Source organism: Elgaria multicarinata, chromosome 3 (assembly GCF_023053635.1).
Source record: "Elgaria multicarinata webbii isolate HBS135686 ecotype San Diego chromosome 3, rElgMul1.1.pri, whole genome shotgun sequence".
NCBI lineage: Eukaryota > Metazoa > Chordata > Lepidosauria > Squamata > Anguidae > Elgaria > Elgaria multicarinata.
The window spans coordinates 150,359,726-150,609,811 of NC_086173.1; the positions used below are offsets into that span (position 1 = coordinate 150,359,726).

The 250,086-nt window shown below is 44.8% G+C and overlaps 6 protein-coding genes and 1 pseudogene across 7 annotated transcripts; 5 read left to right on the forward strand and 2 right to left on the reverse strand.

The window, feature by feature from the left end:
• The first annotated feature begins 4,225 nt into the window (after positions 1–4,225).
• LOC134396015 (zinc finger protein 160-like) lies at positions 4,226–24,559 on the forward strand. Its single transcript, XM_063122336.1, has 4 exons — positions 4,226–4,348; positions 14,121–14,252; positions 20,458–22,290; positions 23,473–24,559. The coding sequence occupies exons 3-4, from the start codon at positions 20,547–20,549 to the stop codon at positions 23,553–23,555; spliced, it is 1,827 nt and encodes a 608-aa protein (XP_062978406.1). The 5' UTR covers positions 4,226–4,348; positions 14,121–14,252; positions 20,458–20,546; the 3' UTR covers positions 23,556–24,559.
• Positions 24,560–33,448: 8,889 nt separating this feature from the next.
• LOC134396013 (zinc finger protein 160-like) lies at positions 33,449–53,132 on the forward strand. 2 transcript variants are annotated; one of them, XM_063122334.1, is made up of 5 exons: positions 33,449–33,529; positions 38,493–38,624; positions 50,020–51,852; positions 51,952–52,024; positions 53,041–53,132. In XM_063122334.1, the coding sequence occupies exons 3-5, from the start codon at positions 50,109–50,111 to the stop codon at positions 53,072–53,074; spliced, it is 1,851 nt and encodes a 616-aa protein (XP_062978404.1). In that variant the 5' UTR covers positions 33,449–33,529; positions 38,493–38,624; positions 50,020–50,108; the 3' UTR covers positions 53,075–53,132. The 2 variants fall into 2 exon arrangements, with proteins under 2 accessions (XP_062978404.1, XP_062978405.1); XM_063122335.1 differs by lacking the exon at positions 51,952–52,024.
• A 9,731-nt stretch (positions 53,133–62,863) lies between these two features.
• LOC134395527 (zinc finger protein 271-like) lies at positions 62,864–88,173 on the forward strand (annotated as a pseudogene).
• LOC134395528 (zinc finger protein 850-like) lies at positions 70,736–137,254 on the forward strand. The gene is made up of 7 exons (XM_063121692.1): positions 70,736–70,907; positions 97,119–97,250; positions 106,134–108,050; positions 109,218–109,294; positions 116,894–117,008; positions 133,727–135,475; positions 136,635–137,254. The coding sequence occupies exons 3-7, from the start codon at positions 106,223–106,225 to the stop codon at positions 136,715–136,717; spliced, it is 3,852 nt and encodes a 1,283-aa protein (XP_062977762.1). The 5' UTR covers positions 70,736–70,907; positions 97,119–97,250; positions 106,134–106,222; the 3' UTR covers positions 136,718–137,254.
• A 34,462-nt stretch (positions 137,255–171,716) lies between these two features.
• Positions 171,717–203,693, forward strand: LOC134395529 (zinc finger protein 850-like). Its single transcript, XM_063121693.1, has 5 exons — positions 171,717–173,530; positions 195,225–195,310; positions 199,571–201,151; positions 201,251–201,320; positions 202,319–203,693. Exons 1-5 carry the CDS (start codon positions 171,717–171,719, stop codon positions 202,350–202,352), a joined length of 3,585 nt encoding a protein of 1,194 aa, XP_062977763.1. The 3' UTR covers positions 202,353–203,693.
• Positions 203,694–214,167: 10,474 nt separating this feature from the next.
• On the reverse strand, positions 214,168–217,519 carry LOC134395530 (zinc finger protein OZF-like). The gene is made up of 3 exons (XM_063121694.1): positions 216,515–217,519; positions 215,763–216,265; positions 214,168–214,393 (listed from the first exon to the last, which is right to left on the reverse strand). The coding sequence occupies exons 1-3, from the start codon at positions 217,517–217,519 to the stop codon at positions 214,168–214,170; spliced, it is 1,734 nt and encodes a 577-aa protein (XP_062977764.1).
• An 8,630-nt stretch (positions 217,520–226,149) lies between these two features.
• Positions 226,150–245,866, reverse strand: LOC134396022 (tripartite motif-containing protein 10-like). Its single transcript, XM_063122346.1, has 8 exons — positions 245,727–245,866; positions 241,824–242,407; positions 237,670–237,765; positions 235,861–236,091; positions 234,265–234,287; positions 231,573–231,688; positions 230,907–230,939; positions 226,150–229,605 (listed from the first exon to the last, which is right to left on the reverse strand). Exons 2-8 carry the CDS (start codon positions 242,229–242,231, stop codon positions 229,088–229,090), a joined length of 1,425 nt encoding a protein of 474 aa, XP_062978416.1. The 5' UTR covers positions 242,232–242,407; positions 245,727–245,866; the 3' UTR covers positions 226,150–229,087.
• Positions 245,867–250,086: the final 4,220 nt, after the last annotated feature.

Below are 250,086 nucleotides of genomic sequence, written 5' to 3' on the forward strand. Positions count from 1 at the left end.
AGCACTAAAGAACAGCATCTAGAGAGGTAAAATTTCAGCAAATTTTGTAGCCATGGAAAAAACATGTTTTTTTCCAATTTTTTTTTGGAAAAAATGGAAATTTTTGGAAAAATTGAAATAATGCAATATTAGCACTTTTTACAGATTGAAAGTAATTTTGTTGCTTTAGTAACATAAAATGTAATTATGTCCAAGTTGGTGTGGCATAAAATTATTACATTTGGTATATTAAAAGTACAGTGTATTCAAACAATTATTACAAATTTAATTTACTTTTTTACTTTTTTTTTTGGTAACAAATGGAGCTACAAGCTCCTGAACTGTTAGGAACACCTGAACTGTAAGGAACCTATTTGGTTCTGCCAGTTTATGAGGAGCAGGCAAAAAATCAATTTAAAACAACAACAACAACAGAAGTAACCACCAACATTAGAAACAAAGAAAATTATTTGTTTCCGCTAGTCCTCCAGTGTCAAGACGTAAAGCACTCATTCCCATAAAAAGAACAGAGAGAAAAAGGGGGAACCCAGATTCAATGAATATGCATGAAATTTAATCAGACTTATTTTCTGACCTATAGTTATCACTATTAGTTTCAGTCTCTACTTCAATAGCCCTAGAGGCAGAAATGCATCTTGCTCTTGCATTTGAGAGTTGTAGTCTTGTCTTAAACGTTTTATTCACCATGCTAAAATAAAACATCCCGTAATCCATTTTTTTCTCTCCCCCCCTCCCAATTTTTCGGGAAAAAACCAAAAGAGGCTTCGGAAAAACCCAGGAAAAACCTGGGTTTTTTCCATATTTTTCTTGTTTTTCTGGGCCTTCACATCTCTAACACCACCATAAAAACCATAGCAACAGCAGACAAAAAACATATCATTGAAGGCTCTGACTAAAAAAAATGTGCAGTGGAATGGCAGTCTTAAGACTCTGTTGGATCTTTGGCCCCACTGGCCAAGGAGAAACTTCTCTTGGGTGGCTATTCCACAGTCTAGGTGCCACAGCTAAAAAGGCCCTCTCTTGTCCCCGTTAGTCATGTTTCGTTTGGCTAAGGGACATTAGAAACAGAGTGCACATTTCACTCTTCATAAAGGAGAAGGAAAACCCTGAGATATGCTGCTCCCAGGCTGTTTGGGGCTTAAAAGTTAAAAGACAGCACCTAAAATTGATCCCAGAAACCAACTGGATAGCAGTGACAGGGAAACCTGGAAAGCCCCCTTGAACCTGGAAAGCCCCTTATACTAATGTTAATAAAAACGGCTGCCTGGGTGCTTGTTATGTTTATGGAAAATGTAAAAAATATGTACTCAATAGAGGATGGGAGGAGGGACTCTTGTATTACGTGTGGAGGGGCTTCGAAGGTTATAAAAGTATGCTGATGTGGATGATGGGTAGAGAGTTTTCACCATTGGTTTGTAGAGGGTGAGACTTTCTCCTTTGCACATAGTAAATAACGAATCTCTGTGTCTGGACTGGTTGTGAAGTCGTTCCTTCCCTAATAGGTTAGGGTAATTTCCCTAACAGCAGCTGGGGGGCGGGGCAGGGAGAATGGCCCTATATGTTTTGTTCAGTATTCTATTATTATCTGATTACTATTATTATCATCATCATCATCATCATTATTTGTATTCTCCCTTTTGCCCAATGTTGGGCCGTAAGACGGCTTTACAAAATTATAACATATATAGTTAAAAGCTATAAATAGAAATATACAAAAGTTAAAATATAATTAAATAGGTTTCAATATTAAAACATTTAAAATCTCAAAGCACAGGCAGGCTCATAAGGGAGAATACAGTTTTTCAGATAACGTGGACGTGTGCCCAGAAACCAACAAAAAGCCTCCAAAGGCTGCCTTAGCTTTAAAATCAGACGAGAACAAACCATTGCACAGTAATAAAGAAATAATAATAATAATAATAATAATAATAATAATAATAATATGTTTATTTCTTACCCGCCTCTCCCTTTGGATCCAGGCGGAAAACAACATTAGAACAGGAATCAATACCTCTTAAAAATTCATGATTTAACATTGATCTGGATAGGCCTGCCGGAAAAGGCTAGTCTTTAAAGCTGCCTTAAAATCACACAGAGAGTTAATTTTACGAATCTCCTCCGGCAGGCCATTCCACAATCTGGGGGCGACGGAAGAAAAGGTCCTCTGGAAAACTGATGTCAGCCTAGTTTTAGCTGACTGAATTAAGTTCACCCCAGGGGACCTGAGTGTGCGGGGCGGACTATATGGGAGAAGGCGATCCCGCAGGTAACCTGGACCCAAACCATTTAGGGATTTAAAGGTAATGACCAACACTTTGTACTTTGACCGGAAACTAATTGGCAGCCAGTGGAGTGATTTTAATGTTGGGGTAATATGCTCACCCCTGGATGTTCCGGTGACCAACCTGGCTGCCATAATTTGAACTCGTTGAAGTTTCCAAACTAGGTACAATGGTAGCCCTATGTAGAGTGCATTGCAGAAGTCAAGCCTTGAGGTTACCAGCGCATGCCCTACTGTCTTTAGGTCTTTTGACTCTAAGAAGGGCTGCAGCTGGTGTATCAGCCGAAGCTGATAGTAGGCACTCCTGGCCGTCGCATCCATCTGGGCTGTCATTTGGAGCGACGGATCCAGGAGCACTCCCAAACTGCGAACACAGTCTTTCAGGGGGAGTGTAGCCCCATCCAGAACTGGCTGACACACCTCCAAACCTAGGTCAGAGCCCTTGACAGCAAGCATCTCTGTTATTATTATTATTATTATTATTATTATTATTATTATTATTTATTTATATAGCACCATCAATGTACATGGTGCTGTACAGAGTAAAACAGTAAATAGCAAGACTCTGCCGCATAGGCTTACAATCTAATAAAATCATAGTAAAACAATAAGGAGGGGAAGAGAATGCCAACAGGTACAGGGAAGGGTAAGCAGGCACAGGGTAGGGAAAAACTAACAGTAGAAAGTAATAGTAGAAGTCTGCACAACATCAAGTTTTAAAAGCTTTAGGAAAAAGAAAAGTTTTTAGTTGAGCTTTAAAAGCTGTGGTTGAACTTGTAGTTCTCAAATGTTCTGGAAGAGCGTTCCAGGCGTAAGGGGCAGCAGACGAAAATGGACGAAGCCGAGCAAGGGAAGTAGAGGCCCTTGGGCAGGCGAGAAACATGGCATCAGAGGAGCGAAGAGCACGAGCGGGGCAATAGTGTGAGATGAGAGAGGAGAGATAGGAAGGAGCTAGACCGTGAAAAGCTTTGAAGGTTAACAGGAGAAGTTTATATTGGATTCTGAAGTGAATTGGAAGCCAATGAAGAGATTTCAGAAGCGGAGTAACATGGTCGGAGCGGCGTGCTAAGAAGATGATCTTTGCGGCAGAGTGGTGAACAGAAACCAACGGGCTGATGTGAGAAGAAGGAAGGCCAGAGAGAAGAAGGTTGCAGTAGTCCAACCGTGAAACCATTTTGTGAAACTGTTTTGTCTGGATTCAGCTTCAGTTTGTTTTTCCTCATCCAGCCCATTTCCCTCCATCGGCGCTCCAGTCGTCTGGTCAGGTTGAGATTTTCCTTATAGACCACAGCTACTATAAGCCCCCCCCCCCCCGCCCACTTTTCCTCACCTGCTCGATAACACAGTACCCAGCTGGGAGAGCCTGGGCCCATGTTGGGCCACTGTCATCTCCCAGCCAGGTCTCTGTGAAACATGCCAGGTCGGCCCCCTCATCTGTGAGATCATAAATTTGTTTTGTTTTTAACCGACCTGGCTTTGCAAAGGAGCAAGGAGAGGGTCCGTGGTTGGCTTGGTTCGTTCTCCATATCTCCCTCTGCCCTGCACAACTTGAATTGTCGCCTCCTTTCCATTATACATTATACATCTACAATAACTTCACAATAGAAAATTAACAACAATACGCAATTAACAGGGGAAATTAACATTACTAATTAATTAATGGTACCTAAGACAGAGCAAAGCCCTGAGCAACACATTTTAAGGGCAGCGGCCTTTTCTATAAGACATCAATATGTGGTTTTTTTAAATCTGCAAAGTATTGGAGGCCCTTGGCATCCCTGAGCTTTGTTGGTGGAGGAAGAAATAAGCATGCCGAAGGGGAGACTACAATTCCCAGGAGCCTCTGCTGCTCCGTAAAAGGAAAGGACAGGACTACATTTCCCAGCAGTCCCGGGCTGTTTGTTACGAGGAGGGGTGACGGCCTTGTATTGGGGGAACCGTTGGCTGATTAGGTCTTGGGACTTGGAGACGCTGCAGACCCGGGACGAAGGCAGCAGACTTTCAGGGTGGAGGTGGACGAATTCCCGCAGCCTTCAAAAGCACCTGAATCCCCCTTTGCAAATGCCGGTAAGTGGGGAGAAGGGACCAGATTTTTTTTGGGGGGGGGGGCGTGTTTGTTCTCCTGGAGAGCCCCCTTGGCGTGGAGGCTTTCACGATGGCGTTACAAGAGGGAGCAGCGTTTCGGGTCCCTCCTCCTTTGTCCTTCTGGAAGGCGGGAAGGAAAGGAAGAGAACCGGAGAAGCTGGGAAGGAAGCCTGGAGGCCTTTTCAAGCTTGGGGAGCGTCTCTTGCTAACTCAGAGGAGAAAGCACGGAACGTACTAAAACGAAGGACACCGAATTATTATTATTATTATTATTATTATTATTATTATTATTATTATTATTATTATTTTAGCGCCATCAGTGTACATGGTGCTGTACAAAGTAAAACAATGAAATAGCAGAACCCTGCCACATAGGCTTACATTCTAATAAAATCATAATAAAACAATAAGAAGGGGAAGAGAATGCACCAAACAGGCACAGGGTAGAGTAAAACTAACAGTTTAAAAGTCAGATCAAAAACAAGTTTTAAAAGCTTTAGAAAAAAGAAAAGATTTTAGCTGAGCTTTAAAAGCTGTGATTGAACTTGTAGTTCTCAAATGTTCTGGAAGAGCGTTGCAGGCAGTGGAAGAAAAGGGAAGACGCCAAGCAAGGGAAGTAGAGACCCTTGGGCAGGTGAGAAACATGGCATCAGAGGAGCGAAGAGCACGAGCGGGGCAATAGTGTGAGATGAGAGAGAAGAGATAAGAAGGAGCTAGACTGTGAAAAGCTTTGTAGGTTAACAGGAGAAGTTTATATTGGATTCTGAAGTGAATTGGAAGCCAATGAAGAAATTTCAGAAGTGGAGTAACATGGTTAGAGCGGCGAGCCAAGAAGATGATCTTAGCAGCAGAGTGGTGAACAGAAACCAATGGACTGATGTGAGAAGAAGGAAGGCCAGTGAGAAGAAGGTTGCAGTAGTCCAAATTAAAATACTTAAAGGAGTTAAACATTTAGTTTTCATAGAAAACCACACAGAATCAAAATATAAACTAACAAGTGGTTTTGGGGAACAGTTCCTATGACCCCCAACACAGTGGTTTCTAGGGATCATCTCCAAACATAAAAAGAAAACAGAATACAATAAAGAGAAGGTGACTGCAGTTTCATGCAATGCTTCATAGGCACCAGTTCAAAAAGACCAAAATAAGTGGAGGAGGGGTTGCCAAAAACTGCCACAGATTATTACCATGTTTACATCTGCCCCCCCCCCCCAAACACCCTCTCCTCACAACAATGCAGGCCAGCATTTCAAAGTAGCCATAGGGATACACGGGAATGATACTACAAGCCACTCAAGAACCAGAAGAAGCTGAAAATGCTTGAGGAGGTTGAAATTAGCAATCCAAGCATCCTAAGACTCTGTGCTTGATACATGTTTCATTGAACTTGCCCCTTGCGCATAGCCATAATATGGGGTGTCATTCAGAATGGCCATAGGAAAGCATTAGGCTGTCACAAGAGGCACAGAGAAAAGAGGGGGAGCCCCAAAATTCTTGTAGAGGCTTGTAATAACACACTAAGCATCCTAAGAGTTTTTGCTGCAGGAAAGCTCCATTGTCATGGCCCCTATACTGCACACGGGCACATGAGGTTTCTTCAGAATGGCCATAGGAAAGCATGGCGCTATCTAGCAACCCCAGAAAAATCAGGGACAGCCCCAAAATAATCATAGAGGCTTGTAATAGCACACTAAGCATCCTAAGAGTTTTTGCTGCAGGCAAGCTCCATTGTCATGGCCCCTACGCTGCGCCCGGGCACTTGAGGTTTCTTCAGACTGGCCATAGGAAAGCATGGCACTATCTGGCAGCCCCAGAAAATCAGGGGGAACACCAAAATTCTCATAGAGGCTTGTAATAACACACTAAGCATACTAACAGTTTTTATACTAACTTAGGCATACTAACCTCCGTCTTTTCTGGATTGAGTCTCAGTTTGTTAGCCCTCATCCAGTCCATTACCGTGCCCAGGCACTGGTTCAGAACAGTCACTGCCTCACCTGGATTTGATGAAAAGGAAAGGTAGAGCTGGGTATCATCCGCATATTGGTGACACCTCAGTCCACATCTCCAGATAATCTCCCCCAGCGGCCTCATGTATATATTAAACAGTATAGGGGATAAAATAGAGCCCTGCGGAACCCCATTGCTTAGGAGCCACGGCACAGAGCAATAATCCCCCAGCACCACCTTCTGGAATCGGCCATCCAAGTAGGAGTGGAACCACTGCAATGCAGTACCTCCAACTCCCAGCTCAGACAAGGCTTGTAATAGCACACTAAGCATGCTAAGAGTTTTTGCTGCAAGTGTGCTCCATTGGAACGGCCTCAACGTTGCGCACCGGCACATGAGGTTTCTTCAGACTGGCCATAGGAAAGCATGGCACTATCTGGCAGCCCCAGAAAATCAGGGGGAACACCAAAATTCTCATAGAGGCTTGTAATAACACACTAAGCATACTAACAGTTTTTGTTGCAGGCGTGCTCCATTGGAACGGCGCCTACGCTGCGCACGGGTACATGAGGTTTCTTCAGAATGGCCGTAGGAAACATGGCGCTATCTGGCAGACCCAGAAAGTCAGGGGGAACCCCAAAATTCTCATAGAGGCTTGTAATAACACACTAAGCATGCTACGAGTTTTGCTGCAGGCGTGCTCCATTGGAATGGCCCCTACACTGCGCACGGGCACATGAGGCTTCTTCAGAATGGCCATAGGAATGCATGGCGCTATCTGGCAGCCCCAGAAAATCAGTTGGAGCCCCAAAATCCTCTTATTTATTTATTTATTACATTTTTATACCGCCCAATAGCCGAAGCTCTCTGGGCAGTTCACAAAAATTAAAACCATAATAAAACAGCCAACAGGTTAAAAGCACAAATACAAAATACAGTATCAAAAGCACAACCAGGATAAAACCACGCAGCAAAATTGGTATAAGATTAAAATACAGAGTTAAAACAGTAAAATTTAAATTTAAGTTAAAATTAAGTGTTAAAATACTGAGTGAATAAAAAGGTCTTTAGCTGGCGACGAAAGGAGTACAGTGTAGGTGCCAGGCGGACCTCTCTGGGGAGCTCATTCCACAACCGGGGTGCCACAGTGGAGAAAGCCCTCCTCCTAGTAGCCACCTGCCTCACTTCCTTTGGCAGGGGCTCACGGAGAAGGGCCCCTGTAGATGATCTTAAGGTCCAGGCAGGTACATATGGGAGGAGGCGTTCCTTCAAATAACCTGCCCCCAAACCATTTAGGGCTTTAAATGTCAATACCAGCACTTTGAATTGGGCCCGGACCTGGACTGGCAGCCAATGAAGTTGTAAAAGGACTGGCGTCATGTGATCTCGCCAGCCAGTTCCTGTTAGTAAACGGGCTGCCCTGTTTTGCACCAGCTGAAGCTTCCGAACCATTTTCAAAGGCAGCCCCACGTATAACGCATTGCAGTAATCCAAACGAGAGGTTATCAGAGCACGGATAACTGTAGCTAGGCTATCTCTGTCCAGATAAGGGCGTACTTGGTATATCAACCTAAGCTGATAAAAGATGCTCTTTGCCACTGAGTTCACTTGTGCCTCAAGTGACAGTTCTGGATCCAAGAGCACCCCCAAACTACGGACCCAATCCTTTAGGGAGAGTGCAACCCCGTCCAGGACAGGGCAAACATCACCTCGCCGGACAGATGAACCACCCGCTAACAGTACCTCCGTCTTTTCTGGATTGAGTCTCAGTTTGTTAGCCCTCATCCAGTCCATTACCGTGCCCAGGCACTGGTTCAGAACAGTCACTGCCTCACCTGGATTTGATGAAAAGGAAAGGTAGAGCTGGGTATCATCCGCATATTGGTGACACCTCAGTCCACATCTCCAGATAATCTCCCCCAGCGGCCTCATGTATATATTAAACAGTATAGGGGATAAAATAGAGCCCTGCGGAACCCCATTGCTTAGGAGCCACGGCACAGAGCAATAATCCCCCAGCACCACCTTCTGGAATCGGCCATCCAAGTAGGAGTGGAACCACTGCAATGCAGTACCTCCAACTCCCAGCTCAGACAAGGCTTGTAATAGCACACTAAGCATGCTAAGAGTTTTTGCTGCAAGTGTGCTCCATTGGAACGGCCTCAACGTTGCGCACCGGCACATGAGGTTTCTTCAGAATGGCCATAGGAAAGCATGGCGCTATCTGGCAGCCCCAGAAAGTCAGGGGGAACCCCAAAATTCTCATAGAGGCTAAGCATCCTAAGAGTTTTTGCTACAGGCGTGCTCTATGGGAACAGCCCCTATGCTGCGCACGGGCACATGAGGTTTCTTCCGAATGGCCATAAGAAAGGATGGCGCTATTTGGCAGCACCAGAAAATCAGGGGGAGCCCCAAAATTCTCATAAAGGCTTGTAAGAACACACTAAGTATGCTAAGAGCTTTTGCTACAGGCGTGCTCCATTGGAATGGCCCCTACGCTGTGCACTCAATCACAGCTTTCAAAACTCAGCTAAAAAACTTTCTGTTCCCTATAGCTTTTAAATATTGAGTTTGTTCTGACTCTATACTGTTTAGCTTCACCCTACCCAGTGCCTGTTTACACTTCCCTGTGCCTGTTTGCATTCTCTTTCCCTCCTTATTGTTTACTATAACTTTATTAGATTGTAAGCCTATGCGGCAGGGTCTTGCTATTTACTGTGTAATCTGTACAGCACCATGTACATTGATGGTGCTATATAAATAAATAATAATAATAATAATAACACGGTGTGGTGGAACCCGAAACCACGGGTTCCTGTTGTTCGCTGAGTGGTGGTCACAGACTCTCAAGACACAATTTCTCTCTCCTTAGAAGGTTTATTACGAGCATCCTGCAGTGCTGCAAGGTGACAGTCCCAGAAGACCTGAGGAACTGCCCAACAATTTCAGGAAACGTCAACATATTTATAGGGTTAGTTCCCCTTAGATACAATGGCAGAACTTTCCCACCAATCATAATATAGCTCTGAAACACAACAACAATGAGAAGCCAAGCATTTAGGCATGTACAGAGTTTGAGTGCTTCTCTGACGAGAAGATACTACATTACCATAGTTACAGAAAAACATCTCTATCTGTTACTTTCTCGGTTATCTTATCTTGCAGACATTCTCCACCTTCTGACTGCCGGGGTGGACAATGCCTATTTTGTCACACAGTTTCAGCATCAACTTAATTCTAAAAGCAATTGCAGTCTTAAAAATATGTTTTTAAAGAACAGGAAGCCATGAACTTTATATAACTAAGGATTATAGGCCATTTCCCTATACCTAGGGGCATAGTAAAAGAACCAGCTAAATTTCCTCGACAACGGGCACATGAGGTTCCTTCAGAATGGCCATAGGAAAGCATGGTGCTATCTGGCAGCCCCAGAAAATCAGGGGGAGCCCCAAAATTCTCAAAGAGGCTTGTAATAACACACGAAGCATGCTAAGAGTTTTTGCTACAGGTGTGCTCTATGGGAACGGCCTCTACGCTGCGCACGGACACATGAGGTTTCTTCCGAATCGCCATAGCAAAGCATGGCGCTATCTGGAAGCCCCAGAAAATCAGGGGGAGCCCCAAAATTCTCATAGAGGCTTGTAATAACACACTAAGCATCCTAAGAGTGTTTGCTAGAGGCGTGCTCTATTCGAACGGCGGGCACATGAAGTTTCTTCCGAATGGCCATAAGAAAACAATGGGCCTATCTGGCAGCCCCAGAAAGTCAGGGGGAGCCCCGAAATTCTCATAGAGGCTTGTCATAACACACTAAGCATCCTAAGAGTTTTTGCTGCAAGCGTGCTCCATTGGAATGGCCTCTACATTGCGCACAGGCACATGAGGTTTCTTCTGAATGGCCATAGGAAAGCATGGAGCTATCTAGCAGCCCCAGGAAATCAGGGGGAGCCCCAAAATTCTCATAGAGGCTTGTAATAACACACTAAGCATCCTAAGAGGTTTTGCTGCAAGCGTGCTCCATTGGAATGCTTCCTACACTGTGCACGGGCACATGAGGTTTCTTCCGAATGGCCATAAGAAAACAATGGGCCTGTTTAGCAGCCCCAGAAAATCAGTGGGAGCCCCAAAATTCTCGTAGACATCTGTAATGAGACCCTAAGCATGCTAAGTGTTTTTCCTGCGGGCAAGCTCCATTGGAATGGCCTCTACATTGCGCACAGGAACTTTAGGTTTCTTCAGAATGGTGATAGGAAAGCATGGCGCTATCTGGAATCCCTAGAAAAACAGGGGGAGCCCTAAAATTCTCATGGAGGTTTTTAATAAGACCATAAGCATCCTAAGAGTTTTTGCTGGAGGCGTGCTATGTTGGAAAGGCCCCCACGTTACACACGGGCACATTCAGTTTCTTTAGAATGGCCATAGGAAAGCATGGTGCTATCTGGCAGCCCCCAAAAATCAGGGGTTCATTGTCTTTTTATACTGCCTGAGGGTCTCTGCTTGGTGCATTCTCCTTAGAACTGCCCCCCCTCCTTGTGCATGTCTATGTTATGAGTAGTCCTTCAGAATGGACATCGGTATGCATTAGGTTGCTACAGAAATGAGAAGGAGTCTCAAACTGCTCCAAGTGGTAGACTTAGTACCCTGAAATGCATGTATTTCGTTTCTTACCAATGTATCTGATGCTTGTGGAATTTTAATTTAGTAATTAAAACCAGTTCACCAGCTCATATAAAGTGTTTCCTGCAAGTAGAATGCTAGCAGGTCTTTTTGGAACTACACAATTTGCTCCATTATTATGTTTAATGTCCTAACCGTTATTATGAGTTAAATGTCCTTGCATTATGATGTGTATCCTATGCATGTTTAGACAGAAAGAGGTCCTACAACTCCCAGCATTCCCCAGACAGCATGGGGGTGGAAGGATTAAAGCTAGAGGATGATCAAATTTTAGCTTAATAAACCAAGAGATGCAGACTTTTTGCCTGTGCATTCAGCAGCATTTTGTGACAAACCAGGAAGTCTTCCATGGTGAAGCTTCCTGTAGATCCTTCGTGGTTTAATATCCTGGCTTGTTCCGAAGCTGTTAAGCAGAGTTTCCTGTTCAGATGAAAGAGGAAACAATAGTTAATGGAAGACTTCCTGCTTTGCTTGTTGGCTCGTGCAAAGGGGGCTACGTGTGGATATCCAAAAATTTCATTCATAAAAGTCAGCTTATTTAGTCAAAGTATTACTGTTTGATGAATCTGCTGCCCTTTTGTTAATTCTCTTTTTAAATTGAATAGTTGGAAGAAATCTTCCCTTCCCATTTCAATTATCTAGCATCTAGTTTGTTTTATTATTATTATTATTATTATTTATTTATATAGCACCATCAATGTACATGGTGCTGTACAGAGTAAAACAGTAAATAGCAAGACTCTGCCGCATAGGCTTACAATCTAATAAAATCATAGTAAAACAATAAGGAGGGGAAGAGAATGCCAACAGGTACAGGGAAGGGTAAGCAGGCACAGGGTAGGGAAAAACTAACAGTAGAAAGTAACAGTAGAAGTCTGCACAACATCAAGTTTTAAAAGCTTTAGGAAAAAGAAAAGTTTTTAGTTGAGCTTTAAAAGCTGTGGTTGAACTTGTAGTTCTCAAATGTTCTGGAAGAGCGTTCCAGGCATAAGGGGCAGCAGACGAAAATGGACGAAGCCGAGCAAGGGAAGTAGAGGCCCTTGGGCAGGCGAGAAACATGGCATCAGAGGAGCGAAGAGCACGAGCGGGGCAATAGTGTGAGATGAGAGAGGAGAGATAGGAAGGAGCTAGACCGTGAAAAGCTTTGAAGGTTAACAGGAGAAGTTTATATTGGATTCTGAAGTGAATTGGAAGCCAATGAAGAGATTTCAGAAGCGGAGTAACATGGTCGGAGCGGCGTGCTAAGAAGATGATCTTTGCGGCAGAGTGGTGAACAGAAACCAACGGGCTGATGTGAGAAGAAGGAAGGCCAGAGAGAAGAAGGTTGCAGTAGTCCAACCGTGAAATAACCAGTGCATGAACAAGCGTCTTGGCAGAAGAGACAGACAAAAATGATCGAATCCTGGCAATATTATACAGGAAAAATCGACAAGATTTAGCTACTGCCTCAATATGAGGAATAAAGGAGAGCGAGGAGTCGAAGATAAAGCCAAGGCTACGAGCTTCCTTGACCGGAGTAAGCGTAACATCATTGACAGTAAGAGAAAATGAGAGATGAGGAGAAGGTTTAGGAGGAAAAACAAGCAATTCAGTCTTTGCCATGTTAAGCTTCAAGCGACGATGAAGCAGCCAAGCTGAGATATCTGAAAGACATGCCGAGATACGATCGTGAACATCAGGAGAAAGTTCCGGAGATGACAGATATAGTTGTGTATCATCGGCGTACAGATGATATTGGAGACCATGAGATTGAATAAGCTTGCCCAAGGGCAACATGTATAAGGAAAACAACAACGGGCCAAGCACCGAGCCTTGCGGAACCCCTACTGAAAGGGGAAAGGAGGAAGATGAGCTGCCATTAGTCAACACGCTGAAAGAGCGACCCGCTAGATAGGAGGCAAACCAGTTATAGACAGAGCCACAAAATCCAAGGTCATGAAGGGAATCTAAGAGTGTCAAAGGCTGCAGTTAGATCAAGGAGAATAAGAACGGAATAATGGCCTTTAGACTTGGCAGTAAGGAGATCATTGGTGATCTTAGTAAGGGCTGTTTCGGTGGAATGCAGAGGACGGAATCCAGATTGAAATGGATCCAAAGCAGAGTTACTAGAAAGAAAGTCAAGACAGCGAGAGTAGACCGCACGCTCCAGGATCTTTGAAACAAACGGCAACAAAGAGACAGGTTGATTGTTTTAATATTGTGTTATTGATTGTTTTAATATAAATGAAGCACCAAACATGGTTTTGAATTTACATTGAAAATGATGTTAGTTATTGCTATAAAGTTTAGTGATGTTACTTTTATAAAGTTGAAATAAGAAAAGTGGGGGGAATTAAGACTGAAACCCCCACCCCCACCCCAAGCTATAAGCAGTTGCAATAATGGTAAAACATCTGTTTCTTTTTATTGACCTGGCTGGCTTTTTTCTGGCATTAGCAAAAAGGGGTCCAGAAAACCTGGAAAGGAATTCTAGGTGCTAAGCCCATATTAAAATGCTTGAAGTTTTAACAGTATGCTTCCGTGAGAATGAGACGTCACATTTTAGGACATATTTATTTCTTTAAAACAAGGATATAGGATTGCAAGTCCCATTTTCCATCCCATTGGCTAGGGCTGATGGGAATTGAAGTTCCTCAACATCTGGAGGGCCACATGTTCCCTTTATAGTCTTAACAATCTAAAAAGTCATTACACAGAAGGAAAAAGCCATAAACAAACCCTAGTTCAAAGCTGATTTATGATCCTGGTTTGTTTGGGCACAATAAACCATAATGCTAGGTTCAGAGGTAATATGAAGCTATCTCCCCTTCTTGGTTTGTTTACCTGCTTGCATAATGGATGGAATGAAGAGCTGCATGCACCAACATACTGCTCATTCACATGACTGGATTATTAAGCCATGATTCCTGATTTAGCATGTGTGAACGTGACCAGTGTTGGAGATTCTGGGGAAATTGGGATTAAGTCAGTTCTCTCCCTTCTCATAGAATCATAGAATAGTAGAGTTGGAAGGTGCCTATAAGGCCATTGAGTCCAACCCCCTGCTCAGTACAGGAATCCACCCTAAAGCATCCCTGATAGATGGTTGTCCAGCTGCCTCTTGAATGCCTCTGTTTTGTTTATGTAGAGTCAACCGACCTTTGATGATGTGGCTGTGGGGGGCGTAGCCTAGCAGTCGAATGATACAGTAAAGTTCTTCCAAGCTCCGGATGTCTGAAGCCTAGAAACGCATTTATCTCCGTATGATTGGCATGATAAAGTGAGTAAATCTCAGCAGTATTATGAATCCTCCGTGAAGTTGAAGCATGTAAAAAATCCCTCTCAGTGTAGCCGGAAAAGCTAGTTTCGATTTGTGGCTGAGAAGGGGGAAACGCATGGAAGGTACTAAAAATAACTTTTTAGTACTGCTCTAACAGTCAGGAAGTTTTTCCTGATGTCCAGCTGGAATCCTTTAACTTGAGTCCATTATTCCGTGTCCTGCACTCTGGGAGGATCGAGAAGAGATCCTGGCCCTCCTCTGTGTGACAACCTTTTAAGTATTTGAAGAGTGCTATCATGTCTCCCCTCAATCTTCTCTTCTCCAGGCTAAACATGCCCAGTTCTTTCAGTCTCTCTTCATAGGGCTTTGTTTCCAGACCCCTGATCATCCTGGTTGCCCTCCTCTGAACACGCTCCAGCTTGTCTGCGTCCTTCTTGAATTGTGGAGCCCAGAACTGGCCGCAATACTCTAGATGAGGCCTAACCAGGGCCGAATAGAGAGGAACCAGTACCTCACGTGATTTGGAAGCTATACTTCTATTAATGTAGCCCAAAATAGCATTTGCCTTTCTTGCAGCCATATCGCACTGTTGGCTCATATTCAGCTTGCAATCTACAACAATTCCAAGATCCTTCTCGTTTGTAGTATTACTGAACCAAGTATCCCCCATCTTGTAACTGTGCCTTTGGTTTCTATTTCCTAAATGTAGAACTTGGCATTTATCCCTATTAAATTTCATCCTGTTGTTTTCAGCCCAGCACTCCAGCCTATCAAGATCACTTTGAAGTTTGTTTCTGTCTTCCAGGGTATTAGCTATCCCACCCAATTTTGTGTCATCTGCAAATTTGATCAGTGTTCCCTTCACCTCCTCGTCCAAATCATTAATAAAAATGTTGAAGAGCACTGGGCCCAGGACTGAGCCCTGTGGTACCCCACTCGTTGCCTCTCCCCAGTTTGAGAAGGTTCCATTGATAAGTACTCTTTGAGTCCGATTCTGTAGCCAACTGTGAATCCACCTAATAGTTGTTCCATCTAGCCCACTTTTAGCTAGTTTGTTAATCAGAATGTCATGTGGTACTTTGTCAAAAGCTTTGCTGAAGTCAAGATATATGACGTCCACAGCATTCCCACGGTCCACAAGGGAGGTTACCTTCTCAAAAAATGAGATCGAATTTGTCTGACAGGACTTGTTCTTGACAAATCCATGTTGGCTTCTAGTGATCACCGCATTGATTTCAAGGTGTTTACAGATTGACTTCTTTATAATCTGCTCCAGAATTTTCCCAGGGATGGATGTCAGACTGACTGATCTGTAGTTCCCAGGTTCTTCCTTTCTGCCCTTTTTGAAGATAGGGACAACGTTAGCCCTCCTCCAGTCGTCCGGCACCTCACCCGTTTTCCATGAATTTGCAAAGATAATAGACAAAGGTTCTAAGAGTTCTTCCGCTAGCTCCTTCATTACTCTAGGATGCAGTTCATCGGGCCCTGGAGATTTGAACTCATTCAAGGAAATGAGGTGTTCTTTGACCATTTGTTTATCAATCTCAAACTGTAATCCTGCCCCCTCAACTTCTGCTTCGCATTTTCCAGGGGGGTCATAGACCCGCTTTTGGGAGAAGACTGGGGCAAAGTAGGAATTGAGCACTTCAGCCTTTTCTTTGTCATCTGTTATCAATTTGCCATCCTCATTAAGCAGTTGAACCACCATTTCTTTCCTCTGTCTTTTACTACTCACATATATGAAGAAAGCCTTTTTATTGCTTTTAGCATCCCTCGCTAATCTCAGCTCATTCTGAGCTTTAGCCTTCCTGACACCATTTCAGCACTTCTGCGCCACTTGTCTGTACTCTTCTTTTGTAGCCTGGCCTTCCTTCCACTTCCTATATGTGTCCCTTTTTGTTTTCAGGTCATCTCTAAGCTTTTTGTGGAGCCACATTAGTTTCCTCTGTTGTCTTCTATCTTTTCTCCTTGTTGGAATTGTTTGTAACTGTGCCTTTAAAATTTCCTTTTTTAAATACTCCCACCCATCCTGCACTCCTTTTCTCATTAGGCTCATTTGCCATGGGACCTTACTTATCATAGTTCTGAGTTTATTAAAATCAGCTTTGCTAAAATCCAGAGTACGTGTATGGCTACACTCAACTTTTGTCCCCTTCATAATCAAGAATTCAAGTATGACGTGGTCACTTTCCCCCAGAGTTCCCGTAACTGCCACTTTATCCACTAAGTCATCCCTATTGGTCAATATCAAGTCAAGGATTGCCGATCCTCTAGTTCCTTCCTCCACTTTCTGTAGGAGAAAGTTATCACCCACACATGTCAGGAATTTCTTGGAAGGGCCACTTTTGGCAGTATTGGTCTTCCAACAGATATCAGGGTAATTGAAGTCCCCCATCACTACTACATCACACTTCCTTGAAACACTGGCAATTTGTTTCTCAAAAGTTTCATCCTCGTCTTCTCCGTGATTGGGTGGTCGGTAGTAGACTCCGATTGTCATGTTCTTTTTATTCCTTGCCCCATTTATTTTAATCCAGATGCTCTCGATGGGGCTCCCAGTCTGATCCGCCTGTATTTCTGTGCAGGGATAGGTATTTTTAACATATAGTGCAACTCCACCTCCCTTTCTATTTCTTCTGTTCTTTTTGAACAAGTTATATCCTTCAATTGCTATATTCCAGTCATGGGAGTCATCCCACCAAGTTTCAGTTATACCTATCAAGTCGTATTTGCCTTCATGTAATAAGAGTTCAAGTTCATTCTGTTTGTTTCCCATGCTCTGGGCATTAGTATATAGACATCGAAGACCATGTGTTTTATAGTCTGGCTTTGTTCCTACATTGTTGCGGACACTATTTTGGGGCACTATTGGAGCTGTTCTCTGTACTGTGGTGCCTTGGCCTTCATCCATTGTTGCCTCGAGGTTTACGTCTCCCGCCCCCATAAGGTTCAGTTTAAAGCCCTCCTGATCAAGTTCTTCATGCTGTGGCCGAACACATTCTTTCCAGCCCTTGTGAGGTGCAACCCATCCCTTGCCAGCCGTCCATGTTCCAAGTAGCGTAGCCCGTGGTCTCAGAATCCAAAATTCTCACGTCGGCACCACCTTCGTAGCCAGTCGTTCATCCGGAGTATTTTTGTTTCCCTTTCTAATCCTCTTCCAAGAACCAGGAGGATGGATGAGAAAACTACCTGGGCCCCAAAGTTCTTCAGTTTCCTTCCCAGAGCTTCATAGTCTGAAATGATTTCTTCGTAGCTCTGCTTGGCGACATCATTTGTTCCCACATGGATGAGAAGAAAGGGGTATGTGTCCGTGGACTTTACAGCACACCTGGCGAGTCCATGGGTCTTCATGACATACTTGGGTTTCAATCCCACGCAGCAAGGAGTCTCCCACAACGACTACTCTTCTCTTCTTCTTGGTTGACCTACCTTCTGCCTCTTGTTCATTGTTGCACGGTGTCTGCTGTACTTCTTCCTCTGCAAACTGTCCTTCAGACCCATCCTCCAGAAGCTGAAAGCGGTTGCTTAACTCTAGTGGTTCCACCGGTGCAGAATGCTTTCTAGTTCTTCTGCTCCTAACTGTCACTCTTTTCCAGGGAGTTTCCTCTTCATTGCCTTTCCTCCCCTCAGCATACTCCACTTCTGCTTCAGCTGGCTGTTGCTCTTCAATCTCGTGTGCTTCTTGTTGCTGTTGCAGTTCCACCGTTCCGTCTAAGAACTCCTCGTCTTCTCTTATTCTTTGGAGGGTGGACACTCGCCGCTCAAGTCCTCTCACTTTTTCTTCCAAAAGTGCCACCAGCTTGCACTTGTTGCAGGTATACGCCATGTTGAGCTCAGGCAGAAACACGAACATTGCACACCCTTTGCAGGTCACCACCTCTAGGGACTCCTTTCCATCCATATTGTCTATTTCTGCTTTGTTTTTTCCTTTCTGATTATAGTGGAATTGCCTTTACTTTGTCCTGTCCTCTCTGAAGGTACACAACTATATGAGTATGTCTTAAGGGAAAATAAGTATTTTTGGTTGGTTTTGTTTGTTTGTTTGTTTTGTGGGGTGGATGGGTTTCTCTTTATGTTTTTCTTTATTCCCCCCCTCTTTTTTTTTCTTAGAGGCCTCCCCCTTGGCCTCCCCTGCCGAACTCCCCCTGTCAAACTCCTGTTTGCTCTTCCTGTTCACTCGCTCTCTGGGAACTGGCTTACTTTTGTAGCTTCTACTTGAGCTGGGCCAGCTGCTCTTCCCTGCTTCTGCTCAGCTCCAAGTCAGGAAACAGAATGTTTATCCTAACCTTGTTAGGATGACATGCTAAGCCACAACAGTTAAGCATTTTGAGCTAAACATCATGGTTTAGCGTGTTGTGTGAACCATGCCTTAGTGTGTCATGTGAACTATTCCTAACCATGGTGGCTACATAACCACAGTTTAAACACGCTCACTAATCATTTGCTGCAAAAGGATAAGCAGCTTAACCGTGGCTTAGCATGTTATTATTTATATTTATTTTTATTTAAGCATTTTTATGCCGTCATTCAGCCAAAAAAGGCTCTCATGGCGGCTTACAAAAGTATTTCTTGACAGTCCCCGCCCACAGGCTTACAATCTAAAAGACATGACACAAAAGGAAAGGGGATTGGGAGGGAGGAGGAGGGAGAAAAGGAAAGCAAATTCAGGCACTACAATCTTTGTTGCAAAGTTCAGCAGTTACAGTTGACAGCAGGAGGGAGGGAGCTCTCAGCTGGAGCTGGACTCAGGCACGGTGGAGAGGTGCCTGGCTGTTGCTTCCTCCCTCACTGGTGTTGTCTCCACAGGCCCATTACATACCATATCATCATGTTTAAAAAAAATTCTAAACCACCCAGAGAACTTTAGCTATTGGTCAGTATAGAAGTTTAATTATTTAGTATATCTTGAGATGGTGAATTCCATAAACAAATTAGAAATTGTAATAATCTAATACTGTACATAGTTTTTAGAAATTATTTGGAGAAGTAAATATCTGAATACCTTGTCTTAAACATCTTATTCATCATGCTAAAATAAAACATCCCATAACCCGTTTTTTCTTCATTTTTTCCAATTTTTTGAAAAAAAACCCCAAGAAGGCTTCCAAAACCCCCCCATTTTTCCCTGATTTTTTCCGGTTTTTTTCTGGGCCTTCACAACTCTAACCAAAGCTCAAGGGATATGAACATAAGAAGACCCCTGCTAGGTCAGACAAGGGCCCATCTAATCCAGCCCTCTCTTCACACAGTGGCAAACCAGCTGTTGACCAGGAACCCACAAGCAGGACATGATGCAGCAGCCACCCTCCCATCCGTGTCCCCGAGCAACTAGAGTATAAAAGCTTACTGTGTTTCATATTGCCGGTTGCACTTATCCATCAGGACTCAGCCATTGATAGCCTTCTCCTCCAGGAATTTATCCAAACCCCTTTTAAAGCTATTCACATTGGTGGCCATCACTACATCTTCTGTTAACGAATTCCAGACTTCAACAATGCGCTGCGTGAATAACTCCTTTTATCTGTCCTGAGTCTCCTTTTAGGCCTGGAGGAGAAGGCTATCAATGGCTAGTAGCCCTGATGGTTATGTGCTACCTCCAGTATTTGAGGCAATAAGCCTGTGTGAACCGGTTGCTGGGGAACCTGGCTGGGAGGGTGCTGTTGCACCTGTGTCCTGCTTTGTTGGTCCCTTGTCGACAGCCGGTTGGCCACCGTGTGAACAGACCACTGGGCTAGATGAACCCTCAGTCTGAGCTAGCAGGGCTTTTCTTAGGTTCTTATGCCTGCAGGGCCAAACCACCCCTCCACACTCCCTCTGGAGATCGGTTCTTTTCTTTATACCAGGGGCAGGGATCCTTTGGCCCTCCAGGTGATGTTTGCCTGCAACTCCTATCAGCCCAGCCAGCATGGCAAATGTTCAGGGATGATGGGTGTTGTGTATTTCCAGATGTTTTGGGACTATCTCACCCTCTTTTAAAGCCATCTAAACTAGTGGTTGACACCAGATATTGTAATCCAGTCATGGGATTTTCTGTTGTTGATTATTATAATTGTGTATGTGTGTTTTTGTACATAGGTAGATTGATAGATTGTGTGTGTGTGTGTGTGTAGAAATGACATTATTTGTTTTATCTTGAAATAATGAATTCCACAAACAAATTATAGGAACGTTCAGTGCCTCTTTTCTGTTTTGCTTTTTATCCCAGGAGATGACTTGAGGAAAAACAACCAATGTTGCGTGTGTAGGAAGTGTTTTACTCAGAAACTTAATCTCCCCAGACACCAGAGAGCCCACATGGGAAGACCTAAACGGCACAAATGTTTGAGGTGTGGGAAAACGTTTGCTTCCCAGGCAAGTCTTTTAATTCACCACAGAGTCCACACTGGGGAGAAACCCTACAGTTGTCCAGAATGTGGGAAATGCTTTTCTCAGCAGCATCATCTCGTGAACCACCAGAGACTTCACACAGGAGAGAAACCTTACAAATGCATGGAGTGTGACAAGTGTTTTGCTAATTCTTCTACCTTGGCGAACCACCAGAGTGTCCACACGGGCGAGAAACCCTACAAATGCATGGAGTGCGGAAAATGTTTCGCTTTTGGCTCAGGCCTCGTGGCACACAACAGAATCCACACTGGAGAGAAGCCCTATGCGTGTTCAGAGTGTGGGAAATGTTTCCGCTCCCGGTCCCAGCTTGTGAAACACCAGAGGGTTCATACAGGGGAGAGAAGCTACAAATGCATGGAATGTGAGAAATGTTTTGCTGTCAAATCTACCTTAGAGATCCACCAGAGAGTCCACACGGGAGAGAAGCCCTATAAATGCACCGAGTGTGGGAAGTGTTTTGCTTACCACTCGTCTTGTATGAATCACCAGAGAATCCACACTGGAAAGAAACCTTACCAATGTCCCGAATGCGGGAAATGTTTTTCTCATCAGCCAGATCTTAAGATCCATAAACGGGTCCACACCAGAGAGAAACCCTATCAGTGCTTGCAGTGTGGAAAATGTTTTGGTTATGAGGACAGTCTTGCGAAGCATCGCAGACTCCACACCGGAGAGAAACCTTACAAATGCATGGAGTGTGGAAAGTGTTTTGTTCAGCAGTCGAACTTTGTGACGCACCAGAGAGTCCACACCGGGAAGAAACCTTACAAATGTATAGAGTGTGGGAAATGTTTTACTAATCCATCGGGCTTAGTGACACACCAGAGAGTACACACAGGAGAAAAGCCATATGAGTGCCCCAAGTGTGGCAAATCTTTTTCTCGTAGCTCAAGCGTTGCGAAACACCAACGGTCCCACACCGGAGAGAAACCCTATGAGTGTGTGCAGTGCGGCAAGTGTTTTGCTCACTATTCCGACCTTATGCTGCACCACCGAGTGCACACTGGAGAAAAACCTTACAAATGCTCAGAGTGCGGCAAGTGTTTTGCATCCCGCTTAGGTTTAGTGGAACACCAGAGAGCTCACACGGGGGAGAAGCCGCATAAATGCTTGGAGTGTGGGAAAAGCTTTGCTCGCCATTCAGGTCTTACAACGCACCAGAGAGTCCACACGGGAGAGAAGCCCTATAAATGTGTGGACTGTGGGAAGTGTTTTTCTCAGCAAACACACCTAGCAACACACAAGAGAATCCACACAGGGGAGAAGCCTTACAAATGTCCCGACTGCGGGAAAGGCTTTGCGCAGCGCGCACACTATGTGATTCACCAGACAATCCACTCGGGAGAGAAACAGTTCAAGTGCTTGGAGTGTGGGAAATGTTTCGCTCACAAGTTAACTTTGGTCATCCATCACAGACTGCATACGGGAGAGAAACCCTATAAATGCCTCGAGTGCGGGAAATGTTTTCTACAGAAGTCGAGTCTTGTGTCTCATGGACGGGTGCATACGGGAGAGAAACCCTATCAGTGCCCTGAGTGTAGGAAACGGTTCCGTTACCACAGTAATCTTGTGATTCACCAGAAGGTCCACATAGGAGGCAAACAGAACCAGACTAAGCCCCAGAAAACCCATACGAGCGAGAGGCGCTCTGGTAAGCTGCTTATGTATATAACAGAGGCTTGGAGGAGGAGGGGGGAGTCAATGTATTTTTTTATTTATTGCATTTACATTCCACCTTTTTTCCTCTAAGGAACCCAAGGCGGTGTACATAATTCTCCTCCTCCTCTCCATTTTTATCCTCACAACAACAACAACCCTGTGAGGTAGGTTAGGCTGAGAGTCTGTGACTGGCCCAAAGTCACCCAGTGGGTTTCCATGGCCAAGTGGGGATTAGAACTTGGATCTACCAACTCACGGTCCACACTACACCACACTGGCTCCCATTGCTGTACTCTCTGCTCACGGACACACTGGGATTGTTCACACAAAATGTAAACCCACACTGAGTGGTTGAATGTGGGTTGTTATTGAACCAAGGGTTAGCATTTTGTCTGAAGCCTCAACATTTTCCACAGGATGGCTTGTTAACCACCCTGAACAACCCAACAACAACCCATGGGTTCTTTCTCTTTTTCCTCACTCCTTCTGCCACCCCTTCTCTCTCCTTCCTTCCTTCCTTCCTTCCTTCCTTCCCACCCTTTATTTATTAATTTATTAATTACATTTCTATACCGCCCAATAGCCGGAGCTCTCTGGGCGGTTCCCTTTCCCTGTCCTCCCTGCTCTCTGCAACTCCCTTTGGTTTCTCACTCTTTGCCATCCGTTTTCCCTCATTCTTTCTGTTACCCCTTCTCTCTATCTCTAGCATCCCTTTTTCTCTCCCTCTTTTTTCTTGCCCAGCAGGCTACCAGGGGAAGAGGCAGATTGCTCCTGTCTTGGCTCTGAACTGATCACATCCATAGGGCTCTTGAAATAAGGCCGAGGGCCACATGAAATTAGGCCGAGCGCTGCGGGTCGCCCAGCCGGTATACACAACTGCGGGCAGACCCTTATTTAAAGGCACAGCTCTGCTTCTATCAACTTGTCCCTCTCTTGTAATTCTTTCCCAAGCTGTGGCACTTCTTCGTGGGTAAAGCTTTGGCTAGCGGGCGGTATAAAAATGCAATAAATAGATAAATAAATAAAGATGAAGAGTGACAAGGAAAAGCTAATCTGCTGTCTCATGGTGTCACAGTGTCAAATCATTCATTTCAATTTACTTTCCTCCCTGCTCCCCAACCCTTCTCCAGGATCTGAGTTGGTAATTCTCTGATTTTATTTCTTTTCATTCCAGCACAAAATTCGAAGATGGGGCATTCCTTTCCTAAGAGTGGAAAACATCAAAGCCACCGCCGCACAGGAAAGAGAACTGTATGAATGGCTTTTATGCAGGAAAATGTTGTGCCAGAAAGAAGCAGTCTTTCATAACAGAAGCCATGCAGAAAAGATGCCGTCCGGACACCAGAAGGTTCATGCAAAGCGAGAAGTTTTAGATAACAGTTTTGATAGGGCATCTGAAGAAATTGCATGAAGAGTGTTAACATTTCCAAAAACTTTGCAAATTGTGGAAGGAGACTAATGTTTTACTGTTTCTTGCTAATTATATATGACGTAAGTGTTTGTGATGTTTCACTGATTATTGCTATTCAGGATGTAAGTGCTGTTTGGACTGATTTGGCTAGAGGCTATGAGAAATACAAATACCATGTTACAGAGATGGTCGTGGATCTTGCCAGAATTGCAATTTGTCTACCAATTTATCAAAGGCAAGGACAATGTGATTGCTGACAGACTATCCAGATGAGGTTCTGTGTTGGTGAGGACTTTGTGAAACATACCAAGAACATTTCTTCAATTTTGGACACTGCATGTCCTTGGGAGCAAGAAGTATGCTCTGCTTCATTTTAAGGGCTGGGGGAGATGTGACGTTTTACTGTTTATTGCTAATTATACATTATGTAAGTGTTTGTAATGTTTTACTGATTATTGCTATTTAGGATGTAAGTGCTGTTTGGACTTTGGATGGTAAGTGGTTAATTCTGTTGGGAGGGGGAGCAAGTGGATAGAACGTTGGAGTGAATGCTGATTGGCTGTTGGATTCAGGTATTTGAATGACAGCTAGCAGTTAGAAGCAGCAGTTAGGAGTTGTGTGTGGAGAGTTGACAGAGTGAGAGGTTGTCTGGGTTTGTTTGCTAAAGGGTTTAGAACAGAGTAGGATCAACGTGTTTATTATTTGGGGGAAAGAGTGAATGATAGGAGATAGTGGGTAGAGTTCTCTGGTGTACCAAGTCCAATTCAGCACACAAGGAGGAGAGGAGATGAAGTATGGGTCAAACAATGTTTATTCTGCAGAATAAGAGAAACAAGGAGATAATTGCTGCAAAGCATGTGCCTACCTCACAAGGGAGGTAGCTAGCTCTTATACACTATCTTCTCTGGTGTCACATACGCAGACACCATCTAACAGGAAATTTCTAGCTGAAAAGTCCAATACTTGGCATGTTCTTATTTGGGGGAAAGAGTGAATGATAGGAGATAGTGGGTAGAGTAGGCAGGGTTACATAGGATACTGGATTGTAACAAACAAGTATTGCAATAAATGAAACCATAAGATTTATAAACTGCATGAATTTAATTATTGTTAAATAAAAGTTATTTTGTTTCATAAATTGGATTCTTAAAGTACCTATTTATTTATTTATTTATTTATTTTTTACATTTTTATATCGCCCAATAGCCGAAGCTCTCTGGGCGGTTAAAAAAATTAAAACCGTTATGAACATAATAAAACTTCCAACAATCTAAAAACCCAAATACAAAATACAATATAAAAAGCACAACCAGGATAAAACCACACAGCAGAAATTGTTATAGGATTAAAACACAGGATTAAAATAGCAAAGTTTAAATTTAGGTGTTAAAATACTGAGAAAATGAAAAGGTTACACAGTGTTATATGGTGGCAGCAGTGAAGGAAAAGAGTGAACAAATCGTCTTGGGCTGGTTGCAGTGAGGCCAAAAGGAGGCAGTGAGCAGCATTATGATGATGTAGTCCATGGTTGGGATCCTTTTATTATAGGGAGAAGTAAAGGAGACCCAAAGGGAATGATCAAAGACCTAAGAAAACACAGCATCCTCGCATCTTTTGAGAGCTGCCTTTCACCACCCATCCATGCATTACCCTCATAATGAAAGAACGAGTATAAATGAGACCTGCATGGCCTGTATTAGCCTCACGGGTTCCAGTAGCCCGTACAGTTGGGCTTCAGCTGGAGAGTTCCTTTCACCTAACTAGAATCATAGAATAGTAGAGTTGGAAGGGGCCTATAAGGCCATCGAATCCACCCCAAAGGACACCTGACAGATGGTGGGGGTGATGTCAGTGGGGTGGTGATTCCGCTCCTGGTTTCTGTCAGAACCCTAAAGGAGCTCTCTGAGGTGCTTCCCCACATTGGATAGCTCCTTCGGAGTTCCCACTAACACCAGAGCCACCAGCCTCCCATGCATCTCACCCTTGACTTGTCTCACGTTCCTCTCACGGAGAGACCCAGAAGTGTATGCCGGCAGGGAGCCAAATCCTTTTCAGTGGTGGTAGCAGCAGCTGCGGCAGCTTCCTTCCTTCCATTTGGGGGTGGTTGCTCTACAGAGCATGCGGCTCTAGGATTTCCCTAGCTACACCTCAGAAATCATTCGGACAGACATCTTGAACTTCAGTCTTGGGGGCCAAATATGGACCTCCAGGATTCCATAGAAGGCCCGGGTCCCTTCCTCTGGCCCCGCCCCATTTCATAGAACCATAGAATGGTAGAATTGGAAGGGGCCTATACACTCATTGAGTTCAACCCCCTGCACAATGCAGGAATCTACCTTAAAGCATTCTCTGACAGACGGCTGTCCAGCTGCCTCTTCAAGACGTCTAGTGTGGGAGAGCCCACTGCCTCCCCAGGCAATTGGTTCCATTGTCATACTGCTCTAACAGTCAGGATGTTTTTCCTGATGTCCAGCCGGAATCTGGCTTCCTGTCACTTGAGCCCATCGTACCGTGTCCTGCACTCTGGGAGGATCGAGAAGAGATCCTGGCCCTCCTCTGTGTGACAACCTTTGAAGTCCTTGAAGAGTGCTATCATGTCTCCCCTCAGTCTTCTCTTCTCCAGGCTAAACATGCCCAGTTCTTTCAGTCTCTCCTCACAGAACTTTGTTTCCAGGCCCCTGATCATTCTAGGGTGACCATATGAAAAGGAGGATGGGGCTCCTGTATCAGGAGCAGGCAAAAAATCAATTTAAAACAACAACAACAGAAGTAACCACCAACATTAGTAACAAAGAAAAGTATTTATGTTTCTGCTAGTCCTCCAGTGTCAAGACATAAAGCACACATTCCCATAAAAAGAACAGAGAGAAAAAGGGGAACCCAGATTCAATGAATATGCATGAAATTTAATCAGACTTATTTTCTGACCTATGCGGCAGGGCCTTGCTATTTACTGCTTTACTCTGTACAGCACCATGTACATTGATGGTGCTATATAAATAAATAAATAAATAATTATTATTAATAATAATAATAATAATAATAATAATAATAATAATAATATAGCTATCACTATTAGTTTCAGTCTCTGCTTCAATGGCAGTGGGGCCCCCTAGAGGCAGAAATGCATCTTGCTCTTGCATTTGAGAGAAGAGGCTGATGCTAGGGAAAGTGGAAGGCAAAAGGAAGAGGGGCCAACCAAGAGCAAGATGGATGGATGATATTCTGGAGGTGACAGACTTGACCTTGGGGGAGCTATGGGTGGCGACAGCCGACAGAAAGCTCTGGCGTGGGCTGGTCCATGAAGTCACGAAGAGTCGGAAACGACTGAACGAATAAACAACAAGTCTTGTCTTAAACGTTTTATTCACCATGCTAAAATAAAACATCCCGTAATCCGTTTCCCCCCCCCTTTCCCCTCCCCAATTTTTCCAATTTTTTGGGAAAAAACCAAAAGAGGCTTCAGAGAAACCCAGGAAAAACCTGGTTTCCCCCCAAAGTTTTCTTGTTTTTCTGGGCCTTCACATCTCTAACACCACCTTAAAAACCATAGCAACAGCAGACAAAAAACATATCATCAAAGGCTCTGACTAAAAAAAATGTGCAGTGGAATAGCAGTCTGACTCTGTTGGATCTTTGGCCCCACTGGCCAAGGAGAAACTTCTCTTGGGTGGCTATTCCACAGTCTAGGTGCCACAGCTAAAAAGGCCCTCTCTTGTCCCCGTTAGTCATGTTTCGTTTGGCTAAGGGACATTAGAAACAGAGTACACATTTCACTCTTCATAAAGGAGAAGGAAAACCCTGAGATATGCTGCTCCCAGGCTGTTTGGGGCTTAAAAGTTAAAAGACAGCACCTAAAATTGATCCCAGAAACAAAGTGGATAGCAGTGACAGGGAAACCTGGAAAGCCCCCTTGAAGCCCCTCATTCTAATGTTAATAAAAACAGCTGCCTGGGTGCTTGTTATGTTTACGGAAAATTTAAAAAATATGCAATTGATAGAGGATGGGAGGAGTGACTCTTGTATTACATGTGGAGGGGCTTCGAAGGTTATAAAAGTATGCTAATGTGGATGATGGGTAGAGAATTTTCGCCATTGGTTTGTAAGGGGTGAGACTTCCTCTTTTGCACATAGTAAATAAAGAATCTCTGTGTCTGGACTGGTTGTGAAGTCGTTCCTTCCCTAATAGGTTAGGGGAATTTCCCTAACAGCAGCTGGGGGGCGGGGCAGGGAGAATGGCCCTATATGTTTTGTTCAGTATTCTATTATTATATGATTACTATTATTATTATTATCATCATCATCTTTATTTGTATTCTCCCTTTTGCCCAATGTTGGGCCTCAAGACGGCTTTACAAAACTATAACATATATAGTTAAACGCTATAACAAGAAATATACAAAAGTTAAAATATAATTAAATAGGTTTCAATATTAAAACATTTTAAATCTCAAAGCACAGGCAGGCCCATAAGGGAGAATACAGTTTTCCAGATAACGTGGATGAGAGCCGTACAGGGCTTTATAGGTCATAAACAATACTTTGAATTGCGCCCGGAAACCAACGAAAAGCCCCCAAAGGCTGCCTTAGCTTTAAAATCAGACGAGAACAAACCATTGCACAGTAATAAAGAAATAATAATAATAATAATAATAATAATAATAATAATATGTTTATTTCTTACCCGCCTCTCCCATTGGATCGAAGCGGGGAACAACATTAGAACAGGAATCAATACATCTTAAAAATTCATGATTTAACATTGATCTGGATAGGCCTGCCAGAAAAGGCTAGTCTTTAAAGCTGCCTTAAAATCACGCAGAGAGTTAATTTTACGAATCTCCTCCGGCAGGCCATTCCACAATCTGGGGGCGACAGAAGAAAAGGTCCTCTGGGAAACTGATGTCAGCCTAGTTTTAGCTGACTGAAGTAAGTTCACCCCAGAGGACCTGAGTGTGCGGGGCGGACTATATGGGAGAAGGCGATCCCGTAGGTAACCTGGACCCAAACCATTTAGGGCTTTAAAGGTAATGACCTGCACTTTGTACTTTGACCGGAAACTAATTGGCAGCCAGTGGAGTGATTTTAATGTTGGGGTAATATGCTCACCCCTAGATGTTCCGGTGACCAACCTGGCTGCCATATTTTGAACTAGTTGAAGTTTCCGAACTAGGTACAATGGTAGCCCTATGTAGAGCGCATTGCAGAAGTCAAGCCTTGAGGTTACCAGCGCATGCACTACTGTCTTTAGGTCTTCTGACTCTAAGAAGGGGCGCAGCTGGCGTATCAGCCGAAGCTGATAGTAGGCACTCCTGGCCATTGCATCCATCTGGGCTGCCACTTGGAGCGACGGATCCAGGAGCACCCCCAAACTGCGAACACAGTCTTTCAGGGGGAGTGTAGCCCCATCCAGAACTGGTTGACACACCTCCAAACGTAGGTCAGAGCCCTTGACAGCAAGCACCTCTGTTTTGTCTGGATTCAGCTTCAGTTTGTTTTTCCTCATCCAGCCCATTACTGCCTCCAAGCATTCATTCAGAGGAGACACACTACCCTTAGCTGACGCTGTTATTGAAGGCATGTTGTTGTTTATTCGTTCAGTCGTTTCCGACTCTTCGTGACTTCATGGACCAGCCCACGCCAGAGCTTTCTGTCGGCTGTCGCCACCCCTAGCTCCCCCAAGGTCAAGTCTGTCACCTCCAGAATATCATCCATCCATCTTGCCCTTGGTCGGCCCCTCTTCCTTTTGCCTTCCACTTTCCCTAGCATCAGCCTCTTCTCCAGGGTATCCTGTCTTCTCATTATGTGGCCAAAGTACTTCAGTTTTGCCTTTAATACCATTCCCTCAAGTGAGCAGTCTGGCTTTATTTCCTGGAGTATGGACTGGTTTGATCTTCTTGCAGTCCAAGGCACTCTCAGAATTTTCCTCCAACACCACAGTTCAAAAGCATCTATCTTCCTTCGCTCAGCTTTCCTTATGGTCCAGCTCTCACAGCCATAGGTTACTACGGGGAATACCATTGCTTTAACTATGCGGACCTTTGTTGTCAGTGTGGTGTCTCTGCTCTTAACTATTTTATCAAGATTTGTCATTGCTCTCCTCCCAAGAAGTAAACGTCTTCTGATTTCCTGGCTGCAGTCAGCGTCTTCAGTAATCTTTGCGCCCAGAAATACAAAGTCTGTCACTGCCTCCACGTTTTCTCCCTCTATTTGCCAGTTATCAATCAAGCTAGTTGCCATAATCTTGGTTTTTTTGAGGTTTAACTGCAACCCAGCTTTTGCACTTTCTTCTTTCACCTTGGTCATAAGGCTCCTCAGCTCCTCCTCGCTTTCAGCCATCAAAGTGGTGTCATCTGCATATCTGAGATTGTTAATGTTTCTTCCTGCAATTTTAACTCCAGCCTTGGATTCGTCAAGCCCAGCACGTCGCATGATGTGTTCTGCATACAAGTTGAATAGATAAGGTGAGAGTATACAACCCTGCCGTACTCCTTTCCCAATCTTAAACCAGTCCGTTGTTCCGTGGTCTGTTCTTACCGTTGCTACTTGTTCGTTATACAGATTCCTCAGGAGGCAGACCAGATGACTTGGTATCCCCATACCACCAAGAACTTGCCACAGTCTGTTATGATCCACACAGTCAAAGGCTTTAGAGTAGTCAATAAAACAGAAATAGATGTTTTTCTGGAACTCCCTGGCTTTCTCCATTATCCAGCGGATATTGGCAATTTGGTCTCTAGTTCCTCTGCCTTTTCTAAACCCAGCTTGTACGTCTGGCAATTCTCGCTCCATGAATTGCTGGAGTCTACCTTGCAGGATCTTGAGCATTACCTTGCTGGCATGTGAAATAAGTGCCACTGTCCGATAGTTTGAACATTCTTTAGTGTTTCCCTTTTTTGGTATGGGGATATAAGTTGATTTTTTCCAGTCCGTTGGCCATTCTTGTGTTTTCCAAATTTGCTGGCATATGGCATGCATCACCTTGACAGCATCATCTTGCAATATTTTAAACAGTTCAGCTGGGATACCATCGTCTCCTGCTGCCTTGTTATTGGCAATGCTTCTTAAGGCCCATTCAACCTCACTCTTCAGGATGTCTGGCTCTAACTCACTGACCACACCGTCTGAGCTATCCCCGATATTATTATCATAGAGAAATATATTTGGGTGTCTTCAGCATACTGATAGCACCCCGCCCCATGCCTCCGGATGATCTCTCCCAGCGGTTTCATGTAGATGTTAAGCAGCATTGGGGATAGGATGGCACCTTGTGGTACGCCATACAACAGCTCCTTTTTTGAGGAGCAATTATCCCCAAGCATCACCATCTGGAATCTACCTGAGAGGTAGGACCGGAACCACTGGAGCACAGTGCCCCGATTTCCAAACTCCTCAGGCGATCCAGAAAGATACCATGGTCGATGGTATCGAAAGCCGCCGAAAGGTCCAAAAGTACCAGCAGGGACACACTCCCCCTGTCAATACTCATGCAGAGATCGTCCACTAAGGCGACCATAGCTGTCTCAACTCCGTATCCTGCCCTAAAGCCAGTTTGAAATGGGTCTAGAAAATCTGTATCATCCAAGACTGCTTGGAGTTGGAAGGCAACTGCCCTCTCAATCACCTTGCCCAAAAATGGAAGATTTGATACTGGTCTATAATTATTAAGGTCCAGGGGATCCAGGGAGGGCTTTTTTAGAAGCGGCCGTACCACTGCTTCTTATAAACTTGGTGGAAAACTCCCCTCCCTGAGAGATGCATTAATAGTATGTTGCAGTTGTAGTCTAACTGCATCTCCTCCCTGGGCGACCAGCCAAGAAGGACAGGGATCGAGAGGACAAGTTGTCTTCCTTACTCGTCCAAGCAGCTTGTCCACATCATCAGTACTCACCATCTGGAACTGATCCAGTGTAATCCTACTCATGGAGTTGTTGGACACTTCAGCTTCAGCTTCTGTTATAACGACGGTATCTAAATTGGCTCTTATCCAAGAGATTTTATCTGTGAAATGATCATTAAATGCATCACAGTGAACTACCGAAGGCTCTAAAACTGGGTTCAGGGGAGGAGGTGCCTGAGTTAGACCCCTCACCACCCTAAACAGTTCTGTTGGATGTGAATTCGCAGACACAATGCAGTCAGAGAAGAAAGCTTTCTTCGCTGCACGTATTGCCACCCCATAGGAACGAAGATGTTCTCTATGATGTGCCTTGTCGGATATGAGATGAGTTTTCCTCCATCGGCGCTCCAGTCGTCAACCTTCCTGCTTCAGCTTCCTGAGATCTTCTGTGTACCAAGGTGCCCGATTGGAAGCAGGTCGAAGAGGACGTTTGGGGGCAATCGTGTTGATAGCCCTAGTTAGGTCTTGATTCCATCTATTGACCAGGGCTTACCCAGGACCGTCGACAATACCAGCCATAGCACCCTCTAAGGCTTTCTGGAATCCAAGAAGATCCATCAGCCTTCGAGGGCGGACCATCTTAATAGGTCCGCCACCCCTGCAGGGGCGGATGGTAGCCATGATATTAACCCTGACCAGAAAATGGTCTGTCCATGACAACGCAGAGGTATTTACCACCTCCGCCCACAGATCTGTCTGTTCGGAACTGAAAACAGCATCGAGGGTGCGACCTGCTGAATGTGTCGGTCCAGAGACCAATTGGGATAGGCCCATGTTTGTCATGGATGCCATGAACTCCCGAGCTGCACCTGACAAACCACTCCCGAAAGGGATGTTGAAGTCGCCCAGGACCAAAAGCCTGGGCGACTCCAACACCAGTTCTGTGAGCTCGGCCAGGGAGTCTGATAGGCAGCGGGCTGGCCGGTACACTAACAGAATCCCCAGTCTATCCCTGGTCTTTAGACTAAGGTACACAAACTCGATGTGATTCAATTCCCGGACAGGAAGTCTGGTCAGGTTGAGATTATCCTTATAGACCACAGCTACTCAGCCCCCGCTCACTTTTCCTCACCTGCTCGATAACACAGTACCCAGCTGGGAGGGCCTGGGCCCATGTTGGGCCACTGTCATCTCCCAGCCAGGTCTCTGTGAAACATGCCAGGTCGGCCCCCTCATCTGTGAGGAGATCATAAATTATATTTGTCTTGTTTTTAACTGACCTGGCATTGCAAAAGAGCAAGGAGAGGGTCCGTGGTTGGCTTGGTTCGTTCTCCAAGTTCCCCAGGGTGGCAGGGCGACCGGAAGGAAAGATGGGTGTTAAATATCTATCTCTCCTTCCCCTGTAATGGCACTTTGCCCTGCCATCACCATATCTCCCTCTGCCCTGCACAACTTGAATTGTCGCCTCCTTTCCATTATACATTATACGTCTACAATAACTTCACAATAGCAAATTAACAACAATACGCAATTAACAGGGGAAATTAACATTACTAATTAATTAATGGTACCTAAGACAGAGCAAAGCCCTGAGCAACGCATTTTAAGGGCAGCGGCCTTTGCTATAAGACATCAATATGTGGTTTTTTTAAATCTGCAAAGTATTGGAGGCCCTTGGCATCCCTGAGCTTTGTTGGTGGAGGAAGAAATAAGCATGCCGAAGGGGAGACTACAATTCCCAGGAGCCTCTGCGGCTCCGTAAAAGGAAAGGACAGGACTACATTTCCCAGCAGTCCCGGGCTGCCTGGGTGCTTGTTACCAGGAGGGGTGAGGGCCTTCATTTGGGGGAATTGCTGGCTGATTAGGTCTTGGGACGTGGAGACGCTGCAGACCCGGGACGAAGGCAGCAGACTTTCAGGGTGGAGGTGGACCAATGCCCGCAGCCTGCAAAAGCACCTGAATCCCACTTTGCAAATGCCGGTAAGTGGGGAGAAGGGACCAGATTTTTTGGGGGGGGGCGTGTTTGTTCTCCTGGAGAGCCCCCTTGGCGTGGAGGCTTTCACGATGGCGTTACAAGAGGGAGCAGCGTTTCGGGTCCCTCCTCCTTTGTCCTTCTGGAAGGCGGGAAGGAAAGGAAGAGAACCGGAGAAGCTGGGAAGGAAGCCTGGAGGCCTTTTCAAGCTGGGGGAGCGTCTCTTGCTAACTCAGAGGAGAAAGCACGGAACGTACTAAAACGAAGGACACCGAATTATTATTATTATTATTATTTAATTTATTTATTTAGCACCATCAATGTACATGGTGCTGCACAGAGTAAAACAATAAAATAGCAAAACCCTGCCGCATAGGCTTACATTCTAATAAAATCATAATAAAACACTAAGAAGGGGAAGAGAATGCACCAAACAGGCACAGGGTAGAGTAAAACGAACAGTATAAAAGTCAGAACAAAATCAAGTTTTAAAAGCTTTAGGAAAAAGAAAAGTTTTTAGCTGAGCTTTAAAAGCTGCGATTGAACTTGTAGTTCTCAAATGTTCTGGAAGAGCGTTCCAGGCGTAAGGGGCAGCGGAAGAAAATGGACGAAGCCGAGCAAGGGAAGTAGAGGCCCTTGGGCAGGTGAGAAACATGGCATCAGAGGAGCGAAGAGCAATAGTGTTAGATGAGAGAGGAAAGATAGGAAGGAGCTAGACAGTGAAAAGCTTTGTAGGTCAACAGGAGAAGTTTATATTGGATTCTGAGGTGAATTGGAAGCCAATGAAGAAATTTCAGAAGTGGAGTAACATGGTTAGAGCGGCGAGCCAAGAAGATGATCTTAGCAGCAGAGTGGTGAACAGAAACCAATGGACTGATGTGAGAAGAAGGAAGGCCAGTGAGAAGAAGGTTGCAGTAGTCCAAATTAAAATACTTAAAGGAGTTAAACATTTAGTTTTCATAGAAAACCACACAGAATCAAAATATAAACTAACAAGTGGTTTTGGGGAACAGTTCCTATGACCCCCAACACAGTGGTTTCTAGGGATCATCTCCAAACATAAAAAGAAAACAGAATACAATAAAGAGAAGGTGACTGCAGTTTCATGCAATGCTTCATAGGCACCAGTTCAAAAAGACCAAAATAAGTGGAGGAGGGGTTGCCAAAAACTGCCACAGATTATTACCATGTTTACATCTCCCCCCCCCCCCCAACACCCTCTCCTCACAACAATGCAGGCCAGCATTTCAAAGTAGCCATAGGGATACACGGGAATGATACCACAAGCCCCTCAAGAACCAGATGAAGCTGAAAATGCTTGAGGAGGTTGAAATTAGCAATCCAAGCATCCTAAGACTCTGTGCTTGATACATGTTTCATTGCACTTGCCCCTGGCGCATAGCCATAATATGGGGTGTCATTCAGAATGGCCAAAGGAAAGCATTAGGCTGTCACAAGAGGCACGGAGAAAAGAGGGGGAGCCCCAAAATTCTTGTAGAGGCTTGTAATAACACTAAGCATCCTAACAGTTTTTGCTGCAGGAAAGCTCCATTGGCATGGCCCCTACACTGCACACGGGCACATGAGGTTTCTTCAGACTGGCCATAGGAAAGCATGGCGCTATCTGGCAGCCCCAGAAAAATCAGGGAGAGCCCCCAAATTCTCATAGAGGCTTGTAATAACACACTAAGAATCCTAAGAGTTTTTGCTGCAGGCGCGCATCGTTGGAATGGCCCCAACGTTGCGCACGGGCACATGAGGTTTCTTCCGAATGGCCATAGGAAAGCATGGCGCTATCTGGGAGCACCAGAAAATCAGTTGGAGCCCCAAAATTCTCTTAGATTTTTATTTTATTTTATTACATTTCTATACCGCCCAATAGCCGAAGCTCTCTGGGCGGTTCACAAAAATTAAAACCATAATAAAGAGGCTTGTAATAACACACTAAACATGCTAAGAGTTTTTGCTGCAAGCGTGCTCCATTGGAACAGCCTCAACATTGCATTGCATGGTGCTATCTGGCAGTCCCAGAAAATCAGGGGGAGCCCCAAAATTCTCTTAGAGGCTTGTAATAACACACTAAGCATGCTTAAGGTCTTATTAAAAACAACTATAAGAATGATTTTCTGGGGCTGCCAGATAGTCCCATGCATTGCTATGGCCATTCCGAAGAAACCGTACGTGCCCATGCGCGATGTGAGGGCCATTTCCACAGAGCACACCTTCTGCAAAAACTCTTAGGATGCTTAGTGTGTTATTACAAGCCTCTAAGAGAATTTTGGGGCTCCAACTGATTTTCTGGGGCTGCCAGATAGTGCCATGCTTTCCTATGGCCATTCGGAAGAAACCTCATGTGCCTGTGCGCAGTGTAGGGGCCATTCCAATGGAGCACGCTTGCAGCAAAAACTCTTAGCATGCTTAGTGTGTTACTACAAGCCCCTATGAGAATTTTGGGGCTCCCCCTGATTTTCTGGGGCTACCAGATAGCGCCATGCTTTCCTATGGCCATTCGGAAGAAACCTCATGTGCCTGTGCGCAGTGTAGGGGCCATTCCAATGGAGCACGCTTGCAGCAAAAACTCTTAGCATGCTTAGTGTGCTATTACAAGCCTCTACGAGAATTTTGGGGCTTCCCCTCTTTTCTCTGTGCCTCTTGTGACAGCCTAATGCTTTCTTATGGCCATTCTGAATGATACCCCATATTATGGCTATGCGCCAGGGGCAAGTGCAATGAAACATGTATCAAGCACAGAGTCTTAGGATGCTTGGATTGCTAATTTCAACCTCCTCAAGCATTTTCAGCTTCATCTGGTTCTTGAGGGGCTTGTGGTATCATTCCCGTGTATCCCTATGGCTACTTTGAAATGCTGGCCTGCATTGTTGTGAGGAGAGGGTGTTGTGGGGGGAGGGGCAGATGTAAACATGGTAATAATCTGTGGCAGTTTTTGGCAACCCCTCCTCCACTTATTTTGGTCTTTTTGAACTGGTGCCTATGAAGCATTGCATGAAACTGCAGTCACCTTCTCTTTATTGTATTCTGTTTTCTTTTTATGTTTGGAGATGATCCCTAGAAACCACTGTGTTGGGGGTCATAGGAACTGTTCCCCAAAACCACTTTGTTAGTTTGTATTTTGATTCTGTGTGGTTTTCTATGAAAACGAAATGTTTAACTCCTTTAAGTATTTTAATTTGTAGATGATCCCTAAACTCCTTCAATGGTTTCCTATGGCCATTCGGAATGACACAATGCATTTCAATGGCCATTTGGTGTCCTTCGGTTTAGTACGTCCCGAAAGCAGGAGGCGGATCGTAACTGCTCGGGAGGCGTAACGCTGCCTTCCTAAAGGGATGCTCCTGTGTCGCTCTGGAGGGTGCAATGTGTGCCGAATGCGAGCATCAGAAAGTCGGAAGGTGCCAAAAGCAGTCCAGCCCCGACCGCCCCCCTCTTCCTTCACCCCTCAGGTCAAGCTGGGGAGTTCGGGCACCACAATATCACGTGATGCGAAGAGGGCCCTAGGGCTTGCTGCCCAGTTCGCTGCAGGGACTTCACCACCAGCTGTGAGGAAGGCAAAGAGGCCAGTCAGGCTCTGTAGCCAACTTGAGGTGGGAGGAAGGAACAGAGAGAGCTGCCTTCTTCTCCTTGGTCCATCTAGTCCAGTATTGCCAACACTGACTGGCAGAGACTCTTCAGGCAGGCGTGTTTTTTTCCTGCCCTCCCTGGAGATGCTGGGGATTGAACCTGGGATCTCCTGCATGCAAAGCAGGTGCTCCATCGCTCATTTCACCCCGATCCCAAATATAAAGATGGGTGAAATTGTGGGCTAGCTCATGCCAATGGCTGCAGCCTCCAGTCAAAATTGCCTTGGGCGCATAGGTGCGTGACTGGAGTTGTATGTAGGATGAACTCTGTGAACTGAAGTTCGTGCGTCCATCACTTGATGTATTTGTGGTGCTTTCCACAGCCTCGCGTCAAAACATTGTGAACAACCCACAGTTCACAATAAACCATGGGTTCTCTTTATAGGATGTCTGTGGTTAACAAACCATGGTTTGTTAGCACAGCTTGGTTTAGACAATATTGTTACAGACAACTATTACATTTTGTAATGGCGGCTGTGCTGCTTCCTGCCTTTGTCCTGCACTCTGGTAGGTTTTTTTCCCTTCACGCGCTTAAAACATGATCTCTGCCTGACCAGGAAGAGTTTCTTTTTATTGACCTGGCTGGATATTTTCCTGGCATTATTATTTATTTATTTATTTATTTATTTATATAGCACCATCAATGTATTAGCAAAAAGGGGTACAGAAAATCTGAAAAGGAATTCTAGGTGCTAAGCCCATATTAAAATGCTTGAAGTTTGAACAGTACGCTTCAGTGAGAATGAGATGTCACATTCTAAGACATATTTATTTCTTTAAAACAAGGATATAGGATTGCAAGTCCCATTTTCCATCCCCATTGGCTAGGGCTGATGGGAATTGAAGTTCTCCAACATCTGGAGGGCTGCATGTTCCCTTCATAGACTTAACAATCTAAAAAGACCTTACACAGAAGGAAAAAGCCATAAACAAACCCTAGTTCAAAGCTGATTTATGATCCTGGTTTGTTTGGGCACAATAAACCATAATGCTAGGTTCAGAGGTAATATGAAGCTATCTCCCCTTCTTGGTTTGTTTACCTGCTCGCATAATGGATGGAATGAAGAGCTGCATGCACCAACATACTGCTCATTCACATGACTGGATTATTAAGCCAGGATTCCCGGCTTAGCATGTGTGAACGTGACCAGTGTTGGAGATTCTGGGGAAATTGGGATTAAGTCAGTTCTCTCCCTTCTCATAGAATCATAGAATAGTAGAGTTGGAAGGCCATTGAGTCCAACCCCCTGCTCAGTACAGGAATCCACCCTAAAGCATCCCTGATAGATGGTTGTCCAGCTGCCTCTTGAATGCCTCTGTTTTGTTTATGTAGAGTCAACCGACCTTTGATGATGTGGCTGTGGGGGGCGGAGCCTAGCAGTCGAATGATACAGTAAAGTTCTTCCAAGCTCCGGATGTCTGAAGCCTAGAAGCGCATTTATCTCCGTATGATTGGCATGATAAAGTGAGTAAATCTCAGCAGTATTATGAATCCTCCGTGAAGTTGAAGCACGTAAAAAATCCCTCTCAGTGTAGCCGGAAAAGCTAGTTTCGATTTGTGGCTGAGAAGGGGGAAACGCATGGAAGGTACTAAAAATAACTTTGATGAGACACAGACAGTTTAAGTGAAAGAACGTTATATCCTTATGTGAAAGCGAAGTACAGAGAGGATGCAAATTAACTCGCTCTGGGAATAAATCTTTGGTGGTGTAGGAGGTGGTGGGGGCAGCGAAGGGAAGAGCGAGTGAGCAAACTGAAGCAAACCCTGCTCAATGCAGGAATCCACCCTAAAGCATTCCCGACAGATGCTTGTCCAGCTGCCTCTTGAAGGCCTCTAGTGTGGGAGAGCCCACAACTTCCCTAGGTAACTGATTCCATTGTCGCACTGCTCTAACAGTCAGGAAGTTTTTCCTGATGTCCAGCTGGAATCCTTTAACTTGAGTCCATTATTCCGTGTCCTGCACTCTGGGAGGATCGAGAAGAGATCCTGGCCCTCCTCTGTGTGACAACCTTTTAAGTATTTGAAGAGTGCTATCATGTCTCCCCTCAATCTTCTCTTCTCCAGGCTAAACATGCCCAGTTCTTTCAGTCTCTCTTCATAGGGCTTTGTTTCCAGACCCCTGATCATCCTGGTTGCCCTCCTCTGAACACGCTCCAGCTTGTCTGCGTCCTTCTTGAATTGTGGAGCCCAGAGCTGGATGCAATACTCTAGATGAGGCCTAACCGGGGCCGAATAGAGAGGAACCAGTACCTCACGTGATTTGGAAGCTATACTTCTATTAATGTAGCCCAAAATAGCATTTGCCTTTCTTGCAGCCATATCGCACTGTTGGCTCATATTCAGCTTGCAATCTACAACAATTCCAAGATTCTTCTCGTTTGTAGTATTACTGAGCCAAGTATCCCCCATCTTGTAACTGTGCCTTTGGTTTCTATTTCCTAAATGTAGAACTTGGCATTTATCCCTATTAAATTTCATCCTGTTGTTTTCAGCCCAGCACTCCAGCCTATCAAGATCACTTTGAAGTTTGTTTCTGTCTTCCAGGGTATTAGCTATCCCACCCAATTTTGTGTCATCTGCAAATTTGATCAGTGTTCCCTTCACCTCCTCGTCCAAATCATTAATAAAAATGTTGAAGAGCACTGGGCCCAGGACTGAGCCCTGTGGTACCCCACTCGTTTCCTCTCCCCAGTTTGAGAAGGTTCCATTGATAAGTACTCTTTGAGTCCGATTCTGTAGCCAACTGTGAATCCACCTAATAGTTGTTCCATCTAGCCCACTTTTAGCTAGTTTATTAATCAGAATGTCATGTGGTACTTTGTCAAAAGCTTTGCTGAAGTCAAGATATATGACGTCCACAGCATTCCCACGGTCCACAAGGGAGGTTACCTTCTCAAAAAATGAGATCGAATTTGTCTGACAGGACTTGTTCTTGACAAATCCATGTTGGCTTCTAGTGATCACCGCATTGATTTCAAGGTGTTTACAGATTGACTTCTTTATAATCTGCTCCAGAATTTTCCCAGGGATGGATGTCAGACTGACTGGTCTGTAGTTCCCAGGTTCTTCCTTTTTGCCCTTTTTGAAGATAGGGACAACGTTAGCCCTCCTCCAGTCGTCCGGCACCTCACCCGTTTTCCATGATTTTGCAAAGATAATAGACAAAGGTTCTAAGAGTTCTTCCGCTAGCTCCTTCATTACTCTAGGATGCAGTTCATCGGGCCCTGGAGATTTGAACTCATTCAAGGAAATGAGGTGTTCATTGACCATTTGTTTATCAATCTCAAACTGTAATCCTGCCCCCTCAACTTCTGCTTCGCTTTTTCCAGGGGGGTCATAGACCCGCTTTTGGGAGAAGACTGAGGCAAAGTAGGAATTGAGCACTTCAGCCTTTTCTTTGTCATCTGTTATCAATTTGCCATCCTCATTAAGCAGTTGAACCACCATTTCTTTCCTCTGTCTTTTACTACTCACATATCTGAAGAAAGCCTTTTTATTGCTTTTAGCATCCCTCGCTAATCTCAGCTCATTCTGAGCTTTAGCTTTCCTGACACCATTTTGGCACTTCTGCGCCACTTGTCTGTACTCTTCTTTTGTAGCCTGGCCTTCCTTCCACTTCCTATATGTGTCCCTTTTTGTTTTCAGGTCATCTCTAAGCTTTTTGTGGAGCCACATTGGTTTCCTCTGTTGTCTTCTATCTTTTCCCCTTGTTGGAATTGTTTGTAACTGTGCCTTTAAAATTTCCTTTTTTAAATACTCCCATGTGGTAAATAACAGGCAAGGAGTCCAAACTGCATGAAGGGGAGGCATCCCATTTAGGCTACCCCGTCCTGGTTTTATTAAGAGCTACTTGGTTACATTCCTTGTTCACAGGCTATGATTGGTTGTTGCTTACATCATGTTAGTTGCTGACTGCCTCGTGCGCATAAGGTGTTTGTTAGTGTGTGTTCAGCATGAATATACCATACAAGGATCTAAGGAAGCGCGTGTTTATGGTGCCCTCTGTGTTGTATTGTACTCTCTGTGGCTCTTGCGTCAGCACATTCTTGACATGGTTAGCCAGTGTCAAGAAGTTCCTTAGCAAGGCCTATCTTATCATTGTTGTCCTTGTTCCAGCACATCTCAGTATGGCCTGCCAGTACTGAATGTGTACCAGAGACGAACAACAATAAACCCCACATCTCCCCCTTTTTATTCTTATAATTGCAAAGCCTTGTAAACATAATAAATTTGACGTTTGCTTGGTTTTGAAGCTCTGGGACGGCAAGAGGGAACACACCATGACATTAATCCTGGGATACATTGTAAGAAACAGCAGAAGGTGATTAATAAAAATACAATCAATACAGCATATTGAAATATAGTTTTGAACCATCCTGTTGGAAACCAGGACCATAAAAACTTCCACCATTCAGGTGCAATATCTTGTTTGACTTCATGTGCATATGTTTTAAGTAAGTCCAGTTGTTGTTGAATTCGGTTACTATTGTCTGTGAGATTGAAACAGCACATGTCTTTCACAGCTTCGCAGCCAAGATGTCTTTGTAACAACAAAAAGTCAATTGCAGCTCGATTGTCCAGTATAGCATGTCTTAAGTCCTGTTGTTCTTGAATCAAAAGTCCAATAGCAATGGAAGTACTGTTAATTGTCTTTGCTAGCAAACATGCCAAATGCCCAATTTGTTTGGCATTTCCCACAGCCAATCCAGGAACCCCGACAAGACTCATAGCCAGGGAGAGGTACTCTGCTGGACTCATGACAGTAACATTGCCATCACAAACTGCATTCATAGTCTCAGTCTCTCTTTGCTGTCGAGTGCTCTTAGTAGGCCGAGATGGTAGAATCACTGTCAAGCGACTAAGACGACATTGTGTTAAGGTTATATTAGCTGGTACATAATTATAAGTACGGGACCCACATGTGAAAAACCATCCAATTGGCAATATAATGTGTCCATAGTTACTTGTTACATTTTCTATTTTTGAACAATTCCACAGAGAAGGCCCTGGGGACAAACAGCCTTTTTGTGGACGGTGAATGGAGCAATTTACCATTCTAGCACATGTGTTATTCTTGTGGTTTACAACATATGGGGTGTATAACTATATAGCATCTTGGGGCAACTGGTATGTAGCAATTCCCCATTTGGCCATGGTATGATAATGAATCTCACTAAAGTTCATAAATTTACTCAACCCAGTAACGTTACCAAGAGAACCAGGAGCTTTGCATATGGGAATGAGACATGTACTAAGTAATCCATGCATATCTGGGGCATCAGAAAGACAGAAATCAGTGGTGTTTACTATTTTGGCTAACTTTATCCATACATTGTACTGCAATCTGTCATGTAGTGAAGTGCTTATAACTGGACAAGTTATACAGCTAAATAGCATAATTATTGTCAGCAAAGAATTAGCATTTAAGCAAGCAAATGCAGCAACTAGAAAATTCTCTGGAGTTGGATCAACGTGCTGTTGCTCCATTAATTGTTGAGCTTGGAGAGATAACGCCTTTATCTCTCCCCATGTTGGTTTATGTTTTTGGACGGGCGCCCTGCCACGTGCTTTCAGGGGAGTTGTAGGGAGAATTCCGGAATCGGGTTGGTCAATCCTTGATGCCACGACATGTTCTTTCCAGGGCTTCACACACCGTGCTGGAACCCACACTGGTCCTGTTGGAGTAAGTACAGCAGCATAACCCCGACCCCAAGTGATCAAGGGGACAGGGCCGTGCCAGACAGGATTAGGTAGCTGCCGGTACGTGACCAGCGGCTGCGGCAAAGGGGTATGCATTTGGAAATGTTGTTGTAATCGGGTAGTATTAGTTGGTAGGAGAACATTCAAATGGTTAATAGTGAACAACACTTTCGCTAGACATTCCTGGCGGGAGCCCAAACCAATGGGGATCCCTGCTTTTTGTTTTTGTTTATACGGGTTCAGCCTGTTTCCAGGTGAGGGGTAGGGCAGTATCTGCAGAGTGGCGTTAAACTGTGAAAGTAGGTCACGACCCCACAAATTGACATGTATTTCTAAAATTACCGGTCTGATTTGAGCTGTGCGAGGACTTCCAGGTGCAGTCACATTAATCCAGTGTGTACTTTGCTTGGAAACTTGGGGTCCGCCCACGCCCCAGACTGCAGGGGCTGGTTCCGTAGGCCACTCTGTAGGCCAAAGATGCTCTGAAATGACAGAAACATCGGCACCTGAGTCTAGGATTCCCTCAAATGATCTACCATTTAACTGGTAGCACCGCTTTGGTTTTTCAGTCTGAATGTGTTGTAGTACTGCTGCTATTTGAGGGTGGATTTGGTCAGTAGACCCAAATCCTTCAGTGTGCTGACAACTTTTCCCTCCCGCTGGCAATACATAAGGGATTAAGATGAGTTGTGCCCACGCATCTCCAATTCGTAATTTCATAGGGAGATGGCTCCATATTTGAACATAGATTATGCCTTGATAGTCTGAATCGATAACCCCTGGCACAATTTGGATACCTTGTTTACTGGCATCGGACCGAGGTAGAATGAGCCCAATAGTTTGATTAGGTAAGGGGCCTTGAAGTTGAGAGGGCATAAAAATGACTTCTCCAGGTAAGGTAATTTCTTTATCTTCAGTGTTACTTAAATCTATGCCTGCATTTCTGCTGGTAGCAGTGGGTGTTTTAAAGGCAGCTGCAGGTGTGGATAATGAAGCACCCTTATTTCCCGGGCTAGGTGCAGGCCCGTTAATTAGTTTCCTGCTTCTTGGTTCTCTGTACTTCTACACTGGTTTGCCCAGTGATACCCTTTTCCACATTTAGGGCAGGGTTTAGATGGCTTTGTCTCCTCCTCCCTTTTTATGAGCACCTCCTCCAGGAGCGCGACATTGGTTCTTAAAATGACCTGGCTTTTTACAATTAAAGCAGTTGTCACACGGCTTATTGCCTTGTTGGGGGGCTCCGGCTAACATGGCCATTTGGTGTATCTGAGTTCCAACATCTGCGCAAGTCTGGATCATGTCGGCCAACTCATAAGTTTGCCGAGTAATAACGGATTGCAAAACTTTACGGCAATCAGCATTGGCGTTTTCATAGGCTAATTTCTTCATTAGTTCTGCTTTTGCTTCCTCATTGTCAATTTGTCTCTGTAAGGCTTCCTTTAACCTGTCTATAAATTGATGGTAAGGCTCACTAGGTCCTTGGCGTGTGATAGTAAAGGATTTTGAGGGTTTTCCAGACACTGGCACCCTTTGAAACGCTTTCAGGATGCAGCGGTTAATGGCCTGAAAGGTTGGCATAGGCAGTTGCCCCTGAGCTTCTACTTCTGCAAACTGTCCACTGCCATACAACTGTTCTGCTGTTATTACTCCATTAGAGCTAAGGGCTATATGGAGTGCTTCTTTTCTATATTCACTGTCCCAAACTACATATTGGGCTGGATTCAGGATCATGCGAAATAAATCTTTCCAATCTTGAGGAAGCATAGTGTATCCATTTCCAATACTTTCCACCATGCCTTGAGCATAAGTAGAGCGTATGCCTGTCTCTTTAATAGCTTTATTCAATTCTTTAAGTACTGAATAAGGCAATGATGTCCAATGGACAACTACCTGTCCTTGGTCATTTTGATGTGAGGTTACAGGATAAGCTGAAGGAAAGTTATCAAGACCTTCAAACAACTCATCAGAGGTTAGTGTTCCCTTCCTCTTTTCCTCTTCAAAAGCCTCACGGACTTTACTAAGTTTTGGCAACACTTTACTATTTGCTTCTCCTCCTCTCAGCTGTGAAGCTGATGCAGGAGGCAATAACTGGGGCTATGGGAGTGATGTTTGAGAAATGGGAGCGATAAAAGATAAAGAGCTGGAGGATGCCTCGGTTCCTACCTTCTCCAGCGCATCTTTGCATCGCTGCCATAACAACAAGTGCTGTATGGGAGCTCGTGGTTCGGTATATAGGTGTGTACCTATTTTTACCCAATCTGTGAGCTGGAGTGTCCCTGCCTCGGGATACCAAGGGCACTGCAACCCTATTTCATTTACTAAGTCTCCAACATGACTAAGGGATACAGTTGTACAACCTTGCTGTTTTAAAATTTTATGTAACTCTTGTGCATGAAGCTTCTGCGGAGCTGACAATTCCCCCCCCCCAACTCACGATAAGGGAGCGTCGTAACGCTGAGGTGCACCAAGGCTATTCCAGCCGATGAGCAGGGGGCTTCTTGGATCCGATCACGTCGGGGTCACCAGATGTGGTAAATAACAGGCAAGGAGTCCAAACTGCATGAAGGGGAGGCATCCCATTTAGGCTACCCCGTCCTGGTTTTATTAAGAGCTACTTGGTTACATTCCTTGTTCACAAGCTATCATTGGTTGTTGCTTACATCATGTTAGTTGCTGACTGCCTCGTGCGCATAAGGTGTTTGTTAGTGTGTGTTCAGCATGAATATACCATACAAGGATCTAAGGAAGCGCGTGTTTATGGTTCTCTCTGTGGCTCTTGCGTCAGCACATTCTTGACATGGTTAGCCAGTGTCAAGAAGTTCCTTAGCAAGGCCTATCTTATCATTGTTGTCCTTGTTCCAGCACATCTCAGTATGGCCTGCCAGTACTGAATGTGTGCCAGAGACGAACAACAATAAACCCCACACTCCCACCCATCCTGCACTCCTTTTCTCGTTAGGCTCATTTGCCATGGGACCTTACTTATCATAGTTCTGAGTTTATTAAAATCAGCTTTGCTAAAATCCAGAGTACGTGTATGGCTACACTCAACTTTTGTCTCCTTCATAATCAAGAATTCAAGTATGACGTGGTCACTTTCCCCCAGAGTTCCCATAACTGCCACTTTATCCACTGAGTCATCCCTATTGGTCAATATCAAGTCAAGGATTGCCGATCCTCTAGTTCCTTCCTCCACTTTCTGTAGGAGAAAGTTATCACCCACACATGTCAGGAATTTCTTGGAAGGGCCACTTTTGGCAGTATTGGTCTCCCAACAGATATCAGGGTAATTGAAGTCCCCTATCACTACTACATCACACTTCCTTGAAACACTGGCAATTTGTTTCTCAAAAGTTTCATCCTCGTCTTCTCCGTGATTGGGTGGTCGGTAGTAGACTCCGATTGTCATGTTCTTTTTATTCCTTGCCCCATTTATTTTAATCCAGATGCTCTCGATGGGCTCCCAGTCTGATCCGCCTGTATTTCTGTGCAGGGATAGGTATTTTTAACATATAGTGCAACTCCACCTCCCTTTCTATTTCTTCTGTTCTTTTTGAACAAGTTATATCCTTCAATTGCTATATTCCAGTCATGGGAGTCATCCCACCAAGTTTCAGTTATACCTATCAAGTTGTATTTGCCTTCATGTAATAAGAGTTCAAGTTCATTCTGTTTGTTTCCCATGCTCTGGGCATTAGTATATAGACATCGAAGACCATGTGTTTTATAGTCTGGCTTTGTTCCTACATTGTTGCGGACACTATTTTGGGGCACTATTGGAGCTGTTCTCTGTACTGTGGTGCCTTGGCCTTCATCCATTGTTGCCTCGAGGTTTATGTCTCCCGTCCCCATAAGATTCAGTTTAAAGCCCTCCTGATCAAGTTCTTCATGCTGTGGCTGAACACATTCTTTCCAGCCCTTGTGAGGTGCAACCCATCCCTTGCCAGCAGTCCATGTTCCAAGTAGCGTAGCCCGTGGTCCCAGAATCCAAAATTCTCATGTCGGCACCACCTTCGAAGCCAGTCGTTCATCCAGAGTATTTTTGTTTCCCTTTCTAATCCTCTTCCAAGAACCGGGAGGATGGATGAGAAAACTACCTGGGCCCCAAAGTTCTTCAGTTTCCTTCCCAGAGCTTCATAGTCTGAAATGATTTCTTCGTAGCTCTGCTTGGCGACATCATTTGTTCCCACGTGGATGAGAAGAAAGGGGTATGTGTCCGTGGACTTTATGAGTTTCGGTAACCCTTCAGTCACATCTCTAATCTGTGCTCCAGGGAGACAGCACACCTGGCGAGTCCATGGGTCTTCACGACATACTTGGGTTTCAATCCTACGCAGCAAGGAGTCTCCCACAACGACTACTCTTCTCTTCTTCTTGGTTGACCTACCTTCTGCCTCTTGTTCATTGTTGCACGGTGTCTGCTGTACTTCTTCCTCTGCAAACTGTCCTTCAGACTCATCCTCCAGAAGCTGAAAGCGGTTGCTTAACTCTAATGGTTCCACTAGTGCAGAATGCCTTCTAGTTCTTCTGCTCCTAACTGTCACTCTTTTCCAGGGAGTTTCCTCTTCATTGCCTTTCCTCCTCTCAGCATACTCCACTTCTGCTTCAGCTGGCTGTTGCTCTTCAATCACGTGTGCTTCTTGTTGCTGTTGCAGTTCCACCGTTCGGTCTAAGAACTCCTCGTCTTCTCTTATTCTTTGGAGGGTGGACACTCGCCGCTCAAGTCCTCTCACTTTTTCTTCCAAGCTTGCACTTGTTGCAGGTATACGCCATGTTGAGCTCAGGCAGAAACACGAACATTGCACACCCTTTGCAGGTCACCACCTCTAGGGGCTCCTTTCCATCCATATTGTCTATTTCTACTTTGTTTTTTCCTTTCTGATTATAGTGGAATTGCCTTTACTTTGTCCTGTCCTCTCTGAAGGTACACAACTATATGAGTATGTCTTAAGGGAAAATAAGTATTTTTGGTTGGTTATTGTTTGTTTGTTTGTTTTGTGGGGTGGATGGGTTTCTCTTTATGTTTTTCTTTGTTCCCCACCTCTTTTTTTTTTCTTAGAGGCCTCCCCCTTGGCCTCCCCTGCCGAACTCCCCCTGTCAAACTCCTGTTTGCTCTTCTTGTTCGCTCTCTCTCTGGGAACTGGCTTACTTTTGTAGCTTCTACTTGAGCTGGGCCAGCTGCTCTTCCCTGCTTCTGCTCAGCTCCAAGTCAGGGAACAGAATGTTTATCCTAACCTTGTTAGGATGACATGCTAAGCCACAACAGTTAAGCATTTTGAGCTAAACTTCATGGTTTAGCGTGTTGTGTGAACCATGCCTTAGTGTGTCATGTGAACTATTCCTAACCATGGTGGCTACATAACCACAGTTTAAACACGCTCACTAATCATTTGCTGCAAAAGGATAGGCAGCTTAACCGTGGCTTAGCATGTTATATTTATTTTTATTTATTTTTATTTAAGCATTTTTATGCCGCCATTCAGCCAAAAAAGGCTCTCATGGCGGCTTACAAAAGTATTTCTTGACAGTCCCCGCCCACAGGCTTACAATCTAAAAGACATGACACAAAAGGAAAGGGGATTGGGAGGGAGGAGGAGGGAGAAAAGGAAAGCAAATTCAGGCACTACAATCTTAGTTGCAAAGTTCAGCAGTTACAGTTGACAGCAGGAGGGAGGGAGCTCTCAGCTGGAGCTGGACTCAGGCACGGTGGAGAGGTGCCTGGCTGCTGCTTCCTCCCTCACTGGTGTTGTCTCCACAGGCCCATTATGTACAATACCATCATGTTTTAAAAAATTTCTAAACCACCCAGAGAACTTTAGCTATTGGTCAATATAGAAGTTTAGTTATTTAGTATATCTTGAGATGGTGAATTCCATAAACAAATTAGAAATTGTAATAATCTAATACTGTACATAGTTTTTAGAAATTATTTGGAGAAGTAAATATCTGAATACCTTGTCTTAAACATCTTATTCATCATGCTAAAATAAAACATCCCATAACCCGTTTTTTCTTCATTTTTTCCAATTTTTTGAAAAAAAACCCCAAAAAGGCTTCCAAAACCCCCCCATTTTTCCCTGATTTTTTCCGGTTTTTTTCTGGGCCTTCACAACTCTAACCAAAGCTCAAGGGATATGAACATAAGAAGACCCCTGCTAGGTCAGACAAGGGCCCATCTAATCCAGCCCTCTCTTCACACAGTGGCAAACCAGCTGTTGACCAGGAACCCACAAGCAGGACATGATGCAGCAGCCACCCTCCCATCCGTGTCCCCGAGCAACTAGAGTATAAAAGCTTACTGTGTTTCATATTGCCGGTTGCACTTATCCATCAGGACTCAGCCATTGATAGCCTTCTCCTCCAGGAATTTATCCAAACCCCTTTTAAAGCTATTCACATTGGTGGCCATCACCACATCTTGTGTTAACGAATTCCAGACTTCAACAATGCGCTGCGTGAATAACTCCTTTTATCTGTCCTAAGTCTCCTTTTAGGCCTGGAGGAGAAGGCTATCAATGGCTACTAGCCCTGATGGTTATATGCTACCTCTGGTATTCGAGGCAGTAAGCCTGTGTGAACCGGTTGCTGGGGAACATGGGTGGGAGGGTGCTGTTGCACCTGTGTCCTGCTTTGTTGGTCCCTTGTCGACAGCCGGTTGGCCACCGTGTGAACAGACCACTGGGCTAGATGAACCCTCAGTCTGAGCTAGCAGGGCTCTTCTTAGGTTCTTATGCCTGCAAGGCCAAACCACCCCTCCACACTCCCTCTGGAGATCGGTTCTTTTCTTTATACCAGGGGCAGGGATCCTTTGGCCCTCCAGGTGATGTTCCCCTGCAACTCCTATCAGCCCAGCCAGCATGGCAAATGTTCAGGGATGATGGGTGTTGTGTATTTCCAGATGTTTTGGGACTATCTCACCCTCTTTTAAAGCCATCTAAACTAGTGGTTGATACCAGATATTGTAATCCAGTCATTGGATTTTCTGTTGTTGATTATTATAATTGTGTATGTGTGTTTTTGTACATAGGTATATTGATAGATTGTGTGTGTGTGTGTGTGTGTAGAAATGACATTATTTGTTTTATCTTGAAATAATGAATTCCACAAACAAATTATAGGAACGTTCAGTGCCTCTTTTCTGTTTTGCTTTTTATCCCAGGAGATGACTTGAGGAAAAACAACCAATGTTGCGTGTGTAGGAAGTGTTTTACTCAGAAACTTAATCTCCCCAGACACCAGAGAGCCCACATGGGAAGACCTAAACGGCACAAATGTTTGAGGTGTGGGAAAACGTTTGCTTCCCAGGCAAGTCTTTTAATTCACCACAGAGTCCACACTGGGGAGAAACCCTACAGTTGTCCAGAATGTGGGAAATGCTTTTCTCAGCAGCAGCATCTCGTGAAACACCAGAGACTTCACACAGGAGAGAAACCTTACAAATGCATGGAGTGTGACAAGTGTTTTGCTAATTCTTCTACCTTGGCGAATCACCAGAGTGTCCACACGGGCGAGAAACCCTACAAATGCATGGAGTGCGGAAAATGTTTCGCTTTTGGCTCAGGCCTCGTGGCACACAACAGAATCCACACTGGAGAGAAGCCCTATGCGTGTTCAGAGTGTGGGAAATGTTTCCGCTCCCGGTCCCAGCTTGTGAAACACCAGAGGGTTCATACAGGGGAGAGAAGCTACAAATGCATGGAATGTGAGAAATGTTTTGCTGTCAAATCTACCTTAGAGATCCACCAGAGAGTCCACACGGGAGAGAAGCCCTATAAATGCACCGAGTGTGGGAAGTGTTTTGCTTACCACTCGTCTTGTATGAATCACCAGAGAATCCACACTGGAGAGAAACCTTACCAATGTCCCGAATGCGGGAAATGTTTTTCTCATCAGCCAGATCTTAAGATCCATAAACGAGTCCACACCAGAGAGAAACCCTATCAGTGCTTGCAGTGTGGAAAATGTTTTGGTTATGAATCCAGTCTTGCGATGCATCGCAGACTCCACACCGGAGAGAAACCTTACAAATGCATGGAGTGTGGAAAGTGTTTTGTTCAGCAGTCGAACTTTGTGACGCACCAGAGAGTCCACACCGGGAAGAAACCTTACAAATGTATAGAGTGTGGGAAATGTTTTACTAATCCATCGGGCTTAGTGACACACCAGAGAGTACACACAGGAGAAAAGCCATATGAGTGCCCCAAGTGTGGCAAATCTTTTTCTCGTAGCTCAAGCGTTGCGAAACACCAACGGTCCCACACCGGAGAGAAACCCTATGAGTGTGTGCAGTGTGGCAAGTGTTTTGCTCACTATTCCGACCTTATGCTGCACCACCGAGTGCACACTGGAGAAAAACCTTACAAATGCTCAGAGTGCGGCAAGTGTTTTGCATCCCGCTTAGGTTTAGTGGAACACCAGAGAGCTCACACGGGGGAGAAGCCGCATAAATGCTTGGAGTGTGGGAAAAGCTTTGCTCGCCATTCAGGTCTTACAACGCACCAGAGAGTCCACACGGGAGAGAAGCCCTATAAATGTGTGGACTGTGGGAAGTGTTTTTCTCAGCAAACACACCTAGCAACACACAAGAGAATCCACACAGGGGAGAAGCCTTACAAATGTCCCGACTGCGGGAAAGGCTTTGCGCAGCGCGCACACTATGTGATTCACCAGACAATCCACTCGGGAGAGAAACAGTTCAAGTGCTTGGAGTGTGGGAAATGTTTCGCTCACAAGTTAACTTTGGTCATCCATCACAGACTGCATACGGGAGAGAAACCCTATAAATGCCTCGAGTGCGGGAAATGTTTTCTACAGCAGTCGCGTCTTGTGTCTCATGGACGGGTGCATACGGGAGAGAAACCCTATCAGTGCCCTGAGTGTAGGAAACGGTTCCGTTACCACAGTAATCTTGTGATTCACCAGAAGGTCCACATAGGAGGCAAACAGAACCAGACTAAGCCCCAGAAAACCCATACGAGCGAGAGGCGCTCTGGTAAGCTGCTTATGTATATAACAGAGGCTTGGAGGAGGAGGGGGGAGTCAATGTATTTTTTTATTTATTGCATTTACATTCCACCTTTTTTCCTCTAAGGAACCCAAGGCGGTGTACATAATTCTCCTCCTCCTCTCCATTTTTATCCTCACAACAACAACAACCCTGTGAGGTAGGTTAGGCTGAGAGTCTGTGACTGGCCCAAAGTCACCCAGTGGGTTTCCATGGCCAAGTGGGGATTAGAACTTGGATCTACCAACTCACAGTCCACACTACACCACACTGGCTCCCATTGCTGTACTCTCTGCTCACGGACACACTGGGATTGTTCACACAAAATGTAAACCCACACTGAGTGGTTGAATGTGGGTTGTTATTGAACCAAGGGTTAGCATTTTGTCTGAAGCCTCAACATTTTCCACAGGATGGCTTGTTAACCACCCTGAACAACCCAACAACAACCCATGGGTTCTTTCTCTTTTTCCTCACTCCTTCTGCCACCCCTTCTCTCTCCTTCCTTCCTTCCTTCCTTCCTTCCTTCCCACCCTTTATTTATTTATTTATTAATTACATTTCTATACCGCCCAATAGCCGGAGCTCTCTGGGCGGTTCCCTTTCCCTGTCCTCCCTGCTCTCTGCCACTCCCTTTTGTTTCTCACTCTTTGCCATCCGTTTTCCCTCATTCTTTCTGCTACCCCTTCTCTCTATCTCTAGCATCCCTTTTTCTCTCCCTCTTTTTTCTTGCCCAGCAGGCTACCAGGGAAGAGGCAGATTGCTCCTGTCAGAGCTCTGAACTGATCACATCCAGAGGGCTCTTGAAATAAGGCCGAGGGCCACATGAAATTAGGCCTAGCGCTGCAGGTCGCCCAGCCGGTATACACAACTGCGGGCAGACCCTTATTTAAAGGGACAGCTCTGCTTCTATCAACTTGTCCCTCTCTTGTAATTCTTTCCCAAGCTGTGGCCTTCCTCATGGTTAAAGCTTTGGCTGTTGGGCGGTATAAAAATGCAATAAATAAATAAATAAATAAATAAAGATGAAGAGTGACAAGGAAAAGCTAATCTGCTGTTTCATGTTGTCACAGTGTCAAATCATTCTCTCATTTCAATTTACTTTCCTCCCTGCTCCCCAACCCTTCTCCAGGATCTGAGTTGGTAATTCTCTGATTTTATTTCTTGTCATTCCAGCACAAAATTCGAAGATGGGGCATTCCTTTCCTAAGAGTGGAAAACATCAAAGCCACCGCCGCACAGGAAAGAGAACTGTATGAACGGCTTTTATGCAGAGAAACAAGGAGCTAATTGCTGCAAAGGGAGGTAGCTAGCTCTTATACACTATCTTTTCTGGTGTCACATACGCAGACACCATCTAACAGGAAATTTCTAGCTGAAAAGTCCAATACTTGGCATGTTCTTATTTGGGGGAAAGAGTGAATGATAGGAGATAGTGGGTAGAGTAGGCAGGGTTACATAGGATACTGGATTGTAACAAACAAGTATTGCAATAAATGAAACCATAAGATTTATAAACTGCATGAATTTAATTATTGTTAAATAAAAGTTATTTTGTTTCAGAAATTGGATTCTTAAAGTATTTATTTATTTATTTATTACATTTTTATACCGCCCAATAGCCGAAGCTCTCTGGGCAGTTAAAAAAATTAAAACCATTATGAACATAATAAAACTTCCAACAATCTAAAAACCCAAATACAAAATACAATATAAAAAGCACAACCAGGATAAAACCACACAGCAGAAATTGTTATAGGATTAAAACACAGGATTAAAATAGCAAAGTTTAAATTTAGGTGTTAAAATACTGAGAAAATAAAAAGGTTACACAGTGTTATATGGTGGCAGCAGTGAAGGAAAAGAGTGAACAAATCGTCTTGGGCTGGTTGCAGTGAGGCCAAAAGGAGGCAGTGAGCAGCATTATGATGATGTAGTCCATGGTTGGGATCCTTTTATTATAGGGAGAAGTAAAGGAGACCCAAAGGGAATGATCAAAGACCTAAGAAAACACAGCATCCTCGCATCTTTTGAGAGCTGCCTTTCACCACCCATCCATGCATTACCCTCATAATGAAAGAACGAGTATAAATGAGACCTGCATGGCCTGTATTAGCCTCATGGGTTCCAGTAGCCAGTAGGGCTTCAGCTGGAGAGTTCCTTTCACCTAACTAGAATCATAGAATAGTAGAGTTGGAAGGGGCCTATAAGGCCATCGAATCCACCCTAAAGCACACCTGACAGATGGTGGGGGTGATGTCAGTGGGGTGGTGATTCCGCTCCTGGTTTCTGTCAGAACCCTAAAGGAGCTCTCTGAGGTGCTTCCCCACATTGGATAGCTCCTTCGGAGTTCCCACTAACACCAGAGCCACCAGCCTCCCATGCATCTCACCCTTGACTTGTCTCACGTTCCTCTCACGGAGAGACCCAGAAGTGTATGCCGGCAGGGAGCCAAATCCTTTTCAGTGGTGGTAGCAGCAGCTGCGGCAGCTTCCTTCCTTCCATTTGGGGGAGGTTGCTCTACAGAGCATGCGGCTCTAGGATTTCCCTAGCTACACCTCAGAAATCATTCGGACAGACATCTTGAACTTCAGTCTTGGGGGCCAAATCTGGACCTCCAGGATTCCATAGAAGGCCCGGGCCCCTTCCTCTGGCCCCGCCCCATTTCATAGAACCATAGAATGGTAGAATTGGAAGGGGCCTATACACTCATTGAGTTCAACCCCCTGCGCAATGCAGGAATCTACCTTAAAGCATTCCCTGACAGACGGCTGTCCAGCTGCCTCTTCAAGACATCTAGTGTGGGAGAGCCCACTGCCTCCCCAGGCAATTGGTTCCATTGTCATACTGCTCTAACAGTCAGGATGTTTTTCCTGATGTCCAGCCGGAATCTGGCTTCCTGTCACTTGAGCCCATCGTACCGTGTCCTGCACTCTGGGAGGATCGAGAAGAGATCCTGGCCCTCCTCTGTGTGACAACCTTTGAAGTCCTTGAAGAGTGCTATCATGTCTCCCCTCAGTCTTCTCTTCTCCAGGCTAAACATGCCCTGTTCTTTCAGTCTCTCCTCACAGGACTTTGTTTCCAGGCCCCTGATCATTCTAGGGTGACCATATGAAAAGGAGGATGGGGCTCCTGTATCAGGAGCAGGCAAAAAATCAATTTAAAACAACAACAACAACAGAAGTAACCACCAACATTAGTAACAAAGAAAAGTATTTATGTTTCCGCTAGTCCTCCAGTGTCAAGACATAAAGCACACATTCCCATAAAAAGAACAGAGAGAAAAAGGGGAACCCAGATTCAATGAATATGCATGAAATTTAATCAGACTTATTTTCTGACCTATAGCTATCACTATTAGTTTCAGTCTCTGCTTCAATGGCAGTGGTGCCCCCTAGAGGCAGAAATGCATCTTGCTCTTGCATTTGAGAGAAGAGGCTGATGCTAGGGAAAGTGGAAGGCAAAAGGAAGAGGGGCCAACCAAGAGCAAGATGGATGGATGATATTCTGCAGGTGACAGACTTGACCTTGGGGGAGCTAGGGGTGGCGACGGCCAACAGAAAGCTCTGGTGTGGGCTGGTCCATGAAGTCAGGAAGAGTCGGAAACGACTGAACGAATAAACAACAAGTCTTGTCTTAAACGTTTTATTCACCATGCTAAAATAAAACATCCCGTAATCCGTTTCCCTGCCCTTTCCCCTCCCCAATTTTTCCAATTTTTTGGGAAAAAACCAAAAGAGGCTTCAGAGAAACCCAGGAAAAACCTGGTTTCCCCCCAAATTTTTCTTGTTTTTCTGGGCCTTCACATCTCTTTGTTGTTGTTTATTCGTTCAGTCGTTTCCGACTCTTCGTGACTTCATGGACCAGCCCACGCCAGAGCTTTCTGTCGGCTGTCGCCACCCCTAGCTCCCCCAAGGTCAAGTCTGTCTCCTGCAGAATATCATCCATCCATCTTGCCCTTGGTCGGCCCCTCTTCCTTTTGCCTTCCACTTTCCCTAGCATCAGCCTCTTCTCCAGGGTATCCTGTCTTCTCATTATGTGGCCAAAGTACTTCATCTTCCTTCGCTCAGTTTTCCTTATGGTCCAGCTCTCGCAGCCATAGGTTACTACGGGGAATGCCATTGCTTTAACTATGCGGACCTTTGTTGTCAGTGTGGTGTCTCTGCTCTTAACTATTTTATCAAGATTTGTCATTGCTCTCCTCCCAAGAAATAAACGTCTTCTGATTTCCTGGCTGCAGTCAGCGTCTGCAGTAATCTTTATGCCGAGAAATACAAAGTCTGTCACTGCCTCCACGTTTTCTCCCTCTATTTGCCAGTTATCAATCAAGCTGGTTGCCATAATCTTGGTTTTTTTGAGGTTTAACTGCAACCCGGCTTTTGCACTTTCTTCTTTCACCTTTGTCATAAGGCTCCTCAGCTCCTCCTCGCTTTCAGCCATCAAAGTGGTGTCATCTGCATATCTGAGATTGTTAATGTTTCTTCCTGCGATTTTAACTCCAGCCTTGGATTCGTCAAGCCCAGCACGTCGCATGATGTGTTCTGCATACAAGTTGAATAGATAAGGTGAGAGTATACAACCCTGCCGTACTCCTTTCCCAATCTTAAACCAGTCCGTTGTTCCGTGGTCTGTTCTTACCGTTGCTACTTGTTCGTTATACAGATTCCTCAGGAGGCAGACAAGATGACTTGGTATCCCCATACCACCAAGAACTTGCCACAGTTTGTTATGATCCACACAGTCAAAAGCTTTAGAATAGTCAATAAAACAGAAATAGATGTTTTTCTGGAACTCCCTGGCTTTCTCCATTATCCAGCGGATATTGGCAATTTGGTCTCTAGTTCCTCTGCCTTTTCTAAACCCAGCTTGTACATCTGGCAATTCTCGCTCCATGAATTGCTGGAGTCTACCTTGCAGGATCTTGAGCATTACCTTGCTGGCATGTGAAATAAGTGCCACTGTCCGATAGTTTGAACATTCTTTAGTGTTTCCCTTTTTTGGTATGGGGATATAAGTTGATTTTTTCCAGTCTGATGGCCATTCTTGTGTTTTCCAAATTTGCTGGCATATGGCATGCATCACCATGACAGCATCATCTTGCAATATTTTAAACAGTTCAGCTGGGATACCATCGTCTCCTGCTGCCTTGTTATTGGCAATGCTTCTTAAGGCCCATTCAACCTCACTCTTCAGGATGTCTGGCTCTAACTCACTGACCACACCGTCTGAGCTATCCCCGATATTATTATCCTTCCTATACAGATCTTCCGTATATTCTTGCCACCTTTTCTTGATCTCTTCTGTTTCTGTTAGGTCCTTGCCATCTTTGTTTTTGATCATACCCATTTTTGCCTGGAATTTACCTCCGATGTTTCTAATTTTCTGGAAGAGGTCTCTTGTCCTTCCTATTCTATTGTCTTCTTCCACTTCCGCACATTGCTTGTTTAAAAATAATTCCTTATCTCTTCTGGCTAACCTCTGGAATTTTGCATTTAATTGCGCATATCTCCCCCTATCACTGTTGCTTTTTGCTTTCCTTCTTTCTTGGGCTACTTCCAGTGTCTCAGCAGACAGCCATCTTGCCTTCTTGGTTTTCTTTTTCTTTGGGACGTTTTTTGTTGCCACCTCTTGGACAATGTTGCGAACTTCTGTCCATAGTTCTTCCGGGACCCTATCTACTAAATCTAGTCCCTTAAATCTGTTCTTCACTTCCACTGCATATTCATTAGGAATATTAGTGAGCTCATATCGAACTGATCTGTGGGTCTTCCCTATTCTCTTTAGTTTGATTCTAAATTGTGCAATAAGAAGTTCGTGATCTGAACTACAGTCAGCTCCAGGTCTTGTTTTTACTGTCTGTATGGATGTCCGCCACCTTTGGCTGCAAAGGATGTAGTCAATCTGATTTCGGTGTCGGCCATCTGGTGAAGTCCATGTATAAAGCCGTCTTTTTGGTTGTTGGAAGAGAGTGTTTGTTATGCACAGTGAGTTGTCCTGGCAGAATTCTATCAGCCTATGTCCCGCTTCATTTTGTTCTCCTAGACCATGCTTACCTGTAATTCCAGATGTCATTTGACTTCCCACCTTAGCGTTCCAGTCTCCTGTAACGAAAATAACATCTCTTTTTGGTGTATTATCCAGTAGGTGCTGCAGATCCTCATAGAACTGATCTACTTCTGCTTCTTCAGCATCTGTGGTTGGGGCATATATTTGGATCACTGTGATGTTAAATGGCTTACCCTGAATGCGAATTGAGATCATTCTATCATTTTTTGGATTCTATCCAAGCACTGCTTTAGCCACTTTATTATTAATTATGAAGGCTACTCCATTTCTTCTGTGTTCCTCTTGTCCGCAGTAGTAGATCTGGTGCTGATCTGATATGAAGTGGCCCATTCCGGTCCATTTCAGTTCACTGACACCCAATATATCTATATTTAATCTTGACATCTCGCCAATAACCACGTCCAATTTGCCCTGGCTCATAGATCTTACATTTCAGGTTCCTATGGTGTGTTGATCTTTAGAACATCGGATTCGTCGTTCACCACCAGCACCATCGGCTGCTAGCCGTCCTTTCGGCTTTGAGCTAGCTGCGTCATCACGTCTGGGGCTAGTTGAACTTATCCTCTGTTCCTCCCCAGTAGCATTTTGACCATCTTCCGACCTGGGGGTCCTATCTTCCGATGGTATACCGACATATCTCTGGTTGTACTGATCCATTTAGTTTTCATGGCAAGAATACTGGGGTGGGTTGCCATTACCTTCCCCAGAGATTGTATTTAGTCTGACCTCTCTACCATGACCGTCCCGTCTTGGGTGTCCCTTCACGGTTTAGCTCATGGCATCCTTGAGGTGCTCAAGCTCCAGCACCACGGCAAGGTAACGATCTCCTTTGCTGGAGTTCACATCTCTAACACCACCATAAAAACCATAGCAACAGCAGACAAAAAACATATCATCAAAGGCTCTGATTAAAAAAAAAAAGTGCAGTGGAATAGCAGTCTTAAGACTCTGTTGGATCTTTGGCCCCACTGGCCAAGGAGAAACTTCTCTTGGGTGGCTATTCCACAGTCTAGGTGCCACAGCTAAAAAGGCCCCCTCTTGTCCCTGTTAGTCATGCTTCGTTTGGCTAAGGGACATTAGAAACAGAGTGCACATTTCACTCTTCATAAAGGAGAAGGAAAACCCTGAGATATGCTGCTCCCAGGCTGTTTGGGGCTTAAAAGTTAAAAGACAGCACCTAAAATTGATCCCAGAAACAAAGTGGATAGCAGTGACAGGGAAACCTGGAAAGCCCCCTTGAAGCCCCTCATTCTAATGTTAATAAAAACAGCTGCCTGGGTGCTTGTTATGTTTACGGAAAATTTAAAAAATATGCAATTGATAGAGGATGGGAGGAGTGACTCTTGTATTACATGTGGAGGGGCTTCGAAGGTTATAAAAGTATGCTGATGTGGATGATGGGTAGAGAATTTTCGCCATTGGTTTGTACGGGGTGAGACTTCCTCTTTTGCACATAGTAAATAACGAATCTCTGTGTCTGGACTGGTTGTGAAGTCGTTCCTTCCCTAATAGGTTAGGGGAATTTCCCTAACAGCAGCTGGGGGGCGGGGCAGGGAGAATGGCCCTATATGTTTTGTTCAGTATTCTATTATTATATGATTACTATTACTATCATCATCATCATCATCTTTATTTGTATTCTCCCTTTTGCCCAATGTTGGGCCGCAAGATGGCTTTACAAAACTATAACATATATAGTTAATCGCTATAACTAGAAATATACAAAAGTTAAAATATAATTAAATAGGTTTCAATATTAAAACATTTAAAATCTCAAAGCACAGGCAGGCCCATAAGGGAGAATACAGTTTTCCAGATAACGTGGATGAGAGCCATACAGGGCTTTATAGGTCATAAACAATACTTTGAATTGCGCCCGGAAACCAACGAAAAGCCCCCAAAGGCTGCCTTAGCTTTAAAATCAGACGAGAACAAACCATTGCACAGTAATAAAGAAATAATAATAATAATAATAATAATAATAATATGTTTATTTCTTACCCGCCTCTCCCTTTGGATCGTGTTGATAGCCCTAGTTAGGTCTTGATTCCATCTATTGACCAGGGCTTCAACAGGATCGTCGACAATACCAGTCATAGCACCCTCTAAGGCTTTCTGGAATCCAAGAACATCCATCAGCCTTCGAGGGTGGACCATCTTAATAGGTCTGCCACCCCTGCAGGGGCGGATGGTGGCCATGATATTAACCCTGACCAGAAAATGGTCTGTCCATGACAACGCAGAGGTATTTACCACCTCCGCCCACAGATCTGTCTGTTCAGAACTGAAAACAGCATCGAGGGTGCGACCTGCTGAATGTGTCGGTCCAGAGACCAATTGGGATAGGCCCATGTTTGTCATGGATGCCATGAACTCCCGAGCTGCACCTGACAAACCATTCCCGAAAGGGATGTTGAAGTCGCCCAGGACCAAAAGCCTGGGCGACTCCAACACCAGTTCTGTGAGCTCGGCCAGGGAGTCTGATAGGCAGCGGGCTGGCCGGTACACTAACAGAATCCCCAGTCTATCCCTGGTCTTTAGACTAAGGTACACAAACTCGATGTGATTCAATTCCCGGACAGGAAGTCTGGTCAGGTTGAGATTATCCTTATAGACCACAGCTACTCCGCCCCCGCCCACTTTTCCTCACCTGCTCGATAACACAGTACCCAGCTGGGAGGGCCTGGGCCCATGTTGGGCCACTGTCATCTCCCAGCCACGTCTCTGTGAAACATGCCAGGTCGGCCCCCTCATCTGTGAGGAGATCATAAATTATATTTGTCTTGTTTTTAACTGACCTGGCATTGCAAAGGAGCAAGGAGAGGGTCCGTGGTTGGCTTGGTTCGTTCTCCAAGTTGCCCAGGGTGGCAGGGCGACCGGAAGGAAAGATGGGTGTTAAATATCTATCTCTCCTTCCCCTGTGATGTGGAGAAAATTAGCAGCATCAGACTATTAGAATGCTAAGACCGTAGTATACCCTTATATGGCTCGCATACCCTTATATGGCTTGCTCTTTGTCTTGAGAACATATATATTCTCATGTATCACTTTCGGTTTTAGGAGAGTCAGTTGCTTGGGTCAAGTGTAACTTGCCACTGCTCTTGCACGTATAACTTGGCCTTGTATCGATACAATAAACAACTTTTTAAGAATATCTGGTGTCGTCTCGCCTGAGTGAGGTCCGGTTGGACAACCTAACCCATCATCCACATCAATTGGCGAGCCAGGCAGGAGCCGGGTCCAACTGGTCGTGTGAGGCCGTTGCGGCCCCACCACGATCCGCGGGGCCCCTGTGGAGTTTTCTACTGCTCGGATTTGTCGGTGGGACGCTTCGTTCTCTACTTCCATCAAAGGACCGAGCTCCTGACAGGTGAGACGAACCTATTTTCTTAAATAAATCAGACTAGTGATTATAAAGAAAGATTGAAGTGTTGAATTGTGTTTAAAGAGGAACTTAAAGTTAAGTTCCCTTATATATCCGGAGGAATCCAGCACCCAGAGGATATAAGAACACAAATAGATGTTTGAAGAAATAGTTTAAAGGTACCTATAAAGAGAATTAAGAAGTATTTGAATTTAAAAAGACCCTACCTTCCGAAGAACAACGTAGTAGGAAGGTGAAATTCCGAAGAACAGCGTAGTAGGAATTCAAATGGGTCAGGGAAGGAGTGCCCCGAGTGGGAGTCCACTCAGTGTTATGTGTGAACAATGGGATAAAGGTAAACTGCCTAGCACAGCAGGTTTGTCAAAGAAACGTATGATTATTTTGTGTGTTAATAAGTGGCCAGCTCTGAGTCATTCTTGGCCAGAAATAGGATCCTTTAATCAAGCCACCTTAAGAGGTCTCAAAAATGTACTTGAAGAGTCACGTCCTGGCCAAATGGATTACTGGTATCTGTGGGCGGATGTTGCCTATAAAAGAGCAGAACTTAGTAAAAACCGAGGACCCAGTGCTCTGCCACCAGCTTACTAGTGTGCATTGGACGAACTCGATAAAAACGACACCCAAACTCAAGCACCTTTGGTACCACTTCCCCAATCTGAGTCAGCATCGATGCAAGCTCCTTTAATCCAAATCCCACAATCGGTTGTAACAAGACCGGAAGTTGCCGCTACAGCAACTTCAGCCGCACTTCCCGCTCTAATCACTCATACTAACCGATGGACACACATCCCTTATAAACCAAAAGACCTAATTTTGTGGGCTAAAAATACCCCAGACCTCTACGAAGATCCAGACAAAGCAATAAGTCAAGTTCGGCTAATTTTTGAAATGTATTGCCCCACCCCATCAGACACGGCCCATTTTTAAGCAGTATTTTGAAGACCAACCAATTTTTGTCGAAGACTGACGGCTAGCCTTGGAGTCGCACCAGTTACTAATGCTAGTAATATTTTAATCACCTCATTTCCGGTCACAATTGCCTTGGATCCAAATGAAGATATTCAACAAGATTTGATTTTAACTCTCATTCAGAGAGTGCTAGAAACTTTACAGGACATGGGACGGAAAACCATTAATTGGTCTAAAGTTAAAACTGTTACCCAGGACAAAACTGAGAGCCCAGCTGATTTTATGGCCAGGCTCCAAAAAGCACTGAGGACATGGGGGGGGGGGGCATAGACACTGATTCTGAGCAAAATGCGGCTCTTGTAGTTAGTTTGTTTGTTGATCAAGCAGCAGCTGACATAAAGCAATATTTTAGATCACACCAGCCTGGTTGGCAAGGAAACTCTGTTTCTCAAATTGTCACCACGGCTAAATACATCTTTGATGGCAAAGAAGAGAAGGAGAGCGAGCGAGGCAAGAAAGAAAGGCACGAAGAAGCATCGATGCTTGCTGTAGCGCTGTCTCAGACACACTATTCACAAACAGGAAGGGGCCGCGGGAGAGGCACGCCGTTTCCAGCAATCAGAGGGAGAGGGCGTAGCGATGCCCCTTTTGGTAGAGGAGGGTTTAGTCAGCAGAGGGGTGGAGTGCAGAGGTGGTTCCCACAAGGGCCAGGACCCCGTGAGTCTCTGCAAGCACCGCCCTGTTCTTTCTCAGGGACGTGTCTTGCTTGTGGAGAATACGGGCACTGGCAATTTGATTGTCCTACGAAGCAAGCATCTGCTTCACCAGGACCAACCGAGGAGTGGCCAGCAGGGGCCACTACACACATGAATTCTCAATGACTACATCTTGCTGAGCCGTCAGGGGCTGTGCTTGCCGCCCGCCGCTCAAATGTCCCCAGTTGCAAAGTGGAAATTGGATTTACAGAGGCCTTTTCGTAGCCTAACCATAAATGGCCAACCCGTCACATGCCTTATAGATACAGGCGCTTCTAGAAGCATGCTAAATGCGCAAATTTTACCTGTATGTCCCGGACGCGGGACCAAAGTAATCGGTATTGAAGGGAAAGAAACTGTGTTGAATGAAAGTATACCTGTTAAAGTTCAGATTGGCTCTTCAGCTGTCACACATCCTTTCCTAATGAAATCAGACAGCCCCGTTTCTTTATTGGGCCGCGATCTATTGGCCAAATTTTCTGCCACAATTTCTTGTAGTCCTTATGGTATGTACATCAGTGTTCCCTCAGAAAAATTGATGTGCCTTTTAATGTCTATGATGCCTGGGCCCGTTTCAATGCCCTATCTAGACCCACACATCCCAGGGCCGGATACCTTGCCCAAATCAGTCTGGGCTGAAACCTCCCAAGATGTTGGACTGTTGACCTCTGCAGAGCCAGTTCGAATTACTGTAAAACCAAATGTTCCCTATCCAAATGTTCGCCAGTATCCAATGTCTCACGAGGCTCATGAATGTATTCAGGTTATAATTGATGATTTTCTCCAAAAAGGAATTTTGAAACCTTGTGTTTCCCCTTGTAATACCCCATTATTGCCCATAAAAAACAACAACAACAAAGCCTGGAGACCCCCCCCCCCAATATCGTTTGACACAGGATCTCCGTGTCGTGAACAATTTTGTCCAACCCCGTACTAATATTGTCCCAAACCCCATTACTATCTTTTGTTCTATCCCTGCTATAGCGCAGTGGTTCACTGTCATTGATTTGTGTAGAGCTTTCTTTTCTGTCCCTGTACATGACTCCCAGTACCTTTTTTCTTTTTCTTGGGGCCATCAGCAACTGACCTGGACCCGATTATGTCAAGGTTTCGTGGAATCTCTGACTATCTTCTGCTCTATCCTAGCTGGTGACCTGGCCACCATTCAACTGCCCCATGCTTCTAAAGTTACTTGTTATGTTGATGATGTTCTGATCGCCTCTAACACCCCAGAACAAAATGCTATAGACTCTCTTTCGCTGATTAAACAACTTGCAGATAGAGGCCACAAAATCAGTAAGAAGAAACTTCAGTGGTGTTGCCAATCTGTGACTTATCTAGGTCACATAATTGAACCTGGAGTCCGAAAATTAAGTTCACAGCGAGTCCAGGCCATTTTGCAGGCTGCACAGCCCACTTGTCAGTCCCACGTCCGCTCGCTACGAGGACTACTCAGTTTCTGCAGGAACTGGATACCCAACTTTGCAGAAGTAGTCCGCCCCTGGCAAAATAAAATTGGCAAAACTCTTCCTGAGGCCATTGAGTGGACGAAAGAAGATGAGGTTGCCTGGGACACAGTCAAGAAACTCCTTGTTTCTGCCCCCACTTTAGGCCTGCCAGACTATCAAAAACCCTTTGATCTTTTTGTATATGAATCCAAAGCTGTTGCATCAGGGGTCCTTACCCAGAACTTCATAGGGAAATGACGCCCTGTTGCCTATTATTCTGTTAATCTTGACTCTGTTGCCAAAGGTTTTCCTCCTTGCTTGTGAGCAGTAGCTGCAGCTTCAGCTATTGTTCTCAGAGCCTAAGAACTGACTTTGGGACACCCTACTGTCCTACATGCTCCACACAGCTTGAATACTTTGTTGTCAACAGCTAAGACTCAGGCCCACCTCTCACCATCTAGGCAACACCACTATGAACTTGTTCTGGTCAACACCCCAGGACTCACTTTTCAGAGATGTGCCACTCTGAATCCAGCCACTTTGCTCCCCACTGTTGATGAGACTGTAACCTCTGAATATCATGATTGTGTTGTCACCCTTACACAAGGAGACATACTCAGGCCTGATTTATAGGATGAACCTTTTGATGATCCTGACTTGACCTTTTTCACTGATGGCAGTTCACAGGTTATAGACGGAACTCGTCTTTCTGGTTACGCTGTCACCACTTGCACTGAAGTTGTTGAATCTTTTCCTTTGCAGCCCCCAGTCTCTGCACAAGCCGCTGAGTTAATTGCTCTTTCTCGAGCCTGTTATCTCGCTAGTAATCGCTCAGTAGTCATATATTCCGATTCACAGTACACTTGCACCGTTGCCCATGCCACTGGCGCCATCTGGCGGCAGCGAGGATACCTTACATCCTCCGGACAAGAGATTGCACATGCCCGCCTGATTCACAGACTATTATGGGCCATCCTCGCCCCATCCAAAATAGCTATTGTACAAGGCAAAGCTCATGGGAAGTCCACCGGCTCAGTGCGCCAAGGAAATCATTATGCTGGTCGAGCAGCAAAAGCCGCAGCCCTACGACCGGGACCAACCCCCAACTTTTTAATGCCTATGTTGGCTCTGACTGAAGCTCAAAATTCTTGCTCTAACTATCAGTGTGCAGCCCCTTGAGCAGAGATTGAGTCCTGGCAAGAACTAGGAGCAGAAAATATACATGGAGCCTGGACTATGCCCAATGGCCGCCTTTGCTTACCTAAGGCTGCACTCTGACCTTTCTGCCAAGCTGAGCACACTGGAGCCCATCTAGGATCCACTAGGTTGGCCGAAGCCATCCTACGAAGTTGGTTTGCCCCCGGCATCCATGAAGTAGCTAAAAGAGTAGTTGCTTCCTGTGTCCCCTGCTCACAAATCTCCAGAAAACCAACTCCCCCAGGGCCCCAAGGGGGGAGGCCATGGGTCCAATTGCCCTTTGAATGTATTCAGATTGATTTTGCTCACATGTCAAAATGCCAAGGTTTTCAGTGGCTTTAGGTCTAGCTCCTTCTTATCTCTCCTCTCTCATCTCACACTATTACCCCGCTCGTGCTCTTCGCTCCTCTGATGCCATGCTTCTCGCCTGCCCAAGGGTCTCTACTTCCCTTGCTCGGCTTCGTCCATTTTCCTCTGCTGCCCCTCATGCCTGGAACGCTCTTCCAGAACATCTGAGATCCACAAGTTCAATCGCAGCTTTTAAAGCTCAGCTAAAAACTTTTCTTTTTCCTAAAGCTTTTAAAACTTGATGTTGTTCGGACTTTATACTGTTAGTTTTTCCCTACCCTGTGCCTGTTTACCCTGCCCAGTGCCTGTTTGCATTTTCTTCCCCTCCTTATTGCTTTACTATGATTTTATTAGATTGTAACCCTATGCGGCAGGGTCTTGCGATTTACTGTTTTACTCTGTACAGCATCATGTACATTGATGGTGCTATATAAATAATAATAATAATAATAATAATAATAATAATAATAATAATAATAGACCAACTTTCAGGGTGGGTTGAGGCTGCTCCAACACGAGCTGCCACTGCAAAGGAAGTAGGGAAGTTTCTCCTTAGAGATCTGGTGCCTCGTTTTGGCCCTCCCCTCATTATCGACTCAGATCAAGGTGCTCATTTTACTTCCAGTGTTATTCAGCACCTTGCCAAGACCCTTGGCACCAACTGGAAGCTTCACACACCCTACCACCCCCAATCTTCTGGCCAAGTTGAGCGCATGAATCAGACTCTTAAAACCCGACTCATCAAGATTTGCCAAGAATCCCATCTCACCTGGGTTCAGGCTTTACCCCTTGCTCTTTTTAGTATCCGAACTGCCCCAAGGGGGGGGTCCTGTCCGTTTCACCTTATGAATTCTTGTTTGGGCGTCCTCCCCCAGTAAGCAGGGTGACTGGTGCTCCGCACGTCTCCCTGCTAGGGGGGGACGAAGATGTAACCTCTTATATTATTCAGTTGCAGAAACAATTTCAGGTCCTACGTGTGTACGCCCAGGATGCCCAGACGCTGCCTCTGGACGTCCCGGCGCACCCGCTGAGGCCAGGAGACGCAGTCTGGATCCGGAAGATACCAGCTAGACCAGGCGAGCCGAAGTGGAAAGGCCCCTTCACCATTCTGCTGACTACTCACACCGCTGTCCGGGTCAAAGGCATCAACTCCTGGGTCCATTACACTCATTGTAGCAAGCAGCCACCGCCGCCTGAAGGTCTCACAGCCAATGTGAGCCCACGTGGGAGCACTGCCAGCCTCCCCACGGACCCACAGGATGAAGAGAGGCCAGAAAAAGACGGTATTGTTTCTTACACAAGCCACCCGCACCCACAGAAACCTCTTACTCTAGTTCTTCGCAGGACTACATCTTTCTAAACAGATGGACACTGCTTGGGAGTGGGTTCTCATCGGACTATTGGTACTCGTATTTGCTGCTATCTGGGTCTTCTTCCATTGGTTACACCTCTGTGGAGAAGAAAAATACGTTGAGGTGTCAGAACCTGAAGACAATAATGTCCATGTTCCTGATGCTATTGTCTCTGTTATGGGCACCAGTACTGTGTAATTTTAAATGTTGCCCAACTGGAACACCTAAGTGTGGGCCAGCCAACTATAACATAGCAGGATATTTTACAAGACACGGTCGCAGTGTGGGTAGATCTTATGGATTCTATTCACAGGTCCCAGCAGCTCCTGTCCCAAAGAAAGGACACGAACGATGCCCAGGACAGACCCAACTGCAACTCACCTCCCAGGCCAGGAGAGTAAAAACCAGCTTTATTACAGGTCGCTCATGCACCAGCAACAGCACATCTGTATTTATAAACTGGAAAAAAGAGAATACATGGTCACCAGAATATCAATCAGTATGCATGAGCTCTGACCTGCCATGGGCAGTAGCCCTAGTTATTAAATGTACTGAAACAGTCAGACACACAGACGGCGTAGAAGGGGGAATTATATGGAAATCATTAAGTAAAGTAGGACAATTTTATACTGCCAGAACCAATACCGATAAACATTTGTGCATCCCAGCTTCCGCCACTGCCACATATTTAGAAGCAGATGTTAGATGGAAATCCCTGTTAGCAAAAGAGACTGCTGCGCAACAACCCAATGGGTTAAACGAAACTGTGTGTAAAAACATGAACTATGAAACCAGCAAGTATGAACTTACAGCAGTATCAATATTTTTGTCTCCAACATTTCAAAATCTCTCCAAACCTGACTGAAGGCACAGGATGGCAAAAGAGTAAAAAGGTGTTCACTTGGATAAGAGCACCTGGATCAGAAGATTGGTTTTCATTCGAGCCTCTGGCTCCTGAGAACGTAATTCTGACCACTGTTGAAGCCATCCAGTCTATTCTCCATCTTACAGACTGCTACGTGTGCTTAAATGCAGGTGTTGGTCGTCCAGGGTCCCCTATGCCATGGGGAACCCAACCCCTAAAGATGTGGGAAATATCAAGCCCCAAATGGTTTAAATTTGTTAAAGATAATGACGCTTGGTGCCCTGGTTCCCCAAACAACAAGTGGCAGATCAGGCAATTGGGTCATATGGCCCCTTTCTGCATTTCTAGGCCACACAACAAAAATCGGACGAACGTGGGGGAGAGCCAATGTCATACCTATAACACCTGGGGGTTCAACCCACATTGGGGAGTAAATTGTAGCTATTATCACTGGAATGCCACCAAATCATGTAAGAAACGCCTGAACGGTACCATTTATAACTGCTTGACATACAAGGAGACTGACCCGCATGAAGCGTGGGGAATGGGTGTAGATGAAGCCATGAAATGCAGATTAATGAATGTTTCAGCTGGAATGATTAATAATGCCACCTGGGGTCGCACTTCCCCCGTAGCTGAGTTCTATAGAGAAAATGTTGATGTTTTCATCTCAAAGCATTCATCCTTGTATAAAAGTCTATTGAAACAAATGAATATCACCCAAGGGACTAACACAGTTGCAAATTGTACTGGTGAATGCTACCCTGAAAAACATAATTATTCCCATTTAGGAGTAGCATGGTTCCCCAATCCTATTTAGCACCTTTTGAATTTCACTGGCCCTATCCATGAATTATGGGGAACTCATTATTATAAAGACTTGCACCCAGGACCAGATGACACCCCAAACTCTTGGCATGGGCCTTATGCTCAAGGAAAAAGAGACCTGAAGAATCAATACTTTATCTGTGGAGACCATGCCTACCATGAATTGCCAAAGAACTGGTCTGGGTCTTGTTACATTGGTGTCATTTATCCCCCTTTTAAACTTTTGCCTCCTGAAGCAGATGTGTATTTACCAGTATATACAGCTCTGCACCAACTACACGATGTAAATAAACGAGCCCTTAGAGTTGGAGAGATATTCGAGTCTACTCAGCGTTGGCATGGTGATGAATGGCCTGCAGCACGCATTGTAGAATATTATTGCCCAGCAACCTGGGAGCCTAATGTTGTAGGACGAGAGCCCACCTATCTAACAAATAGGTTGGTCAGGCTTCAAGCAGTTGTAGAACTGTTTGCAAATGCCACAGCATTTGGGCTCGAAGGTATAGCGGACCAACTAGATGATCTCCGCAGGGCCGTTATTCAGAATCGTGTTGGGATTGATTATATTCTTTCGAAGGAGGGTGGCCTATGCGGCGTTTTTAACTGGACAGACTTCTGTCTAAAAATAGCAGACAACGGAAATATCTTGAGAAAACTGGCCAAGGACATCAGAGATGTCACCTATGTCCCTGTTCTCAAACCTGGCATGGTTGGGACACCTGAAATTGGCTCACTGGTTGGTTGCCTAATTGGCCTTGGTTAAAGCAGGCTTTTGTAACTGGATTATTCATTTTAATAATCTTGTTGTGCCTCCCTTGCTTAATTCCCTGTTTCCAAGCTTGCTGCTCAGCAATAGTAAGCTCCGTTGTGCAAAAAGAAGTCCGCCAGCAAATGTATATGGCTATACCACAGCACGACGAAGATGAAGGGCCAAAGCCCGACCTCCGAAAATGGGTAGACAATAGTAACCTAAGTTAGTGGACCTGCACCCATTGGGTTAGGTCCAAAGGGGGGACTGATGTGGAGAAAAGTAGCAGCATCAGACTATTAGAATGCTAAGACCGTAGTATACCCTTATATGGCTCGCATACCCTTATATGGCTTGCTCTTTGTCTTGAGAACATATATATTCTCATGTATCACTTTAGTTTTTAGGAGAGTCAGTTGCTTGGGTCAAGTGTAACTTGCCACTGCTCTTGCACGTATAACTTGGCCTTGTATCGATACAATAAACAACTTTTTAAGAATATCTGGTGTCGTCTCGCCTGAGTGAGGTCCGGTTGGACAACCTAACCCATCATCCACATCACCTGTAATGGCACTTTGCCCTGCCATCACCATATCTCCCTCTGCCCTGCACAACTTGAATTGTCGCCTCTTTTCCATTATACATTATACGTCTACAATAACTTCACAATAGCAAATTAACAACAATACGCAATTAACAGGGGAAATTAACATTACTAATTAATTAATGGTACCTAAGACAGAGCAAAGCCCTGAGCAACGCATTTTAAGGGCAGCGGCCTTTGCTATAAGACATCAATATGTGGTTTTTTAAAATCTGCAAAGTATTGGAGGCCCTTGGCATACCTGAGCTTTGTTGGTGGAGGAAGAAATAAGCATGCCGAAGGGGAGACTACAATTCCCAGGAGCCTCTGCGGCTCCGTAAAAGGAAAGGACAGGACTACATTTCCCAGCAGTCCCGGGCTGCCTGGGTGCTTGTTACCAGGAGGGGTGAGGGCCTTCAGTTGGGGGAACCGCTGGCTGATTAGGTCTTGGGACGTGGAGATGCTGCAGACCCGGGACGAAGGCAGCGGACTTTCAGGGTGGAGGTGGACCAATGCCCGCAGCCTGCAAAAGCACCTGAATCCCCCTTTGCAAATGCCGGTAAGTGGGGAGAAAGGACCAGATTTGGCGGGGGGGCGTGTTTGTTCTCCTGGAGAGCCCCCCCCCCCCCCCGCTCTTGGTTGGGCCTGAGTTTGCCTTGGCGTGGAGGCTTTCACGATGGCGTTACAAGAGGGAGCAGCGTTTCGGGTCCCTCCTCCTTTGTCCTTCTGGAAGGCGGGAAGGAAAGGAAGAGAACCGGAGAAGCTGGGAAGGAAGCCTGGAGGCCTTTTCACGCGGGGGGGGGGGGGGAGAGGAAAGAGGAGGAGCAGGGACCGAAGGCCAAGGAGAGCGTCTCTTGCTAACTCAGAGGAGAAAGAACTGGACGTACTAAAACGAAGGACACCGAATTATTTATTTATTTATTTATTTAGCGCCATCAGTGTACATTGTGCTGTACAGAGTAAAACAATAAAATAGCAAAACCCTGCCGCATAGGCTTACATTCTAATAAAATCATAATAAAACACTAAGAAGGGGAAGAGAATGCACCAAACAGGCACAGGGCAGAGTAAAACTAACAGTATAAAAGTCAGATCAAAATCAAGTTTTAAAAGCTTTAGAAAAAAGAAAAGTTCTTAGCTGAGCTTTAAAAGCTGCGATTGAACTTATATACCTACCCGGACCTTAAGATCATCTACAGGGGCCCTTCTCCGTGAGCCCCTGCCAAAGGAAGTGAGGCAGGTGGCTACTAGGAGGAGGGTTTTCTCCGCTGTGGCACCCCGGTTGTGGAATGAGCTCCCCAGAGAGGTCCGCCTGGTGCCTACATTGTACTCCTTTCGTTGCCAGCTGAAGACCTTTCTATTCACTCAGTATTTTAACACTTAATTTTAACTTAAATTTAAATTATACTGTTTTAACTCTGTATTTTAACCTTATATCAATTTTGCTGCGTGGTTTTATCCTGGTTGTGCTTTTTATACTGTATTTTGTATTTGTGTTTTTAACCTGTTGGCTGTTTTATGATGGTTTTAATTTTTGTGAACCGCCCAGAGAGCTTTGGCTATTGGGCGGTATAAAAATGTAATAAATAAATAAATAAATTGAACTTGTAGTTCTCAAATGTTCTGGAAGAGCGTTCCAGGTGTAAGGGGCAGCAGAAGAAAATGGACGAAGCCGAGCAAGGGAAGTAGAGACCCTTGGGCAGGTGAGAAACATGGCATCAGAGGAGCGAAGAGCACGAGCGGGGCAATAGTGTGAGATGAGAGAGGAAAGATAGGAAGGAGCTAGACTGTGAAAAGCTTTGTAGGTCAACAGGAGAAGTTTATATTGGATTCTGAGGTGAATTGGAAGCCAATGAAGAAATTTCAGAAGTGGAGTAACATGGTTAGAGCGGCGAGCCAAGAAGATGATCTTAGCAGCAGAGTGGTGAACAGAAACCAATGGACTGATGTGAGAAGAAGGAAGGCCAGTGAGAAGAAGGTTGCAGTAGTCCAAATTAAAATACTTAAAGGAGTTAAACATTTAGTTTTCATAGAAAACCACACAGAATCAAAATATAAACTAACAAAGTGGTTTTGGGGAACAGTTCCTATGACCCCCAACACAGTGGTTTCTAGGGATCATCTCCAAACATAAAAACAAAACAGAATACAATAAAGAGGAGGTGACTGCAGTTTCATGCAATGCTTCATAGGCACCAGTTCAAAAAGACCAAAACAAGTGGAGGAGGGGTTGCCAAAAACTGCCACAGATTATTACCATGTTTACATCTCCCCCCCCCCCCTCCAACACCCTCTCCTCACAACAATGCAGGCCAGCATTTCAAAGTAGCCGTAGGGATACACGGAATGATACCACAAGCCCCTTAAGAACCAGATGAAGCTGAAAATGCTTGAGGAGGTTGAAATTAGCAACCCAAGCATCCTAAGACTCTGTGCTTGATACATGTTTCATTGAACTTGCCCCTTGCGCATAGCCATAATATGGGTTGTCATTCAGAATGGCCATAGGAAAGCATTAGGCTGTCATAAGAGGCACAGAGAAAAGAGGGGAAGCCCCAAAATTCTTGTAGAGGCTTGTAATAACACTAAGCATCCTAAGAGTTTTTGCTGCAGGAAAGCTCCATTGGCATGGCCCGTACACTGCACACAGGCACATGAGGTTTCCTCAGAATGGCAATAGGAAAGCATGGTGCTATCTGGCAGCCCCGGAAAAATCAGGGGGAGCCCCAAAATTCTCATAGAGGCTTGTAATAACACACTAAGAATCCTAAGAGTTTTTGCTGCAGGCGCGCAGCATTGGAATGGCCCCAACATTGCGCACGGCCACATGAGGTTTCTTCCGAATGGCCATAGGAAAGCATGGCTCTATCTGGAAGCTCCAGAAAATCAGGGGGAGCCCCAAAATTCTCTTAGAGGCTTGTAATAACACACTAAGCATGCTAAGAGTTTTTGCTGAAGGCGTGCTCCCCTGGAATGGCCCCTACGCTGCCACGGGCACATGAAGTTTCTTCCGAATGGCCATAGGAAAGCATGGCGCTATCTGGCAGCCCCAGAAAATCAGTTGGAGCCCCAAAATTCTCATAAAGGCTTGTAATAACACACTAAGCATCCAAATAGTTTTTGCTGCAGGCGCGCAGCATTGGAATGGCCCCAACGTTGCGCATGGGCACATGAGGCGTCTTCAGAATGGCCATAGGAAAGCATGTCTCTATCTGGAAGCTCCAGAAAATCAGGGGGAGCCCCAAAATTCTCCTAGAGGCATGTAATAACACACTAAGCATGCTAAGAGTTTTTGCTGAAGGCGTGCTCCCCTGGAATGGCCCCTACGCTGCACACGGGCACATGAAGTTTCTTCCGAATGGCCATAGGAAAGCATGGCGCTATCTGGCAGCCCCAGAAAATTAGTTGGAGCCCCAAAATTCTCATTGAGGCTTTTAATAACACACTAAGCATCCTAAGAGGTTTTGCTGCAGGCGTGCTCCCCTGGAATGGCCCCTATGCTGCGCACGGACACATGAGGTTTCTTCCGAATGGCCATAAGAAAACAAGGGGGCTTATCTGGCAGCCCCAGAAAATCGGGGAGCCCCAAAATTCTCATAGACACTTGTTATGAGACCCTAAACATACTAACAGTTTTTGCTGCAGGCGTGCTCCTTTGGAATGGCCCCTATGCTGTGCACAGGCACATGAGGTTTCTTCAGAATGGCCATAGGAAAGCATGGCGCAATCTGGCAGCCCCAGAAAATCAGGAGGGGCCCCAAAACTCTCAAAGAGGCTTGTAATAACACACTAACCATGCTAAGAGTTTTTGCTGAAGGCGTGCTCCCCTGGAATGGCCCCGACGCTGCGCATGGTCACATGAGGCTTCTTCCGAATGGCCATAGGAAAGCATGGAGCTATCTAGAAGCCCCAGAAAATCAGGGGGAGCCCCAAAACTCTCATAGAGGCTTGTAATAACACACTAAGCATCCTAAGAGTTTTTGCTGCAGGCGTGCTCCATTGGAATGGCCCCAACATTGCGCACGGTCACATGTTTCTTCCGAATGGCCATAGGAAAGCATGGAGCTATCTGGCAGCCCCAGAAAATCAGGGGGAGCCCCAAAATTCTCATAGACACTTGTTATGAGACCCTAAACATACTAACAGTTTTTGCTGCAGGCGTGCTCCATTAGAATGGCCCCTATGCTGTGCACAGGCACATGAGGCTTCTTCAGAATGGCCATAGGAAAGCATGGTGCTATCTGGCAGCCGGTTACTTTGTGTACTTGGACTTCCAAAAGGCTTTCAATAAAGTCCTACAATGAAGACTCACGAGCAAATTCAGCAGTCATGTGACCATTTTAGGTATTCTGCATAGAGGAAGGTCTGGAACATCTATCCTAAGTATCTAGTTTATCAGTGCTACAAGCAGTTGGCAATTAATAATAGCCTGTACTACTCTTATCCTTTGAATATGTCCAATTATTCAGTAGGATTTGTTCAAAGGATAGACAGGGGTGCTCCAGTCAATATTGTTTACTTAGATTTCAAAAGAGCTGTTGACAAAAAGCCTTGTCGCACGTACACTTTTGTTCTGGTTTACCCTCGAATTATCTCATTTCGCTGATATAGTGCTTATATAGCTTATGAAAACTTGTAAACTTACACCTCTGCTGTTGTGCGTTGGGGAGATCTCTTGAGGTTGACTCAAACATGTTGTTATCCCCACCCCCAAGATATTCTTTGTACCTCCTCCTACTGTTTATTGGTTGTTTGAAATGGGGACAACTCTTAGGATGCTTAAGGTCTTATTAAAAACAACCATAAGAATGATTTTCTGGGGCTGCCAGATAGTCCCATGCATTGCTATGGCCATTCCGAAGAAACCTAACGTGCCCATGCGCGATGTGGGGGCCATTTCCACAGAGCACACCTTCTGCAAAAACTCTTAGAATGCTTAGGGTTTTATTAAAAACCTCCACGAGAATTCTGGGGCTCCCCCTGATTTTCTGGGGCTGCCAGATAGCACCATGCTTTCCTATGGCCATTCGGAAGAAACCTCATGTGCCTGTGCGCAGTGTAGGGGCCATTCCAATGGAGCACGCCTGCAGCAAAAACTCTTAGCATGCTTAGTGTGTTACTACAAGCCCCTATGAGAATTTTGGGGCTCCCCCTGATTTTCTGGGGCTACCAGATAGCGCCATGCTTTCCTATGGCCATTCGGAAGAAACCTCATGTGCCTGTGCGCAGTGTAGGGGCCATTCCAATGGAGCACGCCTGCATCAAAAACTCTTAGCATTCTTAGTGTGTTACTACAAGCCCCTATGAGAATTTTGGGGCTCCCCCTGATTTTCTGGGGCTACCAGATAGCGCCATGCTTTCCTATGGCCATTCGGAAGAAACCTCATGTGCCTGTGTGCAGTGTAGGGGCCATTCCAATGGAGCACGCTTGCAGCAAAAACTCTTAGCATGCTTAGTGTGCTATTACAAGCCTCTACGAGAATTTTGGGGCTTCCCCTCTTTTCTCTGTGCCTCTTGTGACAGCCTAATGCTTTCCTATGGCCATTCTGAATGATACCCCATATTATGGCTATGCGCCAGGGGCAAGTGCAATGAAACATGTATCAAGCACAGAGTCTTAGGATGCTTGGGTTGCTTATTTCAACCTCCTCAAGCATTTTCAGCTTCATCTGGTTCTTAAGGGGCTTGTGGTATCATTCCCGTGTATCCCTATGGCTACTTTGAAATGCTGGCCTGCATTGTTGTGAGGAGAGGGTGTTGGAGGGGGGGCAGATGTAAACATGGTAATAATCTGTGGCAGTTTTTGGCAACCCCTCCTCCACTTATTTTGGTCTTTTTGAACTGGTGCCTATGAAGCATTGCATGAAACTGCAGTCACCTTCTCTTTATTGTATTCTGTTTTCTTTTTATGTTTGGAGATGATCCCTAGAAACCACTGTGTTGGGGGTCATAGGAACTGTTCCCCAAAACCACTTTGTTAGTTTGTATTTTGATTCTGTGTGGTTTTCTATGAAAACGAAATGTTTAACTCCTTTAAGTATTTTAATTTGTAGATGATCCCTAAACTCCTTCAATGGTTTCCTATGGCCATTCGGAATGACACAATGCATTTCAATGGCCATTTGGTGTCCTTCGGTTTAGTACGTCCTGAAAGCACGAGGCGGATCGTAACTGCTCGGGAGGCGTAACGCTGCCTTCCTAAGGGGATGCTCCTGTGTCGCTCTGGAGGGTGCAATGTGTGCCGAATGCGAGCATCAGAAAGTCGGAAGGTGCCAAAAGCAGTCCAGCCCCGACCGCCCCCCTCTTCCTTCACCCCTCAGGTCAAGCTGGGGAGTTCGGGCACCACAATATCACGTGATGCGAAGAGGGCCCTAGGGCTTGCTGCCCAGTTCGCTGCAGGGACTTCACCACCAGCTGTGAGGAAGGCAAAGAGGCCAGTCAGGCTCTGTAGCCAACTTGAGGTGGGAGAAAGGAACAGAGAGAGCTGCCTTTTGCTCCTTGGTCCATCTAGTCCAGTATTGCCAACACTGACTGGCAGAGACTCTTCAGGCAGGCGTGTTTTTTTCCTGCCCTCCCTGGAGATGCTGGGGATTGAACCTGGGATCTCCTGCATGCAAAGCAGGTGCTCCATCGCTCATTTCACCCCGATCCCTAATGTAAAGATGGGTGAAATTGTGGGCTAGCTCATGCCAAAGGCTGCAGCCTCCAGTCAAAATTGCCTTGGGCGCATAGGTGCGTGACTGGAGTTGTATGTAGTAGGGGTGTGCACGGACCCCCCGCTCCGCTTCACTTGCAGATCCGAGATTTTCGGAGCGGGCCGCTTCGCCCCGCCCCTGCTCCGCCCACTTCCGCTCCGCTCTGCTCAGAGCTCCGGATCCAGATCGGAGCTCCGTTTCCCCCCCCCCCCCATAGGGTTGCATTGAAAGCTAAAAAATTATACAACTTTTTTTCTGTTCAAGTTAGAAACCTCACGTTTGGCACCATGACACCTCATGGACATATACACACGCACGCCACGTTTCAAGGGATAGCTCCGTCAATTTGCATGTTAGAAACCTCTAACTCAGCACCATGAAAGCTTATCCACATGTCCACACGCATGCCAAGTTTCAAGGCAATCCCATCATCCCCTGATTTTTGGGGAATTTTTGAAAATCGGGCACCCCATTCACACCCCTTGGGATAGCTCCGTCAATTTGCATGTTAGAAACCTCAAACTTGGCACCATGACAGCTTATCCATGTGTCCACATGGACGCCCACACTCAAAGCAGTCCCATCATCCCCTGATTTTTGGGGAATTTATGAAAATTCAACACTCCTTTCCATAGCTCCGTCAATTTTGCATGTTAAAAAACCCCCTCAAACTCACCACCATGAAAGCTTATCCAGGGATACATACGCACGCCAAGACTCAAGGCAGTCCCATCATCCCCTGTTTTTTGGCGGGGCTTAAACCTGCAAAATTTGGAACTTCCATAACTCCAAGTGAGCGCAGGAAGGACTTCTCCCCTGAGTCAAAGCCACACACACACAACATCCCTGCGAGGTGGGCAGGGGAGGAGGGAGGGAAGGCAGGCAGGCATGCAGCTGGCATTTCTGGGGGCATAAGGAAGTGAGCCAAGAATAAGCCAGTAATGCATATAAAATGGAATAAATAAATAAATAAAGGAGGGGTGGAATTAAAAGCAGCAGTGTTGCTGAATAAACAACAAGAAGAACTTTTTAAAAAAGGCTTTATCTGTCTTTTACCAGTAATAGGGGGACGTGCCCAGGGGAGGGGGAAGCAGCTGCCAATTTGACTGGTCCTAGTGACCAGTCTTTTAAGAAGCAACGCTGTCAGTTCAACTCATGAAAGACATTGCTCCACAACTAAGAAGTAAATGCTCACTTCAACTCATGATAGGCATTGCTCCACCGGGTTACTCTCTTTGGAAGGTTCTGATGGACTTCCAGTACAGGAGAGAGTGGGGGCACGTCCACAATGAGATGCCCTAGGGGAGCTCACCCCTTGCACCACATCTTTTCAGTTGTTCCCCAAAGTTAGGGTGGGTAGCAGTGCTGTGTTTCTATCTCTTATTATTGGCTTAGTATATGATTTCAGGTTGTGTTTGTGCATTTGATGGGGCTACTGTGTTAAAAAACACTGGGAAAAGTCCGTTCAGATTAAGAAAGAGAAGTTTCCCAGAATCCCAAGTTACCCGTTTTGCCTATCCCCTCCTCCAACTTTGGGATCATCATGACCGGGAGCTGACTCTGCCCCTCAGCCCTTTGAAAAAGGTATTTTTCCCGCCGATTTTTTAAAAAATTCTAGTGCGCGACCCGCACCACGCAGAGAGGTGAGAGTAGTCTCAAAATGACCCCCATCCACGACTCTCTGTGCACAAGAATTTTCAGAACGATAGCTTAAAAAACAACCCAGTTATCCCCAATTCTTTTCCTCAAAGCAATCCTATGGGCGAAAACCGCCGTTTGACCCGCGCTGTCCGTTTGTTTACCCGATTTTTAAAAAATTCTAGCACGTGACCCGCACGACGCAGAGAGCTGAGAGTAGTCTCAAAATGACCCCCATCCACGACTCTCTGAGCACAAGAATTTTCAGAACGATAGCTTCAAAAACAACCCAATTATCCGCGATTATTTCCCGCAATGCAATCCTATGGGTGAAATCTTTTCAAGATGGCGATCAGAGCGCTCCGCCTGAAATAGGAGCTCTGAAAAATGGCCGCTTCTCTTCGCCTTGCTTCTAGGGGTCTGCGGTCCTCTGGGTAAGGCGGAGCAGGCCAATTCGCTACTGCTTCTCCACTCCTAATTGGAGCGGAGCACATGCCTACTATGTAGGATGAACTCTGTGAACTGAAGTCCGTGCGTCCATCACTTGATGCATTTGTGGTGCTTTCCACAGCCTCGTGTCAAAACATTGTGAACAACCCACAGTTCACAATAAACCATGGGTTCTCTTTATAGGATGTCTGTGGTTAACAAACCATGGTTTGTTAGCACAGCTCGGTTTAGACAATATTGTTAGAGACAACTATTACATTTTGTAATGGCGGCTGTGCTGCTTCCTGCCTTTGTCCTGCACTCTGGTAGGTTTTTTTTCCCTTCACGCGCTTAAAACATGATCTCTGCCTGACCAGGAAGTGTGTACGTGGCAGTCAGCAATGTAGTTGAGACCGAAGAACAAAGGTGGCAACTAGCCAAAAGGGGGCGTAAGCACTAATGAATACTATGTGTAAATAGCTTGAACACTAATTCCTCGGGGTCTGACTGCTTTCTTAAGAACAGACCTCTGCTGCAACAGAATAAAGCGCTTTTTAGACGCTCTGTTAATCACGGAGTCGTTCTTAAGGGCAAATTTGTTATCCCGTCCCTTGGGAAAGAACTATTATCCAACAATATGATAACCCATGGTTCAGCAACAACCCATGGTTCAAACACAACCCACACTCAATCCCTACTGGAGTATGGGTTATCGTATTGTCTGGTCCCAGTCATTGTGTCTTGCCCACTGAAAGATCATTTCTTAAGATACAAGGTGATACTGGGAAAACGCATTTCCCAACTGCCTTTCTTGCTCCCACAGTGTGTGGCATGACATCCACACCTCAATCCAGTTGACTACAGCAGAGCCAGGAAAGGTAGGAGGTACTAAAGATTTCCATATGGATTTTGCTGGAGAAATGAAAGAGCAGGAGAAAATTGAATGCAGAATCCTACGCATGTTTAGACAGAAAGAGGTCCTACAACTCCCAGCATTCCCCAGACAGCATGGGGGGTGGGTGGATTAAAGCTAGAGGATGATCAAATTTTAGCTTAATGAACCAAGAGATGCAGACTTTTTGCCTGTGCATTCAGCAGCATTTTGTGACAAACCAGGAAGTCTTCCATGATGAAGCTTCCTGTAGATCCTTCGTGGTTTAATATCCTGGCTTGTTCCGAAGCTGTTAAGCAGAGTTTCCTGTTCAGATGAAAGAGGAAACAATAGTTAATGGAAGACTTTCTGCTTTGCTTGTTGCCTCGTGCAAAGGGGGCTACGTGTGGATATCCAAAAAATTCATTCATAAAAGTCAGCTTGTTTAGTCAAAGTATTACTGTTTGATGAATCTGCTGCCCTTTTGTTAATTCTCTTTTTAAATTGAATAGTTGGAAGAAATCTTCCCTTCCCATTTCAATTATCTAGCATTTAGTTTGTCTTATTGATTGTTTTAATATAAATGAAGCACCAAACATGGTTTTGAATTTACATTGAAAATGATGTTAGTTATTGCTATAAAGTTTAGTGATGTTACTTTTATAAAGTTGAAATAAGAAAAGTGGGGGGAATTAAGACTGAAACCCTTACCCCCACCCCAAGCTATAAGCAGTTGCAATAATGGTAAAACATCTGTTTCTTTTTATTGACCTGGCTGGATATTTTTCCGGCATTATTATTATTATTATTATTATTATTATTATTATTATTATTATTATTTTATATAGCACCATCAATGTATTAGCAAAAAGGGGTCCAGAAAACCTGAAAAGGAATTCTAGGTGCTAAGCCCATATTAAAATGCTTGAAGTTTGAACAGTATGCTTCCGTGAGAATGAGATGTCACATTCTAAGACATATTTATTTCTTTAAAACAAGGATATAGGATTGCAAGTCCCATTTTCCATTCCCATTGGCTAGGGCTGATGGGAATTGAAATTCTCCAACATCTGGAGGGCCGCATGTTCCCTTCATAGACTTAACAATCTAAAAAGACATTACACAGAAGGAAAAAGCCATAAACAAACCCTAGTTCAAAGCTGATTTATGATCCTGGTTTGTTTGGGCACAATAAACCATAATGCTAGGTTCAGAGGTAATATGAAGCTATCTCCCCTTCTTGGTTTGTTTACCTGCTCGCATAATGGATGGAATGAAGAGCTGCATGCACCAACATACTGCTCATTCACATGACTGGATTATCAAGACAGGATTCCCGGCTTAGCATGTGTGAGCGTGACCAGTGTTGGAGATTCTGGGGAAATTGGGATTAAGTCAGTTCTCTCCCTTCTCATAGAATCATAGAATAGTAGAGTTGGAAGGCCATCGAGTCCAACCCCCTGCTCAGTACAGGAATCCACCCTAAAGCATCCCTGATAGATGGTTGTCCAGCTGCCTCTTGAATGCCTCTGTTTTGTTTATGTAGAGTCAACCGACCTTTGATGATGTGGCTGTGGGGGGTGGAGCCTAGCAGTCTGAAGCCTACAAACGCATTTATCTCCGTATGATTGGCATGATAAAGTGAGTAAATCTCATTAGCAGTATTATGAATCCTCCGTGAAGTTGAAGCATGTAAAAAATCCCTCTCAGTGTAGCCGGAAAAGCTAGTTTCGATTTGTGGCTGAGAAGGGGGAAACGCACGGAAGGTACTAACAATAACTTTGATGAGACACAGACAGTTTAAGTGAAAGAACGTTATATCCTTATGTGAAAGCGAAGTACAGAGAGGATGCAAATTAACTCACTCTGGGAATAAATCTTTGGTGGTGTAGGAGGTGGTGGGGGCAGCGAAGGGAAGAGTGAGTGAACAAACTGAAGCGTCGAAATCTAAATGCCAAAAAATAAAAATAAAAATAAGGGAAAACCACTTTGGACCAGAACCAAAACTCACCCCTCTGACAAATCAGTGGCCAGATTAGTAAAAGAAGAAGGAATTACACAGGACGATCCAGTAACAAAGATACAAGATAAGGAAGAAGGGGATAAAATGGCGGAGAAGTCTGGAAGTAATTGTTCAGGCAAGATGAATGGCAGAGGGCCAAAAACAGCGCAGGATGACATGCTGGTCAAGCTGGCAGATACGATAGGAAAAAACAATGAAGTTCTACTCCGGAAGATGGAGGAAAACAATAAAAAAGCCAACAATAAGGTGGTCAAAAATGTGCTGGAAGGAGTAAACAAGTCAATGTTGGAGCTCAAGAAGGAATTGGAGCAAACAAAGTCAGAAGTACAACAATTAACGAAGCAGGTTGATATGAACCAGCAACAGTTGAAACAATTGAATATAAGTTTTGAACCAACATGAACTGAGACTGATTTGCTTGGAAGAGCAATTCAGAAGGCCAAATATGCGTATAAGAAATTTTCCTGAACGCAGGGTGAGAATTTAAGAACCAGCATTTTGGGATGATTTAAGGAGCTGGCTGCAGATTTAGATCTGGCACCGCAAGATGTCGAGAGAATACATCGGGTGGCTGGAGGAAGAGCTGGAGCGATGCCTTGTGATATCTTGGTTAGATTTGCTAACTATTATAAAAAGGAGCAGCTTAAGAAGAGAATCAGGTAGGTGACAACGTTGCAGTACCAAGAAACACCAGTTCAAATCTACAATGATTTGTGTCCACAAACCATTGAATCGAGGAGAAGTGTTAGACCAATAATAGCAAAGCTTAAGAGGGAGGGGATTGCTTATTCTTGGGGATACCTGGTGTTCCTGAGATTTATGCATGAAGGAAGACAACATAGAATAACATCTCTGGAACAGGGAATGGTGAAGCTGAGAGAATCAGGCATAGAAGAGGAGATACCAACCCAGCCGGAGGGAGAAAAGGAAGAACGTCCTGGTCCAAGTAGGGAGTAAAAAGATTTAATAAAAACAGGAGGGAGGGAAAGGGAAGGAGATAAGAAGAATGGATACTGAGCTGGAGGGCTTGCTGCATTGGGACTGTGGGTTCTCTCTCCCCTCCCCCCTTTGAAGGTTGAATTAGCCATGACCGGTGTGGTTCACCTATGGAGCAGCAAAGGGGGGAATAGACAGGGGAGGGGAATTGGGGGAGAGGGAGGGAATAAAATCTTTGTTAGTTGGTTTAAGTTTAAGTTAGTTGTGTTGTTTATGTGGGTGTGCACAAGGGATCTACAAAGAGCAAAACAAACCCTAACCCTAACCCTAACCTCAAACCTCAAACCTATTGGTGACGAAACAGAACAAGTGGAAGCTGCAACAAAATGTTGCAGCATGGAGATATCTTGTTCAATGCTCTCTTCCAGGATACTCCATTCCATTCCCCAACACATCCAGTTTTGTTCTCCCTGCACCCTAGTAGTCAGTCCTCGTTCTGTCCCCATTGTTGGGCTGTTTTGCCCCCTGCTTCAGATGTTTTTCCCTATTGATGGATTACATTTATGCACACGTGCCCCCAAGCCTGCTGACACCTCCCTCTTGTGCACAGGTGGTGTCATTTCGGCTACATGAACAGCAGCACTCATGCCAGAACATAGGATATAGAGGGGAGGGATACTAAAGGCCCGAGAGACGCCGGGCAACGCAAGGTCGATTCAGGAGTATGTCCCATTCAGTTTAATGGGGCTCATTCCCTAGGAAATGTGGTTTAGGATTTATTGAGGACAAGACTCGTTTCCCTACAGGTCAGGAGGGGTCAATTTGGGGCCTGTCAGAGGTGTTGGCCTACAACTCCCATGATCCCCACCATCATTGGCTCTGCTGGCTAAGGCTCATGGGAATTGTAGGTGAAAACATCTGGCGGGCTCAAAGTTACCCACACCTACTCAGCCATCCAAACATCTGGACATTGGTTCTTTTCTTTATACCAGGGGCAGGGATCCTTTGGTGTTGGGCTGCAACTCCTGTCAGCCCAGCCAGCATGGCAAACGTTCAGGGATGATGGGTGTTGTGTATTTCCAGATGTTTGGGGACTATCTCGCCCTCTTTTAAAGCCATCTAAACTAGTGGTCATCACCATATATTTTAATCGAGTCCTGGGATTTCCTGTTGTTATTATAATTGTGCAGGTGTGTGTTTGTGTATAGATAGATTGGTAGATAGGTGTGTGTGTCTGACTGATTATATGTTTATCCTAACCTTGTTAGGATGACATGCTAAGCCACAACAGTTAAGCATCTTGAGCTAAATATTAAGGTTTAGCATGTTCTGTTAACCATGCCTTAGTGTGTCACGTGGACTATTCCTAACCATGGTGGCGACATAACCACAGTTTAAACACGCTCACTAATCATTTGCTGCAAAAGGATAGGCAGCTTAACCGTGGCTTAGCATGTTATTATTTATATTTATTATTTATTTAAGCATTTTTATGCCACCATTCAGCCAAAAAAGGCTCTCACGGCAGCTTACAAAAGTATTTCTTGACAGTCCCTGCCCAGGCTTACAATCTAAAAGACATGACACAAAAGGAAAAAGGATTGGGAGGGGGGAGGAGAGAGAAAAGGAAAGCAAATTCAAGCACTACAATCTTACTTGCAAAGTTCAGCAGTTACTGTTGACAGTTGGCAGCAGGAGGGAGGGGGCTCTCAGCTGGAGCTGGACCCCAGGCAAGATGGAGAGGTGCCTGGCTGCTGCTTCCTCCCTCACTGGTGCCTATGCGGCAGAGTCTTGCTATTTACTGTTTTACTCTGTACAGCACCATGTACATTGATGGTGCTATATAAATAAATAATAATAATAATAATGGTGTTGTCTCCACAGGCCCATTACATACCATACCATCATGTTTTAAAAAAATTCTAAACCACCCAGAGAACTTTGGCTATTGGTCAGTATAGAAGTTTAATTATTTAGTATATCTTGAGATGGTGAATTCCATAAACAAATTAGAAATTGTAATAATCTAATACAGTACATAGTTTTTAGAAATTATTTGGAGAAGTAAATATCTGAATACCTTGTCTTAAACATCTTATTCATCATGCTAAAATAAAACATCCCATAACCCGTTTTTTCATCATTTTTTTTCCAATTTTTTGGGAAAAAAACAAAAAAGGCTTCCAACCCCCGCCCCCCGAGGGTTTTCTGATTTTTTCCAGTTTTTTTCTGGGCCTTCACATCTCTAACCAAAGCTCAAGGGATATGAACATAAGAAGACCCCTGCTAGGTCAGACAAGGGCCCATCTAATCCAGCCCTCTCTTCACACAGTGGCAAACCAGCTGTTGACCAGGAACCCACAAGCAGGACATGATGCAGCAGCCACCCTCCCATCCGTGTCCCCGAGCAACTAGAGTATAAAAGCTTACTGTGTTTCATATTGCCGGTTGCACTTATCCATCAGGACTCAGCCATTGATAGGCTTCTCCTCCAGGAATTTATCCAAACCCCTTTTAAAGCCATTCACATAGGTGGCCATTACCACATCTTGTGTTAACGAATTCCAGACTTCAACAATGCGCTGCGTGAATAACTCCTTTTATCTGTCCTGAGTCTCCTTTTAGGCCTGGAGGAGAAGGCTATCAATGGCTACTAGCCCTGATGGTTATATGCTACCTCTGGTATTCGAGGCAATAAGCCTGTGTGAACCGGTTGCTGGGGAACATGGGTGGGAGGGTGCTGTTGCACCTGTGTCCTGCTTTGTTGGTCCCTTGTCGACAGCCGGTTGGCCACCGTGTGAACAGACCACTGGGCTAGATGAACCCTCAGTCTGAGCTAGCAGGGCTCTTCTTAGGTTCTTATGCCTGCAGGGCCAAACCACCCCTCCACACTCCCTCTGGAGATTGGTTCTTTTCTTTATACCAGGGGCAGGGATCCTTTGGCCCTCCAGGTGATGTTCGCCTGCAACTCCTATCAGCCCAGCCAGCATGGCAAACGTTCAGGGATGATGGGTGTTGTGTATTTCCAGATGTTTTGGGACTATCTCACCCTCTTTTAAAGCCATCTAAACTAGTGGTTGACACCAGATATTGTAATCCAGTCATTGGATTTTCTGTTGTTGATTATTATAATTGTGTATGTGTGTTTTTGTACATAGGTAGATTGATAGATTGTGTGTGTGTGTGTGTGTGTGTGTGTGTAGAAATGACATTATTTGTTTTATCTTGAAATAATGAATTCCACAAACAAATTATAGGAACGTTCAGTGCCTCTTTTCTGTTTTGCTTTTTATCCCAGGAGATGACTTGAGGAAAAACAACCAATGTTGCGTGTGTAGGAAGTGTTTTACTCAGAAACTTAATCTCCCCAGACACCAGAGAGCCCACATGGGACGACCTAAACGGCACAAATGTTTGAGGTGTGGGAAAACGTTTGCTTCCCAGGCAAGTCTTTTAATTCACCACAGAGTCCACACTGGGGAGAAACCCTACAGTTGTCCAGAATGTGGGAAATGCTTTTCTCAGCAGCAGCATCTCGTGAACCACCAGAGACTTCACACAGGAGAGAAACCTTACAAATGCATGGAGTGTGACAAGTGTTTTGCTGATTCTTCTACCTTGGCGAAACACCAGAGTGCCCACACGGGCGAGAAACCCTACAAATGCATGGAGTGTGGAAAATGTTTCGCTTTTGGCTCAGGCCTCGTGGCACACAACAGAATCCACACTGGAGAGAAGCCCTATGTGTGTTCAGAGTGTGGGAAATGTTTCATCATCCGGTCCCAGCTTGTGAAACACCAGAGGGTTCATACAGGGGAGAGAAGCTACAAATGCGTGGAGTGTGGGAAATGTTTTGCTGTCAAATCTACCTTAGAGATCCACCAGAGAGTCCACACAGGAGAGAAGCCCTATAAATGCACAGAGTGTGGGAAGTGTTTTGCTTACCACTCGTCTTGTATGAAACACCAGAGAATCCACACTGGAGAGAAACCTTACCAATGTCCCGAATGCGGGAAATGTTTTTCTCATCAGCCAGATCTTAAGATCCATAAACGAGTCCACACCAGAGAGAAACCCTATCAGTGCTTGCAGTGTGGAAAATGTTTTGGTTATGAATCCAGTCTTGCGATGCATCGCAGACTCCACACCGGGGAGAAACCTTACAAATGCTTGGAGTGTGGAAAGTGTTTTATTCAGCAGTCGAACTTTGTGACGCACCAGAGAAACCACACCGGGAAGAAACTTTGCAAATGTATAGAGTGTGGGAAATGGTTTACTCAGCCATCGTGCTTATTGAAACACCAGAGAGGACACACAGGAGAAAAGCCATACGAGTGCCCCAAGTGTGGCAAATCTTTTTCTCGTAGCTCAAGCGTTGTGAAACACCAACGGTCCCACATCGGAGTGAAACCCTATGAGTGTGTGCAGTGTGGCAAGTGTTTTGCTCGCTATTCCAACCTTATGCTGCACCACCGAGTGCACACTGGAGAAAAACCTTACAAATGCTCAGAGTGCAGCAAGTGTTTTGCATCCCGCTTAGGTTTAGTGGAACACCAGAGAGCTCACACGGGGGAGAAGCCGCATAAATGCTTGGAGTGTGGGAAAAGCTTTGCTCGCCATTCAAGTCTTACAACGCACCAGAGAGTCCACACGAGAGAGAAGCCCTATAAATGTGTGGGCTGTGGGAAGTGTTTTTCTCAGCAAACACACCTAGCAACACACAAGAGAATCCACACAGGGGAGAAGCCTTACAAATGTCCCGACTGCGGGAAAGGCTTTGCGCAGCGCGCCCACTTTGTGAGTCACCAGACAATCCACTCGGGAGAGAAACAGTTCAAGTGCTTGGAGTGTGGGAAATGTTTCGCTCACAAGTCAAGTTTGGTTATCCATCACAGAGTGCATACTGGAGAGAAACCCTATAAATGCCTCGAGTGCGGGAAATGTTTTCCACAGCACTCGAGTCTTGTGTCTCATGGGAGGGTGCATACGGGAGAGAAACCCTATCAGTGCCCTGAGTGTGGGAAACGGTTCAGTCATCACAGTAATGTTGTGATTCACCAGAAGGTCCACATAGGAGGCAAACCAAACCAGTCTAAGCCACAGAAAACCCATACGAGCGAGAGGCGCTCTGGTAAGCTGCTTATGTATATAACAGAGGCTTGGAGGAGGAGGGGGGAGTCAATGTATTTTTTTATTTATTGCATTTACATTCCACCTTTTTTCCTCTAAGGAACCCAAGGCGGTGTACATAATCCTCCTCCTCCTCTCCATTTTTATCCTCACAACAACAACCCTGTGAGGTAGGTTAGGCTGAGAGTCTGTGACTGGCCCAAAGTCACCCAGTGGGTTTCCATGGCCAAGTGGGGATTAGAACTTGGATCTACCAACTCACAGTCCACACTACACCACACTGGCTCCCATTGCTGTACTCTCTGCTCACGGACACACTGGGATTGTTCACACAAAATGTAACACTGAGTGGTTGAATGTGGGTTGTTATTGAACCAAGGGTTAGCATTTTGTCTGAAGCCTCAACATTTTCCACAGGATGGCTTGTTAACCACCCTGAACAACCCAACAACAACCCATGGGTTCTTTCTCTTTTTCCTCACTCCTTCTGCCACCCCTTCTCTCTCCTTCCTTCCCTCCCATTATTTAATTATTTATTTATTACATTTCTATACCGTCCAATAGCTGGAGCTCTCTGGGCGGTTCCCTTTCCCTGTCCTCCCTGCTCTCTGCCACTCCCTTTGGTTTCTCACTCTTTGCCATCCGTTTTCCCTCGTTCTTTCTGCCACCCCTTCTCTCTATCTCTAGCATCCCTTTTTCTCTCCCTCTTTTTTCTTGCCCAGCAGGCTACCAGGGAAGAGGCAGATTGCTCCTGTCAGAGCTCTGAACTGATCACATCCAGAGGGCTCTTGAAATAAGGCCGAGGGCCACATGAAATTAGGCCTAGGGCTGCAGGTCGCCCAGCCGTTATACACAACTGTGGGCAGACCCTTATTTAAAGGGACAGCTCTGCTTCTATCAACTTGTCCCTCTCTTGTAATTCTTTCCCAAGCTGTGGCCTTCCTCATGGTTAAAGCTTTGGCTATCGGGCGGTATAAAAATGCAATAAATAAATAAATAAATAAAGATGAAGAGTGACAAGGAAAAGCTAATCTGCTGTTTCATGTTGTCACAGTGTCAAATCATTCTCTCATTTCAATTTACTTTCCTCCTTGCTCCCCAACCCTTCTCCAGGATCTGAGTTGGTAATTCTCTGATTTTATTTCTTTTCATTCCAGCACAAAATTCGAAGATGGGGCATTCCTTTCCTAAGAGTGGAAAACATCAAAGCCACCGCCGCACAGGAAAGAGAACTGTATGAACGGCTTTTATGCAGGAAAATGTTGTGCCAGAAAGAAGCACTCTTTCATAACAGAAGCCATGCAGAAAAGATGCTGTCCGGTACACCGGAAGGTTCACGCAAAGCGAGAAGTTTTAGATAACAGTTTTGATAGGGCATCTGAAGAAATTGCATGAAGAGTGTTAACATTTCCAAAAACTGCAAATTGTGGAAGGAGACTAATGTTTTACTGTTTATTGCTAATTATACATGATGTAAGTGTTTGTGATGTTTCACTGATTATTGCTATTCAGGATGTAAGTGCTGTTTGGACTGATTTGGCTAGAGGCTATGAGAAATACAAATACCATGTTACAGAGACGGTCGCGGATCTTGCAAGAATTGCAATTTGTCTACCAATTTATCGAAGGCAAGGACAATGTGATTGCTGACAGACTATCCAGATGAGGTTCTGTGTTGGTGAGGACTTTGTGAAACACACCAAGAACATTTCTTCAATTTTGGACACTGCATGTCCTTGAGAGCAAGAAGTATGCTCTGTTTCATTTTAAGGGTTGGGGGAGATGTGACGTTTTACTGTTTATTGCTAATTATATATTATGTAAGTGTTTGTATTATTGCTATTTAGGATGTAAGTGCTGTTTGGACTTTGGATGGTAAGTGGTTAATTCTATTGGGAGGGGGAGCAAGTGGATAGAACGTTGGAGTGAATGCTGATTGGCTGTTGGATTCAGGTGAACCATTATGAACATAATAAAACTTCCAACAATCTAAAAACCCAAATAAAAAATACAATATAAAAAGCACAACCAGGATAAAACCACACAGCAGGATTAAAACACAGGATTAAAATAGCAAAGTTTAAATTTAGGTGTTAAAATACTGAGAAAATGAAAAGGTTACACAGTGTTATATGGTGGCAGCAGTGAAGGAAAAGGGTGAACAAATCGTCTTGGGCTGGTTGCAGTGAGGCCAAAAGGAGGCAGTGAGCAGCATTATGATGATGTAGTCCATGGTTGGGATCCTTTTATTATAGGGAGAAGTAAAGGAGACCCAAAGGGAATGATCAAAGACCTAAGAAAATACATCGTCCTCGCATCTTTTGAGAGCTGCCTTTCACCACCCATCCATGCATTACCCTCATAATGAAAGAACGAGTATAAATGAGACCTGCATGGCCTGTATTAGCCTCATGGGTTCTAGTAGCCTGTACAGTTGGGCTTCAGCTGGAGAGTTCCTTTCACCTAACTAGAATCATAGAATAGTATTAACATTGATCTGGATAGGCCTGCCAGAAAAGGCTAGTCTTTAAAGCTGCCTTAAAATCACGCAGAGAGTTAATTTTACGAATCTCCTCCGGCAGGCCATTCCACAATCTGGGGGCGACAGAAGAAAAGGTCCTCTGGGAAACTGATGTCAGCCTAGTTTTAGCTGACTGAAGTAAGTTCACCCCAGAGGACCTGAGTGTGCGGGGTGGACTATATGGGAGAAGGCGATCCCGCAGGTAACCTGGACCCAAACCATTTAGGGATTTAAAGGTAATGACCAACACTTTGTACTTTGACCAGAAACTAATTGGCAGCCAGTGGAGTGATTTTAATGTTGGGGTAATATGCTCACCCCTAGATGTTCCGGTGACCAACCTGGCTGCCATATTTTGAACTAGTTGAAGTTTCCGAACTAGGTACAATGGTAGCCCTATGTAGAGCGCATTGCAGAAGTCAAGCCTTGAGGTTACCAGCACATGCACTACTGTCTTTAGGTCTTCTGACTCTAAGAAGGGGCTCAGCTGGCGTATCAGCCGAAGCTGATAGTAGGCACTCCTGGCCATTGCATCCATCTGGGCTGCCATTTGGAGCGACGGATCCAGGAGCACCCCCAAACTGCGAACACAGTCTTTCAGGGGGAGTGTAGCCCCATCCAGAACTGGTTGACACACCTCCAAACGTAGGTCAGAGCCCTTGACAGCAAGCACCTCTGTTTTGTCTGGATTCAGCTTCAGTTTGTTTTTCCTCATCCAGCCCATTACTGCCTCCAAGCATTCATTCAGAGGAGACACACTACCCTTAGCTGACGCTGTTATTGAAGGCATAGAGAAATATATTTGGGTGTCTTCAGCATACTGATAGCACCCTGCCCCATGCCTCCGGATGATCTCTCCCAGCGGTTTCATGTAGATGTTAAACAGCATTGGGGATAGGATGGCACCTTGTGGTACGCCATACAACAGCTCCTTTTTTGAGGAGCAATTATCCCCAAGCATCACCATCTGGAATCTACCTGAGAGGTAGGACCGGAACCACTGGAGCACAGTGCCCCGATTTCCAAACCCCTCAGGCGATCCAGAAGGATACCATGGTCGATGGTATTGAAAGCCGCCGAAAGGTCCAAAAGTGCCAGCAGGGACACACTCCCCCTGTCAATACTCATGCAGAGATCATCCACTAAGGCGACCATAGCTGTCTCAACTCCGTATCCTGCCCTAAAGCCAGTTTGAAATGGGTCTAGAAAATCTGTATCATCCAAGACTGCTTGGAGTTGGAAGGCAACTGCCCTCTCAATCACCTTGCCCAAAAATGGAAGATTTGATACTGGTCTATAATTATTAAGGTCCAGGGGATCCAGGGAGGGCTTTTTTAGAAGCGGCCGTACCACTGCTTCTTTTAAACTTGGTGGAAAACTCCCCTCCCTGAGAGATGCATTAATAGTATGTTGCAGTTGTAGTCTAACTGCATCTCCTCCCTCGGTGACCAGCCAAGAAGGACAGGGATCGAGAGGACAAGTTGTCTTCCTTACTCGTCCAAGCAGCTTGTCCACATCATCAGTACTCACCATCTGGAACTGATCCAGTGTAATCCTACTCATGGAGTTGCTGGACACTTCAGCTTCAGCTTCTGTTATAACGACGGTATCTAAATTGGCTCTTATCCAAGAGACTTTATCTGTGAAATGATCATTAAATGCATCACAGTGAACTACCGAAGGCTCTAAAACTGGGTTCAGGGGAGGAGGTGCCTGAGTTAGACCCCTCACCACCCTAAACAGTTCTGTTGGATGTGAATTCGCAGACACAATGCAGTCAGAGAAGAAAGCTTTCTTCGCTGCACGTATTGCCACCCCATAGGAACGAAGATGTTCTCTATGATGTGCCTTGTCGGATATGAGACAAGTTTTCCTCCATCGGCGCTCCAGTCGTCAACCTTCCTGCTTCAGCTTCCTGAGATCTTCTGTGTACCAAGGTGCCCGATTGGAAGTAGGTCGAAGAGGACGTTTGGGGGCAATCGTGTTGATAGCCCTAGTTAGGTCTTGATTCCATCTATTGACCAGGGCTTCAACAGGATCGTCGACAATACCAGCCATAGCACCCTCTAAGGCTTTCTGGAATCCAAGAAGATCCATCAGCCTTCGAGGGCGGACCATCTTAATAGGTCTGCCACCCCTGCAGGGGCGGATGGTAGCCATGATATTAACCCTGACCAGAAAATGGTCTGTCCATGACAACGCAGAGGTATTTACCACCTCCGCCCACAGATCTGTCTGTTCGGAACTGAAAACAGCATCGAGGGTGCGACCTGCTGAATGTGTCGGTCCAGAGACCAATTGGGATAGGCCCATGTTTGTCATGGATGCCATGAACTCCCGAGCTGCACCTGACAAACCATTCCCGAAAGGGATGTTGAAGTCGCCCAGGACCAAAAGCCTGGGCGACTCCAACACCAGTTCTGTGAGCTCGGCCAGGGAGTCTGATAGGCAGCGGGCTGGCCGGTACACTAACAGAATCCCCAGTCTATCCCTGGTCTTTAGACTAAGGTACACAAACTCGATGTGATTCAATTCCCGGACAGGAAGTCTGGTCAGGTTGAGATTATCCTTATAGACCACAGCTACTCAGCCCCCGCCCACTTTTCCTCACCTGCTCGATAACACAGTACCCAGCTGGGAGGGCCTGGGCCCATGTTGGGCCACTGTCATCTCCCAGCCAGGTCTCTGTGAAACATGCCAGGTCGGCCCCCTCATCTGTGAGGAGATCATAAATTATATTTGTCTTGTTTTTAACTGACCTGGCATTGCAAAAGAGCAAGGAGAGGGTCCGTGGTTGGCTTGGTTCGTTCTCCAAGTTGCCCAGGGTGGCAGGGCGACCGGAAGGAAAGATGGGTGTTAAATATCTATCTCTCCTTCCCCTGTAATGGCACTTCGCCCTGCCATCACCATATCTCCCTCTGCCCTGCACAACTTGAATTGTCGCCTCCTTTCCATTATACATTATACATCTACAATAACTTCACAATAGCAAATTAACAACAATACGCAATTAACAGGGGAAATTAACATTACTAATTAATTGATGGTACCTAAGACAGAGCAAAGCCCTGAGCAACGCATTTTAAGGGCAGCGGCCTTTGCTATAAGACATCAATATGTGGTTTTTTAAAATCTGCAAAGTATTGGAGGCCCTTGGCATAGCTGAGCTTTGTTGGTGGAGGAAGAAATAAGCATGCCGAAGGGGAGACTACAATTCCCAGGAGCCTCTGCGGCTCCGTAAAAGGAAAGGACAGGACTACATTTCCCAGCAGTCCCGGGCTGCCTGGGTGCTTGTTACCAGGAGGGGTGAGGGCCTTCAGTTGGGGGAATTGCTGGCTGATTAGGTCTTGGGACGTGGAGATGCTGCAGACCCGGGACGAAGGCAGCAGACTTTCAGGGTGGAGGTGGACGAATTCACGCAGCCTGCAAAAGCACCTGAATCCCATTTTGCAAATGCCAGTAAGTGGGGAGAAGGGACCAGATTTTGGGGGGGGGGCGTGTTTGTTCTCCTGGAGAGCCCCCCCCCGCTCTTGTTTGGGCCAGAGTTTGCCTTGGCGTGGAGGCTTTCACGATGGCGCAGCGTTTCGGGTCCCTCCTCCTTTGTCCTTCTGGAAGGCGGGAAGGAAAGGAAGAGAACCGGAGAAGCTGGGAAGGAAGCCTGGAGGCCTTTTCACGCGGGGGGGGGGAGAGGAAAGAGGAGGAGCAGGGACCGAAGGCCAAGGAGAGCGTCTCTTGCTAACTCAGAGGAGAAAGCACTGGACGTACTAAAACGAGGGACACCGAATTATTATTATTATTTAATTTATTTATTTAGCACCATCAATGTACATGGTGCTGCACAGAGTAAAACAATAAGATAGCAAAACCCTGCCGCATAGGCTTACATTCTAATAAAATCATAATAAAACACTAAGAAGGGGAAGAGAATGCACCAAACAGGCACAGGGTAGAGTAAAACGAACAGTATAAAAGTTCCGAAGAAACCTAATGTGCCCATGCGCGATGTGGGGGCCATTTCCACAGAGCACACCTTCTGCAAAAACTCTTAGAATGCTTAGGGTTTTATTAAAAACCTCCACGAGAATTCTGGGGTTCCCCCTGGTTTTCTGGGGCTGCCAGATAGCGCCATGCTTTCTTATGGCCATTCGGAAGAAACCTCATGTGCATGTGTGCAGTGTAGGGGCCATTCCAATGGAGCACGCTTGCAGCAAAAAATCTTAGCATGCTTAGTGTGCTATTACAAGTCTCTACGAGAATTTTGGGGCTTCCCCTCTTTTCTCTGTGCCTCTTGTGACAGCCTAATGCTTTCCTATGGCCATTCTGAATGATACCCCATATTATGGCTATGCGCCAGGGGCAAGTGCAATGAAACATGTATCAAGCACAGAGTCTTAGGATGCTTGGGTTGCTAATTTCAACCTCCTCAAGCATTTTCAGCTTCTTCTGGTTCTTAAGGGGCTTGTGGTATCATTCCCGTGTATCCCTATGGCTACTTTGAAATGCTGGCCTGCATTGTTGTGAGAAGAGGGTGTTGGAGGGGGGGCAGATGTAAACATGGTAATAATCTGTGGCAGTTTTTGGCAACCCCTCCTCCACTTATTTTGGTCTTTTTGAACTGGTGCCTATGAAGCATTGCATGAAACTGCAGTCACCTTCTCTTTATTGTATTCTGTTTTCTTTTTATGTTTGGAGATGATCCCTAGAAACCACTGTGTTGGGGGTCATAGGAACTGTTCCCCAAAACCACTTTGTTAGTTTGTATTTTGATTCTGTGTGGTTTTCTATGAAAACGAAATGTTTAACTCCTTTAAGTATTTTAATTTGTAGATGATCCCTAAACTCCTTCAATGGTTTCCTATGGCCATTCGGAATGACACAATGCATTTCAATGGCCATTTGGTGTCCTTCGGTTTAGTACGTCCCGAAAGCACGAGGCGGATCGTAACTGCTCGGGAGGCGTAACGCTGCCTTCCTAAAGGGATGCTCCTGTGTCGCTCTGGAGGGTGCAACGTGTGCCGAGCGCGAGCATCAGAAAGTCGGAAGGTGCCAAAAGCAGTCCAGCCCCGACCGCCCCCCTCTTCCTTCATCCCTCAGGTCAAGCTGGGGAGTTCGGGCACCACAATATCACGTGATGCGAAGAGGGCCCTAGGGCTTGCTGCCCAGTTCGCTGCAGGGACTTCACCACCAGCTGTGAGGAAGGCAAAGAGGCCAGTCAGGCTCTGTAGCCAACTTGAGGTGGGAGAAAGGAACAGAGAGAGCTGCCTTCTTCTCCTTGGTCCATCTAGTCCAGTATTGCCAACACTGACTGGCAGAGACTCTTCAGGCAGGCGTGTTTTTTTCCTGCCCTCCCTGGAGATGCTGGGGATTGAACCTGGGATCTCCTGCATGCAAAGCAGGTGCTCCATCGCTCATTTCACCCAGATTCATTCATAAAAGTCAGCTTGTTTAGTCAAAGTATTACTGTTTGATGAATCTGCTGCCCTTTTGTTAATTTAATTAATTCTCTTTTTAAATTGAATAGTTGGAAGAAATCTTCCCTTCCCATTTCAATTATCTAGCATTAAGTTTGTCTTATTGATTGTTTTAATATAAATGAAGCACCAAACATGGTTGTGAATTTACATTGAAAATGATGTTAGTTATTGCTATAAAGTTTAGTGATGTTACTTTTATAAAGTTGAAATAAGAAAAGTGGGGGGAATTAAGACTGAAACCCTTACCCCCACCCCAAGCTATAAGCAGTTGCAATAATGGTAAAACATCTGTTTCTTTTTATTGCCTTGGCTGGATATTTTTCTGGCATTATTATTTATTTATTTATTTATATAGCACCATCAATGTATTAGCAAAAAGGGGTCCAGAAAACCTGAAAAGGAATTCTAGGTGCTAAGCCCATATTAAAATGCTTGAAGTTTGAACAGTATGCTTCAGTGAGAATGAGATGTCACATTCTAAGACATATTTATTTCTTTAAAACAAGGATATAGGATTGCAAGTCCCATTTTCCATCCCCATTGGCTAGGGCTGATGGGAATTGAAGTTCTCCAACATCTGGAGGGCCGCATGTTCCCTTCATAGACTTAACAATCTAAAAAGACCTTACACAGAAGGAAAAAGCCATAAACAAACCCTAGTTCAAAGCTGATTTATGATCCTGGTTTGTTTGGGCACAATAAACCATAATGCTAGGTTCAGAGGTAATATGAAGCTATCTCCCCTTCTTGGTTTGTTTACCTGCTCGCATAATGGATGGAATGAAGAGCTGCATGCACCAACATACTGCTCATTCACATGACTGGATTATTAAGCCAGGATTCCCGGCTTAGCATGTGTGAACGTGACCAGTGTTGTTGATTCTGGGGAAATTGGGATTAAGTCAGTTCTCTCCCTTCTCATAGAATCATAGAATAGTAGAGTTGGAAGGCCATTGAGTCCAACCCCCTGCTCAGTACAGGAATCCACCCTAAAGCATCCCTGATAGATGGTTGTCCAGCTGCCTCTTGAATGCCTCTGTTTTGTTTATGTAGAGTCAACCGACCTTTGATGATGTGGCTGTGGGGGGCGGAGCCTAGCAGTCGAATGATACAGTAAAGTTCTTCCAAGCTCCGGATGTCTGAAGCCTAGAAACGCATTTATCTCCGTATGATTGGCATGATAAAGTGAGTAAATCTCAGCAGTATTATGAATCCTCCGTGAAGTTGAAGCACGTAAAAAATCCCTCTCAGTGTAGCCGGAAAAGCTAGTTTCGATTTGTGGCTGAGAAGGGGGAAACGCATGGAAGGTACTAAAAATAACTTTGATGAGACACAGACAGTTTAAGTGAAAGAACGTTATATCCTTATGTGAAAGCGAAGTACAGAGAGGATGCAAATTAACTCGCTCTGGGAATAAATCTTTGGTGGTGTAGGAGGTGGTGGGGGCAGCGAAGGGAAGAGCGAGTGAGCAAACGGAAGCAAACCCTGCTCAATGCAGGAATCCACCCTAAAGCATTCCCGACAGATGCTTGTCCAGCTGCCTCTTGAAGGCCTCTAGTGTGGGAGAGCCCACAACTTCCCTAGGTAACTGATTCCATTGTCGCACTGCTCTAACAGTCAGGAAGTTTTTCCTGATGTCCAGCTGGACTCCTTTAACTTGAGTCCATTATTCCGTGTCCTGCACTCTGGGAGGATCGAGAAGAGATCCTGGCCCTCCTCTGTGTGACAACCTTTTAAGTATTTGAAGAGTGCTATCATGTCTCCCCTCAATCTTCTCTTCTCCAGGCTAAACATGCCCAGTTCTTTCAGTCTCTCTTCATAGGGCTTTGTTTCCAGACCCCTGATCATCCTGGTTGCCCTCCTCTGAACACGCTCCAGCTTGTCTGCGTCCTTCTTGAATTGTGGAGCCCAGAGCTGGATGCAATACTCTAGATGAGGCCTAACCAGGGCCGAATAGAGAGGAACCAGTACCTCACGTGATTTGGAAGCTATACTTCTATTAATGTAGCCCAAAATAGCATTTGCCTTTCTTGCAGCCATATCGCACTGTTGGCTCATATTCAGCTTGCAATCTACAACAATTCCAAGATTCTTCTCGTTTGTAGTATTACTGAGCCAAGTATCCCCCATCTTGTAACTGTGCCTTTGGTTTCTATTTCCTAAATGTAGAACTTGGCATTTATCCCTATTAAATTTCATCCTGTTGTTTTCAGCCCAGCACTCCAGCCTATCAAGATCACTTTGAAGTTTGTTTCTGTCTTCCAGGGTATTAGCTATCCCACCCAATTTTGTGTCATCTGCAAATTTGATCAGTGTTCCCTTCACCTCCTCGTCCAAATCATTAATAAAAATGTTGAAGAGCACTGGGCCCAGGACTGAGCCCTGTGGTACCCCACTCGTTGCCTCTCCCCAGTTTGAGAAGGTTCCATTGATAAGTACTCTTTGAGTCCGATTCTGTAGCCAACTGTGAATCCACCTAATAGTTGTTCCATCTAGCCCACTTTTAGCTAGTTTATTAATCAGAATGTCATGTGGTACTTTGTCAAAAGCTTTGCTGAAGTCAAGATATATGACGTCCACAGCATTCCCACGGTCCACAAGGGAGGTTACCTTCTCAAAAAATGAGATCGAATTTGTCTGACAGGACTTGTTCTTGACAAATCCATGTTGGCTTCTAGTGATCACCGCATTGATTTCAAGGTGTTTACAGATTGACTTCTTTATAATCTGCTCCAGAATTTTCCCAGGGATGGATGTCAGACTGACTGGTCTGTAGTTCCCAGGTTCTTCCTTTTTGCCCTTTTTGAAGATAGGGACAACGTTAGCCCTCCTCCAGTCGTCCGGCACCTCACCCGTTTTCCATGATTTTGCAAAGATAATAGACAAAGGTTCTAAGAGTTCTTCCGCTAGCTCCTTCATTACTCTAGGATGCAGTTCATCGGGCCCTGGAGATTTGAACTCATTCAAGGAAATGAGGTGTTCATTGACCATTTGTTTATCAATCTCAAACTGTAATCCTGCCCCCTCAACTTCTGCTTCGCTTTTTCCAGGGGGGTCATAGACCCGCTTTTGGGAGAAGACTGAGGCAAAGTAGGAATTGAGCACTTCAGCCTTTTCTTTGTCATCTGTTATCAATTTGCCATCCTCATTAAGCAGTTGAACCACCATTTCTTTCCTCTGTCTTTTACTACTCACATATCTGAAGAAAGCCTTTTTATTGCTTTTAGCATCCCTCGCTAATCTCAGCTCATTCTGAGCTTTAGCTTTCCTGACACCATTTCGGCACTTCTGCGCCACTTGTCTGTACTCTTCTTTTGTAGCCTGGCCTTCCTTCCACTTCCTATATGTGTCCCTTTTTGTTTTCAGGTCATCTCTAAGCTTTTTGTGGAGCCACATTGGTTTCCTCTGTTGTCTTCTATCTTTTCCCCTTGTTGGAATTGTTTGTAACTGTGCCTTTATAATTTCCTTTTTTAAATACTCCCATGTGGTAAATAACAGGCAAGGAGTCCAAACTGCATGAAGGGGAGGCATCCCATTTAGGCTACCCCGTCCTGGTTTTATTAAGAGCTACTTGGTTACATTCCTTGTTCACAGGCTATGATTGGTTGTTGCTTACATCATGTTAGTTGCTGACTGCCTCGTGCGCATAAGGTGTTTGTTAGTGTGTGTTCAGCATGAATATACCATACAAGGATCTAAGGAAGCGCGTGTTTATGGTGCCCTCTGTGTTGTATTGTTCTCTCTGTGGCTCTTGCGTCAGCACATTCTTGACATGGTTAGCCAGTGTCAAGAAGTTCCTTAGCAAGGCCTATCTTATCATTGTTGTCCTTGTTCCAGCACATCTCAGTATGGCCTGCCAGTACTGAATGTGTACCAGAGACGAACAACAATAAATCCCACATCTCCCCCTTTTTATTCTTATAATTGCAAAGCCTTGTAAGCATAATAAATTTGACGTTTGCTTGGTTTTGAAGCTCTGGGACGGCAAGAGGGAACACACCATGACATTAATCCTGGGATACATTGTAAGAAACAGCAGAAGGTGATTAATAAAAATACAATCAATACAGCATATTGAAATATAGTTTTGAACCATCCTGTTGGAAACCAGGACCATAAAAACTTCCACCATTCAGGTGCAATATCTTGTTTGACTGCATGTGCATATGTTTTAAGTAAGTCCAGTTGTTGTTGAATTCAGTTACTATTGTCTGTGAGATTGAAACAGCACATGTCTTTCACAGCTTCGCAGCCAAGATGTCTTTGTAACAACAAAAAGTCAATTGCAGCTCGATTGTCCAGTATAGCATGTCTTAAGTCCTGTTGTTCTTGAATCAAAAGTCCAATAGCAATGGAAGTACTGTTAATTGTCTTTGCTAGCAAACATGCCAAATGCCCAATTTGTTTGGCATTTCCCACAGCCAATCCAGGAACCCCGACAAGACTCATAGCCAGGGAGAGGTACTCTGCTGGACTCATGACAGTAACATTGCCATCACAAACTGCATTCATAGTCTCAGTCTCTCTTTGCTGTCGAGTATTTTTAGTAGGCCGAGATGGTAGAATCACTGTCAAGCGACTAAGACAACATTGTGTTAAGGTTATATTAGCTGGTACATAATTATAGGTACGGGACCCACATGTGAAAAACCATCCAATTGGCAATATAATGTGTCCATAGTTACTTGTTACATTTTCTATTTTTGAACAATTCCACAGAGAAGGCCCTGGGGACAAACAGCCTTTTTGTGGACGGTGAATGGAGCAATTTACCATTCTAGCACATGTGTTATTCTTGTGGTTTACAACATATGGGGTGTATAACTATATAGCATCTTGGGGCAACTGGTATGTAGCAATTCCCCATTTGGCCATGGTATGATAATGAATCTCACTAAAGTTCATAAATTTACTCAACCCAGTAACGTTACCAAGAGAACCAGGAGCTTTGCATATGGGAATGAGACATGTACTAAGTAATCCATGCATATCTGGGGCATCAGAAAGACAGAAATCAGTGGTGTTTACTATTTTGGCTAACTTTATCCATACATTGTACTGCAATCTGTCATGTAGTGAAGTGCTTATAACTGGACAAGTTATACAGCTAAATAGCATAATTATTGTCAGCAAAGAATTAGCATTTAAGCAAGCAAATGCAGCAACTAGAAAATTTTCTGGAGTTGGATCAACGTGCTGTTGCTCCATTAATTGTTGAGCTTGGAGAGATAACGCCTTTATCTCTCCCCATGTTGGTTTATGTTTTTGGACGGGCGCCCTGCCACGTGCTTTCAGGGGAGTTGTAGGGAGAATTCCGGAATCGGGTTGGTCAATCCTTGATGCCACGACATGTTCTTTCCAGGGCTTCACACACCGTGCTGGAACCCACACTGGTCCTGTTGGAGTAAGTACAGCAGCATAACCCCGACCCCAAGTGATCAAGGGGACAGGGCCGTGCCAGACAGGATTAGGTAGCTGCCGGTACGTGACCAGCGGCTGCGGCAAAGGGGTATGCATTTGGAAATGTTGTTGTAATCGGGTAGTATTAGTTGGTAGGAGAACATTCAAATGGTTAATAGTGAACAACACTTTCGCTAGCCATTCCTGGCGGGAGCCCAAACCAATGGGGATCCCTGCTTTTTGTTTTTGTTTATACGGGTTCAGCCTGTTTCCAGGTGAGGGGTAGGGCAGTATCTGCAGAGTGGCGTTAAACTGTGAAAGTAGGTCACGACCCCACAAATTGACATGTATTTCTAAAATTACCGGTCTGATTTGAGCTGTGCGAGGATTTCCAGGTGCAGTCACATTAATCCAGTGTGTACTTTGCTTGGAAACTTGGGGTCCGCCCACGCCCCAGACTGCAGGGGCTGGTTCCGTAGGCCACTCTGTAGGCCAAAGATGCTCTGAAATGACAGAAACATCGGCACCTGAGTCTAGGATTCCCTCAAATGATCTACCATTTAACTGGTAGCACCGCTTTGGTTTTTCAGTCTGAATGTGTTGTAGTACTGCTGCTATTTGAGGGTGGATTTGGTCAGTAGACCCAAATCCTTCAGTGTGCTGACAACTTTTCCCTCCCGCTGGCAATACATAAGGGATTAAGATGAGTTGTGCCCACGCATCTCCAATTCGTAATTTCATAGGGAGATGGCTCCATATTTGAACATAGATTATGCCTTGATAGTCTGAATCGATAACCCCTGGCACAATTTGGATACCTTGTTTACTGGCATCGGACCGAGGTAGAATGAGCCCAATAGTTTGATTAGGTAAGGGGCCTTGAAGTTGAGAGGGCATAAAAATGACTTCTCCAGGTAAGGTAATTTCTTTATCTTCAGTGTTACTTAAATCTATGCCTGCATTTCTGCTGGTAGCAGTGGGTGTTTTAAAGGCAGCTGCAGGTGTGGATAATGAAGCACCCTTATTTCCCGGGCTAGGTGCAGGCCCGTTAATTAGTTTCCCGCTTCTTGGTTCTCTGTACTTCTACACTGGTTTGCCCAGTGATACCCTTTTCCACATTTAGGGCAGGGTTTAGATGGCTTCTTTTTGTCTCCTCCTCCCTTTTTATGAGCACCTCCTCCAGGAGCGCGACATTGGTTCTTAAAATGACCTGGCTTTTTACAATTAAAGCAGTTGCCACACGGCTTATTGCCTTGTTGGGGGGCTCCGGCTAACATGGCCATTTGGTGTATCTGAGTCCCAACATCTGCGCAAGTCTGGATCATGTCGGCCAACTCATAAGTTTGCCGAGTAATAACGGATTGCAAAACTTTACGGCAATCAGCATTGGCGTTTTCATAGGCTAATTTCTTCATTAGTTCTGCTTTTGCTTCCTCATTGTCAATTTGTCTCTGTAAGGCTTCCTTTAACCTGTCTATAAATTGATGGTAAGGCTCACTAGGTCCTTGGCGTGTGATAGTAAAGGATTTTGAGGGTTTTCCAGACACTGGCACCCTTTGAAACGCTTTCAGGATGCAGCGGTTAATGGCCTGAAAGGTTGGCATAGGCAGTTGCGCCTGAGCTTCTACTTCTGCAAACTGTCCACTGCCATACAACTATGGGCTCATTTGCCATGGGACCTTACTTATCATAGTTCTGAGTTTATTAAAATCAGCTTTGCTAAAATCCAGAGTACGTGTATGGCTACACTCAACTTTTGTCTCCTTCATAATCAAGAATTCAAGTATGACGTGGTCACTTTCCCCCAGAGTTCCCATAACTGCCACTTTATCCACTGAGTCATCCCTATTGGTCAATATCAAGTCAAGGATTGCCGATCCTCTAGTTCCTTCCTCCACTTTCTGTAGGAGAAAGTTATCACCCACACATGTCAGGAATTTCTTGGAAGGGCCCCTTTTGGCAGTATTGGTCTCCCAACAGATATCAGGGTAATTGAAGTCCCCCATCACTACTACATCACACTTCCTTGAAACACTGGCAATTTGTTTCTCAAAAGTTTCATCCTCGTCTTCTCCGTGATTGGGTGGTCGGTAGTAGACTCCGATTGTCATGTTCTTTTTATTCCTTGCCCCATTTATTTTAATCCAGATGCTCTCGATGGGCTCCCAGTCTGATCCGCCTGTATTTCTGTGCAGGGATAGGTATTTTTAACATATAGTGCAACTCCACCTCCCTTTCTCTTTCTTCTGTTCTTTTTGAACAAGTTATATCCTTCAATTGCTATATTCCAGTCATGGGAGTCATCCCACCAAGTTTCAGTTATACCTATCAAGTCGTATTTGCCTTCATGTAATAAGAGTTCAAGTTCGTTCTGTTTGTTTCCCATGCTCTGGGCATTAGTATATAGACATCGAAGACCATGTGTTTTATAGTCTGGCTTTGTTCCTACATTGTTACAGACACTATTTTGGGGCACTATTGGAGCTGTTCTCTGTACTGTGGTGCCTTGGCCTTCATCCATTGTTGCCTCGAGGTTTATGTCTCCCGTCCCCATAAGATTCAGTTTAAAGCCCTCCTGATCAAGTTCTTCATGCTGTGGCCGAACACATTCTTTCCAGCCCTTGTGAGGTGCAACCCATCCCTTGCCAGCCGTCCATGTTCCAAGTAGCGTAGCCCGTGGTCCCAGAATCCAAAATTCTCACGTCAGCACCACCTTCGTAGCCAGTCGTTCATCCGGAGTATTTTTGTTTCCCTTTCTAATCCTCTTCCAAGAACTGGGAGGATGGATGAGAAAACTACCTGGGCCCCAAAGTTCTTCAGTTTCCTTCCCAGAGCTTCATAGTCTGAAATGATTTCTTCGTAGCTTTGCTTGGCGACATCATTTGTTCCCACATGGATGAGAAGAAAGGGGTATGTGTCCGTGGACTTTATGAGTTTCGGTAACCCTTCAGTCACATCTCTAATCTGTGCTCCAGGGAGACAGCACACCACAGGCTTACAATCTAAAAGACATGACACAAAAGGAAAGGGGATTGGGAGGGAGGAGGAGGGGGAAAAGGAAAGCAAATTCAGGCACTACAATCTTACTTGCAAAGTTCAGCAGTTACAGTTGACAGCAGGAGGGAGGGAGCTCTCAGCTGGAGCTGGACTCAGGCACGGTGGAGAGGTGCCTGGCTGCTGCTTCCTCCCTCACTGGTGACCTCTGCAGAGACAGTTGGTAGCAGCTGGACCCCAGGCAAGATGGGGAGGTGCCTGGCTGCTGCTTCCTCCCTCACTGGTGTTGTCTGCACAGGCCCATTATGTACAATACCATCATGTTTAAAAAAATTTCTAAACCACCCAGAGAACTTTAGCTATTGGTCAGTATAGAAGTTTAATTATTTAGTATATCTTGAGATAGTGAATTCCATAAACAAATTAGAAATTGTAATAATCTAATACTGTACATAGTTTTTAGAAATTATTTGGAGAAGTAAATATCTGAATATCTTGTCTTAAACATCTTATTCATCATGCTAAAATAAAACATCCCATAACCCGTTTTTTCTTCATTTTTTCCAATTTTTTGGAAAAAAAACAAAAAAGGCTTCCGAAAAAAACCAATTTTTTAATGATTTTTTCCGTTTTTTTTCTGGGCCTTCACATCTCTAACCCAAGCTCAAGGGATATGAACATAAGAAGACCCCTACAAGGGTCCATCTAATCCAGCCCTCTCTTCACACAGTGGCAAACCAGTTGATGACCAGGAACCCACAAGCAGGACATGATGCAGCAGCCACCCTCCCATCCGTGTCCCCGAGCAACTAGAGTATAAAAGCTTACTGTGTTTCATATTGCCGGTTGCACTTATCCATCAGGACTCAGCCATTGATAGGCTTCTCCTCCAGGAATTTATCCAAACCCCTTTTAAAGCCATTCACATTGGTGGCCATCACGAATTCCAGACTTCAACAATGCGCTGCGTGAATAACTCCTTTTATCTGTCCTAAGTCTCCTTTTAGGCCTGGAGGAGAAGACTATCAATGGCTAGTAGCCCTGATGGTTATGTGCTACCTCCAGTATTCAAGGCAATAAGCCTGTGTGCACCGGTTGCTGGGGAACATGGGTGGGAGGGTGCTGTTGCACCTGTGTCCTGCTTTGTTGGTCCCTTGTCGACAGCCGGTTGGCCACCGTGTGAACAGACCACTGGGCTAGATGAACCCTCAGTCTGAGCTAGCAGGGCTCTTCTTAGGTTCTTATGCCTGCAGGGCCAAACCACCCCTCCACACTCCCTCTGGAGATCGGTTCTTTTCTTTATACCAGGGGCAGGGATCCTTTGGCCCTCCAGGTGATGTTCGCCTGCAACTCCTATCAGCCCAGCCAGCATGGCAAACGTTCAGGGATGATGGGTGTTGTGTATTTCCAGATGTTTTGGGACTATCTCACCCTCTTTTAAAGCCATCAAAACTAGTGGTTGACACCAGATATTGTAATCCAGTCATTGGATTTTCTGTTGTTGATTATTATAATTGTGTATGTGTGTTTTTGTACATAGGTAGATTGATAGATTGTGTGTGTGTGTGATTATGTATAGAAATGACATTATTTATTCTATCTTGAAATAATGAATTCCACAAACAAATTATAGGAACGTTCAGTGCCTCTTTTCTGTTTTGCTTTTTATCCCAGGAGATGACTTGAGGAAAAACAACCAATGTTGCGTGTGTAGGAAGTGTTTTACTCAGAAACTTAATCTCCCCAGACACCAGAGAGCCCACATGGGAAGACCTAAACAGCACAAATGTTTGAGGTGTGGGAAAACGTTAGCTTCCCAGGCAAGTCTTTTAATTCACCACAGAGTCCACACTGGGGAGAAACCCTACAGTTGTCCAGAATGTGGGAAATGCTTTCCTCGGCAGCAGCGTCTCGTGATCCACCAGAGACTTCACACAGGAGAGAAACCTTACAAATGCATGGAGTGTGACAAGTGTTTTGCTGATCCTTCTTCCTTGGTGAAACACCGGAGTGTCCACACGGGCGAGAAACCCTACAAATGCATGGAGTGCGGAAAATGTTTCGCTTTTGGCTCAGCCCTCGTGGTACACAACAGAATCCACACTGGAGAGAAGCCCTATGCGTGTACAGAGTGTGGGAAATGTTTCAGCTCCCAGTCTCAGCTTGCGCCACACCAGAGCGTTCATACAGGGGAGAAAAGCTACAAATGCATGGAGTGTGGGAAAAGTTTCATGATCCGGTCCCAGCTTGTGAAACACCAGAGGGTTCATACAGGGGAGAGAAGCTACGAATGCATGGAGTGTGGGAAATGTTTTGCTGCCAAATCTAACTTAGAGATCCACCAGAGAGTCCACACGGGAGAGAAGCCCTATAAATGCACCGAGTGTGGGAAGTGTTTTGCTTACCACTCGTCTTGTATGAAACACCAGAGAATCCACACTGGAGAGAAACCTTACCAATGTCCGGAATGTGGGAAATGTTTTTCTCACCAGCCAGATCTTAAGATGCATAAACGAGTCCACACCGGAGAGAAACCCTATCAGTGCTTGCAGTGTGGAAAATGTTTTGGTTATGAATCCAATCTTGCGAGGCATCGCAGACTCCACACCGGGGAGAAACCTTACAAATGCATGGAGTGTGGAAAGTGTTTTGCTGACCAGTCGAGCTTTTTGACGCACCAGAGAATCCACACCGGGATGAAACCTTGCAAATGTATAGAGTGTGGGAAATGGTTTACTCAGCCATCGTGCTTATTGAAACACCAGAGAGTACACACAGGAGAAAAGCCATACGAGTGCCCCAAGTGTGGCAAATCTTTTTCTCGTAGCTCAAGCGTTGTGAAACACCAACGGTCCCACACCGGAGAGAAACCCTATGAGTGTGGGCAGTGTGGCAAGTGTTTTGCTCACTATTCCGGCCTTAGGCTGCACCACCGAGTGCACACTGGAGAAAAACCTTACAAATGCTCAGAGTGCGGCAAGTGTTTTGCATCCCGCTTAGGTTTAGTGGAACACCAGAGAGCTCACACGGGGGAGAAGCCGCATAAATGCTTGGAGTGTGGGAAAAGCTTTGCTCGCCATTCAAGTCTTACAACGCACCAGAGAGTCCACACGGGAGAGAAGCCCTATAAATGTGTGGACTGTGGGAAGTGTTTTTCTCAGCAAACACACCTAGCAACACACAAGAGAATCCACACAGGGGAGAAGCCTTACAAATGTCCCGACTGCGGGAAAGGCTTTACGCAGCGCGCCCACTTTGTGATTCACCAGACAATCCACTCGGGAGAGAAACAGTTCAAGTGCTTGGAGTGTGGGAAATGTTTCGCTCACAATTCAACTTTGGTCATCCATCACAGACTGCATACGGGAGAGAAACCCTATAAATGCCTCGAGTGCGGGAAATGTTTTCTACAGCAGTCGCGTCTTGTGTCTCATGGACGGGTGCATACGGGAGAGAAACCCTATCAGTGCCCTGAGTGTGGGAAATGGTTCCGTTACCACAGTAATCTTGTGATTCACCAGAAGGTCCACATAGGAGGCAAACGAAACCAGACTAAGCCAAAGAAAGCCCATACGAGCGAGAGGCGCTCTGGTAAGCTGCTTATGTATATAACAGAGGCTTGGAGGGGAAGCGGGGAGTCAATGTATTTTTTTATTTATTGCATTTACATCCCACCTTTTTTCCTCTAAGGAACCCAAGGCGGTGTACGTAATCCTCCTCCTCTCCATTTTTATCCTTACAACAACAACAACCCTGTGAGGTAGGTTAGGCTGAGAGTCTGTGACTGGCCCAAAGTCACCCAGTGGGTTTCCATGGCCAAGTGGGGATTAGAACTTGGATCTACCAACTCACGGTCCACACTACACCACACTGGCTCCCATTGCTGTACTCTCTGCACACGGACACACTGGGATTGTTCACACAAAATGTAAACCCACACTGAGTGGTTGAATGTGGGTTGTTATTGAACCAAGGGTTAGCATTTTGTCTGAAGCCTCAACATTTTCCACAGGATGGCTTGTTAACCACCCTGAACAACCCAACAACAACCCATGGGTTCTTTCTCTTTTTCCTCACTCCTTCTGCCACCCCTTCTCTCTCCTTCCTTCCTTCCTTCCCACCCTTTATTTATTAATTTATTAATTACATTTCTATACCGCCCAATAGCCGGAGCTCTCTGGGCAGTTCCCTTTCCCTGTCCTCCCTTCTCTCTCCCACTCCCTTTTGTTTCTCACTCTTTGCCATCCGTTTTTCCTCGTTCTTTCTGCCACCCCTTCTCTCTATCTCTAGCATCCCTTTTTCTCTCCCTCTTTTTTCTTGCCCAGCAGGCTACCAGGGGAAGAGGCAGATTGCTCCTGTCTTGGCTCTGAACTGATCACATCCATAGGGCTCTTGAAATAAGGCCGAGGGCCACATGAAATTAGGCCTAGGGCTGCGGGTCGCCCAGCCGGTATACACAACTGCGGGCAGACCCTTATTTAAAGGCACAGCTCTGCTTCTATCAACTTGTCCCTCTCTTGTAATTCTTTCCGAAGCTGTGGCACTTCTTCGTGGGTAAAGCTTTGGCTAGCGGGCGGTATAAAAATGCAATAAATAGATAAATAAATAAAGATGAAGAGTGACAAGGAAAAGCTAATCTGCTGTCTCATGGTGTCACAGTGTCAAATCATTCATTTCAATTTACTTTCCTCCTTGCTCCCCAACCCTTCTCCAGGATCTGAGTTGGTAATTCTCTGATTTTATTACTTTTCATTCCAGCACAAAATTCGAAGATGGGGCATTCCTTTCCTAAGAGTGGAAAACATCAAAGCCACCGCTGCACAGGAAAGAGAACTGTATGAATGGCTTTTATGCAGGAAAATGTTGTGCCAGAAAGAAGCAGTCTTTCATAACAGAAACCATGCAGAAAAGATGCCGTCCGGACACCAGAAGGTTCATGCAAAGCGAGAAGTTTTAGATAACAGTTTTGATAGGGCATCTGAAGAAATTGCATGAAGAGTGTTAACATTTCCAAAAACTTTGCAAATTGTGGAAGGAGACTAATGTTTTACTGTTTCTTGCTAATTATATATGACGTAAGTGTTTGTGATGTTTCACTGATTATTGCTATTCAGGATGTAAGTGCTGTTTGGACTGATTTGGCTAGAGGCTATGAGAAATACAAATACCATGTTACAGAGATGGTCGTGGATCTTGCCAGAATTGCAATTTGTCTACCAATTTATCAAAGGCAAGGACAATGTGATTGCTGACAGACTATCCAGATGAGGTTCTGTGTTGGTGAGGACTTTGTGAAACATACCAAGAACATTTCTTCAATTTTGGACACTGCATGTCCTTGGGAGCAAGAAGTATGCTCTGCTTCATTTTAAGGACTGGGGGAGATGTGACGTTTTACTGTTTATTGCTAATTATACATTATGTAAGTGTTTGTAATGTTTTACTGATTATTGCTATTTAGGATGTAAGTGCTGTTTGGACTTTGGATGGTAAGTGGTTAATTCTGATGGGAGGGGGAGCAAGTGGATAGAACGTTGGAGTGAATGCTGATTGGCTGTTGGATTCAGGTATTTGAATGACAGCTAGCAGTTAGAAGCAGCAGTTAGGAGTTGTGTGTGGAGAGTTGACAGAGTGAGAGGTTGTCTGGGTTTGTCTGCTAAAGGGTTTAGGACAGAGTAGGATCAACGTGTTTATTATTTGGGGGAAAGAGTGAATGATAGGAGATAGTGGGTAGAGTTCTCTGGTGTACCAAGTCCAATTCAGCACACAAGGAGGAGAGGAGATGAAGTATGGGTCAAACAATGTTTATTCTGCAGAATAAGAGAAACAAGGAGCTAATTGCTGCAAAGCATGTGCCTACCTCACAAGGGAGGTAGCTAGCTCTTATACACTATCTTCTCTGGTGTCACATACGCAGACACCATCTAACAGGAAATTTCTAGCTGAAAAGTCCAATACTTGGCATGTTCTTATTTGGGGGAAAGAGTGAATGATAGGAGATAGTGGGTAGAGTAGGCAGGGTTACATAGGATACTGGATTGTAACAAACAAGTATTGCAATAAATGAAACCATAAGATTTATAAACTGCATGAATTTAATTATTGTTAAATAAAAGTTATTTTGTTTCATAAATTGGATTCTTAAAGTACCTATTTATTTATTTATTTATTTATTTATTACATTTTTATATCGCCCAATAGCTGAAGCTCTCTGGGCGGTTAAAAAAATTAAAACCGTTATGAACATAATAAAACTTCCAACAATCTAAAAACCCAAATACAAAATACAATATAAAAAGCACAACCAGGATAAAACCACACAGCAGAAATTGTTATAGGATTAAAACACAGGATTAAAATAGCAAAGTTTAAATTTAGGTGTTAAAATACTGAGAAAATAAAAAGGTTACACAGTGTTATATGGTGGCAGCAGTGAAGGAAAAGGGTGAACAAATCGTCTTGGGCTGGTTGCAGTGAGGCCAAAAGGAGGCAGTGAGCAGCATTATGATGATGTAGTCCATGGTTGGGATCCTTTTATTATAGGGAGAAGTAAAGGAGACCCAAAGGGAATGATCAAAGCCCTAAGAAAACACAGCATCCTCGCATCTTTTGAGAGCTGCCTTTCACCACCCATCCATGCATTACCCTCATAATGAAAGAACGAGTATAAATGAGACCTGCATGGCCTGTATTAGCCTCATGGGTTCCAGTAGCCAGTAGGGCTTCAGCTGGAGAGTTCCTTTCACCTAACTAGAATCATAGAATAGTAGAGTTGGAAGGGGCCTATAAGGCCATCGAATCCACCCTAAAGCACACCTGACAGATGGTGGGGGTGATGTCAGTGGGGTGGTGATTCCGCTCCTGGTTTCTGTCAGAACCCTAAAGGAGCTCTCTGAGGTGCTTCCCCACATTGGATAGCTCCTTCAGAGTTCCCACTAACACCAGAGCCACCAGCCTCCCATGCATCTCACCCTTGACTTGTCTCACGTTCCTCTCACGGAGAGACCCAGAAGTGTATGCCGGCAGGGAGCCAAATCCTTTTCAGTGGTGGTAGCAGCAGCTGCGGCAGCTTCCTTCCTTCCATTTGGGGGTGGTTGCTCTACAGAGCATGCGGCTCTAGGATTTCCCTAGCTACACCTCAGAAATCATTCGGACAGACATCTTGAACTTCAGTCTTGGGGGCCAAATCTGGACCTCCAGGATTCCATAGAAGGCCCGGGCCCCTTCCTCTGGCCCCGCCCCATTTCATAGAACCATAGAATGGTAGAAATGGAAGGGGCCTATACACTCATTGAGTTCAACCCCCTGCGCAATGCAGGAATCTACCTTAAAGCATTCCCTGACAGACGGCTGTCCAGCTGCCTCTTCAAGACATCTAGTGTGGGAGAGCCCACTGCCTCCCCAGGCAATTGGTTCCATTGTCATACTGCTCTAACAGTCAGGATGTTTTTCCTGATGTCCAGCCGGAATCTGGCTTCCTGTCACTTGAGCCCATCGTACCGTGTCCTGCACTCTGGGAGGATCGAGAAGAGATCCTGGCCCTCCTCTGTGTGACAACCTTTGAAGTCCTTGAAGAGTGCTATCATGTCTCCCCTCAGTCTTCTCTTCTCCAGGCTAAACATGCCCTGTTCTTTCAGTCTCTCCTCACAGGACTTTGTTTCCAGGCCCCTGATCATTCTAGGGTGACCATATGAAAAGGAGGATGGGGCTCCTGTATCAGGAGCAGGCAAAAAATCAATTTAAAACAACAACAACAACAGAAGTAACCACCAACATTAGTAACAAAGAAAAGTATTTATGTTTCCGCTAGTCCTCCAGTGTCAAGACATAAAGCACACATTCCCATAAAAAGAACAGAGAGAAAAAGGGGAACCCAGATTCAATGAATATGCATGAAATTTAATCAGACTTATTTTCTGACCTATTAGTTTCAGTCTCTGCTTCAATGGCAGTGGTGCCCCCTAGAGGCAGAAATGCATCTTGCTCTTGCATTTGAGAGAAGAGGCTGATGCTAGGGAAAGTGGAAGGCAAAAGGAAGAGGGGCCAACCAAGGGCAAGATGGATGGATGATATTCTGCAGGTGACAGACTTGACCTTGGGGGAGCTAGGGGTGGCGACAGCCGACAGAAAGCTCTGGTGTGGGCTGGTCCATGAAGTCACGAAGAGTCGGAAACGACTGAACGAATAAACAACAAGTCTTGTCTTAAACGTTTTATTCACCATGCTAAAATAAAACATCCCGTAATCCGTTTCCCCCCCCCTTTCCCCTCCCCAATTTTTCCAATTTTTGGGGGAAAAAACAAAAGAGGCTTCAGAGAAACCCAGGAAAAACCTGGTTTCCCCCCAAAGTTTTCTTGTTTTTCTGGGCCTTCACATCTCTAACACCACCATAAAAACCATAGCAACAGCAGACAAAAAACATATCATTGAAGGCTCTGACTAAAAAAAATGTGCAGTGGAATGGCAGTCTTAAGACTCTGTTGGATCTTTGGCCCCACTGGCCAAGGAGAAACTTCTCTTGGGTGGCTATTCCACAGTCTAGGTGCCACAGCTAAAAAGGCCCTCTCTTGTCCCCGTTAGTCATGTTTCGTTTGGCTAAGGGACATTAGAAACAGAGTGCACATTTCACTCTTCATAAAGGAGAAGGAAAACCCTGAGATATGCTGCTCCCAGGCTGTTTGGGGCTTAAAAGTTAAAAGACAGCACCTAAAATTGATCCCAGAAACAAAGTGGATAGCAGTGACAGGGAAACCTGGAAAGCCCCCTTGAAGCCCCTCATTCTAATGTTAATAAAAACAGCTGCCTGGGTGCTTGTTATGTTTACGGAAAATTTAAAAAATATGCAATTGATAGAGGATGGGAGGAGTGACTCTTGTATTACACGTGGAGGGGCTTCGAAGGTTATAAAAGTATGCTGATGTGGATGATGGGTAGAGAATTTTCGCCATTGGTTTGTATGGGGTGAGACTTCCTCTTTTGCACATAGTAAATAAAGAATCTCTGTGTCTAGACTGGTTGTGAAGTCGTTCCTTCCCTAATAGGTTAAATTCATGATTTAACATTGATCTGGATAGGCCTGCCAGAAAAGGCTAGTCTTTAAAGCTGCCTTAAAATCACACAGAGAGTTAATTTTACGAATCTCCTCCGGCAGGCCATTCCACAATCTGGGGGCGACAGAAGAAAAGGTCCACTGGGAAACTGATATCAGCCTAGTTTTAGCTGACTGAAGTAAGTTCACCCCAGAGGACCTGAGTGTGCGGGGCGGACTATATGGGAGAAGGCGATCCCGTAGGTAACCTGGACCCAAACCATTTAGGGCTTTAAAGGTAATGACCTGCACTTTGTACTTTGACCGGAAACTAATTGGCAGCCAGTGGAGTGATTTTAATGTTGGGGTAATATGCTCACCCCTAGATGTTCCGGTGACCAACCTGGCTGCCATATTTTGAACTAGTTGAAGTTTCCGAACTAGGTACAATGGTAGCCCTATGTAGAGCGCATTGCAGAAGTCAAGGCTTGAGGTTACCAGCGCATGCACTACTGTCTTTAGGTCTTCTGACTCTAAGAAGGGGCTCAGCTGGCGTATCAGCCGAAGCTGATAGTAGGCACTCCTGGCCATTGCATCCATCTGGGCTGCCATTTGGAGCGACGGATCCAGGAGCACCCCCAAACTGCGAACACAGTCTTTCAGGGGGAGTGTAGCCCCATCCAGAACTGGTTGACACACCTCCAAACGTAGGTCAGAGCCCTTGACAGCAAGCACCTCTGTTTTGTCTGGATTCAGCTTCAGTTTGTTTTTCCTCATCCAGCCCATTACTGCCTGCAAGCATTCATTCAGAGGAGACACACTACCCTTAGCTGACGCTGTTATTGAAGGCATAGAGAAATATATTTGGGTGTCTTCAGCATACTGATAGCACCCCGCCCCATGCCTCCGGATGTTCTCTCCCAGCGGTTTCATGTAGATGTTAAGCAGCATTGGGGATAGGATGGCACCTTGTGGTATGCCATACAACAGCTCCTTTTTTGAGGAGCAATTATCCCCAAGCATCACCATCTGGAATCTACCTGAGAGGTAGGACCGGAACCACTGGAGCACAGTGCCCCGATTTCCAAACCCCTCAGGTGATCCAGAAGGATACCATGGTCGATGGTATCGAAAGCCGCCGAAAGGTCCAAAAGTGCCAGCAGGGACACACTCCCCCTGTCAATTCTCATGCAGAGATCGTCCACTAAGGCGACCATAGCTGTCTCAACTCCGTATCCTGCCCTAAAGCCAGTTTGAAATGGGTCTAGAAAATCTGTATCATCCAAGACTGCTTGGAGTTGGAAGGCAACTGCCCTCTCAATCACCTTGCCCAAAAATGGAAGATTTGATACTGGTCTATAATTATTAAGGTCCAGGGGATCCAGGGAGGGCTTTTTTAGAAGCGGCCGTACCACTGCTTCTTTTAAACTTGGTGGAAAACTCCCCTCCCTGAGAGATGCATTAATAGTATGTTGTAGTTGTAGTCTAACTGCATCTCCTCCCTCGGCGACCAGCCAAGAAGGACAGGGATCGAGAGGACAAGTTGTCTTCCTTACTCGTCCAAGCAGCTTGTCCACATCATCAGTACTCACCATCTGGAACTGATCCAGTGTAATCCTACTCATGGAGTTGCTGGACACTTCAGCTTCAGCTTCTGTTATAACGACGGTATCTAAATTGGCTCTTATCCAAGAGATTTTATCTGTGAAATGATCATTAAATGCATCACAGTGAACTACCGAAGGCTCTAAAACTGGGTTCAGGGGAGGAGGTGCCTGAGTTAGACCCCTCACCACCCTAAACAGTTCTGTTGGATGTGAATTCGCAGACACAATGCAGTCAGAGAAGAAAGCTTTCTTCGCTGCACGTATTGCCACCCCATAGGAACGAAGATGTTCTCTATGATGTGCCTTGTCGGATATGAGACGAGTTTTCCTCCATCGGCGCTCCAGTCGTCAACCTTCCTGCTTCAGCTTCCTGAGATCTTCTGTGTACCAAGGTGCCCGATTGGAAGCAGGTCGAAGAGGATGTTTGGGGGCAATCGTGTTGATAGCCCTAGTTAGGTCTTGATTCCATCTATTGACCAGGGCTTACCCAGGACCGTCGACAATACCAGCCATAGCACCCTCTAAGGCTTTCTGGAATCCAAGAAGATCCATCAGCCTTCGAGGGCGGACCATCTTAATAGGTCCGCCACCCCTGCAGGGGCGGATGGTAGCCATGATATTAACCCTGACCAGAAAATGGTCTGTCCATGACAACGCAGAGGTATTTACCACCTCCGCCCACAGATCTGTCTGTTCGGAACTGAAAACAGCATCGAGGGTGCGACCTGCTGAATGTGTCGGTCCAGAGACCAATTGGGATAGGCCCATGTTTGTCATGGATGCCATGAACTCCCAAGCTGCACCTGACAAACCACTCCCGAAAGGGATGTTGAAGTCGCCCAGGACCAAAAGCCTGGGCGACTCCAACACCAGTTCTGTGAGCTCGGCCAGGGAGTCTGATAGGCAGCGGGCTGGCCGGTACACTAACAGAATCCCCAGTCTATCCCTGGTCTTTAGACTAAGGTACACAAACTCGATGTGATTCAATTCCCGGACAGGAAGTCTGGTCAGGTTGAGATTATCCTTATAGACCACAGCTACTCAGCCCCCGCTCACTTTTCCTCACCTGCTCGATAACACAGTACCCAGCTGGGAGGGCCTGGGCCCATGTTGGGCCACTGTCATCTCCCAGCCAGGTCTCTGTGAAACATGCCAGGTCGGCCCCCTCATCTGTGAAGAGATCATAAATTATATTTGTCTTGTTTTTAACTGACCTGGCATTGCAAAAGAGCAAGGAGAGGGTCCGTGGTTGGCTTGGTTCGTTCTCCAAGTTCCCCAGGGTGGCAGGGCGACCGGAAGGAAAGATGGGTGTTAAATATCTATCTCTCCTTCCCCTGTAATGGCACTTTGCCCTGCCATCACCATATCTCCCTCTGCCCTGCACAACTTGAATTGTCGCCTCCTTTCCATTATACATTATACATCTACAATAACTTCACAATAGCAAATTAACAACAATACGCAATTAACAGGGGAAATTAACATTACTAATTAATTAATGGTACCTAAGACAGAGCAAAGCCCTGAGCAACGCATTTTAAGGGCAGCGGCCTTTGCTATAAGACATCAATATGTGGTTTTTTAAAATCTGCAAAGTATTGGAGGCCCTTGGCATACCTGAGCTTTGTTGGTGGAGGAAGAAATAAACATGCCGAAGGGGAGACTACAATTCCCAGGAGCCTCTGCGGCTCCGTAAAAGGAAAGGACAGGACTACATTTCCCAGCAGTCCCGGTCTGCCTGGGTGCTTGTTACCAGGAGGGGTGACGTTCTTATGTTGGGAGAACCGCTGGCTGATTAGGTCTTGGGACGTGGAGACGCTGCAGACCCGGGACGAAGGCAGCAGACTTTCAGGGTGGAGGTGGACGAATTCACGCAGCCTGCAAAAGCACCTGAATCCCACTTTGCAAATGCCGGTAAGTGGGGAGAAGGGACCAGATTTGGGGGCGGCGTGTTTGTTCTCCTGGAGAGCCCCCTTGGCGTGGAGGCTTTCACGATGGCGTTACAAGAGGGAGCAGCGTTTCAGGTCCCTCCTCCTTTGTCCTTCTGGAAGGCGGGAAGGAAAGGAAGAGAACCGGAGAAGCTGGGAAGGAAGCCTGGAGGCCTTTTCAAGCTTGGGGAGCGTCTCTTGCTAACTCAGAGGAGAAAGCACGGAACGTACTAAAACGAAGGACACCGAATTATTATTATTATTATTATTATTATTATTATTATTATTATTATTATTATTATTTAATTTATTTATTTAGCACCATCAATGTACATGGTGCTGCACAGAGTAAAACAATAAAATAGCAAAACCCTGCCGCACAGGTGAGGATTCTGAGGTGAATTGGAAGCCAATGAAGAAATTTCAGAAGTGGAGTAACATGGTTAGAGCGGCGAGCCAAGAAGATGATCTTAGCAGCAGAGTGGTGAACAGAAACCAATGGACTGATGTGAGAAGAAGGAAGGCCAGTGAGAAGAAGGTTGCAGTAGTCCAAATTAAAATACTTAAAGGAGTTAAACATTTAGTTTTCATAGAAAACCACACAGAATCAAAATATAAACTAACAAGTGGTTTTGGGGAACAGTTCCTATGACCCCCAACACAGTGGTTTCTAGGGATCATCTCCAAACATAAAAAGAAAACAGAATACAATAAAGAGAAGGTGACTGCAGTTTCATGCAATGCTTCATAGGCACCAGTTCAAAAAGACCAAAATAAGTGGAGGAGGGGTTGCCAAAAACTGCCACAGATTATTACCATGTTTACATCTGCCCCCCCCCCCCCGCACCCTCTCCTCACAACAATGCAGGCCAGCATTTCAAAGTAGCCATAGGGATACACGGGAATGATACCACAAGCCCCTCAAGAACCAGAAGAAGCTGAAAATGCTTGAGGAGGTTGAAATTAGCAATCCAAGCATCCTAAGACTCTGTGCTTGATACATGTTTCATTGCACTTGCCCCTTGCGCATAGCCATAATATGGGGTGTCATTCAGAATGGCCAAAGGAAAGCATTAGGCTGTCACCAGAGGCACGGAGAAAAGAAGGGGAGCCCCAAAATTCTTGTAGAGGCTTGTAATAACACTAAGCATCCTAACAGTTTTTGCTGCAGGAAAGCTCCATTGGCATGGCCCCTACACTGCACACGGGCACATGAGGTTTCTTCAGACTGGCCATAGGAAAGCATGGCGCTATCTGGCAGCCCCAGAAAAATCAGGGAGAGCCCCCAAATTCTCATAGAGGCTTGTAATAACACACTAAGCATCCTAAGAGTTTTTGCTGCAAGCGTGTTCCATTGGAATGGCCCCTACACTGCGGACAGGCACATGAGGTTTCTTCCGAAAGGCCATAGGAAAGCATGGCGCTATCTGGCAGCCCCAGAAAATCAGTTGGAGCCCCAAAATTCTCTTAGAGGCTTGTAATAACACACTAAGCATCCTAAGAGTTTTTGCTGCAGGCACGCAGCATTGGAATGGCCCCTATGCTGTGCACGGGCACATGAGGTTTCTTCGGAATGGCCATAGGAAAGCATGGCACTATCTGGGAGCCCCAGAAAATCAGTTGGAGCCCCAAAATTCTCTTAGATTTTTATTTTATTTTATTACATTTCTATACCGCCCAATAGCCGAAGCTCTCTGGGCGGTTCACAAAAATTAAAACCATAATAAAGAGGTTTGTAATAACACACTAAACATGCTAAGAGTTTTTGCTGCAAGTGTGCTCCATTGGAACAGCCTCAACATTGCATTGCATGGTGCTATCTGGCAGTCCCAGAAAATCAGGGGGAGCCCCAAAATTCTCTTAGAGGCTTGTAATAACACACTAAGCATGCTTAAGGTCTTATTAAAAACAACCATAAGAATGATTTTCTGGGGCTGCCAGATAGTCCCATGCATTGCTATGGCCATTCTGAAGAAACCTGACGTGCCCATGCGCGATGTGAGGGCCATTTCCACAGAGCACACCTTCTGCAAAAACTCTTAGGATGCTTAGTGTGTTATTACAAGCCTCTAAGAGAATTTTGGGGCTCCAACTGATTTTCTGGGGCTGCCAGATAGCGCCATGCTTTCCTATGGCCATTCGGAAGAAACCTCATGTGCCTGTGCGCAGTGTAGGGGCCATTCCAATGGAGCACGCTTGCAGCAAAAACTCTTAGCATGCTTAGTGTGCTATTACAAGCCTCTACGAGAATTTTGGGGCTTCCCCTCTTTTCTCTGTGCCTCTTGTGACAGCCTAATGATTTCCTATGGCCATTCTGAATGATACCCCATATTATGGCTATGCGCCAGGGGCAAGTGCAATGAGACATGTATCAAGCACAGAGTCTTAGGATGCTTGGGTTGCTTATTTCAACCTCCTCAAGCATTTTCAGCTTCTTCTGGTTCTTAAGGGGCTTGTGGTATCATTCCCGTGTATCCCTATGGCTACTTTGAAATGCTGGCCTGCATTGTTGTGAGGAGGAGGTGTTGGAGGGGGGGGGCAGATGTAAACATGGTAATAATCTGTGGCAGTTTTTGGCAACCCCTCCTCTACTTATTTTGGTCTTTTTGAACTGGTGCCTATGAAGCATTGATGAAACTGCAGTCACCTTCTCTTTATTGTATTCTGTTTTCTTTTTATGTTTGGAGATGATCCCTAGAAACCACTGTGTTGGGGGTCATAGGAACTGTTCCCCAAAACCACTTTGTTAGTTTGTATTTTGATTCTGTGTGGTTTTCTATGAAAACGAAATGTTTAACTCCTTTAAGTATTTTAATTTGTAGATGATCCCTAAACTCCTTCAATGGTTTCCTATGGCCATTCGGAATGACACAATGCATTTCAATGGCCATTTGGTGTCCTTCGGTTTAGTACGTCCCGAAAGCACGAGGCGGATCGTAACTGCTCGGGAGGCGTAACGCTGCCTTCCTAAAGGGATGCTCCTGTGTCGCTCTGGAGGGTGCAACATGTGCTGAGCGCGAGCATCAGAAAGTCGGAAGGTGCCAAAAGCAGTCCAGCCCCGACCGCCCCCCTCTTCCTTCACCCCTCAGGTCAAGCTGGGGAGTTCGGGCACCACAATATCACGTGATGCGAAGAGGGCCCTAGGGCTTGCTGCCCAGTTCGCTGCAGGGACTTCACCACCAGCTGTGAGGAAGGCAAAGAGGCCAGTCAGGCTCTGTAGCCAACTTGAGGTGGGAGGAAGGAACAGAGAGAGCTGCCTTCTGCTCCTTGGTCCATCTAGTCCAGTATTGCCAACACTGACTGGCAGAGACTCTTCAGGCAGGCGTGTTTTTTTCCTGCCTTCCCTGGAGATGCTGGGGATTGAACCTGGGATCTCCTGCATGCAAAGCAGGTGCTCCATCGCTCATTTCACCCCGATCCCAAATGTAAAGATGGGTGAAATTGTGGGCTAGCTCATGCCAATGGCTGCAGCCTCCAGTCAAAATTGCCTTGGGCGCATAGGTGCGTGACTGGAGTTGTATGTAGGATGAACTCTGTGAACTGAAGTTCGTGCGTCCATCACTTGATGTATTTGTGGTGCTTTCCACAGCCTCGCGTCAAAACATTGTGAACAACCCACAGTTCACAATAAACCATGGGTTCTCTTTATAGGATGTCTGTGGTTAACAAACCATGGTTTGTTAGCACAGCTCGGTTTAGACAGTATTGTTACAGACAACTATTACATTTTGTAATGGCGGCTGTGCTGCTTCCTGCCTTTGTCCTGCACTCTGGTAGGTTTTTTTCCCTTCACGCGCTTAAAACATGATCTCTGCCTGACCAGGAAGAGTTTCTTTTTATTGACCTGGCTGGATATTTTTCTGGCATTATTATTATTATTTATTTATTTATTTATTTATTTATTTATATAGCACCATCAATGTATTAGCAAAAAGGGGTACAGAAAATCTGAAAAGGAATTCTAGGTGCTAAGCCCATATTAAAATGCTTGAAGTTTGAACAGTACGCTTCAGTGAGAATGAGATGTCACATTCTAAGACATATTTATTTCTTTAAAACAAGGATATAGGATTGCAAGTCCCATTTTCCATCCCCATTGGCTAGGGCTGATGGGAATTGAAGTTCTCCAACATCTGGAGGGCTGCATGTTCCCTTCATAGACTTAACAATCTAAAAAGACCTTACACAGAAGGAAAAAGCCATAAACAAACCCTAGTTCAAAGCTGATTTATGATCCTGGTTTGTTTGGGCACAATAAACCATAATGCTAGGTTCAGAGGTAATATGAAGCTATCTCCCCTTCTTGGTTTGTTTACCTGCTCGCATAATGGATGGAATGAAGAGCTGCATGCACCAACATACTGCTCATTCACATGACTGGATTATTAAGCCAGGATTCCCGGCTTAGCATGTGTGAACGTGACCAGTGTTGGAGATTCTGGGGAAATTGGGATTAAGTCAGTTCTCTCCCTTCTCATAGAATCATAGAATAGTAGAGTTGGAAGGCCATCGAGTCCAACCCCCTGCTCAGTACAGGAATCCACCCTAAAGCATCCCTGATAGATGGTTGTCCAGCTGCCTCTTGAATGCCTCTGTTTTGTTTATGTAGAGTCAACCGACCTTTGATGATGTGGCTGTGGGGGGCGGAGCCTAGCAGTCGAATGATACAGTAAAGTTCTTCCAAGCTCCGGATGTCTGAAGCCTAGAAGCGCATTTATCTCCGTATGATTGGCATGATAAAGTGGGTAAATCTCAGCAGTATTATGAATCCTCCGTGAAGTTGAAGCACGTAAAAAATCCCTCTCAGTGTAGCCGGAAAAGCTAGTTTCGATTTGTGGCTGAGAAGGGGGAAACGCATGGAAGGTACTAAAAATAACTTTGATGAGACACAGACAGTTTAAGTGAAAGAACGTTATATCCTTATGTGAAAGCGAAGTACAGAGAGGATGCAAATTAACTCGCTCTGGGAATAAATCTTTGGTGGTGTAGGAGGTGGTGGGGGCAGCGAAGGGAAGAGCGAGTGAGCAAACTGAAGCAAACCCTGCTCAATGCAGGAATCCACCCTAAAGCATTCCCGACAGATGCTTGTCCAGCTGCCTCTTGAAGGCCTCTAGTGTGGGAGAGCCCACAACTTCCCTAGGTAACTGATTCCATTGTCGCACTGCTCTAACAGTCAGGAAGTTTTTCCTGATGTCCAGCTGGAATCCTTTAACTTGAGTCCATTATTCCGTGTCCTGCACTCTGGGAGGATCGAGAAGAGATCCTGGCCCTCCTCTGTGTGACAACCTTTTAAGTATTTGAAGAGTGCTATCATGTCTCCCCTCAATCTTCTCTTCTCCAGGCTAAACATGCCCAGTTCTTTCAGTCTCTCTTCATAGGGCTTTGTTTCCAGACCCCTGATCATCCTGGTTGCCCTCCTCTGAACACGCTCCAGCTTGTCTGCGTCCTTCTTGAATTGTGGAGCCCAGAGCTGGATGCAATACTCTAGATGAGGCCTAACCAGGGCCGAATAGAGAGGAACCAGTACCTCACGTGATTTGGAAGCTATACTTCTATTAATGTAGCCCAAAATAGCATTTGCCTTTCTTGCAGCCAGATCGCACTGTTGGCTCATATTCAGCTTGCAATCTACAACAATTCCAAGATCCTTCTCGTTTGTAGTATTACTGAGCCAAGTATCCCCCATCTTGTAACTGTGCCTTTGGTTTCTATTTCCTAAATGTAGAACTTGGCATTTATCCCTATTAAATTTCATCCTGTTGTTTTCAGCCCAGCACTCCAGCCTATCAAGATCACTTTGAAGTTTGTTTCTGTCTTCCAGGGTATTAGCTATCCCACCCAATTTTGTGTCATCTGCAAATTTGATCAGTGTTCCCTTCACCTCCTCGTCCAAATCATTAATAAAAATGTTGAAGAGCACTGGGCCCAGGACTGAGCCCTGTGGTACCCCACTCGTTGCCTCTCCCCAGTTTGAGAAGGTTCCATTGATAAGTACTCTTTGAGTCCGATTCTGTAGCCAACTGTGAATCCACCTAATAGTTGTTCCATCTAGCCCACTTTTAGCTAGTTTATTAATCAGAATGTCATGTGGTACTTTGTCAAAAGCTTTGCTGAAGTCAAGATATATGACGTCCACAGCATTCCCACGGTCCACAAGGGAGGTTACCTTCTCAAAAAATGAGATCGAATTTGTCTGACAGGACTTGTTCTTGACAAATCCATGTTGGCTTCTAGTGATCACCGCATTGATTTCAAGGTGTTTACAGATTGACTTCTTTATAATCTGCTCCAGAATTTTCCCAGGGATGGATGTCAGACTGACTGGTCTGTAGTTCCCAGGTTCTTCCTTTTTGCCCTTTTTGAAGATAGGGACAACGTTAGCCCTCCTCCAGTCGTCCGGCACCTCACCCGTTTTCCATGATTTTGCAAAGATAATAGACAAAGGTTCTAAGAGTTCTTCCGCTAGCTCCTTCATTACTCTAGGATGCAGTTCATCGGGCCCTGGAGATTTGAACTCATTCAAGGAAATGAGGTGTTCATTGACCATTTGTTTATCAATCTCAAACTGTAATCCTGCCCCCTCAACTTCTGCTTCGCTTTTTCCAGGGGGGTCATAGACCCGCTTTTGGGAGAAGACTGAGGCAAAGTAGGAATTGAGCACTTCAGCCTTTTCTTTGTCATCTGTTATCAATTTGCCATCCTCATTAAGAAGTTGAACCACCATTTCTTTCCTCTGTCTTTTACTACTCACATATCTGAAGAAAGCCTTTTTATTGCTTTTAGCATCCCTCGCTAATCTCAGCTCATTCTGAGCTTTAGCTTTCCTGACACCATTTTGGCACTTCTGCGCCACTTGTCTGTACTCTTCTTTTGTAGCCTGGCCTTCCTTCCACTTCCTATATGTGTCCCTTTTTGTTTTCAGGTCATCTCTAAGCTTTTTGTGGAGCCACATTGGTTTCCTCTGTTGTCTTCTATCTTTTCCCCTTGTTGGAATTGTTTGTAACTGTGCCTTTAAAATTTCCTTTTTTAAATACTCCCATGTGGTAAATAACAGGCAAGGAGTCCAAACTGCATGAAGGGGAGGCATCCCATTTAGGCTACCCCGTCCTGGTTTTATTAAGAGCTACTTGGTTACATTCCTTGTTCACAGGCTATGATTGGTTGTTGCTTACATCATGTTAGTTGCTGACTGCCTCGTGCGCATAAGGTGTTTGTTAGTGTGTGTTCAGCATGAATATACCATACAAGGATCTAAGGAAGCGCGTGTTTATGGTGCCCTCTGTGTTGTATTGTACTCTCTGTGGCTCTTGCGTCAGCACATTCTTGACATGGTTAGCCAGTGTCAAGAAGTTCCTTAGCAAGGCCTATCTTATCATTGTTGTCCTTGTTCCAGCACATCTCAGTATGGCCTGCCAGTACTGAATGTGTACCAGAGACGAACAACAATAAACCCCACATCTCCCCCTTTTTATTCTTATAATTGCAAAGCCTTGTAAGCATAATAAATTTGACGTTTGCTTGGTTTTGAAGCTCTGGGACGGCAAGAGGGAACACACTATGACATTAATCCTGGGATACATTGTAAGAAACAGCAGAAGGTGATTAATAAAAATACAATCAATACAGCATATTGAAATATAGTTTTGAACCATCCTGTTGGAAACCAGGACCATAAAAACTTCCACCATTCAGGTGCAATATCTTGTTTGACTTCATGTGCATATGTTTTAAGTAAGTCCAGTTGTTGTTGAATTCGGTTACTATTGTCTGTGAGATTGAAACAGCACATGTCTTTCACAGCTTCGCAGCCAAGATGTCTTTGTAACAACAAAAAGTCAATTGCAGCTCGATTGTCCAGTATAGCATGTCTTAAGTCCTGTTGTTCTTGAATCAAAAGTCCAATAGCAATGGAAGTACTGTTAATTGTCTTTGCTAGCAAACATGCCAAATGCCCAATTTGTTTGGCATTTCCCACAGCCAATCCAGGAACCCCGACAAGACTCATAGCCAGGGAGAGGTACTCTGCTGGACTCATGACAGTAACATTGCCATCACAAACTGCATTCATAGTCTCAGTCTCTCTTTGCTGTCGAGTATTTTTAGTAGGCCGAGATGGTAGAATCACTGTCAAGCGACTAAGACTACATTGTGTTAAGGTTATATTAGCTGGTACATAATTATAAGTACGGGACCCACATGTGAAAAACCATCCAATTGGCAATATAATGTGTCCATAGTTACTTGTTACATTTTCTATTTTTGAACAATTCCACAGAGAAGGCCCTGGGGACAAACAGCCTTTTTGTGGACGGTGAATGGAGCAATTTACCATTCTAGCACATGTGTTATTCTTGTGGTTTACAACATATGGGGTGTATAACTATATAGCATCTTGGGGCAACTGGTATGTAGCAATTCCCCATTTGGCCATGGTATGATAATGAATCTCACTAAAGTTCATAAATTTACTCAACCCAGTAACGTTACCAAGAGAACCAGGAGCTTTGCATATGGGAATGAGACATGTACTAAGTAATCCATGCATATCTGGGGCATCAGAAAGACAGAAATCAGTGGTGTTTACTATTTTGGCTAACTTTATCCATACATTGTACTGCAATCTGTCATGTAGTGAAGTGCTTATAACTGGACAAGTTATACAGCTAAATAGCATAATTATTGTCAGCAAAGAATTAGCATTTAAGCAAGCAAATGCAGCAACTAGAAAATTCTCTGGAGTTGGATCAACATGCTGTTGCTCCATTAATTGTTGAGCTTGGAGAGATAACGCCTTTATCTCTCCCCATGTTGGTTTATGTTTTTGGACGGGCGCCCTGCCACGTGCTTTCAGGGGAGTTGTAGGGAGAATTCCGGAATCGGGTTGGTCAATCCTTGATGCCACGACATGTTCTTTCCAGGGCTTCACACACCGTGCTGGAACCCACACTGGTCCTGTTGGAGTAAGTACAGCAGCATAACCCCGACCCCAAGTGATCAAGGGGACAGGGCCGTGCCAGACAGGATTAGGTAGCTGCCGGTACGTGACCAGCGGCTGCGGCAAAGGGGTATGCATTTGGAAATGTTGTTGTAATCGGGTAGTATTAGTTGGTAGGAGAACATTCAAATGGTTAATAGTGAACAACACTTTCGCTAGCCATTCCTGGCGGGAGCCCAAACCAATGGGGATCCCTGCTTTTTGTTTTTGTTTATACGGGTTCAGCCTGTTTCCAGGTGAGGGGTAGGGCAGTATCTGCAGAGTGGCGTTAAACTGTGAAAGTAGGTCACGACCCCACAAATTGACATGTATTTCTAAAATTACCGGTCTGATTTGAGCTGTGCGAGGACTTCCAGGTGCAGTCACATTAATCCAGTGTGTACTTTGCTTGGAAACTTGGGGTCCGCCCACGCCCCAGACTGCAGGGGCTGGTTCCGTAGGCCACTCTGTAGGCCAAAGATGCTCTGAAATGACAGAAACATCGGCACCTGAGTCTAGGATTCCCTCAAATGATCTACCATTTAACTGGTAGCACCGCTTTGGTTTTTCAGTCTGAATGTGTTGTAGTACTGCTGCTATTTGAGGGTGGATTTGGTCAGTAGACCCAAATCCTTCAGTGTGCTGACAACTTTTCCCTCCCGCTGGCAATACATAAGGGATTAAGATGAGTTGTGCCCACGCATCTCCAATTCGTAATTTCATAGGGAGATGGCTCCATATTTGAACATAGATTATGCCTTGATAGTCTGAATCGATAACCCCTGGCACAATTTGGATACCTTGTTTACTGGCATCGGACCGAGGTAGAATGAGCCCAATAGTTTGATTAGGTAAGGGGCCTTGAAGTTGAGAGGGCATAAAAATGACTTCTCCAGGTAAGGTAATTTCTTTATCTTCAGTGTTACTTAAATCTATGCCTGCATTTCTGCTGGTAGCAGTGGGTGTTTTAAAGGCAGCTGCAGGTGTGGATAATGAAGCACCCTTATTTCCCGGGCTAGGTGCAGGCCCGTTAATTAGTTTCCTGCTTCTTGGTTCTCTGTACTTCTACACTGGTTTGCCCAGTGATACCCTTTTCCACATTTAGGGCAGGGTTTAGATGGCTTTGTCTCCTCCTCCCTTTTTATGAGCACCTCCTCCAGGAGCACGACATTGGTTCTTAAAATGACCTGGCTTTTTACAATTAAAGCAGTTGCCACACGGCTTATTGCCTTGTTGGGGGGCTCCGGCTAACATGGCCATTTGGTGTATCTGAGTCCCAACATCTGCGCAAGTCTGGATCATGTCGGCCAACTCATAAGTTTGCCGAGTAATAACGGATTGCACAACTTTACGGCAATCAGCATTGGCGTTTTCATAGGCTAATTTCTTCATTAGTTCTGCTTTTGCTTCCTCATTGTCAATTTGTCTCTGTAAGGCTTCCTTTAACCTGTCTATAAATTGATGGTAAGGCTCACTAGGTCCTTGGCATGTGATAGTAAAGGATTTTGAGGGTTTTCCAGACACTGGCACCCTTTGAAACGCTTTCAGGATGCAGCGGTTAATGGCCTGAAAGGTAGGCATAGGCAGTTGCCCCTGAGCTTCTACTTCTGCAAACTGTCCACTGCCATACAACTGTTCTGCTGTTATTACTCCATTAGAGCTAAGGGCTATATGGAGTGCTTCTTTTCTATATTCACTGTCCCAAACTACATATTGGGCTGGATTCAGGATCATGCGAAATAAATCTTTCCAATCTTGAGGAAGCATAGTGTATCCATTTCCAATACTTTCCACCATGCCTTGAGCATAAGTAGAGCGTATGCCTGTCTCTTTAATAGCTTTATTCAATTCTCTAAGTACTGAATAAGGCAATGATGTCCAATTGACAACTACCTGTCCTTGGTCATTTTGATGTGAGGTTATAGGATAAGCTGAAGGAAAGTTATCAAGACCTTCAGACAACTCATCAGAGGTTAGTGTTCCCTTCCTCTTTTCCTCTTCAAAAGCCTCACGGACTTTACTAAGTTTTGGCAACACTTTACTATTTGCTTCTCCTCCTCTCAGCTGTGAAGCTGATGCAGGAGGCAATAACTGGGGCTATGGGAGTGATGTTTGAGAAATGGGAGCGATAGAAGATAAAGAGCTGGAGGATGCCTTGGTTTCTACCTTCTCCAGTGCATCTTTGCATCGCTGCCATAACAAGTGCTGTATGGGGGCTCGTGGTTCGGTATATAGGTGTGTACCTATTTTTACCCAATCTGTGAGCTGGAGTGTCCCTGCCTCGGGATACCAAGGGCACTGCAACCCTATTTCATTTACTAAGTCTCCAACATGACTAAGGGATACAGTTGTACAACCTTGCTGTTTTAAAATTTTATGTAACTCTTGTGCATGAAGCGTCTGCGGAGCTGACAATTCCCCCCCCTCAACTCACGATAAGGGAGCGTCGTAACGCTGAGGTGCACCAAGGCTATTCCAGCCGATGAGCAGGGGGCTTCTTGGATCCGATCACGTCGGGGTCACCAGATGTGGTAAATAACAGGCAAGGAGTCCAAACTGCATGAAGGGGAGGCATCCCATTTAGGCTACCCCGTCCTGGTTTTATTAAGAGCTACTTGGTTACATTCCTTGTTCACAAGCTATGATTGGTTGTTGCTTACATCATGTTAGTTGCTGACTGCCTCGTGCGCATAAGGTGTTTGTTAGTGTTAGATCAATGTTCTTTTCACCCAAGGACGAGATCCAAACAGCCCTTAAGCACGACTCCACCATTCCAGCGACAGAGGGTTCAAAAGCGCTTTATTGATTAGTAATCAAGGCCTGGTCTCTTCAATGGGAGCAATCAGACAAAAGACATAGGGAATATGGTACAGTATTAAAGCTTTCAAGGGGCAGGGCCCAGTAGCAGCATTAACCAATCAGAACATAACACTGAGGCATAGCTAATTATGCTAAACAGTCCTGTAAACAATACCTTTGGCCTGACAGTAAGTTACAGAGAGTGTTCAGCATGAATATACCATACAAGGATCTAAGGAAGCGCGTGTTTATGGTGCCCTCTGTGTTGTATTGTTCTCTCTGTGGCTCTTGCGTCAGCACATTCTTGACATGGTCAGCCAGTGTCAAGAAGTTCCTTAGCAAGGCCTATCTTATCATTGTTGTCCTTGTTCCAGCACATCTCAGTATGGCCTGCCAGTACTGAATGTGTGCCAGAGACGAACAACAATAAACCCCACACTCCCACCCATCCTGCACTCCTTTTCTCATTAGGCTCATTTGCCATGGGACCTTACTTATCATAGTTCTGAGTTTATTAAAATCAGCTTTCCTAAAATCCAGAGTACGTGTATGGCTACACTCAACTTTTGTCTCCTTCATAATCAAGAATTCAAGTATGACGTGGTCACTTTCCCCCAGAGTTCCCATAACTGCCACTTTATCAACTAAGTCATCCCTATTGGTCAATATCAAGTCAAGGATTGCCGATCCTCTAGTTCCTTCCTCCACTTTCTGTAGGAGAAAGTTATCACCCACACATGTCAGGAATTTCTTGGAAGGGCCCCTTTTGGCAGTATTGGTCTCCCAACAGATATCAGGGTAATTGAAGTCCCCCATCACTACTACATCACACTTCCTTGAAACACTGGCAATTTGTTTCTCAAAAGTTTCATCCTCGTCTTCTCCGTGATTGGGTGGTCGGTAGTAGACTCCGATTGTCATGTTCTTTTTATTCCTTGCCCCATTTATTTTAATCCAGATGCTCTCGATGGGCTCCCAGTCTGATCCGCCTGTATTTCTGTGCAGGGATAGGTATTTTTAACATATAGTGCAACTCCACCTCCCTTTCTATTTCTTCTGTTCTTTTTGAACAAGTTATATCCTTCAATTGCTATATTCCAGTCATGGGAGTCATCCCACCAAGTTTCAGTTATACCTATCAAGTCGTATTTGCCTTCATGTAATAAGAGTTCAAGTTCGTTCTGTTTGTTTCCCATGCTCTGGGCATTAGTATATAGACATCGAAGACCATGTGTTTTATAGTTTGGCTTTGTTCCTACATTGTTGCAGACACTATTTTGGGGCACTATTGGAGCTGTTCTCTGTACTGTGGTGCATTGGCCTTCATCCATTGTTGCCTCGAGGTTTACGTCTCCCGCCCCCATAAGATTCAGTTTAAAGCCCTCCTGATCAAGTTCTTCATGCTGTGGCCGAACACATTCTTTCCAGCCCTTGTGAGGTGCAACCCATCCCTTGCCAGCCGTCCATGTTCCAAGTAGAGTAGCCTGTGGTCCCAGAATCCAAAATTCTCACGTCGGCACCACCTTCGTAGCCAGTCGTTCATCCGGAGTATTTTTGTTTCCCTTTATAATCCTCTTCCAAGAACTGGGAGGATGGATGAGAAAACTACCTGGGCCCCAAAGTTCTTCAGTTTCCTTCCCAGAGCTTCATAGTCTGAAATAATTTCTTCGTAGCTTTGCTTGGCGACATCATTTGTTCCCACATGGATGAGAAGAAAGGGGTATGTGTCCGTGGACTTTATGAGTTTCGGTAACCCTTCAGCCACATCTCTAATCTGTGCTCCAGGGAGACAGCACACCTGGCGAGTCCATGGGTCTTCACGACATACTTGGGTTTCAAGCCTACGCAGCAAGGAGTCTCCCACAACGACTACTCTTCTCTTCTTCTTGGTTGACCTACCTTCTGCCTCTTGTTCATTGTTGCACAGTGTCTGCTGTACTTCTTCCTCTGCAAACTGTCCTTCAGACTCATCCTCCAGAAGCTGAAAGCGGTTGCTTAACTCTAATGGTTCCACTAGTGCAGAATGCCTTCTAGTTCTTCTGCTCCTGTCACTCTTTTCCAGGGAGTTTCCTCTTCATTGCCTTTCCTCCCCTCAGCATACTCCACTTCTGCTTCAGCTGGCTGTTGCTCTTCAATCACGTGTGCTTCTTGTTGCTGTTGCAGTTCCACTGTTCGGTCTAAGAACTCCTCGTCTTCTCTTATTCTTTGGAGGGTGGACACTCGCCGCTCAAGTCCCCTCACTTTTTCTTCCAAAAGTGCCACCAGCTTGCACTTGTTGCAGATATACGCCATGTTGAGCTCAGGCAGAAACACGAACATTGCACACCCTTTGCAGGTCACCACCTCTAGGGGCTCCTTTCCATCCATATTGTCTATTTCTGCTTTGTTTTTTCCTTTCTGATTATAGTGGAATTGCCTTTACTTTGTCCTGTCCTCTCTGAAGGTACACAACTATATGAGTATGTCTTAAGGGAAAATAAGTATTTTTGGTTGGTTTTGTTTGTTTGTTTGTTTTGTGGGGTGGATGGGTTTCTCTTTATGTTTTTCTTTGTCCCCCCCTCTTTTTTTCTTTTCTTAGAGGCCTCCCCCTTGGCCTCCCCTGCCGAACTCCCCCTGTCAAACTCTTGTTTGCTCTTCCTGTTCACTCTCTCTCTGGGAACTGGCTTACTTTTGTAGCTTCTACTTGAGCTGGGCCAGCTGCTCTTCCCTGCTTCTGCTCAGCTCCAAGTCAGGGAACAGAATCAGGTCACTGGGAGGCCAACAACAATGAACAGCAATCAGGCCACTGATTGCTGAGTACAAAGTACAATCAGCAATCAGGCCACACCCCCTTCAGGTCCTGCAGCAACTCTCCACACCGACCCTCTTCACTCAGCACTCAGGAGCACATGGCAAGCACACGGCCTCTTTGAATTGGCAGCCTCCTGGATTTCCTTGAGGCTTTTCTTGTTCCCCTTTCCTTGGTCTCCTCTTCCCCTACACTCCCCCTGTCAAACTCCTGTTTGCTCTTCCTGTTAGCTCGCTCTCTGTTCGCTCTCTCTCTGGGAACTGGCTTACTTTTGTAGCTTCTACTTGAGGTGGGCCAGCTGCTCTTCCCTGCTTCTGCTCAGCTCCAAGTCAGGAAACAGAATGTTTATCCTAACCTTGTTAGGATGACATGCTAAGCCACAACAGTTAAGCATTTTGAGCTAAACATCATGGTTTAGCGTGTTGTGTGAACCATGCCTTAGTGTGTCATGTGAACTATTCCTAACCATGGTGGCGACATAACCACAGTTTAAACACGCTCACTAATCATTTGCTGCAAAAGGATAGGCAGCTTAACCGTGGCTTAGCATGTTATATTTATTTTTATTTATTTTTATTTAAGCATTTTTATGCCGCCATTCAGCCAAAAAAGGCTCTCATGGCGGCTTACAAAAGTATTTCTTGACAGTCCCCGCCCACAGGCTTACAATCTAAAAGACATGACACAAAAGGAAAGGGGATTGGGAGGGAGGAGGAGGGAGAAAAGGAAAGCAAATTCAGGCACTACAATCTTACTTGCAAAGTTCAGCAGTTACAGTTGACAGCAGGAGGGAGGGAGTTCTCAGCTGGAGCTGGAGCTGGACTCAGGCACGGTGGAGAGGTGCCTGGCTGCTGCTTCCTCCCTCACTGGTGTTGTCTCCACAGGCCCATTACATACCATACCATCATGTTTTAAAAAATTTCTAAACCACCCAGAGAACTTTAGCTATTGGTCAATATAGAAGTTTAATTATTTAGTATATCTTGAGATGGTGAATTCCATAAACAAATTAGAAATTGTAATAATCTAATACTGTACATAGTTTTTAGAAATTATTTGGAGAAGTAAATATCTGAATACCTTGCCTTCACATCTCTAACCAAAGCTCAAGGGATATGAACATAAGAAGACCCCTGCTAGGTCAGACAAGGGCCCATCTAATCCAGCCCTCTCTTCACACAGTGGCAAACCAGTTGTTGACCAGGAACCCACAAGCAGGACATGATGCAGCAGCCACCCTCCCATTCGTGTCCCCGAGCAACTAGAGTATAAAAGCTTACTGTGTTTCATATTGCCGGTTGCACTTATCCATCAGGACTCAGCCATTGATAGGCTTCTCCAGGAATTTATCCAAACCCCTTTTAAAGCCATTCACATTGGTGGCCATCACCACATCTTGTGTTAACGAATTCCAGACTTCAACAATGCGCTGCGTGAATTACTCCTTTTATCTGTCCTGAGTCTCCTTTTAGGCCTGGAGGAGAAGGCTATCAATGGCTAGTAGCCCTGATGGTTATGTGCTACCTCCAGTATTCAAGGCAATAAGCCTGTGTGAACCGGTTGCTGGGGAACATGGGTGGGAGGGTGCTGTTGCACCTGTGTCCTGCTTTGTTGGTCCCTTGTCGACAGCCAGTTGGCCACCGTGTGAACAGACCACTGGGCTAGATGAACCCTCAGTCTGAGCTTGCAGGGCTCTTCTTAGGTTCTTATGCCTGCAGGGCCAAACCACCCCTCCACACTCCCTCTGGAGATCGGTTCTTTTCTTTATACCAGGGGCAGGGATCCTTTGGCCCTCCAGGTGATGTTCGCCTGCAACTCCTATCAGCCCAGCCAGCATGGCAAACGTTCAGGGATGATGGGTGTTGTGTATTTCCAGATGTTTTGGGACTATCTCACCCTCTTTTAAAGCCATCTGAACTAGTGGTTGACACCAGATATTGTAATCCAGTCATTGGATTTTCTGTTGTTGATTATTATAATTGTGTATGTGTGTTTTTGTACATAGGTAGATTGATAGATTGTGTGTGTGTGAGAGAGATTATGTATAGAAATGACATTATTTATTCTATCTTGAAATAGTGAATTCCACAAACAAATTATAGGAACGTTCAGTGCCTCTTTTCTGTTTTGCTTTTTATCCCAGGAGATGACTTGAGGAAAAACAACCAATGTTGCGTGTGTAGGAAGTGTTTTACTCAGAAACTTAATCTCCCCAGACACCAGAGACCCCACATGGGAAGACCTAAACAGCACAAATGTTTGAGGTGTGGGAAAACGTTTGCTTCCCAGGCAAGTCTTTTAATTCACCACAGAGTCCACACTGGGGAGAAACCCTACAGTTGTCCAGAATGTGGGAAATGCTTTCCTCAGCAGCAGCGTCTCGTGATCCACCAGAGACTTCACACAGGAGAGAAACCTTACAAATGCATGGAGTGTGACAAATGTTTTGCTGATCCTTCTTCCTTGGCGAAACACCGGAGTGTCCACACGGGCGAGAAACCCTACAAATGCATGGAGTGCGGAAAATGTTTCGGTTTTGGCTCAGGCCTCGTGGTACACAACAGAATCCACACTGGAGAGAAGCCCTATACGTGTACAGAGTGTGGGAAATGTTTCAGCTCCCAGTCTCAGCTTGCGCCACACCAGAGAGTCCACACGGGAGAGAAGCCCTATAAATGCACCGAGTGTGGGAAGTGTTTTGCTTACCACTCGTCTTGTACGAAACACCAGAGAATCCACACTGGAGAGAAACCTTACCAATGTCCGGAATGTGGGAAATGTTTTTCTCACCAGCCAGATCTTAAGATGCATAAACGAGTCCATACCGGAGAGAAACCCTATCAGTGCTTGCAGTGTGGAAAATGTTTTGGTTATGAGTCCAGTCTTGCGAAGCATCGCAGACTCCACACCGGGGAGAAACCTTACAAATGCATGGAGTGTGGAAAGTGTTTTGCTGTCCACTCGTACTTTGTGACGCACCAGAGAAACCACACCGGGATGAAACCTTGCAAATGTATAGAGTGTGGGAAATGGTTTTCTCAGCCATCGAACTTATTGAAACACCAGAGAGTACACACAGGAGAAAAGCCATACGAGTGCCCCAAGTGTGGCAAATCTTTTTCTCGTAGCTCAAGCGTTGTGGAACACCAACGGTCCCACACCGGAGAGAAACCCTATGAGTGTGGGCAGTGTGGCAAGTGTTTTGCTCACTATTCCGGCCTTAGGCTGCACCACCGAGTGCACACTGGAGAAAAACCTTACAAATGCTCAGAGTGCGGCAAGTGTTTTGCATCCCGCTTAGGTTTAGTGGAACACCAGAGAGTTCACACGGGGGAGAAGCCGCATAAATGCTTGGAGTGTGGGAAAAGCTTTGCTCGCCATTCAGGTCTTACAACGCACCAGAGAGTCCACACAGGAGAGAAGCCCTATAAATGTGTGGGCTGTGGGAAGTGTTTTTCTCAGCAAACACACCTAGCAAAACACAAGAGAATCCACACAGGGGAGAAGCCTTACAAATGTCCTGACTGCGGGAAAGGCTTTGCGCAGCGCGCACACTATGTGATTCACCAGACAATCCACTCGGGAGAGAAACAGTTCAAGTGCTTGGAGTGTGGGAAATGTTTCGCTCACAAGTCAACTTTGGTCATCCATCACAGACTGCATACGGGAGAGAAACCCTATAAATGCCTCGAGTGCGGGAAATGTTTTCTACAGCAGTCGCGTCTTGTGTCTCATGGACGGGTGCATACGGGAGAGAAACCCTATCAGTGCCCTGAGTGTGGGAAACGGTTCTGTTACCACAATAATCTTGTGATTCACCAGAAGGTCCACATAGGAGGCAAACAGAACCAGACTAAGCCACAGAAAACCCATACGAGCGAGAGGCGCTCTGGTAAGCTGCTTATGTATATAACAGAGGCTTGGAGGAGGAGGGGGGAGTCAATGTATTTTTTTATTTATTGCATTTACATGCCACCTTTTTTCCTCTAAGGAACCCAAGGCGGTGTACGTAATCCTCCTCCTCTCCATTTTTATCCTCACAACAACAACAACCCTGTGAGGTAGGTTAGGCTGTGACTGGCCCAAAGTCACCCAGTGGGTTTCCATGGCCAAGTGGGGATTAGAACTTGGATCTACCAACTCACAGTCCACACTTCACCACACTGGGTCCCATTGCTGTACTCTCTGCACACGGACACACTGGGATTGTTCACACAAAATGTAAACCCACACTGAGTGGTTGAATGTGGGTTGTTATTGAACCAAGGGTTAGCATTTTGTCTGAAGCCTCAACATTTTCCACAGGATGGCTTGTTAACCACCCTGAACAACCCAACAACAACCCATGGGTTCTTTCTCTTTTTCCTCACTCCTTCTGCCACCCCTTCTCTCTCCTTCCTTCCTTCCTTCCCACCCTTTATTTATTAATTTATTAATTACATTTCTATACCGCCCAATAGCCGGAGCTCTCTGGGCGGTTCCCTTTCCCTGTCCTCCCTTCTCTCTGCCACTCCCTTTGGTTTCTCACTCTTTGCCATCCGTTTTCCCTCATTCTTTCTGCCACCCCTTCTCTCTATCTCTAGCATCCCTTTTTCATTCCCTCTTTTTTCTTGCCCAGCAGGCTACCAGGGGAAGAGGCAGATTGCTCCTGTCTTGGCTCTGAACTGATCACATCCAGAGGGCTCTTGAAATAAGGCCGAGGGCCACATGAAATTAGGCCTATGGCTGCGGGACGCCCAGCCAGTATACACAACTGCGGGCAGACCCTTATTTAAAGGGACAGCTCTGCTTCTATCAACTTGTCCCTCTCTTGTAATTCTTTCCCAAGCTGTGGCACTTCTTCGTGGGTAAAGCTTTGGCTATCGGGTGGTATAAAAATGCAATAAATAAATAAATAAAGATGAAGAGTTACAAGGAAAAGCTAATCTGCTGTCTCATGGTGTCCCAGTGTCAAATCATTCTCTCATTTCAATTTACTTTCCTCCTTGCTCCCCAACCCTTCTCCAGGATCTGAGTTGGTAATTCTCTGATTTTATTTCTTTTCATTCCAGCACAAAATTCGAAGATGGGGCATTCCTTTCCTAAGAGTGGAAAACATCAAAGCCACCGCCGCACAGGAAAGAGAACTGTATGAACAGCTTTTATGCAGGAAAATGTTGTGCCAGAAAGAAGCACTCTTTCATAACAGAAGCCATGCAGAAAAGATGCTGTCCGGACACCAGAAGGTTCATGCAAAGCGAGAAGTTTTAGATAACAGTTTTGATAGGGCATCTGAAGAAATTGCATGAAGAGTGTTAACATTTCCAAAAACTTTGCAAATTGTGGAAGGAGACTAATGTTTTACTGTTTATTGCTAATTATATATGATGTAAGTGTTTGTGATGTTTCACTGATTATTGCTATTCAGGATGTAAGTGCTGTTTGGACTGATTTGGCTAGAGGCTATGAGAAATACAAATACCATGTTACAGAGATGGTCGTGGATCTTGCAAGAATTGCAATTTGTCTACCAATTTATCAAAGGCAAGGACAATGTGATTGCTGACAGACTATCCAGATGAGTTTCTGTGTTGGTGAGGACTTTGTGAAACACACCAAGAACATTTCTTCAATTTTGGACACTGCATGTCCTTGGGAGCAAGAAGTATGCTCTGTTTCATTTTAAGGGTTGGGGCAGATGTGACGTTTTACTGTTTACTCTGTACAGCACCATGTACATTGATGGTGCTATATAAATAAATAAATAAATAAATAAATAATAATAATAATATAGCTATCACTATTAGTTTCAGTCTCTGCTTCAATGGCAGTGGTGCCCCCTAGAGGCAGAAATGCATCTTGCTCTTGCATTTGAGAGAAGAGGCTGATGCTAGGGAAAGTGGAAGGGGAGTTAGGGGTGGCAACGGCCGACAGAAAGCTCTGGCGTGGGCTGGTCCATGAAGTCACGAAGAGTCGGAAACGACTGAACGAATAAACAACAAGTCTTGTCTTAAACGTTTTATTCACCATGCTAAAATAAAACATCCCGTAATCCGTTTCCCCCCCCTTTCCCCTCCCCAATTTTTCCAATTTTTTGGGAAAAAACCAAAAGAGGCTTCAGAGAAACCCAGGAAAAACCTGGTTTCCCCCCAAAGTTTTCTTGTTTTTCTGGGCCTTCACATCTCTAACACCACCATAAAAACCATAGCAACAGCAGACAAAAAACATATCATCAAAGACTCTGACTAAAAAAAATGTGCAGTGGAATAGCAGTCTTAAGACTCTGTTGGATCTTTGGCCCCACTGGCCAAGGAGAAACTTCTCTTGGGTGGCTATTCCACAGTCTAGGTGCCACAGCTAAAAAGGCCCTCTCTTGTCCCCGTTAGTCATGTTTCGTTTGGCTAAGGGACATTAGAAACAGAGTGCACATTTCACTCTTCATAAAGGAGAAGGAAAACCCTGAGATATGCTGCTCCCAGGCTGTTTGGGGCTTAAAAGTTAAAAGACAGCACCTAAAATTGATCCCAGAAACAAAGTGGATAGCAGTGACAGGGAAACCTGGAAAGCCCCCTTGAAGCCCCTCATTCTAATGTTAATAAAAACAGCTGCCTGGGTGCTTGTTATGTTTACGGAAAATTTAAAAAATATGCAATTGATAGAGGATGGGAGGAGTGATTCTTGTATTACATGTGGAGGGGCTTCAAAGGTTATAAAAGTATGCTGATGTGGATGATGGGTAGAGAATTTTCGCCATTGGTTTGTATGGGGTGAGACTTCCTCTTTTGCACATAGTAAATAAAGAATCTCTGTGTCTAGACTGGTTGTGAAGTCGTTCCTTCCCTAATAGGTTAGGGGAATTTCCCTAACAGCAGCTGGGGGGCGGGGCAGGGAGAATGGCCCTATATGTTTTGTTCAGTATTCTATTATTATATGATTACTATTATTATTATTATCATCATCATCATCTTTATTTGTATTCTCCCTTTTGCTCAATGATGGGCCTCAAGACGGCTTTACAAAACTATAACATATATAGTTAAACGCTATAACAAGAAATATACAAAAGTTAAAATATAATTAAATAGGTTTCAATATTAAAACATTTTAAATCTTAAAGCACAGGCAGGCCCATAAGGGAGAATACAGTTTTCCAGATAACGTGGATGCGAGCCGTACAGGGCTTTATAGGTCATAAACAATACTTTGAATTGCGCCCGGAAACCAACGAAAAGCCTCCAAAGGCTGCCTTAGCTTTAAAATCAGCCGAGAACAAACCATTGCACAGTAACAAAGAAATAATAATAATAATAATAATAATAATAATAATAATATGTTTATTTCTTACCTGCCTCTCCCGTTGGATCGAAGCGGGGAACAACATTAGAACAGGAATCAATACATCTTAAAAATTCATGATTTAACATTGATCTGGATAGGCCAGCCAGAAAAGGCTAGTCTTTAAAGCTGCCTTAAAATCACGCAGAGAGTTAATTTTATGAATCTCCTCCGGCAGGCCATTCCACAATCTGGGGGTGACAGAAGAAAAGTTCCTCTGGGAAACTGATGTCAGCCTAGTTTTAGCTGACTGAAGTAAGTTCACCCCAGAGGACCTGAGTGTGCGGGGCGGACTATATGGGAGAAGGCGATCCCGCAGGTAACCTGGACCCAAACCATTTAGGGCTTTAAAGGTAATGACCTGCACTTTGTACTTTGACCGGAAACTAATTGGCAGCCAGTGGAGTGATTGTAATGTTGGTGTAATGTGGTCACCCCTAGATGTTCCGGTGACCAACAGTGCTATCAGTATGTCTTCAGCATACTGATAGCACCCTGCCCCATGCCTCCGGATGATCTCTCCCAGCGGTTTCATGTAGATGTTAAACAGCATTGGGGATAGGATGGCACCTTGTGGTACGCCATACAACAGCTCCTTTTTTGAGGAGCAATTATCCCCAAGCATCACCATCTGGAATCTACCTGAGAGGTAAGACCGGAACCACTGGAGCACAGTGCCCCGATTTCCAAACCCCTCAGGCGATCCAGAAGGATACCATGGTCGATGGTATTGAAAGCCGCCGAAAGGTCCAAAAGTGCCAGCAGGGACACACTCCCCCTGTCAATACTCATGCAGAGATCGTCCACTAAGGCGACCATAGCTGTCTCAACTCCGTATCCTGCCCTAAAGCCAGTTTGAAATGGGTCTAGAAAATCTGTATCATCCAAGACTGCTTGGAGTTGGAAGGCAACTGCCCTCTCAATCACCTTGCCCAAAAATGGAAGATTTGATACTGGTCTATAATTATTAAGGTCCAGGGGATCCAGGGAGGGCTTTTTTAGAAGCGGCCGTACCACTGCTTCTTTTAAACTTGGTGGAAAACTCCCCTCCCTGAGAGATGCATTAATAGTATGTTGTAGTTGTAGTCTAACTGCATCTCCTCCCTGGGCGACCAGCCAAGAAGGACAGGGATCGAGAGGACAAGTTGTCTTCCTTACTCGTCCAAGCAGCTTGTCCACATCATCAGTACTCACCATCTGGAACTGATCCAGTGTAATCCTACTCATGGAGTTGCTGGACACTTCAGCTTCAGCTTCTGTTATAACGATGGTATCTAAATTGGCTCTTATCCAAGAGATTTTATCTGTGAAATGATCATTAAATGCATCACAGTGAACTACCGAAGGCTCTAAAACTGGGTTCAGGGGAAGAGGTGCCTGAGTTAGACCCCTCACCACCCTAAACAGTTCTGTTGGATGTGAATTCGCAGACACAATGCAGTCAGAGAAGAAAGCTTTCTTCGCTGCACGTATTGCCACCCCATAGGAATGAAGATGTTCTCTATGATGTGCCTTGTCGGATATGAGACGAGTTTTCCTCCATCGGCGCTCCAGTCGTCAACCTTCCTGCTTCAGCTTCCTGAGATCTTCTGTGTACCAAGGTGCCCGATTGGAAGTAGGTCGAAGAGGACGTTTGGGGGCAATCGTGTTGATAGCCCTAGTTAGGTCTTGATTCCATCTATTGACCAGGGCTTCAACAGGATCGTCGACAATACCAGCCATAGCACCCTCTAAGGCTTTCTGGAATCCAAGAAGATCCATCAGCCTTCGAGGGCGGACCATCTTAATAGGTCTGCCACCCCTGCAGGGGCGGATGGTAGCCATGATATTAACCCTGACCAGAAAATGGTCTGTCCACGACAACGCAGAGGTATTTACCACCTCCGCCCACAGATCTGTCTGTTCGGAACTGAAAACAGCATCGAGGGTGCGACCTGCTGAATGTGTCGGTCCAGAGACCAATTGGGATAGGCCCATGTTTGTCATGGATGCCATGAACTCCCGAGCTGCACCTGACAAACCATTCCCGAAAGGGATGTTGAAGTCGCCCAGGACCAAAAGCCTGGGCGACTCCAAAACCAGTTCTGTGAGCTCGGCCAGGGAGTCTGATAGGCAGCAGGCTGGCCGGTACACTAACAGAATCCCCAGTCTATCCCTGGTCTTTAGACTAAGGTACACAAACTCGATGTGATTCAATTCCCGGACAGGAAGTCTGGTCAGGTTGAGATTATCCTTATAGACCACAGCTACTCAGCCCCCGCTCACTTTTCCTCACCTGCTCGATAACACAGTACCCAGCTGGGAGGGCCTGGGCCCATGTTGGGCCACTGTCATCTCCCAGCCAGGTCTCTGTGAAACATGCCAGGTCGGCCCCCTCATCTGTGAGGAGATCATAAATTATATTTGTCTTGTTTTTAACTGACCTGGCATTGCAAAGGAGCAAGGAGAGGGTCCGTGGTTGGCTTGGTTCGTTCTCCAAGTTCCCCAGGGTGGCAGGGCGACCGGAAGGAAACATGGGTGTTAAATATCTATCTCTCCTTCCCCTGTAATGGCACTTTGCCCTGCCATCACCATATCTCCCTCTGCCCTGCACAACTTGAATTGTCGCCTCCTTTCCATTATACATTATACGTCTACAATAACTTCAATATGTGAAGTTATACAATAAATATGTGGTTTTTTTAAATCTGCAAAGTATTGGAGGCCCTTGGCATACCTGAGCTTTGTTGGTGGAGGAAGAAATAAGCATGCCGAAGGGGAGACTACAATTCCCAGGAGCCTCTGCGGCTCCGTAAAAGGAAAGGACAGGACTACATTTCCCAGCAGTCCCGGGCTGCCTGGGTGCTTGTTACCAGGAGGGGTGACGTTCTTATGTTGGGAGAACCGCTGGCTGATTAGGTCTTGGGACGTGGAGATGCTGCAGACCCGGGACGAAGGCAGCAGACTTTCAGGGTGGAGGTGGACCAATGCCCGCAGCCTGCAAAAGCACCTGAATCCCACTTTGCAAATGCCGGTAAGTGGGGAGAAGGGACCAGATTTTTTTGGGGGGGGGCGTGTTTGTTCTCCTGGAGAGCCCCCTTGGCGTGGAGGCTTTCACGATGGCGTTACAAGAGGGAGCAGCGTTTCGGGTCCCTCCTCCTTTGTCCTTCTGGAAGGCGGGAAGGAAAGGAAGAGAACCGGAGAAGCTGGGAAGGAAGCCTGGAGGCCTTTTCAAGCTTGGGGAGCGTCTCTTGCTAACTCAGAGGAGAAAGCACGGAACGTACTAAAACGAAGGACACCGAATTATTATTATTATTATTATTATTTATTTATTTATTTATTTATTTATTTATATAGCACCATCAATGTACATGGTGCTGTACAGAGTAAACTTGCTACAGAGTAGCAAGACCCTGCCGCATAGGCTTACATTCTAATAAAATCATAATAAAACACTAAGAAGGGGAAGAGAATGCACCAAACAGGCACAGGGTAGAGTAAAACGAACAGTATAAAAGTCAGAACAAAATCAAGTTTTAAAAGCTTTAGGAAAAAGAAAAGTTTTTAGCTGAGCTTTAAAAGCTGCGATTGAACTTGTAGTTCTCAAATGTTCTGGAAGAGCGTTCCAGGCGTAAGGGGCAGTGGAAGAAAATGGAAGACGCCAAGCAAGGGAAGTAGAGACCCTTGGGCAGGTGAGAAACATGGCATCAGAGGAGCGAAGAGCACGAGCGGGGCAATAGTGTGAAATGAGAGAGGAAAGATAGGAAGGAGCTAGACTGTGAAAAGCTTTGTTGGTTAACAGGAGAAGTTTATATTGGATTCTGAAGTGAATTGGAAGCCAATGAAGAAATTTCAGAAGTGGAGTAACATGGTTAGAGCGGCGAGCCAAGAAGATGATCTTAGCAGCAGAGTGGTGAACAGAAACCAACGAACTGATGTGAGAAGAAGGAAGGCCAGTGAGAAGAAGGTTGCAGTAGTCCAAATTAAAATACTTAAAGGAGTTAAACATTTAGTTTTCATAGAAAACCACACAGAATCAAAATATAAACTAACAAGTGGTTTTGGGGAACAGTTCCTATGACCCCCAACACAGTGGTTTCTAGGGATCATCTCCAAACATAAAAAGAAAACAGAATACAATAAAGAGGAGGTGACTGCAGTTTCATGCAATGCTTCATAGGCACCAGTTCAAAAAGACCAAAACAAGTGGAGGAGGGGTTGCCAAAAACTGCCACAGATTATTACCATGTTTACATCTGCCCCCCCCCCAACACCCTCTTCTCACAACAATGCAGGCCAGCATTTCAAAGTAGCCGTAGGGATACACGGAATGATACCACAAGCCCCTCAAGAACCAGATGAAGCTGAAAATGCTTGAGGAGGTTGAAATTAGCAACCCAAGCATCCTAAGACTCTGTGCTTGATACATGTTTCATTGCACTTGCCCCTTGCGCATAGCCATAATATGGGGTGTCATTCAGAATGGCCATAGGAAAGCATTAGGCTGTCATAAGAGGCACGGAGAAAAGAGGGGGAGCCCCAAAATTCTCTTAGAGGCTTGTAATAACACACTAAGCATCCTAAGAGTTTTTGCTGCAAGCGTGCTGCATTGGAATGGCCCCTACGCTGCACACGGGCACATGAGGTTTCTTCCGAATGGCCATAAGAAGACAATGGGCCTATCTGGCAGCCCCAGAAAATTGGGGGGAGCCGTGGTAGAGCAGTGGTTCTCAACCTTCCTAATGCCGCGACCCTTTAATACAGTTCCTCATGTTGTGGTGACCCCCAACCATAAAATTATTTTCGTTGCTACTTCATAACTGTAATTTTGCTACTGTGATGAATCATAATGTAAATATCTGATATGCAGGATGTATTTTCATTGTTACAAATTGAACATAATTAAAGCATAGTGATTAATCACAAAAACAATATGTAATTATATATTGTGAAATATTTATTTCTAATTACATATGTGTTTTCAGATGGTCTTAGGCGACCCCTGTGAAAGGGTCGTTCGACCCCCAAAGGGGTCGCGACCCACAGGTTGAGAACCGCTGTTTTAGAGGCTTGTAATAACACACTAAGCATGCTAAGGGTTTTTGCTGAAGGCGTGCTCCCCTGGAATGGCCCCTACGCTGTGCCCGGGCACATGAAGTTTCGTCCGAATGGCCATAGGAAAGCATGGCGCTATCTGGCAGCCCCAGAAAATCAGGGGGAGCCCCAAAATTCTCATAGAGGCTTGTAATAACACACTAAGCATCCTAAGAGGTTTTGCTGCAGGCGTGCTCCCCTGGAATGGCCCCTACGCTGCGCACGGGCAAATGAGGCTTCTTCAGAATGGCCATAGGAAAGCATGGCGCTGTCCGGAAGCTCCAGAAAATCAGAGGGAGCCCCGGAAGCTCCAGAAAATCAGAGGGAGCCCCAAAACTCTGTTAGAGGCTTGTAATAACACACTAAGCATCCTAAGAGTTTTTGCTGCAAGAGTGCTCCATTGTAATGCCCCCTATGCTGCGCACAGGCACATGAGGTTTCTTCCGAACGGCCATAAGAAAACAATGGCCCTATCTGGCAGCCCCAGAAAATCAGGGGGAGCCCCAAAATTCTCATAGACACTTGTAATGAGACCCTAAGCATACTAACAGTTTTTGCTGCAGGCGTGCTTCATTGGAATGGCCCCTATGCTGTGCACAGGCACATGAGGTTTCTTCAGAATGGCCATAGGAAAGCATGGCGCGATCTGGCAGCCCCAGAAAATCAGGAGGAGCCCCAAAACTCTCACAGAGGCTTGTAATAACACACTAAGCATGCTAAGAGTTTTTGCTGAAGGGGTGCTCTCCTGGAATGGCCCCTACGCTGCGCACGGGCACATGAGGTTTCTTCTGAAAGGCCATAGGAAAGCATGGCGCTATCTGGCAGCCCCAGAAAGTCAGGGAGAGCCCCAAAATTCTCTTAGAGGCTTGTAATAACACACTAAGCATGCTAAGAGTTTTTGCTGCAAGCGTGCTCCATTGGATTGGCCCCTACGCTGCGCACGGACACATGAGGTTTCTTCCAAATGGCCATAGGAAAGCATGGCTCTATCTGGCAGCCCCAGAAAATCAGGGGGATCCCCAAAACTCTCATAGAGGCTTGTAATAACACACTAAACATTCTAAGAGTTTTTGCTGCAAGAGTGCTCCATTGGAATGGCCCCAACATTGCGCATGGGCACATGAGGTTTCTTCCGAATCGCCATAAGAAAACAAAGGGGCCTATCTGGCAGCCCCAGAAAATCGGGGGGAGCCCCAAAATTCTCATAGACACTTGTTATGAGACCCTAAGCATACTAACAGTTTTTGCTGCAGGCGTGCTTCATTGGAATGGCCCCTATGCTGTGCACAGGCACATGAGGTTTCTTCAGAATGGCCATAGGAAAGCATGGCGCGATCTGGCAGCCCCAGAAAATCAGGAGGAGCCCCAAAACTCTCACAGAGGCTTGTAATAACACACTAAGCATGCTAAGAGTTTTTGCTGAAGGGGTGCTCTCCTGGAATGGCCCCTACGCTGCGCACGGGCACATGAGGTTTCTTCTGAAAGGCCATAGGAAAGCATGGCGCTATCTGGCAGCCCCAGAAAGTCAGGGAGAGCCCCAAAATTCTCTTAGAGGCTTGTAATAACACACTAAGCATGCTAAGAGTTTTTGCTGCAACCGTGCTCCATTGGATTGGCCCCTACGCTGCGCACGGACACATGAGGTTTATTCCAAATGGCCATAGGAAAGCATGGCTCTATCTGGCAGCCCCAGAAAATCAGGGGGATCCCCAAAACTCTCATAGAGGCTTGTAATAACACACTAAGCATTCTAAGAGTTTTTGCTGCAAGAGTGCTCCATTGGAATGGCCCCAACATTGCGCATGGGCACATGAGGTTTCTTCTGAAAGGCCATAGGAAAGCATGGCGCTATCTGGCAGCCCCAGAAAATCAGGGGGATCCCCAAAACTCTCATAGAGGCTTGTAATAACACTAAGCATACTAACAGTTTTTGCTGCAGGCGTGCTTCATTGGAATGGCCCCTATGCTGTGCACAGGCACATGAGGTTTCTTCAGAATGGCCATAGGAAAGCATGGCGCGATCTGGCAGCCCCAGAAAATCAGGAGGAGCCCCAAAACTCTCACAGAGGCTTGTAATAACACACTAAGCATGCTAAGAGTTTTTGCTGAAGGGGTGCTCTCCTGGAATGGCCCCTACGCTGCGCACGGTAACATGAGGCTTCTTCAGAATGGCCATTGGAAAGCATGGAGCTATCTAGAAGCCCCAGAAAATCAGGGGGAGCCCCAAAACTCTCATAGAGGCTTGTTATAGCACACTAAGCATACTAACAGTTTTTGCTGCAGGCACGCAGCATTGGAATCGCCCCTACACTGCGCACGGGCACATGAGGTTTCTTCCGAATGGCCATAAGAAAACAATGGGCCTATCTGGCAGCCCCAGAAAATCAGGGGGAGCCCCAAAATTCTCTTAGAGGCTTGTAATAACACACTAAGCATGCTAAGAGTTTTTGCTGCAAGCGTGCTCCATTGGAACAGCCTCAACGTTGCGCACGGTCACATGAGGTTTCTTCCGAATGGCCATAGGAAAGCATGGCGTGATCTGGAAGCTCCAGAAAATCAAGGGGAGCCCCAAAACTCTCATAGGGGCTTGTAATAACACACTAAGCATCCAAAGAGGTTTTGCTGCAGGCGCGCAGCATTGGAATGGCGCCTATGCTGCGCACGGGCACATGAGGTTTCTTCCGAAAGGCCATAGGAAAGCATGGTGCTATCTGGCAGCCGGTTACTTTGTGTACTTGGACTTCCAAAAGGCTTTCAATAAAGTCCTACAATGAAGACTCACGAGCAAATTCAGCAGTCATGTGACCATTTTAGGTATTCTGCATAGAGGAAGGTCTGGAACATTTATCCTAAGTATCTAGCTTATCAGTGCTACAAGCAGTTGGCAATTAATAATAGCCTGTACTACTCTTATCCTTTGAATACGTCCAATTATTCAGTAGGATTTGTTCAAAGGATAGACAGGGGTGCTCCAGTCAATATTGTTTACTTAGATTTCAAAAGAGCTGTTGCCAAAAAGCCTTGTCGCACGTACACTTTTGTTCTGGTTTACCCTCGAATTATCTCATTTCGCTGATATAGTACTTATATAGTGCTTATATAGCTTATGAAAACTTGTAAACTTACACCTCTGCTGTTGTGCGTTGGGGAGATCTCTTGAGGTTGACTCAAACATGTTGTTATCCCCACCCCCAAGATATTCTTTGTACCTCCTCCTACTGTTTATTGGTTGTTTGAAATGGGGACAACTCTTAGGATGCTTAAGGTCTTATTAAAAACAACCATAAGAATGATTTTCTGGGGCTGCCAGATAGTCCCATGCATTGCTATGGCCATTCCGAAGAAACCTAACGTGCCCATGCGCGATGTGGGGGCCATTTCCACAGAGCACACCTTCTGCAAAAACTCTTAGAATGCTTAGGGTTTTATTAAAAACCTCCACGAGAATTTATTATTAATACATTATTATTATTATTATTTTATTAAAAACCTCCACGCAGCAACCAACTTATTTATTTTCCCCTCTAAAGCCATTGATTTCATTTCAATTTTTAACTTCTCCATTTGATCTTTCATTGACTCATTTATTTCCTTTGACTCTAGGTCTTCTAACTAAGCGATCTCAGGGGAATGTGTTGGATTTTGCAGGGTCCAGTTTTCGAACCTTAGGTGCTCTTGAGCAAGGCCTTTAGGCAGCGGCTCCATAATGGGTGTTTCCCGTTCTCCCTCTAATCCGTTTATTTCTGCTGTACAATCGGGTAAAGAGTTCAAAGCCTCAGTCATTTCTTCTCTTGTCTCCTTATATTTTTCCTTCATCCCACTAGGGATACAAAACTGTGTGATTTGCGTTTGTTTGGTACGTTTACATACCCTTTGGACAAGGGGAGAGACTGACACCATCCCCTGGCTTCTATAGATACTTCTTGTAGAAACCATTTTAATAAAGAGGAAATACCCAGCACACAGTTCCTCATGTAATACTAAAAACAGGGGGGCTCACTTCTTTTGCTCCCAGAGATTGATATTTTCTACATTAGTCCCTCGAATATTCTGAACAGGAGACTTATTGTGAAGCTGGTGGATAATTTCAGCCTCCTCTATAACAATCAAGAGGAGGGAATAGAAGAGAGTAGGTCAAAGCAAAGAAGATAGCCACTTCATTATCCTTTGGAATGCGAAATCAACCACGGGCTTTGTCAAAACAGCCGTAATTGTTCAGTGCTTGATTAGTTTGAGGAGATCCAAAACAGCTGCGAGGTATTTAGGCTCAATGTAAAGCAATTCAGCAATTAAGCAATTAAACAATTAAGTGCAGTGCATTAAATGAATAGCAAACTTGCTGGTTAAAATCAAAGGTAAAAATTCAAGTTAAAAATTAAAAAATTTAAAAAAAGTTAAAAAGTTTTATTTTTTAAAAAATAAATAAATAGAGAACCAAGAATTAAAAAGCAAAGTATTAAAAGCAAAAGGCAAAAAACCTCCAGGGTCAGCAGCAGCTAGCCCTTCAAATTCCTTTCCACCAGAGGCACCAAAATAAAAAAAATTTATACACGTTAAAAACAACAGTTATCTCAGTTTTCAATGGGAGTTGCTCAGGGTAATAAGTCCCTGAGATAAAGTAATTAAGATAAGGTAGTTGAAAGTACATAAGGTGGGAAGAAAAAGAAAATACGTGCACAAAATGAATTTAAGTAAGCAAAATCACGGAGCTCACTCAAACCCAACCGTCTCTGGCTGCCCTACAAGCTCCTATGAGAATTTTGGGGCTCCCCCTGATTTTCTGGGGCTGCCAGATAGCGCCATGCCATTCGGCCATTCGGAAGAAACCTCATGTGCCTGTGCGCAGTGTAGGGGCCATTCCAATGGAGCACGCTTGCAGCAAAAATTCTTAGCATGCTTAGTGTGCTATTACAAGCCTCTCCGAGAATTTTGGGGCTTCCCCTCTTTTCTCTGTGCCTCTTGTGACAGCCTAATGCTTTCCTATGGCCATTCTGAATGACACCCCATATTATGGCTATGCGCAAGGGGCAAGTGCAATGAAACATGTATCAAGCACAGAGTCTTACGATGCTTAGGTTGCTAATTTCAACCTCCTCAAGCATTTTCAGCTTCTTCTGGTTCTTAAGGGGCTTGTGGTATCATTCCCGTGTATCCCTATGGCTACTTTGAAATGCTGGCCTGCATTGTTGTGAGGAGAGGGTGTTGGGGGGGGGGGCAGATGTAAACATGGTAATAATCTGTGGCAGTTTTTGGCAACCCCTCCTCCACTTATTTTGGTCTTTTTGAACTGGTGCCTATGAAGCATTGCATGAAACTGCAGTCACCTTCTCTTTATTGTATTCTGTTTTCTTTTTATGTTTGGAGATGATCCCTAGAAACCACTGTGTTGGGGGTCATAGGAACTGTTCCCCAAAACCACTTTGTTAGTTTGTATTTTGATTCTGTGTGGTTTTCTATGAAAACGAAATGTTTAACTCCTTTAAGTATTTTAATTTGTAGATGATCCCTAAACTCCTTCAATGGTTTCCTATGGCCATTCGGAATGACACAATGCATTTCAATGGCCATTTGGTGTCCTTCGGTTTAGTACGTCCCGAAAGCACGAGGCGGATCGTAACTGCTCGGGAGGCGTAACGCTGCCTTCCTAAAGGGATGCTCCTGTGTCGCTCTGGAGGGTGCAACATGTGCTGAGCGCGAGCATCAGAAAGTCGGAAGGTGCCAAAAGCAGTCCAGCCCCGACCGCCCCCCTCTTCCTTCACCCCTCAGGTCAAGCTGGGGAGTTCGGGCACCACAATATCACGTGATGCGAAGAGGGCCCTAGGGCTTGCTGCCCAGTTCGCTGCAGGGACTTCACCACCAGCTGTGAGGAAGGCAAAGAGGCCAGTCAGGCTCTGTAGCCAACTTGAGGTGGGAGGAAGGAACAGAGAGAGCTGCCTTCTGCTCCTTGGTCCATCTAGTCCAGTATTGCCAACACTGACTGGCAGAGACTCTTCAGGCAGGCGTGTTTTTTTCCTGCCCTCCCTGGAGATGCTGGGGATTGAACCTGGGATCTCCTGCATGCAAAGCAGGTGCTCCATCGCTCATTTCACCCCGATCCCAAATGTAAAGATGGGTGAAATTGTGGGCTAGCTCATGCCAATGGCTGCAGCCTCCAGTCAAAATTGCCTTGGGCGCATAGGTGCGTGACTGGAGTTGTATGTAGGATGAACTCTGTGAACTGAAGTCCGTGCGTCCATCACTTGATGTATTTGTGGTGCTTTCCACAGCCTCGTGTCAAAACATTGTGAACAACCCACAGTTCACAATAAACCATGGGTTCTCTTTATAGGATGTCTGTGGTTAACAAACCATGGTTTGTTAGCACAGCTCGGTTTAGACAATATTGTTACAGACAACTATTACATTTTGTAATGGCGGCTGTGCTGCTTCCTGCCTTTGTCCTGCACTCTGGTAGGTTTTTTTCCCTTCACGCGCTTAAAACATGATCTCTGCCTGACCAGGAAGTGTGTACGTGGCAGTCAGCAATGTAGTTGAGACCGAAGAACAAAGGTGGCAACTAGCCAAAAGGGGCGTAAGCACTAATGAATACTATGTGTAAATAGCTTGAACACTAATTCCTCGGGGTCTAACTGCTTTCTTAAGAACAGACCTCTGCTGCAACAGAATAAAGCGCTTTTTAGACCCTCTGTTAATCATGGAGTCGTTCTTAAGGGCAAATTTGTTATCCCGTCCCTTGGGAAAGAACTATTATCCAACAATATGACAACCCATGGTTCAGCAACAACCCATGGTTCAAACACAACCCACACTCAATCCCTACTGGAGTATGGGTTATCGTATTGTCTGGTCCCAGTCATTGTGTCTTGCCCACTGAAAGATCATTTCTTAAGATACAAGGTGATACTGGGAAAACGCATTTCCCAACTGCCTTTCTTGCTCCCACAGTGTGTGGCATGACATCCACACCTCAATCCAGTTGACTACAGCAGAGCCAGGAAAGGTAGGAGGTACTAAAGATTTCCATATGGATTTTGCTGGAGAAATGAAAGAGCGGGAGAAAATTGAATGCAGAATCCTACGCATGTTTAGACAGAAAGAGGTCCTACAACTCCCAGCATTCCCCAGACAGCATGGAGGGGGGTGGATTAAAGCTAGAGGATGATCAAATTTTAGCTTAATGAACCAAGAGATTTTGCCTGTGCATTCAGCAGCATTTTGTGACAAACCAGGAAGTCTTCCATGATGAAGCTTCCTGTTGATCCTTCGTGGTTTAATATCCTGGCTTGTTCCGAAGCTGTTAAGCAGAGTTTCCTGTTCAGATGAAAGAGGAAACAATAGTTAATGGAAGACTTCCTGCTTTGCTTGTTGGCTCGTGCAAAGGGGGCTACGTGTGGATATCCACAAAATTCATTCATAAAAGTCAGCTTGTTTAGTCAAAGTATTACTGTTTGATGAATCTGCTGCCCTTTTGTTCATTCTCTTTTTAAATTGAATAGTTGGAAGAAATCTTCCCTTCCCATTTCAATTATCTAGCATTTAGTTTGTCTTATTGATTGTTTTAATATAAATGAAGCACCAAACATGGTTTTGAATTTACATTGAAAATGATGTTAGTTATTGCTATAAAGTTTAGTGATGTTACTTTTATAAAGTTGAAATAAGAAAAGTGGGGGGAATTAAGACTGAAACCCTTACCCCCACCCCAAGCTATAAGCAGTTGCAATAATGGTAAAACATCTGTTTCTTTTTATTGACCTGGCTGGATATTTTTCTGGCATTATTATTATTATTTATTTATTTATATAGCACCATCAATGTATTAGCAAAAAGGGGTCCAGAAAACCTGAAAAGGAATTGTAGGTGCTAAGCCCATATTAAAATGCTTGAAGTTTGAACAGTATGCTTCCGTGAGAATGAGATGTCACATTCTAAGACATATTTATTTCTTTAAAACAAGGATATAGGATTGCAAGTCCCATTTTCCATCCCCATTGGCTAGGGCTGATGGGAATTGAAGTTCTCCAACATCTGGAGGGCCGCATGTTCCCTTCATAGACTTAACAATCTAAAAAGACCTTACACAGAAGGAAAAAGCCATAAACAAACCCTAGTTCAAAGCTGATTTATGATCCTGGTTTGTTTGGGCACAATAAACCATAATGCTAGGTTCAGAGGTAATATGAAGCTATCTCCCCTTCTTGGTTTGTTTACCTGCTCGCATAATGGATGGAATGAAGAGCTGCATGCACCAACATACTGCTCATTCACATGACTGAATTATCAAGACAGGATTCCCGGCTTAGCATGTGTGAACGTGACCAGTGTTGGAGATTCTGGGGAAATTGGGATTAAGTCAGTTCTCTCCCTTCTCATAGAATCATAGAATAGTAGAGTTGGAAGGCCATCGAGTCCAACCCCCTGCTCAGTACAGGAATCCACCCTAAAGCATCCCTGATAGATGGTTGTCCAGCTGCCTCTTGAATGCCTCTGTTTTGTTTATGTAGAGTCAACCGACCTTTGATGATGTGGCTGTGGGGGGCGGAGCCTAGCAGTCGAATGATACAGTAAAGTTCTTCCAAGCTCCGGATGTCTGAAGCCTAGAAACGCATTTATCTCCGTATGATTGGCATGATAAAGTGAGTAAATCTCAGCAGTATTATGAATCCTCCGTGAAGTTGAAGCATGTAAAAAATCCCTCTCAGTGTAGCCGGAAAAGCTAGTTTCGATTTGTGGCTGAGAAGGGGGAAACGCATGGAAGGTACTAAAAATAACTTTGATGAGACACAGACAGTTTAAGTGAAAGAACGTTATATCCTTATGTGAAAGCGAAGTACAGAGAGGATGCAAATTAACTCGCTCTGGGAATAAATCTTTGGTGGTGTAGGAGGTGGTGGGGGCAGCGAAGGGAAGAGCGAGTGAGCAAACTGAAGCAAACCCTGCTCAATGCAGGAATCCACCCTAAAGCATCCCCGACAGATGCTTGTCCAGCTGCCTCTTGAAGGCCTCTAGTGTGGGAGAGCCCACAACCTCCCTAGGTAACTGATTCCATTGTCGCACTGCTCTAACAGTCAGGAAGTTTTTCCTGATGTCCAGCTGGAATCCTTTAACTTGAGTCCATTATTCCGTGTCCTGCACTCTGGAAGAATCGAGAAGAGATCCTGGCCCTCCTCTGTGTGACAACCTTTTAAGTATTTGAAGAGTGCTATCATGTCTCCCCTCAATCTTCTCTTCTCCAGGCTAAACATGCCCAGTTCTTTCAGTCTCTCTTCATAGGGCTTTGTTTCCAGACCCCTGATCATCCTGGTTGCCCTCCTCTGAACACGCTCCAGCTTGTCTGCGTCCTTCTTGAATTGTGGAGCCCAGAACTGGCCGCAATACTCTAGATGAGGCCTAACCAGGGCCGAATAGAGAGGAACCAGTACCTCACGTGATTTGGAAGCTATACTTCTATTAATGTAGCCCAAAATAGCATTTGCCTTTCTTGCAGCCATATCGCACTGTTGGCTCATATTCAGCTTGCAATCTACAACAATTCCAAGATCCTTCTCGTTTGTAGTATTACTGAGCCAAGTATCCCCCATCTTGTAACTGTGCCTTTGGTTTCTATTTCCTAAATGTAGAACTTGGAATTTATCCCTATTAAATTTCATCCTGTTGTTTTCAGCCCAGCACTCCAGCCTATCAAGATCACTTTGAAGTTTGTTTCTGTCTTCCAGGGTATTAGCTATCCCACCCAATTTTGTGTCATCTGCAAATTTGATCAGTGTTCCCTTCACCTCCTCGTCCAAATCATTAATAAAAATGTTGAAGAGCACTGGGCCCAGGACTGAGCCCTGTGGTACCCCACTCGTTGCCTCTCCCAGTTTGAGAAGGTTCCATTGATAAGTACTCTTTGAGTCCGATTCTGTAGCCAACTGTGAATCCACCTAATAGTTGTTCCATCTAGCCCACTTTTAGCTAGTTTGTTAATCAGAATGTCATGTGGTACTTTGTCAAAAACTTTGCTGAAGTCAAGATATATGACGTCCACAGCATTCCCACGGTCCACAAGGGAGGTTACCTTCTCAAAAAATGAGATCGAATTTGACTGACAGGACTTGTTCTTGACAAATCCATGTTGGCTTCTAGTGATCACCGCATTGATTTCCAGGTGTTTACAGATTGACTTCTTTATAATCTGCTCCAGAATTTTCCCAGGGATGGATGTCAGACTGACTGGTCTGTAGTTCCCAGGTTCTTTCTTTTTGCCCTTTTTGAAGATAGGGACAACGTTAGCCCTCCTCCAGTCATCCGGCACCTCACCCGTTTTCCCTGATTTTGCAATGATAATAGACAAAGGTTCTAAGAGTTCTTCCGCTAGCTCCTTCATTACTCTAGGATGCAGTTCATCGGGCCCTGGAGATTTGAACTCATTCAAGGAAATGAGGTGTTCATTGACCATTTGTTTATCAATCTCAAACTGTAATCCTGCCCCCTCAACTTCTGCTTCGCTTTTTCCAGGGGGGTCATAGACCCGCTTTTGGGAGAAGACTGAGGCAAAGTAGGAATTGAGCACTTCAGCCTTTTCTTTGTCATCTGTTATCAATTTGCCATCCTCATTAAGCAGTTGAACCACCATTTCTTTCCTCTGTCTTTTACTACTCACATATCTGAAGAAAGCCTTTTTATTGCTTTTAGCATCCCTCGCTAATCTCAGCTCATTCTGAGCTTTAGCTTTCCTGACACCATTTTGGCACTTCTGCGCCACTTGTCTGTACTCTTCTTTTGTAGCCTGGCCTTCCTTCCACTTCCTATATGTGTCCCTTTTTGTTTTCAGGTCATCTCTAAGCTTTTTGTGGAGCCACATTAGTTTCCTCTGTTGTCTTCTATCTTTTCCCCTTGTTGGAATTGTTTGTAACTGTGCCTTTAAAATTTCCTTTTTTAAATAATCCCATGTGGTAAATAACAGGCAAGGAGTCCAAACTGCATGAAGGGGAGGCATCCCATTTAGGCTACCCCGTCCTGGTTTTATTAAGAGCTACTTGGTTACATTCCTTGTTCACAGGCTATGATTGGTTGTTGCTTACATCATGTTAGTTGCTGAATGCCTCGTGCGCATAAGGTGTTTGTTAGTGTGTGTTCAGCATGAATATACCATACAAGGATCTAAGGAAGCGCGTGTTTATGGTGCCCTCTGTGTTGTATTGTTCTCTCTGTGGCTCTTGCGTCAGCACATTCTTGACATGGTTAGCCAGTGTCAAGAAGTTCCTTAGCAAGGCCTATCTTATCATTGTTGTCCTTGTTCCAGCACATCTCAGTATGGCCTGCCAGTACTGAATGTGTACCAGAGACGAACAACAATAAACCCCACATCTCCCCCTTTTTATTCTTATAATTGCGAAGCCTTGTAAGCATAATAAATTTGACGTTTGCTTGGTTTTGAAGCTCTGGGACGGCAAGAGGGAACACACCATGACATTAATCCTGGGATACATTGTAAGAAACAGCAGGAGGTGATTAATAAAAATACAATCAATACAGCATATTGAAATATAGTTTTGAACCATCCTGTTGGAAACCAGGACCATAAAAACTTCCACCATTCAGGTGCAATATCTTGTTTGACTGCATGTGCATATGTTTTAAGTAAGTCCAGTTGTTGTTGAATTCGGTTACTATTGTCTGTGAGATTGAAACAGCACATGTCTTTCACAGCTTCGCAGCCAAGATGTCTTTGTAACAACAAAAAGTCAATTGCAGCTCGATTGTCCAGTATAGCATGTCTTAAGTCCTGTTGTTCTTGAATCAAAAGTCCAATAGCAATGGAAGTACTGTTAATTGTCTTTGCTAGCAAACATGCCAAATGCCCAATTTGTTTGGCATTTCCCACAGCCAATCCAGGAACCCCGACAAGACTCATAGCCAGGGAGAGGTACTCTGCTGGACTCATGACAGTAACATTGCCATCACAAACTGCATTCATAGTCTCAGTCTCTCTTTGCTGTCGAGTATTTTTAGTAGGCCGAGATGGTAGAATCACTGTCAAGCGACTAAGACAACATTGTGTTAAGGTTATATTAGCTGGTACATAATTATAAGTACGGGACCCACATGTGAAAAACCATCCAATTGGCAATATAATGTGTCCATAGTTACTTGTTACATTTTCTATTTTTGAACAATTCCACAGAGAAGGCCCTGGGGACAAACAGCCTTTTTGTGGACGGTGAATGGAGCAATTTACCATTCTAGCACATGTGTTATTCTTGTGGTTTACAACATATGGGGTGTATAACTATATAGCATCTTGGGGCAACTGGTATGTAGCAATTCCCCATTTGGCCATGGTATGATAATGAATCTCACTAAAGTTCATAAATTTACTCAACCCAGTAATGTTACCAAGAGAACCAGGAGCTTTGCATATGGGAATGAGACATGTACTAAGTAATCCATGCATATCTGGGGCATCAGAAAGACAGAAATCAGTGGTGTTTACTATTTTGGCTAACTTTATCCATACATTGTACTGCAATCTGTCATGTAGTGAAGTGCTTATAACTGGACAAGTTATACAGCTAAATAGCATAATTATTGTCAGCAAAGAATTAGCATTTAAGCAAGCAAATGCAGCAACTAGAAAATTCTCTGGAGTTGGATCAACGTGCTGTTGCTCCATTAATTGTTGAGCTTGGAGAGATAACGCCTTTATCTCTCCCCATGTTGGTTTATGTTTTTGGACGGGCGCCCTGCCACGTGCTTTCAGGGGAGTTGTAGGGAGAATTCCGGAATCGGGTTGGTCAATCCTTGATGCCACGACATGTTCTTTCCAGGGCTTCACACACCGTGCTGGAACCCACACTGGTCCTGTTGGAGTAAGTACAGCAGCATAACCCCGACCCCAAGTGATCAAGGGGACAGGGCCGTGCCAGACAGGATTAGGTAGCTGCCGGTACGTGACCAGCGGCTGCGGCAAAGGGGTATGCATTTGGAAATGTTGTTGTAATCGGGTAGTATTAGTTGGTAGGAGAACATTCAAATGGTTAATAGTGAACAACACTTTCGCTAGCCATTCCTGGCGGGAGCCCAAACCAATGGGGATCCCTGCTTTTTGTTTTTGTTTATACGGGTTCAGCCTGTTTCCAGGTGAGGGGTAGGGCAGTATCTGCAGAGTGGCGTTAAACTGTGAAAGTAGGTCACGACCCCACAAATTGACATGTATTTCTAAAATTACCGGTCTGATTTGAGCTGTGCGAGGACTTCCAGGTGCAGTCACATTAATCCAGTGTGTACTTTGCTTGGAAACTTGGGGTCCGCCCACGCCCCAGACTGCAGGGGCTGGTTCCGTAGGCCACTCTGTAGGCCAAAGATGCTCTGAAATGACAGAAACATCGGCACCTGAGTCTAGGATTCCCTCAAATGATCTACCATTTAACTGGTAGCACCGCTTTGGTTTTTCAGTCTGAATGTGTTGTAGTACTGCTGCTACTTGAGGGTGGATTTGGTCAGTAGACCCAAATCCTTCAGTGTGCTGACAACTTTTCCCTCCCGCTGGCAATACATAAGGGATTAAGATGAGTTGTGCCCACGCATCTCCAATTTGTAATTTCATAGGGAGATGGCTCCATATTTGAACATAGATTATGCCTTGATAGTCTGAATCGATAACCCCTGGCACAATTTGGATACCTTGTTTACTGGCATCGGACCGAGGTAGAATGAGCCCAATAGTTTGATTAGGTAAGGGGCCTTGAAGTTGAGAGGGCATAAAAATGACTTCTCCAGGTAAGGTAATTTCTTTATCTTCAGTGTTACTTAAATCTATGCCTGCATTTCTGCTGGTAGCAGTGGGTGTTTTAAAGGCAGCTGCAGGTGTGGATAATGAAGCACCCTTATTTCCCGGGCTAGGTGCAGGCCCGTTAATTAGTTTCCCGCTTCTTGGTTCTCTGTACTTCTACACTGGTTTGCCCAGTGATACCCTTTTCCACATTTAGGGCAGGGTTTAGATGGCTTCTTTTTGTCTCCTCCTCCCTTTTTATGAGCACCTCCTCCAGGAGCGCGACATTGGTTCTTAAAATGACCTGGCTTTTTACAATTAAAGCAGTTGCCACACGGCTTATTGCCTTGTTGGGGGGCTCCGGCTAACATGGCCATTTGGTGTATCTGAGTCCCAACATCTGCGCAAGTCTGGATCATGTCGGCCAACTCATAAGTTTGCCGAGTAATAACGGATTGCAAAACTTTACGGCAATCAGCATTGGCGTTTTCATAGGCTAATTTCTTCATTAGTTCTGCTTTTGCTTCCTCATTGTCAATTTGTCTCTGTAAGGCTTCCTTTAACCTGTCTATAAATTGATGGTAAGGCTCACTAGGTCCTTGGCGTGTGATAGTAAAGGATTTTGAGGGTTTTCCAGACACTGGCACCCTTTGAAACGCTTTCAGGATGCAGCGGTTAATGGCCTGAAAGGTTGGCATAGGCAGTTGCGCCTGAGCTTCTACTTCTGCAAACTGTCCACTGTCATACAACTATGGGCTCATTTGCCATGGGACCTTACTTATCATAGTTCTGAGTTTATTAAAATCAGCTTTGCTAAAATCCAGAGTACGTGTATGGCTACACTCAACTTTTGTCTCCTTCATAATCAAGAATTCAAGTATGACGTGGTCACTTTCCCCCAGCGTTCCCATAACTGCCACTTTATCCACTAAGTCATCCCTATTGGTCAATATCAAGTCAAGGATTGCCGATCCTCTAGTTCCTTCCTCCACTTTCTGTAGGAGAAAGTTATCACCCACACATGTCAGGAATTTCTTGGAAGGGCCCCTTTTGGCAGTATTGGTCTCCCAACAGATATCAGGGTGATTGAAGTCCCCCATCACTACTACATCACACTTCCTTGAAACACTGGCAATTTGTTTCTCAAAAGTTTCATCCTCGTCTTCTCCGTGATTGGGTGGTTGGTAGTAGACTCCGATTGTCATGTTCTTTTTATTCCTTGCCCCATTTAGTTTAATCCAGATGCTCTCGATGGGCTCCCAGTCTTTTTTTTTATATATATATATATATATTTATTTTTCTACATTACTTAAACATACACATTTACATTTCACATAAAACAACAACAACAACAACATACTGCATAATGTTGAATATTGAATACATAACATCTTATCTTAATAACATAATCAAAATTAACATACAAGTGCACCCCCCACCTCGGGATCTCATTCCTGATTCCAGAATCTCATACTTTCTTCTGCTGGTGGTTTCCCACTTCCTTTAGAAAACACAAATATTAGGAACTGTTTCCAAATTCCTTCAAAATCATTTGATTTAGCTATACCTCTTCTCCATTTAATATTACTTGTTAATTTATCATTAATAGCTATATCCCATACTTCTTTATACCATTCTTCAATAGAATATTCCCCTTGAATCTTCCAGTTCCTAGCTACAATCAATCTTGCTGCGATCAACAAATTCGTTATCAGTTCCTTAATTTCCTTTTTACATTTAAAGTTTTCTTCAAATAGTGACAGCAATGCAACTTTTGGTGTTCGTTCTATCTTCATTTCCACAATTTCTTCAATCTCCAAAAACACCATCTTCCACAATTTCTGAACATAGTTACATTCCCACCACATATGCAAATACGTTCCTTTAACCCCACAACCTCTCCAACAATTTTCTGATTGCTGATTGTTTATCTTATTCAATCTAACCGGAGTTAGGTACCACCTCCATACAATTTTAAAATAATTCTCTTTTATTCTTACTGACATATTTCTCAACGCTCTTTGTTTCCATAATCCCTCCCAACCCTGTTGTCCTATTTGTACCTTCAAATCTGTCTCCCAAACCATTTTACCCGAATTATCCACCGTCCCTTTCTCCACCAATATTCTATATATTTCACTCATCAACCCTTTTAACACTGTTCTTTTCTCCCTTTCATTATCTTTCTTAACTATTAGTTCCTCAAACTTTGTTAATTCTCTACACTCTCCATTATCTCTTACCCACTTTTTAGTCCACTGTTCTAATTGCCTATAATTTAACCAAGTTAATTTATTATCCTTCAAAACCTCTTCCATATCCTCTCTTGTACTCATTCCTCTTAACCAATCCCTTAATTTCATTTTATTTTTTTCTATTAAAACTTTACTTAATCTACTCTTTAATTCCACCGGGAAATTCTTCAACATTATTACCGGCGACAAAGGAGAGCTGCTTGGAAGCAGCTCCCCTTTATATTTACTCCAAATTTCCCAGTGAGACCTCAAAAGCGGGTTAATTATACTTTCCACCCATTTTTTTTTCCTTCCATAAAAAATACATTTTCCAATTTAGTCTCTATATTACTCGTAATTTTTTCTTCCATCCAATCTAATTCCCCTAATCCTGTAATTGCCTCCACTATATATCTTAATCTATTAGCTGCATAGTATAATTTAATATTCGGGAGACCCAATCCTCCCTTTTTTTTGCTCAAATACCATTTACTTTTATTTACCCTCGCTTTCTTATCACCATTACAATAATTATTTATAATCCTTTGCCAACTTTTTAGCTCTGATTCTGAAATTTTTATTGGTAGCATCCTGAACACAAAATTAATCTTTGCTAAAATCTTCATTTTTATTAATGCTATTCTTCCAAACCAAGATAAATTCAACCTTTTATATTTTTCCAATTTTGCTAAAATCTCTTTTTTAAACACATTTAAATTCTCTTTCTCTAAACTCTCTAGCTTCTGCGTAATTTTTATTCCCAAATATCTAATCTGATTCTTAACTCTAATTTCTCTTCCCTTTTCTTCCCAATCCTTCTTTTCCTTTTTAGTATAATTAAACAACATCAATTCTGATTTAGACCAATTTATTTTTAACCCCGTAATATCCTCAAATTCTCTCAGTTGCTGTTTAATTCTCCCCATCTTCTCTATTGGATTCTTTATCGTCAACAACGTGTCGTCTGCAAACATATTCAATTTGATTTCTTTCATACTACCTATTCCTTCAATCTCCTCATCTTCTCGTATTGCATTCGCCAATAATTCCATTACCATTACAAATAGGACTGGTGAGAGCGGACAACCTTGCCTTGTCCCTCTGGCTAGTCGTATCTTATCTGTCACACCATCATTCACTACCACTACGGCTGTATTTTGAGAGTATAACTGTTCTATTATCGCTTTAAATTTATTTCCAAACCCCATTTTATTTAAAACCATCTTTAAAGCTTGCCAGCTCAAACAATCAAAAGCCTTAAAAATATCCAATGCCAGAATTCCCGCTTTAACCCTAGACTTATTTATCACCTGTATTACATTTAATACTCTTCCCACTAAATTAGACATCTGTCTACCTGCCACAAATCCACATTGGTCCTCCCCTATGTATTCCCCTATAAATTTATTCAACCGCCTTGCTAAAATAGTTGAAAAAAGCTTAGCATCTTGGTTTATTAATGAAATAGGTCTATATGAATCAGGGACAGTCAAATCTTTATCTGGTTTTGGTATTAAAATTATTAATGAATGTTCCCATGATTCTGGCGTTCTATCCCCTTCCAATATGGAATTATACAAATTTATTAATTTTGGTATTAAAATTCCTTTAAAAACCTTATAATATTCTGGTCCTAAACCATCTACCCCCGGTGATTTACCCGGCTTCAAATTCTCAATTACTTCTTCTACTTCTCCTTGAGTTATTACCTTTTCCATTAACTCTTTATGCTCTATTTTTATTCTCTTCTTTATATATTTTTCTATATAAGCTTCCAACTTTTGTTTTTGAATATCCTTTCCCTTATACAATTCTTGATAAAACTCCTGAAAAATCTTTACTTTATCCTTCATTGTATGACAATACTTCCCTTGTTTATCCTTCAAAATCCCTATCCCATTCCTGGCTTTTTCTTTTTGTGTGAGCCTGGCAAGCACTCTAGAATTCCTGTTACTGTTTTCAAAATACTCCCTTTTCATATATATTAAATTCTTTTGAACCTCCTCTAAATTTAAATTTTCTAATTGTTTTTTCTTTGCTTGTATTTCTATTAATTTATATTTATTTTTATGTTGCCAATAATCTTTCTCCATTTTCTTAATCTCTTCCTCCAATTGTTCCTGCTCTGCTACTTGTTGCCTTCTTAAATTACACATTTCCCTAATACATATCCCTCTTGATACTGCCTTCATGGTATCCCAAACTACTACCCTTGATGTTCCTCCCTTCTCATTAATTTCCCAAGCCTCTGTCAATTCTCTTTGCATTTTTTCTACCACCTTATTATACTTCAAAAGTTTTGTGTTTAGTTTCCACCTAAACGCTTCCTTATAATTCTTTTTAACTGTAAATTCTAAACTTAACAATGCATGGTCTGTTACCTTTATTACCTCCATTTCCATTTTACATACCTTACTTGCAAACTCTTTTGAAACCATTATATAATCTATTCTAGAGTATGTCTGATGAACTGAGGAGTAATAAGAAAATCCCGGATTCAGGCCATTCAGTAAACGCCAACAATCTACATAATCTTTTTCTTTTACTAGTTTATTCAATATAGTAATATTATTTCTTTTTTCCACATTTGTGGGGTTTGATCTATCCACTCTATTATCCATTACCATATTAAAATCCCCAGCTAAAATTAGATATCCTTCCCTAAACTCCTCTATTTCATTAAATAAATTCATAAAAAACTCTCTATGTCTCTCATTAGGGGCATAAACATTTACTAATGTATATTGCTCACTTTCTATTTGCCCCTTTATCATAAGATATTTACCATTATCATCCTTTCTTACAGTTTTCAATATGAATCCACTTTTTTTTAAATCAAAATTGCTACTCCATTTTTTTTTGACGTCCCTAATGACTTTTCATAATAAACAGACCACCTTGTCCGAATTTCATTTACGCCATCAAATTTTTGGTGTGTTTCTTGCAACATAATAATATCCGATCTTTCTTTATTTAACATTTGTTCTATTCTCCTCCTTTTCACGACTGCCCCCAGACCTTTAACATTGAGCGTTGATACTTTAATGTTCTTATTCATAATCACCCTTTTGATTTTCCTTCCGATCCCGTGTGCTCTGCAACTCATAAACATATACAACAACAAATATAAAAATAAACCCTGAACCCCCCTTCATCCCCCTCCCTCCCCCCTATTAATCCCCCCAACCCCTCTTCCCCCCCACTAATTGCTTACCCAAAATATAGCAGAGTGCGAAATAGCAGCAGCGTAGAGTCTGGAAATGGTTTCAGCTTGAATTTAGGAACAAAAGAAGCACTCACGGTCTTTGGTCAGTAAGAAGCTTTACTGACACTAAATAAATTACTTACAGAATAAATGGTCATATATACAGTCCTTTCACAGTACAGCAACAACGTAGCAGTATAACATCAGCAGTAAGTTCCAGCAGTAAGTTCCAGCAGTAAGTTCCAGCAGTAAGTTCCAGCAGTAAGAAGCCATACAACATGGACTTCTTAAATACACTTTTCTCCTTGGCTCAATTAACCAATAGTCTCTTCATCTTGTACATCTCGTACCGCACGTAGGCCAGGGAAGAATCTGCTTCATACTGGACTTCTCCTGGCAGAGACAATCTGGCCAAGGACATCTTTTTAACTCTTTAGAGTCCTTTTCCTTCTGTGGTTAAAAACCTAACCACAACACCCTTTCATTTTTAACTACAGAAAAAATACAATTTACATTTCATTACATTTCACCTGTAAGAAATCAACTTTACATGTTTACAACAATCCCAACATTGTGTACATTTCTCTGTGTTTTACATTTCCCAGAGACTTTGTGAATATGTCAGCTTCGTTCCTGCTTGTCTCACAATAATCTAAACGAATGATCCCTCTGTTTAGATGTTCCTTTACATTGTAATACTTGATTGCAATGTGCTTTGACCTGGATTTTAAAATTCCTGAAATAGCTAAAGCAATGGAAGACTGTGAATCTGCCTTTAAACTAACTGGCAGAGACACTTCAACTTTCAGATCAGATAACAATTGTGTGAACCAAGTTATCTCCCCACACAGGTCAGACATAGCCCCAAATTCTGCTTCACAGGTAGAGGTTGCCACGAAACTTTGCTTTCTGGATTTCCAAAAAATAGTGGAGTCACCAATTTTTATTACCATTCCACTTATTGATTTCCTATCTTTCACACAACTTCCCCAATCCGCATCAGAGTAACAGTGTAACTCTGTACTGTCTGTGGCAGACAGACATAACTTGAGGTCTTGTGTTGCTTTTAAGTACCTCAACACTCTCTTTGCTCCTTGCCAGGCAGCAACTGTCGGATTGGACACCTGTTGACTTAACATATTTACAGAATAAGCAATATCAGGCCGTGACCACTGACTGAGATACAGGAGACTGCCAATTAATGATTGATAAAGCTCTGGAGATTTAAACTTCTCTTCACCCAAGCACTTTTGAAAATCTGGTGCCATGGGGCTTTGAATTCCTTTGCTTTCTGTCATCCTGTAATCTTCCAGCAAATTTAAAACTTTCTGTTTCTGGCTTATTAGGTAACTTCCATTGGAAATTTTTTCTACCTCTACACCAAGGTAACACCTAACTTCCCCCAGAGACTTTAGTTTAAACTTTTCTTGCAGTTGGGCTGAGAATTTTTGAATGTGATCCTGGGAACTCCCTGCCACCAATAAATCATCAACAAATACAAGCACAATCATGTATTCTGCTTCTTGCCCCTTCACATACAGACATGGATCTGCCATGCTGCGGCTGAAAAACATTTCTTGTTCCAAAGCTTTGTTCAGACAATCATCAACACATCACTGTAACATTCAGGTTCAGACTTCACACAACACACACTGAATTCATCTGAATATTTTAAAGGTGGAATTCCTTTGTTTTTTCTTTGTGAACGACGAGGTACACTGGAAATTTCTTCCTCCCTTTCATTTCCCTCCTCCCTTCCACTTTTGGGAGTGGAAACACTCTTCTCAGAGATGTGAGGGCTCTGAGAAGTTAACCCCTGAGTTACTGTTTTCTCCTGGTTGTTCACGGTTTCTAACAGAACTTGGGAACCTTGAATCCTGTCCCAACCTGCCTCCTGAAAAGTAGCAGACCTAGAAACAACCACCTTCCCATGACTTAGGGAAAAACGCCAAGATTTGGATTGCATGCCAGAATAACCCACAAAACGTAATTTCACAGACTTGGTTTCACCTTTAGATCTTTTGGACTTTGGGATATGCACGTATGCCCAAGACCCCCATGTTCTCAAGTGAGACAAATCTGGCTTTGAACCAAAAAGTAAACAGTAAGGCGAACTGCCTGTAACCCTGCTCCAGGTTCTATTACACAAATAGTTTGCGGTTAAAAATGCTTCTCCCCACAAATCTTGCTCAGCGTTTGCATCAGCCATGAGAGAATCTTTCTTCATTTGAAGTACTCCAATTCTTCTCTCAATTGACCCATTTTGAAAAGGAGTTTGGGGATCTATTAACCTGTGTGTGATTCCTGTTTTCCTAAACCACTCACAGAACCTTCCAGAAACAAACTCACCCCCACGGTCCGACTGCACAGAAATAATGGGCTTGTTAAAGAACTTTTCCGCCCAAGTTTTCCAATCCCTAAAAGTTTCAAAAGCTTCTGATTTTCGCTTCAGTAAATAACACCAACTAAAGCGTGTGTAATCATCCAGAATTACAAGCACGTAACTGGATCCCCCTTGTGTAGGCGTGAATGGCCCTACCAAGTCAATAAACACCAATTCAAAAGGCTTTTGTGACACCCTGTCACTTTTCCTGCAGATGTTCTGCACCCGGGATTTGGTCTGATGACAGATTGAACAATCCAAGAAATTTTTACAGTTTCGCAAGCTTAACCCTGTACACACTTGAGGCATGTGACTTAACGCTTTAAAACTTGCATGACCTAAACGCCTGTGCAACTCATGAACACAATTTTTATGGTCTGGCACGTTACCAGTTTGTGCCACCCTTTCTTTACCTGCACCCATGTAAAACAGTCCATTTTTAACATGTCCCAGTGCCACATTTTGTCCATCCTTAATCACTTGGCACTCATCCTTCTGAAACGTAACAACGTATCCTTCAGACGTTAGAGCGCTAACAGAAAGGAGACAAAAATCTAAATCTGGAACATACAGAACCTGTTCACACTCCTTTTGCAGACATGGAACGTAGCAACAGCCAATTCCTTCCACCCTCGACGTTCGTCCATCTGCAAGCGTGATTGACTTCACCTTGCTTGGTTCCAACTTCCGAAATGCCTCTGGATTATTAGAAATTGTTCTGGACGACGCAGAATCAATCAGCCAAACCTCTTGGGCCTCGTTACACCTCACTGTGGCTGAAACAAATGCATTCGAGCATTCCTTCTCCTCTCCAGCCTGTGTAACTCCCTTCTTCCTCTTTTTACAGAAGCGTTTGATATGACCCGGCTGTTTGCAAAAATAACACTCTCTTATTGCAACTGCGGTTCTCTCCACATTGTTGTCTTGGAAACACTTATCTCTCTGCATTCTTTCTCCGCTGCCAAGGGCTGACTGCTTAACCCTTTCCTGGCAGTTTTCCTCCTTCCTGGAAAGACGCCGTTTCTCTTCTTGGAGCAAACGACCCGTCAAATAATGAAGAGTGAGTTCATCAGTCTTCATACTTTCCAGACTGGTTGTCAGAATGTCCCAGCTTTGAGACAACGACCCCAAAATCAGGTAGCACTTATGCTCTTCCGTAAAAACGATTCCGACCTCCTGCAACTGGACAAATAGAGATCTCACCTGTTGGAGATGATTTGCCAAACTTCCAGCCTCCTCCAACTTTAACCGATACAGCTCTCTGGTGAGGCTCAGCCGTGTGCTTGCCGACGCACGCACATAAATCTGTCTCAGCGCATTCCAGCTGTCTCTTGCCGTCTCATCTCTGTTGATATGGACAATTTGCGAGTCCTCCATACTCAAGACAATGTTTGCTTTGGCCCTTTCATTCTGCTCTTCCCACACTTGTGCTTCTTGAGCAGTCTGACCAACCGGCCTCGGGACACTCACGACGTTCCAACATCTGTCCCGCTTCAAAAACATTTCCATCTTAAATGACCACGTTAAGTAATTTCTCTCATTCAGCCGTTCCACCGGAATACTGGATGCCATCTGAACCTGGGCCATCCTCACCGGCTGGGCTGGAGCGCGACTCACACTGGATACAGACCCGTCTGAGCTCGATGAACTGCCTGAGCTCGACTCCGTCTTTCCCTCCAGCGTTCCTTTGCTCTCAAGCTTTCCAGCAACCAAAAATTATGCCTTCCAGACTTTCTCTGGGCGCATAACCTATCGGGGTAATTGCTTACCCAAAATATAGCAGAGTGCGAAATAGCAGCAGCGTAGAGTCTGGAAATGGTTTCAGCTTGAATTTAGGAACAAAAGAAGCACTCACGGTCTTTGGTCAGTAAGAAGCTTTACTGACACTAAATAAATTACTTACAGAATAAATGGTCATATATACAGTCCTTTCACAGTACAGCAACAACGTAGCAGTATAACATCAGCAGTAAGTTCCAGCAGTAAGTTCCAGCAGTAAGTTCCAGCAGTAAGTTCCAGCAGTAAGAAGCCATACAACATGGACTTCTTAAATACACTTTTCTCCTTGGCTCAATTAACCAATAGTCTCTTCATCTTGTACATCTCGTACCGCACGTAGGCCAGGGAAGAATCTGCTTCATACTGGACTTCTCCTGGCAGAGACAATCTGGCCAAGGACATCTTTTTAACTCTTTAGAGTCCTTTTCCTTCTGTGGTTAAAAACCTAACCACAACACTTTCCCCCTCCCCATATCCCCGTGAGTCTATTACTCCGGCCATCTAACTTAGGGGAGAGGGGGGAGGAGGTGCCCCGCCCTAACGGCTAGATCTCTGTACTTAACTACTTATCATATTAATTATCTCATAACAGCATTCCCCATTTACCCCGTCCCAGACGCCCCGGCTTTGGCTCCATTCCCATCTCCAGCTCCAAGACTTGCATCCTTAAATAACCCCAAACTCTTCAGCAGCTCCTTGCCTTGCTCCAAAGAGGTTACTCTGTGTTCACCCCCAGCATAGGAAAACTTTAAAAAAACAGGGTAACCCCAAGCATATCTCACTGTATTTTTTGTTAGCATTTCAGTTATTTGCTTAACGCTGCGCCTCCATTGGAGTGTTTGCTGACAAAGATCGTTGTATACTTGCGCTGCTTTGCCTTTATATTTAATCATGACCATAGCCCTCAATTTCTTCATCACTTGCTCTTTTTTGTAGTAACTGCCAAATCTCACAAGAATGTCTCTGGTTGATCCTCTATACTTTGCTCCTCCCACTCTATGGATCCTTTCAATATCACAGTCTTTTATATCCAAATCTGGCATCATATCGTTGAACCACTTCAAAACTATTTTTCTCAAATCCTCTCCTGGTTCTTCAGCAAATTGTTTAATGCGTACATTGCAACGCCGATCCTGATCTTGAAGTTGGATCAACTGTAAATCTTGACTTTGAAATTTTACCTCACAACTTTTTTCAAAGACATCCTGTTTTTTCACAAGTGCTTTAACTTCCACATCCAGCTTCTTTATCTCTCTATCATTTTGCGCGATCTTATCTGCAAGCACCCCCATTTGTGCTGCTGCGTTCTTTTCATTAACATCCATCTTCTTGCTCAAAGTAGCAGTGCTATCCAGAAACAGTTTCTTCAATTCTTCCAATGCAGCTGAAATTGGCACCGTGCCAGAACCCTCAGCCATCTTGACAGATCCGTCGCTATCAGAACTTTGTAAGTCTTTTTCTACAGACACTTTCTCAAGACGGGGCAAATTATGATTAGAAGGATGAACTCTTTCCCAAGTAGCCTTCCCCGGGTTTTTTCCCCCTTTTTTTCTAACGTACGGCATGGGTCTATTTTTAACTCTTGAGTCAATGTCCCGTTACATTCCACCCATCTCTCATTCTCCGCAAAATAAACACTTCTTCTTCGGTGCTTTTTTAAAGGGTGAATTTACTGCCAAATAAACCTTTCTCTCAGATTAGGAGTATAAATCACCGCCTATCAGACTTAGGAGATGGGAGAACTGTCGTAGTTAGTTTCGTTTTTCAAGTCCCCTATGGGCTCCCAGTCTAATCCGCCTGTATTTCTGTGCAGTGATAGGTATTTTTAACATATAGTGCAACTCCACCTCCCTTTCTATTTCTTCTGTTCTTTTTGAACAAGTTATATCCTTCAATTGCTATATTCCAGTCATGGGAGTCATCCCACCAAGTTTCAGTTATACCTATCAAGTCGTATTTGCCTTCATGTAATAAGAGTTCAAGTTCGTTCTGTTTGTTTCCCATACTCTGGGCATTAGTATATAGACATCGAAGACCATGTGTTTTATAGTTTGGCTTTGTTCCTACATTGTTACAGACACTATTTTGGGGCACTATTGGAGCTGTTCTCTGTACTGTGGTGCCTTGGCCTTCATCCATTGTTGCCTCGAGGTTTATGTCTCCTGTCCCCATAAGATTCAGTTTAAAGCCCTCCTGATCAAGTTCTTCATGCTGTGGCCGAACACATTCTTTCCAGCCCTTGTGAGGTGCAACCCATCCCTTGCCAGCCGTCCATGTTCCAAGTAGCGTAGCCCGTGGTCCCAGAATCCAAAATTCTCACGTCGGCACCACCTTCGAAGCCAGTCGTTCATCCGGAGTATTTTTGTTTCCCTTTCTAATCCTCTTCCAAGAACCGGGAGGATGGATGAGAAAACTACCTGGGCCCCAAAGTTCTTCAGTTTCCTTCCCAGAGCTTCATAGTCTGAAATGATTTCTTCGTAGCTTTGCTTGGCGACATCATTTGTTCCCACATGGATGAGAAGAAAGGGGTATGTGTCCGTGGACTTTATGAGTTTCGGTAACCCTTCAGTCACATCTCTAATCTGTGCTCCAGGGAGACAGCACACCACAGGCTTACAATCTAAAAGACATGACACAAAAGGAAAGGGGATTGGGAGGGAGGAGGAGGGGGAAAAGGAAAGCAAATTCAGGCACTACAATCTTACTTGCAAAGTTCAGCAGTTACAGTTGACAGCAGGAGGGAGGGAGCTCTCAGCTGGAGCTGGACTCAGGCACGGTGGAGAGGTGCCTGGCTGCTGCTTCCTCCCTCACTGGTGACCTCTGCAGAGACAGTTGGTAGCAGCTGGACCCCAGGCAAGATGGGGAGGTGCCTGGCTGCTGCTTCCTCCCTCACTGGTGTTGTCTGCACAGGCCCATTATGTACAATACCATCATGTTTAAAAAAAATTCTAAACCACCCAGAGAACTTTAGCTATTGGTCAGTATAGAAGTTTAATTATTTAGTATATCTTGAGATAGTGAATTCCATAAACAAATTAGAAATTGTAATAATCTAATACTGTACATAGTTTTTAGAAATTATTTGGAGAAGTAAATATCTGAATATCTTGTCTTAAACATCTTATTCATCATGCTAAAATAAAACATCCCATAACCCGTTTTTTCTTCATTTTTTCCAATTTTTTGGAAAAAAAACAAAAAAGGCTTCCGAAAAAAACCAATTTTTTTCTGATTTTTTCCGTTTTTTTTCTGGGCCTTCACATCTCTAACCAAAGCTCAAGGGATATGAACATAAGAAGACCCCTGCTAGGTCAGACAAGGGCCCATCTAATCCAGCCCTCTCTTCACACAGTGGCAAACCAGCTGTTGACCAGGAACCCACAAGCAGGACATGATGCAGCAGCCACCCTCCCATCCGTGTCCCCGAGCAACTAGAGTATAAAAGCTTACTGTGTTTCATATTGCCGGTTGCACTCAGCCATTGATAGCCTTCTCCTCCAGGAATTTATCCAAACCCCTTTTAAAGCTATTCACATTGGTGGCCATTACCACATCTTGTGTTAACGAATTCCAGACTTCAACAATGCGCTGCGTGAATAACTCCTTTTATCTGTCCTGAGTCTCCTTTTAGGCCTGGAGGAGAAGGCTATCAATGGCTACTAGCCCTGATGGTTATATGCTACCTCCAGTATTCAAGGCAATAAGCCTGTGTGCACCGGTTGCTGGGGAACATGGGTGGGAGGGTGCTGTTGCACCTGTGTCCTGCTTTGTTGGTCCCTTGTCGACAGCCGGTTGGCCACCGTGTGAACAGACCACTGGGCTAGATGAACCCTCAGTCTGAGCTAGCAGGGCTCTTCTTAGGTTCTTATGCCTGCAGGGCCAAACCACCCTTCCACACTCCCTCTGGAGATCGGTTCTTTTCTTTATACCAGGGGCAGGGATCCTTTGGCCCTCCAGGTGATGTTCGCCTGCAACTCCTATCAGCCCAGCCAGCATGGCAAATGTTCAGGGATGATGGGTGTTGTGTATTTCCAGATGTTTTGGGACTATCTCACCCTCTTTTAAAGCCATCTAAACTAGTGGTTGACACCAGATATTGTAATCCAGTCATTGGATTTTCTGTTGTTGATTATTATAATTGTGTATGTGTGTTTTTGTACATTGGTAGATTGATAGATTGTGTGTGTGTGTGTGATTATGTATAGAAATGACATTATTTATTCTATCTTGAAATAATGAATTCCACAAACAAATTATAGGAACGTTCAGTGCCTCTTTTCTGTTTTGCTTTTTATCCCAGGAGATGACTTGAGGAAAAACAACCAATGTTGCGTGTGTAGGAAGTGTTTTACTCAGAAACTTAATCTACCCAGACACCAGAGACCCCACATGGGACGACCTAAACAGCACAAATGTTTGAGGTGTGGGAAAACGTTAGCTTCCCAGGCAAGTCTTTTAATTCACCACAGAGTCCACACTGGGGAGAAACCCTACAGTTGTCCAGAATGTGGGAAATGCTTTCCTCGGCAGCAGCGTCTCGTGATCCACCAGAGACTTCACACAGGAGAGAAACCTTACAAATGCATGGAGTGTGACAAGTGTTTTGCTGATCCTTCTTCCTTGGCGAAACACCGGAGTGTCCACACGGGCGAGAAACCCTACAAATGCATGGAGTGCGGAAAATGTTTCGCTTTTGGCTCAGCCCTCGTGGTACACAACAGAATCCACACTGGAGAGAAGCCCTATACGTGTACAGAGTGTGGGAAATGTTTCAGCTCCCAGTCTCAGCTTGCGCCACACCAGAGCGTTCATACAGGGGAGAAAAGCTACAAATGCATGGAGTGTGGGAAAAGTTTCATGATCCGGTCCCAGCTTGTGAAACACCAGAGGGTTCATACAGGGGAGAGAAGCTACGAATGCATGGAGTGTGGGAAATGTTTTGCTGCCAAATCTAACTTAGAGATCCACCAGAGAGTCCACACGGGAGAGAAGCCCTATAAATGCACCGAGTGTGGGAAGTGTTTTGCTTACCACTCGTCTTGTATGAAACACCAGAGAATCCACACTGGAGAGAAACCTTACCAATGTCCGGAATGTGGGAAATGTTTTTCTCACCAGCCAGATCTTAAGATGCATAAACGAGTCCACACCGGAGAGAAACCCTATCAGTGCTTGCAGTGTGGAAAATGTTTTGGTTATGAATCCAATCTTGCGAGGCATCGCAGACTCCACACCGGGGAGAAACCTTACAAATGCATGGAGTGTGGAAAGTGTTTTGCTGACCAGTCGAGCTTTTTGACGCACCAGAGAATCCACACCGGGATGAAACCTTGCAAATGTATAGAGTGTGGGAAATGGTTTACTCAGCCATCGTGCTTATTGAAACACCAGAGAGTACACACAGGAGAAAAGCCATACGAGTGCCCCAAGTGTGGCAAATCTTTTACTCGTAGCTCAAGCGTTGTGAAACACCAACGGTCCCACACCGGAGAGAAACCCTATGAGTGTGGGCAGTGTGGCAAGTGTTTTGCTCACTATTCCGGCCTTAGGCTGCACCACCGAGTGCACACTGGAGAAAAACCTTACAAATGCTCAGAGTGCGGCAAGTGTTTTGCATCCCGCTTAGGTTTAGTGGAACACCAGAGAGCTCACACGGGGGAGAAGCCGCATAAATGCTTGGAGTGTGGGAAAAGCTTTGCTCGCCATTCAAGTCTTACAACGCACCAGAGAGTCCACACGGGAGAGAAGCCCTATAAATGTGTGGACTGTGGGAAGTGTTTTGCTCAGCACACACACCTAGCAACACACAAGAGAATCCACACAGGGGAGAAGCCTCACAAATGTCCCGACTGCGGGAAAGGCTTTGCGCAGCGCGCCCACTTTGTGATTCACCAGACAATCCACTCGGGAGAGAAACAGTTCAAGTGCTTGGAGTGTGGGAAATGTTTCGCTCACAATTCAACTTTGGTCATCCATCACAGACTGCATACGGGAGAGAAACCCTATAAATGCCTCGAGTGCGGGAAATGTTTTCTACAGCAGTCGCGTCTTGTGTCTCATGGACGGGTGCATACGGGAGAGAAACCCTATCAGTGCCCTGAGTGTGGGAAATGGTTCCGTTACCACAGTAATCTTGTGATTCACCAGAAGGTCCACATAGGAGGCAAACGAAACCAGACTAAGCCAAAGAAAGCCCATACAAGGTGAGAGGCGCTCTGGTAAGCTGCTTATGTATATAACAGAGGCTTGGAGGGGAAGCGGGGAGTCAATGTATTTTTTTATTTATTGCATTTACATCCCACCTTTTTTCCTCTAAGGAACCCAAGGCGGTGTACGTAATCCTCCTCCTCTCCATTTTTATCCTCACAACAACAACCCTGTGAGGTAGGTTAGGCTGAGAGTCTGTGACTGGCCCAAAGTCACCCAGTGGGTTTCCATGGCCAAGTGGGGATTAGAACTTGGATCTACCAACTCACGGTCCACACTACACCACACTGGCTCCCATTGCTGTACTCTCTGCACACGGACACACTGGGATTGTTCACACAAAATGTAAACCCACACTGAGTGGTTGAATGTGGGTTGTTATTGAACCAAGGGTTAGCATTTTGTCTGAAGCCTCAACATTTTCCACAGGATGGCTTGTTAACCACCCTGAACAACCCAACAACAACCCATGGGTTCTTTCTCTTTTTCCTCACTCCTTCTGCCACCCCTTCTCTCTCCTTCCTTCCTTCCTTCCCACCCTTTATTTATTAATTTATTAATTACATTTCTATACCGCCCAATAGCCGGAGCTCTCTGGGCGGTTCCCTTTCCCTGTCCTCCCTGCTCTCTGCCACTCCCTTTGGTTTCTCACTCTTTGCCATCCGTTTTCCCTCATTCTTTCTGCTACCCCTTCTCTCTATCTCTAGCATCCCTTTTTCTCTCCCTCTTTTTTCTTGCCCAGCAGGCTACCAGGGGAAGAGGCAGATTGCTCCTGTTTTAGCTCTGAACTGATCACATCCAGAGGGCTCTTGAAATAAGGCCGAGGGCCACATGAAATTAGGCCTAGGGCTGCGGGTCGCCCAGCCGGTATACACAACTGCGGGCAGACCCTTATTTAAAGGCACAGCTCTGCTTCTATCAACTTGTCCCTCTCTTGTAATTCTTTCCCAAGCTGTGGCACTTCTTCGTGGGTAAAGCTTTGGCTAGCGGGCGGTATAAAAATGCAATAAATAGATAAATAAAAAAAAGATGAAGAGTGACAAGGAAAAGCTAATCTGCTGTCTCATGGTGTCACAGTGTCAAATCATTCATTTCAATTTACTTTCCTCCTTGCTCCCCAACCCTTCTCCAGGATCTGAGTTGGTAATTCTCTGATTTTATTACTTTTCATTCCAGCACAAAATTCGAAGATGGGGCATTCCTTTCCTAAGAGTGGAAAACATCAAAGCCACCGCCGCACAGGAAAGAGAACTGTATGAACGGCTTTTATGCAGGAAAATGTTGTGCCAGAAAGAAGCAGTCTTTCATAACAGAAACCATGCAGAAAAGATGCCGTCCGGACACCAGAAGGTTCATGCAAAGCGAGAAGTTTTAGATAACAGTTTTGATAGGGCATCTGAAGAAATTGCATGAAGAGTGTTAACATTTCCAAAAACTTTGCAAATTGTGGAAGGAGACTAATGTTTTACTGTTTCTTGCTAATTATATATGACGTAAGTGTTTGTGATGTTTCACTGATTATTGCTATTCAGGATGTAAGTGCTGTTTGGACTGATTTGGCTAGAGGCTATGAGAAATACAAATACCATGTTACAGAGATGGTCGTGGATCTTGCCAGAATTGCAATTTGTCTACCAATTTATCAAAGGCAAGGACAATGTGATTGCTGACAGACTATCCAGATGAGGTTCTGTGTTGGTGAGGACTTTGTGAAACATACCAAGAACATTTCTTCAATTTTGGACACTGCATGTCCTTGGGAGCAAGAAGTATGCTCTGCTTCATTTTAAGGGCTGGGGGAGATGTGACGTTTTACTGTTTATTGCTAATTATACATTATGTAAGTGTTTGTAATGTTTTACTGATTATTGCTATTTAGGATGTAAGTGCTGTTTGGACTTTGGATGGTAAGTGGTTAGTTCTGTTGGGAGGGGGAGCAAGTGGATAGAACGTTGGAGTGAATGCTGATTGGCTGTTGGATTCAGGTATTTGAATGACAGCTAGCAGTTAGAAGCAGCAGTTAGGAGTTGTGTGTGGAGAGTTGACAGAGTGAGAGGTTGTCTGGGTTTGTTTGCTAAAGGGTTTAGAACAGAGTAGGATCAACGTGTTTATTATTTGGGGGAAAGAGTGAATGATAGGAGATAGTGGGTAGAGTTCTCTGGTGTACCAAGTCCAATTCAGCACACAAGGAGGAGAGGAGATGAAGTATGGGTCAAACAATGTTTATTCTGCAGAATAAGAGAAACAAGGAGCTAATTGCTGCAAAGCATGTGCCTACCTCACAAGGGAGGTAGCTAGCTCTTATACACTATCTTCTCTGGTGTCACATACGCAGACACCATCTAACAGGAAATTTCTAGCTGAAAAGTCCAATACTTGGCATGTTCTTATTTGGGGGAAAGAGTGAATGATAGGAGATAGTGGGTAGAGTAGGCAGGGTTACATAGGATACTGGATTGTAACAAACAAGTATTGCAATAAATGAAACCATAAGATTTATAAACTGCATGAATTTAATTATTGTTAAATAAAAGTTATTTTGTTTCATAAATTGGATTCTTAAAGTACCTATTTATTTATTTATTTATTTATTACATTTTTATATCGCCCAATAGGCGAAGCTCTCTGGGCGGTTAAAAAAATTAAAACCGTTATGAACATAATAAAACTTCCAACAATCTAAAAACCCAAATACAAAATACAATATAAAAAGCACAACCAGGATAAAACCACACAGCAGAAATTGTTATAGGATTAAAACACAGGATTAAAATAGCAAAGTTTAAATTTAGGTGTTAAAATACTGAGAAAATAAAAAGGTTACACAGTGTTATATGTTGGCAGCAGTGAAGGAAAAGGGTGAACAAATCATCTTGGGCTGGTTGCAGTGAGGCCAAAAGGAGGCAGTGAGCAGCATTATGATGATGTAGTCCATGGTTGGGATCCTTTTATTATAGGGAGAAGTAAAGGAGACCCAAAGGGAATGATCAAAGACCTAAGAAAACACGGCGTCCTCGCATCTTTTGAGAGCTGCCTTTCACCACCCATCCATGCATTACCCTCATAATGAAAGAACGAGTATCAATGAGACCTGCATGGCCTGTATTAGCCTCATGGGTTCCAGTAGCCAGTACAGTTGGGCTTCAGCTGGAGAGTTCCTTTCACCTAACTAGAATCATAGAATAGTAGAGTTGGAAGGGGCCTATAAGGCCATCGAATCCACCCTAAAGCACACCTGACAGATGGTGGGGGTGATGTCAGTGGGGTGGTGATTCCGCTCCTGGTTTCTGTTAGAACCCTAAAGGAGCTCTCTGAGGTGCTTCCCCACATTGGATAGCTCCTTCGGAGTTCCCACTAACACCAGAGCCACCAGCCTCCCATGCATCTCACCCTTGACTTGTCTCACGTTCCTCTCACGGAGAGACCCAGAAGTGTATGCCGGCAGGGAGCCAAATCCTTTTCAGTGGTGGTAGCAGCAGCTGCGGCAGCTTCCTTCCTTCCATTTGGGGGTGGTTGCTCTACAGAGCATGCGGCTCTAGGATTTCCCTAGCTACACCTCAGAAATCATTCGGACAGACATCTTGAACTTCAGTCTTGGGGGCCAAATCTGGACCTCCAGGATTCCATAGAAGGCCCGGGCCCCTTCCTCTGGCCCCGCCCCATTTCATAGAACCATAGAATGGTAGAATTGGAAGGGGCCTATACACTCATTGAGTTCAACCCCCTGCGCAATGCAGGAATCTACCTTAAAGCATTCCCTGACAGACGGCTGTCCAGCTGCCTCTTCAAGACATCTAGTGTGGGAGAGCCCACTGCCTCCCAGGCAATTGGTTCCATTGTCATACTGCTCTAACAGTCAGGATGTTTTTCCTGATGTCCAGCCGGAATCTGGCTTCCTGTCACTTGAGCCCATCGTACCGTGTCCTGCACTCTGGGAGGATCGAGAAGAGATCCTGGCCCTCCTCTGTGTGACAACCTTTGAAGTCCTTGAAGAGTGCTATCATGTCTTCCCTCAGTCTTCTCTTCTCCAGGCTAAACATGCCCTGTTCTTTCAGTCTCTCCTCACAGAACTTTGTTTCCAGGCCCCTGATCATTCTAGGGTGACCATATGAAAAGGAGGATGGGGCTCCTGTATCAGGAGCAGGCAAAAAATCAATTTAAAACAACAACAACAGAAGTAACCACCAACATTAGTAACAAAGAAAATTATTTATGTTTCCGCTAGTCCTCCAGTGTCAAGACATAAAGCACACATTCCCATAAAAAGAACAGAGAGAAAAAGGGGGAACCCAGATTCAATGAATATGCATGAAATTTAATCAGACTTATTTTCTGACCTATAGCTATCACTATTAGTTTCAGTCTCTGCTTCAATGGCAGTGGTGCCCCCTAGAGGCAGAAATGCATCTTGCTCTTGCATTTGAGAGAAGAGGCTGATGTTAGGGAAAGTGGAAGGCAAAAGGAAGAGGGGCCAACCAAGGGCAAGATGGATGGATGATATTCTGCAGGTGACAGACTTGACCTTGGGGGAGCTAGGGGTGGCGACGGCCAACAGAAAGCTCTGGTGTGGGCTGGTCCATGAAGTCACGAAGAGTCGGAAACGACTGAACGAATAAACAACAAGTCTTGTCTTAAACGTTTTATTCACCATGCTAAAATAAAACATCCCGTAATCCGTTTCCCCCCCCTTTCCCCTCCCCAATTTTTCCAATTTTTTGGGGAAAAAACAAAAGAGGCTTCAGAGAAACCCAGGAAAAACCTGGTTTCCCTCCAAAGTTTTCTTGTTTTTCTGGGCCTTCACATCTCTAACACCATCATAAAAACCATAGCAACAGCAGACAAAAAACATATCATCAAAGGCTCTGACTAAAAAAAATGTGCAGTGGAATAGCAGTCTTAAGACTCTGTTGGATCTTTGGCCCCACTGGCCAAGGAGAAACTTCTCTTGGGTGGCTATTCCACAGTCTAGGTGCCACAGCTAAAAAGGCCCTCTCTTGTCCCCGTTAGTCATGTTTCGTTTGGCTAAGGGACATTAGAAACAGAGTGCACATTTCACTCTTCATAAAGGAGAAGGAAAACCCTGAGATATGCTGCTCCCAGGCTGTTTGGGGCTTAAAAGTTAAAAGACAGCACCTAAAATTGATCCCAGAAACAAAGTGGATAGCAGTGACAGGGAAACCTGGAAAGCCCCCTTGAAGCCCCTCATTCTAATGTTAATAAAAACAGCTGCCTGGGTGCTTGTTATGTTTACGGAAAATTTAAAAAATATGCAATTGATAGAGGATGGGAGGAGTGACTCTTGTATTACATGTGGAGGGGCTTCGAAGGTTATAAAAGTATGCTGATGTGGATGATGGGTAGAGAATTTTCGCCATTGGTTTGTACGGGGTGAGACTTCCTCTTTTGCACATAGTAAATAAAGAATCTCTGTGTCTAGACTGGTTGTGAAGTCGTTCCTTCCCTAATAGGTTAGGGGAATTTCCCTAACAGCAGCTGGGGGGCGGGGCAGGGAGAATGGCCCTATATGTTTTGTTCAGTATTCTATTATTATATGATTACTATTATTATTATTATCATCATCATCTTTATTTGTATTCTCCCTTTTGCCCAATGTTGGGCCTCAAGACGGCTTTACAAAACTATAACATATATAGTTAAACGCTATAACAAGAAATATACAAAAGTTAAAATATAATTGAATAGGTTTCAATATTAAAACATTTTAAATCTCAAAGCACAGGCAGGCCCATAAGGGAGAATACAGTTTTCCAGATAACGTGGATGAGAGCCGTACAGGGCTTTATAGGTCATAAACAATACTTTGAATTGCGCCCGGAAACCAACGAAAAGCCCCCAAAGGCTGCCTTAGCTTTAAAATCAGCCGAGAACAAACCATTGCACAGTAATAAAGAAATAATAATAATAATAATAATAATAATAATAATATGTTTATTTCTTACCCGCCTCTCCCGTTGGATCGAAGCGGGGAACAACATTAGAACAGGAATCAATACATCTTAAAAATTCATGATTTAACATTGATCTGGATAGGCCTGCCAGAAAAGGCTAGTCTTTAAAGCTGCCTTAAAATCACGCAGAGAGTTAATTTTACGAATCTCCTCCGGCAGGCCATTCCACAATCTGGGGGCGACAGAAGAAAAGGTCCTCTGGGAAACTGATGTCAGCCTAGTTTTAGCTGACTGAAGTAAGTTCACCCCAGAGGACCTGAGTGTGCGGGGCGGACTATATGGGAGAAGGCGATCCCGTAGGTAACCTGGACCCAAACCATTTAGGGCTTTAAAGGTAATGACCTGCACTTTGTACTTTGACCGGAAACTAATTGGCAGCCAGTGGAGTGATTTTAATGTTGGGGTAATATGCTCACCCCTAGATGTTCCGGTGACCAACCTGGCTGCCATATTTTGAACTAGTTGAAGTTTCCGAACTAGGTACAATGGTAGCCCTATGTAGAGCGCATTGCAGAAGTCAAGCCTTGAGGTTACCAGCGCATGCACTACTGTCTTTAGGTCTTCTGACTCTAAGAAGGGGCGCAGCTGGCGTATCAGCCGAAGCTGATAGTAGGCACTCCTGGCCATTGCATCCATCTGGGCTGCCATTTGGAGCGACGGATCCAGGAGCACCCCCAAACTGCGAACACAGTCTTTCAGGGGGAGTGTAGCCCCATCCAGAACTGGTTGACACACCTCCAAACGTAGGTCAGAGCCCTTGACAGCAAGCACCTCTGTCTTGTCTGGATTCAGCTTCAGTTTGTTTTTCCTCATCCAGCCCATTACTGCCTCCAAGCATTCATTCAGAGGAGACACACTACCCTTAGCTGACGCTGTTATTGAAGGCATAGAGAAATATATTTGGGTGTCTTCAGCATACTGATAGCACCCCGCCCCATGCCTCCGGATGATCTCTCCCAGCGGTTTCATGTAGATGTTAAGGAGCATTGGGGATAGGATGGCACCTTGTGGTACACCATACAACAGCTCCTTTTTTGAGGAGCAATTATCCCCAAGCATCACCATCTGGAATCTACCTGAGAGGTAGGACCGGAACCACTGGAGCACAGTGCCCCGATTTCCAAACCCCTCAGGCGATCCAGAAGGATACCATGGTCGATGGTATTGAAAGCCGCCGAAAGGTCCAAAAGTGCCAGCAGGGACACATTCCCCCTGTCAATACTCATGCAGAGATCGTCCACTAAGGCGACCATAGCTGTCTCAACTCCGTATCCTGCCCTAAAGCCAGTTTGAAATGGGTCTAGAAAATCTGTATCATCCAAGACTGCTTGGAGTTGGAAGGCAACTGCCCTCTCAATCACCTTGCCCAAAAATGGAAGATTTGATACTGGTCTATAATTATTAAGGTCCAGGGGATCCAGGGAGGGCTTTTTTAGAAGCGGCCGTACCACTGCTTCTTTTAAACTTGGTGGAAAACTCCCCTCCCTGAGAGATGCATTAATAGTATGTTGCAGTTGTAGTCTAACTGCATCTCCTCCCTGGGCGACCAGCCAAGAAGGACAGGGATCGAGAGGACAAGTTGTCTTCCTTACTCGTCCAAGCAGCTTGTCCACATCATCAGTACTCACCATCTGGAACTGATCCAGTGTAATCCTACTCATGGAGTTGCTGGACACTTCAGCTTCAGCTTCTGTTATAACGACGGTATCTAAATTGGCTCTTATCCAAGAGATTTTATCTGTGAAATGATCATTAAATGCATCACAGTGAACTACCGAAGGCTCTAAAACTGGGTTCAGGGGAGGAAGTGCCTGAGTACCCCTCACCACCCTAAACAGTTCTGTTGGATGTGAATTCGCAGACACAATGCAGTCAGAGAAGAAAGCTTTCTTCGCTGCACGTATTGCCACCCCATAGGAATGAAGATGTTCTCTATGATGTGCCTTGTCGGATATGAGACAAGTTTTCCTCCATCGGCGCTCCAGTCGTCAACCTTCCTGCTTCAGCTTCCTGAGATCTTCTGTGTACCAAGGTGCCCGATTGGAAGCAGGTCGAAGAGGACGTTTGGGGGCAATCGTGTTGATAGCCCTAGTTAGGTCTTGATTCCATCTATTGACCAGGGCTTACCCAGGACCGTCGACAATACCAGCCATAGCACCCTCTAAGGCTTTCTGGAATCCAAGAAGATCCATCAGCCTTCGAGGGCGGACCATCTTAATAGGTCCGCCACCCCTGCAGGGGCGGATGGTAGCCATGATATTAACCCTGACCAGAAAATGGTCTGTCCATGACAACGCAGAGGTATTTACCACCTCCGCCCACAGATCTGTCTGTTCGGAACTGAAAACAGCATCGAGGGTGCGACCTGCTGAATGTGTCGGTCCAGAGACCAATTGGGATAGGCCCATGTTTGTCATGGATGCCATGAACTCCCAAGCTGCACCTGACAAACCACTCCCGAAAGGGATGTTGAAGTCGCCCAGGACCAAAAGCCTGGGCGACTCCAACACCAGTTCTGTGAGCTTGGCCAGGGAGTCTGATAGGCAGCGGGCTGGCCGGTACACTAACAGAATCCCCAGTCTATCCCTGGTCTTTAGACTAAGGTACACAAACTCGATGTGATTCAATTCCCGGACAGGAAGTCTGGTCAGGTTGAGATTATCCTTATAGACCACAGCTACTCAGCCCCCGCTCACTTTTCCTCACCTGCTCGATAACACAGTACCCAGCTGGGAGGGCCTGGGCCCATGTTGGGCCACTGTCATCTCCCAGCCAGGTCTCTGTGAAACATGCCAGGTCGGCCCCCTCATCTGTGAGGAGATCATAAATTATATTTGTCTTGTTTTTAACTGACCTGGCATTGCAAAAGAGCAAGGAGAGGGTCCGTGGTTGGCTTGGTTCGTTCTCCAAGTTGCCCAGGGTGGCAGGGCGACCGGAAGGAAAGATGGGTGTTAAATATCTATCTCTCCTTCCCCTGTAATGGCACTTTGCCCTGCCATCACCATATCTCCCTCTGCCCTGCACAACTTGAATTGTCGCCTCCTTTCCATTATACATTAAACGTCTACAATAACTTCACAATAGCAAATTAACAACAATACGCAATTAACAGGGGAAATTAACATTACTAATTAATTAATGGTACCTAAGACAGAGCAAAGCCCTGAGCAACGCATTTTAAGGGCAGCGGCCTTTGCTATAAGACATCAATATGTGGTTTTTTTAAATCTGCAAAGTATTGGAGGCCCTTGGCATCCCTGAGCTTTGTTGGTGGAGGAAGAAATAAGCATGCCGAAGGGGAGACTACAATTCCCAGGAGCCTCTGCGGCTCCGTAAAAGGAAAGGACAGGACTACATTTCCCAGCAGTCCCGGTTTGCCTGGGTGCTTGTTACCAGGAGGGGTGAGGGCCTTCAGTTGGGAGAACCGCTGGCTGATTAGGTCTTGGGACGTGGAGACGCTGCAGACCCGGGACGAAGGCAGCAGACTTTCAGGGTGGAGGTGGACCAATGCCCGCAGCCTGCAAAAGCACCTGAATCCCACTTTGCAAATGCCGGTAAGTGGGGAGAAGGGACCAGATTTGGGGGCGGCGTGTTTGTTCTCCTGGAGAGCCCCCTTGGCGTGGAGGCTTTCACGATGGCGTTACAAGAGGGAGCAGCGTTTCGGGTCCCTCCTCCTTTGTCCTTCTGGAAGGCGGGAAGGAAAGGAAGAGAACCGGAGAAGCTGGGAAGGAAGCCTGGAGGCCTTTTCAAGCTTGGGGAGCGTCTCTTGCTAACTCAGAGGAGAAAGCACGGAACGTACTAAAACGAAGGACACCGAATTATTATTATTATTATTATTATTATTATTATTATTATTATTATTATTTAATTTATTTATTTAGCACCATCAATGTACATGGTGCTGCACAGAGTAAAACAATAAAATAGCAAAACCCTGCCGCATAGGCTTACATTCTAATAAAATCATAATAAAACACTAAGAAGGGGAAGAGAATGCACCAAACAGGCACAGGGTAGAGTAAAACGAACAGTATAAAAGTCAGAACAAAATCAAGTTTTAAAAGCTTTAGGAAAAAGAAAAGTTTTTAGCTGAGCTTTAAAAGCTGCGATTGAACTTGTAGTTCTCAAATGTTCTGGAAGAGCGTTCCAGGCATAAGGGGCAGCGGAAGAAAATGGACGAAGCCGAGCAAGGGAAGTAGAGACCCTTGGGCAGGTGAGAAACATGGCATCAGAGGAGCGGAGAGCACGAGCGGGGCAATAGTGTGAGATGAGAGAGGAGAGATAGGAAGGAGCTAGACAGTGAAAAGCTTTGTAGGTCAACAGGAGAAGTTTATATTGGATTCTGAGGTGAATTGGAAGCCAATGAAGAAATTTCAGAAGTGGAGTAACATGGTTAGAGCGGCGAGCCAAGAAGATGATCTTAGCAGCAGAGTGGTGAACAGAAACCAACGGACTGATGTGAGAAGAAGGAAGGCCAGTGAGAAGAAGGTTGCAGTAGTCCAAATTAAAATACTTAAAGGAGTTAAACATTTAGTTTTCATAGAAAACCACACAGAATCAAAATATAAACTAACAAGTGGTTTTGGGGAACAGTTCCTATGACCCCCAACACAGTGGTTTCTAGGGATCATCTCCAAACATAAAAAGAAAACAGAATACAATAAAGAGGAGGTGACTGCAGTTTCATGCAATGCTTCATAGGCACCAGTTCAAAAAGACCAAAAGAAGTGGAGGAGGGGTTGCCAAAAACTGCCACAGATTATTACCATGTTTACATCTCCCCCCCCCCAACACCCTCTCCTCACAACAATGCAGGCCAGCATTTCAAAGTAGCCATAGGGATACACGGGAATGATACCACAAGCCCCTCAAGAACCAGATGAAGCTGAAAATGCTTGAGGAGGTTGAAATTAGCAATCCAAGCATCCTAAGACTCTGTGCTTGATACATGTTTCATTGCACTTGCCCCTGGCGCATAGCCATAATATGGGGTGTCATTCAGAATGGCCAAAGGAAAGCATTAGGCTGTCACAAGAGGCACGGAGAAAAGAGGGGGAGCCCCAAAATTCTTGTAGAGGCTTGTAATAACACTAAGCATCCTAACAGTTTTTGCTGCAGGAAAGCTCCATTGGCATGGCCCCTACACTGCACACAGGCACATGAGGTTTCTTCAGACTGGCCATAGGAAAGCATGGCGCTATCTGGCAGCCCCAGAAAAATCAGGGAGAGCCCCCAAATTCTCGTAGAGGCTTGTAATAACACACTAAGCATCCTAAGAGTTTTTGCTGCAAGCGTGTTCCATTGACATGGCCCCTACACTGCGCACAGGCACATGAGGTTTCTTCCGAAAGGCCATAGGAAAGCATGGCGCTATCTGGCAGCCCCAGAAAATCAGTTGGAGCCCCAAAATTCTCTTAGAGGCTTGTAATAACACACTAAGCATCCTAAGAGTTTTTGCTGCAGGCACGCAGCATTGGAATGGCCCCTATGCTGTGCACGGGCACATGAGGTTTCTTCCGAAAGGCCATAGGAAAGCATGGCACTATCTGGGAGCCCCAGAAAATCAGTTGGAGCCCCAAAATTCTCTTAGATTTTTATTTTATTTTATTACATTTCTATACCGCCCAATAGCCGAAGCTCTCTGGGCGGTTCACAAAAATTAAAACCATAATAAAGAGGCTTGTAATAACACCCTAAACATGCTAAGAGTTTTTGCTGCAAGCGTGCTCCATTGGAACAGCCTCAACATTGCATTGCATGGTGCTATCTGGCAGTCCCAGAAAATCAGGGGGAGCCCCAAAATTCTCTTAGAGGCTTGTAATAACACACTAAGCATGCTTAAGGTCTTATTAAAAACAACCATAAGAATGATTTTCTGGGGCTGCCAGATAGTCCATGGCATTGCTATGGCCATTCTGAAGAAACCTGACGTGCCCATGCGCGATGTGAGGGCCATTTCCACAGAGCACACCTTCTGCAAAAACTCTTAGGATGCTTAGTGTGTTATTACAAGCCTCTAAGAGAATTTTGGGGCTCCAACTGATTTTCTGGGGCTGCCAGATAGGGCCATGCTTTCCTATGGCCATTCGGAAGAAACCTCATGTGCCTGTGCGCAGTGTAGGGGCCATTCCAATGGAGCACGCTTGCAGCAAAAACTCTTAGCATGCTTAGTGTGCTATTACAAGCCTCTACGAGAATTTTGGGGCTTCCCCTCTTTTCTCTGTGCCTCTTGTGACAGCCTAATGCTTTCCTATGGCCATTCTGAATGATACCCCATATTATGGCTATGCGCCAGGGGCAAGTGCAATGAAACATGTATCAAGCACAGAGTCTTAGGATGCTTGGGTTGCTTATTTCAACCTCCTCAAGCATTTTCAGCTTCTTCTGGTTCTTAAGGGGCTTGTGGTATCATTCCCGTGTATCCCTATGGCTACTTTGAAATGCTGGCCTGCATTGTTGTGAGGAGGAGGTGTTGGGGGGGGGAGATGTAAACATGGTAATAATCTGTGGCAGTTTTTGGCAACCCCTCCTCCACTTATTTTGGTCTTTTTGAACTGGTGCCTATGAAGCATTGATGAAACTGCAGTCACCTTCTCTTTATTGTATTCTGTTTTATTTTTATGTTTGGAGATGATCCCTAGAAACCACTGTGTTGGGGGTCATAGGAACTGTTCCCCAAAACCACTTTGTTAGTTTGTATTTTGATTCTGTGTGGTTTTCTATGAAAACGAAATGTTTAACTCCTTTAAGTATTTTAATTTGTAGATGATCCCTAAACTCCTTCAATGGTTTCCTATGGCCATTCGGAATGACACAATGCATTTCAATGGCCATTTGGTGTCCTTCGGTTTAGTACGTCCCGAAAGCACGAGGCGGATCGTAACTGTTCGGGAGGTGTAACGCTGCCTTCCTAAAGGGATGCTCCTGTGTCGCTCTGGAGGGTGCAACATGTGCTGAGCGCGAGCATCAGAAAGTCGGAAGGTGCCAAAAGCAGTCCAGCCCCGACCGCCCCCCTCTTCCTTCACCCCTCAGGTCAAGCTGGGGAGTTCGGGCACCACAATATCACGTGATGCGAAGAGGGCCCTAGGGCTTGCTGCCCAGTTCGCTGCAGGGACTTCACCACCAGCTGTGAGGAAGGCAAAGAGGCCAGTCAGGCTCTGTAGCCAACTTGAGGTGGGAGGAAGGAACAGAGAGAGCTGCCTTCTGCTCCTTGGTCCATCTAGTCCAGTATTGCCAACACTGACTGGCAGAGACTCTTCAGGCAGGCGTGTTTTTTTCCTGCCCTCCCTGGAGATGCTGGGGATTGAACCTGGGATCTCCTGCATGCAAAGCAGGTGCTCCATCGCTCATTTCACCCCGATCCCAAATGTAAAGATGGGTGAAATTGTGGGCTAGCTCATGCCAATGGCTGCAGCCTCCAGTCAAAATTGCCTTGGGCGCATAGGTGCGTGACTGGAGTTGTATGTAGGATGAACTCTGTGAACTGAAGTTCGTGCGTCCATCACTTGATGTATTTGTGGTGCTTTCCACAGCCTCGCGTCAAAACATTGTGAACAACCCACAGTTCACAATAAACCATGGGTTCTCTTTATAGGATGTCTGTGGTTAACAAACCATGGTTTGTTAGCACAGCTCGGTTTAGACAATATTGTTACAGACAACTATTACATTTTGTAATGGCGGCTGTGCTGCTTCCTGCCTTTGTCCTGCACTCTGGTAGGTTTTTTTCCCTTCACACGCTTAAAACATGATCTCTGCCTGACCAGGAAGAGTTTCTTTTTATTGACCTGGCTGGATATTTTTCTGGCATTATATTTATTTATTTATTTATTTATTTATTTATATAGCACCATCAATGTATTAGCAAAAAGGGGTACAGAAAATCTGAAAAGGAATTCTAGGTGCTAAGCCCATATTAAAATGCTTGAAGTTTGAACAGAACGCTTCAGTGAGAATGAGATGTCACATTCTAAGACATATTTATTTCTTTAAAACAAGGATATAGGATTGCAAGTCCCATTTTCCATCCCCATTGGCTAGGGCTGATGGGAATTGAAGTTCTCCAACATCTGGAGGGCCACATGTTCCCTTCATAGACTTAACAATCTAAAAAGACCTTACACAGAAGGAAAAAGCCATAAACAAACCCTAGTTCAAAGCTGATTTATGATCCTGGTTTGTTTGGGCACAATAAACCATAATGCTAGGTTCAGAGGTAATATGAAGCTATCTCCCCTTCTTGGTTTGTTTACCTGCTCGCATAATAGATGGAATGAAGAGCTGCATGCACCAACATACTGCTCATTCACATGACTGGATTATTAAGCCAGGATTCCCGGCTTAGCATGTGTGAACGTGACCAGTGTTGGAGATTCTGGGGAAATTGGGATTAAGTCAGTTCTCTCCCTTCTCATAGAATCATAGAATAGTAGAGTTGGAAGGCCATCGAGTCCAACCCCCTGCTCAGTACAGGAATCCACCCTAAAGCATCCCTGATAGATGGTTGTCCAGCTGCCTCTTGAATGCCTCTGTTTTGTTTATGTAGAGTCAACCGACCTTTGATGATGTGGCTGTGGGGGGCGGAGCCTAGCAGTCGAATGATACAGTAAAGTTCTTCCAAGCTCCGGATGTCTGAAGCCTAGAAACGCATTTATCTCCGTATGATTGGCATGATGAAGTGAGTAAATCTCAGCAGTATTATGAATCCTCCGTGAAGTTGAAGCATGTAAAAAATCCCTCTCAGTGTAGCCGGAAAAGCTAGTTTCGATTTGTGGCTGAGAAGGGGGAAACGCATGGAAGGTACTAAAAATAACTTTGATGAGACACAGACAGTTTAAGTGAAAGAACATTATATCCTTATCTGAAAGCGAAGTACAGAGAGGATGCAAATTAACTCGCTCTGGGAATAAATCTTTGGTGGTGTAGGAGGTGGTGGGGGCAGCGAAGGGAAGAGCGAGTGAGCAAACTGAAGCAAACCCTGCTCAATGCAGGAATCCACCCTAAAGCATCCCCGACAGATGCTTGTCCAGCTGCCTCTTGAAGGCCTCTAGTGTGGGAGAGCCCACAACTTCCCTAGGTAACTGATTCCATTGTCGAACTGCTCTAACAGTCAGGAAGTTTTTCCTGATGTCCAGCTGGAATCCTTTAACTTGAGTCCATTATTCCGTGTCCTGCACTCTGGGAGGATCGAGAAGAGATCCTGGCCCTCCTCTGTGTGACAACCTTTTAAGTATTTGAAGAGTGCTATCATGTCTCCCCTCAATCTTCTCTTCTCCAGGCTAAACATGCCCAGTTGTTTCAGTCTCTCTTCATAGGGCTTTGTTTCCAGACCCCTGATCATCCTGGTTGCCCTCCTCTGAACACGCTCCAGCTTGTCTGCGTCCTTCTTGAATTGTGGAGCCCAGAGCTGGATGCAATACTCTAGATGAGGCCTAACCAGGGCCGAATAGAGAGGAACCAGTACCTCACGTGATTTGGAAGCTATACTTCTATTAATGTAGCCCAAAATAGCATTTGCCTTTCTTGCAGCCATATCGCACTGTTGGCTCATATTCAGCTTGCAATCTACAACAATTCCAAGATCCTTCTCGTTTGTAGTATTACTGAGCCAAGTATCCCCCATCTTGTAACTGTGCCTTTGGTTTCTATTTCCTAAATGTAGAACTTGGCATTTATCCCTATTAAATTTCATCCTGTTGTTTTCAGCCCAGCACTCCAGCCTATCAAGATCACTTTGAAGTTTGTTTCTGTCTTCCAGGGTATTAGCTATCCCACCCAATTTTGTGTCATCTGCAAATTTGATCAGTGTTCCCTTCACCTCCTCGTCCAAATCATTAATAAAAATGTTGAAGAGCACTGGGCCCAGGACTGAGCCCTGTGGTACCCCACTCGTTGCCTCTCCCCAGTTTGAGAAGGTTCCATTGATAAGTACTCTTTGAGTCCGATTCTGTAGCCAACTGTGAATCCACCTAATAGTTGTTCCATCTAGCCCACTTTTAGCTAGTTTGTTAATCAGAATGTCATGTGGTACTTTGTCAAAAGCTTTGCTGAAGTCAAGATATATGACGTCCACAGCATTCCCACGGTCCACAAGGGAGGTTACCTTCTCAAAAAATGAGATCGAATTTGTCTGACAGGACTTGTTCTTGACAAATCCATGTTGGCTTCTAGTGATCACCGCATTGATTTCAAGGTGTTTACAGATTGACTTCTTTATAATCTGCTCCAGAATTTTCCCAGGGATGGATGTCAGACTGACTGGTCTGTAGTTCCCAGGTTCTTCCTTTTTGCCCTTTTTGAAGATAGGGACAACGTTAGCCCTCCTCCAGTCGTCCGGCACCTCACCCGTTTTCCATGATTTTGCAAAGATAATAGACAAAGGTTCTAAGAGTTCTTCCGCTAGCTCCTTCATTACTCTAGGATGCAGTTCATCGGGCCCTGGAGATTTGAACTCATTCAAGGAAATGAGGTGTTCATTGACCATTTGTTTATCAATCTCAAACTGTAATCCTGCCCCCTCAACTTCTGCTTCGCTTTTTCCAGGGGGGTCATAGACCCGCTTTTGGGAGAAGACTGAGGCAAAGTAGGAATTGAGCACTTCAGCCTTTTCTTTGTCATCTGTTATCAATTTGCCATCCTCATTAAGCAGTTGAACCACCATTTCTTTCCTCTGTCTTTTACTACTCACATATCTGAAGAAAGCCTTTTTATTGCTTTTATCATCCCTCGCTAATCTCAGCTCATTCTGAGCTTTAGCTTTCCTGACACCATTTTGGCACTTCTGCGCCACTTGTCTGTACTCTTCTTTTGTAGCCTGGCCTTCCTTCCACTTCCTATATGTGTCCCTTTTTGTTTTCAGGTCATCTCTAAGCTTTTTGTGGAGCCACATTGGTTTCCTTTGTTGTCTTCTATCTTTTCCCCTTGTTGGAATTGTTTGTAACTGTGCCTTTAAAATTTCCTTTTTTAAATACTCCCATGTGGTAAATAACAGGCAAGGAGTCCAAACTGCATGAAGGGGAGGCATCCCATTTAGGCTACCCCGTCCTGGTTTTATTAAGAGCTACTTGGTTACATTCCTTGTTCACAGGCTATGATTGGTTCTTGCTTACATCATGTTAGTTGCTGAATGCCTCGTGCGCATAAGGTGTTTGTTAGTGTGTGTTCAGCATGAATATACCATACAAAGATCTAAGGAAGCGCGTGTTTATGGTGCCCTCTGTGTTGTATTGTTCTCTCTGTGGCTCTTGCGTCAGCACATTCTTGACATGGTTAGCCAGTGTCAAGAAGTTCCTTAGCAAGGCCTATCTTATCATTGTTGTCCTTGTTCCAGCACATCTCAGTATGGCCTGCCAGTACTGAATGTGTACCAGAGACAAACAACAATAAACCCCACATCTCCCCCTTTTTATTCTTATAATTGCAAAGCCTTGTAAGCATAATAAATTTGACGTTTGCTTGGTTTTGAAGCTCTGGGACGGCAAGAGGGAACACACCATGACATTAATCCTGGGATACATTGTAAGAAACAGCAGGAGGTGATTAATAAAAATACAATCAATACAGCATATTGAAATATAGTTTTGAACCATCCTGTTGGAAACCAGGACCATAAAAACTTCCACCATTCAGGTGCAATATCTTGTTTGACTGCATGTGCATATGTTTTAAGTAAGTCCAGTTGTTGTTGAATTCGGTTACTATTGTCTGTGAGATTGAAACAGCACATGTCTTTCACAGCTTCGCAGCCAAGATGTCTTTGTAACAACAAAAAGTCAATTGCAGCTCGATTGTCCAGTATAGCATGTCTTAAATCCTGTTGTTCTTGAATCAAAAGTCCAATAGCAATGGAAGTACTGTTAATTGTCTTTGCTAGCAAACATGCCAAATGCCCAATTTGTTTGGCATTTCCCACAGCCAATCCAGGAACCCCGACAAGACTCATAGCCAGGGAGAGGTACTCTGCTGGACTCATGACAGTAACATTGCCATCACAAACTGCATTCATAGTCTCAGTCTCTCTTTGCTGTCGAGTATTTTTAGTAGGCCGAGATGGTAGAATCACTGTCAAGCGACTAAGACAACATTGTGTTAAGGTTATATTAGCTGGTACATAATTATAAGTACGGGACCCACATGTGAAAAACCATCCAATTGGCAATATAATGTGTCCATAGTTACTTGTTACATTTTCTATTTTTGAACAATTCCACAGAGAAGGCCCTGGGGACAAACAGCCTTTTTGTGGACGGTGAATGGAGCAATTTACCATTCTAGCACATGTGTTATTCTTGTGGTTTACAACATATGGGGTGTATAACTATATAGCATTTTGGGGCAACTGGTATGTAGCAATTCCCCATTTGGCCATGGTATGATAATGAATCTCACTAAAGTTCATAAATTTACTCAACCCAGTAACGTTACCAAGAGAACCAGGAGCTTTGCATATGGGAATGAGACATGTACTAAGTAATCCATGCATATCTGGGGCATCAGAAAGACAGAAATCAGTGGTGTTTACTATTTTGGCTAACTTTATCCATACATTGTACTGCAATCTGTCATGTGGTGAAGTGCTTATAACTGGACAAGTTATACAGCTAAATAGCATAATTATTGTCAGCAAAGAATTAGCATTTAAGCAAGCAAATGCAGCAACTAGAAAATTCTCTGGAGTTGGATCAACGTGCTGTTGCTCCATTAATTGTTGAGCTTGGAGAGATAACGCCTTTATCTCTCCCCATGTTGGTTTATGTTTTTGGACGGGCGCCCTGCCACGTGCTTTCAGGGGAGTTGTAGGTAGAATTCTGGAATCGGGTTGGTCAGTCCTTGATGCCACGACATGTTCTTTCCAGGGCTTCACACACCGTGCTGGAACCCACACTGGTCCTGTTGGAGTAAGTACAGCAGCATAACCCCGACCCCAAGTGATCAAGGGGACAGGGCCGTGCCAGACAGGATTAGGTAGCTGCCGGTACGTGACCAGCGGCTGCGGCAAAGGGGTATGCATTTGGAAATGTTGTTGTAATCGGGTAGTATTAGTTGGTAGGAGAACATTCAAATGGTAAATAGTGAACAACACTTTCGCTAGCCATTCCTGGCGGGAGCCCAAACCAATGGGGATCCCTGCTTTTTGTTTTTGTTTATACGGGTTCAGCCTGTTTCCAGGTGAGGGGTAGGGCAGTATCTGCAGAGTGGCGTTAAACTGTGAAAGTAGGTCACGACCCCACAAATTGACATGTATTTCTAAAATTACCGGTCTGATTTGAGCTGTGCGAGGACTTCCAGGTGCAGTCACATTAATCCAGTGTGTACTTTGCTTGGAAACTTGGGGTCCGCCCACGCCCCAGACTGCAGGGGCTGGTTCCGTAGGCCACTCTGTAGGCCAAAGATGCTCTGAAATGACAGAAACATCGGCACCTGAGTCTAGGATTCCCTCAAATGATCTACCATTTAACTGGTAGCACCGCTTTGGTTTTTCAGTCTGAATGTGTTGTAGTACTGCTGCTATTTGAGGGTGGATTTGGTCAGTAGACCCAAATCCTTCAGTGTGCTGACAACTTTTCCCTCCCGCTGGCAATACATAAGGGATTAAGATGAGTTGTGCCCACGCATCTCCAATTCGTAATTTCATAGGGAGATGGCTCCATATTTGAACATAGATTATGCCTTGATAGTCTGAATCGATAACCCCTGGCACAATTTGGATACCTTGTTTACTGGCATCGGACCGAGGTAGAATGAGCCCAATAGTTTGATTAGGTAAGGGGCCTTGAAGTTGAGAGGGCATAAAAATGACTTCTCCAGGTAAGGTAATTTCTTTATCTTCAGTGTTACTTAAATCTATGCCTGCATTTCTGCTGGTAGCAGTGGGTGTTTTAAAGGCAGCTGCAGGTGTGGATAATGAAGCACCCTTATTTCCCGGGCTAGGTGCAGGCCCGTTAATTAGTTTCCCGCTTCTTGGTTCTCTGTACTTCTACACTGGTTTGCCCAGTGATACCCTTTTCCACATTTAGGGCAGGGTTTAGATGGCTTCTTTTTGTCTCCTCCTCCCTTTTTATGAGCACCTCCTCCAGGAGCGCGACATTGGTTCTTAAAATGACCTGGCTTTTTACAATTAAAGCAGTTGCCACACGGCTTATTGCCTTGTTGGGGGGCTCCGGCTAACATGGCCATTTGGTGTATCTGAGTCCCAACATCTGCGCAAGTCTGGATCATGTCGGCCAACTCATAAGTTTGCCGAGTAATAACGGATTGCAAAACTTTACGGCAATCAGCATTGGCGTTTTCATAGGCTAATTTCTTCATTAGTTCTGCTTTTGCTTCCTCATTGTCAATTTGTCTCTGTAAGGCTTCCTTTAACCTGTCTATAAATTGATGGTAAGGCTCACTAGGTCCTTGGCGTGTGATAGTAAAGGATTTTGAGGGTTTTCCAGACACTGGCACCCTTTGAAACGCTTTCAGGATGCAGCGGTTAATGGCCTGAAAGGTTGGCATAGGCAGTTGCGCCTGAGCTTCTACTTCTGCAAACTGTCCACTGTCATACAACTGTTCTGCTGTTATTACTCCATTAGAGCTAAGGGCTATATGGAGTGCTTCTTTTCTATATTCACTGTCCCAAACTACATATTGGGCTGGACTCAGGATCATGCGAAATAAATCTTTCCAATCTTGAGGAAGCATAGTGTATCCATTTCCAATACTTTCCACCATGCCTTGAGCATAAGTAGAGCGTATGCCTGTCTCTTTAATAGCTTTATTCAATTCTCTAAGTACTGAATAAGGCAATGATGTCCAATGGACAACTACCTGTCCTTGGTCATTTTGATGTGAGGTTACAGGATAAGCTGAAGGAAAGTTATCAAGACCTTCAAACAACTCATCAGAGGTTAGTGTTCCCTTCCTCTTTTCCTCTTCAAAAGCCTCACGGACTTTACTAAGTTTTGGCAACACTTTACTATTTGCTTCTCCTCCTCTCAGCTGTGAAGCTGATGCAGGAGGCAATAACTGGGGCTATGGGAGTGATGTTTGAGAAATGGGAGCGATAAAAGATAAAGAGCTGGAGGATGCCTCGGTTCCTACCTTCTCCAGCGCATCTTTGCATCGCTGCCATAACAACAAGTGCTGTATGGGAGCTCGTGGTTCGGTATATAGGTGTGTACCTATTTTTACCCAATCTGTGAGCTGGAGTGTCCCTGCCTCGGGATACCAAGGGCACTGCAACCCTATTTCATTTACTAAGTCTCCAACATGACTAAGGGATACAGTTGTACAACCTTGCTGTTTTAAAATTTTATGTAACTCTTGTGCATGAAGCTTCTGCGGAGCTGACAATTCCCCCCCCCAACTCACGATAAGGGAGCGTCGTAACGCTGAGGTGCACCAAGGCTATTCCAGCCGATGAGCAGGGGGCTTTTTGGATCCGATCACGTCGGGGTCACCAGATGTGGTAAATAACAGGCAAGGAGTCCAAACTGCATGAAGGGGAGGCATCCCATTTAGGCTACCCCGTCCTGGTTTTATTAAGAGCTACTTGGTTACATTCCTTGTTAACAAGCTATGATTTGTTGTTGCTTACATCATGTTAGTTGCTGACTGCCTCGTGCGCATAAGGTGTTTGTTAGTGTGTGTTCAGCATGAATATACCATACAAGGATCTAAGGAAGCGCGTGTTTATGGTGCCCTCTGTGTTGTATTGTTCTCTCTGTGGCTCTTGCGTCAGCACATTCTTGACATGGTTAGCCAGTGTCAAGAAGTTCCTTAGCAAGGCCTATCTTATCATTGTTGTCCTTGTTCCAGCACATCTCAGTATGGCCTGCCAGTACTGAATGTGTGCCAGAGACGAACAACAATAAACCCCACACTCCCACCCATCCTGCACTCCTTTTCTCGTTAGGCTCATTTGCCATGGGACCTTACTTATCATAGTTCTGAGTTTATTAAAATCAGCTTTGCTAAAATCCAGAGTACGTGTATGGCTACACTCAACTTTTGTCTCCTTCATAATCAAGAATTCAAGTATGACGTGGTCACTTTCCCCCAGAGTTCCCATAACTGCCACTTTATCCACTGAGTCATCCCTATTGGTCAATATCAAGTCAAGGATTGCCGATCCTCTAGTTCCTTCCTCCACTTTCTGTAGGAGAAAGTTATCACCCACACATGTCAGGAATTTCTTGGAAGGGCCCCTTTTGGCAGTATTGGTCTCCCAACAGATATCAGGGTAATTGAAGTCCCCCATCACTACTACATCACACTTCCTTGAAACACTGGCAATTTGTTTCTCAAAAGTTTCATCCTCGTCTTCTCCGTGATTGGGTGGTCGGTAGTAGACTCCGATTGTCATGTTCTTTTTATTCCTTGCCCCATTTATTTTAATCCAGATGCTCTCGATGGGCTCCCAGTCTGATCCGCCTGTATTTCTGTGCAGGGATAGGTATTTTTAACATATAGTGCAACTCCACCTCCCTTTCTATTTCTTCTGTTCTTTTTGAACAAGTTATATCCTTCAATTGCTATATTCCAGTCATGGGAGTCATCCCACCAAGTTTCAGTTATACCTATCAAGTCGTATTTGCCTTCATGTAATAAGAGTTCAAGTTCATTCTGTTTGTTTCCCATGCTCTGGGCATTAGTATATAGACATCGAAGACCATGTGTTTTATAGTCTGGCTTTGTTCCTACATTGTTGCGGACACTATTTTGGGGCACTATTGGAGCTGTTCTCTGTACTGTGGTGCCTTGGCCTTCATCCATTGTTGCCTCGAGGTTTATGTCTCCCGTCCCCATAAGATTCAGTTTAAAGCCCTCCTGATCAAGTTCTTCATGCTGTGGCCGAACACATTCTTTCCAGCCCTTGTGAGGTGCAACCCATCCCTTGCCAGCAGTCCATGTTCCAAGTAGCGTAGCCCGTGGTCCCAGAATCCAAAATTCTCATGTCGGCACCACCTTCGAAGCCAGTCGTTCATCCAGAGTATTTTTGTTTCCCTTTCTAATCCTCTTCCAAGAACCGGGAGGATGGATGAGAAAACTACCTGGGCCCCAAAGTTCTTCAGTTTCCTTCCCAGAGCTTCATAGTCTGAAATGATTTCTTCATAGCTCTGCTTGGCGACATCATTTGTTCCCACGTGGATGAGAAGAAAGGGGTATGTGTCCGTGGACTTTATGAGTTTCGGTAACCCTTCAGTCACATCTCTAATCTGTGCTCCAGGGAGACAGCACACCTGGCGAGTCCATGGGTCTTCACGACATACTTGGGTTTCAATCCTACGCAGCAAGGAGTCTCCCACAACGACTACTCTTCTCTTCTTCTTGGTTGACCTACCTTCTGCCTCTTGTTCATTGTTGCACGGTGTCTGCTGTACTTCTTCCTCTGCAAACTGTCCTTCAGACTCATCCTCCAGAAGCTGAAAGCGGTTGCTTAACTCTAATGGTTCCACTAGTGCAGAATGCCTTCTAGTTCTTCTGCTCCTAACTGTCACTCTTTTCCAGGGAGTTTCCTCTTCATTGCCTTTCCTCCTCTCAGCATACTCCACTTCTGCTTCAGCTGGCTGTTGCTCTTCAATCACGTGTGCTTCTTGTTGCTGTTGCAGTTCCACCGTTCGGTCTAAGAACTCCTCGTCTTCTCTTATTCTTTGGAGGGTGGACACTCGCCGCTCAAGTCCTCTCACTTTTTCTTCCAAGCTTGCACTTGTTGCAGGTATACGCCATGTTGAGCTCAGGCAGAAACACGAACATTGCACACTCTTTGCAGGTCACCACCTCTAGGGGCTCCTTTCCATCCATATTGTCTATTTCTACTTTGTTTTTTCCTTTCTGATTATAGTGGAATTGCCTTTACTTTGTCCTGTCCTCTCTGAAGGTACACAACTATATGAGTATGTCTTAAGGGAAAATAAGTATTTTTGGTTGGTTATTGTTTGTTTGTTTGTTTTGTGGGTTGGATGGGTTTCTCTTTATGTTTTTCTTTGTTCCCCACCTCTTTTTTTTTTCTTAGAGGCCTCCCCCTTGGCCTCCCCTGCCGAACTCCCCCTGTCAAACTCCTGTTTGCTCTTCTTGTTCGCTCTCTCTCTGGGAACTGGCTTACTTTTGTAGCTTCTACTTGAGCTGGGCCAGCTGCTCTTCCCTGCTTCTGCTCAGCTCCAAGTCAGGGAACAGAATGTTTATCCTAACCTTGTTAGGATGACATGCTAAGCCACAACAGTTAAGCATTTTGAGCTAAACTTCATGGTTTAGCGTGTTGTGTGAACCATGCCTTAGTGTGTCATGTGAACTATTCCTAACCATGGTGGCTACATAACCACAGTTTAAACACGCTCACTAATCATTTGCTGCAAAAGGATAGGCAGCTTAACTGTGGCTTAGCATGTTATATTTATTTATATTTATTTTTATTTAAGCATTTTTATGCCGCCATTCAGCCAAAAAAGGCTCTCATGGCGGCTTACAAAAGTATTTCTTGACAGTCCCCGCCCACAGGCTTACAATCTAAAAGACATGACACAAAAGGAAAGGGGATTGGGAGGGAGGAGGAGGGAGAAAAGGAAAGCAAATTCAGGCACTACAATCTTAGTTGCAAAGTTCAGCAGTTACAGTTGACAGCAGGAGGGAGGGAGCTCTCAGCTGGAGCTGGACTCAGGCACGGTGGAGAGGTGCCTGGCTGCTGCTTCCTCCCTCACTGGTGTTGTCTCCACAGGCCCATTACATACCATACCATCATGTTTTAAAAAAATTCTAAACCACCCAGAGAACTTTAGCTATTGGTCAGTATAGAAGTTTAATTATTTAGTATATCTTGAGATAGTGAATTCCATAAACAAATTAGAAATTGTAATAATCTAATACTGTACATAGTTTTTAGAAATTATTTGGAGAAGTAAATATCTGAATATCTTGTCTTAAACATCTTATTCATCATGCTAAAATAAAACATCCCATAACCTGTTTTTTCTTCATTTTTTCCAATTTTTTGGAAAAAAACCAAAAAAGGCTTCCGAAAAAAACCATTTTTTTTCCTGATTTTTTCCGTTTTTTTCTGGGCCTTCACATCTCTAACCAAAGCTCAAGGGATATGAACATAAGAAGACCCCTGCTAGGTCAGACAAGGGCCCATCTAATCCAGCCCTCTCTTCACACAGTGGCAAACCAGCTGTTGACCAGGAACCCACAAGCAGGACATGATGCAGCAGCCACCCTCCCATCCGTGTCCCCGAGCAACTAGAGTATAAAAGCTTACTGTGTTTCATATTGCCGGTTGCACTTATCCATCAGGACTCAGCCATTGATAGGCTTCTCCTCCAGGAATTTATCCAAACCCCTTTTAAAGCCATTCACATTGGTGGCCATCACCACATCTTGTGTTAACGAATTCCAGACTTCAACAATGCGCTGCGTGAATAACTCCTTTTATCTGTCCTGAGTCTCCTTTTAGGCCTGGAGGAGAAGGCTATCAATGGCTACTAGCCCTGATGGTTATATGCTACCTCCAGTATTGCTGGGGAACATGGTGGGAGGGTGCTGTTGCACCTTTGTCCTGCTTTGTTGGTCCCTTGTCGACAGCCGGTTGCCCACCGTGTGAACAGACCACTGGGCTAGATGAACCCTCAGTCTGAGCTAGCAGGGCTCTTCTTAGGTTCTTATGCCTGCAGGGCCAAACCACCCCTCCACACTCCCTCTGGAGATCGGTTCTTTTCTTTATACCAGGGGCAGGGATCCTTTGGCCCTCCAGGTGATGTTCGCCTGCAACTCCTATCAGCCCAGCCAGCATGGCAAATGTTCAGGGATGATGGGTGTTGTGTATTTCCAGATGTTTTGGGACTATCTCACCCTCTTTTAAAGCCATCTGAACTAGTGGTTGACACCAGATATTGTAATCCAGTCATTGGATTTTCTGTTGTTGATTATTATAATTGTGTATGTGTGTTTTTGTACATTGGTAGATTGATAGATTGTGTGTGTGTGTGATTATGTATAGAAATGACATTATTTATTTTATCTTGAAATAATGAATTCCACAAACAAATTATAGGAACGTTCAGTGCCTCTTTTCTGTTTTGCTTTTTATCCCAGGAGATGACTTGAGGAAAAACAACCAATGTTGCGTGTGTAGGAAGTGTTTTACTCAGAAACTTAATCTCCCCAGACACCAGAGAGCCCACATGGGAAGACCTAAACGGCACAAATGTTTGAGGTGTGGGAAAACTTTGGCTTCCCAGGCAAGTCTTTTAATTCACCACAGAGTCCACACTGGGGAGAAACCCTACAGTTGTCCAGAATGTGGGAAATGCTTTTCTCAGCAGCAGCGTCTCGTGATCCACCAGAGACTTCACACAGGAGAGAGACCTTATAAATGCATGGAGTGTGAGAAGTGTTTTGCTGATCCTTCTTCCTTGGCGAATCACCGGAGTGTCCACACGGGCGAGAAACCCTACAAATGCATGGAGTGCGGAAAATGTTTTACTGCCAAATCTAACTTAGAGATCCACCAGAGAGTCCACACGGGAGAGAAGCCCTATAAATGCACCGAGTGTGGGAAGTGTTTTGCTTACCACTCGTCTTGTATGAAACACCAGAGAATCCACACTGGAGAGAAACCTTACCAATGTCCGGAATGTGGGAAATGTTTTTCTCACCAGCCAGATCTTAAGATGCATAAACGAGTCCACACCGGAGAGAAACCCTATCAGTGCTTGCAGTGTGGAAAATGTTTTGGTTATGAATCCAATCTTGCGAGGCATCGCAGACTCCACACCGGGGAGAAACCTTACAAATGCATGGAGTGTGGAAAGTGTTTTGCTGACCAGTCGAGCTTTTTGACGCACCAGAGAAACCACACCGGGATGAAACCTTGCAAATGTATAGAGTGTGGGAAATGGTTTTCTCAGCCATCAAACTTATTGAAACACCAGAGAGTACACACAGGAGAAAAGCCATACGAGTGCCCCAAGTGTGGCAAATCTTTTACTCGTAGCTCAAGCGTTGTGAAACACCAACGGTCCCACACCGGAGAGAAACCCTATGAGTGTGGGCAGTGTGGCAAGTGTTTTGCTCACTATTCCGGCCTTAGGCTGCACCACCGAGTGCACACTGGAGAAAAACCTTACAAATGCTCAGAGTGCGGCAAGTGTTTTGCATCCCGCTTAGGTTTAGTGGAACACCAGAGAGCTCACACGGGGGAGAAGCCGCATAAATGCTTGGAGTGTGGGAAAAGCTTTGCTCGCCATTCAGGTCTTACAACGCACCAGAGAGTCCACACAGGAGAGAAGCCCTATAAATGTGTGGACTGTGGGAAGTGTTTTTCTCAGCAAACACACCTAGCAACACACAAGAGAATCCACACAGGGGAAAAGCCTTACAAATGTCCCGACTGCGGGAAAGGCTTTACGCAGCGCGCCCACTTTGTGATTCACCAGACAATCCACTCGGGAGAGAAACAGTTCAAGTGCTTGGAGTGTGGGAAATGTTTCGCTCACAATTCAACTTTGGTCATCCATCACAGACTGCATACGGGAGAGAAACCCTATCAGTGCCCTGAGTGTGGGAAATGGTTCCGTTACCACAGTAATCTTGTGATTCACCAGAAGGTCCACATAGGAGGCAAACGAAACCAGGCTATGCCACAGAAAACCCATACGAGCGAGAGGCGCTCTGGTAAGCTGCTTATGTATATAACAGAGGCTTGGAGGGGGAGCGGGGAGTCAATGTATTTTTTTATTTATTGCATTTACATTCCACCTTTTTTCCTCTAAGGAACCCAAGGCGGTGTACGTAATCCTCCTCCTCTCCATTTTTATCCTCACAACAACAACAACCTTGTGAGGTAGGTTAGGCTGAGAGTCTGTGACTGGCCCAAAGTCACCCAGTGGGTTTCCATGGCCAAGTGGGGATTAGAACTTGGATCTACCAACTCACAGTCCACACTTCACCACACTGGGTCCCATTGCTGTACTCTCTGCACACGGACACACTGGGATTGTTCACACAAAATGTAAACCCACACTGAGTGGTTGAATGTGGGTTGTTATTGAACCAAGGGTTAGCATTTTGTCTGAAGCCTCAACATTTTCCACAGGATGGCTTGTTAACCACCCTGAACAACCCAACAACAACCCATGGGTTCTTTCTCTTTTTCCTCACTCCTTCTGCCACCCCTTCTCTCTCCTTCCTTCCTTCCTTCCCACCCTTTATTTATTAATTTATTAATTACATTTCTATACCGCCCAATAGCCGGAGCTCTCTGGGCGGTTCCCTTTCCCTGTCCTCCCTTCTCTCTGCCACTCCCTTTGGTTTCTCACTCTTTGCCATCCGTTTTCCCTCATTCTTTCTGCTACCCCTTCTCTCTATCTCTAGCATCCCTTTTTCATTCCCTCTTTTTTCTTGCCCAGCAGGCTACCAGGGGAAGAGGCAGATTGCTCCTGTCTTGGCTCTGAACTGATCACATCCAGAGGGCTCTTGAAATAAGGCCGAGGGCCACATGAAATTAGGCCTAGGGCTGCGGGACGCCCAGCCAGTATACACAACTGCGGGCAGACCCTTATTTAAAGGGACAGCTCTGCTTCTATCAACTTGTCCCTCTCTTGTAATTCTTTCCCAAGCTGTGGCACTTCTTCGTGGGTAAAGCTTTGGCTATCGGGTGGTATAAAAATGCAATAAATAAATAAATAAAGATGAAGAGTGACAAGGAAAAGCTAATCTGCTGTCTCATGGTGTCACAGTGTCAAATCATTCTCTCATTTCAATTTACTTTCCTCCTTGCTCCCCAACCCTTCTCCAGGATCTGAGTTGGCAATTCTCTGATTTTATTACTTTTCATTCCAGCACAAAATTCAAAGATGGGGCATTCCTTTCCTAAGAGTGGAAAACATCAAAGCCACCGCCGCACAGGAAAGAGAACTGTATGAACGGCTTTTATGCAGGAAAATGTTGTGCCAGAAAGAAGCAGTCTTTCATAACAGAAGCCATCAGAAAAGATGCCGTCCGGACACCAGAAGGTTCATGCAAAGCGAGAAGTTTTAGATAACAGTTTTGATAGGGCATCTGAAGAAATTGCATGAAGAGTGTTAACATTTCCAAAAACTTTGCAAATTGTGGAAGGAGACTAATGTTTTACTGTTTATTGCTAATTATATATGATGTAAGTGTTTGTGATGTTTCACTGATTATTGCTATTCAGGATGTAAGTGCTGTTTGGACTGATTTGGCTAGAGACTATGAGAAATACAAATACCATGTTACAGAGATGGTCGTGGATCTTGCAAGAATTGCAATTTGTCTACCAATTTATCAAAGGCAAGGACAATGTGATTGCTGACAGACTATCCAGATGAGTTTCTGTGCTGGTGAGGACTTTGTGAAACACACCAAGAACATTTCTTCAATTTTGGACACTGCATGTCCTTGGGAGCAAGAAGTATGCTCTGTTTCATTTTAAGGTTTGGGGGAGATGTGACGTTTTACTGTTTATTGCTAATTATATATTATGTAAGTGTTTGTAATGTTTTACTGATTATTGCTATTTAGGATGTAAATGCTGTTTGGACTTTGGATGGTAAGTGGTTAATTCTGTTGGGAGGGGGAGCAAGTGGATAGAACGTTGGAGTGAATGCTGATTGGCTGTTGGAGTCAGGTATTTGAATGACAGCTAGCAGTTAGAAGCAGCAGTTAGGAGTTGTGTGTGGAGAGTTGACAGAGTGAGAGGTTGTCTGGGTTTGTTTGCTAAAGGGTTTAGAACAGAGTAGGATCAATGTGTTTATTATTTGGGGGAAAGAGTGAATGATAGGAGATAGTGGGTAGAGTTCTCTGGTGTACCAAGTCCAATTCAGCACACAAGGAGGAGAGGAGATGAAGTATGGGTCAAACAATGTTTATTCTGCAGAATAAGAGAAACAAGGAGCTAATTGCTGCAAAGCATGTGCCTACCACACAAGGGAGGTAGCTAGCTCTTATACACTATCTTCTCTGGTGTCACATACGTCTATGACACATCTAACAGGAAATTTCTAGCTGAAAAGTCCAATACTTGGCACGTTCTTATTTGGGGAAAGAGTGAATGATAGGAGATAGTGGGTAGAGTAGGCAGGGTTACATAGGATACTGGATTGTAACAAACAAGTATTGCAATAAATGAAACCATAAGATTTATAAACTGCATGAACTTAATTATTGTTAAATAAAAGTTATTTTGTTTCATAAATTGGATTCTTAAAGTACCTATTTATTTATTTATTTATTATATTTTTATGCCGCCCAATAGCCGAAGCTCTCTGGGCGGTTCACAAAAATTAAAACCATTATGAACATAATAAAACTTCCAACAATCTAAAACCCAAATACACAATACAATATAAAAAGCACAACCAAGATAAAACCTCACAGCAGAAATGGTTATAGGATTAAAACACAGAATTAAAATAGCAAAGTTTAAATTTAGGTGTTAAAATACTGAGAAAATAAAAAGGTTACACAGTGTTATATGTTGGCAGCAGTGAAGGAAAAGGGTGAACAAATCATCTTGGGCTGGTTGCAGTGAGGCCAAAAGGAGGCAGTGAGCAGCATTATGATGATGTAGTCCATGGTTGGGATCCTTTTATTATAGGGAGAAGTAAAGGAGACCCAAAGGGAATGATCAAAGACCTAAGAAAACACGGCGTCCTCGCATCTTTTGAGAGCTGCCTTTCACCACCCATCCATGCATTACCCTCATAATGAAAGAACGAGTATAAATGAGACCTGCATGGCCTGTATTAGCCTCATGGGTTCCAGTAGCCAGTAGGGCTTCAGCTGGAGAGTTCCTTTCACCTAACTAGAATCATAGAATAGTAGAGTTGGAAGGGGCCTATAAGGCCATCGAATCCACCCTAAAGCACACCTGACAGATGGTGGGGGTGATGTCAGTGGGGTGGTGATTCCGCTCCTGGTTTCTGTCAGAACCCTAAAGGAGCTGTCTGAGGTGCTTCCCCACATTGGATAGCTCCTTCGGAGTTCCCACTAACACCAGAGCCACCAGCCTCCCATGCATCTCACCCTTGACTTGTCTCACGTTCCTCTCACGGAGAGACCCAGAAGTGTATGCCGGCAGGGAGCCAAATCCTTTTCAGTGGTGGTAGCAGCAGCTGCGGCAGCTTCCTTCCTTCCATTTGGGGGTGGTTGCTCTACAGAGCATGCGGCTCTAGGATTTCCCTAGCTACACCTCAGAAATCATTCGGACAGACATCTTGAACTTCAGTCTTGGGGGCCAAATCTGGACCTCCAGGATTCCATAGAAGGCCCGGGCCCCTTCCTCTGGCCCCGCCCCATTTCATAGAACCATAGAATGGTAGAATTGGAAGGGGCCTATACACTCATTGAGTTCAACCCCCTGCGCAATGCAGGAATCTACCTTAAAGCATTCCCTGACAGACGGCTGTCCAGCTGCCTCTTCAAGACATCTAGTGTGGGAGAGCCCATGGCCTCCCCAGGCAATTGGTTCCATTGTCATACTGCTCTAACAGTCAGGATGTTTTTCCTGATGTCCAGCCGGAATCTGGCTTCCTGTCACTTGAGCCCATCGTACCGTGTCCTGCACTCTGGGAGGATCGAGAAGAGATCCTGGCCCTCCTCTGTGTGACAACCTTTGAAGTCCTTGAAAAGTGCTATCATGTCTCCCCTCAGTCTTCTCTTCTCCAGGCTAATCATGCCCAGTCCTTTCAGTCTCTCCTCACAGGACTTTGTTTCCAGGCCCCTGATCATCGCCGTTGCCCCAACCACCAATCATTGGGAGGCTTCCCAGCTGTTGTGCAGTTTCTCTTCCCATTCTAAACCTTCCAAGTACTGGTGGCCATTATTATGTCTTGTGGGAATGAATTCCGTAGTTCAACAATGCGCGGTATCCTTTTATTTGTCCTGAACAATGTTCATGGGATGACCCCCAGGTTCTAGAATTGTGAGAGAGGGAGAAAAATATGTCTCCTTGTCCACATTCTCCACTATGCATAATTTTGTATACCCACCGCCCCCGTACTCAGAGGGAAGAACAATAGAGTGTCCAAGTTGGTTTACTCTGGTCACCTGGCTTACATCTGCCATTTTTGTGGGCTCATTTATTCTTTCTCCTAGACTGGTAAATATAGGAAGCCTGGGTGGGGTTTGATGACCACCACCACCCCTCTCCTTGCACCTGGCATTCTGTGGCTTTCAAGGATGTGTTGCCCCAGGAGGGACTTTTCAAGTTACTACTGAGGTCCACAAAGAGGGATCTGAATCGAGGCCATTGTAGTAATTTGAGATTGAATTTAACTTCTCTATTTTCTTTCTTCTGAAATGATTGGTAAAATAATAATTTTCACTATCTTTTGCAACTGGAAAATAAAGGAAGTTACAGTTATGTGCTACCTCCAATATTCAACACAGTAAGCCTATGTGCACCAGTTGCTGGGGAACATGGGTGGGAGGGTGCTGTTGCACCATGTCCTGCTTTGTTGGTCACTGTGTGAACAGAGTGCTGGACTAGATGGACCCTCGGTCTGATCCAGCATGGCATTTATGCTCTTAAGGAATAAATATTCACATTGTAGAAGAAGGTCAGTTAGTTCTCCACCAGAATTAAAAGCAAACAAAAGAGAATTGATATAGAGGCTCAATTGACTAGTGTTATTTCAGAAACAGACAGTAATTAAGAAAGTAGCAAATAAGTAATATTGATTCTAGGGTGACCATATGAAAAGGAGGATGGGGCTCCTGTATCTTCAACGGTTGTATAGGAAAAGGAATTTCAGCAGGTGCCATTTGTATGCATGCAGCACCTGATGAAATTCCCACTTCATCCCAACAGTTAAAGCTGCAGGAGCCCTGCCCTCTTTTGTATCTGGTCACTCTAGGCAGGGCTCCTGCAGCTTTAACTGTTGTCATGAAGCGGGAATTTCACCAGGTGCTGCATGCATACAAATGACACCTGCTGAAATTCCCTTTTCAATACAGCTGTTTAAGATACAGGAGCCACCCCCAGATGGAAGGAAGCTGTTGCCACTGCAAAGGATTTGGCTCCCCGCTGGCATATAGCTGTGGGTCTCTCCTTGAGAGGAATGTCGGACAAGTCGAGGGGTAGATGCATGGGAGGCTGGTGGCTGGTGGCTCTGATGTTAGGGGGAAGGAGCTATCCAAGGTGTGGAAGCACCTCAGAGAGCTCCTTCAGGATTCTGACAGAAACCCAGAGCAGAATCACCACCCCACTGACATCAGGCCCCCACCAACCGGTTAGGTGAAAAGAGCTCTGCAGCTGAAGCCCAACTGTACTGGCTGCTGGAACCCGTGAGGCTAATACAGGCCATGCAGGTCTCGTTTATACTCATTTTCTCATTACGAGGGTAATGCATGACCAGGTGGTGAAAGGCAGCTCACAGAAGATGCAAGGATGCTGTGTTTTCTTATGTATCCTTCCCCGGGTTGCAAAGAATTTTGGAAAGGTTAACTCCCTGCATACAATTTCTTCAGAGGCCCTTTCAAAACGGTTATCGTGAATCTGAGGCTTTTCTCTTCACATGAACCGTCTGCTGTCCAGACGGCACCTTTTCGGCATGGCTTCTGTGACGGACGCACGCTTCTGCCTGGTACAAGTTCTTTGGCCGTTCATACCGTTCTCTTTCCTGTGCGGCGGCTTTGTTGTTTTCCACCCTTGGGGGAGGAACTTTGAATTTCGCGCTGGGATGAAAACAAGATAAACCCAGAGAATTACCAACTCAGATTCTGGAGAAGGTTTGAAGAGCACAGGGGAAATAATAAACCCAAACTAGAGAGATTGAAGTGATAGACTGAAGTGACACTGTGGCACCATGAGACAGCACGTGAGCCTTTCCATGTCACTCTTCCTCTTTACCCATGAAGAAGAAGTGCCACAGCTTTGGAAAGAATTACAAGAGAGGGGCAAAGTCGATGGAAGCAGAGCTGTCCCTTTAAATAAGGGTCTGCCCACAGTTGTGTATAATGGGTGGGCGACCCGCAGCCCTCGGCCTCATTTAATGTGGCCCTCGGCATGTGATCAGTTCAGAGCTCCGACAAGAGTGATCTGCCTCTTCCCTCATAGTCTGCTAGGCAGGAAAAAAGAGGGAGAGAGAAATGGGGATGCTAGAAAGAGAGAAAAAGAGAAGGGGTGGCAGAGAGATCAAGGAAAAAGGGATGGCAGAAAGTCAGAAAAGAGAGTTTAAGAGGCAGAGAGAAGAGAGGGGAGAGAGAGGAAGGAAAAGAGAGAGAGAGAAGGGGTGGCAGAAAGGGTGAGGGGAAAGAGAAAGAACCCATGTTTGTTGTTCGGTTGTTCAGTATAGTTGACAATGCACCCTGCAGAAAATGTCCTGGGTTCAGACAATGCTAATCCACGGTTCCACAAACAAACAAGCTACACCCAGCTGCTGAGTGTGGGTCTACATCTTGTGTGAGCAAGCCCAGAATGTCCGTGGCCAGAAAGTACACAGCAATGCATTGACTCTCCCCTCCCTCTCCAAAATATACCCAACCAGCTTACCAGAGCTCCTCTCGCCTGTATGGGCTTTCTGTGGCTTAGCCCGGTTTCATTTGCCTTCTATGTGGACCTTCTGGTGAATCACAAGATGTCGGCGCTGACTGAACCGTTTCCCACACTCAGGGCACTGATAGGGTTTCTCTCCCCTATGCACCCACCCATGAGTCACAAGGTGTGGGCGCTATGCAAAACATTTCCCACACTCGAAGCATTTATAGGGTTTCTCTCCTGTATGCGCTTTGTGATGCCTGCCCAAAAGTGACCTGTGAGCGAAACATTTCCCACACTCGAAGCACTTGAACGGTTTCTTTCCTGAATGGATTGTCTGGTGAGTCACAAGGTGCGGGCGCTGTGCAAAACATTTCCTGCACTTGAAGCATTTATAGGGTTCCTCTCCCGTATGCACTCTGTGATGCCTTCCAAAAGTGACCTGTGAGCGAAACATTTCCCGCACTCGAAGCACTTGAACTCTTTCTCCTCCGAGTGGACTGTCTGGTGAATGGCAAGAACTTGGCACTGCACAAAGCATTTCCCACAGTCAGGACATTTAAACGGCTTCTCCCCTGTGTGGATTCACTTGTGTGTTGCTAGGTTTGAGTGGTGAGCAAAACATTTCCCACAGTCCACACATTTATAGGGCTTCTCTCCCGTGTGGACTCTCTGGTGGATCACCAAGGCATATTTGTCAGCAAAACATTTCCTACACTCTGCACATTTGTAGCTCTTCTCCCCTGTATGAATCCTCTGGTGGTTCACAAGTTGGGATTGGCAGACAAAACATTTCCCACACTCCGAACACGCATAGGGCTTCTCTCAGGTGTGGATTCTGTTGTGTGCCAAGTAGGCTGAGTTGTGAGCAAAACATTTTCTGCACTCCATGCATTTGTAGGGTTTGTCTCCTGTGTGAAGTCTCTGGTGGTTCACAAGGTACGATGGGTGAGCAAAACACTTCTCGCATCTTGAGCACTGACATGGTTTCTCTTCTGCATGGACTGCCTGATGTCTCACAAAACCTGAGTGGTAAGCAAAGCATTTCCCTCACTCTGGGCATGTATAGGGTTTCTTTCCTGTGTGGATTCTGTAGTGGCTTATGAGATGCTGCTGCTGAGAAAAGCATTTCCCACATTCTGGACAACTGTAGGGTTTCTCCCCAGTGTGGACTTTGTGGTGCATTAAAAGATGTGACTGGACAGCAAACCTCTGACCACAACTGAAACATTTGTGCTGTTTATGTCCTGTGTGGGCTTGTTGGTGTCTGAGAAGATTAAATTTCTGAGTAAAACATTTCCCACACACACACTATTTGTTGTTTTTCCTCAAGTCATCTCCTGGGATAAAAGGCAAAACAGAAAAGAGGCACTGAGCATTCCCATAATTTGTGCATGGAATATACTATCTCAAGATATACTAAAGAATTACATTTCTATGCTGACTAATAGCCGAAGTTCTCTGGGTGGTTTAGAATTTTTTTTTAAACGCGACATGATATTGTACATAATGGGCCTGTGGAGACAACAAGCTAAGCCACGGTTAAGCTGCCTATCCTTTTGCAGCAAATGAATACTGAGCCTATTTAAACCATGGTTCTGTAGCCACCATGGTTAGAAATAGTTCACATGACACACTAAGTTATGGTTTACAAGACACGCTAAGCCATGACGTTTAGCTCAAAATGCTTAACTGTTGTGGCTTAGCATGTTGTCTGAACAGGGTCAATATAAAAACCAGTTATGTATAAATGTATAATCAGTCAGACACACACATCTATTTATCTACAAACACACATGTACACAATTATAATAATAACACTAACACTAACCCAGGACTGGATTAAAATACCTGGTGACGACCACTAGTTTAGATCCCCAAACATCTGGAAATACACAACACCCATCATCCCTGAACATTTGCCATGCTGGCTGAGCTGATAGGAGTTGCAGCCCAACATCACCTGGAGGGCCAAAGGATCCCTGCCCCTGGTATAAAGAAAAGAACCAATCTCCAGATGGGAAACACCTGCCATTACGACGCAACACCAATAGCAGGCGTGGGCAACTTTTGGCCTGCCAGATGTTTTCACCTACAACTCCCATAAGCCTCAGCCAGCACAGCCAATGATGATGGGGATCATGGGAGTTGTAGGCCAATAACTCTGAAGGGCCCCAGGTTGACCCCTCCTGACCTATAGGGAAACTAGTCTTGTCCTCAATTAATCCTAAACCACATTTCCTAGGGAATGAGCCCCATTAGGCTGAGTGGGGCATACTTCTGAATTGACCTTGCACTGTCCGGCATCTCTCTCGGGCCTTTAGTATCCCTCCCCTCTATATCCTATGTTCTGACATGAGTGCTGTTATTCATGTAGCCAAAAAGGCACCACCCGTGGGGGCACGTTTGCAGAAATGCAATCCATCTATAGGGAAATACATCTGAAGCAGGGGGCAAAACAGCCCAATTATGGGGAAAGAATGAGGACTGACTACTAGGGTGCGGGGAGAACAAAACTGGATGTCTTGGGGAATAGAATATCCTGGAAAAGGCACTGAAACGGAAATCTTCCACCGAGAGGATTGGGGTTTTTTTGGGGGGGGGGAGTGGGATTTAGTTTACACTGCCCCTAGTTTTATTATCATTCCTGCTAATTGCAGGAATCCCTGACGCCTCCTCACCTGGGCTGGCATCCACAATCATGGTTTCTGCCGAAGTCTGCAAATCGGACACCTGCAGTGCTGCTTCCTGTTTCAGCCATGGCGCAGGCTCCGGTTGTGCAGCAATTTGGGGAAGAAAGAGAACAGGGAGCGTCAGGAGGACCCTGCCGTTGTTGTTTGCGGTCTTTCTTTTTTACACCTCTAGGTTTGGAATTGAGACTCACAAGGCACTCAAACGGCTTTGGGTTAAGGGGCAAAAACCTTGCAAATGAGCAAAGTCCACGTTCCACCCCCTCTGCTTCTGGCTACACCCACCACCGGAATGCAGTCCCTGAGGTCTTTCCCCAAACTGAATTGGGCTATTGGCCTGAATGAGGTTCATCATGCCACCGTTGAAGGTCTCCCACTCCTCAAGAAAGGGGTGGAGTGTGGGAGGGGTGGTTTGGCCCTGCAAGCATAAGAAGTGAAGAAGAACCCTGCTAGCTCAGACTGAGGGTCCATCCAGTCCAGCGGTCTGTTCACACAGTGGCCAACTGGCTGTCAACTGGGGACCAGTTGACAGTCTTATAGCAAAGGCCGCTGCCCATAAAACGCGCTGGTCAAGGCTGGGCCTTCGGTTGCATTTCTTTATTACTGTGCAATGGTTTGTTCTCGGCTGATTTTAAAGCCAAGACAGCCTTTGGAGGCTTTTTGTTGGTTAAAGGTATAAGTACCTATCCTCCTCTTCTCCTCAGCATTTACATTAGATGCCTTTCTTTAAAAAAAACACAAGACTCAGGGAATTAAGGACTCAAGGGCTACCGCATACAAAAACTTAAAACAATTTAAAATGGCTGAAAACGACATAAAATGCCAAGATGAGTAAACGTTAACCAGCTCCATCAATGTTACCTACTACGGATGATTGGCTGTTGAAGGCAAAACTCGCGCGTCAATAATCAGACAAAAGTCAACATCTAGGTTTACAGCTGAATGGAAACCTCTCATAGACTTTTTGCAACAACTTGTTTATCTGTGGATGCAATGAATGAGAAGAAAATGTTAAAATGAAAGAGAAATTCTTTTTAATTATAGAGTAAGAGAAAAAGTAGAAAAAGAACGCAAAGAAGTCCTTTGACTGCTTCATTTGGACTTTTTGATTGTTGTTGTTATTCTGTTATATCAGCTCCTGAAGAAGGATTGGCAGATCCGAAACGTCGAGCTTTCATTCAAAAAGTCTTGTAACAACAATACATTTTTAAACGTTTGAGACATCTGTACAAAGAGATTAAAACTTTTCTACTTTTTAACACTCTTCCTTTTTTTTGGTTTCACGTAGTATTTTTTTCCTCATCAGTTTTTCAAGACTTGACAACATAGAAACATAGGAAGTTGCTTTATACAGAGTCGGACCCTTGGTCCAACTAGCCCAATATTGTTGACACTGACTGGCAGCAGTTCTGCAGGGTTAAGCCTTTAATCCTGGCTGACCCCCTCTTCCACAAGGTAACACTGACCTGCTGACCCAAGTGGTTCCCACTTTAGGTTCCTGTTTCTCCAATTTCAGGGTGAGGACAAGGTAGCTGAAGCAAGCATCCTAGTCAAGCATGTTTCACAATTCCCTGGTTTGCATGTAACAGCAGCTAATTATGGGTTAATTAAGCATGGGATTGTGTGCCATTTTGAATATGCAGCCTCTGATCGGCCCAGTTGGAGGCTATATTCTGACATGTGAACCCAGACGTTATTAGTTGTGGGTTAACCTCAGAACGAATTATAAGTTAACTGTGGGTTGTTTAGCCCATTATTAACCCATAGTTTCCAGGTCACACATGTAGTGTAAGATGGGCTTTCCCAAAGTGGTGCCCTTCAGATGGATTGCCTATACAAAACAAGAGGGGAGCCCTAATTGTATATAAACGAAACCCATAGGACCTTTGAAAAGTGATACATGCTACAGACAAAGCAGTGCAAATCATAACTGTATTACCCAAAGAGTCAGGTAATATATGACATCTAGCATGCCATTACTAATCTGTGTTAATACATTCAACATTATAATTATTATTATAATTGAAATTGATACAGACATATTTTTCATATAAGAACAAGCCAATGCACAGAATAATAAGACACCAACTCTGGATTGTGCTTAATATTCCTCTCGCTACACTTTGGAAGTTAGCTAAAAACAAAGGAAACAGTTAATTATTCCTGCAGAACCCACTGGAAATTTCATTCTTATTATCATTAAATAAGGTAATTGATACCTTCCTATTTTAGGACATTAAATCTTTTACTTTCTTAGAAGAAGGCTCCAGTAGCGTTCTGCAGGATCTCATATATGGGAACAATTAAAGGTGAGTAAAATTGACTAATTTTTTTTTAACCATATTAGAGATAGGATAAATATAAAATAATTTGCCTGTAAGAGTCCCCCTTGGATTAAGCTTATCTTGAAAACCAACGTGAGGAAGTGAAATTCTGCTAAAGAGCACCAATATATTTGAAACTATGTAGTGAAAACAGCTGTGTAACAACGTTAATATAATGAGTGTTAAGGTGACGTATTAACGGTCCAAGTAAGGGCTTTTTTTAGAAATTGGCTGGCAATTACAAATATAATTGAATACCACATTGGGTCAATACACAGAGTGAAAATATTAAAACACTAGAAAAAATATATTTGTTAAAGTTATAAATCAATCCTATCCAATGCAGGGTGTCTAACACATCTGGAGATGTGTTAGACACACCAGGTTGGGGAAGGTTGTCGTAGGAAAATGGTATGTTCTTCAAGTATATCTTCAGGAAAAAGAAAACTACGGTCTTCGATTTCCCAGCAGTGCAAGGTAAATCTATTGCAGCAAACGAATGCTGCAGATGTAATAGTGCCCTGATGGTTATGTGCTATCTCCAGTATTCAAGGCAGTAAGCCTGTGTGTACCAGTTGCATGAAATGGGGCAGTGCCAAAGGAAGGGGGCGGGGCCTTCTGTGGAACCCTGCAGGGCCAGATTTAGCCCCAGGACTGAAGTTCAACACCCCTGTCTGAATGACTTCTGAGGCGCAGCTTGGGGAAGCCTGCAGAGCCGCATGCTCAAGGAAGAGCAACCACTCCCAGAAGGAAGGAAGGAAGCCGTTACCACTGCAAAGTATTTGGCTCCCTGACAGCATACACCTGTGGGTCTCTCCTTGAGAGGAACGTGAGACAAGTCGAGGATTAGATGCATGGGAGGCTGGTGGCTCTGATGTTTGTGGGAACTCTGAAGGAGCTATCCAAGTTGTAGAAGCACCCCAGAGAGCTCCTTTAGAAATCTGACAGAAACCAGGAGTGGAATCACCGTCCCAGACATCAGCCCCCCGCAGCTGAAGTCCAACTGTACTGGCTGCTGGAACCTGTGAGGCTAAAACAGGCCATGCAGGTCTCGTTTATACTCGTTCTTTCATTGCGAGGTTAATGCATGGATGGGTGGAGAAAGGCAGCTCACAAAAGATGCAAGGATGCTGTGTTATATGTAACCTTCCCAGTTCGCAAATTAGTTTGGAAAGGTTAACTCCCTGCATGCAATTTCTTCAGAGGCCCTTTCAAAACGGTTATCGTGAATCTGAGACTTGTCTCTTTGCGTGAACCTTCTGCTGTCCTGGTGGCACCTTTCGGCATGGCTTCTGTGACAAATGAACAATTCTGCCCGGCACAACTTCTTTGGCCGCTCATACCATCCTCTTTCCTGTGCGACGGCTTTGCTGTTTTCCACCCTTGGGAGAGGAAATTCGCGCTGGAATGAAAACAATTAAAATAAAACCAGAGAATTACCAACTCTGATCCTGGAGAAGGGTTGAGGAGCAGGGGGGAAATAAGAAACCCAAACGAGAGAGACTGAAGTGACCCTGTGGCACCGTGAGACAGAATGTGAGCCTTTCCATGTCACTCTTCATCTGCACCCATGAAGAAGAAGTGTGACAGATTGGGAAAGAATTACAAGAGAGGGACAAAGTCAATGGAAGCAGAGCTGCCCGTTTAAATAAGGCTCTGCCCACAGTGTATAATTGGTGGGCGACCTGCAGCCCTAGGCCTCATTTCAAGAGCCCTCTGCCTGTGATCAGGTCAGAGCTCTGACAGGAGCGATCTGCCTCTTCCATGATAGCCCGCTAGGCAGGGAAAAAGGAAGAGAAAAGGGGATACAAGAGAGGGAGAGAGAGGCTGGCAGAAAGACTGAGGGAAAAGGGTTGGCAGAAAGTGTGAGAGAAAAGAGAGTGCCAGAGAGAAGGGAGGAGAGAGAGAGGAAGGAAAAGAGAGAGAGGGAGAAGGGGTGGTGAAAAGAAAGAGAACCCATGTTTGTTGTTGGGTTGTTCAGTGGGGTTAACAAGCCACCCTGCGAAAAATGTCTGGGTTCAGACAAATGCTAATCCACGGTTCCACAAATAATCCACAGTTCCACAAACAAACAAGCCACACTTAACCACTCAGTGTGGGTTTACATATTGTGTGAGCAAGCCCAGAATGTCTGTGGCCAGAAAGTACATAGCAACGCATTGACTCCCCCCTCCCCCTCCAAGCCTCTGTCATCTTGGCCCTGTGGGGAAGAAGAAAGAGCAAGGGGAGCAGGCAGAAGAAACATCATGGCCTGCTCCTGTTGGACTCTTCCCCCACCCCCACAGGGCAAACTGTCATCTTGGCCCTGTGGGGAAGAAGAAAGAGCAAGGGGAGCAGGCAGAAGAAACATCATGGCCTGCTCCTGTTGGACTCTTCCCCCACCCCCACAGGGCAAACTGTCATCTTGGCCCTGTGGGGAAGAAGAAAGAGCAAGGGGAGCAGGCAGAAGAAACATCATGGCCTGCTCCTGTTGGACTCTTCCCCCACCCCCACAGGGCAAACTGTCATCTTGGCCCTGTGGGGAAGAAGAAAGAACAAGGGGACAGGAGCAGGCAGAAGAAACATCATGGTCTGCTCCTGTTGGACTCTCTCTCTCTCTCCTCCCCCCTCCCTCCCTCCTGAACTCCTGTTCCTTGTGTGTCATGTCTTTATTAGATTGTAAGCCTGAGGGGAGGGACTGTCTTTTTTGCTAAGTGTAAGCCGCTCTGAGCCTTTTTTGGCTGAGGAGCGGGGTATAAATATGATAAATAAATAAATAAATAAAAATATACCCAACCAGCTTACCAGAGCGCCTCTCATTCGTATGGGTTTTCTTTGGCTTAGTCTGGTTCCGTTTGCCTCCTATGTGGACCTTCTGGTGAATCACAAGATGACCGTGTTGATTGAACCGTTTCCCACACTCAGGGCACTGATAGGCTTTCTCTCCCGTATGCACCCGTCCATGAGTCACAAGACTCGAGTGATGTGCAAAACATTTCCCGCACTCGAGGCATTTATAGGGTTTCTCTCCCGTATGCACCCTGTGATGGTTGACCAAAGCTGACTTGTGAGTGAAACATTTCCCACACTCCAAGCACTTGAACTGTTTCTCTCCCGAGTGGACCTTCTGGTGAATCACAAGATGTCCATGCTGACTGAACCTTTTCCCACATTCAGGGCACTGATATGGTTTCTCTCCTGTATGCATCTTGTGATGAATCACAAGACACGACTGCTGTGCAAAACATTTCCTGCACTCGAGGCATTTATAGGGTTTCTCTCCCGTATGAACTCTGTGATGGCTGACCAAAGTTGACTTGCGAGCGAAACATTTCCCACACTCCAAGCACTTGAACTGTTTTTCTCCCGAGTGGATTGTCTGGTGAATCACAAGGTGTGGGCGCTGTGAAAAGCATTTCCCGCACACAGGACATTCATAAGGCTTCTCCCCCGTGTGGATTGTCTTGTGTACTGCTAGGTTTGCATGCTGAGCAAAACACTTCCCACAGTCCACACATTTATACGGCTTCTCCCCCGTGTGGATTCTCTTGTGTGTAGCTAAGTTTGAGTACTGAGGAAAGCTTTTCCCACACTCCAAGCATTTATACGGCTTCTCCCCCGTGTGAACTCTCTGGTGCGTCACGAACGCTGAGCTTTGTGCAAAACACTTGTCACACTCTGAGCATTTGTAAGGTTTTTCTCCAGTGTGCGCTCGTTGATGCTGCATAAGTTCAGAATAGCGAGCAAAACACTTGCCACACTGCACACACGTGTGGGGTTTCTCTCCGGTGTGGAGTCTGTGATGGTCCACAAGATAGAATTTATAACCAAAACATTTTCCACACTCCAAGCACTGATAGGGTTTCTCTCTGGTGTGGACTCGCTTATGGATCTTAAGATCTGGCTGATGAGAAAAACATTTCCCGCATTCGGGATATTGGTAAGGTTTCTCTCCAGTGTGAATTCTCTGGTGTTTCATACAAGACGAGTGGTAAGCAAAACACTTCCCACACTCAGTGCATTTATAGGGCTTCTCTCCCGTGTGGACTCTCTGGTGGATCTCTAAGGTATATTTGACAGCAAAACATTTCCCACACTCCATGCATTTGTAGCTTCTCTCCCCTGTATGAACCCTCTGGTGTTTCACAAGCTGGGACCGGGAGCTGAAACATTTCCCACACTCTGAACACGCATAGGGCTTCTCTCCAGTGTGGATTCTGTTGTGTGCCACGAGGCCTGAGCCAAAAGCGAAACATTTTCCGCACTCCATGCATTTGTAGGGTTTCTCGCCCGTGTGGACTCTCCGGTGTTTCACCAAGGAAGAAGGATCAGCAAAACACTTCTCACACTCCATGCATTTGTAAGGTTTCTCTCCTGTGTGAAGTCTCTGGTGGTTCACGAGATGAGGCTGCTGAGAAAAGCATTTTCCACATTCTGGACAACTGTAGGGTTTCTCCCCAGTGTGGACTCTGTGGTGAACTAAAAGAAGTGACTGGGAAGCAAACGTTTTCCCACACCTCAAACATTTGTGCCGTTTAGGTCTTCCCATGTGCGCTCTCTGGTGTCTGGGGAGATTAAGTTTCAGAGTAAAACACTTCCTACACACGCAACATTGGTTGTTTTTCCTCAAGTCATCTCCTGGGATAAAAGGCAAAACAGAAAAGAGGCCATTTGTTTGTGGAATTCACTATTTCAAGATAGAATAAATAATGTCATTTCTATACATAATCACACACACACACACAATCTATCAATCTATCTATGTACAAAAACACACATACACAATTTTAATAATCAACAACAGAAAATCCAATGACTGGATTACAATATCTGGTGTCAACCACTAGTTTAGATGGCTTTAAAAGAGGGTGAGATAGTCCCAAAACATCTGGAAATACACAACACCCATCATCCCTGAACGTTTGCCATGCTGGCTGGGCTGATAGGAGTTGCAGGCGAACATCACCTGGAGGGCCAAAGGATCCCTGCCCTGGTATAAAGAAAAGAACCAATCTCCAGAGGGAGTGTGGGAGCGGTGATTTGGCCCTGCAGGCATAAGAACCGAAGAAGAGCCCTGCTAGCTCAGACTGAGGGTTCATCTAGCCCAGTGGTCTGTTCACACGGTGGCCAACCGGCTGTCGACAAGGGACCAACAAAGCAGGACACAGGTGCAACAGCACCCTCCCACCCATGTTCCCCAGCAACCGGTGCACACAGGCTTATTGCCTCGAATACTGGAGGTAGCACATAACCATCGGGGCTAGTAGCCATTGATAGCCTTCTCCTCCAGACCTAAAAGGCTTCAATCAAGACTCTACTGCAGCAAGCTGTTCACTTGTAGCTTTCTGTGCTGCTGCAACTACTGGCCTGCAACTACTCACAACAAGACACTCATCCTAGTCAGTTTAAGTATAGACCAAAGTGGTTGGTTTTTTCAAATTTCTTCCTTGACCTCAGCTATCATTTTTTTAAAAAAATTCTTCTGGAATGTTTTTATTAAAGACTTCCATATATTCAACATACCATAAAATTATAACATAATATACTATATTGTAATATAATATACCTCCCCCCACAAAATGAATGAATAAAAATGATTAATGGAGTGAAGGTCATTTCCATTATTACATTTTCAAATTCTTGATATTACTATGAATGTATTCTATACATTCCTATACCATGCCTCTTTATCTAGGCGATCCAATTTTTTCCACTGTTGTCTTATTGTCTGTCTCGCAGCTGCTATTAAAAAAGTGACTAATTCCTAACAGAAATTGCCATTCCTGGCAATCAAAGGCCTTGAATATATCTAAGGACATTATAGCTAAGGGCAATTTATGTGACTTGGAATGGTATACTTAATACTTTCCAAATAGGGTCTGCGATTTGATGTCGGGGGCAAAATCTGTTTGATCTGGGCGGATATATTTGTTGATACTCTTCTACAGGCGATTAGCCAAGACAGTTATGTGCAAAATTATACCTGGTGTGGAGAATGTGGATAGGGAGACAATTTTCTCCCTCTCTCATAATACTGGAACCCAGTGGGGTCATCCCATGAAGCTGACTGGTGAGAGACTCAGGACAGATAAAAGGAAGGAGTTATGCACACAGTGCATTGTTAAAGTCTGGAATTCACTAACACAAAATGTGGTGATGGCCACCAATTTGAATGGCTTTAAAAGGGGTTTGGATAAATTACTGGAGAAGAAGGCTATCAATGGCTGAGTCCTGATGGATAAGTGCAACCTCCAGTAACAAATACAGTAAGCCTGTACACATTAATTGCTGGGGAACATGGGTGGGAGGGTGCTGCCGGTGGATTCCTGGTCAACAGCTGTTTTGCCACTGTGTGAAGAGTGGACTGGATTAGATGGACCCCTGTGTTAACCAGTTGAGGCGCAGCATTGGGCAAAAGGCGGGATACAAATATAATAATAATAATAATAATAATAATAATAATAACGATAACAACAACAGCCAGCAGGGCTCTTCTTATGTTCTTATCCCTTGAGCTTCAGTTATTGAAAAAAACTTTTAAAAAACACACAAACAGTAATGGCTCTATGTCAGAATGTATGGCACTCTTCCACAAGGACTACAGCTCCCCTTACCCAGATAATTGGGCATGCTGGATGGGGCAGATGAGAGCTGTAGTGCAACACATCTGGAGACACTAGGCTAGAAAATCCTGGTTTGGAGCCATTCATTGGATCCAGTTGGATTTTATTTATCCCGCTTTCAATAACAAGTTCTTGAAAAAATATAAACAGTTCTCTGGGTGATTCACAATTTCTGACCAGTGGAAATTTCGAGATTATATTCAAAGGCAGTCCCCGCTGATAATGCACTGCAGTAATCCTGTTCCCATCATCACCAGGACATGACAGCTGGTTGTAATGGGAGTTGTATTCCAACACATTGGGGGGTGCTAGTTGGGGAAGGCTGATCCGGGTTGATAAAAGGTTGCCATTTTAAGAACATAAAAGGGGCCCTGTTGGATCAGACCGGGGTCCATCTAGTCCAGTATTGACCCTGTTGAGACAAAAAACTAAGCCATGGTGGTTAAGCATTTTGAGCTAAACATTATGGCTTAGCGTGACATGTCAACCATGATTTCACATGTCATGTGAACCATTCCTAATTATGGTGGCTACAGAACCCCAATTTAAACACACTCACTAACCATTTACTGCAAAAGGTTTAGCAGACTAACCACGGCTTTGCATGTTGTCTTAACAGGCCCATTCTGTTCACACAGTGGCCAACCTATTAGCAGGACGTGAGGGCAACAGAACCCTTCCGCTCATGTTTCCCAGCAACAGGTGCACATAGGCATTCTGCATAGGCATAGTGGTCTTGACTTGTCCTTAAAAGCCTGTCAATCATGAGCATCCTATGAAGAGAACCCAAGGTTTATTGTTGGGTTGTGAACTGTGCATTGTTCACAATGGTTTGTTATACTGGACTAGATGGACCAAGGAGCAGAAGGCAACACTCTCTGTTCCTTCCTCCCACCTCAAGTTGGCTACAGAGCCTGAATGGCCTGTTTGCCTTCCTCACAGCTGGTAGCGAAGTGCCTGCAGCGAACTGGGCAGCAAGCCCTAGGGCCCTCTTGGCATCAAACTCCCCATCTTGACCTGAGCGGTGAAGGAAGAGGGGGGCGGTCAGGGCTGGACTGCTTTTGGCACCTTCCGACTTTCTGATGCTCGCGCTTGGCACACGTTGCACCCTCCAGAGCAGCCTTCCTCAACCTAGGGTGCTCCAGATGTGTTGGACTACAACTCCCAGAATCCCCCGCATTCTGGGAGATGCAGTCCAACACATCTGGAGCGCCCCAGGTTGAGGAAGGCTGCGCTAGAGCGACACAGGAGCATCCCCTTACGAAGGCAGCGTTACGCCTCCCGAGCAGTTACGATCCGCCTCGTGCTTTCTCCTCTGTGTTAGCAAGAGACCCTCCAGGTTTCCTTCCCAGCCTCTCCGGTTCTCTTCCTTTCCTTCCCGCCTTCCAGAAGGACAAAGGAGGAGGGACCCGAAACGCCCCCCACCCCCCTGTAGCGCCATCGGGAAAACCTCCACGCCAAGGCAAACTCAGGCCACGCCAATCCCTCTTCCCCTCCATGAGAACAAACATGCCGCCCCCAAATTCGGTCCCTTGTCCCCACTTACTGACATTTGCAAAGTGGGATTCAGGTGGTCTTGCAGCCGGTGCAATTCGTCCACCCGCACCGTGATAGTCCGCTGCCTTCGTCCGGGTCTGCAGTGTCTGTACGTAACAAGCACCCAGGTAGCCCGGGGCTGCTGGGAAATGTAGTTCCTTCGTTCCCGTTTAAAGAGCCGTGGAGGATTCTGGGAATTATAGTCTCCCCTTTGACATGCTTAGTGAGCCTCGTGTGGCGCAGAGCGGTAAAGCAGCAGTTTCTGCAGCTGAAACTCTCCCCATGGTCTGAGTTTGATGCCAGCAGAAGCTGGTTTCAGGCAGCTGGCTCGGGTCCACTCAGCCTTCCATCCTCCCGAGGTCGGTAAAATGAGTACTCAGCTGGGGGAAAGGTAATAACGGCCGGGGAAGGCAACGGCAAACCACCCCGCTATAAGGTCTGCCAAGAAAATGTCAGCGAAAGCTGGCGTCCCTCCAAGAGTCAGTAATGACTCATTGCTTGCACTAGAGGTTCCTTTCCTTTTCCCTTTGACATGCTTATTCTTCCTCCACCAGGTTATGTCTTATAGCAAAGGCCGCTGCCCTTAATGGCTGAAAACGTCATAAATGCCAAGATGAGGTACATGTTAATCAGCCTCATCAAACGCCTTCAGATGCATGGGAGTAGAGGAGAATTCTAACAAGGTGATGAACAGATGACAGTGTTGGTGCTAGGAAGACTTCGCTGGGGAGAACGTTTCACGGTGGAGGGGGTGGGGGGACACCAATGAGAAGGCCTTGCAATCCACTGAACCTACCTTGGTGGAAGCCGTCTTGATGACAGCTGTAATCAAGACGGCTTCCACCAAGCAGGCTATGCATTACGTGTTACTTTCATGTTCAGATGCATTTATTTGCTTATTTAGAGCACACTCCTATAGGAGGCTTTCAGCTATCTGAGTGGGAGGAGCACTGGAGGTGATCACTGCCTCCACACTCTCCAGCTCTGCATTTTAGCTACACGGGTGCTTTTACCCATCTAACTGAGGCATGGGGGAGGGAAGGAGGTTGTTGAAGAACAGTATTCTTTTACTGATTATATATAAACCACACTGGGGGTGCTGGAGGAGAGAGATTTTTTAAAACACACACACATACTTTCAGGGTACAATTCTTTGCACGTTTAGACAGAAAAAGTCCCACAACTCCCAGCATTCCAGAGCCAGAATGGCTGGCTGGAGGGATGTTGGGAGTTGTAGGACTTTTTTTCTGTTTAAACATGCAGGGGATTATGCTCCAAACAAACAAATAAATGAAAGACTGCTGGTCACTCCTAAGATGGCTGCTTGAGTCATCCAGCACTCGCATTATTGAGGGTTACACTTTGGGGGCCATTTGGATGAGCGTTTGATCCTGGCTGACATCGTCTTTCAAAAGGTTGCTCACCCATTTAGTTACCACTTTAGGTTCCTGTTTCTTAGAGTGACCATATGAAAAGGAGGACAGGACTCCAGTATCTTTAACAGTTGCATAGAAAAGGAAATTTCAGCAGGTGTCATTTGTATATATGGAGAACCTGATGAAACTCCCACTTCATCACAACAGTTAAAGCTGCAGGAGCTATACTAGAGTGACCAGATTTAAAAGAGGGCAAGGCACCTGCAGCTTTAAATGTTGTGATGAAGAGGAAATTTCACCAGGTGCTGCATGCATACAAATGACACCTGCTGAAATTCCCTTTTCTATGCAACTGTTAAAGATACAGGAGCCCTGTCCTCCTTTTCATAGGGTCACCCTATGTTTCTCCAATGTTGGGGTGAGGACTAGGTTGCTGAAGCAAGCATCCTGGTCAACTATGTTTCACAATACCCTGGTTTGCATGTAATAGGAGCTAATTGTGGATTAGTTAATCATGGGATTGTGCGCCACTGACTTTTTGACTATACAGCCTCTGATTGACCCAATTGGAGGCTGTTTTGTGACATGCTAATCCAGACATTATTAGTTAATTGTGGGCTGAGCAGTGTGCAGTTAACCTCAGAACTAATTGTAAGTTAACAGTGGGTTGTTTAACCCATTAACACATAGTGTCCTGGTTCACACATCAGGGAATATCCTGATTGGAGGTTGCGTATTCAAAATGGTGACAGGACATACTGGGCACACAAGCTGGTGAATGTGCCCTCTATGTCCTTTCACCCCCTCCTCTGTCCACCCATCGGCTGAGAAGCAGATTGGACTGCCTTCATGCTGCTTGCAGGTTTATATGCCCATGCATGTAATTTTGTGCCCAAGCAACACAGAAGGCAAAACATGCTGGGTGAAGCCGGTTCTGAACTCTTGATAATGTAGTATAAGACAGGGTTTCCCAAACTGGTGCTCTTCAGATGCATTGGACTTGTGCTAGCTGGGGGATGCAGGGTGTCTGACACATCTGGAGAGCACCAGGTTGGGGAAGGCTGTCATTGAAAATGGTATGTTTTTCAAATGTATCTTTAGGAAAAAGAAAACTATGGTCTTCGATTTCCCAGCAGTGCAAGGTACATCCATTGCGGCAAACGAATGCCGCAGATGTAATAGTGCATATGGAAGCTCAGTTGGTGGCACTTGGTATTTGACCTGGGTGTGTTAAAAATTTTCCCTACTTTCCTCTGAACTGTTGCAGGCTTTGATTGACTAATTGACAGGAATACAGTAGCAATGCTATCTTTATTCATAATTGCTATTACCTTTTGATTCTGGATTCAGGCAGGTGGTTTTTGGCCATATCTGGAGATGCCAGGCATTGAACCTGGAACCTTCTGCATGCAAAGCATGTGCTCTACCACTGAGCCACGGCCCCTCTCCCAAAGTCTGTGACATCTCCTGATTTGGAATAATGCAGATCTGGCAATCCTAGATACCAAGGTGCCAGACCTCAAGAAATTAAGAACATCCCAAAGAATACTATGGATTTGTAACAGGGGTGGGTAATTTGTAGCCCTTCAGATGTTTTGGCCTACGACTCCCATCATGCCTCATCATTGGCTATGGTGGATAGATCCAATGGGACTTATAAACCAGAACCTCTGGACCCTAATTTTGCACCCTGATGAATAAAAACAGTGATTTTTATTCATTACTGTTTTATAAATGCAATAATAAATTTGAAGTATTTTCAAATGATAGTATCCAGGGCTGGATCAAAAAAATATGCATCATGTCCCTGTATGGGAAACCCCCCCGGAAGACAGATTGTATCAAGGAGGTTTAGTGGCCTCTCACAGTGGTCCTGCCATGCAATCCAAAATTGGAGCCCTCTCCCTTCTCTAGGCAAAGTCCTGGTTTGGTCTGATTCTTGCTAAATCATGTGCCTTGGTTATCTGCCAACCTAAATGCCTCTAAAAGATAACTGGCAGCTGGAATATCTGAGGGAGGAACCCAGCCTAAATACTTGTACAAAGATAACAGCTTGATTAATGGTCTTGAAGTGGCGTGAGTCCAGTCACATGACCCACCCAGGTGTACAAGTAAAACCTATAAAACATCCGGCTTAGGGACACAAGGTTGGAGCTTTGGCATGGTCCTTCAGGCCCGAGGTGCTGTGTCTCTTGGTGGCTACAGAGGGGTCCCCTCCGCTGCTATCTTTCCAGCAGCTGAACAGAGGCGTCGTTTCGTTGGCTTGGTAAGACATACATATATGACTGACTGTAAAATAAATCTTAAGACTTTGCAACCATCATGGGTGTCTTTTATTGCTTCCGAATCCAGAAAAGAACCCTCCTTGCCTTTGGCAAGACAGTCCCTAAGCTCAGCCTCTGTACCAGAGGACTGGAAGATGGCCCAACTTTTCAAAAAGGTCCTGCTGAAGAAGAATCAACACGGCTTCCACAAAGGCAAGTCCTGTCTCACTAATCTACTAGAATTCTTTGAGAGTGTCAACAAACATGTAGACAGGAGTGATCCAGTGAACATTGTTTACTTGGTTCCAAAAGGCTTTTGATAAAATCCCCCACCAAAGACTCCCGAATAAACTTAGCAGTCATTGAATAAGAGGAGAGGGCCTCTTATGGATCAGTAACTAGTTAGAGAACAGAAAACAGAGTGTAGGAATAAATGGTCAATTCTCCCGATGGAGGGAAGTAAATAGTGGGTCCCACAGGGATCAGTATTGGGACCAATCCTTTTCAACTTATTCATAAATGATCTGGAATTAGGAGTGAGCAGTGAAGTGGCCAGGTTTGCAGACGACTCAAAGGGATTGTGAAGAGCTCCAAAGGGATCTCTTCAAGCTGGGAGACTGGGCATCCAAATGGCAGATGCGGTTCAATGTAAGCAAGTGTAAGGTGATGCACATTGGGGCAAAAAAACCCAACTTCAAGTATAACCCAATGGGATCTGAGCTGCCGGTGACCAAAGAAGAAAGAGATCTTGCGATTGTGGTGGACAGCTTGACGAAAATGTCCACCCAGTGTGCGGCTGCTGTAAAGAACTCAAACTCCATGTTAGGCATTATAAGAAAAGGAATTGAGAATAAAATGGCCAGTATCTACTGCACTTATACAAATCTATGGTGCGATCACACTTAGAATGCTGTATACAGTTCTGGTCACCACACCTAAAAAGGAACAAGTGCAGAAAAAGGCAACTAAAATGATGAAGGGAATGCAGCATCTCCCCTATGAGGGAAGGTAACATCAACTGGGATTGTTTAGCTTGGAAAAAAGGAGGCTAAAGGGAGACATGATAGAGGTGTGTTGAATGTGGATAGGGAGACATGTTTCTCCCTCTCTCAAAATACTAGAACTAGAGATGTAAAATTGCCGGAAATTTTGAAGCCATGGAAAAAAACATCCCCCCCCCCCCGGTTTTTTTCGGGGGGCAACAGATTTTTTTTTTGAAAAATTGAATTTAATGCAATATTAGCACTTTTTACAGATTGAAAGTCACTTCGTTACTTTAGGAACATAAAATGTAATTATGTCCAAGTTGTTTTGGCATAAAATTATTACATTTGGTATATTAAAAGTACAGTGTATTCAAACAATTATTACAAATTTAATTTTTTTTTCATGTTTTTTTTTTTTTTAATGGTAACAAATGGAGCTACACGCTCCTGAACAGTTAGGAACCTCTTTGGTTTTGCCAGTTTATGAGCAGGCAAAAAAATAATTTAAAAACCGACAACAGACGAAACCACCAACATTAGTAACAAAGAAAATTATTTATGTCTCCGCTAGTCCTCCAGTGTCAGGACATAAAGCACACATTCCCATAAAAAGAACAGGGAAAAAGTGGGAGACCAACATTCAATGAATATGTATGAAATTTAATCACACTCATTTTCTGACCTATAGCTATCACTATTAGTTTCCGTCTCTGCTCCCATCATCCCTAACCACTGGTTATGCTGGCTAAGGTGGATGAGAATTCTAGCCTCAAGCCTCTGGAAGACCACAAGTTACCCAATGCCTGCCCTAAGCCCATCCCAATAAGGCAGGCCAGAAGGATATAATGGTTGATGATATAAGAAGGTCCTGAGAGGTCCAGAAGAATTAACATGGTTACTTTTTCCCAACCCCATATCTATCTCCTGGTGCAGGTCAAGGCAGTTTTTGTTCCACAGGCAGCCCAGAAACCAGAACAGAACAGATCTTCAAAAAGCCCAGTTCCATCTAAGAAAACCTGGAGCTGATTGGCCACTAAACTCAAGGAGTTTATCTTACAAGGCATATTTGAGATCGGATCGTAGTGGTTTTAACAGGATGGTCAAGAGCTGGTTTCTTCACACAACTGTCCAAAGTGAACGTATCCATAGGGAACAGACTAGACAAACACCCCCTCTCCCAGCTTGGTGCTCTGCAGATGTTTTGGACCTCCAAGTCCCATCAGCCCCTGCCAGCATGGCCAATGGGCAGGAATTCTGGGAGTTGTAGTCCAAAAAATCTGAAGGGCACCAGATTAGGGAAGGCTGATCAGGTAATAGTGTAATCGACCAATTCCATACAATTTCCCTCTATAAGTCTTCTCTGACAGGAGGAGATCCAACTCTTTTTTTCCCAAGTAGGAGTGGGCCGCTTAAATTGGGTGGGGGGGACAGATGACCCGGAGTTTCCGCTAGGAAATGAATGCCTTCTACACAACTTTTTTAAAAATTATTTAATATACTTCCTGGTCATCTTTCAGAGCAGAAGCCTTCCAAGGTAGTATACCATAATAAAACACATAACAAGAACCAGTATGGTTTTAAAAAGCAGTAACACAACAGAAACTAGTACCCTGATGAACTCTGGCAGTTTTTGCAAGCCAGAATGGGTAAGGACTGAAAGAGCAAATAGTCGGCCTCAGTCCTCCAAGCCGTTTGCCCACGTCGTCAGAACGCACAAGCCAAAAATGTATCCCTAATCTTACCAAATGGCACATGATGTTGTTTGGACTTTATACTGTTAGTTTTACCCTACCCTGTGCCTGTTTACCCTACCCTGTGCCTGTTTGCATTCTCTTCCCCTCCTTATTGTTTTACCATGATTTAATTAGAATGTAAGCCTATGCGGCAGGGTCTTGCTATTTACTGTTTTACTCTGTTCAGCACCATGTACATTGATGGTGCTATATAAATAAATAATAAAATAAATAAATAAATAATAATAACCCCATTCATTTCAGTTTTTGTCAAAACAGTGGCATCCAAAAGAACCCGGGGTCATCCCATGAAGCTGATTGGTGGGATACAGTGCATAGTTAAATTATAGAACTCACTATCACAGGATGTAGGGATGGCCTCCAATTTGAATGGCTTTAAAAAGGGGTTGGATAAATTTCTGGAGGAGAAGGCTATCAATGGCTACCAGCCTTGATGGTTATGTGCAACCTCCAGTATCTGAGGCAGTAAGCCTGTGTGCACCAGTTGCTGGGGAACATGGGTGGGAGGGCGTTGTCACACCGTGTGCTGCTTGTGGTTCCCTGGCTGACCTCTGGTTAGCCACTATGTGAACAGAATGCTGGACTAGATGGACCCTTGTGTTAGCATATTTGTCTAATGTTAGCATAAGTGTCTCCATTTCTAAAAGGAAACTGTGAAATACACCAAGCAAAATGTCATGATGTCCTGTATGAGAATGTCTCCTTGCGTGCATCCTTCTTATCTAAACATAAACAAGAGCTCTGGCTCCAGTTTTATTCCAAGTGCTCTGCTGTGTCAAAAGTTAACTTCTGTAACTTACTGTCAGGCCAAAAGTATTGTTTACAGAACTGTTCAGCATAATTAGCTATGCCCCAGTGTTATGTTCTGATTGGTTTATGCTGCAACAGGGCCCTGCCCCTTGAAAGCTCAAATACTGTACTGTATTCCCTATGTCTTTTGTCTGATTGCTCCCTTTGAAGAGACCAGGCCTTGATTACTAATCAATAAAGCGCTTTTGAACCCTCTGTCGCTGGAATGGTGGAGTCGTGCTTAAGGGCTGTTTGGATTTCGTCCTTGGGTGAAAAGAACATTGATCTAACACTTGTTCTGATCCACTATGGCACTTATGTTCTTAAAATGTCTAGCAAATTGCTCACTTTGGCCTTTTGGGGGTTTGAGTGCCCTATTGGAGGAGGTGCGCATGCTGCTCTACCTGCCCCACACCTTGTCCCACTTGGGAGAAGTCACAGGGCAAGGGAAGCTACCTCTGTTCCAGTCCCCTTGTTATCTACCATCTGTGATCAGGCATAACAAGGGTATTCCCCTGTGCTGCTTGCCCTCCACTGGGAAGGAGCAGCAGCATGCAGGGGAGTCCCCTTGTTATCTCCAATCACTGATCAGAGATAACAAGTAGCCTCCAGGCCAGGGGTGGGGCTTATGGGGTGGGGTGAGGGCGGGGCCTGCAGAGAGAGTTCCAGGCTCAGCAGGCCAGAGGTCACCCACCCAAAAGTTCATGGAGGGAAGCTGGAAACGTCAGGACTGAAGAAGTGCTGTTGACTGGTTGCTAAGGCCTCATGGCTAGGTTTTAGACCTGTGTCTCAGGAGCAGAGTCTGAGATAGGCTGTGCCCCACACCCAAATGAGGGGGTGAAGTTTTTCTCCATAGAACAAGGCCGAGCAGAACTCAAAGAGCAGCTCAGCTGTGTCAGCGTCAAAAAATGCCACCCGCCCACCAAGGTAGTTCAATGACACACAGATCCTCTTCAGCTCTCTGTCTGGCGAAAGTCGAAGGCGTTCCGGGTAATCGAGGGCCCAGTACTGGCTGTCCCATTTCCCCACGGCCCAGAACCCTTCTGTGGGGCCAAAGGTAAAATGGCCTTTTCTCGCCACGGAGCTCCTGGCCACCCCAACGGCCCATTTCTCTTGATTTCCCACAAGGACCTCCCAGTAATGTCTTCCGGAGTTAAATCCCTTGCATCCCAGGACACATTGCCAGTGATCAAATCGTGAAAAGTCTTCAGGCAGGACTTGAGGACTGTCCCCGACTCTCACACTTTTTCGATCGTGAGACAGGATGAGTTTGGTGTGAGCAGTGTTTTCATCCAGGATCACACACTCTGCAGAAGGAGGAAAGAGTTTGAAAAATTCATTGAGCCATAAATGGGCTATTTTTGCTGGTAAGAGAGCGCCGCAAGTTTGAGTCAGAAGATCGGACTATTTTATGTACCAACTGTGCAAAAGACAATGTGTAGGGTCACCATATGGAAAGGAGGACAGGGCTCCTGTATCTTTAACAGTTGTACAGAAAAGGGAATTTCAGCAGGTGTCATTTGTATTCATGCAGCACCAAATTCCCTCTTTGTCACAACAGTTAAAGCTGCAGGAGCCCTGCCCTCTTTTGTATCTGCCCGGTCACTGAGGTCATCCGAGGGCCTGCTCTCGGTGGTTCTACATAGATCCATCCTCCGATTGGAATCCACCAGGGGAAGAGCCTTCAGTGTGGTGGCGCCCCTCCTGTGGAATTCCCTGCCTCTGCAGGTCAGCCAGGCGCCAACCTTGTACTCCTTTCGGCGACTCCTGAAAACATCTTTATTCCAAGAAGCCTTTCTCTAACATGCAGCCTTGGATTACTGTTATTTCTTCTTTTAAATTTTGTTTTAACTGTTTTTATTTTCATTTTACCTTGTACACCGCTCCGAAATTTTTCAATGGGGAGCGGTATATAAATATTCTAAATAAATAATAATAATAATAATAATAAATAAGAGGGCAGGGCTCCTGCATCTTTGACTGTTAAGCCCTGTCCTCCTTTTCATATGGTCACCCTAATAATGTGTGAAGGATTGCCACAGGTCCGAATTAAGCCATGGGGTGGCCCTAAGCCATATCAAGATCCAGAGGTCCCATACTATAAAAACAAAGAGAAAAAAGTATACTACATTATAATTGGACAGGTAATGAAAAGGTACAGCTCAGCGTTGGAGAGTGGTCTCATTTTACCTTTCTATTGCTTGGTCAGCTTAAGAATTGCTCTAAATTCCTAGTACAGAATTTATTTATTTATTGCATTTTTATTCTGCCCAATAGCCAAAGCTCTCTGAGCGGTTCTAACATGGCTTTTTAACAAAGCCTTTGAAGGTTAAATTCACCAAGCTTGCACATTGTTTTGTTTTAATTGTTTTACTGCTTTTAAATTCTATACTGGTTTTAGCTTGTTTAATGGTTTCATTTGTTTTTAGCTGTGTATATTTATTGTTTTGTATTGTATAATTTTATCTGTTTGCTGCCCTGAGAATCCTAGTGGTATAGGGTGGAATACAAATGTTTAAATAAATAAATCCAGTGAAATGCTATCCAGCAGCATAGAAGACCCCAACCTTCCTTGTAATTACACCCTTCGCTTGTCCCCAAAATTTACCTTTCTGCAGTTGATATCCACATGCCCAAGTTTCTGTGGAAGGAAAAGTAATAAAGATTAAGCATCACAGCATTGGGTTAGCAAAGAAGTCTCGGTTTCTGTATTTGTAGTCGTCATTGCCTTTATTTCTACTGGGGGGCAACTTGTGGCCTTCCAGACACTGTTGGATTACTGTGGGCTTCTCTATACAAGGTTTTTATTGTGTGCTCATTGGTGTCTCACAATTTGTGTGGGTTCTTTACTTGATGTCATCAACCTCCAGGGCTCTTCCCGTGCTTTCTGGCCATTATAGCAGCTTTTTTCTCAATGGGGAAAATGTGGTAAGAGATTTTATTTTGCTCCGAATTCTGGTGAATTTCCAGAATCTCGCTATATCAAAGCTATAGCAACAGGCCAACTTGTGGCTGTATAATGAAACACAGAAGCTGCTCATAAAGAAAACCCCTGAAAAAAAACAGGTGCAAAGGAGCCAATCTAAATCCCACCTGGAATCCGCAAACAGAAGACCCGATAAGAGTGCAGGATTTTAGCCTCGTGAAGAGAAGCCCCAAGCCTGATCAGCCCTAGCCAGCAGAGCCAATGGTGAAGGATAATGGGAGTTGCAGTCCAGCAACATAGGGTGGGGTTGCATACCCCTGCACTATACTTGCAGTTTGTCTACTTTACCTTTAAATTCCTTCACGGCACCTTCCAGAAAAGGATTTATATCACAGAATTCTGCAATCTTCCGCTTTGTCGCAGGAGGAAATGCCACAGGATTCTCACGCTTCTCCTTCTTATATCTGAAGTTGAAAGGCTATTGTATTATTATATATTTTAGATACTTTGATGCTACATTCTCTGGAACGTATTAAGGCACTTACCCCTGGTTGGCCCCGCTTCCGAGGAAGGAGGATTGGAGAAGGTAGGGGAATGGTGTCTGAATCATAACACTGCAACATGCTCGCCCCTGCTGGGGCTCCTTTTGGGCTCCAAATGCTTTGGATTGGCTCTGCCCTTATCACCCAAAATCTATAAATTATGCAGACATGCACATTCTTTCCCATTTATTCTGCGTCTCACCTCAGAACATCTAGTTGGGGCTAAACTACACACCGTGTTAAATATGTAGCATGCGGATTATTTTCAGCATTTTGTTTACCTTAGTGTAAATGTGTTGGGCCCAGATCTGGATCAGGACCACATGCACGGGTAGGGGAGGTTCAAACCTTTGCACCCAGCCACTTTCCTCCTCAAATCCACGCCCCCCCCACCTGCAAAACTAAACAAAGTCAAGCAAAACTCACTCCCCCCCCCCCACTGGCACCATTGGGGATGAGTAGGATTCATTATTATTATTATTATTATTATTATTATTATTATTATTATTTATATAGCACCATCAATGTACATGGTGCTGTACAGATTATACACAGTAAATAGCAAGACCCTGCCGCATAGGCTTACAATCTAATAAAGTTATAGTAAACAATAAGGAGGGAAAGAGAATGCAAACAGGCACAGGGAAGTGTAAACAGGCACTGGGTAGGGTGAAGCTAACAGTATAGAGTCAGAACAAACTCAATATTTAAAAGCTATAGGGAAAAGAATTTATTTATTTATTTATTTCATTTTTATACCGCCCATTAGCCAAAGCTCTCTGGGCAGTGCACAATTAAAAACCATAAAATACAAGATGTATAAATTTAAACATTAAAAAGTTTAAAAGGCAATATAAAACCAGCTACATTGAAGACCAGGGAAAGCTTGTGTAAAAAGGTATGTTTTCAGGAGGCGTTTGAAAGATGTTATGTTTTCTACCTCCCGAAACTACACGAGGGAGGGTCCTCCAAAGGGTGGGTGCTGCCACTGAGAAGGCCCCCCACCGAGGTTCTTCACGGAAGAATTTACTTATTTAAGTAAACCGCCCAGAGAGCTTCGGCTATGGGGCGATATATAAATGCTAATAATAATAATAATAATAATAATAATAATAATAATAATAATAATTTATTTAATTACATTTATATACCGCCCCATAGCCAAAGCTCTCTGGGCAGTTTACAAAAAGTTTGAATGATACACACACCCCTTACCAGGACTGGCCTAACACTTTTTGCTGCCTGAGGTAGAGTAGCAAATGGTGCCTTCCACACAGCCAATTAAAAAGGCATAGCATTCAAAGCCAGTCAACTTATTTTGGTACATGAGGCAAAACCTCCCCAAAACAACTTTCCTCCTCCCGGGCAGTGAAAATGCAACACAGTAAAAACAAAAACCTTTTCATGACACCCAAAATCTGTTGCCTGAGGTGACTGCCTCACTTTGCCTCATGATAGGGTTGGCCGTACTGGCCCTTGTTTTGATTAATGGTACCCAAAGGCAATGAAACAAAAATTTACATTTGTGGATTTCTTATAGGGATTCCTTGAGGGGGATTCTAATGCACAGGAAATGGAGAAGCTGGAGACATTTTGTGCTCTTGGTACGACACACAACTGATACCAGGCCATTTCCATGGAGGGTTGTCCTGGGATACCTGAAGAGAAATCACCACCATGTGCTCTACAGACCACTAAAGAGAAATCTCAGGCCACTAAAGAGAAATCTCAGAGAAATTTTCGGGAACTTTCTTTTTCCCTGCGAAAGAGGCATTTTTTCTGCCTCTTTTGCAGGGAATGGGGAAATTCTGAGAATTTTCTCCTTGGGTTTCCACATACCTTTTTTTAAGTGTAACTGGTTGCTGAGGGGGCTTCTTCCTATTTTTTAGTTTTTCAAAAAACACCCCCCTTCCCTTGGCATTTGGAGGAGCCCAGCAGTTCTTCGCGAATGCCTATTGGAGATCATGTGACCTTACCCTCTCCAATAAGCACTCAGGAAGAACTTTTGGGCTCCTGAAAATGCACGCGCGAGGGGGGGGGGTGTTTTGAAAAAAATAAAGACAGAAAAAAGACCCCTCAACAACTGGCTACATTTAAAATGGTATGTGGAAACCCTGTCTCCTCCCCAAAGAGTAAATTCTTAACTCTCCCAGCCTCTTTTGCCCGAGTTTTCGTTTCCCCCCCCCCAAAATGCTGAAAATGGAATGGTCGAAATTTTTTGACCAGCACTAATGGAGACAGGCACATGCAGATCAGAAATGCCATCTTGAGACATGTGTTACCTTTCTGGAGCATATATTCAAGACGTGATGGAGAGGCAACCAAAACTCACCAGACTAACTGTCTACTATCCTGCTGATCCATGTGGGAAGAAATGAGATAGCCTGAGGCAATGTTGAATGGATCCCCAAAGGCCATGAGGCCCTGGATAGGAGAAGGTGAAGGAACTGGAGGAAAATCCCGCCAAGTATAAAAGGGAATGAGTGAGATCCACTTACCTTTGTAAGGTACCTTTAATATCCTAGAGTGGGAGGAGAGAGAAGAGAGAGCTCATTCAGTGCCTAGTCCAGATTAGGGTGAAGTGCTACGACCCTGGATGGAGATACAACTATGGAACACTTTATAGCAGGGCTGAGGAATGTGTGCCCCCGACTGCCCAGATGCTGTTGGACTACAATTCCCACAACCCCTCACTATTGACTATGCTAATTTGGGTTGATGGGAGCTGCAGTTCAATGACATCAGGAGGGCCACATATTCCCCACCCTCTTTACAGTTGCTGGTGTAAGAGGCCACTAGAGAAGGAAGGAGGGGGTAGAGAAGGAAGCTGTCCCCAAATGAAAACTTAAGATCATAAGAAGAGCTGTGTTGGATCAGAAGAGGGATCCATCTCACCCAGTGTTCTGTTCAAAGTGACCAACCAGCAACCCAAAAGCAGAACATGAGTGCAACAGCACTCTCCTGCCCACGTTCCCCAGTAACTGGTGTACATAGGCTTACTGTTTCTGATACTGGAGGTAGCATATGGCCATCAGGACTAGTAGTCATTGATAGCCTTCTCCTCCAGGAATTTATCCACCCACCCCCTTTTAAAGCCACCTTTCATGATGGATCTAAAGGTAATACATGGGTTTACTAGGTGGTCTGCCCTCCAATCACTGACCAGATGAGGACCTGCTTAGCTTCAGTAAGGTGGCTGCCTCATGGGCCTTCAGACCATGACATGTGCCACTATTTAATCACAAATGTCTTGGAGTGCCATTATGTTGTAGACCTGATTTATTTATTTTTAAGGGAGGCTCGGGGCCGATGTCAGCAGTGGATCCTGGCAGATGCCCTGGGATACCTGGTGCTGAAGTTGGCCCTGACCGGAGCACCTAGCAAGTTTGGCCAACCTCCTCTCCTATCTGTGTAGACTACATTATGTGAATATGATAGGGGTGTACAAAATTACGCACGGTGTGAAGAAATTACACATGATACAGACATTTTTCTCCCTCTCTCATAATGCCAGAACCCATCCCATGAAGCTGATTGGTGGGAGATTCAAGACTGATAAAAGGAGGGACTTTTTCTCACAGCACTGTAGTTAAACTATGGAATTCACTACCACAAGATGTAGTAATGGTCACCGGCTTGGAAGGCTATGTGGCTCCCCCTCTCGGCCCCAATAGTCAAATGTGATTCTCAGCGAAGGGGCAGGTTTTTCGGTGCTCCTGTGCCCTCACTGCCAAGTCCCCCAAAAGCAGCCTCTGAGTGGGTTAGCTCACTGCTACTCAAAGTTAAGGAAACCTTTCCTTTAAAATGGTGGCCACAGCTTTGGCTCTCCTGCTGCCCCAGCACTTCTTTTTCCCAGTGAGTCAAGAGGAGGAGGGCCTGCCATTTGTAGGGGTCATTTAAGGGCCCTCCCCAGAATGCGGGGGCTCAAGATCTGCACCCTCTAGTCCAGTCCCGGTGGCACCACTGGCGCCAACCATGACTTCCATCCCTCTTGAATGCTCCAAGTGCCAGTACATGGCGTAAGAAGGAAAAACGAAAGAGGCGCACAAAGGTTCAGAGTGACCCCACACCCAGCCTGTTCATGCCTGACTTACCTCCAGGAGTTTACTTGCCACCTGCTGACACTTTTCCTCAATCTCCTGGATGAGACTATCCAGAGAAGAGAGTTCCTCAGAGCATCGGGCCGTGTGCTCGTCCCTGTTCCTTACAATCTCCTTCTCCATCTCTTGAATCTGGGCCATCAGAAGGTTCTCTTCTGTTTCCAGGAACCGGCGTAGCTCCCTTAATGTAGCTGCTGCCTTTTGCTTCTCTGTTTTTGTTTGGTTCTAGTAAAAGCAGATGGATAGGGGTGGGATAGGGAATAGGTCAGGAACAGTGTCAGTCAGAGGAGCGTTGGGAGCTTATGTTCTGAGAATTGTACAGGAAGGGCATTCAGTTTAAGGGACAAACGAGACAGGACACCATTCATGCCACTAGGGGGGCACCTATATGCGGAGAAAGCCCTGAGGTGGCTGCAGATCTGCGCTGTGCCAGTTATACGACACAGACGCAGCTTCGCAATCACCGCGGGACTTTCCTGCGTAGCTGAGGATTGAAAAAGTCGGGAACGTACCCCGACTTTTTTCAATCGGAGCAACGTCAGTATGACTCTTCCGCCATCTGATGTCGCTTTGGGGCCAATCTAGGGATGGTCCCTGGTGGAAGGTGACCAGTGATTGGTTGCCTTTCACCAGGAAGAGGGGGGTGGGTGCCTCCAGAATTCTGATGGCTGCTGGAAACCCCGCACCACCCCGGAAGAGGAAAACTGTGGGGTTTCAGAGGGAAGTGGTGGCAACCCAGCGCCGTGAAGACAGCTCCTAGAAATCAAGCGAATGGATTTTATTTCTTTTAAAAGAAAACAGCAAGTGTGAAGGCCCCAATCTAGTTTGAGCCTGTTATTTGCCCTGGAAGAGAAGTTTCCATTGTTGCAAATAGGACTTTTTCTTCCAAAGTGAAGACCAAATACAAGGGGTCTGATCCCATTTACTCTTTAAAAGCTGTTCGCTCATTTTCTCCAATCCAAATTGAATACTGCCATTCAAGGTAGCTTGCAAAAGCTGAATAAAAATACGCTAAACCATCAATGATGAAGAGCCAACAGAGACACGTTAGACACCCACCTCAAGCAATTCCTTTTGTCCTTGTTGAGAGACTGAGTCAATCATTCTGGGGAAACCTTGCCCTAGCTTTCTAGGGGAGTCTTGGGATAAATATGGTAAAGAACATGAAGCGGATAATCCCAACCATATGTATCAGGCCTGAATTGTTTTGCAGATTAATCATGGTTTGTCTTCCCTATTTCTGGTTTGTTTCTCTCCCACCTACTTTGCCAGCCTTCTGAATGGTTTCATTTTCAGCCAGCGCTTTCTGGATGCCTGAAGTCAAGAATAAACCACCATTCTGGGTTCAGACATCACAACAAGCCATGGTTTAAACAAGCCAAACTTATAAGTCAACAACAAACTATGGCTTCTATTCATTGTTTATAGCTGGGTTCAAACACAACAACAAGCCAGATTTTAACAAACCACACCATGGCTTAGTGAGAAACAGGCCTGTGTGTCAAGTTCAGAGGGGAAGAAATTGTATCATGCCCCCAATGGCACTGTTAATTCCTGTGTGAATGGTGTCACGTCCAGTTTGGGCCCAAGTTCTGATGTTTCACAGAGATCACAACAATCGGTAATGAAAGAGATTCCAGTATATTTGTAAGAACCCAGCCTCAGAAGATGCTCTGATTAATGGTTTACTGTTAATTAGGCAATTCCAAATGAACGCATTCTTAAGGGTAAGGACAATTCAAGAATCCCAGTTCTTTAGCATTTGATACTCACTGTTTCTATATGTTTAGTTATGACACTTACAAGCAAGTCTTGACTTTTCTTTTCTGCATTTGAAATGGACACTGATATTTCTTCTCTTTGTTCCTTCAGAAGTTGCAGGCAGTCGGAAATCCGACCCTGAAGGAAGCACACAGGATCAAGGGTAATTACTTTTGAAGAGCTTAAAGTGTATACAAAAGACAACCTGCTGCAACAAAATGTTGCAGTGCATTTCACCCTCCCATATCCAAGAAGAATGCTCCTGTTCAGGGTTGTAGTCAGGAACAGGAAAAAGCCTTGTACTGCTGCTCAGGGCTCAGCAGGAAGGGAAAGGGGAAAAGATTTTTTTTTCCTCTACCCTCCTGAAACTTTTTCTCACCATGCCATCAAACTTTAAAATGTTCAAGATTGTGAACCTCAGTGCTTTTTTGCTATAATGATATATTTGTTTCTGGAAGTGGGGAAAGATTTCTGCTCAATGGGAAAAAGAAATCACATCCTTTTTCCTTCCCACCCAGGGCGGGGCAGGGGGAGGGGCGCAGTTGGCATGAACCTATGATTTTGAGGGGGCCTACTCCAAGTCCCCCTGGGCAAAGTTGCTTGATTTTTCTGTTGTTGATGATGAATTTGCCTACAGAAAAGCACGTAAAGCATTTCTCAATGTGAAGAAGTGAAGAAGCCATCTGTCAGGGATGCTTTAGGGTGGATTCCTGCATTGAGCAGGGGGTCGGACTCAATGGTCTTATAGGCCCCTTCCAACTCCACTGTTCTATGATTCTATGTCTTATATACATCTTGGATAAAAGTGCTTGCCATTACCTTTTTTAAAATAAATCGTTCTAGTTCATATGTATTTAGAACTGATTAAAAATACTTAATGAGCAGTTTGAAAGGGGGCCTACATTTCCCATCTGGCCCAGGCCTACTACCAGCTTTGCCCAGCCCTGTTCCCACCCCCAAAAACCTTCCTAAAGAACATAGGGAATAGAATTTTAACTTCATGGCACACATCCCTACAACCCTAATGCCCCCTCCAGGATTGCTGAATATTAGAACTGGAGGGCTAAACTGCACTCGATATCATAGAATCATAGAATAGCAGAGTTGGAAGGGGCCTACAAAGCCATCGAGTCCAACCCAGTGATTTAACATGTAGCAGATCCTAATTTTGATTATCTTGGTGTAATTCCATGAAGCCCAGATGCAGACCAGGCTAACTGCATGGGGGCGGGGTTAATTTTAACTTTGCTGGTTTAAATTTGTATTTCTGCACTGCTGCTGATTTTATCCTGGCTGTGCTTTTATATTGTATTTTATACTATGGTTTTATACTGTTGTTTTATACTTTGAATGGTTTTAATTTTTGCGAACCGCTCAGAGAGCTTCGGCTATTGGGCGGTATAGAAATGCAATAAACAAATAAATAAATTACTGGCCATGTCTGCACATAACACTAAACCATGATTTAGAGCTATGCTGACAAGGTGGAATGTACCCGAACAAAGTGCCCGACTTGTAACTCCTGTTTTAGAAGCAAGTCTCAATGTCCCTCTGCCACTCAGACCACAAAGACGCCTTATTTTTATTTTCCATTTTGCTAGAACAGATTTGAGCAAGTACTCAATCAAGTAAGAAAAGAAAGTGGCACAGCAGAATCCCTTCAGCAAGTTGCTAACTGCAGTGTTTGTGCATGTAGTACAACATTCATTCCAGGAGATAAGGTGCTTCAGGAAGCAATCCATCAAGGGGTTGTCAAGAGCCATGCAGAGAGAGACAGAGAGGCAGAAACGGGAGCACGAAATGCTTTCTTTTACATTTTTTGTAAAGGAAATATTTAGAAGGCAAAAATAAAAAAAATAAATTAAAAAATATCAAGAGAAGCAAAACACAGGAAAGGAAGCGAGGGCACTTTAGAGGAATTGCTGTGCAGGTTATGAAATGACTCTGCAACTGGAAATGTAAAATCAAGTGCAGGTGGACAAGAACTTGCTTACGGTAAACTATATTTGCTATTGTTAACACTATGTGCCGTTGTTTTATTGTTTCAGTGAGATGACTCACTTTTTTTTGTAAACTGCCCAAAGAGCTTTGGCTATGGGGCGGTATATAAATGCAATAAATAAATAAATAAATAAATGACTCGTGTTTTCCATTGTCATTTTTTAAGGGTTTCTCCACGGAGGCTTTTTGTCCAGCAATTTTACTGGGGCTTCTGCTTCCCGGATTCTTAGTGGGATTAAGATCAGCTTTTTACATGAGCTTCCCTTTCCCTCCTCGCTTGATGGTGGTGTTGCTATACAGTGAAACTTCCTCTTTTCATGGACATTTTCAGAAAGACTGAAAGTTAATCTTTTTATTAACTAGGGTGACCATATGAAAAGGAGGACAGGGCTATTGTATCTTTAACAGTTATATTGAAAAGGGAATTTCAGCAGGTGTCATTTGTATATATGGAGAACCTGCTGAAATTTCCTCTTCATCACAACAGTTAAAGCTGCAGGTGCCCTGCCCTCTTTTAAATCCAGTCACTCTAGTATAGCTCCTGCAGCTTTAACTGTTGTGATGAAGAGGGAATTTCACCAGGTTCTCCATAAATACAAATGACACCTGCTGAAATTCCCTTTTCTATGCAACTGTTAAAGATACAGGAGCCCTGTCCTCCTTTTCATATGGTCACCCTATATTAACTCACTATTTCTGTTTCAAATTAAGCTGTGGAAATGCTCAGAAAACATGAGAGAGGTGCTGGAGGTTGGTGACGTCATGTAAAGAACCTGCAAACTTATGTGAGTAACCAATCTCAATCGCAGGATAAAAGCCCCAGGTGGAGAAGCCTTCATTGCTAACCTTTCTGGAAGCTATTTTAGGGCTGAAATGTTTGTATGTAAATAAAACAAAATAAGAAGCACAAGCCCTGGAATAAAAGATAGCACACTCTCTCCACTCCCCACCACGAAACAGTGCTATAATGCTGCAAAATTAAAATGCTATAATGACATGATTAAGTAACTGATAAAAATGCCGCCCACTGCAAATAGTACAGTTAATAACCTGGTTCGTACAACATGTATTATTTAATCCCAATAAACTATGGTGTGTGCCATGGCCATTTTGATTGCACAACCCTCAATGTTGTATCATCTGATTCTCGTCACTCTGGGTTATTCAAGGGTTAGACAATCTTTTCTTTACAACACAGCTCTAATCTGAATATCTTGGGCTATTAAGAACACTCCATTGTCCAGCCTAAAACTATGACCAGCTATTGCATTAGGCCAAGGGTGCTCAAGCTGCACTCCCCCAAGGCCTTTAATGCAGCCCCCATGGGAGCTAGGGACCTCCTCACCTGCTGCGGATGCATTACCTCCCACCTATTTCCTTGCAGCTTGGGTTCTTCACTCCAATCATTCCCAGAGATCCTTGTTCAGATTGTGTGTGCATGTGCTTTTCAACTTACCGTCAATTGCAGCCTTCAGAGCTGAAAATGCAGCAGCTTGGCTGTTGTCCGGAGCTGCCCCTTTTCAGCATGCAACTCCTTGGCTAAAGGAACAGCACCGGCTGCCTATTCGCTACAGAACTAGGTTTAAGATTCTGTACACTGCCCTGAGATCTTATTGATATAGGGCGGGATATAAATGTTTTAAATAAATAAATAATAAATAGTACTAGTGTGCAAAGCCCTAAACAACTTGGGACTAGGATACCTGGTAGAGCACCTTCTCCCTTACCAACCTGCCTGGTCCCTTAGCTCATCAGAGGGCATGTTCCAGATGTTTCCACATGGACCTATGGTCCAATTGGAGTCCACCAGGAGAAAAGCCTTCACTGTGGTGGCCCCCTTCCTATGGCATTCCCTGGTTTTGGAGATCAGGCAGGCGGCCAACGTTGCATTGCTTCCTGCATCTCCTGAAAAACTTTTCTTTTAAAAATGTAATTTTTAGTATGGTGTTTTTATTCTATTTGATGTTCACTGCTCTGAAATCTTTGCATTGGGAGCGGCATATAAATATTGTAAATTAATAAATAAAAGGTTGTGTACCCCTGCCTTAGGCTAAGAACAACCCGCAGTGATAGTCCTATGTATACAAATCCGATAGCAAAACCCAATGCACAAGTTCCCTGCCATTTTAGGACGAATGTTCATACTCTACTGAAAATGATCTTAAAACTCCAATGCCAGATTGCAAATTACTTACCTTATATTCTTGAGAAGCCTCCTCCACGGTGACTACAGTGTGTGTTCTGTGCTCAGGGGTGCACCGACAAACCAAACACACCAATTCTTCCTCCTCTTTGCAAAACAACTGGAGTTTTTTCTTATGCTTCGCACACAGAGTCTCCTTTCCTGGATTTAGTAGCAGCATAATTTTTTCTATTAAGTTTCGCAGCTGCCAGTTCGGCCGGAGGTTTTCCCTCGGGATCGGAACTCTGCAAAGAGGGCACTCCAAGTCCCCGATTTGGTCCCATGCCTCGCGGTAGCACGTTATGCAGTTCCGACAGAAGTTGTGCCCACAGTCCAGTGTCACCGGGTCCATCAAATAGCTCATGCAGATGGGGCACTTGGCTTCCTCTTCTACATCCGTGCGTGCTGGGGCTGAGGCCATGGCAGGCGGAGTCTTTGGGGGATCTACACTATTGCTTTTAAAGCGCTTTAAAGCACTTTGAAAACGTTTTGAAAACTGTATATGCAGTGTGTCCTGGGCCCCAACACTTGTCAAAACTGTTATAAAGCGCTTTAAAGCGGTAGTGTAGATCCCCCCTTTGTCATCACCTTTTGTCCCTGGTGGAAGAGGTAATAAGGTAGGGTGACCATATGAAAAGGAGGACAGGGCTCCTGTATCTTTAACAGTTGTATTGAAAAGGGAATTTCAGCAGGTGTCATTTGTATATATGGAGAACCTGCTGAAATTTCCTCTTCATCACCACAGTTAAAGCTGCAGGTGCCCTGCCCTCTTTTAAATCTGGTCACAGTATAGCTGCAGTATAGCTCCTGCAGCTTTAACTGTGGTGATGAAGAGGAAATTTCACCAGGTGCGATATGCATACAAATGACACCTGCTGAAATTCCCTTTTCTATGCAACTGTCAAAGATACAGGAGCCCTGTCCTTTTCATATGGTCACCCTAAATTAGGGATATCCACCTGTATATATGCCCACCCCATTTCCCCCTCCCTGTTACTGAGATCTCGGGAACCCTGGAGTGGATGGCGTGGAGGTAAAAGCCTCTCCAATACCCCAGTGATTGCCACCAAGGCCAGATCTACACCAAGCAGGATACAACACTCTGAAAGCAGTTTGTAAGCAGTATATGGAGTGTGTCATGGGCCCCAACAGTTGTCAATGACCAGGTGCTGCATGCATACAAATGACACCTGCTGAAATTCCCTTTTCTATACAACTGTTAAAGATATAGGAGCCCAGTCCTCCTTTTCATATGGTCACCCAAGATCCTGCCCAGGATGATGTTTTCTCTGCCTCTATTAGCAGCAGGAAAACAGTAGTCTTAGAAGTAAGGGGAAAGTGCTTTTTCCATGCAAAGAAAAGTTGATCGAGTCCTGCTGGTTTGGGGGGCTGCACAGGGAGAGATCAAGAGCTGTAGGTTGTGCTTTACTGTCATAGGATAGGAATGGGAGTAAAGAATTAGGAAATTCCATTTTAATAGGGACTAGCTGCTTCATGCTTCCTTCAGCTGGGCCAAGTGCTTATTTTGTAAGATATTGAGTTGGATCCAGATTTAGTCATGCTTAAAGTAGACCCATTAAAATCAGTGGGACAAGTTAATGACTAACTCAAGTCCCATTGATTTCAACGGGTCTCCTTGAAGCATGACTAAGTCCGGATCCAACCACTGATGGAGTAATTATGATTCCTAAAATTCTTTACAGAGGTGCCTATAGTGGTTTAGGGTGCAATCCTATGCATGGTCAGACAGAAAAAACAACTCCCAGCATGCTCCAGCCAGCCAGGTACAAGGTGTCAAAGGAGGAAGAATTCAAATTTCTCTAACTTACAAACAAAGCAAAACCTTCCTTATTTTTCCTCCAAAGTAGAGTGACCATGTGAAATGGAGGACAGGGCTCCTGTATCTTTAATAGTTGTATAGAAAAGGGAATTTCAGCAGGTGTCATTTATATGCATGGTGAAATTCCCTCTTCACAACAGTTAAAGCTGCAGGAGCTATAGTAGAGTGACAAGATAAAAGAAGGCAGAGCTCCTGCAGCTTTTATTGTTGTGATCTTTTCTATACTATTATTATTATTATTATTAATTTATATAGCACCATCAATGTACATGGTGCTGTACAGAGTAAAACAGTAAATAGCAAGACCCTTGCTATTTACAACTGTTAAAGACACAGTTGTTAAAGACACAACTGTTAAAGATACAACTGTTAAAGACACAGGAGCCCTGTCCTCCTTTTCATATGGCCACCCTACTCCAAAGCCCATTACCTCCCAAGTACAACTGGGCCTTTCATAAAATGGCTGCCATGGTGGACATGACTGGTCACAAGGCTATCTATAAAGATGGTGCCCAAGGGCAACGTTTCACTTTGCAGCATGCGTGTTTGTTTGTTCTTTAATTAAAGAACTAAAATAAAAGTGAGGAGCATGGAGCCACATGGGCACCAAGAACCCTGCGTTAGAATGTTTGCCCACCCTGATTTAAAAAGCAAAGCAAAACTCTGAGCATGCACAGATTTCCATTTTAAGCTCACTTAAACCACAGCACCATCATAACTGCAAGATTAAAATGGAGTTTGTTCCTGCTGCTCTGATATATTCATCATGGCTATTCTCTAAATGGTTGTTTGCCCCCACTCTCTGCAGGGTCCCTGGGCTGTGACCCCAAGGTCTAACCCTAGGCACATCACTGGGAGTGGTGATGGTGGATTGGAAGACCATTAAGGCTGCAGTGCTAGACACATTTACCTGGGAGTAAGTCCCATTCAGTTTAATGGGATTTATTTTGAGTAAACACGCTTTGGTTTGCACTACACTATCTAACTACAGCACTGTAAAGCAGTTCAAATACATTACAGCATGATCAGAAACGAGAGGAAGTAACTGCCAGACAACTTAACATTATTAGGGTCTATCGAAATGTCACCAAATCACGAGGAAGCTTTTGAGTTTTCCAGCACTCTTCATCTGGCTGGATGTTAAACAAAGCTGGGGAAGTCACAAAACTCTGCATTTGGTCAGTCTTAAGATGGCTTCGTGTATTGTTTTTAATGCGCAGACGTCTGCAACAGGCCCAAGAAAATGTTTTAAGCCTGGCAAAGGATCCCCTGAGCTGAAGGCGTGTATGGCAAAAAGAGTTTTTGGAGGGATGTGTGTGAAAGGCACCCCTTTTGCCACCGTACCTTGCAGTGCTTGGCTCTTTTGAAAAACAGTTTTACTTCCTGCCCGACTGGAAAAAAATCCCCCTCTCCCCTTGGCAATGCTAGATTTGCTGCCTTCTCCTGTTTTATTGCTTGTACTTTATTATCTCTATGTATTGGCTATGCGGCCTAGAGAACCTGGGTCGGTGGGCAGTTTAAAAGTGCAATAAATCCATAAATAGTTCAACAGAGCCACTTCCACACATTGAACGCCAAACGAAAGAGGGCGAGCAAATAGGCATGGGGGCCACCTTCTCCATGCACTGCTCGTGTGCTGCTGATTCTAAAGCCATCCGAAAAAATATCTTTATTAGGCCACCTCAAACTATCCCCTTCCTCCCCAAATTTCAAGACCCAACTCATTTCGGTGTGGGGATTTTTTTTCGATTTGGCCTAATAAAACTACGACGCTATATGGATTTTGGAGGCTTCTTCTGTCTGTCCACTTTTGGAAACAGGAAGCGCCTTCGGCCTGAACCAGCAGAACAACGCCTACGGTTCTGTAAAGGTGCAATACTACACGTGTTTAGACAGAGAAAAGTCCTACAACGTGCTGGCTGGGGAATGCTGGGATTTGTACGCCCCCTCCCCGGTCTAAACATGTACCCTACAGTTGTTTGCCGCGGCACACATCTCTCCTTCCCTCTATTATTACTAATATTATTATTATTGATAAATCTAAGCGCCCTATTGGGGCTTCTTGTTTCTAATTACCTGTTCCGTTGTCGGATCTGGCAGGAAAGCTGACCGGATTAATTCCAAACTATTTTTCTAGGGCTGTTTGTTGCCGACTGCTCTTTAGTAAAAGTTCGCTGCGGCTGCAAAGCGGCGGCCGCCCTTCGAAACGGGAGAGGGAAAAGTCCCCGCTTCTCGTAAACTGCTGGGAAACGGAATCGAAAGTGGATCCGTGCGGCTCCTCCTCCCCCGCACCCACGCCACTTCCACCCGGCTTGCAAAGTGCACTTGCAGACTCATCCGGACTCCTCAGAGCAATGTTTGCTCGGTCGTCTCCATTAAGCAGACTGGATTTCAGCGGACTCGATCCAGACAACGAAACAGGGCATCCCCACTTCAGTGGCTCAGGCTGGTTTACACGTTGCATCTCTTGCGTGTTTACGCGGAGGTAATCCGCCCGGAGTTCGGTGGAGCTTCCTCCCAACAGTGCTAGCTGGGGAGAGATCTACATTACTGCTTTAAAGCGCTTTATAACAGTTTTGACAACTGTTGGGGCCCAGGACACACTGCATATACAGGTTTCAAAACGTTTTCAAAGTGCTTTAAAGGCAGTCGTAGAAAACGCCTGATTTTGCCTGACACAAGAAGGTCCAAGATGCAGGCAGTGAGGAATTTCCCAGCCTGCCCATCTTGTGCGGGAAGCAGCTTCCTTGACAGAGGTCAGGGAGAGTGGAAAGGCAATGAGCCTATATACAGAGAAGAAAAAGGAGAAGGCTGTGGTTTAGAAACAACAACAGTATAATAAGAGTGACAACACTCAAACCACAAACACATCAAAACAACTTTCATAGATGAATAATTCAAAAGCTTTACAAATGTACAAAGAACAGGCACATCAACAATATTTCTAGGATGTTCTAGGTGTGAACATTCTTTGTACATTTGTAAAGCTTTTGAATTATTCATCTATGAAAGTTGTTTTGATGTTTTTGTGGTTTGAGTGTTATCACTCTAATTATACTGTTAATGAGCCTATATACGCCAGTTGTTGGGGAACATGGGGGGGGGGGCGTGGCGGCTGTTGCACCGTGTCCTGGTCGGCAGCTGGACTGCGTGAACAGACCCCTGGACTAGATGGACTGTTGATCTGATCCAGCAGGGCTCTTCTTATGTTCTTATGTACAGGGCTTGCGACGGGGTGTAGACTTCTCAATTTCCCGGCGGGGGGGGGGGGGGCATGGGGCTAAACCTGGGCAAGGGGGCTACGCTTATTTTTTTTACATTTATGTACGTATATATTTATATTTCTGGAAACTATCCTTCATCAATGGATCCTAGAGTGTTTAAAACCACATTGAAATAACCAATAATCAACAAAATATTAGACTTTAATTATAATATGATAGTTTATATGCTACCCCACCATCCAAAGGCCCATACAACATACCATCTAAGTTGAATCCCAAGATAAAAATCAAACTCTTTTTATGAATTAAAATAAATGTAAAATAAATGTATTAGAGCTATCCAGAGGGAGCACTGAAGGGTAGATAACTAACTAAAGCACCAAGCAGAAGAAATACATTCAGGATATGCGCTGGCTATACGGAGGTGCTTTGGCACCAGAAGGCACCTTGTACCCGCATTTGCCTTCCTTCCTGGGGGTTGCACAGGAAGAAAGGCAAGTACGATTTTTCCTGGCGGTTGCCCGGTTTTCCGCATATTCAGACGCTTTTACATTTTTTAAAAAAAGGAACGGGGGAGAGGAGGAACAGAACAGGGTCCTCCCTTACCCCCCTTTTTAAAGTTGTAGGACCTTGCTGGCTGGGGAAGGCTGGGAGTTGTAGGACTTTGCTGGCTGGGGAAGGCTGGGAGTTGTAGGACTTTGCTGGCTGGGGAAGGCTGGGAGTTGTAGGACTTTGCTCGCTGGGGAAGGCTGGGAGTTGTAGGACTTTGCTGGCTGGGGAAGGCTGGGAGTTGTAGGACTTTGCTGGCTGGGGAAGGCTGGGAGTTGTAGGACTTTTTCCTGTCTAAACATGCATAAGATTGTGCCTTAAAACTGGTATGTCATGGTAGTGTAAACAAGAACCCCCCACCTATGAATTACTTCATGGAACTCAGTCCTCTGCTCGTGGTCTCATGTCAAGTTATGTTTACTAACTTTCCCTGATCTGCCTTATGGGCTTTTAGGGAGACGTTTGATGGTGTCTATCTGCCCACAGAGTGGCATCTGTTAGCCAAAGGAATTTCACCCCTCTAAATCTGTTCAAGGCCGTTGCGTGACACTTTGCAGCACATACTGAGGGGGATGCAGTGGCGGGAGGGATGAAAACTTCCATTGCACAAGTGGAAATCCGTGAACACATGTCGCCCTTAAACAACAGCTCGTGTCAAGGTCTGAAGGAGGTTCAGATTTTGACCTAACTTCCCAGAGCAAAAAGCAGATTTGAAACGATTCTTTCATAGCAACACAAGGCAATCTCCTCTCCATACTGTGTTCCAGTTTTCCTGCCCAGCCACATAGACCCTGTTCAGACGACACATTATGGCTTAGCATTTTGTGAGATCCTTTCCTAACATATAACCATGGTTTAAACATGCTCACCAACCATTTTCTGCAAAGGGGTTAGCGGCCTAACCATGGCTTAGCATGTTGATTGAATAGGCTCAGGCTCAGTTCAGACAACATGTTAGTCAACGCAGTGTGAAAACGCCACTCAACAGTTGGTTTTTTAGGGGGTACTCCCCACACAACATGTTCCAACTCCACCGATGTGTGACTGTGGGCTACCGTGAAGTTGAGTAAAATTCATTGAGATGTTTGATTGACAGTTCCTCTGCCCTCTCTCCTCTCCCAGTCCTCTCGATGGTATTCCATCAGCCATTGCTGGCAGCTCTCCTAGAGTGGCACTGTCTCCTTTTGCCACTCTTGCCAGGGAACTCTGTAGCCAGTGGGAAAAGTCAACTCAATGCAATGGAAAAATGCCACAGAGCTCGCCACACAACATGCAACACAACTTTTGTGCAGCAACTCTCCTTTGCAAATCATGGATATTCAGTGTGGAGCGTTTTCCCACCAGACAATACATTTCTCAATGGTGGTGTAAAAACTCCACCGTGGAGTTCTAAAACCACCATTGAGGAACGTGTCATCTGAACTGAGCCTCAGTCTCTGCTTCAAAATATGCACTGCTGAAGCCCCATGAAACACAGAGCAGGCCCATGCCTTGTAGTCTTGGGCAGCCTCTTCTATGGGAGCCACGTTGTGTTCTCGGTGGTCCTTGGATCTGTCACACACCACACAGATGGGGACTTGATCATCTTTGCAGAAGAGTTTCAGAGGCTCCTTGTGTCTTTCGTACATTGTCTTCCCTTCTGCCTCTTTCCTTGCCTGATCATTCAGTTGCTTGGTTATCTCGACAAACCTGGCCAGCTGTCTGTTTGGCTTGAGCTTCTTTGCCTGGACTGTCATTTTACACAGAGGGCAGAAGGTGTTTGCAGGAGAATGACCCCAGCACTGGGTAATGCATGTACAGCAGAAGCTGTGCTCGCAATCTAGAGTCGCTGGGTCGACGAAATATTTCTGGCAGACAGTGCAAGTTGCTTCATCCTGAAGCCTCTTGCTGGGGCTTTTAGCAGCCATGTTGCTTCCCCCCCCCCCCTTCCAGGTCCTGAAAAAGAAAAAAGGAAGAAAGAAAAGAGAGATTCTCAGGGTTATTCCAAAGGAGCTATTTATAGCATCCTCATCGAAGTTTCTGAGTGGATTACATGACACTGTGAATGTCTCCTGTGTTTTCCCCCATTCTCTGTGTTTGTTTTTTTTAAAAAAATCAGATATAAGATGGAATACACTCCTAATGGTGCAAAATTGGCAGTGTGTAAATCTGATATTGCACTATAAGCTTGCCAAGGAAGAACTTTCCCTGATATCAGAGGGAGAAGAAGGTAAAAGGCCTCCCTGCAACAGACAGATCTGGTTTACTCCCAAGTAAGGGAGTATGCTACATTAGGGTTGTGTCTGTGATTCTTCTTAATGTTTTCTTTTTGCTAGTAGTTTCCCATGTGTCTACTCAGAAGAAAGTCCCATTGTGTTCAATGGGGCTTTCTCCCAAGTAAGTGTGCAGAGGGCTGCAGAATTACAGCACACAACTCTGCCCCACCCCACTGCTCCTATGCACAAATGCCAGGGAGGGAGGAGCCCTGGGAAACAGCAGGATTTCCCCCCTTGTCGCCCCTCTCCTCCTGTGTAATGTAGCCCATCTCAAGTGCGCCAAAGAACCAGGAAGCACAACAACCCCAGGTAAACAACTCAATTTCCCTTAATGTAGAGATGCTATCAAAAAAGAGAAAAATATGTAGACGCAAATTGGCTTTAGCACAACCATTAGAAGCAGAGAGA

Bases quoted from the DNA above. Each gene is read 5' to 3' on its own strand.
- LOC134395529 (XM_063121693.1), top strand. From the start codon at position 171,717: ATGGGACGACCTAAACAGCACAAATGTTTGAGGTGTGGGAAAACGTTA. The intron at 173,531-195,224 runs GTGAGAGGCGCT...CTCTTGCGTCAG, and splicing joins CCAAAGAAAGCCCATACAAG to CACATTCTTGACATGGTTAG. The intron at 195,311-199,570 runs GTATGGCCTGCC...TTTTTATCCCAG, and splicing joins CCTTGTTCCAGCACATCTCA to GAGATGACTTGAGGAAAAAC.
- LOC134396013 (XM_063122334.1), top strand. From the start codon at position 50,109: ATGGGAAGACCTAAACGGCACAAATGTTTGAGGTGTGGGAAAACGTTT. The intron at 51,853-51,951 runs GTAAGCTGCTTA...TTTTCCTCTAAG, and splicing joins TACGAGCGAGAGGCGCTCTG to GAACCCAAGGCGGTGTACAT. The intron at 52,025-53,040 runs GTAGGTTAGGCT...TTGTCATTCCAG, and splicing joins AACAACAACAACCCTGTGAG to CACAAAATTCGAAGATGGGG.
- LOC134396022 (XM_063122346.1), bottom strand. From the start codon at position 242,231: ATGGCCTCAGCCCCAGCACGCACGGATGTAGAAGAGGAAGCCAAGTGC. The intron at 234,288-235,860 runs GTAAGTCAGGCA...CTCCCACTCTAG, and splicing joins TGGCAAGTAAACTCCTGGAG to GATATTAAAGGTACCTTACA. The intron at 229,606-230,906 runs GTAAATTTTGGG...CTCCTTCTGCAG, and splicing joins TGGATATCAACTGCAGAAAG to AGTGTGTGATCCTGGATGAA.
- LOC134395528 (XM_063121692.1), top strand. From the start codon at position 106,223: ATGGGAAGACCTAAACAGCACAAATGTTTGAGGTGTGGGAAAACGTTA. The intron at 109,295-116,893 runs GTATGAATGGCT...CTGGCTGATTAG, and splicing joins GCTGCACAGGAAAGAGAACT to GTCTTGGGACGTGGAGACGC. The intron at 117,009-133,726 runs GTAAGTGGGGAG...TTTTTATCCCAG, and splicing joins ATCCCACTTTGCAAATGCCG to GAGATGACTTGAGGAAAAAC.
- LOC134395530 (XM_063121694.1), bottom strand. From the start codon at position 217,519: ATGGGAAGACCTAAACGGCACAAATGTTTGAGGTGTGGGAAAACGTTT. The intron at 216,266-216,514 runs ATCCACACGGGG...GTCAGCCATCAC, and splicing joins ACTTAGCTACACACAAGAGA to AGAGTTCATACGGGAGAGAA. The intron at 214,394-215,762 runs GTATATTTTTAT...TTTTCATTCCAG, and splicing joins CGCTCTGGTAAGCTGGTTGG to CGCGAATTTCCTCTCCCAAG.
- LOC134396015 (XM_063122336.1), top strand. From the start codon at position 20,547: ATGGGAAGACCTAAACGGCACAAATGTTTGAGGTGTGGGAAAACGTTT. The intron at 22,291-23,472 runs GTAAGCTGCTTA...TTTTCATTCCAG, and splicing joins TACGAGCGAGAGGCGCTCTG to CACAAAATTCGAAGATGGGG.